Source organism: Canis lupus, chromosome 6, assembly GCF_011100685.1.
Source record: "Canis lupus familiaris isolate Mischka breed German Shepherd chromosome 6, alternate assembly UU_Cfam_GSD_1.0, whole genome shotgun sequence".
In the NCBI taxonomy this organism is placed as follows: Eukaryota; Metazoa; Chordata; class Mammalia; order Carnivora; family Canidae; genus Canis; species Canis lupus.
This window is the reverse complement of record NC_049227.1, coordinates 47,862,558-48,150,915: the sequence shown is the minus strand read 5'-3', so window position 1 is coordinate 48,150,915 and position 288,358 is coordinate 47,862,558. Positions and strand designations below refer to the sequence as shown.

Below are 288,358 nucleotides of genomic sequence, written 5' to 3'. Positions count from 1 at the left end.
TCAGGTATTTGCTTTTGAATCACATGTTTTTAAACATTGAAGGATAAAGAAAAGAAGACCAGTTGTGAGACTACTAGAATAATATAAGAGAGCTAGTAAGAGCTGGAAGTTATAGAGACAACGCATCAGAAGAAATAATTAGGAGGGGAATGTAAACATTCCTTGATTAATTGGTAATTGCTCATTTGTTGACCACATATTGGAGGCCACATGCTATGCTACGTGCCTCAAATACCTTACTTATCTCTCATGGCAATGAAGAGGTTGCCATTCTTCTTATTTTACTTAGCAGAGAAAAATGAAGCTTAGGGAAGTTAAAAAATTAATCAAAGTGTGCATAGCGGGAGAGTGGCAATGCTTGACTTTAAAGTCAAGTTAATAAGACTCTAGAGTCAAGCTGTTAACCACTTGCCTCTGAAGGAAGAAACTGAGAGGAAAAGGAAGGGGGTAGGTATTGATTCAGAGGACAGGAATTAGTGAGAGATGGCAGTTTGCCCAACGTTTCCCATTTGGTATCTTGAAGAATGGCACTGAGTGGTAGTGAAGTACATGGTCCGATTAATAAACATTTTCACTCATTACATAGTGATTTTCACATGCATTGAACAACCCAGAAGAGTGTAAAATTTCATTATGCTACATGCACATCACCAACAATGTAAGGATAAATCCCGTACTTACGTGTATCACTTACATGACCATAAAATGGTCAAGAATTTCATTCAGACTAGGAATGTGACAACAGTTGAATATCTGAAAGAAAAATGTGCGTTGAGAAGCACGGTCCCAACAAAAGCAAATAATTACAACATAATTTGATAAAAGTGCAATTATATAATAACTTCCAGTTGTAAGGGAACTTTAATAATTAGTTATATATATAAATTAATAAAAAATATACCCCAGACTCCCGTAATAGCCAACCATCATTCTCAAGTATCATGCTATAGCTTTTCTACAGTCTGAACAAGAAAACTAACCAGAATATTGGAGTTGTTTTCTTCGGCTTTTGTTCTAGATCTTTTTCCTTTCACATCCAAGAAAAATTAATAAAAAGTATTCTTAGGTTAAAAAAAGACCACCTTAATAAACTAAACTCTCTCTCTCTCTCTCTCTCTCTCTCTCTCTCCCTCTTTTTCCTTTAGGTGGGTATAATTTTCTAGTTGGGTAAGACTCTAGGGAGGCTAACAATAGAGTTTTGCTAGCGAAGTGAGTTAGTGCTGCTTAGATATCTAATAATGACCTTTCTTCTGATTATCTTTGGACATTTAGGCTCCTTGATGTTCCTAAGTTCTTTGAGGCGGATGGCTGGCTGCTGCTAGGCAGATGTGGCTGTCCCAAGGGACAGAAATTACACTCAAGGGAAGCTGGTCAAGATGGCTTCATTTAAAAATGGTCTGCCGTTTTTGATGAGATTTATTGCTAGAGGCAAAGGCATAGATGTGAAGAATATCATAGTTTTGGTGTATGGGCCATAAAAAAGAAAAAAAAGTCAGTTTATGCTTAGAGACAATTAGCAGTTAGGGTAAATTCTGACATTTAATGCAATCTCTCTCTTTCTCTCTCACACACACAACATCTACATGTGTATGTGTATCACTTACTCATCATTCTGAACCCAAATTGAGAAGGAATACACTATATTGCACTCAGTGATATGTTTATCCCAGAAGTCGAAGATTACAGATGATTTTAAAAAACCATTTTTTCCCTTATTTCACAGGTATAAGGGTAAAATTAAATGCCATTAAGCGGTGTGGGTATATTACATTACAGCTACAATAATATTCATGCTTATACTTCTTTATTTGTGATTATTTAATGATTCCTACTTAAAAAGACATACTCTGCAATGTTTTTTTCATTTCATTTCTTGAAAATTATCAATTTGTATTCCTCTTGATACCATTTCTTAATATTATTTTGTGTGATTAAGTAACAAGTAATTTGAATTTGCACTAAACTCACCAATAGTGACACCTATTGGTGAGATGTAATTGTAAAATAGTAAGCATTTTGTATTACACGTTTAGCTAGATATCATATATCAGAAAATACACTTTATTCATAAATCAGACTTATCTTTAAAGTTTTGATGTTTATTGTGTCATGATTAATGGCTGAAATGTAATGAACACTCGGAGTAAGCATGTCAAAATGGTCCAATTCAATTAGTTTAGATGTGTTTCTAAGCTGTAGTTTTATCACAGTAAAATAATGTTTCTTTTCTATCTTATTGTAGGTGGGTTAATTGGACAACATTTGTTGAGCATATGCTATATGCCTCAGATACCTTACTTAATACTCACAAGATTATAATTTGTCTTATTTCACTTATCAGAGAAAAATTAGATTTGACAGATTTTTTTTTCAAATTTTCCAATTTTTCTTTGGGGTAAATAATTTCTAAATGAAGCAAATTATTACTTTTATTTATTCAGTCTGGATAAACGAATGAAAAGAACTCTCCCTCAGAGATCAAATGCTCATAAAGAGGACAATTTTCTTTCATTTCTCTTTTAATCTCCAAACATAAATACATGTACTTTGTTTGCTATGCTTAGGTTTAAAACACAAATTATTTTAAAACTATGCACTGAATGGATCCTACTCAAAATGTTATAAAGAAGTGAGTGATCTGTATGAAATTCTTAGTTTTGTCAGAGAATCAAATTCACTTGTGCATGTTTCATCTCTTTGTTCCTTCAAACTATTCTGATTCAACATGTCAGGCTTGTGTAAAAGCAGGGGTTGACATTTAGCTTTAACCCACAGCATGTAAGCTTGATATTTAGGGTTTTATATAGTATATTTTTGGTATATGTATGTATGTATTTAGTTTTTTTTTTTTTTAAGGAGTCTCTGGGGAGAATCACATGAAAAAAGTACATTCAGTTTTACCAATTGCTTTAGCATATGCTTTTCACCTGTATTTTTACTTATATTTACAAGGCAAAATAAAATAGTGTCAGGTTTCTGTTTGTGCACAAACATTGTGACAATATCCTTTCATCCTCAACTGTTAGAGGATGTTACAATCCAGCAATTTTATTAAAATCTAATTCAAAAGACACTTTCTGGGGTTGATAAAAATAATTGTAGAGAACTGTGAAATGAGCAAGATGGGGCATAGGATTTTTATGAGTTTGAAGGTCACAATGTTGCACAAGTTTGGATTCCAGGCTTGATACCCATTTTTCCCCAGTTTATTCAATGATCTAACTTGTCCCTTAGAAACATTATTTTCTAGGGTAAATTACCAAATCATCCATTAAATGTGAGAGCATTTCTCAATTTTATCTTTCTCTCACATGTGTTTTTTTTTTTTCAGAACATATACTGTAACTTATCCAGACACTATGCCAAAGTCTGTCAGAATATAGAGTCCTTGGTTATTGACACCTTACAAACAACAACATTGACTGAGATAGTTAAATAACACCAACCCGATCTAGACGTCGATCTTCACCAATACCTGTGGGAACTTTTCGAGATTTTTATGAAGCTGAGTGATTACTGCAAAGTACTTAATCAACACAATGGGGGGGGGGTCTATATATGTACAGAAACTCAGTTCAACTTTATAAACTTTAAAGGAATAACTATAAAATGTGTACAGCAGTATTTTGATTTAAATATTTATCTCTCCGAACAGCTTCTAATCTGATCTGCTCTCGATGCCACTTGTCTTCTTCTCACATCTGTGTCCCAGTTTTTTTTTTTATTTTTTTTTAAATTTTTATTTATTTATGATAGTTACAGAGAGAGAGAGAGGCAGAGACACAGGCAGAGGGAGAAGCAGGCTCCATGCGCCGGGAGCCCGACGTGGGATTCGATCCCGGGTCTCGAGGATCGCGCCCTGGGCCAAAGGCAGGCGCCAAACCGCTGCGCCACCCAGGGATCCCACGGTTTGAACTTGTTTTTTATCATTTGCTTAGAGTCTTTCCCTCCCTTAAATAATCTGTTAAAAAAAAATCTGATTACCTACTTTCCTTACTGTTGTACACTATCAATTCAGGGTTCTTTGGACCAAAGACACTGAAGATAACTTTGGCAAATTTAAAGCTAAAGAGCTGCTCCCAGAGTCAAAAGTTAATGTGATAGGTGTTTTATTGTTTTCATTTTCTGAATTGATTTGGAGAAAAAAATCAGATCCCAGTTAACCTCCCTCCAAAAAAAGTACAAACAACCAGAATTCGTTTCTGGGATGGTGCTCAACCCCCTGTCCCCCATAAATGGAGGGCTTGTCTCGACTATTTAACCAACATTGTGTGGGAGTGCTTCTAGTTAATCTGGAAGAATGATGCTCTGTGGTTTGCACAGCCCTCTTCAGTGGCTGTAGAAGTAAGAGTGACAAACATCAATCTCACATCAAGCCTTATGGAGAAGTAACTACAATTTTTTTTTTAATGTAAGAGTTAAGACAGTTTAATTTTTTATTTTATTTTTTGACAGTTTTAACTACAATTTAGAGATTTTTGTCTTATATAATGATTGTGAGACCCTGTGCCAATTTGCAAAATATCACAGATGCCTATGTTAGACCAAATACCAGGCTTTTCTTCCCTTCCAACTATGTATTTTTATTTAAATACTCTCAATTCTAGAGCTGTCTACAGTAATGTTAACTTCTGTAAAATGATTTCAGATACCTCCATTACTTCATTTTCCCAACCAGTCATACATATTTTTAATTACTGAATGTTTTCTGTACTCTGTATGTGTACCAACTTACTAATACCACAAGTGTAAAAATGAATAGTAACCCATGATATCTGCCCATAATAGGCTTAGAATTTGATGATGTAAATAAAAATAAAGAATTCGAAGTCAATGCAATCATCTCAGTGATAGGGGTTTTGTCTTATTTGTCACTATTTAGCCAGTTCACAGAAATGCTCTGTATTTTATTAGTTTTCAGTAAACATATTAATGAAAATTATAATACAATTACAGTGTCATGAGTATTGAAATAGAAGTACATACTCAACATTACCAGAGCACTGAAGAGGAACAAATGAATTGCCTAAGGGTTTCATGATGGTTTTCACATTTGGGTTGAGAGATGAAGAGACCTGTAAAACAATAATGCCAGACATGGTGAAACAATGCTACACTGGGTTTAGGGCACAGGTGTGTCCTAAATTGCAAGATCAAATCAACCTCAAGGCATAAATTTTGACATTGTGCCAGAAATATATTGTCTATCATATAGTAAGCAAGGAAAGTCTTGGCCAGAGAGAAAGCTAATTCATATTTAAACATTTTCTCTAGATGAGCTAGTGGTTTCTGATACCCAATGAGTAATTAGATTTTTGATGTGGTATGTGGTAAGAGAAAATTGAGTGGAAATGCTCAGAATAAAAAATTATAGTTATTATTTTGTAATGGGTTGAGTAGAAAATTATTTAACAACTTAACCTGTTGTTTGACATTTTTAAAAGTTTAGATTTTAAAAATATTTATTATGTACTTCTTACCCAGAGTTTAATGGACATAAACCCTTTCACAAATACACAGAAAGCTATAATGTTTAACTTCTTTGCTAGATATGCTTTCTAAAAGTGAAGGAAAAATGATGATGGTCTTGTAAATTAAGCCCCATAAGTATAATTTATGGTTTGGGGTCACACACTTTTTACTAAAAATGAAAAATTTTTCTTTTTATCTGAGTCATACAATTTAAATCTCAGGGTGAAAAGCTGTCTTAATTACAAAATTGAAAATAAAATGTGTCTTGTGGGTTTACAAAATCCTTAGCATTGCTGACTTTCAGATGTTTAATTTCATCGGTTCTGGTCAGGAAAAGGAGAGTGAATAAAAAATAAGGCATTATTACTTGTAAGAAAAATGTCAAACAGAAGTAAAGACAAAATTGGAGAACTGAAGATTTGACCAATTCATGTCTAAATGGCTTAGAATGATGGAGGGTTTTAATAGTAGCTAAATAGCTATTTCTTGAATAAATATCATCCATAAAAGAGTATAAGAAGCCTGGATGGGAAATAAAATGATTGAAGAGTCATGCCTCTTAAGGCACTGGATTACTGAGTGTAGTTTGAAACTCAACCACTGCATGGGAATACCAGCTACATAACCAGTAATAGGTTTGAAATTGTAGAAACTGATAGCTGTGCTTTGGGATTTTCAAATTTTCTATCCATTTTTAGAATTATGTAGACTGATTTTATGATAATTGCTATATCTGATGGGGTTGCATGTAGTCCCTGAGTAAAGCTGTGGGGCAACATTAAGGAATAAGTGGGGACAAATGGGTCTGCCAGAGATGACATCTTGTATACCGTCAGGTTGTGCAGGTAGCTCCTAGGGAAAATTCTAGATGAAATTATACTCTTCCTTTAATTTCATTTGTTTAGTCATGTCCTTCTTTTTTCCCTTAAAAACCCTGAACATAGCTTTAAAAATGCATTTACATCTACAAGATCTTAAGACTAAACGAGAAATCAAGAAAACTTAAAAATACTAAAAAAAGAATTAAGAAGTTGGGATCAGAGAGCTTACTATGTTAGCCCAATGTCCGCATCATGGCATAAATTTGTCTGAGCTTTTAGCAACCAGGGCAAAGGAAAATACACTCATTTATATGATTCAACATTGTCCTAAGGTTTTTAATGCCATACTTGTCAGAAGCAGCTAAACTATTCCTAACACTAGTACTTATAATTACATATTTTTCATGTGGAATATAGTGAAGATCCTCAAAATCTTTATGGTTTCAATAAAAGGGAGGTAAAATGATATATAGAAGCAAAGTAACATGTTGATGGCTTAATAGGTGGCCTAGTATTGGTGTTTAAGAGACCACCATATAAAATAGTTCATAGGCAATTAATACTATATACCTTACAAAATATTCCCAGGTCATTATAAACTTTATTCATATATGTATTGTCACTAAAATGAGAAAAGCTTTCTCAGAATATTTTTGAACTAATTTAAAAAATGCAGCTGTGGAAAAATAAGCTGAGTTATGACCCAAGCTTAAAAATAAAAATATCAGAATGGCATTCAAATAAATATTCATGGAAATATTCTGGATGTTACTTTAGTAGATTTGTAATAATTTTTCTATGCATCATGCAAATCCACATATCTCCAATCAAAAAGAGCAAACCTTTTTTCTCTAAGTGTTTAGATCATTATTTGTACACTCATTAATTTATTTAATAAATGTTTATTGGTGTCTCTTATGGGCCTAAATGTTTGGGCTATAGTCACAGACAAAACAGAAAAATCTCTGCCTTTATGGATCTCACATTATGGCAAGGATAGTCAATAAACAGGAAATAAAATAATTATAAGAAGATTTTTGATAAGTATCATGAAAAAACAAAAAGGTAGAGCAAGATGAGGGGTAGGGGATGCAGTTGTAAATAACACGGTGAAAACAGGTCTCACACTGAGAAAATGGTGGAGTAGAGATTGGAAGAAAGTAAAAGTGGATTCTGGTAAAGAACATTCAGTATATCAGAAAAGGTGACAAGGCTTTAAGGTACATATGCCTGTGAGGCTGCCTTGCTTCATAACTAGCCTGGGATCTTTAATAGATGTACTTAAGTTTACATGCTTGATTTATTAAGTCTGCTTGTGTATTTATAGATTTATTAACTCTGCTTGTGTATTTATAAATCTGACATTTCTTTTTAGGAAAACAGAAAGCTCTCACATGTCACAGAACAGGAATTAGACCTCTTGCACCATTGCAAGCACTGAAAACTGAATAGGCACCACTAAATCTACATGGAATCCGGAAGGGTCACAAGCCGCTCTGCCCCTCACTGATTAACAACACCCTGTCCCTTTAGAACCCCCTTGGCTAAGCAGAAAACTTGGAGCTGGCTTTTAGACGAAACCTATCTTCTCCCCAGATTGCGAGCCTTCTGAATAAAGTTCAAATTCCTTTTCTAATCAATAGTCATCTCTGCGTATTGGCCTTTAGAGAAATAGGCAACCAAATTTGGGATTCAGTAAGACCTGTGATATTAAGAAACAGTTGATGGTCCAATGTGTCTGGAGTTGAGTCAAGCCTAGAGGAGAGCTTGTACTACATATATGTCCTAAACATTGCATGGATGTGTGTGTGTGTATACACACACACACATCCATATATATATACACACACATGTTAATGTATTTATCTGAGATTCAAATTTAATTGAAATTCAGTGTATATCTCAGCCCTGGTCAGAGGGTAACATAGAGTTAAAAGATCATTACCCAGAATATGTGTGAGTACCTGTTTATATTTAAATAAACACTTTATCTTTTATTTTGTTTTTAAATATAGTATACAGTATGTGAGTACATACAGAAATAAAAATATACCATTTGCTATTAGCTTGACATGAATTACAGAACTCATAAATCATGATTGTTATACTTCTATTAAGCTGCTCTACCATGTTTTATTTTCCTGAAATAGCTAATGAGTCCTGGGGTTGGTGGTGCGGTGGAGAAGACATTCTAGCAAGGATCTTAGTTAGGTGGTCAAAAAAAAAAAAGTATTATATAGATTAATTATAAAGTTAAAGAAAATGAACATTAACAATTTATTTTAAAATTTCTGCTTGGCCAAATAGTAGTACAAATTTAAAAGAAGAAAAATATGAGACACGTTTTTATGGGATATATTTGTATAATTAGTATTAAAAGGAATAATTTTCAAGTGACCTTATACTTATATAAAAATGGTATAATATCATATTTAAAGCTTCATGTTTTTGGTTTAAATCACTAAGGTCATTAAACTGAACATGGGATTACCAGGAAAATGCTTAATATGTCTCATATAGAGAAGATTTACATAACAATATACATATTTTTGTAATGAAACAGAAACAATCCCAATGATGTACCTCCTTAGAATTGTAACTATTAACTGGCCCAAATCCACTAATCCATTCTTATGAAAACCTAAGAGTTCTTTGTAAATTTGCTGCCTTCTAACCCTGGTATCATGTGTACTCTCCTATCACTGAAATCTGTTCTCTCATTCATAAACTCCCTCTCTTCAATTAAAATTAAAACAAAGACCAAAAAAAAAAAAAAGAAAAAAAAAAAAAACAATGCCCACACTGCTTTTCAGGATATAGTAGATTAAAGAGAAATGAACAGTATCATAAACTTATAGAGTTACTTTTCTAAAAATATCCAATGGCTGCTGTATACATTTTGCAGGATGTTCCCTGCACAGTTAAATCTGGCTGATGGAGTAAATGGAAGCTAAAATCCACCCTAAACTCTGCTAACCAAGCTGTGAACCTGCAGTCATAAGACATATATCCGTTAAATAATTTATATACAAAGTATATAAAGGATGCCTGTAAGTTATTAGTAAGATGAAAAACAATCCAGTAAAAAAAGGGGTCAATAGATTTGCACAGAAACTTCATCAAAGAAGAGATATAGATGGCAAATAACAATAAGAAAAGGTGTTCAACATCTAGTCTTTAGGTATAGTAAGTTAAGACCACAGCCAGATGTACTGTGCTCTTAGAAGAATGGTTAAAAATTTTAAAAACAACAGCAACCAGAAGACAAAATGCTGGCAAAGAAGCACATCAGCTGAAGACCTCAACTCACATGCTGATGGGAATGCAAAAGGGTATATAGTGACTTCAAAAAACTTCTTGGCAGTTTCTTATAAAGTTAAACATACACTTACCATATGGTACAAGAGAAAGAAAGCATATGTCCACATGGATGTTTATGCAAGCTTTACAGATAATAGCTCAAAACTGCAAACAACTCAAACATTCATTAACCGATGAATGGACATGCAAATTGTTTTCATACAATAGAATACTATTGAGCATTATAAAGGAAAAAATTTCTGATACAAGCATCATGTTCAGTGGAAGAAGTCAGACACCAAAGACCATATACCGTATGAGTTTACTTACATGACATTCTGGGAAAGGCAAAACTACAGAATAGGGGTTAGGTCAGGGATTATCGTGGGCTAAGAACAAGGAGTAGGGTTAACCATAGAGTGATACAAATAAAGTTTTTTTCATGAGATGGAACTATTCTATATCTTAATTGAGCTAGTTATCACATAATTTTATACATTTGTCTCAACTCATCAAAGTGTATATCTAAAAAGGGTGAATTTTCTGTCTATAAATCATACCTTAATAAATAAGAGTTTTAAAAAAATCCCTTGCAAGATCAAAAAAAGATCAAATACCTATGAATATGTATAATAAAAGATATTTGAGAAAAATAAATTAAGGATACCAAATTGATGTTTTGGGTGATTTAAAATTGTTAAAATGCTAATTCTTCTCAAACTGATCTTGAGATTCATTGCAATCTCCATCATGATACCACAAGGTTGTTCTTTTGTTTTTCTTGGTGTAGGAATGGGGCATTGGAAATAAGATAATTCTAGAATTTAAAAGAAAATTGAAAATTGAAAGAAGCCTTGAAAATTCTAAGACAATGAACAGTGAAAGACTTGCACTTGAAAATATTAATTATTATAAAGTATAGAAATTGAAACCGTATGACATTCATTCAAGGATAGATAGACTACTTGTGCAGAATTGAGAATCAAAAAAACACTTCCACAAAGGCCATCTGACTACAAAATAGATGAAAGAGCAGTGAATTTGGAAAGTGATGGTCTTTTCAACAAATCAGACTCCATCCATGGGTGTGTACATATGAGAGAAAAAAATCCATTTTGATCATTACTTCACATCATACAAAAAAAAAAAATTCCAGATAGTTCATTGATCTAAATGTGAAAAGTAAAATATATAGCTTCCATAAAAATTACAGGAAAATAGCTTCATATATATATACATGTTTTTAAAAAGATTTATTTATTTATTTTAGAAAGAGAGAAAGCACAGTAGGGAGGGGCAGAGGGAGAGGGACAGAAAGAGAATTTCAAGCTGACTTTGTGCTGAGCACAGAGCCTAAGACAGGGCTTAATCTCGTGACCCTGAGATGACGTCCTGAGCCAAAATCAAGAGTCAGCGACTCAACCAACTGTACCATCCAGGGGCCCCATGCAGATTTTTCTTCACCATGAAACAATAAGCGCAGACAATAAAAGGCACACTGATAAATCAGTACAAAAAGTATAAAGGTCTGTCCACTAAAAGGCACCAGTAAGATACTAAAAAGGTAAATCACTGACTGAGAAAATATTTTCACTATACATATCTTGTTTTTTTTTTTTTTAAAGAAAAACTTGCATCAAGTAAACCTATATATAGGTTTACTAAAAAATAAACTATGGAGGTTCTAAATTAAAGCCAAAAAGAATACAAAATGTTTCTTAATATCATTAATCATTCACAAAAATCAAATAATAACCCAAAAGTACAAAACAAACTCATAAATCTGGATTAAATTAGAAAAAGCAACAACTGCTAACAATGCTGTGGAGCAGCTGGAACTCTCATAATTTTCTGGTAGAAATGTAAAATAGTGAAATGAATTTGTACCTCTTGCTGAGATCTGTAATAGGATAATCTTAAAACATCAAGGGAACCCTGAAATGGGACAAATCTATTCCAATTAGTTGAAAAAAAACAAGAACACTAGTGAATATGCATTCATTTAGGCGCCTAATACATTTGTAAGTATAAATGAAAACAACTCATAGGAATAAGACTAAGCAAAAGTACATCTGGGGCGTCTGTGTGACACAGTCAGTTGAACCACCTGACTCTTGGTTTTGGTTCAGGTTGTGATCTCAGGGTGGTGATATGGAGCTCAGTGTCTGGCTCTGTGCTCATCAGGGAGTCTGCTTGAGATTCTCTCTTTCTCTCTCTGCTTCTCTCTGCCACACATTCTCTCTCATCGCTCAAAATCATTTAAAAAAGATATATCCAAAAGTTATATACATACTGATATAACCAAAAAACCTAAAGCATTAAATGTATGGAGATTTTGTTAGTAAAAACAAACACTGGCATAGTGCCAATTAACTTCTGAGACACTTACTCTTTAGGTAGAAGTTTATCTTTAAAGTCTTCAGTCATACAACCAAACTAAATTCTAAGAAAATCATACTGCCAGTGGCTCCTCTGGCAATAATTTAAAATACTTTGGCTAGAACTGCAGAGTTAGAAATGACCATGTGTTATCCATCCGAGGAAACCAAAAAATTGTCTCGATAGCTTGTGAATTATAGGGAGGTTTTACTAGACTGTGGCCAAAGGCCCATGAGTAATGAGTAATGCTCTGCATGTCATTGTGTAGTATACATTCCCCAAGCATGCCTAGACACAGTTAGTACTTTATTCTTATGGAGCTCAAAACATTATACAACAAATGTTTAGTATACAAGTTCTTCAATTCCAAGGGACAGATCTCAGGAGAAAACCAAAACTGTGATTCAAGAAAATTTCATATGATGAAATGGCCATAATCATTATAACTATTAAGTGACCACTTACTACAGTGACTGTCGTTTTATCTACATGAGGAAAAGCTTTGTATTTTATTTCCAAAGCTTTTATTGGTTTGTATTTAGAAAGTAGATCCATTAAAAAATGCGATCATAGTGTCAAGGGCCTGTATCTCACAGAAGGAAATAAAAAGCTCTTTGAATTGAGTATCTAAAAATAGCAAAGGTTTCTTTCTTTATGCATTTCATGTAGCAAGTGACAGCTGTCTTTCACTTTCTAAAAATCTTGATTAAATACAATAGTAGCAGAATCAATCTTTTCCTATCTAACTCCCTGCAATAAAAGACAAGGAAACAACATCATATTATAAATCACTGTGAAACTATAGCACCTGGGAACCACCCCTAACATTTTATATAATATTCTTCTCTATCAAAAAGAGTTATAAATTACCAACGTTATCCTTCTACACTTGGTGAAGGTATTAAATTGCACTTTGAGTTTCATATTTAACATAGAATGTAAAATTATGCCTGGATATAGTTTGTGGTTCAGGTGGAGGCCAGGTGGATTTGCTTAATCAGCATTTCTGTTGTGAAATCACCTATGGAGTAATAGCAAAAGTGACCAGATAATTGAGAAATAAATGCTAATCTAAAAAGGACTAAATTGAAGCATTTCATGGTCCCATGAACATGAACAAGAATGAGTACTGTGAATGATATAAACAACTTATTAGTGTAGAAATGTGAACAATACATACATACTCATTGGGTTTTTTTAAATTTTTATTTTTAAGATTTTATTTATTTGAGAGGGAGAGAATGAGCACAGGCAGGGAGGGACAAGGGAAGTGGGAGAGGAAGAAACAGACTCCCGCCAAGCAGGGAGTCTGGACGTGGGGTTCGATCCCAAGACCCTGGGATCACGACCCAAGCCAAAGACAGATGCTCAACCATCTGAGTCACCCAGGCTCCCTACTTCATTGGTCTTTTATGTAAAATATTTAAAATCTTAAATATTCTCTATGCAAAGTAAAAAGTTACCTCAAGTGTTTTGTATTTAAAGGTGGACATATGCTGCACATCAACTGTAATTTTACAATGTAATTCTATTTGCAGATTGATTAAGGACAATTTCTTAAAAGAAATTTTGTTTATATAGCTTAGATATTGTATAATCATTTATGATAAATGAGAAAATTTTGATTTGGAACCAGATTGAAAGTATTTGATGCTTTGAACTTATTTATAGTGAGACCATCACCCCCATTAGTTTGAAGCAACAAGCTGTTCTTTTTCCTATTTTACAGATTTATCTCTTTCATAAGCCAAACTTTAATATTAATAGTTCTAGAAATAATAGTTGTATATCTATCTTTCTGCAATTAAAAAGCCTATTGTACAATGAAAATTAAAATGAGATACCAATTTCACATAGCATGCTGAAAATATTTAAAGTGCAATAACTGCATAAGGAGATAGAATAGATTCAGATACTTCTGACTGAAGGGGAAGTTAGTATAATTATTATTAGGAGAAATTTCACAGTAAAGAATTAAAGAATTAAACATATATATGATCTGACTAAATATGTCTATATCAAGAAAAAATTTAAGGAAAATATTAAGGTGCACAAAATTATATTGAACTGGATGTTGGGAGTAGTGTTTTTTGTGTTAGTAAATGTATTGAATCTCAACTTCAAAAAGCTAAGAGCTACCTAAATAGGAAAAGACATGTTTTTATTCTAGAAAAAAGGTGTTACTATAAATTACATTGTAAGAGAATATTTATTGTTGTGAAAGTGTTTTGAAAATAAAAGGTAACTAAGAGTGTACAAATAAATAAAGAATAAAATTGTTCTTTAGAGATTCTCATAAAAACAACCGATAAAATTTAAGTTTTCTTTATCATATCATCATCATCATCACCATCATCATCACCATCATCATTTTAATAAAAACTCAGCCATTTAGGAAAGAAAGCTCCTTTCTTAACTTGATAAAGGATATTTTTAAAACAATAATGAGAAGAAATTTTGTAATTAATGGTGAAATGTTAAAAGGTTTCCCCTGTCATCAGGAAAGAAGACAAGAATAGGCACTTTTACACTTTTATCCATCATTATATAGGTTGTTATAGCCAGTACGATAAGTCAAGAAGAGAAAAAAAAGGAGAGTGGGATGTGAAATATATGGAAAAAAATCAAAGAAGACCTAGATTTAAATACTGTATGTACCATGTTAATAAACTGAAAGGGTTGACAATTTAAAGACATCAACTTTCCCTAAACTGCAGAATATTTATTGAATATTAAACATTTTTATTTTATTAAAACTAAAATAAAACTGGTATCATCTATGCTCTGTTTGGAATTGCTGAAATCAAACAGAATGAAAATTTCAAGTGTTAAGGAAAACATGGTACAATTGGGATTCTTTAAACAAGTGGTGTGAGGTTAAATACAAGCCTTATCAATGAACATTTGCCAATTATTTCATAAATTTGAAAAAATGCCAGTCCCATGGCTTAGTAACTCTATTTCTAAGCACAAACTCAATAGAAATGTAAATAGATATGGACCAAAATATAACTATAGAATCTCCAGAGCTACTATAATTAATTGCTGAAATCTAGAATATGAAATACTTTATGAACAATAGAATGGATAACTGTTTTCTTTACACAATGGAATACTCCACAACAATGAAAATAGACAAACTCCACTACATGAAACTATGTGGGTGAGTCTTACAAATACAATGTTAAGCTAAAGAAGACAGACACAAACTAATACAGGGATTCCATTTCTGTACTAAACAGGCAAAGTAAACCTGTTTTATTAGAAATTAGAGTGATGTTACCTTTGGGGAAAGGGATAATAAGAATCAGTTCTCATTGAAACGAGAATGGCAAAACCAAACAAATCATCAGAATCTACACTGGATGTGGATCAGGATGAGACTCTCACACAGAGAACTCAGTGTAAGTCAGAGAATATAGAAAGGAGGGGGAAAGACAATAGCTGTAGATTTGTAGGCATCCAGAATAGAGTTTTTGTGCCAATTACACAATCTACAGATTTGAAAGAGCACATCTTCTGATTGTTGCCTTTTTCAGACCAGAGTGATTTAAAGATTGGGAGAATCTGGAGTAACAACTTAAAGCCCTCAGGTCCTGAACACACGTTGGGCACTTAGTGAAGTATTAATCTAGACTTGGTGTTTTAGACTTTGAACATAATGATTTTTGGAAAAAGGTTTTATTTCATTTCATTTTCTTAAATTTTTGAAGGAAAATGTAACTTACAACTGAGACTCATTTGTCTTTTTTTTTACTAACTTCAGTGCTCTTTGGTTAATAAATAGTACCCAGAATACAAAAAGAGGAAATTCTGTTTTCTTACATGCCAAGAATTTTATATTGAAATGTGAATATGTATATATTCATAAATTATAAAACATCTAAAAAGAATAAAAAATCTATAGTTGTAGTGGTTCCAATCCAGAAATTGAGTTTTAAAAATATGGATTGCTAAAATATCTATATCTATGCTTATATATCTATATATAGATTTCTTTCATTTTTTCCTTATTGATTATTGGTGGTTAAAGTTAAGCTATCTGATAAGAAAATGCCACAGTGTACTCATTTAGAATCCCCCTTAGCATTAGAGATTCATTACTAGTGATTTTGATTCATCCTCATTACTTGTGAAAATAATTAAAAGTATATCCACAAATCTAGGATTCTATCATTTTAAAGATATGTTCTTCCAACATATTAAATGTATTTGGATACATTGACTTGCTTTGTTTTGTTCCTCAGTAAACAAGTCACATTCATTCTCAGGAAAGATTTATCATTTCTGAAAGTCACCTAGGTACTTAAATCATGGGCTTAAAGCAGTTTTAAAAGTGTAACTAAAGATAGACTGTGACCTTTTAGAAGGTGAAAAGACTTATTTTTGAGCCAGATGGTCAGCCTCAGGCTTAAGACATTAAAATTGAGGCTGGAGGGAGTTCAAACAATGACACTGATTAGTGCATATGTCTCTACATTAGATGCACCAAAGGACAGCAAGAAAATCTTTTATGACAACTTGTCTGTTGCCATTAATGCAATCCTTGCAAAAGGAAAAGAATCATTTTTGGTTATGTCAATGCCTGAGTTGGTTAGAACCACAACAAATTTATTTCAAATACAATTTTAGGCAATATTTAAAGAACCAAAAAACTGAACAGATCACAGGTTGAGGGGGGTGGGCATTTCTAATTGGCTTATCACAAAAGCACCTGAATTATTATATTTCTCCTCCTTTGATATTCATTCCTAGGGTATTTTCCATAGGACAAAAATAAACTGACCTTCTGAATCCTTGCCCTAACATCATGATACTCATAGTAAATGACTCAGGGTAAATATCTAAACACTCATTTAGTAGGACTCTTCAATTAGCTAATTTTTAGAAAGTGACTTAACTGTCAGCTATAAGACAATTTAATCATTTTCTCCTTTGAATCTCATACTATAGAAATAAGGCATAGAATTCTTCCTTCTAAATAATATTTGCTTTTTTACAGGCTCAAGGGCATTTATAAAGATGGAAAATGGCAAATTGATGTGACAGCTTGTAAAATTCCATATTTACTCTTTCTTTTTCAATGATTTAAAGTTAGAATCATGATGCAAATTCTCTAACACTATTGTTTCACTTTATCATTCCAGGCTTGAGAGTCTAGGGGATTCTCAAATACTTAATGGCAGGAAGAAGAATCAAATACATAACATATTTTCAGGTTTTAGTATGAAACAAACCTGCTTGGTAAGACTCTTGTGGTCTCCTTATTAAATACATCATATCAAAGTGATATCATTCATGAATACCATACTATTTTTGTTTTTTTTTCAATTATTATCTTTATCATCTTTTATCTTCAAATTTAAGATAAAATAATTTATTTAAATGGGCCTTGGATATCTACGTTTTCAAGGTGAGTGTTTAACATTAAGGTGGGTTCGTATTTGAGCCTACTTTATTTACAGTGTGATTGAGTGCCCATACAGGTTCATGTCCAAAAGGATATCTTATCATTACATCTCAGCATTACTAATATAATATGAGGTTACGTTGATGATGAGTAGTGATTTATGAAAATGAAATGTTAAAAAAATATAAAGAGAGGGTATTTTCCTTAGGGGACTTAATAAATTCTAAAAGATACATGCTAATTTTGCAGGAAGGTTGAATAATAACCATCCGAAGAGAAATCTTGTTGTATCAAGAGAAGAAAATATTTTAATTTTGGTAAGTGAGAAATATAGTATATCAGATCAGTGGTTTCAAGAGATATTGTAGAAAAGAAGATGAGATAGTGAGGACTGCTCAGGATTTATCCTCCTGTAATCACAATAGGGAGATGAGCCAAGGGCAGTTTAGCTTGATTGATGAGCAGAGCTATGAGCCAACTGAGAACAAACTCATACACTACTATTGGTTAGATCAGTTCGGAAGTTGCTTATGAAATGTTAATGCAAAAAGCTGTATGTAAACAATAAGTAGATGTAGATTCAAAGGTTATTTAGCTAGTTCCATCTTAGGAAAGGATCTAGGGAACTTTTGGAGAAGTCGTGTTCTCCACTAACTTAGTCATTGCCATTGTAAATACACTAAATATACATGAATCTGTATCTTCTCACTTGTCTTATCTCAAGCCTGTAGGACACACACGGACATCTCAGGAGAAGCAAAGTAAATTCTTCTATGTATACTGATGCTAATCTGCACTTACTTCCCCCCCCCATATCCAAGTCCGTTGCTCGTCTTGCCTGGTTATACTGACTATGTGACCCATTTATGCTTCATGGAGTTTTTCTTGAGCGCCCAATAAATTATGCTTAAAGCTAGTCATGTTGAGGGGTGGCTGGGTGGCTCAGTAGGTTAAGTGTCTGCCTTTGGCACATGATCCCAGGGTTCTGGGATTGAGCTCAGCATGGGGCATCCTGCTCAGCTCAGGAGCCTGCTTCTCTCTCTGCCTTTGCCTGCTACTCCCCTGCTTTGACTCTCACTCTCACTCTGTCAAATAAATACATACATACAATCTTAAAAAAAAAACTCTAGTCATGTTAAATTAACCAATAATTTTTATAATGTAACTCTCCACAGTAACTGTGTTTGTATCAAGTGAATCTGCTTTCCAACCAGAGAAAGAAACTTGTCCCAAATGGTGTATCAGCTCATCTTTACTGTGAACCTACATTTGGATTTTAAGGTCTCAGGTTAAGTCATTCTCTTAGATGGAGATGGTATGAAACTGAGGAGCTCTGGTGTGGCCTTCATGAGTGCTTCAAAGAAGCTGATGAAATCCCTTTGCTAAATTTTGGACTAACTGAGAGACAGATAAACGAGGTATGTAGATGGAAAACAAAATACCAATTGTTACACAGATAAAATCTAGATTAGAGAACATGCCACAGTTTTGATACTACTATGGTATTTTTAATTCCGCATACTGCTGTACCACTTCACAGTACAGCACTGAAAACCAGCATTTTCTCTGTAAGGACATAGCTCTTTTGCTTTGAATTGGCAGATCCTCTTCCTCAAACTAAAAATTTGAAATTCACCAATAAGATGAGTAACTCTTCTTATGCAACAGAGAAATAGTTAGAAAGAGGGCAAGAATATTCCTCCAATCAAGAGTCCTTCATATGGAAGGAGACATTAAGAGTAGAAAATTGGCTAACAGAGAGGAAAGAATGAAGAGGACATTCATCAAATACTAGTGACCACCTATATTCTTCACCTAAAGCTGAATTCATCTCCATTTCTACTTGCCCCTGAGTTCCCCAAGCTCCAGTTCCCTCCAATCTTAGCTCATAGCTAAAGTTACATATCAAGCCTTTCCTGATTCATACTTCCCTGTTGGCACATAAAACTCCTTATATCCTGTGCACTTGGACTTATCCTGTCTTCTTATATGTGTTTTAAATATGTTTGATATATTTTATACATATGTTTGGTATATTTTGGGCACACATGTGTCTGAGCTCAATGGGCCCAGAGAAAATATAATGTAATGATTAAGAACTATGGATCTACATCCTAGCCAAGATCACTTCATAAATATGGGATTTCAAACAAATTATTTGTTCTTTTGTGTGTCTTTTTCCTTATATCGAAAATGCCAATGAACATTAGTTGTCAGGATTTTCATGAGTATTAAATTAGAGCATGTATGTACAGATAACAGCTTTCTAATATTCTAATATGTAACTATTATGATTAATACTAGATTTCAAACTTCTTCATATCAACATCAATCTTTTATATTTCCTTGTAGTGTCCCCCCCCCCTTTTTTAAGATTTATTTACTTATTGGAGAGAGAGAGAGACAGAGGTAGCATGCCCGCACAGGTGTGCACACACAAGCAGTGGGTAGGGGAGTAGAAAATCTCAGTAGACGTCCTTCTGAGCTCACAACCTCAGGCAGGGTTTCATCCCATGACCTGAGCTCATGACCTGAGCCAAAATCAAGAGTCCTATGCTGAACTGCCTGAGCCACCCTGGCACCCCCATAGTGTCTCATTTTGTATACAAGGAGACTTGCTTATGGAAAGTATTTATGAAATATTTTCTAGAGTTAAAAATATCAGAGCTTTAAGGGTTCATAGGGGCCTTGAAATCTAGTACCCTTATTTTATAAATTGGAAGCTGATATACTGAACATGCAGTTTACTTGCCCAGTGTAACACAGTTGATTGATAATAGATGCAGGAATAGATTTTTGGGCCAAGACCTACCAGATCCAGATTTTAATTAATGATTTACCTAAGAAAAATCTGGCAAGCAAATAACTCAACGTTTTAGTTTACTGCCAAAGTAAGCATCCCTCCTGGTACAGGGGTAAATTGCAAAAACGGCCCCCAAATTCTTATGTCCACATCCTCTGAGTAAGTTTTTGTGGTTTCCCACAATCTTGCATCAGCCATGTGACTTGCTTTTAAAAATAAAATGCTATTAAGTACAAGCAGAAGTTTGAAGAACATTTCGAGTAGAACTTTTCTCTCCTCAAAGCTCTTGGAAAAAGTTCACACAAGCTTGGTGAGATATGAGAGACCACAGAAAGCAGAAATGAAATGTTCCAGTGTAGCCCCCACCAGAACAGCCTGCCCTAGCCAACCTGTCGACCAACCAAAGAGCATGAACGAGTGAGGCAGAGGATTCATCATTTGAGCCCAGCCCACATTTCTGACCAACTGAATCAGGAGGTAAATGAAAGGTTGTTTTAAGCTACTAAGTTTGGGGGTGGAGTGTACACAGCAAAAGTAATCCAACTGAAACTACAGTGTGGATTAGTTAGTAATTAAATGTTTTATGAAAAATAGGCAGATACTAAGCCTGCTCAGTTCAAGTCCCCTCATACACAAGAAGAGGTTACTTTCTTCTAAACAAAGTTATTATTAGTTAATGGGAATTATCATCGACCCAGATATCATAAAATTGAGTATTTTTGTCCTCAACACTTGTCAGTTGTTTCTTACATCAGAAGATTTATTGTCTTAGCAACTAGGACTCTTTGTTGGTGTTCTCTGTGACTAATTTTTCAGTTCACCTACTGACTCTGGCACGTTGTGTACCTTAAATAAAGTATTCTATGACACAAAATATTTTTTGACAGTGGCCATGAAAAAGTAACTGTAGTATTTGAAAGCCATCTCGCACATTCAGAGAGGTTTATAATATAACATTCTACCTCTAAGAAAAAGAATCAGCAATTTCTCCCATTCCCTAAACAATAAAAAACTTTTTACATCCATATTGTTAAGCACCAAAAGGTTACATCATAGCTTCACACAAAGAAATTTACATAGATTTTCATAATGCTCTTGGTAGGTAGTAAGATAGAGAAATATCATATGAAGCAGATAAGGGATTATTTGATTTTTCCATTTAACTCATATCTCCATGAAAGCCTAAGAAACATTTGCTTAAAATTAGCATTGATTGTATTGATGAATGCTTACCAAGGACTCTTAAGGTATATTTGAGTATGTAATTTATTCTTGAAATACATATATCACAAAAATATCTAGTCTGTATTTTGCATATTGTTCAAAATACATATATATATGGAAAATAAATGTCTCTATTATCTCATGAATTTTAGACATGCTTATTCTTTCCCCATGAAATTTGTTAAGCTGTATATAAATATATAGGGTGATATATATTTCATTGTGCCCACTGAAAGTATACAATTTAACTTTGGTGGTAGTCAGAATTTATAAAATCACTCAAGAATTCTGTCAGTCTTATGGCTGTGGATTGCATCAGGTGGCAGAGGACTGGTGAACCAAAGCTACGAATAAGAATAGACAGGAGCATTTTTTAGCTTTTGGATAAGCGATTAAAAACAAAGAATATAAAGACGCCAGAGACAAACTGTACAATCGTTTCCAGTTATACAAGCAGTCACGAAGTAGGAGGGTATATTCACCAAAGCAAGTAAATAAATTTCAGAGAAGCAAAAAAGGAACAAGCGACCATCAGGTGAAGAACACTCAGACAAGACAAATAAGTGAATATGTATGAGACACTAGTACCAAGATGATATCGATTCAGAGGTAAACTTCTGTGTACTCTTGAATTTGTATCTTAAGTGATGTACTTTGTCAGGAGTGGAAGCCAATCTTCATATTGCAGCCATTATAGGAAGATTACAGGATATGATCCTAAAAATTTGGACTACATTTGGGCTATGTGGGAAAAAGTATGAAACAGGAATGCAGAAATAAAATGATCGAGAATAACTTCTTTGTCAGTTAACACATCTTTATGGAGAGCCCACCATATACAGGGACATCACCTTGTTGACTAGCGGAGGACTATTGCACACCATCTATAACGGACAAGGAATTAGTTAAGAAATAGTGAATACAATAACAATTCTTTTTTAGCCTTTACAGTTCAGGTAGTTATTTCACTATATGTAATTATTCATATTGTGCTAGCTAATTACTTTTTCTAACTTGGTAGACCTGTTCAGTATTGACTACTAAATTCCTTAATTGATATATCTTGGTTCATATATTGCATGTGAAATATCCATCAACCTCATAGCATTTTTCTCCCCACCATTTATGGAATCCAAGAAACTAAAAACTAATAGATTTCATTTTGTTTTCACAACTCAGTGAAAATAAAACTCTCACTGTGCCAGTCACAAGCTCACATTCTAAGGTTTACCATTAGAGTAAACCCTTTCTTTTCCAGAAAACAAAACAGGATATTTCTTTGGGTCATAGAAACTATTAATTGGAAATTAGACTATTTTGTATACTTAAAAGGCTGATTTAAATAAATAAATAAATAAATAAATAAATAAATAAATAAATAAATAAGTAACTGATTCTTTGGTGGAATTTGAGCTGTAGGGAACAGAATCAATGTCATTTAATTTCGGTATCTTCAGAGTCTACGCTTATGTTTGAAACACATTGAATGGGGCAGTCCCAGTGGTGCAGCAGTTTAGTGCCACCTGCAGCCCAGGGTGTGATCCTGGAGACCAAGGATTGAGTCCCACATCAGGGTCCTTGCATGGAGCCTGCTTCTCCCTCTGCCTCACTCTCTCTCTCTCTCTCTCTCTCTCTCTCTTCTCTCTCACGCACAATGTGTGTGTGTCTCATGAATAAATAAATAAAATATTTAAAAAAATAAAAAAAGAAACACATTGAATGTTCTAAAAATTTGTGGAGTGTATAAATTATGGGTAAATGAACCGTAAGGCTAGCTCTGAGTACTCCCTATTTTCATAATGCTATCAACTCCAAAAGAGTAGACAAAGATAAAGCCAAAAGGAGACAAGAGAAAAAGGTCAATTGTCTTTCTTTTTTTGGACTCAAGAGTTAATTACATTCGGTTTTGTTATCAGGACTGTACGGTGACAAATACAAGGCTAAATAAATAAAACCACATCACATGGTAGAGAATATAGCCAGCAAACATGTTGATTATCCAGAACACTCAATTTAAGAAAAAAAAAATAGGTAACTTTGCATAGTATAAAAGAATTATTTTGGGGGGTACAGTGGACATCTATCAGAGTTATTTTAATTAATTTTTAAAGATTTTATTTTTACTTAACCTCTACACTCAACATGGGTCTCGAACCCACAACCCTGAGACTTGTGTCCAGAGTTATTTTAATTTAAACTCCTCTGATTTCACTAGCTTGAAACTTGAATGTTCTTATTTTCCCAGAATTAACAAAAGTTCTAACTTTAGGTCAAGGTTGATTGGCAAAAATGCTTGGCAACAGTTGAGAAAACTATAAAACAGAATTAAGCTTCAGTTTTTTCATCTTGTTAATGATATATGTACCCAATGCCAAGTATTTAGCAATATTAGTTAATCAGGGAATCCATTGTGAATGATTAAAGGCACATTAAATATGTAATTCGTAATGCAGGCTCAGGGCTACTATTGCATTTTTGCTTTAATGAGTTAATGTGTTTAAAGAAATGATGGTGTTAAGCTAAAGTTGTTTTAACTTTCAAAGAAAAGGGTTTTTAATTAAAATAATCATAGACTCTCCTTGAAAAACTCATTGTCTTTGTAAGGAGAATTAAAGAATTGCATTTTGTTCTGCAATTAAGTTTTCAAACCACTAATGAAAAATGGGACAAAATGACCAGTATGGTCATGGAAAAAAGCTTGATTTCATTATAGCTGATTTGGAATCTGTTCAAAGTGGAGAACAAGAGGGGCAGCAGGAAATAAACACCCTTACAAGTCATGGACAAGCTGAAATAACGACATTCGGCAGAGTGTTGCACAAATTAACTAATAACCTGTACAAGGAGAATATTTTAGCTCCTTGCATTCAATTTAAAGAGGGAAAGACCATGTCACCTTATAAATTGAAGTGCATCTGACACATAAAGCTATTTTAGGGAAAAACTACTTTTAAAGTTTCCAATATCATCAGGAAACCCAGACATAGGCACTGTCAAGATCTGACTTGTGTTTTAGATAGTCTGATATGTGAAATCTTATGAGTTAATACTTTGGGATTATTTTTTATCAATTCTTTGCTGTAGGAAAGCTACCTGAAGATAAAGAAATAAACATTACCTATCTCGTCTGAACTAGTGATTTTCAATACCTACCAAAATGATATTCTTAAGCTTCTTTATAAATGATAGGTCAAGGGCTTTGTACAGAAGGTAGATCATATTTTCAAAATGAGCCCTCTTTGAATAGTGATGCTATTTCTGACAAAAAGAAAAGGACACATCAAGAGAGAAGGTTTTATCTTTATTATTGTCTTTATTACTGTCATCATGACAATCATCCAAAGTATTTTTCACTATAATTGTCCACAGCATTTATACTCAGTGCCTGTCAGTGTAGGTTGCTCTTCTAAGCATTGTCATAAACAAGATAATAAAGGTGTTATTTCACTTTCATCCAGTGTAAGAGTTGTCATTCCTGTTTGGCTTTAAAATATAGTAAATGTGGATGATATTCTGGAGAAGAAACTAGAGAATAAAATATTAGATCATATCTTAATTTTCCCTTCAAATTTGATAATTCACCTCTTTACCTATAGCTATGAATAAAATTAGCACTTCTTCAAATTTGAATAACATTCGGAGGAAACAAAGTATTCCATAACATTTGCAACACTTTTTAGAGGTATGTTTATAGTAGGTATTTATTACCATCTCATCTGATTTCAACCTGAAAAGTCATAGAGAAAATCATTGGAAAGTGCATTTTATATTTAATTTTTAAATAACTTAATTGAAAATTCAAATAAGATAATAAAATACAGAATTTATATATCTGGAAAACCAAATATATTTGGTTTTGATATTGTCCTTGAAGAGGTATTTCTCACACATCTGACTGATAGAAGCCAGCTGGCAAAGGTGAAGGAAAGCGCAGGGAGTTTGTTTCCTACAAAGGCAATGATGACAAGGGGCAACAGATATCATTATTTCTTACGCTGATTAACTGGAGCTCAGAAAGAATTTAGAAGACCATGATTCCTAGGGATGTAAAAAAGCAGAACAGCCATTCTCTATCCTATTGCACTCCTTTTCTAGAAATTCTTCATGTGATGGGGTATTTTTTCATCTTTCTTATATGTTATATAATATTTTAATGCCTCATATTAGGAAACCAGGATCTTTGAAACTATGGACATTTTAAAAATTTTTCTTTCTTAAAAAAATTTATTTATTTATTTGAGAGAGGTAGCACATAAGTGGGGGTTGGGGACAGGCAGAGGGAGAGGGAAAAGCAGGCTCCTACTGAGTGAAAATAGCCCAACTTGGGGCTCGATCCGAGAGCCCAGAACCTAAAACCCAGGATCATGACCTAAGCTGGAGGCAGATGCTTAACCAACTGAGCTACCCAAGCACCCCAAAACTATGAACATTTTAAATATTCTCTAGGACTCACTCAGTTAATAAGCAAACAGAATGCTTCAATTATTTCACTTGAAAAATTCAACTCTATAAAATTTTAGAACCAGCAACAAAGTGTTAAATATGACCACATAATACAAAATAAAGGGGAGAAATCATGGACTGAATGATTTTTCAGAGACATTAAAGGTAGATTCAGTGAAGTACTGAGCAATGATATGAGCAATGATCACTGAGCAAACAATAAGATACAGATTAGTTTAGCTAGATAAATAGAGGCTTGTGGTAGATGAATATAATAATCTGCAAATTATTTTTCTATTCTGTGTCTATAATAAATAAGTAAATACATGAGTATTATCAATTACAGCAATAAAGAAACATCAAAATATTCATAACTAGCATTGCCACTTGGCAGTCTAAAAGAAAATGAAAGAGGTAGTAGCATATAAGGAATTGCAAAAAAAAATGAGGCACAATTATTCGCAAATGTTTGATTCTCAGATGCAACATCATAGTGAACTGTTAAAAGAGAAGCAAAATTTAAAACGGGGACATTCTTATAAAGAAAGAAACAGAGTAAAAGTTTTCATTATAATTTAAGGACTTCAGACAATACAAGCAATAAAGTTCTTTGCCTGGGAATCATGTTTTATTTTTCCACTTGCCAAGTTGATTTTTAAATTCTATTCTGTGGGTCTTAATAAACATCATAATCATAATACACCAATAAAATTGGCAATGCCTATAAATCTATAAATAAATATATCCACCTCATTTGGGAATTTAAGTTTGATAATAAATAAACTATGTTAATACCATTTCTCAAAAATGTCAGGACATTTAAAATAGATTCAGAAAGAAAAACCTTCCACTGAACTCATAAAGCAAGAGTTTTTTGCTTCATAAACACAATTTAATTATATATTTATTTGATCATGACTGTTAATTCAGGTATTTTTTAAAACTTTCATCCAAGAGAAATTTTCCCCTAAAGACATTTTTTTTTGGTAAAATTAAAAAAAATACGATGTACTTCATTTCTCCAATTAAAATGTCTATTTTTCTTTTTTTTTAATTTTTTTAAATTTATGATAGTCACACAGAGAGAGAGAGAGAGAGAGAGAGGCAGAGACACAGGCAGAGGGAGAAGCAGGCTCCATGCACCGGGAGCCCGACGTGGGATTCGATCCCGGGTCTCCAGGATCGCGCCCTGGGCCAAAGGCAGGCACTAAACCGCTGGGCCACCCAGAGATCCCCAAAATGTCTGTTTTTCATCAGAAATACTTGTGTGACCTATGGGAAGTCATACATCTATGGCATGATTTTATATTTTTAATTTTATGGCATTATTTGTTTTTTTTTTAGATGAGTAGCAAAACATATGAGTAACACATGCCAGGGAGGAAGAGGAGAGGCAGACTTAAGAAGAAAGGCTCCAGTGTTATAGATGAAGGCCATTTCACTCTTAAGTTTCCATGGAGCAAGTGGAGGCATGGGTAGGCTAGTACTAAGTAAATAAATAGAACAGGAAGCAAAGGCTTTAAAAACCTGAGATCCATTTGGCAGCAAATTCCAGCCTTCTATGGACTCAGACACTGATTTCATATGGTCATCAAACCATCATGCTGGCCTGATGGTAGTCCTCTCCGAATATTCCAGATGGATATGGATGGTGTCTGCCTAGTTCTCAAGACCCACTGACTGTTCTGAGGGTCAGATGCTATCCAGGGGCTTCTAACAAGGTTCTTCACTGCTAAAGAAATTTATGCTCAAGGGATTCCAGAGGTTTAAAAATCAAAAGGAGACTGCAATGGATGGAGGCTTTAGCCTTGGTGAATGGAAGGGTTCTTCTTTTGCCCTGCTCATCCTTAATATATTACTTGGCATGTCATAGGTATTAAAATATATATTTTTTATGAATATATGAAAATATGAATGATCCTAGCCCCAAGGATTTTCCCCAGTGTACCCTTCAGCCATATTCTAATTTTTCATTTGTTTATAATTATTGAAAACTGTTGTTTACTTATCACTTTTATTTCCTCTTGTATAAAAGTTTAATGACTTTTATTTGCTAAACCTTATTTCTTAAGGGAAAACAACTAAGAATTCTTTTTAATTTAACTATCACATACTTTTATTTTATTTTTCTTCAAATAATTGTAAAAGAGGCCTGACACTCTTTCTTTTTCACATGGTACAATTTGACTCCTCTTGCCTAATTTCATAAATGTATGGCTGATTACTTAGGGAGATTGAGTGTCCTCTTGAAAATGTGACCAGACCTCTCTATTCCTTTTTCAATATCATACTGGAAGTCCTTGCTAATGCAAGCAAGAAGTCAAGAAAAGGAAATGAAAGATACACAGATTAAGAAGGAATACATAAAATTGTCTTTGTTCTCAGATGACATGAACATTTATGTAGAAAATCTAAAAGAATTTCCAAAAATAAAGACCTCCTGGAACTAGTGTAAATGATTTTAGCAAGGTTCCAAGATACAAAGTTAATATACAAGTCAGTTGCTTTCCTGTATGCTAGTAATAACAAAGTGGAATTAGAAATTCAAATCATATTTATATTAGCACGCCTCCCAAAACAAAATACTTAAGTGTAAATCTAACAAAATATGTAAAAGATCTATATAAGGAAAACTACAAAAATAAACAAAATCAAAGAGCTAAATAAACAGAGAGCGATTTCATGCTCATGGATAGGAAAACTCAATGTTGCCAAGATGTCACTTCTTCCCAAATTACTCTATAGATCCAATGCACAACTTACGCTAAAGCTATAAAAATCAGGAGAGTGTGGTGTTAGCAAAAAGAACTAGATAAATAGATCAATGGAACAGAATAAAGAGTCCAGAAATAGAGCCACATAAATACAGTCCCCTGATTTTTGACAAAGAACAAAGGCAATACAATAGGGCAAAGATAGTCCCTTCAACAAATGGTGCTGGAACAGCTGAATGTCCACATGCTAAAAATATGAATCTTGACAAACCTTATAACTTTACAAAAGTTAACTCAAAATGGATTATGAATTTAAATGTAAAACCCAGAATTGTGAGATTCATAGAATATAGCATAGGAATGACCAGGATCACCATAGGTATAATGATGCCTTTTTAGATACAACAAAACAAACATGATCTGTGAAAAAAATAATTAAACTGGACTTCATTGAAACTTAAAAACTTCTGCTCTACAAAAGACAATATCAACAGAATTAGTAAGCAAGCCATAGCCTGGAAGAAAATATTTGGGAAAAAACCCCTCATCTGATAAAGGACTATTATCCAAAATATACAAAGAACTCTTAAAACTCAATAATAAGAAAATAATTAATGACCCAAAGACCTTAACAGATACCTAAGCAAAGAAGATATGCAGATAGTAAATAAATATATGGAAAGATCAGATGTCACTAAGGAAGTGCAAATCAAGACAGCAAGGAGATACCACCACACAACTATAAGAATGGCCCAGATCTGGAACACTGACAACATCAAATGCTGATGAGGATGTGGAGCAATAAGAATTCTCAGACATTGCCGGTAGGAACACAAAATGGATCTCTCTAGAAGACAATATGATAGTTTCTTACAAAACTAAGCATACTCTTAATAAGCAATCTAGCAATCACTCTCCTAGGTATTTAACCAAAGATGGTGAATAATTATGCTCACATAAAAACCTGCACGCAGTTTATAACAGCTTTATGTATCATTGCCAAATCTTGGAAGCAACCAAATGTCCTTTAGTAATGAATGGATAAATAAACTGTGTTATATCCAGATAATGAAATATTATTCACTTCTAAAAAGAAATGGGCTACTAGCCATGAAAAAAACATGGAGGAATCACTAATGCATATTACCAACTGAAAGAGGCCAATCTGAAAAGGCTATTATATGATTCCAACTATATAACATTCTAGAAAAAAGAGAAACTATGGAGAAAATAAAAAGATCTGTTGTGGCAGGGGGTGGGGGAAGGGAATGAATAGGCAAAACAGAGGATTTTTAAAGACAGTGAAAATACTCTATGACATTACAATGATGGATATATGTCATTATACTTTGTCCAAACTCATAGGCTGTACAACACCAAGAGTGAACCCTAAGGTAAACTATGGGCTTTGGGTGATTATGATGTGTCAATATAGGTTCATCCTTGGTTAAAAAAAAATGCTATGGTGACTAATGTTGATAACTGGGGAGGCTATGCACAGGTTGGGCAGGGGATAAATGAAATATATCCATGCCTTCCTCTAAAATTTGTTGTAAGCCTAAAACTGGTGTAATAAAACTCGAAGTCTTAAAAAATAAAATCTCCATTTACTGTAGAGAACAAACTGAATGTTGTTGGAAGGGAGGTGGGGGGGTGCGATGGTTTGAATGGCTGATGAGGATTAAGGAGGGCACTTGTTATGATGAGCACTGGGTGTTGCATGAAGTGATGAATCACTAAATTTTGCTCCTGAAACTGATATTACAATACATATTAACTAACTAGAATTTAAATAAAAACTCGAAACAAACAAAACAAACAGAAAATCTCCAGATACCTTAACCAAGACTTACTTTTTAACTTTCATTTCTTTCCCCTTATTATTATAACTTTTTATTTTTTTATTTTTTTTATTTTTTTTATTATTTTTTTTTATTATAACTTTTTATTATTAAAAATACTAAGAGTGTTTTCTTCAAGGCTGCTTTTCCTTAAGCATGCCTAAGAATTGCCTAGATGGATATTTTGAGATGCTGTTTTTAAAATACAATTAAATCAGGAAATTGATTAATATTTCAGGAGCCATTCAGGTACATGAATTATGATTAGTGGGGTCGTAAGTCAAAATAGAATTTGTTGTAATAAAGAAGGAGAAAATTGTCTATTCGTCTCAATTTTACCTATTAAGGCAGGTCTTCTGGAAAATGCTCATGCAAAGACAGGATTTTGATGCCCATAAAAAACTTTGAACTTGATTCAGAGGCCTGGGATGATATGGGACATTAAAGCAAGTCTGAAATATTCGTTTTAATAAATATTAATTTCCATTTTTCCTCTAGATATAGGTCAATTCATTATATGGAAACAGAATGCAGTCTTTTAAATTCCATTGCCCTCAAAAAAAAATTCCATTGCCTTCAAATTTCATTATCTTACAATTTTGAATTTTGATTATTTTTTCTTAACAAAGTAAATGAGATGCCATCAACGCCACCTTGCATTGAATCTCCCTAACCCTGGAGATGTTCGTTCCCCCATTTGCTCCACTTTTACTTTTTCCAATCACACTTACTAATTCCTAGAATGTAATACAATTTAACTGACTTTATTACTTCTTGTTTGTTTTTTCCTACTAGAATGTAAGCTACTTGAAAGCAGTGATAATGTGTGTGTGTGTGTGTGTGTGTGTGTTTGGTAATTAATGTACCTGGAGTACCTAGGGACTCTGGCCCAAAGGAGAAACATACTTAATGAATAAATATTTATTGAGACTATGTTTAGACAGTGATCAAAATACAACTAATAATATTTTCTATTTCCATAGGATGAAAAGTTTCAGTGTGATATCAAGGATCGGGATACATTTGCCACCTACTCAGCACAACTTAAATTATGTGTCAAAAAAGCTTTAGCTTTTTTATTGGTTATGTTGTTGCTGTTGTTACCATTTCAGTGATGATTGCAGTTTAAATCTCATCTAAGTTTGCAATAAAATTCCACCATCTGGCCACATTCCTAAATCTATATTACATGTTTGGATAGCATAGAAATTGGTCATAGTACAATCTGAAAAAAACATCAATATTATGGGTTCTTAGAATTAGAAATGATAATCGAAATCATACAATCTCTTATTTACCTGTGTAAAAACTATATTTACATAGCAAGTTAGGGATAGATAAAAAAGAATGAAACATATATATTTTCTGTATGTATAAAAATGTATTTGGTTTTATTGTTTCACTCTAAGTTTCTGTAATCTATGTGACATGTGAGTAGCTTATTCATACAAAGAAATTATGTTTGATGACAGTACAAGGTTATTTTGAACTTTAAAACTGAAATTTGAGAGGAGGGGCAGGATGGCGGAAGAGTAGGGTCCCCAAATCACCTATCCCCACTAAATTACCTAGATAACCTTCAAATCATCCTGAAAATCTATGAATTCGGCCTGAGAATTAAAGAGAGACCAGCTGGAATGCTACAGCGAGAAGAGTTCGCGCTTCTATCAAGGTAGGAAGACGGGGAGAAAGAAATAAAGACACAAAAGGCCTCCAAGGGGGAGGGGCCCCGCGAGGAGCCGGGCTGAGGCCGGGGCGAGTGTCCCCAGGACAGGAGAGCCCCGTCCCGGAGACGCAGGAGCTGCACCGACCTTCCCGGCGGAAAGGGGCTCGCGGGGAGGTGGAGCAGGACCCGGGAGGGCGGGGATGCCCTCGGGCTCCCGGGGACAGTAACAGACACCTGCGCCCCGGGAGATGCGCCGAGCTCCCTAAGGGCTGCAGCGCGCACGGCGGGACCCGGAGCAGCTCGGGGGGCTCGGGGGCGGCTCCGCGGAGGGGGCTGCCGGGCGGGAGCGCGAATCCAACAGCGCAGGCCCCGGAGCACAGGGCGCCGGGACACAGCCCAGGATCCGGCCTCCCCCGGGACAAGCAGAGGCCGGGAGGGCCCAGGAGAGCAAGGACGCTCCTGTCCCAGCTGAGCAGATCAGCGGCCCCGCCCCGGAGCCTCCAGGCCCTGCAGAGGAGTCACTGCGGGGGCTGACTCCAGGGCTCCAGAGCTGGCCCCGCCACTGGGGCTGTTCCTCCGGGGGCCTCACGGGATGAAGAACCCCCACTGAGCCCTGCACCAGGCAGGGGCAGAGCAGCTCCCCCAAGTGCTAACACCTGAAAATCAGCACCACAGGCCCCTCCCCCAGAAGACCAGCTAGACGGATAAGTTCCAGGGGAAGTCAAGGGACTTAAAGTACACAGAATCAGAAGATACTCCCCCGTGGTTGTGGGGTTTTTTTTGTTTGTTTGTTTGTTTTTTTTAATTTCTGTTTGCTTCCCCCACCCTTTTTTTCCCTTTCTTTTTCTTTCTCTTTCTCTTTTTCTTCTTTTTTCTTTTTTTCTTCCTTTTTTCTTTTTTCTTTGTCTCTTTTCTTTCCTTCTTTTCTCTCTTTCTCCTTTTCCCAATACAGCATGTTTTTGGCCACTCTGCACTGAGCAAAATGACTAGAAGGAAAACCTCACCTCAAAAGAAAGAATCAGAAACAGTCCTCTCTCCCACAGAGTTAAAAAATCTGGATTACAATTCAATGTCAGAAAGCCAATTCAGAAGCACTATTATACAGCTACTGGTGGCTCTAGAAAAAAGCATAAAGGACTCAAGAGACTTCATGACTGCAGAATTTAGAGCTAATCAGGCAGAAATTAAAAATCAATTGAATGAGATGCAATCCAAACTAGAAGTCCTAACGACGAGGGTTAACGAGGTGGAAGAACGAGTGAGTGACCTAGAAGACAAGTTGATAGCAAAGAGGGAAACTGAGGAAAAAAGAGACAAACAATTAAAAGACCATGAAGATAGATTAAGGGAAATAAACGACAGCCTGAGGAAGAAAAACCCACATTTAATTGGGGTTCCCGAGGGCGCCGAAAGGGACAGAGGGCCAGAATATGTATTTAAACAAATCCTAGCTGAAAACTTTCCTAATCTGGGAAGGGAAACAGGCATTCATATCCAGGAAATAGAGAGATCCCCCCCTAAAATCAATAAAAACCGTTCAACACCTTGACATTTAATAGTGAAGCTTGCAAATTCCAAAGATAAAGAGAAGATCCTTAAAGCAGCGAGAGACAAGAAATCCCTGACTTTTATGGGGAGGAGTATTAGGGTAACAGCAGACCTCTCCACAGAGACCTGGCAGGCCAGAAAGGGCTGGCAGGATATATTCAGGGTCCTAAACGAGAAGAACATGCAACCAAGAATACTTTATCCAGCAAGGCTCTCTTTCAAAATGGAAGGAGAGATAAAGAGCTTCCAAGACAGGCAGGAACTGAAAGAATATGTGACCTCCAAACCAGCTCTGCAAGAAATTTTAAGGGGGACTCTTAAAATTCCCCTTTAAGAAGAAGTTCAGTGGAACAATCCACAAAAACAAGGACTGAATAGATATCATGATGCCACTAAACTCAAATCTGTCAATAGTAACTCTGAACGTGAAAGGACTTAATGACCCCATCAAAAGGCGCAGGGTTTCAGACTGGATAAAAAAGCAGGACCCATCTATCTGCTGTCTACAAGAGACTCATTTTAGACAAAAGGACACCTACAGCCTGAAAATAAAAGGTTGGAGAACCATTTACCATTCAAATGGTCCTCAAAAGAAAGCAGGGGTAGCCATCCTCATATCAGATAAACTAAAATTTACCCCGAAGACTTAGTGAGAGATGAAGAGGGACACTATATCATACTTAAAGGATCTATCCAACAAGAGGACTTAACAATCCTCAATATATATGCCCTGAATGTGGGAGCTCCCAAATATTTAAATCAATTAATAACCAAAGTGAAGAAATACTTAGATAATAATACACTTACACTTGGTTACTTCAATGTAGCTCTTTCTATACTCGATAGGTCTTCTAAGCGCAACATCTCCAAAGAAACGAGAGCTTTAAATGATACACTGGACCAGATGGATTTCACAGATATCTACAGAACTTTACATCCAAACTCAACTAAATACACATTCTTCTCAAGTGCACATGGAACTTTCTCCAGAATAGGCCACATACTGGGTCACAAATCGGGTCTGAACCGATACCAAAAGATTGGGATTGTCCCCTGCATATTCTCAGACCATAATGCCTTGAAATTAGAACTAAATCACAACAAGAAGTTTGGAAGGACCTCAAACACGTGGAGGTTAAGGACCATCCTGCTTAAAGATGAAAGGGTCAACCAGGAAATTAAGGAAGAATTCAAAAGATTCATGAAACTAATGAGAATGAAGATACAACCATTCAAAATCTTTGGGATGCAGCAAAAGCAGTCCTAAGGGGGAAATACATCGCAATACAAGCATCCATTCAAAAACTGGAAAGAACTCAAATACAAAAGCTAACCTTACACATAAAGGAGCTAGAGAAAAAACAGCAAATAGATCCTACACCCAGGAGAAGAAGGGAGTTAATAAAGATTCAAACAGAACTCAACGAAATCGAGACCAGAAGAACTGTGGAACAGAACAACAGAACCAGGAGTTGGTTCTTTGAAAGAATTAATAAGATAGATAAACCATTAGCCAGCCTTATTAAAAAGAAGAGAGAGAAGACTCAAATTAATAAAATCATGAATGAGAAGGGAGAGATCACTACCAACACCAAGGAAATACAAACGATTTTAAAAACATATTATGAACAGCCATACGCCAATAAATTAGGCAATCTAGAAGAAATGGATGCATTCCTGGAAAGCCACAAACTGCCAAAACTGGAACAGGAAGAAATAGAAAACCTGAACAGGCCAATAACCAGGGAGGAAATTGAAGCAGTCATCAAAAACCTCCCAAGACACAAACATCCAGGGCCAGATGGCTTCCCAGGGGAATTCTATCAAACGTTTAAAGAAGAAACCATACCTATTCTCCTAAAGCTGTTTGGAAAGATAGAAAGAGATGGAGTACTTCCAAATTCGTTCTATGAGGCCAGCATCACCTTAATTCCAAAACCAGATGACCCCACCAAAAAGGAGAATTACAGACCAATATCCCTGATGAACATGGATGCAAAAATTCTCAACAAGATACTGGCAAGAGGATCCAATAGTACATTAAGAAAATTATTCACCATGACCAAGTAGGATTTATCCCCGGGACACAAGGATGGTTCAACACTCGTAAAACAATCAATGTGATTCATCATATCAGCAAGAGAAAAACCAAGAACCATATGATCCTCTCATTAGATGCAGAGAAAGCATTTGACAAAATACAGCATCCATTCCTGATCAAAACTCTTCAGAGTGTAGGGATAGAGGGAACATCTTAGCCATCTACGAAAAGCCCACAGCAAATATCATTCTCTGGAATGAAGCACTGGGAGCCTTTCCCCTGAGATCAGGAACAAGACAGGGATGTCCACTCTCCCCACTGCTCTTCAACACAGTACTGGAAGTCCCAGCCTCAGCAATCAGACAACAAAAAGACGTTAAAGGCATTCAAATTGGCAAAGAAGAAGGCAAACTCTTCCTCTTCGCCGATGACATGATACTCTACATAGAAAACCCAAAAGCCTCCACCCCAAGATTGCTAGAACTCATACAGCAATTCGGTAGCGTGGCAGGATACAAAATCAATGCCCAGAAATCAGTGGCATTTTTATACACTAACAATGAGACTGAAGAAAGAGAAATTAAGGAGTCAATCCCATTTACAATTGCACCCAAAAGCATAAGATACCTAGGAATAAACTTAACCAAAGAGGTAAAGGATCTATACCCTAAAAACTATAGAACACTTCTGAAAGAAATTGAGGAAGACACAAAAAGTTGGAAAAATATTCCATGCTCATGGATTGGCAGAATTAATATTGTAAAAATATCAATGTTACCCAGGGCAATTTACACGTTTAATGCAATCCCTATCAAAATACCATGGACTTTCTTCAGAGAGTTAGAACAAATCATTTTAAGATTTGTGTGGAATCAGAAAAGACCCCGAATAGCCAGGGAATTTTAAAAAAGAAAACCATATTTGGGGGCATCACAATGCCAGGTTTCAGGTTGTACTACAAAGCTGTGGTCATCAAGACAGTGTGGTACTGGCACAAAAACAGACACATAGATCAATGGAACAGAATAGAGAACCCAAAAGTGGACCCTGAACTTTATGGTTAACTAATATTCGATAAAGGAGGAAAGACTATCCATTGGAAGAAAGGCAGTCTCTTCAATAAATGGTGCTGGGAAAATTGGACATCCACATGCAGAAGAATGAAACTAGACCACTCTCTTTCACCGTACACAAAGATAAACTCAAAATGGATGAAAGATCTAAATGTGAGACAAGATTCCATCAAAATCCTAGAGGAGAACACAGGCAACACCCTTTTTGAACTCAGCCACAGTAACTTCTTGCAAGATACATCCACGAATGCAAAAGAAACAAAAGCAAAAATGAACTATTGGGACTTCATCAAGATAAGAAGCTTTTGCACAGCAAAGGATACAGTCAACAAAACTCAAAGACAACCTACAGAATGGGAGAAGATATTTGCAAATGACATATCAGTTAAAGGGCTAGTTTCCAAGATCTATAAAGAACTTATTAAACTCAACAGCAAAGAAACAAACAATCCAATCATGAAATGGGCAAAAGACATGAAGAGAAATCTCACAGAGGAAGACATAGACATGGCCAACATGCACATGAGAATATGCTCGGCATCACTTGCCATCAGGGAAATACAAATCAAAACCACAATGAGATACCACCTCACCCCAGTGAGAATGGGGAAAATTAACAGGGCAGAAAGCCACAAATGTTGGAGAGGATGTGGAGAAAAGGGAACCCTCTTACACTGTTGGTGGGAATGTGAACTGGTGCAGCCGCTCTGGAAAACTGTGTGGAGGTTCCTCAAAGAGTTAAAAATAGACCTGCCCTACGACCCAGCAATTGCACTGTTGGGGATTTACCCCAAAGATACAGATGCAATGAAACACCGGGACCCCTGCACCCCGATGTTTCTAGCAGCAATGGCCACAATAACCAAACTGTGGAAGGAGCCTCGGTGTCCATCGAAAGATGAATGGATAAAGAAGATGTGGTTTACGTATACAATGGAATATTCCTCAGCCATTAGAAACGACAAATACCCACCATTTGCTTCAACGTGGCTGGAACTGGAGGGTATTATGCTGAGTGAAGTAAGTCAATCGGAGAAGGACAAACATTGTATGTTCTCATTCATTTGGGGAATATAAATAATAGTGAAAGGGAATATAGGGAAGGGAGAAGAAATGTGTGGGAAATATCAGAAAGGGAGACAGAACATAAAGACTCCTAACTCTGGGTAACGAACTAGGGGTGATGGAAGGGGAGGAGGGTGGGGGGTGGGGGTGAATGGGTGACAGGCACTGAGGGGGGCACTTGATGGGATGAGCACTGGGTGTTATTCTGTATGTTGGTAAATTGAACACCAATAAAAAATAAATTTATTATTAAAAATATAAAATAAAATAAATAAAACTGAAATTCGTATTTTCTTACAGGTTCTTTCACTACTTGAAATTTATAAACCATTTCTGTAAATTATAAATTCAGCTTATTAATAACTCCCTATCAGACATTCATAGAGCAGATCATCTTTTCATAAACCCCTCCTTAAATATCACAGTATCATTTTGTAAAGAGAATTGTGAGACTATTTTGGCATTATTTCTCGCATCATTGCAAATCAATAGAACATTAACTTATGGATCAGTAGCAAGAAAAACAACTTAAAGTAATTCTTGTGTTTAGTCACTTAGTCAATTTTATCCAATTAAAAATAGTCATGAAAGGAGTCTAGTGAATTTAGGAAAAATGGAATACAACTTACTTTGCCAAATAACAAAGTCTATATAGTCTATGCATTTAACGTATTTGCCAATAAATAAATAAGTAGTAATTACCTTGCCCAGGGCTTTCCCACCTTTTTGAAGGGGAAGTGGTTTAGATGTTTTACTAAGAGACATTCATACTCCTGACAGATTCATAGTCAGAATAATGATGGGAATACAAAGTAAATCATTATTTTATGCTCCAGACTTGTTTATTCTTTACATGAGAGAGAGTATATGTGATTGAGAGGGTGGAGTGTGTTCTTGTCATTGTTCCTGAATCATTTTGGTTAAACTTCCAGTAGGAAAATTACGCATTCTCTGAAAAATAGGGACCAAGGAAACAAATAATAGAAGAACCCTTGTTTGGAAAATGAAAAAGTGGTCAAAGAAAGAAAAAGAAGCAGGGAGATAGAAATAGAATCAAGAAGTGCTTGTAGCAAAAAGTAGAAAGCGTACCACTCAGATACACCATGAAATTAAATAATCCATTGTGGCATTGAATCTCCACATGACTGGTTTTTGTACAGTCTAGTTTATAGTTGACATTACTAAGTATTATGCAAGAAATAAGCATACATAATGTAACAGGCTCGCCAAACATTTGTATTATGCAGAAACTTTGGTTTTGATTCAAAGTTACAAAAACACAAAACAAAAATAAAACAAAAATGAGAATTCTAGTACCCACCTTATTTATTTCTGTCAATGTGAAGATAGTTTGATATGCCATTCATAATCTGGCACTGTTGAAAGTTTTTTAGCCTTGAAATACTTTTGGAGCTTTAGCAGTAAACTACTTTTAATATTTTTCATTTTTTTTCTGAGTAACATATCTTCCAGCTGAATTTTTAGGTATTACATTTTTGTGAATTATTTGCTAGAGGGGCAGCCTGGGTGGTTCAGTGGTTTCACGCTGCCTTCAGCCCAGGGCATGATCCCAGAGACCCGGGATCGAGACCCTGCATGGAGCCTGCTTCTCCCTCTGCCTGGGTCTTGGCCTCTCTGCATCTCTCTGTGTCTCTCATGGATAAATAAATAAAATCTTTTAAAAAAATTATCTGCTAAAAAGTGCACAAATTAACTGTTGAGGCCTTTTAAGATTGTTAGATTATTTCCTTCTCCACATACTACTTGTGGCTAAATTTAATGGTCTGACAAAATTCAAAAGTGATGCTGAACACTTTTCTAGAGAGGAAATGGAAATGTATGGCTCAATTCAAACAAACATAAATAACGTAATTGTTCAGTCAGGTATTAAAATACTAGCCACCACTCAACATCCTTTCTTTCTTTTTGCCTCAGAAAAACAGTCTATTTTGGGAAGCAAATCACTCAACCTAAGGATTACACTTTCCAGACTTGTTTGCAATTAGTGATTTCCACATTTCCAAGTTCTGGACAAAGAGATGCAAGTGAGAGTGTTGTGTAGGCCTTCATAAACTGGTTAATAGAATCCTGAGGTTCTTGCATGCAATCTTGGGCTTGGAGTTTATCCTGCTGATATCTGATGACTTTCTAGCCCTAAGATCTGATGACTTTCTTGAGTAGCCATATCACCAGAGAATGCTTTCACTCAGGGTTCTCTTAGGTAAGAGGATACAACTTTCTATGTGTAAGCCACAACTGATATATTGTGCGTAAGCCATTGTATATAACACATTGTGAGTCACTGTTACAGTTCTGAGATTGCCACTCAGGAGGACTGCACTAATAATTGCCTTCAGTAATACTTTATATATGATATATTTATTAGAAAAATAAATGTGTTTTATAGAATTAGTAGCTAGCAATGTATACCTTAACTCATTTTTTCCAATTATATACTGAAGATGTAATTAACTATGAGGAAAAGAAAGTCAGTTGAAAAAACTTTTTAAAGATTTTATTTATTTATTTATTTATTTATTTATTTATTTATTTATGAAAAGGCAGAGACACAGGCAGAGGGAGAAGCAGGCTCCATGCAGGGAGTCCGATGTGGGACTCTATCCTGGGTCTCCAGGATCACGCCTTGACCCAAAGGCAGTCGCTTAACCGCTGAGCCACCCACGTGTCCTGGCGGTTGAAATTTTTAAGAACCTTGAAATGTAATTTGTGTAACCTTTGTTTCAAAGACTTCCCAACTGTATATAATGTTTAAGTACTATAAATCTATCTTTATTATATAACATGTGAAAATAAATAAAGACCTAAGAGTTTTATTTATATCTGATAAACAATTCACTGGGAAACATCAATCAACAAAATTTTTTAAAAAATCCTTTTTATACAAAGCATATACTATCTCTTTTGAATATATAAGACAGTAGGAGGGTCATTTATTAATTTAACTGCTTTATATGTGAGATTAGGGTCAGATTTTAAATGGATACAAGTAAAGCTCTTATGGAAAATTCAATTTCCGGGGATCCCTGGGTGGCGCAGCGGTTTGGCGCCTGCCTTTGGCCCAGGGCGCGATCCTGGAGACCAGGGATCGAATCCCACGGGCTCCCGGTGCACGGAGCCTGCTTCTCCCTCTGCCTGTGGCTCTGCCTCTTTCTCTCTCACTGTGTGCCTATCATAAAAAAATAAATAAATAAATAAAAAAGAAAAAAAGAAAAAAAAAGAAAATTCAATTTCCTAATATGAAAAAAAACAAAACAAAACAAAACAAAAAAAAATGAGTACTTTGAGGCCAGTGGTTAAGTGGATAGTTTCTTTCATGGATGGGTCCAGATTCAGATTCCAATAATTAATTTGCAATGTAGAAAAAGAGGTTTGAGGAAGCAAACTAATGAGTTTAGTTTTACACATTCTGAATTTGAGGTGACTGCAGGACACTGAAGGTGATGAGGAGGCAATTGATTACACAAGTCTAAAAGCCTTGACAAAAGAATCTTGAGGACAAAGACTGCCACAGAGGTTTGAGAGTCATTAGCATATAGATGAGAATGTGGCTATCCAAGCGGGCTGTAAAGTTGAAAGAGCAGTGGGCCAAGAATTGCATCATGGAGATTGGCAGGTGAGGAGATACCCATAAAGAAAAGTCAGCATGGGCAGGAGAAAACAAGGAGAGTTGAGTCACCTCAGGCAAGAGAGCAGAACTTTTCCAGAAGGTAGTAGCCAGTGGTGTTAAACATGCCAGGGAAGTCTAGTAGTACAAGGTCCAACAAAAATCTATTGACCCCGAGACAATTGTAGTTATGGGGGAAACATCTTGTGTCTGAGAAAAGCTGAAGATTGGAGAGAGTCAATGATTAAGTGCATGATAGGAAAATGGAGATATGTAGTTGATCCTGTCACTTATGAATAATGTTAATTTTCTTCTTTATTTCTAATTCTTATAATTCATATTTCTTGTTCTACTTACTGCTGCCATCAGGGTAATACTAATAAAACTGCTTATATCCACGGGTTTTGACTTGTTTCTACTTTGAAAGAACTACTTCTAAATTTTCATCATTTAGCTTGAATTTTTTTTTGAGTTTTTGATAGAAATCTTTGTTGGCCTATGATACCCTGTTCAGATCCCCATTTGGGAATGAATGGCTCATTTTCCTAGCCTCTAGGAGTGTTGCTGGCAGATTACTCTCAGCTGTCAAACTCCTATCTGGATTGTCTGGTTTACGAAAGCCACTTGGCCCAAAGTATTTCCTCCTGGAACACCCTGCACCAAAAGTTAATCATTATAGGGTGAATCATTATAGGGTGTAGATGTTAGACTTGCTCACATTCCCATCAGGAAGACCTTGACAAGAGATCTCAGCTTCAGAACTCATCATACGATCAGCTGAAGCTTCCTTCAAGATTCCACAGCTCAATTTTTCCCTTTGCCTGATCCCAGTTTCTTCTCTTCTTTCTATAAGAACTAATTATAAGAATTCACCCCTAACACGATCATCTCTGTCCTGGAGTTGGCTTCCTAAGGAAACCCAAGCCACAACAATATTCTTTATCAGATTATCAATTTTTCTGTTATTACTAGTTTCCTAAATACATCTATTATTTCTTTTTTATATGTTAAAAACTCATGGGTGATTCTTAGACCAACCGGCAGTATATATTCAAACTTCGCTTTCTGTTATGGTGAAGTTCTGGAGTTGTGTTCTTTCACAGGAAATAAATAGGAATTGATGAAAGGGACTCCATATTTGCTACCTAACACTTATGAGTTTAAGGCACGCACATTTCTTTTTTTTTATTTTTTTATTTAAATTCAATTTGCCAGCATATACTATAAACAACCAGGGCTCATCCCATCAAGAAGGCATGCATATTTCTGACATGGGAATTTTCTCTTTGCTCTTTCATGTACAACTCTATATTTAAATGGTTTTAGTTATATTTGATCCTGTATGTTCATACTAGGGCAGAAGCTTCTGAATTATTTCAGTCCACCATATGTTTCAAACCATAAGTACCAATATTCCTTCCTGGTCTGTGTTTTATGTGAGAATGTAAACACACACACGCACACACACACACATACACTCAGTGGGTTATCTATATAAAAGCATTTTTTTTTCTGTATCATGGTAAATTTTGAATAGTTATAGAAAACTTTGAATAGCTACTCCTTGCTTTAGGTCAATTCCGCAGAAGCAGATCCTGAGACTGGATATGCCAGTGATTTATTAAAGCAATGCTTCCAAAAGAAATTGGGAAGAAGTGGGGAAAGCAGAAAAAGGAAGCAAAAGTCAAACAACTGCGAACTTTCAGGCAAAAATCTCAGCTTCAACCTGATTCCATGCTGAACTCTGAATTACCCCACATTGTTTGAGCTGCTCAAAGCAATAGAGTCAGTTGGACTTTCAAAATCACTAACCTGTTAGTTACTTAATTGAAAGCCATCCAGAAGGACACAAAAATCCCAAACTCCCAAACACTATCCACTCTCTATAGCACAGTATTTCTCCAAGAAATGTGCAGATGTAGTCCAAAAGGAAAGCATAAGAAGTTAGCAGCAAAAAAAAAAAAAAAAAAAAAAAAAAAGTTAGCAGCAATAAGGTTAGATAGATAGATAGATAGAGATATGATATAAAATAAAATCTAAGTATATACATAAATATAAAATGCAATATAAAAATGAATATATGTAAATTTATATAAATAAATATATATTATATATATAAAATACCAAATTTTACATATAAAAATGGAACTCATGTTTTCTAACTAAAGAGAATATTAGTGATCTTAAGCTGATGAAGAAGAGAAATTAGGTGTTCTTATCTATATAATATAAACTGCAAAACTGTAGTGGGAAGATAAAACAATTATTAACATGCTCTCAATATAATCTCTGTCTCTCTTTAAAAAAACGGAAGTAAGATGAAATTCAGAATATTATGAAAATGAGATTGTGGCAGTAATATATACCCAAATTTCAGGTCTTCTATGTGAATAGTGCCTGAGGGGATAGGGTGAGCACTATGGCTGCTTCTACTGCTTTGGAAGTTTCTAGGAAAGTGAAGAGGAGATATCAGAAACAAAACGGTAGGTCAACTGACCCATGGTTTGATCAGTGGTCTGCAGGTGTGGCTCAGAGTGTAAAAGTAATGATGAGCAGTTACCTTGGTCTCCCGACTGAGGTCGTGGAAGATCCATACCTATATGATCACATAACGAATTTACAGAATGAGATCATTGATTTCTCATCACTAAAAGAAATCAACAGCAACTCATGTTGGCTCTGAGTACTTCTTCCATATGCAATATTTAAATTAATATGTTTATTACTATATACACGCACACGAACTTAATAATTTAATGAAGTTTGTAATTAACAAAAAATTACAAATAGCATTGACTATGGGGATCCCTGGGTGGCTCAGCAGTTTAGTGCCTGCCTTTGGCTCAGGTCATGACCCTGGGATCCAGGATCCAGTCCCACATTGGGCCCCCTGCGAGCAGCCTGCTTCTCCCTCTGCCTGTGTCTCTGCCTCTCTCTCTGTGTGTCTCATGAATAAATAAATAAATAAAATCTTTAAAAAAAAATAGCATTGACTAAAGTACCCCCTATAAGTTGTGATTTTTGCTTCTAGAAAAATATTTAAAGAAAAGTGTGCATTACTGATTTTATACTGAGATGGTCTATAGTCGATATCTATCATGTACTACTGAAATGAAATGTATTGAATTTTCTTCAATAACTTTGAACATAATAAGGTCTTTTATTTTATATTATATTTTTTAAGATTTTATTTATTCATGAGCAACACAGAGAGAGGCAGAGACACAGGCAGAGGGACAAGCAGGCTTGACACAGGGAGTTCCATGTGGTACTCGATCCCCAGACCCCAGGATCACGCCCTGAATCAAAAGCAGATGCTCAATGGCTGAGCCACCCAGGCCTCCACATACTAATGTCTTTTATTTATTTATTTTTTTTTACTAATGTCTTTTAAATTAAGGGTGAGTAGTCAGCCCCAGTGGCCCAGCGGCTTAGCACTGCCTTCAGCCTGAGGTGTGATCCTGGAGACCCAGGATCGAGTCCCATGTCAGGTTCCCTGCATAGAGCCTGCTTCCCCCTCTGCCTGTGTCTCTGTCTCTGTCTCTCTCTCTCTCTCTCTCTTTGTCATGAATAAATAAATAAAATCTTTTAAAAAATAATAAATTAAAGGTTAGCTATATCAAATGTCCAAAATACCAAGTGTTCCACAAAAAAAAATTTAACTTTAAATCTCAAATTTTTCTGTGATAGAAATACATGTTTCCTCAAATAGATTAAGTGGAATAGAATATTAAAATTCTAACCTCATCTTCCAATCCCTCAAGGTTCCTGAGAATCGGCTCTTTAATAATAAGACAGAAGATAAATCATCCTCTTTTTATATATATATATCTAAGTCTTTAAAATGAAAATCATATTTTAAAATGAGATAGCTGAGAAAAGTCTGTCTTAATTTTTAAGCATAAACTCCTAACAGAACCTTTTTCTCAAGGTCACTCAAAATTATATCACAGGAAGTTAAAAACCATATTTAAACTCTTAAGAAATCTGAGAGCAAATTCTTGTCATCTTATTTGATATAATTTCATAAAGCAGCAGTGCCCCCTGGTTGCTATTTCATCCACCACTTCTGGCTGGAAGTGAAACATAGTTGGTCTTTGAACAATATTAGGGTTAAGGGCACTGACCCCCTGCACACTCAGAAATCCATGATAACTTTTGACTTCCCCAAAACTTAACTGCTAATAGCATACTCTTGACCTTACTGATAACATAAACAATTGATTCACACATATTTTATATGTTAGACATATTATGTGTTCTGTTCTTAATGTAAGCAAGAGAAAAGCAAATGTTATTAAGAAAATCATAAGAAAAAGAACATGTATGTACAGTAAGGTACTGTAAAAAATTCCATGAGTAAGTGGACCTGCACGTTAAAACCTGTGTAAAGGGTCAACTATACTTTTAATCCTGCATATTAGATAAGCTTCATTAAAAGAGACACATTGCATTGGAATGAATGCATTTGGATTATAAATGTTTTAAAAGTTGGCAATAGTCTAAGCATTGTAACATGATGGCTGGCAATTATTGGTTCATTGCATATTTAATTCTTTTTTTTTTTTTTGTATTGGAGATAGTTTGCTTTAAGTATTGAATTTCAGAAGAACAGTTGTTTCCAATTTTACTAATGACTTCCACATTGATGAATATGGATTTCTGTAGAGTTTGGACACAATTAAAGCACTGATAGTTTTCAGGATAATTCAGTTCCTATTTTACTTTGAACGCCTTGCTTTATTCCTAGAATATGAGAAAGATAAACATCACAAATAGGGACTGATAAAAGGAGAAAAAGTATCACTTTTTAAAGTTGTGCATTAAATACTTGTATTGTCAAATAAAAATAATAAAGTAATGCTTCACATAAAGTGAACAAATAAAAAAGTAGACCATTAATATGAATTTTGTTAATCAACAGAATTCTAAATTAATAGGGTTAACCATAAAGATTATCTGAAAATGTGTTAATGAATTAATCATGTTGTCCATTAAGATAAAATAATGAATTGAAGAAATATCAGATGGATTATTGTGCTCATTTTTCATGTTAAATAAAATATTGCTCATTTATTAACATCTCCATTTGAATGATAGAAGAAAGATAATTTTAGTAGACGTCAGGAAAACAAAAACAGTAAAAGATTCATGCAACCCTTAAATTAAAGCTATTCTTACTATCACACACACACACACACAAACACAAAGTAAACTTTAAAAACAGAATTCAATAAGCAACAGACAAAAGTAGACTGCAGATAACTGTCTCATGGACACTTGTTTAACATTTGAAATGTTCCTTTCTGAAAGTATGTATCCAATCAAATCAATATTATATCTGTATTTCCTTTTTGATTTAAAATCATAGCAATAAATATGTCAAAGTTGTTAAAATATAAAAGAGGCCATATTCAATCAACCCCATTTCTTTAGGACCTTAGTAATTTCAATATTAGTTTATATGACTAATTAAACAATAGTATTCATAGCTAAAAATTCACCAGACTTCCAGACAATAAACAAAGAAACAAACTAGCAAACCAAAATCCCAGTCAAGAACCTGTTCTAATTCAGTAATTTACCCTCCTGGAGTTTGTAAACCTTTTATTGAAATACCTGCAATTAACCAATGCTCACCCAATGACACTGACCAGAAATATTAATGACAACAGTAAACATGCAAAAGAACCCCAAATTACTCATCTGTAGAATAGCAGATATCAAAGTGAAAGATTCTAAAATGAAATAAAGATAAATAAAATTATTTATTATAAACCTTGAAAGTATGTGACTTGAAAAAACTTAAATTTCAGAAAGTTTGCTATGTACATTGAGCATATTAAAAAAGAAAACTTTTTACTGGAAGCATCAATTAATTAATATTCAAATCCTATTCCTGAATGTTGTATTTTCCTCCAGGGTTTCCTTTAGATGAAAAGGCAGTTGTTAGACAAAAATGCTAACAAAGTGTTATGATAAACCCATCTGTGAGAATTCCTCAGTCGCTAGTACAAGAACAATTAGAAGAGCTCACGTGAGCAGCTCTGCATCATTTTTTGGCTTCGACAAGCAGCCTTGCACACAAGATTTCAACAATATCCTCAGAGGGAGTCATTTCAGAAACAACTGGGAAATACTCACCAAAGATGAAAGTCTGGCAAGAAAGTACTCCAATAAGGAACTTGCTGCTTTAGACTTTGAGGCATAAAACAGTTTCAGGACTGGTTTGACAATTATAGCACCAAAAAAAGGAAGGGGACATGTAGGAGAATACTTTTACCATGTCATTCATTGTCTCCAATTAATTTATTCTCCTAAGTCCTAAGTTATTCATTTCAAAGTGCATACATAGAATAAGAGAAAAAATAGTCGATAAATTTCTTTTCCCCAGAATCAAAATCCAATTGTGAAATGAATTATAAAGAGTAGTGATATGCTAAGGACCCATGAATAATAGAAATTTAATAAAGTGAATAAAGAAGTTTTTACAAATGAAATGTTTATGGGATCATGTGGTAGAGAGAAATTAATGCTTTTTCTTGATCTGAAATGGTTCTGCTGATTTTTTTTCAACTATCAATAGAGTTGCTCATCACACCCTCACCTTGTCTCATACGTCCTGCTCTGGATTTTGCAATTTACTAGAATCGGGAATATCATCACCATAATCAGAAGGTGAAAATAATTTCATTTCATAGCGTGCAATAATATATTTTATAGAGGATAAAGTACAGGGTCAGTTTTGTGTTATATGATGAAGAGCTTATAAATTCATAGAACTGTAAATTGAAGGTCAAAGCCAGTATAAATGAGTAAGACTAAAGTGCTAAAATGAGCTCTGAGGTGACTGAGCATATTATGTTTGCTAAATTTTCCTATCTCAGTTTTTTAAAATGATCTGATAATAAAGCCAGTCTGTAGTATAATATACACATCAAATGCAGTAGATAATTCCCATTCACATAAGCCCAATTTATTTAGGCCAAGATTATACTCAATCCTCTTGCTTAATCACCCAGACCTCTTAGTCAATAACCAGTATTATAGATAAGGAAATAGCAAAATCTAAAAATTGCAGATCTTTCCATGATGAGTCTTGTGTGGCCGGCTTCCTGAAACGTACTATATAGGAAATGGAACATTTGTATTTCATTGGAAAGTTCACTTCGATTAAATTTTATCCGTTACTTGCATTTGTCATTTCCATGATGACTTCTGTTATGTTTATGTATTTTCTCTCTTTGGCTTCTGTGCCAGCTCTCCCTGATTTCTGTTGACAGTGGATTAAGGTAGCCCACATTCTTGTTAGCACCAATAAGTGCTACAGGCACTTGGGGGCAGCCTTAAATGAAGACGGATCACCCTCTGCAAATGCAGTGTCTCTCTAATCTGCAAAGCACAAAACTGTCTTAATGTTTCAAATTGAAACAAGAGAAAGTTTAGGTAATTTGTCTGCAATCCAACGTAGGTGAACTGACTGAACTATCTTAGTGTTTGCTTAAGGTATCATCTTATTACCGTTTCAGCTAAGATGACACTTTTAAAGGTTGACTGCATTCAATATCCCTAAGTGGAACTTATGCCTGTAAAACATAATTTTACTTCTAGATATTAATTCAGTTTAACTTATTTCCTGTAGGATCTGGTCAGTAAAGAAAATACATACATTACACATTTGGTAGATAAGTCGTTTCGAATCAAATTTGATTTCTTAAAACTACTATTAAAACATATCAGGCAAATAAATAAATAAATAAATAAAAAACGTATCAGCCAGATCATGAAAACTTCACACACTGATTTTCAGTGTGATCTAAAATATTTCATTACCTTCATTAAATCAAAATGGAATTTTAATTTATCACATATTCATTGCTTTTACCACTTAAAACAATCGTAATCCAATCCTTGAAAAATAAAATATAATAAAATCACAAAAGATAAAAAAAAAAGTGACTTTGGTTTATATTAGGTTTTTGTTTGTTTGTTTTTCAAAAAAATAGATTGGATTCTATTATCTACAGAAAAAAGCAATGGCTAGAGGGAAGACCCTGCCAATGTAAAGGTAGGAAATTAAGAACAACATCTTTTTCTACTATTTAGCTAGTATCTGGGGACAGGAATGAGAAGAGTTTGCTGTGGAAATTGCCACCTAACAAAGATTAAACAGGTTTCCGGAGAAGTAGAAAAACAAGGTGCAGTCATACAGTAAGACACAGAAGTACGTTATAAAAAATTAAAGAAAAGCAAGAAGGCAGAAAATAGTTAAAAGGTTTTTCAAAAAAATTCTATAATGATATATGGTGATGGATTTTAACTAGACTTCTTGTAGTCATTTCACAAATATCAAATCATTATGTTTGATATAATAATATCTATTACTGATAATATACTATTAATATACTTTTTGCATGTCAATTTTGTCCCAATTTTTTAAAAAAAGTTTTTATGTGTGATGATCCTATTGAGGAGGATGAATGGGAGTAAATTTTACACAATCTTTCGTTTTTAAATTTTTTTTTAATTTTATTTATTTATTTATGATAGTCACATAGAGAGAGAGAGAGGCAGAGACACAGGCAGAGGGAGAAGCAGGCTCCATGCACCGGAAGCCCGATGTGGGACTCGATCCCGGGTCTCCAGGATCGTGCCCTGGGCCAAAGGCAGGCGCCAAACCGCTGCGCCACCCAGGGATCCCCTTACACAATCTTTCAAAATCATTTCTTCAGAATGTAGTTTCCAAACTTGAGTTAACTGGATTAGCCTACATTATATGCAGCTCTTTGAAGGAATGGGCTAAAAATTCTGAAGCTACCCTATATGTATTAAGAAATTAAAAAATTGCTTGGTTGATATGATAGCCAGGATTCTCAATGTTAGAAAATAGAGTTACAAGTATGGAAGGGAAAAAAGGTTAGAATAAATATTGTCCAGTTGAACATGAATTAGAAATATGAAATTATGGTGTGTGTGTATATGTATGTGATACATATATCATATATACCATACATCCATATTTAATATAGATATATGTTCCTTTTAATCAAAGAATAAAGGAAAAGGACACAGAAGTCAGCTTGTAAAGGACCCCGTTGGTTAAATATAGGGTGTTTGAGCAACAAAAATAATTATAGTGATATAATCCATAGAATAAAATAAGTATGTGTGAGTTTACATTGATATGAAAGATAAATGGAGGGTAGAGAATGCTCTTATAGAAAGCACAATAGAAACAGAAAGTTTTAACTTGGGAACCACTAGGGCAGTATTAATTGTTTAGATCAGAATCACCAATGGATGCTAAGATTAGTGGGGAAAAGCATGATGAAAATGCAATATTTGCAGGGTTTTATAGTATCTCCCCACAAGATAATTATTGACACAGTAATTTTACATTAGAGAAAGAGGGTGGATACCAAGTTCACAAAGTATCACAAACATTTCAAGTAATGGACAAATGAACACAATGTGTCTCCTAGAAAGAACACTGCACCACTTCCATGACATTCTTGGCAAATATGCCTCTACTGAATGTAATTATAAACACACACCCAAATTGTGGGGCAAAATATCTGCTCTGAATTCTCCCGAACTGCAAGGTTATAAAACACAAAGAAATGTCGAGTAATTCTTTCAGGTTAGAGGAGATGGAGACCAGACAACTAATATGATCCTGAAATAATTGGTGACATTTTAATAAGGCTGGTGGATTACATATAATAATGTATCATTGTTAATTGACTGACTCTTATAACGTCACTGTGGTTATAAAGACAATACCCTTATTTTTTAGAAAATCACACAAAAGTGTTTACAATTTGCTCTGAAGTGTTTCAGGAAGGAAAAAAAGCCAGTGTTTGCCAAGAGTCAGAAAACAAATGCCCTTGGCAAATCTGGGTGAAGAAAATCTGTGCCCTCTTTATTTTATTTTTATATGTTGAAATTAGTTTTTACAAAAAGTTTTAAATAAATAACATCCTAGGAGACTGGAATGGTTGTACCTTGGACCCTGATCCCTTGGCAGAATTAGGACATGGTTGGGGAAAGTCCTGAATGACAGTGTCCCAAATGCCACGTAAATGAGTTCCTAACGGAACACGTATGAGTAATTATCAACGAGTAGAGCAAATGACATTTCTCAGGCCAGATGGCAGATGTCTCCCATAGAGAAGATTTCTTGATTCAGTAATTTGGTGATCATTCTCAAGATAAACTTGTGGACAGGTAAGGAAATATATTTACAGATAAATGCCTATCTGCAGCTTATTAAAAACAGAATTGTAATGGGCGCTGTTTCTTAGAGCAGTTGTCATCTAAATGTAGCCTAAATTTAGAGGAAGACTCTTGTCTGTGAGAAAAACAAAACAAAACAAAAAAAAAACTTTGATTTTAACACAGAGCTGTGGAAGCATTTTTACAATTTTGATGTCAAGAATGAAGATACAGCTATCACAGTGGCTTCTGACAAAAGTTTGAGATAGCTAATATGTTTGATGACAACACATTTTAAAGAATTAGAAGATTGAAGTGTTGAACAAAAAAAAGAACTATGATAATAGAGATTAATTATTGTTTTCGCATTCAGTGTAAGAATAAATACAGAGATAGGACTACTCACGAGATCCTACTACAAAGATGACTCAGGAAGAGAGAAGAAGTTTTGAAGAGGTTAATGTGGCTCATTTTAGAATACCCAACAAGGCGAGACACATTACTCTTAGTTTCTCTTACATACACTCATGGCCTCCTGGATTCCCGGAAAAGCTCCACAAAAGACAAAGGCCGACCTGGCTTCTAGATGTAAGAAGAGCTTATTAATCTTAATGTGTTTCTACTAACCTTGTGAAAACAGCCTGTTTCAGAGTGACTGATTGCATCTGAGTTCAGATGGTGCAAACTTTTAACCCTCAGTTCTATCCTCTTTCACTTTTCATGGAACTGGTCACTTAAGAGCTTCTGTACTCTGGATGTCTTGGCGGGAGTCTAGGTATTTGAATGCAACATACAAAAAGGGAAACAGGTTATACAATGTTTCCTCTTCTCACCTGATTTCTTGGCCTTACCCCAGATATCTCCAAAGTTTATAAATATTTCCAAGGCGGAAAGGGTGGATGCGAGGTAAATGTTAGAATAAGTACCAGGAATTATTGATAAGTAGACTCAACTTTCAGCAGAAACTTTGGAAAGAACAAGGAACACAGCCTTGTTTAAGCCTTCACATCTGATGATGTGCGCACGCCCCCCACACACACCCACATACACCATAGATTTAGCACCAGATAACCATACCAAAAAAACCTCTGTTTATTCTATCTCACTAAGACCAGTTATCTCATCTGCTGTATGAGAACTTTTTTTTTAAGATTTTATTTTTTTATTCATGAGAGACACAGAGAAAGAACCAGAGACATAGGCAGAGGGAGAAGCAGGCTCCATGCAGGGAGCCCAATGTGGGACTCGATCCTGGGACCCCAGGATCACGACCTAAGACAAAGGCAGATGCTCAACCACTGAGCCACCCAGGTGCCCCCGTATCAGAACTCTTTAAAGGCAAACATTTCTGTCCTAAGATATAGCTACTGGAAATAGTCACAAGATGCCTACCATTATCAGCTTTTAATAGGAAGTCACTGTCAACATAATTTAACCATTTAGGAAATGTTATTTATGACTTTTTTTTTCTGAAATGCCAATTCTGGCAGCCAGAACTTATATTAAAATGTATATATTATCACACCAGACAATTGCTATTTACCAACCTAATGTTTAGTGATATTCATATTAAATGAAAGGAAGAGGAGAAATATCTCTATCTCCTTAGCCTGAATAGGACTGAATTATTTGTTTTGTAGAAGTGATAACCTCTTAGTCTGTCCTTCTCTAATATCCTGATAATTACTCACCAATGCCCAGATCTGCAGGCATCCTGGTAAATGTTTGCCTTATTGTCATTATGAACTTCCTCTCTGCTAAATCCTAGGTCATATGATATTTCCTAAAAGTATGATATTTTTCTTTTTTTTTTTCAGTTCTATTTCCAACTTCAATCAGAACCACAGATTTTAACAGCCTCCTTCTTCCTCTCTCACTATCAAAAGTGGGAGAAAAAGTGTCACAAGTGGGAGAATATGACTCATTAAAAGTAAACATTTAAGAGCTTGGTACAGCAATTTTCTATTTTTTCACAAAAGTTATGTTTCCTCAGAGTGCAATGGACAGAGGTATAAGGAGCACTATGGAGCCCCTCCTTTGAAGATCGATAGCGTACAACACATTAGATGACCTTCTACGTGACTCTGTCCAAACATCAATAGAGATGGAACCCGGAGTATTGTCTAGTTGTGACAGTTGTGAAAATGGAATAGATTATAATTAATGCCACTGAAATCATTCTGTCTTCTGCTAAAAGCCTGCCAGCCTCCTAAGAGTGTCACTGATTCTGAGTGTTCAGATTCTCTCTTCATTCAAGTATAGAGATATTTGATGCTACAGATTGCTATCCAATCAATGTGATGGAAAACTATCACCTGACCTCCTGAAGACATTAACATTTTATAGAATGCTTACAATTTAAGGATAAATATGAAGTTTATAGCTCAAAAGCATTTACCTTTGGAAGCATAATTTATGGAAATCCACACATCTCAAGCTTTGAAACCCATTTGTGTACCTAGGAACTAATTAATGGAACTAAGATAAATGAGCCCAAGAAAAATGATATTTTGATCTCTTGCAATACAGTAGTCCACTCAAACCCATTAGAAAATGTTTTCGCCCCAAGAAAATGCATCCAGCCAATGACGTAGCAAAGTTATGATGAGGAATAGTTATTTCTGAAATTATGTAACAATATACTCCTGTTTTGCTTGTAAATAAAAGATAACATAGCACAGCTGATGCTTGTTTAAACTTTGCATACAAATATGCATGATGCCAACTGGATTCAATTTATCCTGTCTTAATTTGAATTAACTTGACAGATCTTTTGACACATGCTGAACAGACTAATTGTTGCTTATTTGGGTGCACTGAATCAGTGAACATGGCAATCAGAATCCAAGCAGATGTTCATAGTTTCTGTGATTGCCCGGAGCCTGAGGGTGGAAAAAGATGGAGAATCATTTTGCTGATTTACTTTTGTTAGTATCTGTCAAGTCATGGGCTGCATTACAAATACTATTGTTAAAATAAGCAGACTCTGCTAAAGACTTGTGAAGAGCAGATATGAATGCTAATGATAATTTTACCTTTAGATGCATTTGAACTTACAAAGTCCCTGTAATCAGAATTTGCTAAGGGTAAGATTGCAATAGGACATTTTTCTTCTTCTTGCCTTTCCCCCCAATATCTTTCTTTTCTAAATGTCATTAACGTATTATGACTAGTTTCCGGAACACAGAAAATTATAGGGGAATAAAGCAAACAAAAGTATACTTGCTACCCTTACTGCCCACTTTGTCAAATCTTGTGTTGTGCCCTATTTAATACGTTATTTTTTAAGAACAGGAACATTACAGATCCCACGGAATCTTCCTGTGAATGAATGGAAGAGATAACAAGAGTTGGATCAACTTCACACACCCTTTAAAAATTTGTTACATTGTTTTGTGTTATCAATTTTCAGTAAAATTTGCTACATACATTTTCAAAAAATAACAATGAATTAATGGAGTAAAATTTAACAGAGTAGAAGTCTAGAGTTAAATAGTTCAGAGATTGTTAAATGACTTCTTAAAATGGTTAAGGTTCCATTTTGGACATACTTCTGGTTCATTTGTATTTCCTATTCTATAATTTTTTCTACATGTCTTGTCTATTTTTCTACTGGAAATTCCATCGCTTTGTTTAGATTGATTTGTAGAGTATGCACTTTGGGCACTAATCCTTTGCTGGCCTACGTGCTACAAATACAGTCTTCCAGACTATGGGGTTCTAATTTTTCTTTGCATAGAAATAATAAATTGCCCTATCAACGTTTTGTCACTATTTCTTTAACATTGCTTTTTGTTTTCTTTTCTCTATCCTCTTCTTCTAAATTTCCTATTAAAATATATGAGATTGTCTCATTCTTTTTCTGCATATCTATTGGCATTCTCTTTTTTCTCATCATTTTACCTCTCTATTCTTTATTAAGTGTAGTATTATCACACCTAATTTCTGGCTCATCGATTCTTTTTTTTCCACTGTGTTCATCTGATTATCTATCACTACATAAATATGTGAATTATATAATTATATTGAGTTATAGAACTAATTCTCATGACTTGTGTTTCTAGAAGTACCAGTAAGTCCTTTTTCAAATCATTTTTGTTATATCTTGTTCTTTCTTCTTCCTTTAATTTTAGGCTTGATTTTACTTGTTTTTTTTTTTTTTTTCCTGGGAGGAGAAGGAAGTAAGAGAAATTTATTTGGCATCAGTGATCTATTAGGAGGTCTCCATCTAAAGTTGATTTTTTTTCTTTCATAATCACAAACTATAATTGACTTCTCATTATTATCTAAACCCACAAAAAAAAATAAAAAAAAATAAACCCACACTACATTCTCCTTGGTCCTCTGCCTTTTTTAATATGTGCAAATTACTGTCACTTAAAGTAATATCTGAGAAAAAATTTACCTTAATTTCCCCAGAAATGTATCCATTTCTCTCCCCTACACTGATTTCACCCCTGAAACTCTTCACAAAACTACCTTAGAATTAAGTCCTCAACCCGGTAAAGGCCACTTGGAGGCTGTTTCGGGGGCCAGTCAGACACAGAAAGTTAGGCCCCAAATCTATAAGATCTCAAAGTGCCTGATGAGGGGAAGTGGCCGCAACTCTAAAGGAGGCAGATCTAGGAGCATCCCCAGAGTCTGGGCCACAAGACAATGGGTCAGTGGCTTATTTGCTGTGCTACGTAGCCTTGTGGTTTTTGCCAAGTCATCTACACGCTACATACCTATTTCTTCATTGATAAAATGAGGATAAAATCACCAATCTCAGTGATGATATGAAGGTTAAAAGAAATGACAACAAAGTGTACCAGCATATAAGAATCCAAAAGTTATAACTTTATTTCACTTTTTTTATAGCCCTGCCATCTTAGTTGTGTGGCACTAATTCTACTGTTTATTTTCATTTCTGTCTCTCACTCATCTTGGTATCTTTCAGGACATTTTTCTCTTTTTTTTTAAAGGATATTTTTCTAACTTTGGACTGACAAGTCATTTTCCAGAAACTCTTCCGTGTGAGAATCATGTATACTGAAATGAGAATGTGTCCCATAAGTCAACTGTTGTATTTCTTTTTGCCAGGTCAGGTGAATTACTGGTGTAGATCAACTCAATAGTAATAAATCCCTACTGGGGAAAGTCCATGGTTTAAAAGTCTCATGAAAGGTTTTTGTTATTGTTCTTGTCCTAACCAAAGCTCAAGCCAAGACAGACAACTTTCTGTATGGTATGCTTTTGCCAATAGGACATTTTTAAATTGTCTGCTTTTCACAGAAGGTGTAACATTTAGAGAACCTAACTTCATGTAATGATCTCAACTCTAAACCCATAGCTCAGGCTGGTCTAAGTCTGTATTTCTTGATTCCAAGTGAACATTAAGAGTGTGCTACCATTTTAAAAGAAACAGAAACATCTGACTTTATGCTGATATAAAAATGTGCAACACATTTTCTTTATTTTGGAAGCAACATATATTGTTTCCATATCCTGGCTCTTGTGAATAATACTGCAACAGGCTATAAAAGAGAAGATATATCTCTGAGATCCTCATTTCAGCTTTTTTAGATATCTGCCCAGAATAGGATTGCTGGATAATATGGCAGTTCTATTTTTAGCTTTTTGAGGAACCCCTATATACGGGTTCAAATTTCTCTTCATCTCACCAACATCTCATTATTTTTAGGTTATTTTTAGAATTGCTATCCTAGCAGGTGTGAGGTGATATACCTCATTGTGGTTTTAGCTTGCATTTCCCCAGTGATTAGAGATTTTGAGCATCTTTTCATATACCTATTGACCATTGGTATGTCTTTGTTAGGGAAATATTTACTCGGGTCCTTTGCCTATTTTTAAGTCATTTATTTATTTATTTATTTATTTATTTATTTATTTATTTCTACCGAATTGGGGAATTTCTTATATATTTAGAATATTAGCAGATATGTGGTGGTCAACTGACCTTCAACAAGGGTACCAATAATAGGCAATGGAGAATAGTCTTTATCTTATTTGTATTTTAGCTGCATCTATAAATAGTATTATTTGTGTCTCTATGAGATATATATGCATATATACATCTCATAGAGATTTATACACATCAAATATATATATTTGATATATATATACACATCAAAAATATGAAATTATATTGCACTTATTTCTTTTAAACCTTGCTTACTTTAGTCAATACCATGTGTATAAGATGAATCCACAATGGGATACCTCAGTGGTTGAGCATCTGCCTTCAGGTCAGGGCATGATCCAGGGTTCTGGGATTGAGTCCCACATGGGGCTCCCTGCAAGGAGCCTGCTTCTCCCTCTGCCTATGTCTCTGCCTCTTTCTCTGTGTCTCTCATGAATAGTTAAATAAAATCTTAAAAACAAAAGATAAATCCACAATGCTGTGTAAAGGTGTTATTTGTTTTTATTAATTTATATTATTCCACAGCATATTTATTTACTCTATTTTTAATGGTCTTTTGGGTTGTTTCCCACTGGAAACTAATATGAACAATATTAGTATAGTTTTCTGGTAAATTTTTCCTGTTTTCACTGGAGAAGAGATTCGTTAAGATTTATATACAGGGCTAGAATTGCTGGCTATATACATTTCCTGAATTTTATTTGATATTACAAGATAATTTTCAAAGCAGCTGCACCAATTTTCACTATCACCAATAGTGTATGAGTGTTCCACATCCTTGCCAATAAGTTAATTGGATATCTTTATTCATGTTTATTGAAAATTTATATTTAATCTCTTTTTGGAGAACATATTTAAGCCACTGGCTTATTTTTCAATTTATTTTTCCACTCTCTTAATGATGTTTTGAGAATTGTTTTATACATTATGGATATGGGTTCATTTTTGTGTCCAGAAAGAAGAAATGAGCTTTAGTCCATAGATAAGACAGGTCTCACCAATCTTTTCATTTAAAATATTATTTTTCCTCTTTTCCTCACTTCAGGCACACACACAATTATTTATTTTGTTTCTTTGTTCATTTTCTTGGGAAAATACATCATTAAACCAGTCTTAAACATACCGCTGAATCCACTGTTTAACTTTAAAACCTTAATATCCTTGGCTTTCTTTGTCTTTAAAATCCTATTTCCCCCTATTTGGGGGTACAGAAGGAAGTTGGCAGAAGGAATTTGTGGTTTCAAATCTGCAAGATCCCAAACTTCAGAACTCCACCTTTCCATTTCACTGAAAATCAGTCACTTCTCTCTCAAATTGCTTAATTTCTTAATTTCTTGATATAAGTAGTAAAGAACAACAATTTGTATTTTCATTCTGAGTCTTTCTGTTTCTCTTGGACATATGGGCTTAGGGAGGACTTGATCAGCTTTCCAAGTCATCTCAGGCAACATGTTATTGAATAAGTTGACATCATCATATTGCACAGCTCTCAAGCTTGCCAATCTGTTGCTTTGTCCCACCACGCACACCCATCCACTACTCCAGATGCTCATATTACTGTTAGAGGTCCCTCAGTCCTGCATGTTTGTTACAGTTTTGGTAGTTTTTTAGGACAGGGATAGCTGTTGAAACGGACCTCAAACAGATTAGTCAAACACAAACATATTATCGGTTGTAGGCAAGTTGGTAGGAGACTTTTCTCCACTTGGTGATTCAGAGATTCAATCTCCTCTTACCAGTGGCAAAATTATCTGGTAGGAACTTGTTATTTTCTGCATCTGGTCTGCAAAATGACAAAGAGCATGTGGTGAAGAGACAACACTTCTCAAATTTTAGGACCGTAATTGATGTGCATTAATTTTGCTCATGTTCCACTGGTGAGACTTCAGGCACAAAGAAACATACAAATGCAGATGAGATGATGGAAAATATAATCTGTGCACCCAGAAGGAAGAGGAAATGGATTTTGAGTCAATGGATAGCAGTTTCTGCCATAAATTTCTCAAAACAATTTATTGTTTGTTTATTGGTCTTTTGCTGGCGGTTTGCAATTCTTCTTCATATGTACACAGGGCTGTTGAGAGTTCATTTTTATTCCATTTGTCTATTTGCCTATACTCTAAGCCAGAACCACATTATCCTGTTTATTATACTACTTATTGTAAGTCTTGATAGCTACTAGGACAAATTTTCCTATCTTCTACTGAATTAAACCCTAGCTATTCTCAAATATATTGCTATGTGAAGTTAGATGAATATTGCTAAGTTTTACAAGCAAAACAAGTTAGGGTTTTAAGTGGACTGTCATTGAGTTTATAGATTATTGAGAATTAAGAAATTTCAAAACATTAAATAGTTCTTTAAAATATTGGCTCATCAACCTAAATGTTATAACTCTAAATTTGTTTAGGCCTAATTTAAAATATCCCAGTAGAGTTTTATATTTCCCATAAATATGTCACACTGCTGTTGTTGCATTTATGTTATTTTTAAGCAGAATGGTTGTTTTATTTTCTAATTGTTGCTATTATATAAAATACAGTATTTTTGTATATTATTTTATATGCAATGACCTATTATAATAAATTAATCGTGGATTCATTTGATCACCTAAGTATAAAATCTTATCACTTGAAACAATGAATTTTTTTTATCTTATGTGTTGTTTGTTCATTTATTCAGTTTTTAAAAAAGATTTTATTTATTTATTTATGAGACACAGAGAGAGAGAGAGAGAGGCAGAGACACAGGCAGAGGGAGAGGCAGGCTGCATGCGGGGAGCCCAACGTGGGACTCGATCCCAGGACCCCAGGATCATGCCCTGGGCTGAAGGCTGGGCTCAACCCCTGAGCCACCCAGGCGTCCCTAGTCAGTTTCTTCTATAATGTGTCCTGGCTTACTTGCTGGGGAATTCCAGGACAAGAATAAATTGTATTGTATACATGCTTTGACAGGTTAAGCAACATTCATTTCATTCTTAGTTTGCAATATATAATTATTAATAGACCTTAAATTTACATGAAATGAATTTTTCTTCCTCACATTGAAGAAATCATATGGGTTTCACCTCTAATATGCTAATGGTATTGATGCATTAGTGGATTTTGAGTATTAATAAAATCTTGATTTCATGAAATATAGCTTATTATGCATATTACATATAATATAAATTTGGTTTTCTAAAATTTTCATTATGAATTTTTATTTATATTCATAAATAAGATTGACTTGGAATTTCCTTTTTAATGTTTTTTGTCATGTTGTGGTTTCAAAATTTTGCCAACAATTTTTAGAATTACTACTTCTATATAGTAAGTATGGAAGTTTTGGCTGAATAATTTGATTCAATTTAGTTTCTTTCATTGTTTTTTGAGTATCCTCGTTTTCTGTTCTTTTTTTAAATTTTTTTTAATTTTTTAATTTTTTAATTTTTAATTTTTTTCGTTTTCTGTTCTTTATTAAGTCATGTAAATGAATGCATTAATTTTTACCCATCTGTTTATTTCAAAATTTTAAAATTAATTGATAAAATATCCCATAATATTCTACTTATGAGTACCTGAAGCATCTGTATTTTTTGTCTCACCACCCTGCCCTCTTTTCTCTTTCCTGAGGTTGATTATCAGAGGCTTCTTCATTTAGTTGTTCAAAGCAATAATGTAGCAATCAGTAGATTTTATTCATCCTTTCAAAGAACCAACATTTGCTTGCATTGAGCATGAAATTGTCAAAAAAGATAAATATTGGTCTCTGCCCCTGATCCCTGACACACAGTCCATAAGACCTTTGTAATTTCCTGAGTGACAGGGTCTGACACAGAGGTCCTAAATCCCTTGGAATTTCTTGGGTGTTAGGAATGCCTCTTTTTGTAAAGAAGCAACCATGGTGTATTCCTGGATGTGGGCTGGTCACCAGAAAAACTAAGCCATAATGAGAAGCTTGAAACTCTTAGCCCTGTCTCCCATTCTCTGGAGAGGGGGGAGAGGCTGGTAATCAAATTAATTAACCATCATTCCTATGTGATGAAGTTTCTATAAAAATCCCAAAATATGGGGTCTGACAGCTTCTGGATTGGTCAGTGCATCCATATTCTGGGAGAGGAGAGCACCCCAACTCCACAGGGACAGAAGTTTCTGAGCTAAGGACCCTTTTGAACCTCACCTGTGAGAATCTGCATCTCTCCATTTGTCTCTTCATCAGTATCCTTTATTATATCCTTTATAATAAGTCAGTAAATGTGTTTCTCTGAGCTCTGTGAGTCATTCTAGCATATTATTGAATCCAAGGAAGGGGTAATAGGAACTCTAATTTATAACCAACTAGCTATAAATTAGAAATACAGTTGACAACTGGGGACTTGCCATGCCAAATGTTTCTGGAATGGGACAGAAACCTTAAGTGGTGGGATCTGACACTAACTCCAGGTAGTGTCAGAAGTGAGTGTGAACAGAGAAAATTGTTTTCTTCATATGTTGAAGAATTACTTTTTAATTAGTCAAATTGTTTCTTTGCTTATTTGTTTTAACTTACTGCTGTTTTTTGCTAACTGCTCAGATGGATGATTGTTCATGGATGATTGTTCATTAATATTCATTTGTTTTTTCTAATATAACTAATATACTAATATACTAATATACTCTACTATGCCTGGGTAAGATATAAATTTTTCTTTAAATATAGCGCTAGATATACCTCACAAATTTTGCTATGTAATATTTAAATTATTACTCAATTCGAAATATATTTTATTCCTTATAATTTCCGCTTTAGCCCATGGGTATTTTAGAAGCGTGTTCTGATTCCAAATATCTAATCATTTTCTAGGTCATCTCTAAATTAATTCCCAGCTAAATTTCATTTTAGTAAGAAAATGTACTCTGTCCGTATGTATCTAAGTGTACTTAAAAATAATGTATATTCTGAGGTTGTTTGTGTGGTGCTTTATTAGCATCCATTAGGTCAAATTTCTAGCGTGTTCAAATCTCTTTACTCTTATTTTTTGAGAGCATGTTTCACCTTACAACTATGAATGTGTCCTTTTCTCCTAATTCTGTCAAATTTTTGCTCTCTGCATTTTGTATTATGTAAAAGCAAATTTCAAAGTATTGTTGCTCTGGTGAATTTAAATTTCTGTCATTTTAAAATAACCCACTTTATCACTAGGATGCTTTTGGCCTATATCTATTTTGTCTGAAACTAATAAACTAATTCCTACTTTTTTTGGCTAGTTTTTGAATTGTTTATATTTTTCAATCATCTACTTTCAACCTTACTATTTAAGAGGGTCTTTCACCGCAATATACATCTTAATTTTTCACTTAGTTTCTTTTTGTTTTTAAATGGAACATTATATCAATTCCTACTTGCCATAATGAGAAACGTACTCATATTCCATGCTATTCTTTCAAATCTCTTCCATATTTCTTTTTCTCTCTTGGGCTTTCTCCATCTTTTCCCCTCTAAGTAACATGGAATTTACATCTATTTCTTAGGGATATCTTACAAATTAACAAATCTCACTTGTCTTATCATGAATGAGATTGTTCTATGATTTTATAACTTTTAATTTTTTTTGCCAGGTTGTTTATATCAAGGTCATACGGTCTCATCAAGCATATTGGCAAATGTTTTTCTTCCCCCTTGATTTTCTTAAAGCCTTTGTGTAAAAGTTTCTCAAATGTTTGCTAGTGTTCAGCATTAAAAAATACCTTGTTCTTGAGATTTTGTTTTCATTTTGAAATGAAATTTTCATTCAATTTCTTTAATTAGAGATAAAAAAACTCAGATTTTGATTTACCTTAGGTCTGTATTTGTAAGTTTGTTTTTCAAGGAATTTATTTCCTAAGTTGGTGAATTCATTGGTTGCTATAAAATTGTTCTTATATTCCCTTGCTTACTTTTTAATTTCTGTAAGATATGTAATGATGTTCCATTTAACTTTTCTAATGTGTGTAATTTCTTTCTCTACTAAAGTTTTTAGATTTATTTAATATCTTCAAAGAAACTTAACTTTGCAATCTGCTTATTTACTCCCTGGTTTTTTGGCTATTTTCTAATTGATTTATACTTTTATCTCTAGTTGTCCTTCTCTCTACTTGCTTTGGGTTTAATTACTTCCTTTCTTATTACTTTTTAAGGTAGAGACTCAGGTCACTAATTTTTATGATTTTCTTTTCTATTATAGGTATTTAAAACTACAAATTTCTCTCCAAATCAAGCATCCCCAGAATAAATTCCACTTGGTAATGATGTGTATTATCCATTTCATACATCACTGGATATTGCCTGCTAATATTTTTCAGAATTAAAATGTATATTTTAATCTCCATTTACAAAAGGAATACATATATGTAAATGTAAATATGTTCTTGTTAACTAGAAGTGAATAAAAGGAAATGATAAGCTTGTAATACTGAAATTTTAAAGTATAGTGGAAAGTAATTAAAATCTTCATCTTGTGCAAGAAAAACTGATGATAAGAAGAGTATGTTTTGTTTTATTTTTCTTCAGGGACCATCACTAGTCTTAGGTTTCTTCATTTAAAGAACATTTCCAGGGGCTCCTGGGTGACTCAGCGGGTTAAGTATCAGACTCTGGGTTTCTCATGATCTCAGGGTCATGAGATTCAGCTACTTGGCAGGGCCCCCGCTGAGAGTGGAGACTGCTTGAGATTCTCTCCCTCTCCCTCTCCTTCTTCCTCTCTCCCACCTCTCCCCTCCTCTCCCATAAATAAATAAATAGATAGATAGATAGATAGATAGATAGATAGATAGATAGATAGATATTTTTCTTTTAAAAAGTCATTTCCAATTCTGTCCACCACTGGAACGCAGAAGGTACTAGCAGACTAAAAGTTTCATATGTCATCCTTCATGTATTTTAGAAATGGGCAAAAGAGGGACAAAAAGAATTGTCCAGGAATGTATTCAGTGTTACTTTTTCCAACATAAAAGGGACTATCAAGTTATAAAGCATTAAAAGTTGCATAATAACACTGATTTCCCATACATCTGTTTATATCTTTAGCTTATGATTTCAAGGAGATCTAGAGCGCCTCTGTGATTCTTTTTGTAGCTAATTTTAACATAATAATTAGAGTTAATGTGTAACTACACCAGATCTCAGCTGCTCCTACACGGTACACTGGTGTACCCTGTGATTACAACTTAAACACGCCAAATGAACACATGAAAAATTTATATGTAATTAATTATACAAATGTCATTTAATCAATTTTTGCTAAAACTAGGCAATATCTGTTTCTAAAAGAAAATAAGGGAAATAAAACTATCAAATGATATAGTTGTGACAAGTGGAATTTCCAATTGTGAGTGTTTAATAGTTTTTTTTTTTAAATAGTACAATATAGTCCTTTGTAGTAATTGTTTTCCATAACCTCTCATATTCTGGGTGTCAAGAAAAGCCTTTAACTATATTTTCACTATTAATGCATTATAAATATTGGTTACCTAATTATCATGTCAATTAACTATATGGCACTTCTTTATGGTATGGAGCATATTTTTCTCATAATTGAACATCCCCATCCCCCAATGCCTTGCTAAGTGCTTGCAGAAATTAAGTATTGAATAAGAGTCTTGTATGAAGGAGGAATTAACAAAACAGGAGAAGGTGGTTAATCATGTCCTGAAAGCCTAGAAACTCTTCCAGGCAGAGAAATGGACCAAGGGCACTTGAGGTAGAGAAAATTGTTTGCAAAGGCAAGTAGATTTTATTCATTTAGTCAACAAATATTTATTGAGTCTATTATACATGCTAGGCTGTTGGGATATAATCTAAGGCAATTACATATATGGTCCCAGCTTCCATGAAGCTTATGGCTTATGAAAAAAATGTGTTCAGCTAATAAATCACTCAAAAATGTGTTCCTATAAGCCAAAATAAGTGTATAAAGCAATATAAGTGTATGTAATAAACAGAATTAATGCCTTCTTCTGAGTTAATTGAGCATGTTTTATAATCCTAATTTGTCTCTACTCTGGAATTATTTATAAATTTAAAAAATTAGTAGTCATTCCTATGGTTGAAGCCCTTGCATATAGTGTTACATTATATGTTATGTAACATTAATGCTGTCTACTTATGTATATTACATCACTTAATATGTAGAGCAAGATGCTTATAGCTAAAAGTATCAATTCTTCCCTCTAATCCCATGTACTATTTAGGTCATATATTTTACTTTTAACATATGCTTTAAGCATACAATATATCACTATTTTTGCCTTAGACAAAGCTATCTGTTATAGCTCCTAAAAGTAAGGGAAAACAAACTGAATTCAATGTTTTTATTCTTTTATTCCATATCAGGGATCATCCCTCTTTTTAGTTTAGCCACCTTTATGTCTAGTTTTATATTCTTTCTGCCTAAAGAACTTTGCTTTATATCTCTTGGAGTGCAAGTCTACTAGAAATAAATTGTGAGTGTGTGTATGTGTGTGTGTGTGTGAAAGCAGGTATTTTCCTTCACTTTGACAGCTATTGGGGCGAGGTATAGAATCCTATGTAGGCAGTTTCTATTTATTTTTCAACCCTCCAAATACTAATATTCATTGTATCTGGCTTGCATGATGCCAGATGAGAAGTGTGTTGTAGTTCTTTGGTCCTCTTCATGTAATGTGTTCACATTTTCACGTATTTTCAGTAGTTTGGATGTAACAGGGAGGCATGGGATGTGTCTGTATGTGTGTACGTGTCCTAATTTCAGAAAACCTGTTGCCATTATTTCTTCAAATATTTCTCCTCTTCTTTTTCTTTTTCTTCTCCTTCTGGGATTCCAAGAATACATTTATTAAACCAGTTGGTATTGTCCAATAGCCCTTTAATTCTGTTACTTTTTTGTTGTTGTTTTTTACCTATCTTTGAGGTCATTAATTTTTTTTCTTTTATTCTTTTTTTAGGGGAGGATATATTGAGCACAGGGAACATTTTTAATTGGCTGTACTGGGCATAAGCATGTTCAAAGCATTCCTTATCTTCATTACTATTTTTTGTTTGCTTCTAGCATTTTCATTTGTTTCTTTCTTATAGAGTCCACTTCTCTGCTAAAATTACCCATTTCATCTTGCATGCTGTCCACCTTTTTTCATTAGAGGTTTTATCACATTACAGTTGAATCTTGAATAAGTTGAGAGCCAACACCCTGTGCAGTCAAAAATCCACACTTAACTTTTGACTCCCTGTAATAGTGTATTCTGGTTTTTTTTATTTGTAAATTCTTTATTTTGGCTAATATTGACTGCAATCACTACTACCACAGATTTATAATGGCTGAGAGGACTTATTCACTAGATATTCTGTTGTTATTAAACACTAAAAATTAAGAAAAGACTGGAGGGTATTTAGAATGGAATATGGAGAGGAGAGCAGAAGCTCAAGGGAGAACATGACGTCCTACCCAGCCTTGTTATCCGAAATGAGTAACCACATCAAATATAACTAAATGCCAGCCTCTACAAAAAGGTTTACAGAAAGAGGTCGTATAACTATTACTGACAAAAAAAAGTCAGTGTTTCTAGAAAAGATCTTGACATGAAAGACCCAGCTTATGAACAATTATACATAGTACCATGACACAGCTGGGATCACAGCAGCCTGGCACCAATTAAAATGCTGTTGTGGACACATTAAACTGTAGAGGCTGGTTCCCATTCACAGATACGTGTGATGTTTTATAGCATAGGGGTGCAGATGGTTCTCTCCTGTGTATGTAGATGTCATCTGGAGGGGACTTCCTCTTGCTGCCACATTCAAGGAATTTCTTAATTGTAGGAATATTACTTATTTTCACTGTGAACCCTTGGAGGTGCAGGGAGGATATTGGGGATATTCTCTTTTAGAGCCAAAATGGTTTGGAGCAGAATCACGTCCCCAGAGGCTCAGCTGATTACCAACAAGAAATCTTTTGCCTGTGATCCCTTAAATCTTTTCAAACACAGGCAATTATCTAATTGTAGCCTTCTAGGCCATGTTAATCACTTGTGTTTTTTTGTTGTTGGTTTTTTTTTTTTTTTTTTTTTTTTGATCATCTGGTTTTAGGAATGGACATATGATAATAATTTCCAGCAGGTCTAGCATCCCCTACATATACATGCCGGCAGCTAAAACCCCTCTTGCAGATTCCATCAGGCATCTTCTGCTCTAATAGAGGAGCTTGGGCTTCACAGCCCTGATGGGCTTTTAGGCTTTCTGGCATTCATTTGGAGCAGCCAGAGTCACCCAATGTGTTCAGCAAGCAGCCTGTGGCCCATAGCCTGTTGTTGACTGGAAGTCTTATCCATAAGGTAAACAGCTAATTAACACATATTGTGTACATTATATGCACTATACGGTGTATTAGAATAAAGTAAACTGGGAAAAAGAAAATGATTTAAAAAGATCATAAGGAAGAGAAAATATATCTATAGAACTGTACTGTATTTAAAAAAAAAATTAAATGTTTTTGATCCATATAGTTCAAACCCATGCTGTTCAAGGGTCAACTGTATGACATTGATTTTAACATTCTGCTCATAGCTTTTCAATTTATATGTCAAATATGAACCTAATTCTATTGATTATTTTTTGTCTCTTGGAAATGCATTGTTCATTACTTGCTCTTTGATAAACCTTATAATCTTTTGCAGAAAAAAACTAGACATTCCATATAAGACAGTAGATACCAAGGTAAACAACATGTGTGGGGGTGGTAGAAATCGGCAAACCTTTCATTCTACTAGACTTTTATTTTGTGAATTTTGAAGCCATTGAAAGAGAAGTGGCTTTGGTTTGGGTTGTTTAGTTGCTACCCTCTACCCTCAGAGCACCTTGGTCACCTAATTGCTTTGGAGATAATGTGTGTTCAGGATGGGGATGGTTTTCTTTATGGTTTTATCATTTCTGATTCATCCTCAGCTTTAGTAGATCTCCTTGACGTGTGCCTGAGAGAGCATTTTTCTCCAGTCTTCCTCTATCCTGGTCCTCTTCCAGGAGAATCGTTCACCTGTTACTCATTTAACTTACAGTCTGGTAGTAGAGTGTACTCACCCATCCTCCAGCTGTAGTTCTGGGCTAGCATTCATTTGATCCTTTCCTCACTGTTTTTTCACTAGGTTTCACTAATGCCCAATGTGTATTGCTCTTCTACCACACTAAGTAAGTATTGTGAGCAATTTGCAGAGTTTTGTCTTGAAATATTTATCTTGACTACACCCTGGAAAATTAATTAAAAATCATGTGGGTAGACCAATGGGGAGATATCACAGTTGTCCAGGTTGGACAAGATGGGCCCTTGGAATGGAGAAATAGGGGTGGATATGGAAGAAAGACATCTGCTGAAAATAACAAGAGAAAGAAAGAAAATGAAAGAAAGGTGGACTTTTTGAAGAGTCTGACACTTATGGAGAATAGTGAGGCATTCAGGGTGGCTATTACACGGGATCATGATAAGACTTTAAGGAAATTAGGCTGGAAATGAATTATGATGAGACCGGAAAGACCATGTAGGCCATGCTAAGAAGGCTGTATTGATTTCTTCTATATGTACTAATTAGATCACAGTAGGCTTTAAGCTGAGCTGTGACATGATCATATTAGACTTGGGTAGATATGACTTAAATCACTAAGTCATGATCTATGTAGATGGAGTATTATTACATTCTTAACCATAAATGCAACATCTCTGTTAGTATAAACATATATTAAAATGGTAAAGCTAGACAATAATAATCTTTACAAACAAATGAAAAGAGTATTACAATGAACAAAATTTAGTTTTCTTATCACCATCCACTGAGCAAAGTAATCTGTCAGTAAAATATATCAGTCATGAAACAGGAATCATAGTCAACATAAAAGTTGATTTAAAGATGAAGATGAACCAGTTGGTAGATCAAAAAAGTGGTTATATTTGACAATTTACCTTTTCTTTTTATGGTTCAGGTAAAGTATAAATGAAAAATTCATTATATCTTATATCATAGCAAATTTATAAATCCTGGTTTAAAGGACAAGCATTCCTTACATATAATTTTCCTAATTTTTAAATGTTATATTAATAGAGTCAATCATCCAGCCACTTATGTGTTTAAGTTCTCAATGAGCACATATTGGGCACTGAAAGGCTCCGTACAGTGCATGCAGGGATTCCAAAAAATTAGATGACATGTTCTCAAAGAGCATCCAAAAAAGAAACAGACATTGCTCTGCAGTGGAGTTAAAAGCTGAAGAGTGCAGAATAAGGATGGAAGTACCAGTGACCCTATGAGGCAGGGTGGGGGGCCTTATAATGAAGTAAATAAGGCAGGACTTTTTGTTAGGCGTTCAGTTCAAATCATTTCAACGAAGCGTTACTCAGTGCTCTGTACCAGGCCCCGTGCTCAGTGTTTGGGCTGCAGAGATTGATAAAATACAGTCACTGATTTCAAGAAACTAATAATCTAATGAGAAAGACTGACATCGTAACAACCAACTACGGTATCAAATTCTAGTAACAGTATAAACTACATGGAATTAAGCCAAAATGAGAGTTGGAATGAGGGTTCACTGAGGAAGTGATCAGGAAGGAGAAGTGGAGAGTAACTTGGGGAGGAGTGCGATGTTAGGTCAGTACCTCCTTGCAGAGGACAGGACAAAGGGCTAAGGAGCTAGCCTTGACATCCTGCTCCCCAGGACAGGCTCTCATGCGGAATTTCCATGCACCGCACACCAATCTTTTTAAGGAATAGGCATCACCAACTGCCCTTTGTAGGTGTGAAATCTCTGACCCTAAGAGGTAGGTAGCTTTTCTTAGATAATGGCAGGCTGCTAGGTACCACCTACAGCTATTCCGTTTAAACATCCATGCGATCAACCATGGTGTGATAATGAGTGAAATTACGTGGTATCAGAGGACTGTAAGCAGCTCAGCACGGATGAACCACATGCAAGATTACACATATTTCTTTTCTTTTCATATCTTACCATTCCCATTTGGGTTCTTTGGATTTGGCTACTCCTTCTTTCAGGCTTATCATTGGAACTTCAGCTCCACCAGCCTGCCACATACTGACAGATAGCAAAGCTTACCTAATCTGCCTTACTTGGGGTCACGAGTAGCTGGATGAAACCCCCAGCAGGCTGCGTTATGGATCCTAGATACTGCAACCATTGCTTCTGGTCCATCCGAATGTTGCCTCCTCTGGCTCTCGTGAAACTTTGTTTTTCAGATTTGGAAAGGTGCCTTGCTGCAGGCTCATGTTCTGGGCCCCAGTGGTTACTCTTGCTATTTTCAGATCCTTTTCCTTACTAGCCTGCTTCCCTGCTGCCCATCCTTTTCCGCTATTCCTTGTGACACTGAATTCAACCAACTATTTTCCCAGCTCAATGGGAAGAAGTTCCTTTCTATAATTATGTCATCTCAGTAGGGACAAAGGACATTTTCTGTTTCTTTTTTAAGCCATGAATTAATGTTAATAAATCCGAGCTATAACCTTGGTGATTAGGCCCTATCTTATTCTGCTTTTATACGAATATTTACAAACTGCAGTTTGGTCCGTAATTTACCATTCCCCATTTAGCTCTGTATGGTCAAATCAAAGAGTATTTTTAACTTAGCATTTTGTCCCTCTAGATTTTGAAGCCTGAAATGATCCTTTCCTGTTTTTAAAATCTGTCCCATCTGGCCTTCAGTGGACTCCAGAGTCTGCAGAACAAGAAGACATCCTACTCACTTAAAAATGAAAAAAAAAAAAAAAAAAAAAGAAAGAAATTTTACCTTTCCTACCATCAAAATTGTTTTTTCCTATTAATCAGAGAATCTGTCATAGAGCCCCTAACTATTTAATAAACTTTCAAATTTTGTTAAAAATTTGTCTTTCTCGGGCAGCCCCGGTGGCTCAGCGGTTTAGTGCCACCTGCAGCCCAGGGCATGATCCTGGAGCCCCGGGATCAAGTCCCACGTCAGGCTCTCTGTATGATGCCTGCTTCTCCCTCTGCCTGGGTCTCTGCCTCTCTCTGTGTCTCTATGAATGAATAAATAAAATCTTTTAAACAAAATTTGTCTTTCTCTATTTGGCCTGCACTCTGGATTCATTTCTGTTTTCCACATTACATTATTTTTTTCCTTAACTAGGACCAGTGTTTATTGCTTTGTCACTAGCAGCTTTATCATTAAGTACAATATTCGTGCGTGTATTTGTGTGTAGGCTTTTCACAAGCCAATCCCCTCAATCTATCAGAAAGTATCAGAAAGCATAAAAAGTAATATTCAGAATCGTCAAACATGTCATACTTTATGATTTTAAATTTATTAAAAAAAATAAAGAACAACCTTGATGTGACTTGTACTACATGTGGCCCTGCTTCTTGAGAACAAACATATATTACAAAAACCCAATCAATATATATGTTAAAATTCTGCAAGTGCTTAACTTTTCAGTATTCTCCCCATAATGTGCTCTTGGTCATTATTTTAATATAAAACAAACATACAAAATCCATAAAACCATAGCAAAATTGGGATTTGTTGTAAATTTTCAAATATCTGAATGAAGTAAAACGTAGTTGGCTGGTAACTTCCCATTTTGCATTTGTTGAGATTGAATGATCACCCTATAGATAAAAGCCTAGATTCACTCACAACAGATTAAAGTTATCAGAAAACAACCTAGTTCCCTGAAGTTCTTTTCCTCCACTCGTTCTGAAGCATTTTTATATCTTATAATTTTCTCAGTTATGTAATAAATCTCCATAGTCTTTTATTAAAACATTTAAATACATACATATATATATAGTTTCTCTAATAGCAAATATAGCCAATTTTAATTGTAAATCTGAAAAATGTCTTTCTGATAGAAAAAGTAGAAGGCATTCCATCAGGACCTATTAACAGTTCAGAAGTCTCAGAAGCTGGGGTCTCGTGATAAAAATTCTAATAAAAAAACTGAGGGATGCCTGGGTGGCTCAGTTGGTTGAGCTTCTGTGCTGGGCTCAGGGTCCTGGGATTGAGCCCCCGAGCAGGGTCCCTGCTCAGCAGGGAGTCTGCTTCTCCCTCTGCAACCCCTCTCCCATTGTGTTCTCTCTCTCTCTCTCTCTCTCTCTCTCTCCCTCTCTCTCTCAAATAAATACATGAAATATTTTAATTAAAAAAAATGAGAATTTCAGCTTTGGGGAAGCCACTCAAGAATCAGTTTTTTTTTTCAGATTATACCACCACATGAATGTACTGTCCTCCTCTACTCTGTTGTTGGAGTGTACCCAGTCTAGAAAGAACATTTCTCACTAATCAATTTTATGCCAAAAAAAGAAAATAATAATGAAAACAACCTATTTTATAATAATGCTTTATTTCAGTTTTATCAAGACTGATACCATTCTGCTCTCAGCAATTATGACTCATCCTAGACATGCTGCTGCATAGCGATCTATCACCAGCTTAACAGCTTATAATAAAACACATTTCTTATCTCATGATGTTAGTGGTTCAAGAGCTGCGGCACAGCTTTGCTGCATCCTCTGCTTGGGGTCTCACAGGCTGCAATGCGAGGGGGGGGTGGCAAGTAGACTTCATTCTCATCTGGAGCACTGACTGGGAAAGAATCTGTTTCCAAATTCATCCAATTGTTGGAGGAATTTGTTTCCTTGTGGCTGTATGACTGAGGGCCCATGCTTCTTGCTGGCTGTCAGTGGAAGATTCTAGAGGCTGCTGCAGTACCCTACCACGTGGCCTTCTTCACACGAAGTGCTTAGTGTGCTTGTTCACCTCCTCAAGCCCAGCAGGAGAGTTTCCTGTATACTAATCTGCTAACAGAATTTCATAGAACGTGATGTAATCTTGGGAAAGACATCTCACCACCTTTGCCGTATAAAGTAACTTAATCAAGGGGTTGATAGCTATTACTTTTTCCACATTCTGCTTTCTACAAGCAAAACAGAAGTCCTGTTCTACTCAAGGGGATGAGATTATATGGGATTCAACACCAGGAGATGGAGCTCGTGAAGCCACCTTGGAATTTCTCCTACCACACTTTTCTAACAATCCATCAATTTCCCTTGGAGAGGTCAAAGCCATACCCTGTTTTAAGGATGAATTTTTATTATTTGCTTATAATTGTACTAGTAGAAAGATCATATTCCAACTTACATAAACCCTGAAATTTCACAATAAAATCTTACCCCATTGATCACAGTGTATTTTTATAAACAATAAATCTGAACAGTGAAGTCTTTTATCTGTAAGTAAATGTATTTAGCAAAGTTATTTTGGAAGTATTTTCACTTTGAAATTTTAACTTAGGACCAGTCTCCCCCTTGGCTAATTTTTAATGGTAATACAATGAAGACAAACTTTTACAATGGGATGACCTTTTACATTGGAAATGTTTGTCATTTATCTAATTCCCTTGGTTTGGAGGCCCTAGAGATCTAATTCTTTCCAGTGATTTCTTCTATCTCGGAAGGTAGAGCTACTCACAGAGGTATCATTTTTTCTTCCTAATTTCCCTCTTACCCTCTTAGTCTCTCTGATCACATTGATTTTCTCAACTGAGAATTGGAATCAGGACTCAGGTCAAGCGCTAGAGATTTGTCTTCATTCACTACTAGGCCTCTTACACCGCCCCATTGGAGAAAGATGGAAGCCTCTTTACTGCCAGATGGAAGTGGAAATTCAGGCTCCCGTGGGCTTCCCTTGATAACACAGGGGATGTGGGGGTGCAGTAAAGGCCTCATTACCAGCCAGTAGAGATTAAAGGTTCAAGTTGACTGGTTGGTCTTTTCTGACACTATTCCAGCAGGGATAATGGGGACCCCAACCTCATAAGGATAGGAGTTTACCTTACTCATTGCTTATTCAGACTTTCATTGTGTCAATATGATATAGGGCCAAAGGTTTTGGTTAGACTAGAGCAGTTATTGTTGCAAAGTGTTGTACCTTGGTAGACTTCCCCTTTCCTACTCCTCTGGGTGGAGAGGACAAGCTTTTTTTGAGTGGGGGGTACTGTTGCATAAAATCCATGTTCACTTAGAACCTCAGAATATGTCCATATTTGGAAATAGGGTCTTTGTAGATATAATCAAATAGGCGAGTTCCTCTGGATTAAGGTGGATCCTAGTTCAATAAGACTGGTATCCTATAAGAAGAGGAGCAAACACAGACATGAGGAGACAGATTGAAAAGGAAGAAATAAAATTGTCCTTCTGTACAGATACGATGATCATGCAAGTAGACACTCCAAAAGAATCTGTAAAAATAGGGATCCCTGGGTGGCGCAGCGGTTTGGCGCCTGCCTTTGGCCCAGGGCGCGATCCTGGAGACCCCGGATCGAATCCCACATCGGGCTCCCGGTGCATGGAGCCTGCTTCTCCCTCTGCCTATGTCTCTCTGCCTCTCTCTCTTTCTCTCTCTGTGACTATCATAAATAAATAAAAATTAAAAAAAAAAAAAAAGAATCTGTAAAAATAAAAATCCTAGAACTCATAAATTAATTCAGTAAAGTTGAAAGATAAAATGTTAACATACAGAAATCAACTATACTCCTATAGACTAGCAATGAGCACATGGATACTGGAATTAATTTAATCTACTGGCTGGGAACGAGGTCTTTTCTGCACCCTCACCTCACCTGTGTTGTCAAGAGAAGCCCACGGGAGCCCGAATTTCCACTTCCAACTGGCAGTAAAGAGGCTCCCATCTCCCTCCAGTGGGGTGGTGTCAGAGGCCTAGTGGAGAGCAAAGACTTTCACCATTGCACAACAGTAATTAGATCACTGCTTTGCTGTATCAGTGGAGACTGATGTGGAGGGGGTCCTGATTTCTCACCCCTATCCGTGTAACATTGTGTATCTTCTAGATAATTTCTTCTTTTGACCCTTCACAATCTCTTTACATTTATTTTACATAAAATGTATAGGGTTTTTCAATTGTGCTTAGTGGGAACAACAGGAAAAAGTAGCTCTACTCCCATCTTTCTGGTGGCACACAAGTCACTCCAAACTAAACTCCAGAGGAATTTCAGAGAACTTTTCTGTTTAACCTCCTTTTTAAGTTTCTTCTTTTCCTCAAGAAATTTTTAGGGAAGACATAGTAAAAAATAAAATAAAATAAACATATAGTAGACTACATGCGATGCCCCCTTTCGGATGTTTGGCACAAGTGGTCTTGCAGAGCACTGTCCCAGACCGGGTGCATGATACTCCATGCCAGTCAATGATGCCTGATTTCTCAGATTATTGGAGAGGTCATCTGATATGCCATGATGCTGTCTGTGCTCTTTCCTTCTTAGAAGCGCAGCCCTCCAGCATGATGGTAAGGGCAGAGAGAGTAGTCCAGGCAGTTATATCTAGATTGGTCCAAACTCTTACACAGGAACCCCTGAGAGGATCTCTTTGTTTTTTTCTAGTTCAGAGTTTTATATTTCTGAAGTTTCTTTATAAACTTGGTGATTTTCTTTATAAAAAATGTGATTTTTCTTCTCTCTCTTTTTACTTATACTGATTTTATCTGAGTCTAAAAGAGTAACAGCCATTCAACTGTATCACAAAACCCTATGAAGGACAGATACTCAGGTTATTCCTTATGTGTGAAAGTAATATTTTCTCCTTCATGATATTGTTTTTTGTCTCTGGCAGAAACTCTTTCTAAAGTCTTTTCAGGTATTTAATGCAGAGCTAAATAAACTAGGAATGGTCCAATTTTAAATTCCTGATCACTTCATTTGCAAAATATACTTTTGTGATGCTTAATTTTATATGTCAGTTTGACTAGATCCCAGGGGCCCAGATAATTTGGTTAAGCATTACTTCTGGGTGTATCTGTGAGGATATTTATGGAAAAGACTAGTATTTGAATAGGCAGTAGACTGAGGAAAGCAGATTGACTTCCACGGTGTGTATTGACCTCACTGAATCTGTTGAGGGTCCGAATAGAACAAGAAAGCAGGGAAGGGAGAATTTTTTCTCTGCCTGTCTGCATGACCTGAAACACTGATCTCTTAGCCTTGGAATAGGACTTAACACCATCTCAACTCCTGCTTCTTGAACCTTTGGACTTGAACTAAAACTTATGCATTGGTTCTTCTGGTCTCTTCCCTATTGGTTTTATTCTCTAGAGAACCCTGACTTACACAGTTTTCATTATAATGCCATTATCATGTGGGGTCAAGCAGGAGAGGGCAGTTTTGTAAGTGTAGCTTTGATGGAAACTGTTATCAACTGAATGTGCTTCCCTCTAAATTCATGTGTTGAAGTCTTAACCTCCAATGTGTATTTAGGGATGGAACCCTTGAGAGGCAACTAAGGAGTGCTGAGCTCATGAGCTCCTAGAGTCCCAGGATCGAGTCCCACATTGGGCTCCCTGTGTGGAGCCTGCTTCTCCCTCTGCCTGTGTCTCTACCTCTCTGTCTCATGAATAAATAGATAAAATCTTTAAAAAAATAAAAAAATAAAAAAAGCCCTTGTGATAGGGCTACTGCCCTAATAAGAAGAGACACCAGAGAGCTCCAGCATATAAGGGCACAGTGAGGAGGCAGCAAGTCAGAAAGAGGATCTTCACCAGAAATCAACCATGATGGCATCCTGACCTTTTACTTCCTGCCTCCAGATCTGTGAGACAATAAATCTCAGTCGTTTAAGTCACACAATCTATGGTATTTTGCTACAGTAGCTGGAGCTAACTAATACAGACTTCTACTTTGATAAGCTTTTCTAGGTGCTTGCATGCCTTCATTCTGGATGAAAGAGCATAAATTATCCCACGCTATGGCCTATTTTATCTCTTTGCTTTATGTCTTACTTCTTGTGAGATCTTATTCCCTTTCCTTGATATTTGAGTAATCTTTCCTATGTCTCCTGAAGTAACTAATACAACCATTTTGGCCTTTGCTTCTTGTATGGGCAATAAACTCCCTCTCCGGTCAAAATTTCCTAATCTCCATCTTTTATTACCTCTTCTTGTTCAAAATATCAGTAGCAGGTTTAAGAGTCAAATGTCTTGGAAGGCCAGCCCATGTGAAGCAAATAAGATAGCAGCAAAACATCGTGGAGTGCTAGCAAATTAGTGAATGTGTGCCCCCATCGAGAAGACTAAGTGGGCCCTTATCCACACCACATTTCATCAGCTCCTCTAAATTTTCAAGAGAATATAGAAATTCAAGTTTTTAAAGGCTAGCAACTAATTAAAAAAAAAGAAACTTAAAAGGATGGGGGCACCTGGGTGGCTCAGTGGTTGAGCATCTGACTTCAGCTCAGGTCGTGATCCTGGGGTCCTGGGACTGAGTCCCACATCAGGCTCCCTGTAGGGAGTCTGCTTCTCCCTCTGCCTTTGTCTCTGCTTCTCTCTGTATGTCTCTCATGATTAACTAAATAAATATTAAAAAAAAAAAAAAAGGATGGATGTGAACCAATGTTATTCAGGACAAACAACACAAGTCTGGGGGCCAGATTTGGCTCTTTGGCCCCAACTGAGGACTCCTATTATAATCTCTTTAATGATTCCTCCCAGGGGTGTATTTTCTTGGTGGCTCCTGTTAATATCCCTTATCTGGCTTGGGAGACCAGGCCAATTTAAGTCCTGCTGATGGTGGAACCATGGCTTATGTCCTTTCGCAGCTCCGTCTGGCAAACAGCTCCCCCTGGCTCAAAGAAGTGCTGCCCAGCTGACTGCTGGCAGTGGAGCTCGGCTCCTCCAAAGAACAGGACACAGGAGAACTGCCCAAATCTCTCTGTCCTGGGGATGAGTCTGTCTATATTGAATAGTTTATGATGCCACAAGCTGGTATATAGCTCTGCAGCCACCTCTGCTGCGGCGGGCGAGTGCATCTGTCACGCAGAATCTGCAGACATCAATACTATTGTTATCTTAGGCACCAGGATTTTATTTTCCTCAATACTTTATTTACTTCATTGAACAATATTGAATTTTCTTCTGCCCGAGTTAGGCTCTGAGACTAAATCATCGGCAGGTGCTTTAAATCGTTCTCTTGATGATTGCCTGTTTCTATTTCTGGTATCGTTTTTATATCTGAAGTACTGGGTTGGATTTTCAATTTTGGTGGTCAGACCTGTGTGTTTCTCTTCACTGCAGAAGTTGAAGCAAGTCTCTGAGGCATGTCTTACTATTTTATTCCTTGTTTCTAGTGTGTCAGTCCAGGTTGGGCAGCAGCCTGTGGGAGGTGGGGTGTGTTTCTTGCAGAAAGTTTCAGAACCACACACTAGAACTTTATGGTGTGGGAAAAGGAGGAAGAAAAAAAAATCAGCTTAACCATACTCAAAAAAAAAAAAAAAAAAAGAATTATGTTCAGATGGTTTTATCTTCCAAGATTTTTTTTTTGTCCAGATTCATGATGTAATCGTTCTATTTCCTTCATTTAACCCACTTTCTCCCTTTCACTGTCATTGAGATAGACAATTTCTGTATAGAAATTCTTTGGGTCGCATTTACTCACAGGTACTTCCCTGGGTTTCTATTAAAGTTTAGAACCCCTGCCGCAGATGACCTCTCCTCCCTGCATTTTGCCTATCACGAAATTAATTACCCATTAGTATTAATTTTTTTAAAGATCGTACTTATTTATTCATGAAAGACACAGAGAAGGATAGAGACATAGGCAGAGGGAGGAGAAGCAGGCCTCCATGCAGGAGCCCAATGCGGGACTCGATCCCGGAATTCCGGGGCAAAGGCAGACGCTCAACCACTGAGCCATCCAGGCATCCCTACCCATTAGTATTATTATCATTGTTATTAATTTTTAATTTTGTTAACATATGACTTAACTTTAAGGTCTCAAAGGCAAGGAGGTTATGTTGGTCTCATTCAGTGTATCTCCCAAAGAAGAAATAAGTAACATTATGTCTCAGCTGAATCTATTCCACGTTCATATAACTGTATCCATATTCAGTTTTTAATTTCATTCAGATTCTGTTTGCCAATCATTATTCTATAGGGGCACAGAGCAAAATAGCCCACTTTGCTTTCCAAAAGCATACTTACTGTTCATCTTTGCTCTTTCCATCTTCATTTGTTTCTTCTCATATCTAAAATATAAGGTAGAGAATTCAGTTTAACAATTCAAAGTTTAATATTGGATGATGCACCCTGAAAACAAAATCCCTTGGTTTGTATATGGTGAATGTATGATCCAGAAAATTTTAAGTTCCTGGGAATTTAGTCGAAATTTCTCTTGTCCAAGAGCAGGGAATTAATAGATTATACTTATGAATCTTTCATCTATTCAACTAATCAAGCTACTTATTTAATACCTCATTTTAGATGACTAAGCCTGTTCAAACAAAGTGCCACAGACTGAGTAGTATAAATAACAGGAACTTATTGTTAATGGTTCTGGAAGATAGAAGTCCAGGTGGTGGTTCCTTCTGATCGCTATGAGGGAAGGATCTGATCTGGGCCTCCCACCTTGGCTTGTAGATAGACGGCTGTCTTCTCTTGTGTCTCTTCACATTGTCTTTCCTCTACATTTGTCTGTCTCTGTGTCCAAGTTTCTTCTTTTTATAAGGACAATGGTGATATTAGATTAAGACTCACTTTAATGAGTTTTATTTCAACCTAATTACCTCTGTAAAGACTTTATCTCCAAATAGGATCACATTCTAATGAACTGGGGGTCCGGAGTCCAAGCTATGAATTTTTGGAGGACACGATTCAACCCATAACATACCAATTGTATGATTAGAAGTAATTTTTAGACTCCGGGGGATATGTATTTCATACTCTTGTGGGGTAGGCCAAACCAAAACTCATGAATAAAAAGTGTGTGATACAAAGAACTATGTAACTAGGGCTAAAATTGTGTGGAAAGTATGCTATGCTGTAGGGGCTCAAAAATAACAATAAATAAAAATACTAATGTGTACTGGAATAATCAGGAAACAACTGAGATTCTAATAAAAAAAAAGGGCTTAGTAAAAAAAGAAAGCTGGACTTTAATAAAATGGAATTTAGATAAGTATAAGGATGGAAAATAGCATATAAGGTAGGAAGTAGGGGTGACAGCACAAAGGTTTGAGTGATTAAAAATGCAAGACATATTCACGTCATAGTAGGTAGAGGAGCTGGCTCAGATAGAGTGAGCATGTTGAGGAAAACTAGAAAAGAAAGTTAAGTTAGGTGGGAAATGAAGGGTCTGCTAAATGGAAGCACTTAGTACATTCGAAATATTGGTAGCAGAGTTGACAATTGATCAGTTATGAAACAGGTAGTGGCTGAAAGTTTCTGAGCAGGAGGTTGACAATAATTGTGGTAGAATGAAGAAATCTTCACAATCTCTTACCCCTTCCCACATTCATGAACTTTGTAATGTGACTTGGCAGGCCCTCCCAGAAGGAGGTGAAGGCTGCATTCTCTTTGCAATGAATACACTAGTTTGTGATTTACTTTTACTAATAGAATGTGGCCCGATTGACATTACAGCAGTTTTAACCCTGGTCTGAAATTAATGGTTGTGTACACCTTCTCCCTCTCTGTCTCTCTCTTTCCCTCTGTCTCTGTCTCTCGCTTGTGATCACCTTTGAAGAAGCCTAGTATAGTCTGTTGAAGGATAAGAAACTGTGTGAAGGGAGTCCACCACAAACGAAGTCATTTTTCATCATGAGCTCTCAGAAGACCCTTCAGTGGCCTGTAGACACACTCATGACCCCAAGCAAGCGAGATCAGCCTAGCCAGATCTAGCAGGTCAGAAAATTGTCCCATCTAACCCATAGACTCATGAGCAATAATAAATACTTAATAATTATTCATTAAGTTTTGCAGTTGTTTGTTAATATTATTGTAGTAGAAAGCTCAAACTGTGATGTTTGAGTAAAGAAGGATGAACCTGGCAGCAATGGCAGTAGGGAGAGGAGTTCCTGTGTGAGTATACGGAAAGTAGAGGAGGGCAGTTAGAATAAATAGTAAAAGGAAATCGATCTAAGAAGGACCTCAGGCTAGGATACTCCTAACTGAGCTGTACAGTAAGGGAGTCATGAGAAACATTTTGAGGAGAAAACTGGCAAGCTTTGTGAATTTAAAAAAAAAATGACAGGGAAGAATTAAGGAATTTTATTTGAGTTTCTACCGAATACTTAGATAAACTTTAGCTATTTCCTTTAAAAATAGTTCTAACGTGATTTTCTAGGCTCAAATGAGAACTTTCCATAAGCTATTTCTTTCATCAGTTTGTCTAAATATACCTAGTAATTTGGGGGGTTCTAAAAATGGGAAATTCTATAAAATATATGGCCACTGTTAAAGGTTTCACAAAAATAAAGTCTTTGCTTGAGATGATGGGTTTAAAATATAAACACCAAAGATGTTGGTGCTTCTTGGGAGAGAAGCTTGACTTTTTGCTAAGAGGTTGCATAAGAACACTTAGGTCTTTCAGTGAGGAAGATTTCCAATTGTTCCAGTTCCAGAGCATGTTCACAGATAAAGCCAGATTAAACAGTCCTGCTGTCCAGCTGCCAAACTCATAGTGCTTGTTTATACCCATCTTCTAATCTAATCTACATCCTTGTTTCAAAGGATGTGCCATCCTAAGAAGGAGAGATCTTTTAAGACAAGCATAGGAAGCACATGACCATAAATAACAGCAATGAAGACAGGAGTCTGTCTTTCTTTCTTTCTTTCTTTTCTTTCTTTCTTTCTTTCTTTCTTCTTTCTTTCTTCTTTCTTCTTTCTTTCTTTCTTTCTTTCTTTCTTTCTTTCTTTCTTTCTTTCTATTTCTTCTTTCTTTCTTTCTTTCTTTCTTTTTCTTCTTTCTTTTTCTTTAATTGTCAAGGCTAACAAGAACTGAAGATAAAATTTTGAACATTTGGTAGCTTAATGGTCATGACTATGTCAAGGCCAAAAGAATGTCAATCTTAGGTTATTTAAAAATACCTATCATCAGATGATCATTTAATTGTATTTATACAGGTCTATGTTAATGTATATAATATAAATTTTCCTTCACCAAATTTCCTTAGAAAATTATATTTTGCTTATAAAAAGCTCTTTTCAGACAAAGCATTCATTAAGAGAGAAGACATTAGGAGTACCTGGGTGACTCAGTTGGTTAAGTGCCTGCCTTCCGCCCAGGTCATGATCCCAAGGTCCTGGGATGGAGCCCTGCACCACATTGGGTTCCTCTTCAGCAGGGGGTCTGCTCACCCCACCAGCTTGTGCTCTCTCTCAAATAAATAAATAAAAATTTTTTAAAAATAAATAATAATAAAGAAGTGTAAGAGAAGACATTAAATTTAGGTAAAAATAATTGAGTGAAGTGGAACAGATACAGAAGAAATGATGTCTTCTTTGTCTCCCCTTGGTTCTTTAGTTCCTGGGATGCTCTGAAGACCTGTATCTGTATGTCAGCTTTACTTCTGTTTAACGGGCATGTTCCTTAATGGTGGCAACAATGTGGAGACATCAGGAATCCTAGTGTTCCAGATGAGAATGCATGTAACACATACAAATTTGCGTCACTGTGAAGGATTCTTGCTGAGAAGCCTTACATCCTTAGTAACAGATGCCAGTGTGCTTGCTAACCTAGCACCAAGCCTGCCTCCACACGCTCTAATTGAATGAAGTCGCTAGAATTAGCTTAAAGATCTTCTGGTTTTAACTTTTGGTGTTTATGAGTCATCTTTCCTTTTAGTTACAAATGAGAATTTTCTGTGAAAGTAACTAATTGCCATGCCTTTTGCTGATGACAGGACCAGGGTATCTGTGCGGCTTGCTCCCAATATATGATGACTAAAAAAAGAAACACAGAAAGAGTGGGAGCTCCATTTATCTCCAATATAGGAAAGATCATCCATCAAAGTTGATGCTTTCTAGACTCTTTGATTTTTTTTTTGTTTAGAAATACATTAGAAACAGCATTTCATATCGTTAGATCTTCAGACACTGCCTTTACCAAATTTCTCATTCAATCGACAAATGTACTTTTACCTTAAAAAAAAAAAAAAAACAGCCAATTCCCTAATGGTAGTCATTTAGATTTTTTTTCCACTTTTCCACTGATATTGGATAGAGTATTGCAGTGAACATGCGTTTTAGGTAAAATCTTGGTATATGTAACAGGAATATAAAATGTAACTTACATGGTGATGTCAAGTCACCTGTCCTTAGACGAGAACAGAGTGAACCATGGTGGACAGAGCCCAGGTATCGTGATCTCCCTGTGCTCAGCTTTTGCAGAATATGGCTCTTTAAAGGGAACTTATACAAGGATGAGTGCAGAAAAATAGGGAAGCATCTCAGCGGGTCTTGCTCAACGAGTTAAGGTGTTTGACCTTCATACCGTTGACGAGTATTTTCAAGAGTAAATAATTTAGCATCTTAATGGATACAACGGATATTTTCCGAGATGAAATACAACACCATAAAACGGAATACTATAAATCAGGGTGCACCAATAAGAGTTTGAAAAATGTTATTTCAGTTTTATGTGAGGTGCCTGTGGATAAAAGAGAGAGAGAAGAGAGAGAGAGAGAGAGAAACAGAGAGAGAAAGGTTGAAATGTGGTTTTCATGTGTAGTAAAACAAAATAAAATTAAAAAAAGAAAGGCAGTGTTGTCAATCATGGAAAGCCATGGAGAAATTTTACGATTGGGGGTAATCTGTCTGTATTTGCACTTCTCATGAAGAAGTCTTTTTCTCAAGGAGGTTAGATCTGGGAATAAAGATACCTTGGAAATAGGCAATTATATACCAAGCTATGAAAATTTTGTGGTGAAAAACCATCACTACCCAAAGTGAGGCAGTGATGATGAAGATGAAGGGGATCCACAGTGTGATGTTTAGGAAGGAGAATTGACAGAAATAGATGACTGCCTAGACAGGATGGCAAGCAATTCATTATGATTCTGAATGTCTTTGGCTCAGGTGATTGTGTGAACAGAGATGTCATTAACTGAGATTAGGAGTACAGGAAGGAGAGCCAGTTTTGACAGAAAGAGTTATCATTTCTGAAAAAAAAATATTGAAGTTGATGGATATTCTATTCTTTGTGATGTTGAGAAGTTTCAATATAGTGCAGGGGATGTCCTGAATTAAAGCATAAATGCCAGATAAGAAAGTAGAAATAATGTCTACAAGCTACCTATAAAAGTTCCACCTTGAGGGGCGCCTGGGTGGCTCAATTGGTTGAGCATCTGCCTTCGGCTCAGCTCATGATCTCGGGGTCCTGCAATCCAGCCCTGCATCGGGCTTTCTGCTCAGTCGGGAGTCTCCTTGTTCCTCTCCTTCTGCCCCTCCCTCCATTTATGCTCTCTCTGTCTCTCTCAAATAAATATATAAAATTGTTTCTTAAAAATTCCATCCTAAAAGGCAGGCAATATAGGATATATAGATATTTCTTCATTTGTCTATTTACATGTTTAAATATATACTGTTTACCTACAATTCCCTGATCTTTTTACAGCTAGATGGTATTTTCCATATAAAAGATCTATAATTATTTTCATACATTTGCTTATTCCTTGTCCTAATTTTTACTTATGAAAATTTCAATACCAGAAGATGCAATTATATAATAAATTTTAGCAGTTGATTTCTCTATAGATGTGTATCTTCTGTGGTTGATAATGTACCTGAACTTGTATTTATACAGGAGACTGGTGCTTGCCTGTGGTGTTGCAAGCACACATTGTTTAAGCATAGCAAGTTATTTTCATATGCACTCTGCAGTAGTGTATGAGGTATGATAGGAGATGCAAAGCCATTTGATAGAGGAGTGCCAGATGTCATTTGTTTCACTGGGATCCATTGGCTCTTCAGGTTTTAGTAAATATAACTTTTCTTTTCTCTGATTTTATGATTTACATACTTAAAGGCTAGGCAAGTATAAATTATTTTAAGATGTATCTGGTAAATGGCTCTAGAAGATTTTGAAGTGGTAAAATATAGTAATTTCTTCTTTCCGATTGTTTTATACTTGTCCTTTCCTTTTAAGTCATGCAAGTATTATTATTGTAATACAAATCTGTGTTATTGCCCACTTATATTTCAGCAACAGCCTTATGGCACTGGGTCCCTATCATCTGCCTCAACTAATAGATCCATCCAGCATAGGATGCCCACTATGCAGGTTCTGAGAAACTGCCAAAGTAGTCATTCTAAACATGACAGTCATTATGACTTTGTCTTACTCAGCAACCAATGTTCATTCTTTATTACCTACTATGTAATATCCAGGCTCTTGTGTATGACTTTCAATCTATTATAACCCAACCCTAAATATAACACTTGGCATTACACCACATGACTGGGGTTGTATTAGACTCCCTGTCCTCTTCATGTTCCACACTCACCTATGCCTCTGGAATTCTCTCCTGGGTTTCTGCCATAAAGTGGAATTCCTTCTCCCCGTCATCTATGCACATCCAGACTCTACGGACATTTTGTAGACCTATCATCTTTCTCATGAGGCACACTAACAAACCAACTTTTATTTTTCTTTCAGTTCTCCAACATCTGTAGAGTCAGAACCTTGATTATAAACTGTTCTTTTAGATGTTATGGTTTTATTTCTTTTATTAAACTGTATATAAGAGTATAGTGCAGATCCTTTATGACATAATTCTTTTGTAAAGTTGATATATATAGAAACCCATCCTCATCATGGTGCTAAATTATATACTTGGTCATTGATTGATAATTAAATGACTCAAGAGTTCTGACATCAGTATTGGCTCAAAACCACTTGACTCTATCTTTAGAAAAGATCTACTTACAAATTCTACCCCTCTACCCCTACTTGATCACCTTCCCTCTACTCTATCATGTTCTACCTACAATCCCCCACTCTCTTCCTCAGGTGGGGGTTGAAGGGCCAGAGTGGGGGTGGCAGGGTCTGGAAGCCAGGCAGGCCCCTGCACAGAGAAAAAAAAATCTGGTGAGACTTTCAACTCTTTCACCAAAAATCTAAAATAAAATATAAACTTACCTAGTCATATCAATTTTCTACCTTTAGTTAAGTATTTAATACCTTTAGGATTTTTGCTGTTGTCATCACTGGTTTTCTTTTTCCACTCTTGTTTTTCTCAGTAGTGAGGTAAAAATCTCTACAGCTATATGGAAATAACTAGGTAATACTTTATCTAACATGTGAATGTTGTTTATAGTTAAAGACACTTTACTGACATAAAGATGCAATTCGAGTTTCTTAATAGATTTTATTTATTTGATGGAGAGAGAGAGAGAGAGAGAGAGAGAGAGAGACAGAGAGTGCATGAGCTGGGGGGAGGGGTAGAGGGAGAGGGAGATGAAGGACTTGATCCCAGGACCCTGGGATCATGACCTGACCAGAAGGCAGATGCTTAACGGACTGAGCCGCCCAGGTGCCCCCAATTCAGAGTTTTAAAAATATCTTCTAGTAATTAGCTAGGATAATTTTTACTCAGTAATTTCATTTTCCTGAAATAGATAAGATGCCAAAACTCATGCCATTAAAGAATTGGTTACACAGATCTTTCCACCATGTTGATCTGAGGAACCTGTAAATCCACCTCTTTCTTAGAGGACTTGTTCATTTCATTTCATTCAGTCTGGCTGTCCCCTTCAGGGTGAGCACAGAAGTGTATGTCACTGCAGGGAAAAGTTTCTTCATGCCTTGAAGATATTTATTTCCCTCAATGAGCTGAAAAATAACAGGCAAACATTTTATTTATACCAGAGACCCTAAAGTGATGGTGAATCAAGCTGGAAGACTCATTAGCTTACTTCATGCCCTCTGTTGTCACTAGAATAAGATCTGTTACTTATATGGCTTGCTCTTCAAAAGTTTCCATTATGGAAAAAAAGCCTACTTCCTTATAGGCATATATAGGTAATTTAAAAATAGGAAAGTATTCTTCAGTGTTTTTGTGTAACTTCATATGAATAGTATATTATACGTAGAAATGCCATCATAGACTCATTATAAAATAAGCCCTAGTTATTGTTACATAAAACATTTTTGATGCTATTTTGATTTATGTTTTTAGAGAGTTAACAGTGATTCTGTAACTCCTTTTTAACCTCGGTTTTGATCATTACCAGTCTCCTTATAAATATTGACTATGGATTTACTAGATAGAAAAAATGAGGATCTGCAAGGGTTGCTATGTACTAATTACTGAACATGGAATGCTTCTAACTGGATATACTTCTGCAAGATTTTCAGCTGTAAATAATCATGTCATCTCTGGATCTCTGAGAGGCAGCTGCATAAGGAATTATTAGTTGTATAACCATTACACTAATAGAGAACGAGCAATGGGTAAAATTTGAAAGACTCTAAAGCCTACTAAACTCATCCTTCTGGAGAGCAAAACACATCCTAGTAAAAGCGGATTTGAGAAGCTGTGTCAGATGGATGTGCCATTCCTGGGTATTTGCATGGCTTATGCTGCTGCTCCTATTTTGTATCCTTCATGACTCATTTGTAAAGCTTATATTTTATGGGATCCTATTTGCTAATTTGGGCCTCTGTGATCGTGCAATTTGTATACTGTTTTACATTTTTAAAACTAAATCTTTATATAAGTTTGGTGATGTAAATAGTGCATGTGTTACCAGCTGTTTTAGAAAGGAACTTAGTCTAAGGTGATGATAGTAGCAGTAGAAAATCCAGAGCAGTGGCAACTATTTACTTAGCTTTTGGTGTGTATCAGTGTGCTAGGCCCTTAATTCATTTACTTTACAATTAGTCAACATACAGAAGACTAAGCTTCAGGATCCTTGTCTTTATTGGACCCCATCTAAGCCCTGAGAAATCTGCTAGAAATATGTTCTCAAGGTCATATAATTGGTAAAATTTGCCCAAGTGAGATCCTTTAATTATAATCTTTTAAGAATATTATCTTCCCACTCCAGCTTCTCTTTGGCATTTTTTTTTCTCATGTTGGGTGGTATGGAAGGAGGCAGCATCGAGGAAATTCAATTAGGGATTCATTTATTCAGGATTTATAGAATAGGTTTACATGATGAAGTATAATTATATGGCTTGCAGTTATTTATATAAAATTATTGCAGAAATCCTAGTGTAGGAATGTCTTTCTGGAATAATCCTATCACCCATTGTGTTATAACATAAAAAGTATGAAGACAGAGTTTGTATCATGGCATGCATGTGTCTTTGGTGCCCAGAGGCTGAAATCTATTGGTAGTGGAAAGAAAACAAGGTATAAAATGTGCAGAATCAGAAGCTAGCCTGTGAAAAATTCTCACAAATTTATAGTACATAGATGAAATAAATGGAGAGAGCTTTTCCTAGATTTAAAATAACCTGAAAATTTAAAAATACTTACCAATGACAAAATGTGAAATTGAAAGAAACAGCTCTAAGCTATTGATAATAAGAAACATTTTTTTTAATCTAACATATTAGAGAAACATTCTTTCTACTGGAAATTAGAATATAAAATTCTCATAAGACACTCAGAGATTGAAGCCAAAAATAAACAAATGCACAGAATAAAAGGATTATAAAAGTACTTCAGAGAACTAGTGAAAACATTGATTTTTTTTCCAGATTTTCTGATACTTTTGGCATGGGTCTAGTTTTTAAAAATTAATAATTTGTTGAAAGACCTTTAGTTATTCAAAATAGTAACTTCTGTAATATTTTTGCATTTATTTTTATTTTTTAAAGATTTTATTTATTTATTCATGAGAGAGAGAGAGAGAGAGAGAGAGAGAGAGAGAGGGAGATGCAGAGACACAGGCAGAGGGAGAAGCAGGCTCCATGCAGGGAGCCTGACCTGGGACTTGATCCCGATCTCCAGGATCACACCCTGGGCTGAAAGCGGCGCTAAACCGCTGAGCCACCTGGGCTGCCTGTATTTATTTTTTAAAGAATTAAGCCAAATTTTATGTGTATCAGGCCCAGGATCCACGCATGCCAGGATCTACCCAGAGTCAATGGTATTCTCCAGAGTTTATACACCCTTGGGCCAACACTAGAGAGAATGTCCTTTAATATGCTTTTTTCCTTTCCACTGAGCTTTTCTTTGTTCATATTAAATCATTTATGTAGGGTGCCTGGGTGGCTCAGTTGGTCAAACATCTGCCTTTGGCTTGGGTCCCGATCCTGGAGGCCTGGGATCAAGCCCTGCATTGGGCCCCCTGCTCAGCAGAGTCTGCTTCTCCCTCTCCCTGTGCTCCTCCACTCTGCTTGTGCTCTCTTATTCTCTGTCAAATAAATAAATAAAATCTTAAAAAAAATCCATTATGAGGGAGAGAAAAAAAATCCAATGCTATGCAGAAGACTATATCCATATGTGCAAGGAATAGAAAAAGTTAGGCAATTCAGTTATTTATTCATTAATTCTACTGAGTTCTAAATTGGAAGCTGTTTGTTAAAATGGGCAAATAATGAAGCTTCCCCAGGGCAGGTCAATATGCAAAATATTCTCTATGCCTGATGTATAGAATTTCTCTTGATAGAAAACGTAACTTTCTATATAATTTAGAGACTATATCAAAGTTCTGGAAATATTTCTAGTGCTGAAATTGTGAACATATGTTTGAAACTTTGCAAACTGTTTAATTATGAAAAATATCTTTCTGAAATTTTAAATATAGCCTACCTTAATTTTGTAAATAGAGTATTACCATGTGGTGTTTTTATTTTAGACATGTGGGGAATTTAAACAACTTATTTCTGAAGGAGAATATTCTTTTCCAAAAGTGTAAAACTATTCCAATCTGGATGGTCAAGAAACAGAATTGAAAGCCTTTTCAACAATAGAGAGTAATTTGGAACCTATTTAAGAAAGAGAATGACCAATCCAGGTAGACAAGACTTGAGTTTATTTATACGATTCGTATCTCCCTTCTTGAAAGGACATTTACAAACTTGATTTCAAAAATAAAGAACTTCTGAATGACAAGTGTTCACGTTTTAATTCCAGTATTACAAGTATGCTCTTTTGTGATAAATTATCAGTTGAAAATGTTCCAGTGAAATCTGGTATCAGTTAATTTAACACTTCATATAAGAAATAAAACATTTATTTTCAAGTCTTACATATATTACTTAAATTAGATACAAAGTTCAATTTGTAACTTTCAAATTTTACTGCTATATCAAGCTACCTGGGAGAAAATACCTTAGTGGAAAAAAATGTTTTGATTGTTTTAATAAGTATGACTTTTAAAACAAGCACTGTTAGTAACAATCCACCCATATGTTATTTAGGAATTAGGCAGGTCAAATAATGTGTGATATTATTTTGAAAGAAAAGAAATAGTATTTGTTGGGCAGGTGCAGGTAAAATAATATTTGAAGACTATTATAATACGCAACTTGGAATCAAATTCAAGAAGTTGATTGGTTAATAAGAATAACATTGAACAAATTCATAAATAACTGCTTAGTTCCCATCTTTTAATATTAATCCGCACGACTGAAGCACACTGAAAACAATGAAATGAGATAAAGTCGTAAAAAAATTGTACATCTGATTGTTTCCTTGATGGAGGCATTGATTTGTTAAAATAGCTTCTCATACACATTTTCCTGTCCAATAATATAAACTTGCTTGTTTTCCATATATACAAGTATCCTGTGAAATCCTGGACTCCAAAAAGAAAAAGGTTGAGGTATAGCATTGAATAAAGCATCAAAATGCATGATATTTTTGGCTGAAATTCAGCAAAGTTACTGTCAGTAGAGCAGAGTTGATCCAAGTGCGCTTCCAAGAGTCTTCTAGGTTTTTGCCCCTCTGAGAAATTTGTTGGCGACATCAAATAATTGAACTCTTCAACATCAATATATACAAAGGCATTTTATTATTAATCAAAGAAAGGGAATTAGAGCCATCAGAAATTACAACTTTATTTTTTTTCATAATACATATATTTATTGCCATCATAGTTCTGCAATTGTCATAAAATTAGAGTCAGATGGAATTCAGAGACACGTGCAAGTTTTGGAAATGGACACATAGATAACAGTATAGAACTGTACATAAAATAATTACAATTTATTAAACACATTGTTTTAGCACATCCTTGATGGATGGGAATGAGCACCATATCTTTTATGAATATATATTTTTCTCTTCTTTTTTTTCTACAGCACCAAAGAAATCCAAATAGGAAAAGGAGAGATGAAAATTGGAAATCAAGAATAAGGCCTGTTTCCATCTCAGCCACACTATCTTGTATTTTTATGATTTTCGAAAGTTTTTTCATATAAAGATTCTGGCCCTCTCACGAGCACCAGTATTTTTAATCGGAACATATATACGTAGCAAGTTGCTTTCTATACCATCCTTATTCAAAACTTGCATGTGGCATAAAATGGGTTGGTGGCACCAAGGTATTTTTTTTCTGTTGATTTCATATGTTCTTTGTCCTAATCTTAGCCAAGGAAACAAACAGGACCAACTTCAAATCCAAACTTCTGATTCTGATCACCAAAGTCATTGATCATTACATCAACGATAGGTACTTGATCAATTTTCGGTGTATTGATTTCAATCACAGTTTTGTCATAGCCTTTTCTGGACTGTAAAATGGAGCAGAAATAAAGAGTTACACAATCATTTTATAGTTTTAATACATATGTTATTTTTTTCTTACACCTCTGAATGGAGACAAGAAGGTAAGAAAGACAAGAGTAAGAAACAAATTTGTCATTATCTACGTGTAATTAACTCTTGTTTTTATCACTGATGTCATAGATAGTTTTAAATTTTGAGTGTTTAATATTTAGCTGTTATAGCTGTTACTCAACTATAATATTTGGATATATTGCACAGTTGAAGAGAATCTTACTGAATTGAAAAATACCATTTAAGATGAAGACTGATGCTAGTATTGAGTCAGGCTCCTACATAATAATATATTCCCACCATTGTAATCATACTAGGTATATATACAAGGTTTCTTAAGACACAGTATACAAGTTATAGTGCACGAGGTCACTTCTACTGTTATATATTAATTTTGTGAATGATTATCAGTACATTACTATTGGGAAATCCAAACACTTGCTACTTTTAATATGTTTTATTTTCTCTTCTTTGATCTGTGGATACCTTACTCATTGGTGAAGTCATGTGCTTATTGCTTTGTAACTATGACTTCTTTAGTCATCAGCTAAAACAATGAGTTTTTTAGTGTGTTCTCTGGGTCACTTTCTTAAATGGAATTCCCACTGTGTGAAAATGATAGTTCCAGAGGATAGAAGTAACAAAAAATGACAGTAACTGCCTAAACCACTATAGTATAGAATCAACAGACAAGCTCCTTACAAACAAAATACAGAGGTAAGAATTATCTATAGTATAAATGGTATAATGCCAAATCCTTTACCTGTCATTTTAGATCCATGGATGAAGGAGGCAAATGAAATTTTTTTTTTAAATTTCAAGAATAACTAGCTATAATAGTATTCAAATATCAGGAATAATTCCATAGAAGTAGCATATGATCTAAGATTAACTTCTGCTACGGCTTTTAAAATATGTCTATATGTATGTTTCATGGTTTGTGTGTGTGTGACTGTGTGTGAATATTAGTGGCTTCTAAGACACCGTATTTCAATGCCAATGTTAAGCATCAGATCTTAATAACAATTGCTATTCATTTCATGCATTTCATGAGAGAAACCTGGCTTAGGGCCAAACTGAGGTGGTTACACGCTGCCTCCCACCCTGCGGAAGAAGGCAAGCGATTTCACTCACCGCACAGCCATCATACAGTGCTTTGATGTAAGGGTTGTTGTCGTAGGACATCTCCTCATCATTTGATCCCAGGAATCGAAGTGCTTTGTCGTAACTTCCTGATGACACATCATACCAGGCTGCTGATTGATGACAGGTGTAGGTGAAATTCTGCCGAGCAGAGGCAGTCAGCAGTTTCAGGAATGTCATTTGCACCATATTAATGGAATTTCCTTCAACATCTAAATAGGAAAGCTGGGAATAAAAGAATAAAAAGACATATAAAGATTCTTTTACTCTTTTATGTTATAAAAGGATAAAATCGCTGTTGACGTTGAACTGTTACCCCAGAAGCATTGGATGAATCAATCAATGGGCCCATTTTCAGTTAGGGAAAGAAAGTGGGCACGGAGGATCAGAAGACCCAGAGACAATATTTTCTGAAATTGTATTCCCACCTGAGTTACTATAAGCACTATGTATCTTGAAAAAAAAATCACTTTCTTCCTATGCTTTATTGTCCTAATCATTAAAAATTTCCCCAAAAATGCTTTTGTTTCCAAGAGAGCTTTCATTATATTTGTGTATCTTTTTTTTTTGAGTTTTTTTTTAATTTATTTTTTATTGGTGTTCAATTTACTAACATACAGAATAACCCCCAGTGCCCGTCACCCATTCACTCCCACCCCCCGCCCTCCTCCCCTTCTACCACCCCTAGTTCGTTTTTAAATTATAAAGTGGAAATATAGTGAACAATGGGAACTGGGGAATCTTGGTGCAATGCAAAGGTGACCAATTTAGCGGGGTTTTACTTTTTTTTTTTTTTTCCAGAGAGAAAGAGTGTATATGCACTGCTTGCACGGGTGATGGGGGCAGGAGTAGAGCAGGAGCGAGAAAGAGGGAGAAACGATTTCTAGTGGAATCCTGCCTCTATGAGCACAGAGCCCTAGGCATCTGGATCTCTTGACCCTGAGATCTTGAGTGGAAACCGAGTCATCACTTAACTAACTGAGCCACCCAGTGCCCCTTCATTTTTTTTTAATATCACCTACTTCTTTAAAAAATTTCATCGTATAAGCACTTGACCCACATTTACTTAAAGATTTTATTTATTTATTTATGAGAGACAGAGAGAGAGGGGCAGAGACACAGGCAGAGGGAGGAGCAGGTCCTGGGCTGAAGGTGGCGCTAAAGCGCTGAGCCAGCCAGGCTGCCCTTGCCCCACATTTTAAAACATGTTCCTGCAGTTTTTTATTTTGGGGCCATAGTTTTCTAAGGTGTTTGGTCTTTTATTTCCAGGACAGACTTGCCCGTTTGTTCATTCTTAGATGATGCACTTATTCAACACTATGTCACTAGCACTAAGCATAATGTCCAAGATGACACAAGTGAGTATTTGTTGGTCAGTAAGCACTTATTTTGAATTTACAGCAGGTAGTTTTAATTGAAAATTATTAAAGGTCTTTATTAAATTCATAAGTCCATTGGGTGTAATTCAAATACTAGGGTCAACTGAAACATATAAACCTAGAGTTTTTAAAAATTGAGTAGGGGGATCCCTGGGTGGCGCAGCGGTTTGGCGCCTGCCTTTGGCCCAGGGCGCGATCCTGGAGACCCGGGATCGAATCCCACATTGGGCTCCCGGTGCATGGAGCCTGCTTCTCCCTCTGCCTTTGTTTCTGGCTCTCTCTGTCTCTCAGTCTTTCATGAATAAATAAATAAATAAAATCTTAAAAAAAAAAAAAAATAAATAAAAATTGAGTAGGAAATTTACCTAAAGATTTAGTCAATGTAAAGGTAGTTATCTATGGCTCTCTTCTTTATTGCTGAATCTACTCAATTCTTACTGATTAACAGCTTAGATAGTGAGGAAGCTTGTTTGGTTGAAGAAACAAAGACCACTTGGGAAATGCACACGAAGGAAAACAAACCAAAACAACAAAAAATAACACCACATACAGAATTCTGTGTATGTATTTTTAACTTCTACACTAGTAAGAATATCACATGGATATTTTATGGAACTTGAAGATTGAATAATTCTGTCAAGTGGAGAACCTCACTAAAGTTGTTAATTAATACGTGTAGGTTCCCCTAGGATGATAACTATAAAACAGCCATCAATAGAAAATAATAGCTTTTTTAAGAACATCAAACAATTGAATAATTATCTAGGAAAGTGAGAAACTTTCATTTAAATACATTCTTATTAATATTTTAAACACATATATTTTTAGACAGCTTTTATAATACAAATTTAGTTTTGGCACCTAATCTTAAAATACCTATAAAAATTATCAATAGTGAACTGGCAATTGTATGAAAATATCTAAATGAACTTGTGCTATAATCCAAATAAAGGTTAGGTCAGTCAGTTCACTTTATTTCCAAATGTAACAGTCGAAAAAAAATTTCACATTCTAAAAGTTTTTACTGAAATAGAGAAATGAATATATGTATTCTCTATACTGGATATTTCTAACATAATCCATTTTTATGATGTCTATCAGGTGCTTAGTGGAATGCATACTTTATCTGATCACATTATTTTAGTAAATTTAGTATATTTCCATATGCTATTAGCATACTAGCATAGCACATTTAGACTTCTCTAAAATACTACAGTGATCTAAGATAGATGGAGCCAGCCGGAGAACACTTGGAATCCTTGATAGTAGAATTTGGACTTTCATAGTCAGTGTCTAGAGATATAGAGAGCTTCATTTATGAAGTTTAAGATAAACCATTTCATGGTAAGGTTATAACATACCAGTTTTCCTCTCTTAAATTCACTAAACCAGCTTCCTGGTTTCTCCTTTGGCCAAGATGATATTCTCACCTGTTGCAAAGGAATAGGAAAATTAGATAAAAATTGTGAACAGCATTGTTTAGGTATGTATCAGTAATTTTCAGTAAAACTAAAATGCCAAAGAGGTTTTAAAACAGCCTATCCTGAACTACAGAAAATGAGATAAAGAGCAAAATTTGAGAGAGATCTTGGGAATTCCTATTTAGTGAAGATGGAGTCATTTTCTTCCTGGTTTTTTTTTTTTTTAATTGCTCAAAAAGAAGGGTGTGGGGGGGATAACCTACAGATGGCATAATAAGAGCTGTAGGGGACATTGGTGGAACTCTTAGGTAACCCCTTGGAAAGGAACACCTCACAATACCAGTTGGAATCAGCCAGCAAGGCAAGTACCATCAGCACTGCACTGTGAAGGGAAGCATCCGGAACACATTCAGCCAGTAACTATTCAGCCATGCTTTGGAAAAGTCACTGGCAGGAAGCAAGCCTAATCATCTTCTGCTGACAAGAATGTTTAGAATCTCCTATAGATCTGCATTTATTGTTTTGCTTTGCTAACATCAGCAAACTATAAGGGTATATAAGATCTCGTGGTAAGGAATCTGAGTTATCAGTGTAAGGGAAAGCATTTTCCACATTCCCTCATTTCTTTGGGGGCTACACGAATTTTATTATGCTTCGCCACATGCCATGTTTGGGAAACAGAAGTTGCTTTGTCTCCTGCCCCTACTACCCATCCTTTTCTCACAAATTTAATTTCTTTCCTGAAGAGATTAGCCACACCTAAAGCTACTTGTCTTGCCTTAAGGACTTTCTTTGCCTCTCTATACCCATACCATTTACTAAGAAGAATGTCATTTATTAAAAGATTACAAAGACAACATTTACCACCAGAAAATAGTTGGAGAATATAATTAGGCTAGGGGAAAAAATCTTTCCCTATATTAGTAGTTTACCTTTATAGCTTTAAAGATAGAACTCAAATATATTGATACTGCTGGGTGAAAATCAAGAGATGTTTTTGAAGGGACTAAACATTTTAAAACTATGCAAAAAAAATTAAAACTATGCAAATGCAGACAGTGCTCTTATTTTATGTAAGATATTATAAATTGTGTATTTTGAATATCATATACAGCTGTGAGTTCTATCTCATGGTAAGTGGAATGAAGAATACTATGCATGCACTAAAATTTGGGAATCAGCTGTGCTGTGTCATGGAAAGCCATAGAATTTTAGAGCACAAGCAGGTGCATAAAGAATACATCTGGGTAAAAAATAAAGGAGAGAAGTATTTGTTAACTCTGTGCATCACTTTGGTGTCTTATTCATGTTTATGCAAATGAAATGTTCTAATTACCCTGTAAGAAAAGCAGATAAATGAAAATATGACAGTATAATTTTCCTGTTTAGTTCAATATTGCAAAAACATGGCAAGAACTGTCAACAGTCACCACCAAAACAGATTGGTACTTACTCCTTCAGATTTTTTGTCTGGATAAATGCAAGTCTCACCACCAGATGTGAAATTACAGTAAACTTTGAAGGAATCTCCTGAGCAACCTTGGTTTGGGTCAATCCAATATTCACCTAGAAGTAGGAAAAAATATGTCATATACAAATACATTTATATAAAAAGTCAATTGCATTAAGTATCAAATTTTATTAGAGAAAGAAAAATTAATATTGATGGATCTTCTCCCATGAGAATCACTTTTATGCTTTTTGTCATATTGAGGTATGTGTTTGAATAGTTAAAGAGTGACCCTTTGTCTTCTCTGAATCAAAGCTTTGCCCATAAACTCTTGTGGAACACACTTGTTCCTAGCACATCTGTTATTTTTAGATTTCAGCTTAAATGCCACCTCCTCAAATATTAACATTCAATTTACCCATCATAATAAATTGCATGGATATTGGAATCAGATAAACTTAACCCTAAATCTCACATGTATTACTACTTAAGTGGTCGGAGTATAATAATCACTATATTTTCCCTTGGTTTATTCATCTGCAACAATGGAGGTGATAGTATCTACTTAGCTTCAATCGTACTTTTGCATTACTTTATGGCACAAACTTCTTGTAGTAAAGAATATTTTACTACAAGAGAAATTCTAATTCCCTTTGAATTAGATTTTAAAAAGAAGGTCCATTTGATATATTTAAATGTAGTTTTCTATTAAAGTCATTATCCTGTGGTGCAGGGCAAATTTTATCATGTGGATGACTATGACCATTAATTTATTGTTAGATGAGTAAAGATGGTAAGTAGTAGAAATAACATAAAATTTTTTTAAAATAATTGACAACAAAAAAAAAAAAAAAAAAAAAAAAAAAAAAAAAAAAAAAAAAAAAAAAAAAAAAAAAAAAAAAAAAAAAAAAAAAAAAAAAAAAAAATAAAATAATTGACAATACACCAACAACTATTGGAAGACAGTATTGGTACACATACTTTGGTTCCCTCTTACCATTTTTTATGCTGTCATTTCATTTTAAATATTAGTCTGAATTATGTGAATCTACTGGTTATTAACTTTTAACAATCTGAAATCTCTAACTGCTTAGTACTAGAACTCTTGAAAATCCAAAACCAATCTGCTTTACCTTTTACTACTACTGTATATAAACAGGGAAAGTACTCTTTTTTTTTTTTTTTTTTTTGGAAAGTACTCTTATAGTCAATTAGCTTCTACTATATGTCAGATCACTTGAAACATTTATTTAACAAAATCATTTACATTTTTTCTGACTGCATCATTTATAGATTCATGTCTGGAATGAACTGAAATTCTCAGGAATAAAATATACAAAAAAAGTTAAAGATCATCCAGGATTTCACAAACCAGGATAACCACTCTTACTGTTTGATATATCTTATGGATTTTAGAAATATGTAATTTCAAATTCTGTGGTATTTTTACCTTGATTTATTCAGTTAATATTGTCATTAATTTTTTTTCAAAAACATAATAATAACTTAATTACTAAGACACCTTCATCGTCCAATAAATTCAGTGTACTATTGGTACCATGTACAACTTATCTCTAACTTATTCATTTCCTGCTTTTACTGTCAGATCTCTAAATCAAGTCATCATAATTTCTTGACTAGATTAATCCAGTTTCCTTTGATTCCACCTCACTTCCCTCCAAATTACTTCAAGTAATTTTCCACTTTGCTTACTACTGTTTAGCCATAGAGATCTTTCAGTTCCTTGAAGACACCAAGATCTTGTCTTCTTCAAAGCTTTACCTATATCCTCTGCCTGGAATACCCTTTTGATTCTTTGCATGACTGGCTACCTCCTTAAAAGTTTCAGCTTAAATGTTACCTCATCAGATATTAACTCCCTATATATCCAAAATGGAATCATCCTTTGCTTACCTAAATACTCATTTTTTTACAGTACCTGTCATAATATGCTATTATTAATACTTATGCTTTTTCCTGTCCCTATCATTTGAGAACAGCAGCTCAAGGGCATTATTCCTTCTGTGTATCTGTGAATCTCTGTCTGAAGAACAGTGCCTGGCTGTTAATTAATTAATTAATATTCAATTAATTGATTGACATTTAATTAATATTTAATCACAATTAATTAATACATTGAAGAATTACTAATGCTAGTTTATTTATGAGGAAACCACAGGGAACTGTAGCCCATGGTGAACTTCCCATTCCCAAAATTTACAAAACTTTTTCTTGACTTCTCAGGTTCTAAGTCATTATATGTTGTCTTATAACTCATACATGTTGTAATCTTTTACAATAGAATTACAATTATGTATGACTCTCTTAGCGACATGAGAAGTCTGAATCATTCTTATAAATCACTGAATTACTACTGAATTAAACTTGCATTTCTCAAATATACATACTGTAAACTTGGATATCAGTTTCTATGAAATCCTTAATAGTTTTAGCCTGTTTTAGTTTTAACAGGCTATGCTTGAATAAGATAGGAAGATTTTATGATATTCTTCTTTTATGGTGGTGACTGTTTCTGAATCACATTGAACTTTTCTCTCTGAACTGAGTTATTTAGATCTCAGTTATATATAACATTCTTGTATGATTGACAGTGCAAAATTATTGTCCTAAAAGTAAAAAGAATGACAAAATATTTCCACATAAAATGGGAGATTTAAGATCACATAAAATCTGTCCCTTGTTAGGTATGTAATTGTGAGAGTTTATTAGCTAATTCAGGATACTTGAAACTCTTGCTTTCTCAGGATGGGTATGTAAAAGTTTGTGTTAAATGGTAGGTATAATAAATTATCCTGATTATTATTACAAATAAATTGTTCACAGTTCCAATTATTTGTGGATCAATGACATAAATTTTTGCCCCAAGCTATCCTAATTCTCAGTCTGTTCAACAAATCATTGCTAAACTAATGGGTCAAATATGATGTAGTATGCTATTAATCATGTTAACTTTACTCATATCGATGTAAAATAAGTTAGATTATAGGATATAAATAATTATACATTAATGTGTACATGCACGGACACATAAAGCCCCTTCTATCATAGTTATTACATAGAAAATGCATTTATGTTATCTATAATCATCCAAAAAGATCTTATCATAATTTAATGAAACCTTATGTAACCGGCAAGGATTCTCTGAAGCAGATCTTGAATTGCACGGTGTAAATGACTTTTTCTGTCTACAAGATTGGAATTAAATCACCTGCTTTAGTTTTATTGAGATTCTATATTAAACATTTAACTAGAATTAATGAGCTGACAATGTGCCTTCATAACTTAGAGGTTCAGTACACTTGCTGTGTCATGTATTATTAACATACCATCTGGGAAGTCAGGATGGCTGAGTTGCAGGTCTTTGCAAGTTCGGGCTGGGTTAGTCTGAGTACCCATTGGAAACTTCATATGCTCGATGTCTTGTTTCAGGGAATTGAGAGAACCAAATATTTCCTCCATTCCATCCGAGTAATCAAGAATATTATCCCCTGCATCTGCTTGCATGTTTTCAGCATGTCTTCTTGTTTTCTTGGGTGACAAGATTGGTAAAGGCTGAATGACTTCCCCAGGTGGACCCTGTGAAAGAGATAACGTGCATGTAATTGCTTCTTAAGTAAAATATTCTGTATAATTATTACTGGTTATGTCATTGTTAGGAGAAACTATAGCTAATTTAGCTTTTCAATGTGTTTCCTATTTTCAATGTTTTCTATACACATATACATATATAAATATTTATGTAGAAACTGTGTAAATTCTATTCTAAAGAATCTCGTGAGCATATGAGGTAGATACAAATCAGATAATTTCTGTACCTTTTTTCTATATAAGTAATGTAACACAGACTGGTGTGGACATATGTATGTTACTTTCTCATTTATTAATTAATCCTCATTTACGTGTCCTATCTCTGCAACTAGATTTTAGTCTCTGAAGATTAAAATATCATTTTAAAGTTATTATGCTACCTAATGAGTTGTCTATTGTGCTTGATAATAATTTATATTATGAAACATCAAGCTCTTAATAATACACAAGTTAATACACATTAACTTGTTTCAAATAGAAGTTAACATTGTATAAATTTTAAAAACTTAAAAAATGCAGCCAGACTTGAATTTGCAAGAGTAGAACTATACCAAATAGTTAAGTGCACAGCGATATGGATTGTGTCCCACAAAATTCATATGTAGAAGTCCTAAGCCCCTGTACCTTAAAGTAAGACCTTATTTTGAAACGGGGTTGCTGTAGATATAATTAATTAAGTAAATATAAGGGCATTCTATTCCAATATGACTGATAACCTTATAAAAGGAGGAAATTTGGGAATAGAGACCCACATAGACAGAAGATGATGGGAAAAGACAGAAGACAGCCATCTATGAGCCAAGGAGAGGGTCATGGAACAGACCTTCCTCCAAGACCTTGGAAGGAGCGGATGCTTCCCATAGGTTGAACTAGGACTTGTGGCCTCGAGAACTGTTGGACAATGCATTTCTATGAGTTAAGCCACCTTGTTTGTGGTGCCTATTACGGCAGCCCTAGCAAAGCAAATCTATCACTTAGTAGTTACGTGAAGACTGGAAAAAGTCCGCATTAATAAATATTAGAAATTATTGTTGCTTTTAGGATGATCATTATATTTAGTAGGAAAAAAATGTCAGTTTTCTAAACTTTTGTCTTTATTCCTGTGTGGTCAGACATATATGCATCTTTGTGGCATACAATCAATTGCTTTCACAAAAATGTGACATAAGAAAGGATATAATATTCTTCAGAAACAAATAAAAACAAGATTATCATAATATGTAGTTAATGTATCTTTTTATTCAATTGAAAGAAAAATATTGGCATGTGGACCTGATCATGTAATTAATCTAGTTGCTATTTCCTAGAAAAATCAGCACAAAGACATTTGACAGAATGTCTTTTTTTTTCACCCTTCTTATAAATTCAGATAATTCATTGGCAGTCTCAGGATGCTAATTGCCAGAACATTACTCTTGTTACTCTGCACTTACCGGAGGTCCTGGAGGCCCTGGAAGACCACTGTCACCCTTCTGGCCGGCAGGTCCCTTTTAGGAAAAAAAAAAAGGAACAAGATAAATAGAGAACAAGGCATTTAAGTGGACTTCCCCCAAAAAATAAAAGTCCAAAGGCAAAAGTACTTACAGCAGAGCCTTTGGTTCCCTTTGGACCTTGAGGACCCTAGAAAAAATGCAAAGGCAAAAGATAAAAGATAAGATAAAAAATCTAGAGAATTTATGACTTCAGTATATTTGTAAGTTTACATTAAAAAATTATTTCATCTTGCACTTACTGGTAAGCCTGGAGGACCAGGTGGACCTATGGGACCAGCAGGACCTGGAATTCCCTGTAGAGAAAATCATCCAAATTAGAGCTTTCCTCAGCTATTCTGTTTCATGTTTTGCATAACAGCATACACTGCATACTTTAGATTATGCAAGAATATATAAGAATAACCTAAAACTTTCCACTCTGAATCTAACAAATAACTTTTCAAGATAATCTGTTTTTTCCCATGTGCTTCAGTGTCTATACCTTTATAGGAATAAAGCAGCTTCAGAATGATTTGTATGTTTTGGGGATTCACTAAATTTTTGTGTAATTAACTGTTGAACTGTAGTTTTTACGATTTCTAACTTCTCATATTTTTAATTTATTACTTTAAGGTTAAGTAAACCTCTTTTTGAAAACACCATTGACTTAAAGAGGTTAAAGATGCTTTAAATCACCTCATTGGTCACGTTTAATGGAATGTGTGCAGGTGTGTGTGTGTGTGTATGTGAGTACAACTGGAAAGGAGTAGGAGAATAATTTATATCTTTACTCACTCCATCCCCCTTTGCTCCTGGAGATCCCTGAGTTCCAGGGAGTCCTCTGTCACCTTTTTCACCTTGTTCTCCCGGAGGTCCAATCAGGCCAATTAAACCAGGATGTCCCTTTAAAAGGCAGAGAAAAGAAATTTAACAATATGTAAATTACAATCATCTATTATAGTCATAAAATAATTACACGCTAAATTTATGAAACCTAAAAGTAAAAGAAAAAGATAAAAAATTTAACCCTTTCTGAAGGATATTTGGATTAAGAACCTGTTTTCCTCTTACCTAACAGGATCATTTACTGCTTAAGTGAGATTTTTATCAGTGAGGAGGAGTATTAGGGAACAAAGTGCTTTCTGAAAATATTTTCAGTGTTTCATTTACTTAAAAAGAATTCTCTCAACTAAGAGACTAACAATGACCATATATAATATTGATGAAATAAACAACTGAAAAGTCATTATTTTAATAAGCACCATATTTTATATGAAATGATTTTTACTCTTGAGACTTTGTAGTTTTTCAGAGACATTTGGAGATTTAAAAATAATACAGAAACATTAGTGGCATTCTAAAAAGGCTTATTTTCTTTCATTATTTGGTGCGACTCAGCGTACATTCTGGAAGATCAAGTTATTATTTCAAAGGTATTCTAGTTTAAATTTTTTATTTTCATGTTTAAAAACATAAAAGTGGACATTTTGTTATTCCATCTGTTTATTTTCTGAAGGGTTATTTTAGTATAACCATATGCTTTCTCCGTATGGTTCCTACAAGGGGACATTGAAAAAATATAACACTGAATTCTGATACATTTTTCACTATGACTTTGTATATTTTCTCTTCTCTAAATTCATCTGGGAAACAGAGGATTGACAGCTTTTTCCTTGGTTAGAAGGACAAAGATATTCATTGAAATTTCCTTTTGAGTCATCTATATCCACAAAGTTATTGTCTCTACTATTAGGATGTCAAAATTGTAATAACTTGTGCTTTTATTCTCACCTTCTCACCCTTGGAGCCGGGGTCACCTTTGAGACCAGGTAAGCCAGGAGGTCCCTAAATAATGAGAAATAATAAACATATATAGAGTGGGTATGAGTTAGAGGATCATTACTCTCCACAAGGAATGTTTGGCTTTGGTAATCTGACAGTTTTCAAAAACAATAATGTTTAGTGTTTATTTTTCAGGATTCTAAATAATTTTGCTTGTTTAAAATTCCATGGCTTAATATTTAACTATAGTTATAAAGCATAGTATCGATAGGTTTGACTACATAAATATGAAATTAGGAATAAGACATGGTTTATATGGTCTTTAAACTGAAAATGGAGGATAGATTTTTAAATACCCTAATTTTAGAAGTGATTTCCAAATTATACATCAAATCAACCAAATATTTCTGTGCTAAACTCAAATACATTACAGTATTTCCTGTAAAATTAAAAAAAAAAACTCAGTAAATTTTTAACACTCATCTGACTTTTGATAACTACTTTTCCTAATCAAACTCCCAAGATGGTATTTTAAACTGTAATTCCTGAACAATGTTTTATCTAAATGATTTGTAAATTTAATAATAAGGCAATTCGTTTTCTTCATATAATCATCTTTATTTTACTAATTTAACCTTTTTTATGGTCCAATGATAAGACATTTACTCATTTATGCTGAATTATATTTTGATGAAAATCATGGTATGACTTCAACTTACTCAGTCCTGACCCCTACCCATGGAATTATTCATATTGATGACTTTTTAACACATTTTTTAAAGATTTTATTTATTTATTCATGAGACACACAGAGAGAGGCAGGGACACAGGCAGAGGGAGAAGCAGGCCCCACGCAGGGAGCCCAACGTGGGACTGCCCTGAGCCACAGGCAGACGCTCACCCGCTAAGCCACCGGGCGTCCCTAACAAACGTTTTTATATAAAAGTCAGTGTATTCCATATCAAAGGCATCACAAAATATGACCCTTCTTGTGAAATTAATGACAAATGAAACTGCAGGCTAGAGATTCTGTCGGAAGAAACGTAACTGACACTAAAGGATGGATAGTAAGGGTGTGATCGATGAAATCCAAGTCAAGATAATGCTACAGAATGTAGGTCACTACTACCTGCAATAGTGAGGCATCCAGAAAAACAAAGCAAAATATTTCTACAGTTTCTCTATTTATATTGAATTGAATTTTGGAATTATAATTTCAGTAACTATTTTTAACATGGCACTTAGAAAACAAAAGGCTTTGACTTTTACCACACTATACCATGAGTGTTCACTTTTTGTTGTATCTTCTTCAAGGCTACCATGAGTAATTTTTTTTTTTCCTTTCTATCCAGACACTTAGAATCTTCAGTGTGAGAGGAGCATGTAAGTCCCAGTCCAACATTTTTGTGAATTTAAAGTATGAAAAGCTATGGATCTGATCCAAGTTATATGATGTAATATAAAAAGTATGGGCTCAGGATAGGATAAATTTAGGATAGAAGCCCGTGTCTCCTATTAGCAATTTAAATTAGCTAACCAAAAAAAGCTGCAGTTATCTCATCTGTAAATTGAGGATTATGATTCCTGTTTCATGAGATTGAATAGATGAGCCTTTTCCACTCCTTACTTTCTCACATCTACATCTTAAACTGAATTTCTGATCATCAGGGGAAAGTCAGAATGTGGCTAGTACAATTAGTACTGTGTAACAACAGTATTTTGGACTATTATTATATATAATTATATTTGTTTTAATTCCTGAATTAATTTGAAATTCTGTAAGTATTGATATAAAAGTGAACAATTTCCCTACATCATTCCATTAACAATAGATTCAAATTATTTTCATAGAAAATACATGCAATTTTAAATGTGCCTAATAATGTTCTTCTACTAAGGAGAAAATAATCCTCAGACAGAAATTTATTTTAATTCACCTTAGACCTTCTTTTGTGTAAAATAATCATGCTACTTTGTTCAAAACCTGACAGACAAAATGTAGATGACAAAGAAATTACCAAGGTGTTTTTTTTGAGAACGTATTTTTTTTTTTTGAGAATGTATTTTTTATTGGAGTTCGATTTGCCAACATATAGTATGGATACATACTATATGTTGCCAACATATAGTATGGTTATACATATAATATAATTCCCAGTGCTTATCCCGTCATGTGCCCCCCTCAGTGTCTGTCACCCAGTCACCCCATCCCCCCACCCACGTCTTCTTCCACTACCCCTTGTTCATTTTCCAGAGTTAGGAGTCTCTCACGTTCTGTCTCCCTCTCTGATATTTCCCACTCATTTTCTCTCCTTTCCTCTTTAAATCCTTTCACTAATTACCAAATTTACTTCCAAGTATGTTCTAGGGCTGGGTTTGAAAACTGGACTTTCATCTTATTTACTCACACCCTATCATAGTGAACCTCAAAGTGTGGTCCTTAGACCAGTAGCATTAGCATTCTCTGTGAACTTTTTATTAGAAAAGCAAATTCTTGGGTTTCATTCAGACCATCTGAATCTGAAATTTTGAAGTTAAGAGACCAGCAATCTGTTTCATAGATTTGATAACTCATTACTGTTTGGGAGGCATGGCTCTGTGGCATTAGGTCCCAAATCGGGTTAAATCAATATTCAAATCAGAAGCGTATAAAATATCTCATATATGTTAAAATATGAGCATTACCTATTTGGTTCTACTAGTTCAATAATTTTTAAATTATAATTATATTTCATATTTATTATTTTCTGATCGTATCAGAAATGCATGATGAATCATCAATTAGGAAAATAATGTTGCCCAACAGCACATTTTAAAAGGATAATATCAATGATTAGTGGAAACACTCAAATAATTTCCTGAGACCACGTCACCATCAGGATAAATGCAAAAGATTCTATATGTTATAACAAGGTGGCATAGAATAGTAAGAAAAAATAGTTTTAATAAAAATATAACTGCATGAAAGAACCATATACTTGTAGCAGTAGCAGAAATCTTTTAAGAATATTGGTTAAAACTGACATATGTAAATTAAAAGTAAATACATTCTCTAGACTGAAAATATAAAACTATGTACAGGCCAGACTTTCTTCATGTCTCATTTTACATTCAAACTTTCTTAGGCATGTAATATGTTACAAAAATTTTGGTCTATGCGAGAGAATTACTAAGGATGTTGCTTGCTGGACACCAATATCCTAATCACTGCTTCACTCAGAGTCTTAAATCTAACCACATATTAGTTGGGTGATCTTAGATATATTACTTACTATCTCTGAGTTTCATTTAAGAAGGTAATATGTAATAACTGTCATAGTATTCTAATAATGGAAGAAAAATCAGACCTACAAAAGTACTATATAGACAGTGAAGTATAATATAAATTATTAACTTTCATTTTTGAATTGTTACAAATAGTTCTCAGTCAGCTTTCTCACCATATTTTAATAGTATAAACTAAAATGGGGAAAAAAGAGAAGGAGGAGGAGGTGGAGAGGAGGAGGAAAAGGAAGAGGAGGAGGAAGGAGAAGAAATACTGGAAGTCTAATTACTCAGGCGTAATGAGAAATACATTAGATATTATTTGTGTTTATACTGCATTTTAAATCATTTCTATAAATGTATATAAAAGAGTTAGAGGAAATGAGGACTAATTCCTCTAAGCTAAGAATTTCTTATGAACTTGCAAACTTTATCTGAGGACGGATTTATCAGGCAAAATCAGTTTATCATTTTCATCAGTTGGAAATAGAAATTGGTGAAGTTATGATATTGATAGCAGTTGTAAATAACCCTCTGAACTTGGAACATATCAGAAATATCAATTCTGCATATAAAAATGTTATTCCAAGTACATATTTTCTATTTCCTATTTGGGATATTGTAAATTGGAAAACCCCAGGGAAATGCATAATTCATAAGTAATAAAGTGAAAAGGAAAACAGGGATGATAGATTCTTAAGTGTTTAGAATACACAATCAAACATTTACCCCTGCAGTATTATTCTTTACAGAATGTTTGCTTTGATATGCATCTCAAAACTCTAGTGCATTGAAGTTTAAAGAAACTGTAAATCCTGCACTTTATTTAGAATGTAATATTGTGAAATAATTTTTAATTTGGTGAAAAGCAAATGCTTTGTTGTTTGAACCTGGTTAATCATTATGGAATACTACACATCTCAATCTTGTCTACAGACAGTTCAAATATAGCATAAAAAATTAGAAACTGCAATTCAGTAATCCATCCTACCATTTTTTCAGACCCTGATGGTTTGGAAAATTATGCCATCAGATGTTTTATTTATCGGTATGTGTAAAAGAAGGCATGCATGATTATAGTATGGAAAATTTCATCTCTTTTTCATGTTGACTACTCAAAAATTTTATTCAATTTTTAAAAACCTTTTATTATTCTTTATATAATATCATCATTGTCCTCGGCCTTCTGTTAGCTCCCCTATGTAGTATTTATCCTCAGTTCCATATGGTGATTCTAAATATACAGGTACATAAAATTTGTGCATATATAGGAGTTTAATTTTTACCATGAGAAATGTCTTTTAAAGTGAAAAATAAATACTTTACCATATCTAACTCTAGTAGAGACGATTACAGGTGGACAAACACCAAACACATATCATTTTAAAAGTTTTGTTATATTTATTTATTCTTAAGGTTTTATTTATATTTTCATGAGAGTCACGGAGAGAGAGGTAGAGACATAAGCAGAGGAAGAAGGAGGCTCCCTATAGGGAGCCCGATGTGGGACTCGATCCTAGGACCTCAGAACCTGAGCCAAAGGCAGAGAGGTTCAACCACTGAGCCAACCAGGTGCCCCTTTTTAAAAAGTTTTAAAAGATCTGTTTCACTCTCACCCCAAAGAATTTCCACTCCAAAGGTTAACATGATTATATATAAAATACCTTTATAAGTACAGTAAGTTTATAAGCAAGCATATAAATATTCTCTAATAAAAACAAAAAGCCACAGAAAAAGGAATGGCACCCATACTGCTAACTGCTCTGTTAGATAGAGTGCAATTGTCTAGTTAGTTAGCTGCCTAACTGGAGCAATGAAAGTTCAGTAAGTTGCACTTACTGAACAGCTAAGTTGTATATAAAAGTTGGGGAAAGGGGAATGTTGTGGTTTTGTCTGACTAGTGGACCCTACAGCAGGAAGTTTCAGGCAAACTTCGGGAAGGAGAAAAGAGACCCAATGGGTAGCTGCAGAAATGCCGTGATAAACAGACTTCTGAAGCATGTGTAGACTTGGATGTGGGTGTGAATACATTTATAATTATAATGAGGAAAAACACATTATGGAGAGAATATTCAGATGAATTTCACGTGGATTAATTTCAGAGACTAATTCAAATTTATATGAGTTTTGAAACCTCTTACTTTTACCTCCCACATTTTTTTTAAGCCTTCCAACCACCTTTAAACCTCTCTTTTCCTTCTTTAATAAACTTACCATATTCTTGATGAGGGAAAGGTCCCCAGAGGAGATGGCATTTTAACAATCTTGCTCTGAATATATTTAGCATTCTTTGCTTAATTCTATTATAGTACTTACTTACTTACCTTAGACTCTAACTGCTGTAAGTCAGCATAATTTGTTAGTCCTTTTCATTTGCTTTAATAGTCAGTGTCTTTCAAACAAGTTTATTGATGATATGTATGTATGCATGAATGAGGTCAAATTTAGTGACTTTTTTTTTAAAGTAAACTCTACCCCCAAAATGGGGCGCAAACTCATGACACCAATATCAACAATATTCTACGGAGTGAGCCAGCCAGGCATCCCAACTTGAATAAGTTTTCACTAAGAATATGAAATTGTTTATTTTTCAAAACAGTATTTCATTCAATTAATCATTCTTTATTTGATGCACCTGGTACCAATGAATGGTCTAAGTGTTTTACATATAACTTATTTAATTAACATAAGAACCCTAATGAGGTAGAAGATATTAATATCTCATTTAATTCATTTAAATTTCATTACATCCCAAGAGATAGATGCTATTGGTATTTTAATTTTACAGATGAGAAACCTAAAGCTTAAAAAGAAAATAAATAGCTTTCCTAAAGCCATCCAACAAGTAAGTAGTAGTGTTTGTTTTTGAAACCAGGGAGCTTGGCTTGAGAGCCAATGACCTTAACCAATAACCATGATCAAAAACTGCCTACTAAAATAAATTTTTCTTGGCTGAGTTGAAAAGCTCATTGAATTGCCATAAAAAGCATGGTTTCTCTGCTCATCCTCACTTCATGAGGATCAACTAGCATTTTCATTAAAATTAGATATTGTCAAACTAATGGATGCTATGAAAAAGCTCCAATATATTCACATTATAAGTGCACTCTGATAAAACGAGTAGCCAGAGAAAGGCATGGCACTCATATTGCTGAATTCTGATGCTCTTCACTTCACTCTGCCTAAAAGGGTTTGAGTTTGAGATGTTCTGTCCCTTGCTCTGTAAACTCACATTTACCTAAGGGTCAAAAATATAAACTTTTACAAGCTGGAATCAGGTGATACATCTGATGGTTTTATTTTTAATATTATCTGAAGGAAATCTCCAGTATGATGTTTCTTTTTTTTTTTTTTTTTTAATTTCATCTGGATAAAGGTCAGAATACTTATTGGAAAATCTGAAATAACAAGAAAAAAATCTCTGGCATATTTTAAGGTGACATTAAGGCAAATTATTATTTTTTCCAGACTCTGACTCTAGAATTAGGAGCTTACCATATCTAAGGAGAATATTCCCTAAATAGTGGCACAGACTTGAAGCCCACTCTGCTTCAACCAGGGCCCCGTGCCTATGCTGATCGGGTCATGTACAGATTTGATAATCTCCTGATGAAGGTCATTCAAAATTTGGTGACTTTTATCCTGATACTAAAATAAATGATATTTAACTTTTCAGTGAAAGTTTTAAAAAAAAAGTCTCTTGTAATACGAAATTCTTGGTATATTTTGTGGCATTTTTACTAAAAGGAATGGCCAAAATTTCTCCTCAATAAATAAGATTATGAATCCCAGGGTTTTATTAAATAAATCTTTTTTAAAAAAGATTTTTTAATTTATTCATGAGAGACAGACACACACAGAGAGAAAGGCAGAGGCAGAGGCAGAGGGAAAGGGAGAAGCAGGCTCCCTGTGGAGCAGGGAGTCGGATATGGGACTCAGATCCCAGGACCTCAGGATCAAGACCTGAGCTGAAGGAAGATGCTCAACCGAATGAGCCACCCAGGTGCGCCTGAATCCTAGTTTTGATGGCTTTCTGAGAATGCATCTCTGAGGTAATTAATATATTCATGATAAGAGGTACTTTTGTAAAATATGAATTGCTCTACAGAAGCATTTGACTTTTTGAACCAACTTGCATCCCACGTGCATAATGGTATGCATTATTGACTATTTTGATTAATCCCTTTACATGCAACCATTTCTGAACAATGAATTTCAAATACCTCTACCATAAAATAGAATCTGTCACCCAAAAAACAATGATATTAAAGTCAAGACTTGGTTTCTCACCTATGCCAAAATTCAGTTGCGAAGATAGCCTTGGCACCTATAATACACTCCCATCCCATGTACAGTGTGCTGGTCAACTAAATGCTCTGTTGCATATCTCAAGCATGTTTGCACACAGGGTTTATGATAGTAACCAAGCTTCAGTTGTAGTAATGATGCCTTTCTTCACTAATGGAGGTTAATGTTTTATCTTCCAGCACGTATGACTCATTGAAGAGAACAATTTATTTGGTGAAGGAATCACTATATGCCTGTGCCAATGTCATTCTTTTAAATGAAGTGCCAGGAAACTAAGTGTAATTGCATGCATTTGGGGGAACTGTCCACATTTAGAAAAGAACTGGCGAGGCTATTAGTGGCATTTTATTCAGAGTGGAAATATTTTTTTTTTTTTTTTTATCCAAAGGACATAAGAAAGGAAAGATTTGATCAAATGACACATTTTCCAAATAACCGATCAGGATTACTTTCGTCTTTTTAGATCTAAGTAATGCACTTCCTTGAATGTTGGACAAAGTATAAGCTAATTTATAACATAAAACTTCAGAAATTCTTGCTTATAAATAAATTTGTTTCTTGAATTCTCCCTCTAAATAACAGAAAAGATCATACTCACCATAGGACCAGGAGGCCCATCCTGGCCTGCGGCTCCAGGGAGACCTTGTTCTCCCTATGGAAAAGAAACAATTGATTTTTTTTAATTAACAAAAGGATACATACATTTTTTCTTTCAATTTTGGAAATACAAAAAGAAAGAAAGCAAACATCACATGGGGAATATCTATGGTATGCTATAAGCAATTTTCAATCTTTCTATTTTGTGTATGTCTATATGGATGCATGTATAAAAACTGAACATCTTAAGTTCATAGGATTTAGTTTTCTATTCTGCCTTTCTCTGTTGGAATTTCACCTTGAACTTATTAAATAAATGACATATCTAAATATCTTAAGAGTATCTGACTTTAATTATTGCATAACATTTACTGAATTCCCATAAAACATCCACAAAATACCTCATGAAACAATCCTGGCATAAACCTTTTCATTCTTAATTTTTTTGGAAATAAAATATTTTCAAATGACATCGTTTAGCACAGATGCTCACCACTGGGCCAGGGATGCCCCGAAGACCCTCTGGCCCAGGCTTTCCGGCAGGTCCCTGGGGACCGACTGGACCAGTTTTTCCAGGAGGACCCTCGGCACCTGCTTCTCCCTGTTAGAAGAAAAAATATGTGAATGCATTAATAATGAGGAAAGATAGTTTTATATTATTAAAAGTATTGCAATCGATGTTGTTCAATTTATGTATAAGCCATTCAAACATGTATTTTACCTTAGCACCTTTTTCACCTTGTCTTCCCTCTGCACCTGCAGCTCCAGGAGGACCCTATAAACATAAAATTACACTTAAAATATATATTGCATATAAAAATAATATAGCTGAGGAATTGCTCACAACTACTCTGGCTTAATTTGTAACAGAATTCTAACAAACAAAACAAATTCTGACAAACTGTGGTTGTCTATAGCTATTTAGTTTAAAGCATGATGAGAAAAGAAAAAAATCAAAACCCTTTTATATAAAACTTTCATTTAAAATATTAAAAATAAATTAAGCACAGATTGACAGATAAGCACATCATGTCAGTGTAAAGAAACAGTCAAGATAATTTTTTTTAAGAAACTGATGACTTAGTCACCTTAGTATTTTAAATTCTCAGGTATCATGTATTATGTTGTAGAATTAGGATCTAAGTGCATCTATCAGATTGCACTTCCATCCTAAAGTGTGGTTCAAGATTGGCTCCTTTCTCAATCTTAGAGCATCCATATGTTATGCATTCTTATAGGATCATCTTCAAACTAGGGCAGCACAACATTTAAAATCTTGACTATCAGCAGAAATTTTCATTTTCCCGAACTATGCAATTCACATAAATAAGTTACATAAAAATAGTTATTACTTTTAAAACCTAATATTAGAGCCAGAGCGGAAAAAAAAATCTTCACACTCCATATGTTATCCAAAAGCTTATGAGATATTCTGGTGTTTGCCTGACTTTTGCAGAGCTGCATAGATTGCTATGGAGAGATGCTAATTATTAATCTGTTTAAAGCTATTCATAATATTGCTTCTCGACCATATTTGTATTTTTGTAAGATATCTGTCAACCCAGTTCTCTTTTTCTTTTTTCATTGGCTTTTTGATTTTTTACAATTTATTAGTATTCCCAAACTTCAGTTCTTTCATCCGTTAAAATATTACCAAGAAAAATTTTCTTGCTACAGAACTGTTGTTAAATTTAAATGAGATAACACATGTAAAAGTATCTTTCAAGCTTTCCAGTGTAGTAGTATCAAATACAGATATGGAATCTGGTGCTTTAAGAGCATAAAGCCTGGACTTAGACTGCCTGACTTCAAATCCTGGCTCTGCCACTAATTAGCTTTGTGATCTTTAGGAAGTTATACACCATGGCAGCTCTTCAGTTTACTTCTATGCAAAAAGTGGAGAACAATAGGAGCTATTTCCCAGAGTTGTCATAAGAACTCAATGAATTGAGAAATGTAAATGGCGTATAACAGTGCCTGGGACATTAAAAAAAAAAATTGAGCAAACATTGGCTATCGTTACTATCATTACTACAATTATTAGGTATTCTTTTATACATTAAAGCATTTTACCTATATTTTTCACCATGTTGGCAACCTAAGAGTCAGGTCAAACAAAATAGTCTCTCAAACTACATTTGTAGGCACCATGTCAACAAATTACTTTTTCTACCCATTCTGTCTATAATACCTGAAAAATATAAATTCCATGTTTGAAACTACTTATTTTAACTGGAAAATTTTGAGTTGGCTAAAAAATGAGATATAATATAATCCTGAAATATATAATCAGATTTTGAAATCTGATACTCATATTTCCTTCTTGCATTTGCATAATCATCTGTGAAATATAACATGACATTTCTAAATCTTATAGCAAAATGAGAAAAGAATCATTTATAGTACATAATACAACATCCAAGGTATCAAAGAAATAATGAATTTTTCAAGCTAAGACATTATAATTCTCGGTATATCTAAATTTTATTTCCATTAATTACACTGGATCATCACTTATGCCATTTCTTAATATCTTTCAAATCAACAAAAAAGGGCGCATTCTATTGTACCTGTACAATAAGAATGCTTTTAGCCTATAAAGCTACCCCCAATATATATTTGTAATAATTTATTCTAAGACATAAAATTTACAATTTAAAATAATTATAAAATATAAAATAAAATATTTCACTTCCATTAATTAACTGAATCTTTTATTATTATTTAACAAGCATTAAAATTCAATCTAGTGTTGAAATTTTCTGCACAAGTTCAAACAGAAGTACAAACAGTCTAAATAAGAAACTCCATGATCTCTAAAAAATTACATTTCATTTTCCCCCAGTCTCTCTTGTTTTCCATCTGTTTATTTCAATTTTTGCAATGCATTGTACTCACAACAACTGTGATTGAGGTTGGAGGTTGGAGAGATGGTGTTAATTGGCAAAAATAAGGTGAGGCAGGAGGATGACTTTCTCTCTTTCAGATGCCATATTAATATGCTAATGGTGAGCACATGCTAGTCTTTCATATGGTCTTTTAAAACCACATTGAAATGAGTATCAAGCACTTCATCAAACTCAGAGCATTCTGTGAACTCATTTATCTCAGAGAGAATCAATGAATATAGCCTTGGTCATTATTTTCTCAATATCATCACTGTAATGCCATATATGATTAGACACACATTGTGCCTCAACCCAAAGGAAGAAATGTACAAATTCTGAAGCAGTCTCCTGAGGCAGCAGCATTATGTTAACAATAATACATGCTTAAAACTTAAGTGTTTCTTTTTAATTTTCTGCTACTATGCGAGAGGATTTTGGTATAGAAGCATCAGTTTCAAATAATTTCCAGTGTTAAAAATGTTGTCATAAATTATTTTGGTGTGATGTTTGAAATAATAACATATGCAAACCTAAACAACCATAATGATTACGATTTTGGAAACAGAAATTATGAGATTCAGCTGAACAATGAGCTTTTCCTTATTCTATTAAGGTTTTTCCTTAAACTAGTGGCATAGAGATATGGAGTCTTTCCAAAGAATTGCATTTACACACCTGGACATATAGAATAGAAAATTTATAAACATCTAGCTTTACAAATAAGCAAGTCATTGGCTGTCTAAAATTGTAACATAAATATTGCTTTTACTGTGAGGAAGAAAAGAAAATCCGAGTTTGAAGAGCCTAGAGAATTTAAATACAAGTAAACTACAACACAAACACAAAACTGTGATTCAAATAGAGTTTCTCCATCCCAAAAGAATTTCTTCCCTCTTTGAATGAATGCCTATATCTGTCATGGTGGAAATCCATATTAAATGGATTTTCTCTGTTCTTTATCTCATTTTTCCCAATTTCATTTACTTATATTTTTTTTCCAGATGGCACAGATTCTTTTTTTAAGAAAGACTGGGATGGAAACAGAAAAACACACTTTTTCTAGGAGAATAAAAAAAAATTAATAATGCGTATGGACAAACTCTTGTTTTAGTCATTTATTTTTCATATATCTGCATAAACAGATGATCAAGGACTTAACCTAGCAAACATTACACTTACTGTACTTTCATGAACTAATGAGTGTTCTGATTGGAAAATGCCTCCTAAAACATGAGAAAATAAAACGGGCCCCCCCATTAAAATCTCTACCAGTAGCCACTGTTACATGGGATTTTCTTCATCATGAGAAGTATACTTCATATAAAACACAAAGCATAAGTCTCTCTCCACTATTCACATTTTGCAGTATTATTCTATAATTTGTCTATTCTTCCATTCATATAAAAATATTTAAGTTGTCTTTACATGCCAGAAATGTGCTGTGCATGGAGAATACAAAAACAAAAACAAAAAACCCATGAAATCCTAAGGAGTTCATGAAGTTTAGTTATGAAGATGGACATCAAAATTAACAAAGACAGTACTTTATAAAATATGCAAAGATGAAGTAGGCATGTTCTAGTTTGACAGTAGGGAAGGCTTTCCTAAGAATGTCATCTCTGATCTGAATCGTAGTGTTGGGTACATGTGGAAGGGGTGTTTCCTTCTAGTTCTTTATTTTTGACCATTCACATTCATGCATACAGGCATAGGGATAGAAAGAATATTTAATAAGAATATATGCACAAACATAATAACTTGTGTATATGATAAGAATATATATGCATTAAATGGTGTGTGTATATATATATACAGATAGTTTTTTTTCTGTATTTCTACCAGTTAATATCAATGATTTTAATTTTTTATCGTGGACTTTCCACTGGCAATATGAGCTGAAGTCTTTAAAATTCCATTTAAAAGGTACATTTTGTGCATTTCATAATGTTTAAATTATTTTAGTGATCTCTAGAATTTTTTTCAATATAAGAGCATGGAACTAGCTCTTGGTTTCAAAAGGCTATAATGATAACTTGTATTAAAATTCCATGGTTTATTGACACAAACTGTACAATATTCAAGTGCCTTGAGGAAATGTACATTTTTCCCCAGTATTACAAATACACGACAGAATGCTCGTGTACTACAAATGACAACTTAATTTTCCTACTTGTTCAATAACAGTTAGAATCTTGTTTCTCAGTATCACTGCCACTCGCAACATTCTGATCAATATTCTATTAGGAAGGTTTATTATCATCTACTCATCCATCTAGAAAGTTTTAATAGCATTCAGACTGCAGGCAAAAGTAGGCAAGAGATCTCAAAAATCATGTTACACTTTGTAATTACTTTCTAAGAATAACAGCCCAATGGTTGGTTTGTAATGTATTTTTTTTCCCCACCCAGGCCATGCTTTGGCGTTGCCAATAACAAAACAAAACAAAACAAAAATAATATTATTTAGAATATTGCCAGAATCTGTGCTCACTTCAGCAGCACATAAACTAGAATATTGTTAGAATGTAAGAAGAAGGGGGAAGGAGGAAGGAAAAAAAAAAAAAGCACTTGGTCAGTGAAGAGAAAACTGTATTCAGAGATGATGTGTAATATAAACAATTCATTTCTGGCAAAGACAAATGCTTATAAATATTAACTCAAATTTATAGTGCTGAGGGACAAAATTAAAATCTGTTCATACAGTATGTATATGAGGATGTATAGTATGCAAATCCCCCTAAAACAAACTACCATTAGAAAGCTGGGTGTATATGCAACTGATGAATAACTGAAACTAATATACTACATCTGAAACTAATGATGTACTACATATTGCCTAATTGAATTAAAATTTAAAAAAATTAGAAAACATGGGATCCCTGGGTGGCGCAGCGGTTTGGCGCCTGCCTTTGGCCCAGGGCGTGATCCTGGAGACCCGGGATCAAATCCCACATCAGGCTCCCGGTGCATGGAGCCTGCTTCTCCCTCTGCCTGTGTCTCTGCCCCTCTCTCTCTCTCTCTCTGTGACTATCATAAAAAAATAAATAAATAAATACTAAAAAAAAAAAATTAGAAAACAACAGTGATCCCAGGTATTCTGTGCCTTAGGATTACTGAAAGGAGAATGAACCTAAGAAATATATTTTGATGTTTACCACATATTTTGTTTGCTGGTAGGTCACAAAATAGACTGAAGGTGGTGCAGAAGAACAATGTACATTGATGTAAGTGCTGCAAGAGGCAGGTCAACAGAGTTTTATAATGAAAATAGTACAATCTTAAGAAAAAGGCAGTTGAAGTAAATCTCCCAAGATCCCCTGGAGCCAATATTTTGAACAAGATCTATTTATTTCTATTTTACTGTCCTCTTTTGTTGAAATCCTGCCATGTTTCCAAACCAGAGAAGCTGGACCATGTGAAAGCAAGCTAACACCACATGGTAACTGAGTCCTGTGCTCTTTCTATTGATGCTTGCATTTAGGTTTTTACAACGGTTTTAGCTAGTGCTAGACTGCAGCATCTCATCTTCCTGTAGCCCACCAAGAGTGGGAGTTCAGGATTCCATACATCTTTTATAACAGCCTACATTCATCCAGAGGGAGACCTCAGCTCAGAGGAGTGGGAAACTACTGTTCATTGTGACAGATTAAATCTGTCCATGTGTGTTCTATTTTAATAAGAATTTTGACAAACAAAAGAGATTACCCTGTTCTCCATGACTTATAACTTTCAGCATCATTGTAATGTACTGCCTACAGCTTACAAATATTAAACAAATGTTTATACACAGTAGATAATGAGTGGATGTTTCAAATAAAGAATTTCAAAAACTTACCCTTTTTCCAGGAGGACCTGGTGGGCCAGCCTCACCAGATGGGCCAGGAGGACCCTTGAAAATGTGAAAAATACCTTTTAAGTAATTGAGCATTGTTTTATGGTTCATAGCATTTTTCCACACCTGGACTGAAACTACGCTTCTTTCTTCTCCCCATATCTACCTTTCCTGGATAATCTCATTTCTGTTCCAAATACCTAAACATTCTCTATATATCCATAATTAGAGTCAGTACATTCAGATGGCAAACTCTTCCATAGCTGGAAGAAAGTGAATCAAATTTCTTCTTCTTCAACTGTTCTTTTAAAAAGTGCTAACATATCTGACAAGCAGCTAGTAGACCTACTAACGAACTGAACCATATGATGAATAACTCTACTCCTATCAAATATATTTGTGAAACCATAGAATAATTACTTCTAAATTTCTTCTGGTACAGAAGTAGCATTTCTACGCCAAGGAGTACTCAGCACGTTAGGATATAACCCATAAGTCCTATCTACACAGAATAAGCCTACAAATATTCAGTGGGGATGGTACCAGAGACAAAGTTATGTTAGGGGTGTGATTTGTCTTTGGCCCCTACTTAAGTTAGTGCCTTCCTTTACCTCTCCCTAAATAACCATAAGTGGCTAAAGCCCCTACTCAGTCATTCTCAAATTAAAAAAAGAATAGAGGGCAGCCCCTGTGGCTCAGCAGTTTAGTGCCGCCTTCAGCCCAGGGTATGATCCTGGAGACCCCGGGGTCGAGTCCCATGTCGGGCTTCCTGCATGGAGCCTGCTTCTCCCTCTGCCTGTGTCTCTGCCTCTCTCTCTCTCTGTCTCTCAAGAAAAAATAAATAAAATCTTAAAAAAAAAAGAATAGAATAGAAATGTAGTCCAATACAATGCTGAATTTGTTTAGGTTAGTAACTGAAGTACAATCACACTAATGATAGGCTGATAACATGGCTGTCTTAATTTCAGTCTTATTTGTGTTTTTAAAAAATCTTTTTAATTAATACAAATAGTTTTATTTGATATAGTATGATAAAATAATTAGTATGCTATTATTACTTTTTTATTACAAAGGTGCTTATATTTCTTAAATCACATCAAGTAACAAACTCCATGTAAGTTTGACTTTAAATTGAAATTCAAAAAAAAAAAAAAATCAAAAAAAAATCAAAAAAATAAAATAAAAAAATAAAAAAATAAATTGAAATTCAAATATAACTTATAATCCTTTCAGAAAAACATATGCCCATATAGTTATGTTTTTGAAACTCTGATTATTTCTTTAAAATGTCTTAAGACTATGTAAAGATCTAATAAAAATAGTGTGCTTACTTACCGGTTGACCAGGATCTCCATCTTCACCCTTGTCACCACCAACACCATCTTGACCCTGTAATGGGCAATAGAAAGTGATCCCATATATTTCTCACTATGAGCTCATTTTATTAAAACAAAAATGTATGATATACTCTCTGAGTCCTTGAGATAAATTATTACTAAATGGACAAATAAAAGTATTACAAAAATTGTTCAGCTCTATTTTAAGGATTGTGGTATATCTCTCACTCTTTCAATAAAGATTTGTGAAAATCACACCCCATCAAATTTAAAATACAGTATGCTGTTCATATAAGAAAAGGAGGAGGATGTAATTAGTATACAAGGCCAGTGTATCCCTGCACATGAACAAATATAGCACAATTGGAGATAGGATTTACATCTTAGGAGAGCCTGAAATAAAAACAAAGATGCTGTAACTTTGAAATCATAGTAATGCTGCTACTTAAATAGTACAACCCAGCAAAGTGTGGAAAACTGACCCAAATGAAGAAAATAATCATGCAACATAGATCTAATTGTTTTCAGCTATATGGATTTTATTGTTGTAGTTGTGATTGCAGTTTACATTTTCTTTTCCTTTCTATTTTTGGGGGATCCACTGAAGTCACCAAGAATTTTCTTTATTAATAGTAGAGACACTGGGAACCTCCCCGTCAAAATAGTTCCCTTATTTTCCCGTAATACTTACTGCAGGGCCAGGTTCTCCAGGAGGACCGGGATCACCAGGAAAACCAACAGGACCCTAGAACGATGTTTTTAGAAGAAAGAAGATAAATAAAAATATTTTTTATAAAGTCATGATATTCTGATGTTCTTAAGAGCTAGGTATGGCAAAACCAAATGAGAATATTTCCCTTCTGCTAGAAAATTTTTTAAAATGAAATTAATGGATAATGTTTATGGATATATGAAATGATGAAAAGTCAGCTTCACCAGCTATGGGCCAGAGCTTTATGATTTCTAACCTTTCTATGTAAAAGCTGAGTGGCTTTGACATAGTTGTCACTTCAAAGGGGACCAAGCTCACTTACCGGGTTACCCTTAGGGCCATCGTCACCTGGTGGTCCCTTGGCACCAGGAGGTCCAGCAGCACCAGGCGGGCCAGCCTCTCCTTTCTCTCCTCTTTCCCCTTTGGGGCCCTACAACAACATAAGAAAAAGAATGATTATCTTATAAGCTTTAAATCAGAATTTCTTAGCCTCACAGCATATTGGATCAGCAACTCTGCTGTGGGGGGCTGTCTTACGCATTTGCAAGATATTTAACAGCATTTGGTCTCTACTAATTTGATCCCTGTGTGTGACATCAAGTGTGACATTCCTCCAAGTGTGACAACCAAAAATGTCTCCAGACATTGCCAAATGTTTCCTGGTGGTCAAATTCAGTCCAAGTTAAAATCAAACAAAATTAGAATGAATACAATCTTAATTCAATTCATAAATGCTTATTTGATTTAGCAGGGTTTGCTCCTTTTATGAACAGTCCACCAAAAAAATGTATACACGGCTTATAGTTTTAATGCTCTAACTTAGGCAAATGTCATTTGTTTTTCAATTTCTACGTAGAGCAAAATATACACAGGATATGCAAAATTATTAAATGAAAAGGCTCTGCATTTGTGATTATTCTTAATGGGTTGGAAAGGAAAAGTAAATAACTGAATTACAGCCAGATGTAAGTTACTAGTTTAAAAGACTCTAAAAGGAATTCTCAAACTGTTAACACCCCATATGGACAATAAGCTAGCACTTACGCCTGTGCCTGCTTCCCCAGGAGGCCCCGGGTTCCCTGCTTCTCCAGGTTCACCCTAGAAGAAAGCAAATGAGCTTCAAAACTCAGAAATGACAAAAACAACAGCATAGAAATTATGTTTTTGCAACAGAAAAACTGCCTTCAATGATGACCACCATGACATTTTAGACTAGACTTTAAATCATTATATTGTTTAGAAGGTAGTAGAACTGGGTGTTATACTATATGTTGGCAAATTGAATTTAAATAAGATATTTTAAAAATAAACAAATAAAAGGCAGTAGAAGACTTTATTAAGAGGAAGGAATTTTTCTAATTATTGGCTTCAGTATTTTTTTTTCTCAAGTGAGGAGCCAGAAGTATGTAGGCTGAATATGACAATTCTCATCAGCGACTTAATAGTTATAGCCTTAACCTCAATTTGCCACCACACCACACAAAACAGACATCTGCATGTTTCCTAACAAATTTTGTGTTTGTGCTGTATCGGTATTCATACTATAATTTAGTTTATTGATTAAAAAACCTTTATTCTTAACTAAGAAATTAATTTGCTTTATCTTTATAGTAGCAAATAAGCAAATCATTTGGCGGTATTTTGAAAATCCTATGAAACACATTTAGTAGAGATCTAAAGACATAGAAAAATACTGTATTTCTAAAACACATAAAGATACTTAGATAGTAATTGAAATTGCTCCTTTTGAGAATATACACATTGTAAGTTCATTAGCTTTTAAGATCTCCCGATATAAATATGGATGGATAATTTCTACCTCAGCAGATTAATAAATAAACCTCCTAGATTAGTAGGTTTTAGTTATGAAGATCTGTCACTAATTTTGTTACACTGAAAAATGAATAATATTTGATTCAGCAATCATCCAAGTGAAATAAGACTGCATTCACGTGTCATGTTTCTACACAAAATCAGTGGAACCTAGAAATTCTGAAGTGGAAATTGTTTTAAATTTCAAAAAAAAAAAAAAAAGGGAGATCTGAATTCCCTTTAATTTTTAACTCTGCTATTTCCAATAAAACTGGTATAAACTTATTGCTCATAAATTGGTTTGAAATGCATTATATTAAATATAAACTCCAGAGGATGTATTATTCAGTGTACATAATTTTTTATTCTTTGAGAATATTCACATATTTTAACTTCTTGAATTATCTGCATAATGATGGAAGATATCAAGTATTTTCTGGGAATTTATTAGTAGTAGTATTGTGTGTAAATTATTTTCTCTCTCAAGATGAGTAGCAAATATTACCTGTTATTTTAGATAAATCTTACAAGTAAAATATTGCATTTACATTATTTACAAAGCAACAAATCATCTATCTCAGGTTGATGGAATTATATATATATATGTGTATATATATATATATATATACACACATATATATGTAATATTTTAGTGATATTTTAAGACCTATTATTCATATCTCTGAAATAAAACTAAAGCAGTTTGCCATTCAAATCCACTACAAATGTCCATACTAAATGCTTTGTATTTTAAACATACACAGTATACTGCATGATCTCACTTATATGTGGGACTTAAAATAGCTAAACTCATACAAGCAGACAATAGAATGCTAGTCACCTGGGATTGAGGCGTGAGGTACATGGGGAAATGTTGGTCATAGGTTACAGAATTTCAGACACACAAGATGAATAAGTTCTGGAGATCTAATATTAGCAACGTGAATCTAGTTAACAATACTGCATTGTATGCTTGAAATTTGCTAAGAGAATAGACCTGAAGTGTTCTCACATCACATTCAAAGAGATGTAACTTGGGATGCCTGGGTGGCTCGGTGGTTGTGCATCTGCCTTTGGCCCAGGTCATGATCCCAGGGCCTGGGATGAAGTTCTGCATGGAGGTACCCAACCCTGCTTTTCCCTCTGCCTGTGTCTCTGCCTCTCTCTCTGTCTCTCTCATGAATAAATAAAATCTTTAAAGAGAGAGAGAGAGAGAGGAAGTAATGTGAGGTAATGAATATATTAATTAGCTTGAGTGTGGGGGTTATTTCACATTGTATACTTATATCAAAACTTCTAATTGTACACTGAAGATATACAATTCTTATTTGTCTTTTATACCTCAATAAAGCTGGAGGACAAATAAGGGTCATCTATTGACCAAGTACAAAAGGTCTTCTTATGAATGGTGGTATCACAGAAGTTGGAACTAGAGGGGAAATAACTATACTTTTTTAGTCACACCTGTGTATTTTGTGGTTCCCTTTTAATCCTTGATCATTATAAAGAAAAGTTGATTCCTCAAGGACTGTTTCCATTTTAGTGAGGAAAATGATAAGTGATAAAGAGATGGAGTTCAATAATTGTCTTTTTTATTCTTTTATTCTTTTTCCTTCCTCCTGTATGTTCATGTTTTGTTTCATAAATTCCACAGATGAGTGAAATCACATGGTATTTGTCTCTCTCTGACTGACTTATTTCACTTAGCACAATAGTGATGAATCACTAATTCTACTTCTGGAAGCAATATCGCACTGTACGCTAACTAATTAGAATTTGAATAGAAAGTTTGAAAAGAAAAATAAAGAAAAAAATAAATGTTAAGATTTAAAGACAAGGTTTTAGTACAAAGTATCTTCACTTTGAGAATAATGCATTAATATTCATTTGTTAAAAATACATTTGAAAATAACCTTTGAGTATATTAGAGCCAGTGTGCACAATATAAATAGCAATTACTTAAGATGAAATTGGTATTATTTAAAAATGTTCCATATTGAATCTCTTGAAAGGGGGTGGGACAATATTACAAGTAAAGAAAGAAAATATTGCAACAGACCGCTTATATAGATTGAATCTGTATTTCTAGCATCACCAAAGCTACACTATATTCATTTGAAGAATAATAACTGATAATCAATGATATACATTCTGTGAAGAAAAATGGCATAGGAAGGAGATTCTAGATTATAAATGTATTATTACTTATCATGCAACTATTTTACCCCACTCAATCAGTTATTCAGGTTAAAACTCTTTTCAGAAGGAACAGCAAATTGTATGCCCAAAGTCATAAGGTATACATTATATCTTAAGGTAATCATCTTTGTTAGGTAATATCTCCTTGTTTTAAAGAAATAATTGAAGTGGAAAATCCATCTGTAGCAAATATTTATTACATGGAAAGCAGGTTAAACATATGTAAGAAAGTGCAGCATGACTAAAGGCTATTAGTTTTCTTTTCTCTTTTTTTTTTTTCATTGAATTTCATTGGATTTTTTTTTTCATTGAATTGGTGACTGGGAATATATTTTCTAAAATAGAAGTGGGGAAGCATTCAGCCAGAGTCAAAGTTGATATCAGAAATCTATAATCTACTCCAAATTATATTACCCTCGATTCTGAAGACAAAATTAAAATTAGAATTTTATTTCTATCGTATCACATAGAAAAACAATTTTAATAGGAAAAATTAAAACTGTTTTTCAGTGTAACAAATTTAGATCAGGTGCATTTTAACTGTAAGAAGTTAAATCACCATCTTGATTAACTGAATCATTTTCTTAAGACTCAAAGTTAACCAGGTATTAACAGATAGCCTTTATGCAAATGGAAACAATATGGAAAAATAATTTTCCCAAAGTCCAAAACTCTGGCATCCATGTTTATCTTCAAGAATTATACAAGATAAAACCATAATTGTAACTGAAGTACTTAAACTTGCTCCTACTGTACCTGGGAGCTTTAGGAAACTGTAATATAAACTGAAAGGGCTTTTAAATTTAGGATATATTTATTAAGGATTATTTCATATATTTCCAGGTGGGCAAAACTAAAACTAGAGACCAGTTCTCACAACCATCTAGTCAACATTACAGCCAAAAGGGGATGGCACCAAGGGAAGAAAGAGCAACGAGTCTGTCTTCATCTATCTCATAGTTTTGCCATCCGAGACCAGTTATCTCTGTTGCTACTCTTCCTACGACAACTCTACTCAATGAAAAATGTTCTTTGAATCCGACCCCAACTAACTTGCATGTTTTCAACACAAAACATTACATTTAAAAATATAAACAGAGCCAGTAAAAAAAAAAAAAAATACTTGACTATTTATGCAGTAAGAATTAGGTAATAATTTTAAAATGCTTCTAATTTAGTAACGAAGAAATTAGTTGAATAGTTGACCATATCGGATTAATTATAACCAAAATTGTAGACTGTGTTTAGCAGATATACACATGAAAATACTACATTCTGGGAAGCCCAGGTGGCTCAGCAGTTTAGTGCCGCCTTCAGCCCAGGGAGTGATCCTGGAGACCCGGGATCGAGTCCCACGTCGGGCTCCCTGCATGGAGCCTGCTTCTCCCTCCCTCTCTCTCTCTCTCTCTCTCTCTCTCTCATGAGTAAATAAATAAAATCTTAAAAAAAGAGAAAGAAAATACTACATTCTAATCCTATCGCACTTCTTTTATCTGAGGGTTAAATCTTTTACTTCAAATAAATAAACGCAATATGTGATATGTCAAAACTCTTTGAGACCAAACAACAGAATCGCTTTTACAATTAGGACAAGTCTTCTGATATCATTTAGTTAATAACTAGAAATTTCAGGAAATACCTGCATTTTTTCATTGTATAGTATTTATGGAATGAAATCTAATTTGTATCCCTCAAAATTGGTAAATAACTATTTTTTAAAATTAAGACCAGTGTCAATTTTCTTAAAAATTCTATTAAGAAATGAGCATGAATATTCTTTCATAAATAAGAATTTAAAGAATCATTTTGACATTTTCATAATAAGAAAGAGAAGATATTTTAGATGAAATCATTTTCATGAAAAAAAAAGAAGCTATATACATATGAGCCCAGATGTTATGGCACATGCCAAGTATTTTGAAAAGTGCCAAAGATGGGTGATATTATTTCAATGAAAATGCAACTCCAAGTATGACAAAATGAATGATTATTTCTTTTGTAATTTGAAAAATTCCTTTTTACTGTTTGAATCCATTATATCAACCAATCTTCTTTTTCAGGAATGAGTGTTATTAGAGACACTTAGTCTAGTCAGACTTACATGGGAGTAGATCCTGACTTACTTTCTAATGACAAAACTTTGATGAAATTACTGAAATTCTTTAAACTTCAGCTGTCTCAGCTTAAAAATGTGGATAATAATACTATCATCAGAGGTGATTGTGTTGATTAAAGGAACTAATCTAGGGATCCCTGGGTGGCTCAGAGGTTGAGCGTCTGCCCTCAGCTCAGGGCATGATCCTGAAGTCCCGGGATCAAGTCCCACATCGGATTCCTGTGAGCAGCCTGCTTCTCCCTCTGCCTATGTCTCTGCCTCTCTCTGTGTGTCTCTCATGAATGAATACAATCTTAAAAAAAAAAAAAGAAAAGAAAAAGAAAAAGGTAAATAACCTATGTCCAGGACTCAGCACAATACCTGGCAACAAAAAAATGTGGTGTCTCAAAATCACATCATCACTAATATTTAAGTACTAGAGTGGATTGGCTGGGATTCATATAACTATGTGTAAAATACTTAGTACTATTAGACGTACTTAAAATATTATCCAATATCATCAAAGTCTTTACTTCTTGCTGGGTCAAACTGTATATCACTATATTCCTCACCTTTTCTCCAACACCACCGACTGAACCAATGGATCCTGGGGGTCCTTGTGGTCCCTACAGTGTAGAAAAAACAATATAGTTATCCTCATTCTTGTAACAAATAACAAATTCATAAACATATATGGTAGTTCTCAAAGAGGGAGAAGCATACACAAGAATATTCCAAGTCATTTGAAGGATGGGACAAAATGATGTCCGTTATTGTCAAATTTACTGGATAGCAAATAATTTAATTACATTAAATTGATTTTCAAATTCACCAGAATTTCAAAGATATGCCAGAAAACTTTCCAACTCTAGTCATGTTGGTTGATATGCAGAAGATAATTTCAAAATCCTTGCCCATTGCATAGGGAAGAATAGAGGGTGATTCTGTAAATTTTTGATGTGGATCAAAGTATAATCTGGTTAAGAGTTAGGTGATCCATGCAGAAAACAGTATGAACCCTCGTTTAACCTGTATATTACTTAAGGAGAATTAAAATGCAAAAGCTCCGTACGCCTGGATGGCTCAGTGGTTGAGCATCTCCCTTCCACCCAGGGCGTGATCCTGGAGACCCAGGATCGAGTCCCGCATCAGGCTCCCTGCATGGAGCCTGCTTCTCCCTCTGCCTCTCTGTCTCTGTGTCTCTCATGAATAAATAAATAAGTCTTAAAAAAACAAAACAAAACCTAAAAGCTCTTTTAGTACATCTATTCCTAGTCTATTTTACCCCATTCTGGCCTGAGCTAATTAAAAGCAGGCATAACAAGAGCAATTGAAAACAAGAATAAACGACTTTTTCATTGTGAAAAGTTGAGATCAGAGGAGAGATGACATCACATTCTGTACATTTGCTAATGGTAACAGTAAGATAAATGTGGCATTACATTTCAAATTCTGTAATATTGTAGCAGTGGGTCGATTATTAAGCATGGGGAAGACTGTCTTTACACAATTGAGCGAAAACATCTTACATGGTAAGAGGTGCACATACTATATTGCATATAATTCTCTAATATATCTTATATTGAATGTGAACTATGAACCTCTTTTATATGTGAGGTGACCAGTTCCCTATAAAGCCTATTTATTTTCCTATAAAATGAAATGTAGTGAGTAGATGATTTTTGAGCTCTTGTCCACTTAAACATTTAGCAATAGTGCAATTGTCTTCATAGTGTCTTATATACCATCTGTCATTAAATAATACTGACATTTATACAACTTCAAAATAATTAACATATATTTCACAGTTCTTACATCAGCTCCATTGGGACCTTGAGGACCTCTTGGGCCTGGAGGACCAGGTGGACCCTGTAAGAGATGAATATGAAGGTTTATGAGGACCAAACACACTATATTTCTGACATCTTCATTTTGCAATCAAGAAAATGAAACGAAGTTTCATGCTGTAAAATCATAACTGGTGAACCATAGCAGGGTTATAAGTCATTGTTGATGGATATAGTATCATGTTAGTAAATGAGTCTCTACACAAAGCTAGGAGGAAATTAGGACTGCGGGCAAACAATTTGATTAAAAATTAGAAAATCAGGCTATTGCTACTATCTGGTACAATGAATTCATAATACAACAGAAATATGTTATACTAGAATATGCTAGAATGTTGGTTTAAAAAGGAACACAAAGTTGGAACAAGAAATGGTGCTTGATTAGATTTAGAATTTATTAATTCTATAAAGGTATTTTTTATTTGTATATTCTGTTTGTGTGTGTGTGTGTGTGTCAGCTCGTATGTTCTACATGTTAGAACAGAAATAAGATTAACTATTTAGTTGTCTTCCTAAAAGAGATGTTCTTTCTCCGGTTGTTCACTAAAAAGACCTCAGGGTACTCCTTACAAAATACTGATGTCTGGAACCCCTTACCTCAAGGTTGTGATTAAATTAGTCTGTAGTGAATACCAGGGCATTAGAATTACTTTTAAAAGTCACAGTTTATTCTAATATCATTGTTGAAAACTTCCTTACTAATAGCTATTATTATTAGTAATGTCAGAGAGAAATCTATTAATGATTGAAGGAACCTTAGCAATCACATCTAGAAAGGAGCTATGTACCCGATGCTGCTCAGAGTATTAGTTGAGTCACCAATGTTTATTATGTTCCCTGTTTTTAAGTTTGCTGTGATGTAAAGAATATTTCCTTATTTGAAGAAAATAAAATCTAAAATGCAAGTGTAAAAATTTCAAAACATGTATTCTGAAGGAAGTAAGAGATGGGGGCAATGTTTATCGAAAGGAAGGAGTGATTAGGAAATTTACTCATTACATTCATTATAGATTTCAGTTACCTTGGATAATTGTTTCCTTATCCAAAGTAATGCTCAAGGAACAAATATGTGTATTTCAAAGTTTTAGTGAACTCTTAGATTCATACTTAAGAGCAGAAAGCCAGGATCAATAAGTGCAAATTATCTTGTCATATCCTTCTAATTCAGATAGAATTCCTTATTAAATTAGGAATTTGTTACAAAGTACAGTTTTGTGCTAACTTTTGCTAATTATCCAAATCATAGGTGACTATTTCCTCCTCTTTACCTGGTGCACTTCAAAGTCGGGAGCTAAAAACTAATAAAAACCTGAAGTTTGGCAGTTTATATAGACAAAAATAGTACATATACTTAGAAACAAATCAGTAATGCCGCATGTGCATATACCATTACTGCAAAGTGAAAAAGGGAACAGAAAGAGAGGTATTTGCTGAGAGAGACTCCAATGGTCACAGACACAGGTTGGGTGGGAAAAGGGGGAGGCAGCCATCTGAAAAATCATGGCCTTCAGGACTACTTTGTTCATATTACTAGATCTGAAGAAAGATATTAGTAATAGGAAAATTCACAATAACCATAATATCCTAAAAGATACAAACTTACCATGGGACCAACATCCCCATTTTCACCTTTTTCACCAGGCGGGCCTGGCAGTCCCTAAGAAAACATAATAGGAAGACAGGAAAAGTCACTATGTATTTAAAAGGAAACTTTTGGCCAATTTCTAATATAAAATCAAAATTACATATAATGCCAACAGGAACATGAAATTAAGATTTAGAAACTGTCACCTGTCGAAATACATACAATGCAAGTTTTAACTGCATATAATAAAATTTCATACTTACGTTTTCAAATAAAATTTATGCTTTGTATAATATTATACTGTTTGATTTTAGTTACACAAACTAAAACCATAATTTAATCTGGGAATTCATGAACACTTAATCATTTGCTTCATCTTTTATGAGAAGTATATAGGACTGCCATTGCAAAGATTTTTCTGAAAAATCCTGTCTCAAATGATTTTAGGACACCCTACTAAAGTGAGGTTTTCATAGTTATGTACCAATTTGACAAAACTCTTTTGAAAATAAGTATTCCAGGGGCACCTGGGTGGTGCAGTTGGTTGGGCGACGGACTCTTGATTTCTACTCCGGTCATGATTGCACAGTCCTGGGATCAAGCCTCATATAGGGCTCCCTGCTCAGTGGGGAGTCTACTTCTCTCTCTGCCTCTGCCCCTCCCCCTGCTTGTGAGCACAAGCGTGCTCTTTCTTTTCAAATAAATAATCTAGTATAAGTTTATCTGTGAAATATGCTTAAAATAGGTATAATAATTATTGGACAGAAATAGTAAAAGTGGCAATAGGTTTTAATATGGTAAAATTATGGATCGTTTAATTTTTTTAATGTTTTTAGTATTATTACCATCATTTATTTACACCTTATACACCCTATACATACTTTATTTTAAATATGTGTATAGTAGTATTTCAGACACAATTTTTTAAGAAATAAAAATACACAGCACAAAAGCTATAAATCTGTGCTGGTATTTTAGTAAAATTATTGACTTGGCACTACACTGCAGTGGCTGCAAATTATTTGACCGTGACCCATAGTAATAAATATATATCACTTATTACTCCCTAAATGTGCACATGCAAAATAGCTGAAAGATGAGTTTCAAAAAATAATGTCCTTAATGCACAGATGATGATCTTTGATATTTTTACCTTGTCCTGTTATATTTCACTTTTTTAAAACCCTGGTAATAACCCACTAAACTATTTTTATGACTTCCTAATTCCACATGATTCTGTTTGCAGAGAGGCTACTTTACTGAGTATATCTGTAAACATTTTTTAACATGGCATTTATTTATATAAAAATAAATGACAAAGTCTTAATTACTAATTTATAATGGACAACATACATGAAAATTTCATTTCCTTGTTCTCAAATGTCACTTGGATGTCTAGGAAAATAATCAGTTGCATGTACATCCCAAACGGTTAATATTATTTGATAGTAGCTTCTAGAATTACTAGGGAAGTTCCTGGGATGACATAGCCAGGTAGTATTTTAGATTTTAGCTTGCCTAAAAACTAGCTGGGAAAGATTGCTAAAATTTTAGATTCCAAGATGTGCAACCTTGGAGATTATAATTCACTGATAGAGCACACAAACTCAAATTCTTGAACAGGCAAGTAGATTTTAACATTTAATATTTCATTTTAAATCCATGTTGTTAAGTAGCACACATTGCAACTTAAACAAAAGTAAATTCTTATAAACACCATATAAAATAATAATCACCTTCCTTATTTTTTTGGTCCACATTTCTACCTCATTTTAGCATAGAGTGAATCTGATTTGGAATCCTCAAATTGAATAGTATATAAATAATAGCGTTCATAGTTTTCTTTTATTTCTGTAGCAAGCACAGCTCTGTATTACCAGCTTCTTTTTTGTGCATGAGTATTCCTAATATTAGCTCAATAGGGACCTCCCAATAAAAAACACTGAAATATTTCTTTCTTTCTGATGAAATCTGGTTATAGCATAAGTTGATTAAGACAGAATGTTCTTATCATTAAAATTAATAGAGACATAATGAGTCAAATTCTTTTGTTGCTGGAAACTAAATGTGCTAAATAGTACTACAGTGTTAATCAGTTTTCATATCCCCCAACTTTCTTCTAAGGAATAATTAATGCAAGGAGATATTCTGTTTAAAGGTCTGTCAACTTAAAATCATTGGTCATTTAAGTGATAAAATTAAAAAAAATGAATTTACGCCAAGAACTATTGTTCTATATGTCTCCTTCATATGCAGATAAATTGTAAACCCCAAGTTGAAAAATCAAGTCACTTAACCAGAATATTAGATTATTATTATTTATGTATTATAATTGCTAATATCTATTCTGCTATGAAGACTCAATTAAAGGATGCAGATGCAATTGTGAACATGTTAATTACATTAGCATCTTTTCAGATTCCTGATTTAAAGAGGTAGCTGTGGGGAAATATAATCAATTTTGCAGTGAACTAATTTCTTGAGTCACCCTCATCAAAGAGCACATTTCTTACATTGTGGAAATGAAGGTAATTTTTCATTTAATATTTTATAAATATAAGCTACAAAGCATCTTCTTTAATCATGAAGAACTAAACTCCTAAATTACAACCTTATAGAATCAGAGTAATCAGTTAAATGAGAAAGAAGAAAATGAATGGTAACATATCCACTAGCAATCTAATTTTGAATGCCTTGTTGTTTTCAAATAAGTGTGTTTCTCACACATGTTGATATTTTGTACTCAAGATTGCTCATTTATTTTTGTCTAATAAACATAAAGGAGGTAAAAACATAAATATGAACATGAAGTTTTTGCATTTCCCAAGTCTAAGAAGAATAATTTTAGCATTAAAAGCAGAAAATTATAAAATAAAAGCATATTCATTGGATGTCTAGGAAAATAGCCAGTTGTATGTACTTCTCAAATGGTTAATACCATCTGATAGTTGTTTCTAGAATCTACTATCCAATGAGTGTTATGACAATAATAACTATTATAATAAAATTAATTATATTATTTAAAATATAATCTGTGTGATTATGTACATAAGTTATTTGATATTAAAAATCAGTATTCAGTGACTTTACTTATGAAAATAAAGGTAAAAAATTAACTTTATATAAATTCAACTTTTATTTACTTTTCTACAACTTCACAAATTGTTAAGGACAGTGAACTAGATGATTTAATTTAACCATTTCTAATTGCTAATGTGGCATAACTCATATCCCTATGTTACCCAAATATCATTACAAACAAAATTTTATAATTTTCTGGAGGATCACTAGGTAGGTGTAGAATAAGCATGTGAAAGATGAGAGCCATATGTTTTCAAAGTTTGTAGGAAGCCGTAAACATCACAATGAAGAGAATGGAAGAACAACTCAGAACAGGAGATGTCTACTATGCAAAGAGTTACCTAAGAGTCTAGTCATAAGATATATTTGAATGAAACTTTGAGTGATTTACAAATCCCTATCTCTTGTCCTGGATATGCCTCACAAAATGCAAATTATAATTTAAAAGAAGTTATTTTAAGTGATCAATCTATTGTTAATTATTTACCTATTGTTGCTTAACATCTGCTCTTGGCAATGCTGTTGGTGATTGGGACTGGCAGTTTGCTCTTTCTCAAAATGCTTTTAAATTTTCTTAGGCATCTGAAGTATCAATTTTCTCACTTATGAAACCTGCAAGAGCATCCGTCCAACCTCTCACTTTTAATGATCAGTCTTCAAAAGGGTTGTCGTTCATTTTTAAGCAAAAGGAGAATGACAAAAGGAGGCATAACACCTAAGGTGGGGCTAACATTTAAGTAAGTCAGTTACTATGGCTAAACATTGTATCCAGATTCCTACATAGAAGGAAGGGAGGCTACTTGGCTTGACATCCACCAGAACACCTGGTGTGAGAAGAGGGTGGACATGATAGAGTGCACGATGTGGAGAGCATCTTACCTGAAGACCTATGGGACCAGGAGGTCCTGGGAAACCTCTGGCACCCTCATCACCTTTTTGTCCAAACATGCCCTGCTGACCTCTGGGACCTGGCTCGCCATCACCTCCCTGGAACAGAGCAAGGAAAATGATCATAAACTGGAAAAATCAGGATTCTGATACAGGTCATAAAAATATAGCCATTTCTAATTTAATCAGAGCTGGCCTATTTATAAGTAACACATAATCTTTAAGATTAAATCTTAAAATTTAATTGAATCTTTTAGGATTAAACTTCCATTATCTGCTACAAATACACCATTGTTTGATTTACAGCCTTTGTTTCTGGAGTATGACTGAGTTTGATTTTCTCATGTATGCCAAGTAAAGTAAAAGCTGCCTAACCAGGGGAAAACAATGTTCAGAATTTACTACAAATTAAGTACTTTCAACTGTTTTTTTTTTTTTTCAAATGAAGTCACAACATCTTTTGTTTATAAAGATCAGCTTGGTTAGCCATATTAGATCATTTAAATTTGATTCAACATTAAACGTACGGACTCATCATGACACAAAATCAACTGGTTATGTGACAGTTCATAAATTTCATCAGGGAACCGTGAGGACATAAATTTGCTGAACAAAGAGGAATACTTACAGCAATTCCAGGGGCGCCAACAGGACCCTGAAGACCTGGGGGACCAGGAGGACCCTGCCGTGAGATAAAAATCAGTAATTTTGAAACTGAAGCCTGAAGAGTCTCAGCTATAATAGCACAGAAGGTTTCGTTGATCATAATCTATTATGCGTCTCTACACTTCTATGGAAAAGAAAAGAAGCCTTTTGCATTCAGTGCAGCCAACCGTTATTTGTTTTACTTCTTGAGACTCAGACTTGCATATTTGCAATCAGCTTTAAATTGGTAGTTATTGAAAGCACTCTCATTTGTAATGTTGTGGATATTTAAAAGTGGATTTTTATGCTAAGGCACTGAAGTTTCACATTTGAAATTTTTCAAAATGCCAGATTCCTTTAATGGGATATGCATGAGTCAGAAAGAGCACTTACAAGATTTGTCTATACATTATCTTCTAAATGAATATTGGGATTGGGGGATTCTGTACAGACAGAATGTGGTAATATATACAAATCTAAATTTCCTTCATGTGAAATACATGCAAACTTAGTTTATGTATATCAGAACTCCTTATTTTGAGCAGTAGATCTCGATAAGTCTTACATGCAAAAACATTTCTTCTTAACGGTCTTTTTTTTTTTTTAACAAAAATAACTGTTCAGTCACTATAAAAGACCTGAGCACTAAAGAAAAAGTCATCGTTTGTGGCAGTAACTGCCACATGTTGGGAAGAGTATTTAAAGCAAAGGTTCTGAAAGCACAGTTCATAGACCATCGGGGTACCTGAGACACTGTCAGATTTCCACCAGGTCAAAATCCTTTCATAACCACACACGACATTATTTCTCTTTAAATTACAGGGATATTTGAACTAATGATGCAAAAGTGATGGAGCTTTTAGGTTGGAATGATTGCATAACTTAATACGTAATGTCAAAAAGGGGTTTAATTAAAATTGACTGAATCCCAACTGAATATCTGCCAAAGAGGTAATATAGTAGCATATAATAAGTAGGTAATGCTATGGAGAAATATCCATGGTTAATAGCAAAAAAAAAAAAAAAAATAAAAAGTTGAATGAGCAATGCTCCTCAGTAAGAACTAGGAAGCTTACATTTTCTCCTTTGTCACCCTTGCTGCCCTTCTGTCCGGGTTCACCGATTTCACCCTGCGTTGGAAAGATTTAAGTTAAAGTTTATGTCTAACATGTCATGCCCGCCATTGCAATTGTCATCACTATCATCCCATTATCAAATTTTACTTTAATATAATTGTATGCTAGTGTTTAATGTCACTGTTTAAACTGTAAAATCCTGGGTTTTCTGCTTCTCTCTTTCTAGCGTTGACTAATAGACAACCAAAAGTCAATTGAACTTTGAGGAATATTGAAACTAGATTTTTAATTCACAAAATCAATTTTGTCTGAAATATCATCACTGTAAACTGATGATGGAAGTACACTGCTTCATTCAAAAATATAATTATGCATTAATAAAAAATTACTTAATTTTTTCTCCTGGTTTTCCAAATGCTAAAATGTTACACATTATCAGATTACTGGTTCACAAATTGTGTTATATATGGCATTTCATAAGAATATTAGAAGACACATTAAATTCATACACTTAACAGGGCAGCCCGGGTGGCTCAGCGGTTTAGCGCTGCCTTCAGCCCAGAGCGTGATCCTGGAGATCCGGGATCGAGTCCCACATCAGGCTCCCTGCATTGAGCCTACTTCTCTCTCTGCCTGTGTTTCTGCCTCTCTCTCTCTGTGTTTTTAATAAATCAATAAAATCTTTAAAAAAAATCCTACACTTAACAGCCCTACATTCAGAATCAAGAGCTTAGAATCTTTACTTAGAATCTTGGGCAATAGAGAAGTACAGGATAATCAGATAGGTAAGGGACCCGTTCTTAAGTCTTCCTTTGCTGTATCCAAGATACTTGAAGTATATACAAGCAATTATTTAAATTAGTTTCACATTTATTTCAGAAACTATATATTTGAAAATAAACACACAATTTTGGCATCTGCTATTTTCCCCCCTACTATTGTGTTTGTGTTCCCTTTTTTGGTTTATATCCCACATACTATTTGTGGATAGGCAATATTACTCAAACTAAATTAAAACTTTGGAGCACATGGAACATGTATGAAACTTCGAAAAAGCTATCTTAAGATATGGTATCTAATCTTAAGAAAACTTCAATCTAGGATTCTTGATTAAAAAATTAAACTTTCACAAGAGGTACTAACATGAATAGAAAATACTAACCTTGTCTCCATCTTCTCCAGGGGAGCCCGCAGGCCCAGCAGGCCCTGGGAGACCCACAGGACCTTGGACTCCATCTCTCCCTGCGGGACCTTGGGGACCTTTTTCTCCCTGTATTGAAAATCCAGCAGACCATTACTTCACTGTAAGAAATAAGTAGCTGTTTATTATGAATTTTATGTGCAGCTGCAATAGTCATACTCTGGATTCCATATTTGATAGCAAGAAACTATTTAGTGTTATTAAGGAAAAAAAATGTGCTCAAGTAGCAAATGATGGCACAAAAGATCCCCACATTCTTTCTTGACTGCAAATACCATCCTTGTTAACAATTTATAAATCTCAGGCTATGGTCCATTAAAGTAATTAATACTCATCTTAGAATCTTTCCTTCAAACACACATTTTCTAATCAAGAATTATACATTGACAAATCATATGCTAAATGTTTACGAAAATTCACTGAGCTTTGATTCTTCTTTGGTGGAGTTACTGAAATAGCTGTGCACTGACTATAAAGCCAAAAAAAAAAAAAAATCATAAAGTGCATTTGCTCATATACTCAATTTTAAAATAGGCTTTATGTGTCAACTTTTTCTCTTTTTAACAAATGTGTCATGGATTTTCCTAGATTTTTATATTTTAATTCATTGTTGCTTTGACGGATTCAAAATGACAAGGCCATTAGTTTTCTTTGTTTATTTTTTGAGAGTGGCATTATTTCCCCGTTTTTAAATTTACCTCTATCATGTAATTTAAGAAAATAGTGCCTTGATAATGACATTATTTTCCATTGAAAGTTCTTTCAGAGTTTAAAATAAATTATATCCTAAAAGTCAAGATTTCATCAGTTTTGCATAAGATACATATACCTGATTGCTCTCAGTGACTCTGATTTCTCTTATTATAGGGTTTGAGAATCCACAAGTCATTAGCTCCCACCTTTGTGTTACCTGCTCCTCCCCTCTCCCCGCACCACTTCCTGTCCCTTCACAATGACTAAATTTTATCTGTCTTATCTCCCGAATATATTTACTTCACTTTATCTCTACCACTAACACCTTATCTCCAAATACTGGTAGCCTTCTTTTGAATGATGCAAATAACCTTTTTCCTTTCTCACCTCTATTCTTACCTCCAAACTATTCCCCATGCTGTAACCAGAGAAACAATCAGATCATCTTACCAACATTCTTCAGTCAATTTACTTGTCTACTATCCCTAACATAAAGACCAAGCAGTTAGTGTGGCCTACAATCACTGGCCTCCCCCTACATGCCCAACAGCATCTAGCCTGCCTTGTACTTGCTCTCTACATTCCAATCCCTCTAGACCTTTTTTTCAGTTAAACTTGATTCCATACCCCTCTTGTTACCTGGCCTGAATATGCCTAGGAGGACACTTCACCAGATAATTCCTCTTCATCTTTTACATTCCACCACTGGCATCCTAAGGAAAAGACCTGACTCCAGCTCAGTTCCCTCTGTTACAAGCTGACATTTCTTTCCTATTACTAACCAGGGTTTGTAATTATACACGTACTTAGGGATTCTTTGCTTATTATCTAATGACCCCGTCAGACAATAAATCTTATGAGGGCAGAAACTATGTGTGTTTTTACATTCCACTGCATCCCTTTGGCCTGTGGCCCAGAGTAGCCAGTTAGGGAATATTTGTTGAGTTAATTACTTAATGACAACAAAAATAAGAAAATACCTATAAAGCAAAGTTAACTTGTAAACTCTAATTTATTAATTTCCTAGATTCCATATGCTCTTTCTTCCAAAACCATGTCTTAATTATCATTTAAGGCATACCTCTGATGTCAGCTTGGGGATCTTTTATTTCCTTTAAGTCAAATATCTCAAACCTATTTATACTTGTAAGATGTGCTGTGTTATTCATAGTGAACCTTATGGTTTTAAACACATCAGCTTATTCAGATACTTCTTAAATTTCCTTTAGAGCCTAACATCCAAAAATTGATTCTTTTATACAAGAGCATCCTTAAACAAGACAGATTAATTCTTATCTGCCTTCATTATAGTACACATGATCTCCAGCCAAGAATCACCTGCCATTTATTTCTTCTGATTCTAGTCTGTGTGGAGTCAGGAAAAAAAATCTTTCAACTGCTCTATACCACACTAAATCTAGATTCTTCATTTACAACTCTGCAAGATGACAAACTCTTCCTCCATTATGTATGCATCTCCTCGCCTGCAATCTACAGGACTATCAGAAACATCATCCATCTTTCCTTAAGCAGTCTTTATTTCATCCCTTCTATCTCTTCACTAATGTCAATAGCTGAATCTCAGCTTACAATTTTGATAGAAGCAGCTACTCATCCCATGTCCTATGTTTGACTTGGCATAATCTTGTATTTAGCTTGGATCCCTATCCTCAACTTGTATCATAATTCAGAATCCATGCCTCCTTATTCAAAAGCCAAACTATGCCTTTATTTACTGGCTATAATCCATCCTTTTTTATGACAACTCTGGTCCACACCCATGATGGTGATGATGGTTCACTGCAGACTTATTATCACAATTCTACAAAGTAATTCAGAACTACAGGTTCATCTAATCCTCACAAAATATTGTGGTTACCTTCTTTTCAGAGGCTTTGGGATATTAAATAGCTTAGCCAAAATCTTGAACTAAACAATTAGTAGACCTGAATTCCCAGCCCAATTCTGATTGGCTGAAGCTGGAAGCCCTAGTCTACTCTGACACCCTTGACTTCCTCACTCTTCACTGATACTTTCCTTATTATTGGTTAAGTGAATAAATATATGTGCATTATCTAATAAGAAGCAATGATTCAATTCTGCTTGTACTTCTACCTACTGCCCGCTGTTTTTTAGCCACATGGCCTACTGGGTTGCTCACCATGTACCTACCCCACTCCTTTATCATCTGCCTTCTTTTGAACCCCACTGTAATTACCCAGAGATCATAAATGCCCAACAGGCCAAGTCCTCATCTCTCCTTTTGCTTTTATTTGGTTTTCCATATTCTTGATCTTTTACAACATTCAACATAGGAGACTCTTACTATTGGGCCTACATGATGGTATGCCTTGGATATATTTTCTATCCCTCATGGGCTCTTTTTTTTAAAAGAGTTTTTATTTAAATTCCAGTTATTTAACATACAGTATTAATATTAGTTTCAGGCATACAATATTGTGATTCAACACTTTCATACATCACCCAGTGCTCATCGTGACAACTGCCCTCCTTAATCCTCATCATCAGTTTAACCAATCCTTCCCTGCAACCTCCTCTCTGGTAACAATCAGTTTGTCCTCTAGAGTTAAGAATCTGTTTCTTGGTCATGGGCTCTTTTACTCTTTCTCTTACTTGATTCTTTCAAAACTCTGATCATTATGATTCTCCCTAAAGGAGTGTCAGACTATTATTGCTTAATCCATTTATGGCTACTACTTTGTCTTTATTGTGTTTTGGATCTAGCATTTTCTCTCCATTTCTACAACTGTCTCCCAAATATATACATTACCAACATAGCTTCTTATCTGTACTCTTTGAATCCAGTACCTCCTTAACCAAATAGTTTTCTTAAAGAATCATTTCCCCCATCAGAGTATTTCTATTAGGTGAATGGATAAAGATGATGTGATGCGAATGTATACACACACACACACACACACACACACACACTCACACACATAATAGAATATTACTTAGCCATAAAAAAAGAATAAAATCTTGCCATTTGCAATGACATGGTGGAGCTAGTGTGTATTATGCTAAGTGAAATAAGTCAGTCAGAGAAAGACAAATACAATATTATTTCACTCATAGGTGGAATTTAAGAAACAAGACAGATGAACACAAGGGGAAAAATGATGGTGGCAAACTGGAAACAGACTCTTAACAATAGAAAACAAACTGAGGGGAGGTAGGAGTAAGGATGGGTTAAATAGGTGATGGGGATTAAGGTGGGCACTTGTGATGAGCACTGGGTGCTCTATGTAAATGATGAATCACTAAATTCTACACCTAAAACTAATATACTGTATGTTAACTAACTGGAATTTAAATAAAAACTTGGAAAATATTTTTATCAGGTCAGGGAGAATAGATTTCAGCTTCTGGAAAAGAGAGTATTCGACGTGCTTCCAAACACCCCATGCTCAGTTTCTAGTCTGATTGATTAATTTGGGGATAGAGATTAGGCCACAGTTGTTGCCCCAAGTAAGTCATGTGGATATTCCTGGCTATTGTTTTCCATTTTCTTCCTTCCAAGGAGGCAGACTGGTGGTTAAGTCAGCCAAGGACTTGCCTTACACAGACTCCCATCTTATCTTTTTCTTTATGCAAACCCCCATCTTATCTTTTTCTTTATGCAAACCTTAGCTTACTTACTAATAATCACGTAACATTTTTCTAACACAAGTTGCTCAAAGGAGTTAAGATCCCAAATTTATATTTGGATTTAGGAAGAAGTAAAAGACTATACTTAACATCTTAGCCAAAATTTTATCAGGTTTTGCTAAGTTTCTGCATGGAGGTCAATGGGTACTTTCACCTTTTATCATCTTTTTATGCTACTATTCATAGACACCTTCTTCAAAAACACTAATACAGTGCCCAGCACTTAGTTGCTGTCAATAACTATTTGTTGAACTAAAGAAAAACAGAATGACATCTTCGAACTTTTGCTGGTGGTAGGAAAATTTGAGAGAGGACAAATGGGAAGAGCATCTTTTTCCCCTTCTTAGTCAGGGTATTATCAGTCACCAGTGAGACCCAAGTCCAAATCTTAGCCCTTACAAGGAAGGCCTTCTGTCAACAGTATCTCCTCTATTTCACAAAATTAACTTCTTATTATCACTTTCACTACTTTTCCATATTCTTCACTTGGCTTCAATATTTTCTTTTTTTTTCTTCATAAAACCACTTTATTTATTTAAACACTTTAAAACCCAGCATTTCAGTATATTATCTTCACAGAATCATAACTTCTCTAACTAGTATATTCTCAATTTGTGTAAGAAGAAATGTATATTCTTTTATTTTGTATGTATTCTTCACTGTGCTATGCCAAGATATGCGTACCCTGGATTTTTGAGTGAACTTATATGAGAAGGCCTAAATCTGTCTTTTCTATCCCCCCTTCATGCACTGTATACTATAAAAGTTGGTGAGAAGTTAGAGTTTGTAAAAGGGAGGTAAAGAATAGTTTTTCCATAGTAGTTAACATTTCAGAAAATAATGTCTACATTTTCTACATATTTACTAAGCTGGAATATATTGCTTTAAAAGTTTTCTAATTAAAAGTGCTTTTTTGGTCACAAAAATATCTATGTACAAGTGGTATGGCTCTATTCTAATATTTTAGATACTTCTGAAAGGTAATATTACACAGAGCATTTTAATTTGGATATAATGGAATAATATCACAAACAGTAATGAGAGAAAATGCATGGACAATGAAAGCAACTCGCTAAAACTAAAGTCTTAGTGATAAAGACAGTATTTTGTAAATTTTAGGTTTAAACTAGATTATACATTTTAAGACTTAAATATAATAAAAAGTATTGAACTCTTATTTTTATGTATTATGGTCAACATTATACCATTTATTGAATGAGTTTGTATTTTATTCTTGGAAGATAAGAATTTTTAAAAAATTAATATGATTAAATCAAAACAAAAACAAAATCTGAGAAGAAATTTTGACAAACATAAGCCTAATGAATAGAATACAGCCTACAAACATTTAAAAATAAAAAAATTAAATCCAGTAAATATAAAATAAAATAATTGGTTGGATGTTTTCTATCTCATTCACTGCAGATCAAAACTCAAATTACATGAGAAGGGCAGCCACTTTCTATGGGTTTCATTTACAGACTTTGGAAATACTGGATATGAAGTTGTAATACAAGAGGAGTAAAAAGTGCACACTTTTCTAATATAAAGCTGCAAAGTGTAGTTTTAATCAAAACTCCAATTTTATTTTTTAAAAGGAGCAAAATCAGAAGCTTTTTACATTAATAATATCCAACTCCCTCACAGGTCTTAGAGTTTCATAAAGTGTGGGAAAATGTCATCTTATTTAATTGAATTTGAAATTTTCTCTATTATAAATATAAAAAGAAGTGTGTTTATATGCCAGGCACATATGCAGAGAGAAGGCAGTGGAGTATGAAGAGCTAATATCCTTGAATAAAAAGTAATAACTTGTGCAGAATGGCAGTATAATATATTTTCTCCTTGAAATTACTTACAGGAGCACCTTTCTCTCCAGCTGGACCAGGAGGACCCTGGGGTCCTGGACGCCCTGGCAAACCAATTGGGCCAGCTGTACCTGCTGATCCACGTTCTCCTGGTGAACCCTAGTAGGTGGGGAAGAAAGTATTCTGTTATTAGTAATGGGAAAAAGTCATAAGGCTTAAGAATCATTTATTTAATAGTGGAATCTTAAAGTACAGTGAATAGCGTAAAAGTCACTTTTAGACAATTGGGAGATCTCTAATAGGAAGAGTTGTACTCATTATTTGAATGATTAATTTCAAGCCCCAATATTAACCACAGATATTGAGTTAGAAAATATTGATAAGATGAAAAATTTTAATTTGTGTATCTTTAATACTTTACAGATATCATGCTTTTTGAAGTGTTCACAACTGTTCATAATGCTTTCTAAAACATAAATCCAGTAAATAAGTTATATGATTTTCTCCCTGTATTATTATGGATTGGCAAAAAATTTTTCTAGACTAGTGTTTCTCAAAGTGATTTCTGGGCTTCACCTCAAACTTGCTGAATCACAATTTCAAAGTCCTAAAAAATGAGTTCAGATATTGCCACTGCATTAGGTTACAAGTATAACCTGTTAAAAGTATAACTTTTTTTAGATAATAACATTTGATAATCACCATCCCAGAACTTGGACATTTTTCCCAGAAAATAAGTCCTTAAAGTTATCTTAGAGTCTGACAGGGATCATCGGATTTTATTATGAACACTGGCAATATAATTCATATAATTAGGTATGTCCAATTGAGTTTCAAAGAAGACACCATATATTTTCAACTAATTTGCTTTAAAAATACTAAATATGTAAAACTTAAAAAAAATAACAGTGTGGATTCTACCTCATATTAATTACATCTATCAACAATTTAAGAAAGAATTATTTAAAGGAAGAAGAAAATAAATGCAAACCCATTTACTAAGTCATGTAAAGCTCAAATGTTACTTATTTACTATTTCCAATTTTATTTTATTTTATTTTTTATTTTTTTAACTGATTAAGAGTCTTCTTTTAATAGATGTGTACCTCATTTTACGTTTTTTTTTTTAAGATTTATTTATTTATTTATGATAGACACAGAGAGGTGGGGGGGGCAGAGACACAGGAGGAGGGAGAAGCAGGCTCCATGTCAGGAGCCCGACGTGGGACTTGATCCCGGGACTCCAGGATCGCGCCCTGGGCCAAAGGCAGGCGCCAAACCGCTGAGCCACCCAGGGATCCCCTCCAATTTTATTTTAAAATCATAACAAGAATGTTGTCTTTCAATTAGATTTCTAGATGGGTGGTTAAGTTACGATTTATCATTTTCTTTCACAATTGAACTAAGTGTGAAATATTAGGAAACATGATTTTTCATAGTTCTCCTAAAAAATTAAGATGTTTAGATAATATCACCCTTTAAAAATTCATAGAAGAAATGACTTATGAAATTTGTAAAATACAATACTTTAGCACTTATTTTCTCATATTTACTTCCCATATAATTGAAAATCTTTTTATTATACAAATATGAATTAGTGACTTTGTTCTAATTTATATTTTATGAGGTAGAGAAACAATTACGTATAAACACAAGAACAGTGATAAAAATGAAAACAATTTGTATTGACACAGTTCTTGACAATTTATAAATCCACTTCACATTCATTTTGTCACTTTATTCTCAAAACATTCCATAGCATTGAATGTGTAGTTGTAGCCTGTCAGTGGTAAAGGTGAGAAACTGTAGCTAGTCAAGAGAAACCCTGACCTTGGGCTCCTCTCTGTGCTTTTGCCACAAAGCCACCCACTGCTTCTCTCTAATGGAGACATCAATGATTCCCAGGGGATATTTAATTATCAATTATTTGAATTCAATGTTTCTGAAATATTAGTTGATTACAGAAAATTATAAAAATATTTACTACTGGGGGGGCGGGAAAAAAAATAAATAAAAAAGAATATTTACTACTTAATTTCCTGATATTATTTTTCTGGCTAAATTCACAAGGTACATTGAATAATTTTTATTTAGCCAGGCATCTGAATGTCAACACAATTAAATGAATTAAGGGAGTATAGATTTGAGATTATTGGTAATAATTTAAGAGTGAAACTAGAAAAAGTGATTTTATATACTTTTGTTTTATTACAACTGTTTTTTTTTTTTTAATTTTAGGGTACCTTAAACTTAGGAGATAGAAATAATTTGGAGAAACTTTACCAAAAACATGGTTAAAGAAATCATGAAACAACTTGATATAAACAAAAAGTGGCATTTTTGCTCTATAAGTATATATTTAAAGTCAATCGGAGAAGGACAAACAGTGCATGTTCTCATTCATTTGGGGAATATAAACGATAGTGAAAGGGAATATAAGGGAAGGGAGAAGAAATGTGTGGGAAATATCAGAAAAGGAGACAGAACATAAAGACTCCTAACTCTGAGAAACGAACTAGGGGCGGTGGGAGGGGAGGAGGGTGGGGGGTGGGGGTGAATGGGTGACGGGCACTGAGGGGGACACTTGACGGGATGAGCACTGGGTGTTATTCTGTATGTTGGTAAATTGAACACCAATAAAAAATTAATTTATTAAAAAAAAAAACCAAGAACTCTTCCTCATATTGCATGATAGTTAACCAAGAGTTGTTTGAAAATTAAATTTTACCAATTACATATTTCAAATACTAAATAAGAAACAATTACAAAGGAAAATTGCAGTTAGTTTTTTTTTTAGATAATAAACACCTAGCCCTCTGTCAAAATGTTTTTTGAAATTTAACAAAAAATTTTTTATGCAAAAAAATCAACCACAAGTGGTGTAATTGTTGAGGTAAAAGACTTTGAATGAATGATTTCAGAAGCCAATGCAGAAGAGAAAAATAAGAGTAGAGTCCTCTAAGTGTTTTGCATTCAGGACCACTGCCCTAAATGTGAAAGGAAGGTAAAGACTTGTCCCTATTGATTAGAGCAAAAGAGGTGAGAAAGGAAGCCTGGAGGGTGAGGGTGAGCACAAGGAGGAGGGAGAGAAAGGTAGTGAAAAAGGAAGGACAAGACAGAGAGAGACAGGAAGAAGGAGGAAGACAAGAGGATTAAGAACAAGGACTCTGAGACAAATGCAAAGGTGTTTCTTGAATCACAAAGAGATAAAGAAAAAGTTCAGTAAATCAAATACTCTCTTTTTATGTAATATAAAAATATCAAATGAAGACAGCATACAACGTGACATCCTTAAAGATAAATCTCTACTTCTCCGAAAAACCGGTACAACATCACTGCATTACATTTCTGTTTTACCATTTCACTTGTAAAAATCTCAGAAAAGGATTACTACCCATTAGCGTTATCAAATCTAAAGCATCCAATTTAAGTGCTGAGATATTTTACTTGTAATTGACTATACAAAATGAGATGCAATTTTGACTTTAGGCCATGAAGTCTCTCTTTATTTCTGTTTTACATTTAAACACCAACTGTGTTGGTGGAAGACTACCCGAGGAAGACAACACGTAGTCTGTGTTGAAGGAAACAGCTATGAAACTAGGATGATAAAAGGGGGAGACTCACTAGGAGCAGAAACATATATTAAAAAAACGTATTATTTTCCAATTATCAAGCCTATTAAACAAATAAATTGTGCTTAGTACTCTGCATATGCAATATAATTTAATACCAATACAGTTTGCTTATTTTTCAGGTAAAGGCCATAAGAGCTTGATGTGCCATGATTCACACAATGATTCTAGGTTCCGAGGATTTCATGAATAAATGGTGAAAAAAAAAAAGAATCCCCAATTGTTTGTACCCCTATAATTCATACATATTGTGCTAAATTTTAATAAAAGAAACATAGCCATATAACACCATTTCTACCTGAATGAGCTTATATTCATTGAACATTCTGTAAAATGAGAAAACTTCAAAGAATTTGTGGCAATACTTATGTCCTTTGTCCAAATAGCCACTCTCTGTCATTGACATAGTTTGTCATTGACAAACAGAGTTTGTTAAACAGAGTTTAAACAATTCATTAGAATCTTTACTTTTTGTCACTGTGCTTACAAGTTTATTTTTAATTTTCTACAACAAGGAATTGTTTTTAGTTTTGAGAACAATTTAACACACGTGTGGGACTTTTTTCATTATGTTCCACTTTTGGTTTTAGAAGCTAACTCTTCTTCCTTGTGTACAGAACTCAGTTTGGTTTAATGCTTCTTTTTGAAAGTATATTTATCCTTGATCACCCCTCCACCAAATACTCATATACACACACTCAGAAATTTTTTACTTTAGATTTTAGTATTGCAAATTATTTTCTCCTAATGCATCATATCTCTCATTGTCCCTCTAATACAATACGCCTGCTGTTTCCTCTGAGTGGTTGGTCACACATACATTCTATCTTGGAAAATCTTTAGTCTTCTCCTGTACTATTAAAATTTTAGCCATTCTTTAGGCCCAGGATAACAACCATCTTTTCTAAAAGTTGTATTATTCTGAGAATTTAAAACATGAGCCATCTTTCTAAATATTCCTTACACAATTTACCATAGTATGCTAGGTTTTCTACCATTATTTTCTGAAGGAATTAATGTAGCATTTGACATACTAAATTTCGTCCTGCAAAGATCTCCATGATTTCTTTACTAATACTTCCAAAGCATAAAATATTTACTATATGCATCAAATAATTACAAATAACAGTAATAAATATAAGAACATGGTAACAGAATTAGACCTATACACTGGTCTTTCTACAAAATATATGGACATGATAGATATGTTAAAAAATTTATGATCTAAATGTATTTATGTGTAGTCAACAGAAATTTCCAAAATTTTCAGAAGAAAGAGCATCGATTGAATACATACTTTCCTTAGAAAATGTGTTATAAAAATTAAGAGAAATATATATTTCCTTAGCTAAATATATCATGCCTGAGAAGTTATATGAAAATAAGTAATGGCCTTTACTTAAAAAAAAAGATGCTTATTAATTTTCTAGTAAAGTATGTTTAATTTTTAAAATTAATCAAATAAAATGTTCATGTATATCAGGTAGAGAAAGAGAGCTGATTTGAATCAATGACAATGTGTATAGTTTGCAAATACTATATGCTATTTTTTATGGCATAGCTTAACTATTTTAATTACTCCCTTGGAGCATTCATAAGATTAAATTTCAGATTGCCATCTTGCTTGTGGAACCTGCATTAAAATTAACAATAAAAACATATTACTTTCCTGCAGTTAAAATATTGCTCATGATCTTGTCACAGCTCATTAACTTTGAAACAGTGTATGAAAACAATAAGAGACTTTTTGGATGTATATTTGTGATTTAAGCATAACTGTGATTTCTTTGTCCATTAGTTATTTCAAACATTCTATAAGTCTAGATATTTTTAATAACAGCATGCTCTGCAATGATTTTTTTATACTTATACAAATGAAAAGTGAAAATCTCTGATGATATCTACCTATTAAGCAAATGATCTTACAAACATGAAAATCTTTTAAAAATATTCCCAGGCCAACTTTTCAAAGAATAAGCCTTATGAATCCTTTAGTCCCAACTGAACCACTGGAGAAATCTCATTAAAAAAATTAAACCCCATATTAAAAAGAGAACCCATTTTCACATTCTACAAAAATATAGTTAGAATCTACTTTCTCGTGACACTAACTGGGAATACAAAATGAATTATCATAGGTAGCAGCCCTTGAGAGACTCATGTTATAAATGCATTTTTTTCCTACAAAGAGTAGACATTTATCATGATACAAATTATTGCATAGCTCTGTAACTGGCTATAGTAAAGAGCAGAGGGTTTTATAATTGTCAGTAAACATTTACATCTAAAACAAATACGCTTGGGTTTAAACACAGATTAAATGGATAATGATCAGCTCCACAAAGGTACGATTCTTATTTATTTATTTTTCACTGGCCTCCAGAACTTTGGGTAGTTACTTGGACATAGCAGACCCTAAGTAAATAAATGTCTGTTGTATGTGTGATCTTTCCTTTTCCAGGACTGGAGCCACTAACATTCCCATCTTGAGCAAAATGACTAACCACTCGATGGCTCACATTTCTCACCAATATGGTGGGGACAGAAATAGTTTGTCACCAGGTTTTTGTGATATTTAATGTCGTGATACTGCTAAAGTTCTTTGAGCAATGTCTGTCTTCAATTATGAATGTAAGAAATCTCAGAGAACTGTACTTGAACATTCCTATGTTTCAAAAATAGATATGCAATTTCAAATGAGTATAGAGGTAAAATTTTATAGAAGAGAAAACTAAGATCCAGAAGTTTTACGTGGTATATTAAGGATATACTGTTAAAAGAAGAATGGAGATTTTTCCACACTGTTTGTACTTAAGAGCATAAACAGCAATTTTTATGAACTAGAGCTATTCAAGTAGAAGGAGGAAAAAAAATTCTGCCCTTTCTTTTAGGGTCAACTGGACCTTCCCAGCAAAACAATTTGAGGAAATTCCCACTCCCCAGATTACATGTATTTTAGATCATAAAAGCCAAAAATTCAGATAAAATATCAAGCATTACCAGAATTTAAAGTATAAATACTGAATGATTAAGTCAAAGTTCTATAGTAATATCTCAATCTTTAGTCATTGATCTCTACCATCCCAATACTTTGCTCATACCTGGTTGGATGTCATAATAGGTTACCTGGACTCCAATAGACAAAATGTGCTCTATCTTAAAGAGTATAGTATACGATGAATTAGTCAGTAGATATAACCCTACTTAGAATTTATCTATTCCGTGGATTGAGGGCTAGGTAAAAGTCAGTGAAAAGAAGCTTCTCTGAAATAGAACATAAAAACAAAATTAGAAAAAAATAGGAATTATAATAGAAAAAACATATAAAATCCTAAGAAAAATATGACCAAAATAAATAATTAGCACATAAAGAGAAAGAGAGATTCAGAATGATCAGAACATAGTCATGAAATAGAGAAGTCATAGGAAAGGGGTAATGTATGTATGGCACAATTTTGAAATCTTGGACATTTAACTTTTAGAAGCTATATGTTTGATCCCCCTCATACTTTCTCCATATTAACTCCTACCACTCTCAGGGGGAAAAAATGTAGTTGTAAGAATATAAGATTCTTACTGAGCGCACATTTCTATTTTAATCTCCTTATTTTTAGAGAAAGAACTATTGGCAAAAAGGTGGTTCCATATCAGAAAAAAATATACAGAGGAGAGATTATTTAGAGAATATATTTTCTTTGATTTTGTTTTATGAAAATGTAGGTAGTAGGTACAATCTGAGAATTTGGTTACATAATATTTTTATGTATATTGTGTGTTTACATAAATATAAAATGTTTACTAAAGTTTACGTTCAACATGTGAGAAAAATGCTTCACTGTCTTCCTTTCTTCTTTTCAGTCCTTTGTTGCTATCTGCTTTGTGTGTGTGCATCGAGACATCCACTTAGTGGGTAAACCCCCTGAGATCAGAAAACATGCCTGTGCTTTGATTGGCATCTATTACCAGCTCTTGTATACAACATCTTGCACATAGAGAGCACTTGGTTTCTGCCAAACTTCAAAAGCCCAAAGTCACAGCACCCTGTTAGGGTCATTTTGTTTGTCTTCAGTGGGAGCACTAAAATCCATTTCTTAATCACTTCAAGTAGCACAATCTTTAGAAGACTTGCTTTTCATAAATAAAACTGATTTTTATTTACAGCTATAATTAGAACATTAAAAAAATCATTGTTCCCATCTTGTCTGCTTTGTGCTATATTTTAATAGATTACTTATTATTTATTATGTTATTTTATCTATTTTATATCTGTCTTCTTCAGTATACCATAAGCTCTTTGCAAGAAATATCTATTTAATGAATCTATTTAACTTTAGCTTAAGAGATTGGTATATTCAGATATTTATTTAATTATAGTTTTTCTGTCAGAAAAGATTTTAGCAGCTTGCAGGGAAGACATAAAATATAAGATCATATAAATAAAAAAACAGACAAGAAAAAAGAGGAAAGGGAATAAAAACAGATACGCAAATTAAATTTTCATTGGCAAAAGATAGAACTGATAATATTAGTAACCTAAAAATGCATACAATAGACCAAGATTTTTCCCAACTTCATGGGTTGTGAAATCAATTTAATGGGTCCTGTCCAGCACATTTAAAAAATAATTATAATAAAAAATAATTATTATAATAAAACATAATAGATGACATTAAAGTATATCACACATATTGTTTTTGATAGAATTGAACTCAGAAAGTTACAAGAACAGTCATAAAGCAAAACGGAGTTATCTTTTTTATTGGATCTCAATTTTAACTCCATGAATTCTGTAAGTCAAAGCAAAAGAGAAATTGGTTTCACAATTCCTAACAGTTAAAAGGAAAAAAAAAAAAAAAAGCTAGCTAACTGCTCAATAAATTACAAAGAGTTTTAAAGCTATGATTAAAAAAAAGATTTAAGGATATTCATAGCACGGGCCCTGCATCAAGCAATCTCCCATATCCTCAAACAGATCCTTTTGGTTGATATAAGGCTTCACAATATAGTTTCTCCAAACACAAGCCAATGACATCCCAGCTGGACCTAGCAGAGTTTCAGTAAATTCACTTCGGTAGGATGTCATAGCAATGCGACAAAGCTAGTCCAGAGTATATTTCTGACTGAATGGATTATGAATAAAGAGAAGAAATGTCAAAAATATTTATAAATAAACAAATGGGCACAAAGATGGATGGATGACTATGAAATCTTATATTTCACTTTATATGGATAAGCATATATAAAAATAGTGTATAAGGTACATAGTTGTGACATGTACAAACTTTAAAAATCTCACTGTGAGAAAGAACTGTTAATCGATTAAAGCTCTACTTAGGGCTTTTAGTTTTAGTTCATCAATATCGTATGCAATGAGGGAATTTATTTTTCTAGTAATCCAGAAATACACAGCACACCTAGGCTCCTTGAAAATTGTATTCTAGGATTAAGAAGCTAAAGATTCAATAGTGTTCTGAAAAACATCTATAGTCATTAAAGATTCAACCGGTACATCTGTTTAAGCAGTTTGAACTTTCATTCATTTAAGTTAAGCTATGGTTATAAAGACCACATATAGGAATACTAAAGCCAGTTAGCTGTGATACTAACTCCTATAATTCTCTTCCTTTTGATGAAATTGTTCACACGGTAGAGAATGATCAAGAGGACTTGGGAGAATGCAATTGAGAGAGAGGAGGGTAAAGAGGTGAAGAAGTAGAGAAAGGGAGAGTAATGGAGACGGAAGGAAAAGACACTTATTTTAGCAAATGTTGCAGAGTGAGAGGCATACACATCTGGGAATGAGTCTGTATAATGTGTTATCATGACGTTTTGTCTCCTTTTAAGGGACTATGAACTTGGGTAAGGGTAAGTTGTTGACCTTCTCTAAGCCCCAAATCTTTTGCCTTTAAAAATGGAATAATATCTACTGGATCAAGCAACAAGAATCCAATCAAATAAAGATTATAAATTTCTAGCATTAAGAGTTGAAAGAATCAACACTTTTAACATTAATTCATTTCCCTTCCCTATTTCTTTTACCCTTCACATTCTTTATTCACATTCTTTCTGCAGAGAATTCAACACTTTAATATTTTTTCTTTAATATGAATAGCCAAAATCTCCATTCTTCTCTCTTCTTAGGGATTTCAGTCCTTCACTTACCATGACTTAGTCAATATCTCAAAGGCAAAGTTAGTATGAGATGGATATAAACTCAGATTCATCTACTATAGAATCAAGAAGTTTTACAGGATATTTTTATACCTTTATCCCTCATGACTTAGAATTTCATTGTCTCTCACCAAATGACCAAATATTTTCCTCTGATATTTTGACATTACTCTTTGATCAACATTGCAAAATAGAATTTGTGATCTTTTTTGCCAAAGTCACCACTCCTGATTCCTTGTGTTTACCATCAATTGGAAGGTAACACCATACAAAGTCTTGAACCTCAAGAGGTAAGAATTAACATGAACAAATTTTCTGGGTAGGTTATGGTTTATGTCTAGAAAATCAACAGTTTTTTCTTTTAATCTTTTCATTCGGAATAAAAACTTTTCCAATCAAATTTCAAGTGCTAATAATTGCTTTAGATGGAGCAAAGCAAGGCTTGTTTAAAACTTGTTATTGGAGGTACCTGGGTGGCTCAGTAGATTAAGCATCTGACTCTTGATTTCGGCTCATGTCATGATCTCTGGGTCACGAGATTAAGCCCCAGGTGGGGCTCCACACCGAATGTGGAGCCTGCTTAAAATTATCTCTCCCTCACCCTTTGCCCCCCCCCAAATAAAACGATAAAAATACTTGTTATGAAGTATAAGTCATCATCATGAACCTTTTTACTATATTTTATAGCAATTATAACAATAGCACAGTGAACTAATAAATATGAATGATGTCTTTAGTTGTTCCTCTTGCATCAGCTTTGAGGAAGAATCTCAATTGGTTGATGCATACAGAATTGGATATGTGAATCTATTATAAGAAAGGGTGTTAATCCAAAATAAACGAACTCATGGTGAGCATCTGTGAAGCATTTCTATTAGCAAAGTCGAAAAACCTTTTAAAATTTCTTGTGACTGCTGAGAGGTTTTGGGTTTCCATGTGAGAGTGTTTTGTCTTTGTTGTTATAGATCCTGACCAGGTAAAATTGCTCCAGGCATGGAAGGTATCACTAAACTGTCATTCTCACAAGGACACAAGCTTGAGGTCATCGCTCAGCTTTCATCTTTCCTCACTGGCCACATCCAATCTTAGTAATAAATCCTCCTATCCTGCCTGCCCAGTGTTTGTTACATCTGCACTGTCCTTCGACTTCCCACTGGCCTCATCACTGGTTCACTCATATTATGACTTTGATCACTGAGCTCTTATGCTCATCAAGTGTCTCCCATTTCTGTCACATATTACATACTAATAATATTTTCCCTAAAATTAAATTTTTTACTCCACCTGCTCCAAAAACGTCAAATCCTCAAATTACTTCAACTCACCATTTTTAGAACTTCAATAATCCATGCCATCTTATATATCTGCTTTAGCTTTAAATTATGTAAATAGATAGCAGTGTGCCTGGATCCTTGTGAGACTTCATCAAATTTTAGTCCTCTCAATGTACTCCACTTTGGTAAGATCAGATTTTCCCTAACACCTTACTTTTTTTCTTGCTCTTAAATGATGCTGCAATCTTTTGCCCTCTGTGAAGCTACCTCCTGAAAAATCTTTTTTTGCTGCTTTCTCATCTCTTCCTCCACCCTTACAGAATTAACTTTTTTTTTTGTATGTCATTAGGCATTTAATCATGGACTATCTTACACTGCTGTTTAGTGTTTTCTGTTTTTTGTTTGTTTGTTTTTTTAGATTTTATTTACTTATTCATGAGAGACACAGAGAGAAAGAGACAGGAGAAGCAGGCTCCATGCAGGGACCCAGATGCTGGACTTGATCCTGGGACGCTGGGATCACGCCCTGAGCCGAAGGCAGACACTCAACCGCTGAGCCATCCAGGCATCCCGATGTGTTTTTTTAGAAATGGTTTACCTTTAAGTCACTCTCCATGGAACCTAATAGTATATAGGGAGGTAAGTAGTAATTGCCAAATAAATGGTGTTGAAGCCAACTAAATAAATATTCGATTTTTATATCACATTTAATAGATGATTCTACATGTGACAATTGCTGATTACCATTCTGTTAAAGTATACCTCCTGTATACACTATTCACTCTACAAATGCACAAATTGTAACTATCCCAAACACCTGGGATAGCCTTATTTGATTGGCCCCTAAAAAATAACTTTAAACAATTTAATCCTTGTAGTCATGATTCAGGTTTCACACATACGATAACTTGATCTAAAATATAAATATACATATTCCTAAAATGAAATCACTTAAGATCCCGAAGTTCTGATTAAATGGATTGCATTGTGCTGAATAGTTGGAAGATCCTATGCTCAAATAAACTTCTGTCATATTCAACTGTTGTTTCTGCTAGTGCTACCAGTACTAACTAATGAGGATATTTTAAAATGTTCTACATAATTTTATGCACAGAGAAAATCAAATATAGTTACTGAAATAATTATTTTCCTTTCAAAAAATCTTTACTGTATATACCTTAATCACTCTAATATTACATTTCTGTGATCTGCAAATTAAATATGTTAATCAATCTCCCAAAGATTATAATGCCATGTACTCTGTACTGGCTATGCCACATACATTTAACTCCAATATCAAGCTTTCTGATATTTCAAATAGGAAGATATGGAGGGATTACTGTGTGTCAGGCACTATGCTATGAATGTACTAAAATAACACAGAAACTTCCAGAAAATAATAGGAGAGATACCAATTACATTCCAAAGTAATTTATAAAATGCTAACCATAACTAAGAACACTAAGGGTGAAGAAATTTCACCAATAAATGAAATGGAGGCAAACTGTCCAGGTATGACTATAGAGATTTAACATTTAAGCTTCATCTTTTTGGGTGAGTAGAATTTTTTTCAAGTAGGGAAAGGGAAAACAGATTTCCTGGAAGAAGGGGGAAAGTCAGTAGTATTCTACCTGCAAAGTATAAAAGATGGTGGCAGCTTGAGAAGCATGAGGTTCAGTACATTAAATTAGGTAGAATTAGAGGAAGTCAATAAGGTGAATAAAACAGGCTACAGTGACTGGGACTAAGCTGTGAAGATGACTCGTTGGTCATGATATGAAGTGTGTTTCTTTTTTTTTTTTAAATTTATTTATTTATGATAGTCACAGAGAGAGAGAGAGAGAGAGGCAGAGACACAAGCAGGCTCCATGCACCGGGAGCTCGACGTGGGATTCGATCACGGGTCTCCAGGATTGCGCCCTGGGCTAAAGGCAGGCGCTAAACTGCTGCGCCACCCAGGGGTCCCTAATGAAGTGTGTTTCTTAAGGCAGTGTAGGACCATGAGATGCATAAAAGCAGAAGAATGGCATAGTTAAGGGTGTGCACCTGTAATTCTCAAACCAGTGGGCAAACCTGAGCTAAGGAGATGGAGTCAGGGCCATGAGTCAGAGCCATGAGTCAAGACACTACTGAGCAAGGAGAGACAGAAGAATCTGAATGCAGGTGGTAGCAGTGGCAATCAAGAAAGGGGAACAAATTAAAGAAACATTTTGGAGGGGTCACTGATATGACTTCAACATTTCATATAAGGAACTTGAGAGAGAATTTAAAGCCACTTGAAGCTTTTTGCCATGATGAAAAAAAATGGCGAATGAGATGAGGCCACCAAAATTGGTGAATTGGCTGCTATCGGTAACGTTTTAGAGTACAGGTAAGAATAAAGGTGAACTCATGGGGAAAAATAAAGGCTGTATTCAATTGCTTTCAGAGGGATTGATCTGTATCTCAAAAAATAAGAGGTGAAGTAAAAATCTGATATTTGCTCATTGATCAATTATTTCATAAGGTTATGTTAACTACATAAAGCAATCTAGAGAATACATAAATGAATATATGCCTTTCCTGCTTAGGAGGGTATTTTAAAAGCAATGACAAAATTCAAGTCTTATCAAGTATTCACAATGAGACAAATTATGATTTATTTCCTTGGTAATTTAAGAAGCAAGTTGGCTCCTTTTACCTCCTGACAGCAGCGGTGGAGTAAATATTTCCAATCGTCTAAACTCTTCTGTTACTGCACTCATTAGTGCATGCAATTAGTAGAAACCAGGCATTGACTGATTTGATTGACGTGTGTTTATTTTCTCTCCCACACACTGTGGGATCACAGCATGAGAGTAATGAAAGAAGAGCTATAATTTGCAACCAAGGGTAGCATGGCTATTTATTATAATCATACTTACAACTGGACCTGGTGGGCCCTGGGGACCTTCTCCTCCTTTCAGTCCAGGTGCACCCTGGGAAATAAGAATAAAAACAAAGAAAATTAATCGATGTGAACTGAATATAAATAGGAGATGTATGATTGATAAAATGAAGATGGTAAGAAGTGTTTTTAGACACAAATATACATTGCTATACAGATTATGATAATCCATGCTTAGGCTTACATATTTCCCCTCAATTACTTATGAATCTTAGTTAAGTCCTGAGAAAAATGCTTCTAATAAGTAATCTCATTCACATGCTTTATCTATATGCTGATTATACCTGAGCTCCAGGAAGACCTCTTTCACCTGGGAAACCACGTAGTCCTGCTGGTCCGTCTTTCCCTGAGATACCTTGAGGACCTGGGTCACCCTAAAGAATGTAATACACGTCAATCATAGAGAGTAATTTCTAATGTTTCTATAAGCACAATTGTTATTGCCTCTAACCTGAAAGTAGAGCCTAAATGTCATTCAATAATGAGAATATTGTGTGGAATGCCATATACATTAAAATGAACTGATCACTACCTCTACTAAGAATGTGTATAAATGGATGGCTCTATGGTCAATGGAGCTAAGTAATCTTATGTTATCATTCAGTCACACCTTGAAGTAAAATGAACTGAGTATTGTACTTTTGTCTTTCTGATCCATTTAAACACTGTGCTAACATCTGAAGATCCTCTGGACAAGTGATGAGAAGTGATGGTGAAAAGCAAATGAATGTCTCTGGCCAAGAAAATTCCTTCAGCGTGTCTTACCTTTGCACCTTCTTTTCCTGCAGCACCAGGAAGACCTTGCTCACCAGGTGGTCCAGGAGGGCCAGGATGTCCTCGTTCACCTATTGGACCAGTCTCCCCAGTTGGTCCCTAAATTAGATAAGCAAAACCTCATTAGCTCGCTCTTTTACTTTTGGTAAGGATAACACAAATCCCAAATAAAATATTATTCCCTTTCACAGAGCTTATCATTCTCATTTATTTCCATAAGGTCCCCCCAAAACATAAAAAGCAGTTTTTCTGGGAGGAGTCTGAAAAAAGTATAATTCTTGGTTAGGGCCTGATTTCCAGAGGTAAATTCAAAGAGCTGGTTCTCTTTGTTGAAAACCAGAAGCGCTTCAGGGTGAGGCCAAAGTAAGTACTCTGAAAACCTGTGGTTTTTAACTAGTTTCATCCCATTCCCTCTTTTTATATAAGATGCCAAATGAGTTTAGGAGTCAAAGAGGCATTGGTGCCATATTGGTAGTTACTCAGTGAATCACTGCTTGACAATAAGCCCAGGTTCCCTGGAACCCAAACAACCAAAGTAGTTCTCCTTGGAATTTCCATGACTGGAGACCTCTCTATAGTTAATCTATATTCATTAGACAGAGTCTAGGGAATGTAGCTGGGAGATCCTGGAGGCTGTGAGTTTGGGCTGGCAGTTCCTCCTGGCCAAAGGCTGTAACAAATAACCCGCTGCCTTAAATTGCTGCAGATGCCAAAGTGAAAAATGTCAGGTCATTTATGTGTCCCCTGACTGGTGCTGTTTTGTGGTGCTAAAGTTTAATGAGCTTTCAAGTGTAAATAGAGAATGGTGACCAGTTGCTCTCTATCTCCACTTAGAATAAAGCAAAATGAAGGATTTAAGTTAAAGACATATAAAGGGAAAGTTTTCAGATACTAAGGTTCTTAAACAGTGGAATGTGTTATGAAAGTTGTTTATGTATTGTCCTCCCTTGTTATTTTTCTAAAAAATGCAACAGATTCTTAGCCTCTGGTCTTGGATAAAGAACATATCTCCCTCATATTTGAGTGTAAATTTCTAGGTTTAAATTCTTTTAATTATGTATTGCTGAAAGTCCCCAACTTATCATTAATGTACAGACATTCCTTCAGAAAGGAATTTTTTCTTGAATATCTGATCACTGGAATTTCAATAGTAAGCAATGTAAAATTGGTCCTAATTTAATGGCTATCACCATTCAGACAAAAGTGAGCAGTGATTCACATGACTACAAAAAAATGGAATGAATATCAAATATCAGAATCAATATTGTCCCTTTAAATCACTTCTTTTGTCCTAACATGAAACTTAGGTTACTGAAATAGGGAATTGGATTTTCTCTCTTAAAAAAAAAAATAAAGAAAACTAACTCAATGGAAATGCATTCTCAGTAAAACTCCTAATACTTTTCAACAGCAACAAAGATCTCAGATGCCAGATGTCTACATTAGGCAGAGATGAATTTTCAAAAAGGGTAAGGTCCTGAAAAATTCAGTTAAACCCCTTGATGTCTACATTGTAGTTAGCCTTTAATTCTATTTCTATTCATGGATATTGAATATAATAGGAATCATTCTTTAAGTGATATTTTTTTTCACAGAAAATTGCCATGAAGTTGGTTGAAATGAAAAAAAAAAAGAGTAGCAAATTATTGAGGGAGTATTTTTAAAATTAAAACTGTTAAGCAGTTAAGAGTTCTTCAGCACAGAGGCACCTGGGTAGCTCAGTCAGTTAAGCAACTGCCTCTTGATTTCAGCTCAAGTCATGATCTCATGGTCATAAGACCAAGCTATGAGGGGGGCTCCAGGCTCAATACGGAGTCTGCTTGAGATTCTCTCCCTCCCTCTGCACCTCCCTCCTTGCATGCACACTCTCTAAATAAATAAATAAATAAATAAATAAATAAATAAATAAATAAATAAAATCTTTTTAAAAAGAGTTCTTCAGCATATACACAAAAAAGTATGCCAAAAAAAATCATACATATTACAATTTTAAAATAAAAGAGTAAACAGTATTTCCCTTGGTTCAGGATTCATCTCTGGAATTAAAGGATTGACCAATCCAAGAATTCTTCATTTTTGCCTCTGTTACATATATTCCTAGAAAGAAGATATAGTTTTTTGTTTCTCTGGTTATATGTGTGTTTGGATGTGCTGTTTGTGTGTTTGTGTGTGTGGTGTGTGTGGGGGTGTACCTGAGTTATAAAGTGTTAAGAGCCAATTACAGGCTGAGGAAAAAAACTAAAGCGATTAAATAATTAAAGCACTTATTCAATTGCTATTTTTTGCTATAATTTGTTATTAACAGGAGTAAAATTCCAGTTTAAATGTGTTCTTTCCATTTAATACCACTTTGCCAGAATAAATATTTTCTATTCCCACAAATTAAATAAATCAGTAAACTGCATCAATTTTTGAGACTCTTTCTGCCACCTATGCTGAAAAAGCTATTTGTCTTTGTCATTATTTAGCCATACTCAAAGGTTACAGACTAATATTTTATCATTGATGGAAATCATTGGTGTAAAGACAGAAATCTTAAGAAACATGCAATATACTAAAAATGTTATAATTTAAGAAAAAAATCTGTGTTCAAAGCTTTATATATTTCTAATATATTATACATCTAAGTCTAACTTTACTCAGGAATCTGAAGTCATTTTGTAACCTGAAATTCTGGGAAAAGATGATGGTCAACCTTTTTAATAAAGCATTTTAGCAGGTAGTGCTGTGGTCAGACTTCCATGTTAACTTCACTGTCAATCTTCTGACTTGACTTTCATAATTTGTTTTATTCTCTTCTATTTAAGGAGCCAACTGAAAAATTTCTTCATCTAACAGTAGTTTGCTAAAGTTTATGAGATAGGTCAGTTGCATTTATTTAAATGTGATGTAAACTATAAAGTACAACATTTTGAATCATAATAAAATGGGCAGGTTTTATATAGCATAGAAAAGATGAAAATACAAACAGGAAAATAAATCTTATTAGAGAAAGAAAGTAAAGGGACATACCTGTGGTCCAACAACACCCCCTGGCCCTGGGGGGCCAGTCTTGCCTTGAAATCCCTAAGGACAGAAAGCATAATCTGTTAAAGGTATACATGACAAAAGTATAAGTTAAAATTTGGTAAGATAACTCACATTAAAACAAGGACACTTTTTGGTTAAAAATACTTATTTTTAAAATTTATTTTATTTTATTATTTTTCTTATTTATTTTTGAGGGGGTGGGCAGAGGAAGAGAGAGAGAATCCTAAGCAGGCTCCACACCCAGCATGGAGCTGAACTGAATGTAGGGCTCAATCTCATGACCTGCGATCATGACCTGAGCTGAAATTAAGAGGCAGATGCTTCACTGACTGAGTCACCCAGGCACCCCTGAAAATAAATTTTTAAATGCTTAATTATGAGTTATTATATCCCAGTTTTCTTTAAGTTCTAAATTTACTCTCCTCGCTATTTCACAGTATGGCCCAATGATTACTTTCAATAAACGTAAAAAAGAAAATAAGACAATGGGATGAAGATGGAAGGAAAGCGTATTCGCAGCCCTATTCCACCTGGTCAAATGACAGTGAGAATCGTAACATAGCAATGTTTATGGATGAAATAAATTATGATTTAGACATCCTTGAAACAGTCCACCTGTTCTATAAACAGAGATAAATCTATGATCTGTGATATTAATGCATTTCCCTTTCCTGCATTCCAACATAAAATAAAACAAGAATAGAACCAAAACAAAATAAAAACAAAAATAAAACAGGATGTAGAGTACCTTTATAAAGAGGACACTTTGCATGGTTAGTAATCATTTCAACATTTTGTCACTATTCTTTCTTAAACCGTTCCCTACCCCAATACAGTTACAAATGTACCTTGTAAATAATGCAGCCATTAAAATAAAATCTGGTAGATGTAAGCAGCGTAGTCACTAAACAAAGCTTTTGAGCATATATTTTGGTGTCTATATTTCTCTAGATTCCTGGGTTATTCATTCTGTATGACTGTTTTATAGTTGGCAAATTTCTTTTTCATGTAAGTTAACTTACATTAAACAGTTGGAGAAGTAGCTTCAAAATATGGGGAGAAGAACCTTCTGAACTGAATTAAAGCAAATAGTGTTTGCAAAAGCATTTATGACAACATGAGACTGGAAATAATAAGATTGGAAAGCAAAGGGCAGAAACTGTAGTCCTGTGTTTGTATCACAACCTTCTAGATAACTGATTAAATTATTTATAACAAAATTTTATAAGTAGGAAAAAGGAAAAGAACTTGTATTTGTAATTACTTGACATTACGGGGAAAGAAAACAGATTTCATCTATTCTTTTAATATCCATTAATTCTTATTGCCACCAGGATTTGTCTTGATATACCAATTTTAATAGCAAAACAAAGTAATACAAGGGCAATACATCATAGAATTTATTTAGTATTTTATAAACAAAATAGCAACTTGACTGCCTAATTTTAACTTTTCATCTATTTTTTTGGTTTGGAAATTTCTGCACACATAACCATGTATATATACATATATAAGCACATCTATACTCATGTGTGTATGATGTGTATGTGTGTGTATATATATATATATTTCTTTCTCACCAAGACATAACAGCTTACTGTTATCAATTTGTTCACAGGGTTTAGTCCCACGCCCCACCTACTCCTAGATTATCTCAATAACCCTCATGACCAAGATCATTTTCTATATGCTGATGAACTCCTCTACAACATACTATTTCTCAAACTCTAATCTGCATCGTGCCCTGAAACTCTCTCCTAAGTGCCTACCAGACATTCCCAGTTGTACCTCATGCTCTCTCCTCAACTTAATATTCTCAGTATAAAGCTCACTAAATGAACACTCTCCTCTGGTTCTCCCCCTGTGCTCTCTTTCCTAAGGGAGAGACTAGGTCCCAAGCTCTCCTTCAGTCCTCAGACTCCATGTCATCCTGCTATGTCATTCAGAACTCTCTCAAGTGTGGCTTCTTGTCCTTTGTGTAGGAGACTCTTTTATCTAAACTGTAGTTGCCACTTTCCTTGACCACCGCAGGTTTTCAGGTCAAGTTCATGCACTCATCCACTTTGGCTACATTCACAGCCTCACTAAAGCAAATCTAATCAACTCATTGCTAATCATGTATCATGCGACATCCATTCCAGTTTTGGTTTTTTTTTTTTTAAGATTTTATTTATTTATTCTCTATTCTCAGGAGCACAGAAAGAGAGGCAGAGACCAGCAGAGGGAGAAGCAGGCTCGCTGTGGGGAGCCTGATAATGGACTCAATCGCAGGACCCTGGGATCACAATCTGAGTCAAAGGCAGACACTCAACCACTGAGACACCCAGGTGCCCCCATCCTTTCCAGGTTCTATACAATCTGGATCAGGCTGTCACTCCAGTTCTTTCTTTGCTCTGAAAATATGTTTTACATTCTAGCCATGTTGATTTTCTACCCTTTCTCTGAATAGCCATACACCACATATTTGTATAGCCTGTTGCCCCTGTCTGGATTATCCTTCTCCCAATTTATGATCACTAAGTTTGACATGAAGATATAAATGTAATACTTGAAAAAAAATTAAAATCTTACAAGTTTTTTTTCTTAGTAACTGAGAGCAAGAACAGTACATAAAAAAAATGACTGTAATAATAATTAGTGATGAAGATCAACTGATTAAAAATCAATGCTTAATTAAGGAAATTCCGTGAAAAATGTGGAAAGAGAAAATTGTGGGTGCTAGCACATCTGCCTGGGTGACAGATTTGGACAGCATTGTTAATATGTCTGCTCCTTTACTACATTCAGGGTGTCTGCAAATATCCAATAAATGTGACACAAATAAACCATGTGCATGAAAACTTTCTAATTTACAATGGAGTGTGCTTGTTCAAAATTGTCATATATTAAGACTACACTTGCCATTTAATTTTAGAATAACAAGTTAAATTATGTTTTTCAGAGTCCCTGAAAACAGCAATTTGCTATGTTGGTTCTGCTGTTAGACTTAATAAAAATGTTAACTCCTATTCTGATCATCCGTAAGAAACTAAGTTAATTTTAGGATCACCGTAGGATTTGGCAGTGTGTTCCTGAAACAAATTTGGGTTGTTCCAGCATAACAGAAATTATTTCTAATTATTGCCGGTGGCCTTAAAAAGCTTTGAATTGTAAATGTCAGAATGAAACTTCAATTCAAGGATTTCTAGCTGGGGACAAATCCCAAATATAACAAAAGATTTTCTTCTTGAAAACAAGATGACACATATATAACAACATATAGCTGCTCTAGATTCTGACGCTTTCTTGCACAAGGCAATCCTTTGAATCCCAGTCGGCACAGAACAAGGCTAGAAAGAAAGGTTCCTGACTATAGGATGATTCATTCTTGCTCTTAAGAGTGGATTTGAAATCAGGAATACAATTTTCCAGAAATAATTCTAGCCTTTGTCTATGAGAACCGCTAGAGGAGAATGTCCATCTTAGAATCAATAGTTAATATGATATTTAAATATGCTTTGTTTAAATTTAAATGTTATATATAATAGAGTTCCTCTGGGTACAAGAAGAAGGTCTTGATTAAATTGAAGACAAAAGGGATTTTACAATGGTGATTCTCTAGGGATCTCTTCCTCAAAAGACATTTTGAAAATATTCTAGAGTTCCTCCCACAAAGCTACACAATGACTTAGTTAAAAATGATTGACTGCAAGATTAGCATGAGAGTGCGTTTGCAAATCTGAGTATGGATTCTCTGCTAAAGAGTTTATTTTATGCTCCTCATGCAGATGTAATTCCCGGGAGGAAACCCAAACAATTTTACTCTTTGGTCTCACTAAATCATATTTGATTCTGCTTTTGAAATCCAAGACTTTGAAGTTTACAATCTGACTAAAATGAAGAAGCTATTACACTAAGAATCATCGCTTGGTGAGCAAAACAGGAATTGAGTTGCTGCTGATAGATTGTTTATCCTACGCAAAAAAAATCGTCCTGTTTTCACATCTGCTGCTGTGTGTGCACTACAATGCAACTCCAAATATGTCTTTGCGCTGGCTGCATGCCCTAAAATGACTTTGAACTACATTGTCAAAGCTAGTCTGTGTTATGATTTCCTTAAGAAATCTGGATAAAATTAATCAACAGTGAGATCCAAGAATCAAGTCCAAGGAAACATGCTAAGCTATGATAACTTCTGATTAGACTAACGTCCCCCCGGACAAGCCAGACACATGGTTCTGTAACAGTGGCAGGATAAATAAACAAACCCACAGGGATTCTTAAACCATACTTAGAGCGCCAGTTCCCCCCGCCCCGCCCGTACAAATTATTGTTATTCACATAAGCTGTTCAGACAATTTGTTTAATGTTATATTCCTCATAATTTAAAAATAAAATTCAGTTGTATATTTTCTTTTACATCTTGTTACTTAGGGTGAAAGGATACATTGAGCATAGTTTACCCTTATAGTTCCAACATCAGAAAATATTTCATCTCTTTGTTCCAGATAGAAGAAGGTATTAAATGCATAGCTTAGTGTAATGTGTTTCCTTTAGAGAGGGTATGGGTAATAGAGTTGGATGGAATATATCTCTAAACAAATACTTCTGTAAAATGGTCAAAGCTGCCAACCTTGTAGAGGTGTCCAAAAGATAATGGGATCTTCTCTGTCAGCTCATCCTTAAAGTGTTGTTATTGACAATAAAGACAATCAAATCAAGTAACACTATATCAAGTATATTCATGGGTGGTTAGATAAAAATTTGGGTCTATTTATTTTATATATATATTCTTAATAAAAGTTTCTTTGAAATTAATTTCTCCATTGTCCTTAATCTAGTCGAGGAGCTGTTAATAACAAAATAGCTTTCTGTGAAATGATGAGGTGCCAGAGATGGAAAATTTCAGTCAAAAGAATGGAGTCACTTACAGTCTCTCCACGTTGTCCAGGGTGTCCTGGCAGGCCATCCTTCCCAGGGGGTCCCTGAAATCACAAATATTAGATACCACATGCCATAAATATTTCTTATTTTATACTTTAAATGTAACGTGTCAGACAATTTTCGCATTATATTTTCATTAGCTATCATATTTTGATGTTCTGTTAACTTTATATATGGTATTATGTGCATATATATCGCTTTAGGAAAATTCTATCTGTAACTGTGACCAAGAGAAAATAGTGTAACTCCGTTAAGAACATTTTACATTTAAATGACTTCATTAGCATCTGTTTTTTTTTAAAAAAGTATTCATAGAGATTTGTATTTTTATTTTTACAAAAAGGTTTAGTTCTTCAGTACTTGACAAATGACTATTTTCCCCTCTTTTTTGGGATCTGCTCCTAATTCAATTTCCTGTGCATCAAGATTGGGATAGCAGAAGGATAGTGTCCTCTAGTGGTGGTCTGAGCTTCTAACTGATAAGAATGAAATACAAACTTAGAAACAATGGCACTTTTTCTCTCAATTGCTTCAAGTAAAGTGAACAAGGTAAGGTGCAATGTTCAATTTCAGAAGTCATCAGGTTCAAATTTTCCCAGTTGGTTTTCTTGAATATCCTCTTGGGCACGTAATGTTTATTAAGCACTGGACAGCAAATCTACTCTGTTATCACTTTCTCTAAAGGATGCTGTCTGTGTCAAGACTGAAGAAATAAATGAAGCAATTAACTAAGTACTTAAAGTAAACAACTCTGTGTGGTTTCTGTGTTTTAGATACTTAGTAGAAATAGATTGCTTCTTCAGTCTACATTATGGATTATTCACCCCACTCAGAAATCATTAAGTATCGGGGTCAGATTTCAAAACAGGTTTAATGATATAGGCAGAAATATTCTCACTCTCTGAATAAATGAAGAGAAATGTTCATTTTAATAACATTTTTAATGATAATAGATATACCTCTCACAATATGTTAATCATTTAAATATATGAAATTATCTTAGAAATACATTATTTACAAAAATCTATTTTCAAATATTTATTTTTATACTGAATTAGAAAAAAAGGCTTTGTTTCAGAATAAGATAATTTTCACTGACAGTTTTATTCTGCTGGAGTTAAAAGACTTTTTTTGACATTGGCTCCAACGGTTCAGGAGAAAGGCCTCCTGACAGTGCCTTGTTCCAGCTCCGCTCCCTGATCTCATCTTGTCCCTGGTTGCCATGTGAATTAACAGCTCTAATTAAGGACTGCTATTATGACATTTCACAAGATTATTGTTTGCTCAGGAATTTGCTCATGTTTTCCAGGATCACCTGAGTGATTCTAGTGTCATCCTCTGAAAAGACCAAAACTGGAATGTTTGTAACCAAGGCCCCAAAACATTTGTGGCCATAATTTAACCACTTCTTCTTTCAAAACCATATATTACGTATTTATGTGCTAGGCACTAGGTGTACAGTGATGTAAGAGTTAGCTCTGCCATCAGTTTAATAGTGAAACACAGAAATAAAAAGTTGATTGCTAGTAGACTCCATTAAGTTCAGTAAATCAAAACAGTAAATGAAAACAAATTCTGTAGTTTATTACTAGTTTGACACATACAAGAATAAATGTACTGTCAGGTGGGGACAGTAGTAAAAGTTTTAACTAAAAACACACAGTGACAGTTAAAGGCTAGTAAATATGAATCAGACTTTTTTCCCCTACCATACTAAAATGCCTCTCAAATGATGTGTTTTTCCATCAGCATAAACCATTTACATATTTTCTAACAAATCTGTAAATATAAACTTCAAAATGTCATTATATTTGCTGATTTGAGAAGCGTAGGTTATACTTCCATTGGAAAATATTATAACCCTTTAAAACTGGGATCTTAGATCAAAATGACGTCACCTTGGTATGAATGCAACATGATTTTTAATGACTTTCCTACATATTCTGAGGGAACAGTGTTACAAGACTACATAAAGAATTCATAGCATCATCATTTTTCTTATTTAAGTATTTCAAATATTGAGCGATTAATCCTAAATAATTATAATGGTTCCACACTATCCAATAAAATAAAGCAAATTAATTACCAAATAATTTCATGGCAATAATTTTAAAATAATAAATTTACTGGTCAAAGTAGACTGCCCCTTTCATGTTGTTGAAAGGCAGTGGATTTATCTAAATTTATCTAAAGGAGGGTGTGCATATACAGCAAGACAATCTGTGAAAAGACACTTAAAAATAAACGTTAAGGGTATTTTTTCACTTCCCTTTGGAACTGAATTTTGATTTCTCCTCTTCTATAAATAGAATGTATCTCATAATAGTTGTATCATATATCTTAGTCACCACACATTAAAATTTTTCTTACATGGGGTAACTATATGCTGACATTGGCATGAGATTAACAGACTCTAAACATGAACATTCCAAGCACTCAATACATAATACATGTGTGTATGTGCATCTGTGTGAATCTATATATAAAACCATATACATACACACACAAACACATAAACATTTTCTGGTTACAATGAAGATGAACCAATTAATTTGTAGAGAAAAGAGCTTGACTCTATCCCTCTACCCGAATTTCTTCCTTCCATAACAAAGAGATGAAGGCATTTCTGTCCTAAATATTATAAAACTGCATACCAGAGAAATAATAGGTACTTTTATTTCATGCTTTAATGTTTCACTCGTCAGAGAAACAGAGTATAAAAATCATTTTGTTTAGCAGTGAAAGCAATGTTCCTTAACAGTGTCATGTCTCTCCAACTAGACTGCATGCTTCTCAAGTGTAGGCATTTATTATACTTCTAATACTTCTTAGAGACAAAATGCATGCATGATTAATGGCTTAAAACTTGTTGAAAGATACATGAGAGAATGGACTGAAAAAGTCTGAGGAAAAATGGGTCCAATTGGTTTCTTTGACAATAAAATTACATTACATGAAGGAAACAATTCTTAGCAATATGTACAATATGTACAAATATAAATGGTATGATAATGCAGAAGTTATACATATTACTGGATTTTATGTTGCTAAACAATGATCTTTGCATATTGCTTCAAAATACTTATGAAAAAAAAGTCTTACATATACAATCATTTTGGGAACTGTGTTTTTACTTTCCTACATGTGAAATTTTGCCTGACAATATTATATTTGGAAGGAAACGGAGATAGTGAGTAAACAACATTATATGCAGGTAGTACTGATGTTATCTTATTTTTAATACTAACTACTTGCATTAATCCTTTTATAATAATAGAATATAGATAACAACCCTTTTTTGTTATGTTTGCAGTAATAAATCAAAACTGTATCAGAATAATATTTTAAATGGTGCCTAAAAATTGTTACCAAAACAGATTGCTTCAACATTTAACATTTACTGTAAGTTAGTATTTCATGACAAATAATTCATTTTCTAAGGACATGAGCTAAAGTCACATTTGAAAGTTATCAGTGAAATTGAGGGTTATTCAAATCCAATAAAAAATTTAGTTATAAATTAGTTATATTATTACATGAAAAAACATTTGGTTCTCAAATTATTGGCTGATAGTTTTAACTATATTTAGTTTCCTGCTGATTAGATCATATTTAAACTCTGTTGGTTTTATTTTCAGGCAAAATATTTTTTGCTTTGTTGTTTAAAATATGGCCCATGCTGCAGTCACATTGGCATCATCTCGACCCTTGTCAGTAATGTCAAGACTCAAGACTCACTCCAGAGCTACTAAATCAAATTCACATTTTTTACAAGGTACCAACACAATTTGCATGCACATTTAAGTTTGCATAGCATTATCTAGCATAGACTAAAAGAGTGGCTCACAAACTTTAGCATGCATCGAACTATCTGGAGAATTTGCTAAACACAGGCTAGGCCCCTCTGTTGGAGTTCTGATTAGCTGAGTGAGGTGGCATAAGTCGAACAAACCCCAAGTTGCTGATGCTCTGATCCAAGGACCAAACTCTGAGAACACCTTTCTTAGACACACGGGTGCTATGGCCTGAAATTCATGTTGAAACCCTAAATCATACGTTGAAATTTTGTATGTTGAAATCCTAACCCTCAGAGGAGATATTATTAGTAAGTTGGGCGTTTGAGAGGTACTTTAGTCATGAAGGCGGAACCTTCATGAATGAGATCAACAACATGAAAGAGGCTTCAGAGAGCTCCCTAGACCCCTCTGCCATGTGACGATACAATAAAAAGTCTGGTACTGGAAAGAGGGGTCTCACCTGACCATACTGGCACCCTCATCTAGGACTTCCAGCCTCCAGAACTGTGAGAAATAAACTTCTGTTGTTTATAAGCTATCTGGTCTCTGTGTGGTTTTTGTTTTTTTTTTGTTTGTTTGTTTGTTTATAGAAGCTAGAGTGGAGTAAAACAGTGGGTAGGTTGATTCTAGTTCTCATAAACAAACTGAGTAGATTGCTAAGAAAAGAAACAGAGAACAATCGAGTGAGCAGTAAGCATATCCTATGTTCCATGAATATTTAAGTATGAGAATAAAGGATTTCAATTAACTTTATGAAGATATTTGGATATCTAAGCAAATTTTTGAAAAGGGGTCTAGGTCAGGAAGGGTTTTAAAAGAATGCATTATAGACACAAAAATAACAAATGCAAATAAACAATTATAATGATATGTAAGTAAAGTCAATGCTAGAGAATGTTTAGGAAGTGATATTTTGAAGGATACATTGGGTGATGGGAGACAAAAGAGAAATTCTGATACAACAAATATTTAAGAATCAGTAACAATTTTTAACGCCATCAATAATATTCATTGCAGTAGAGGAGCATTTGAGAGAATAACACTCATGCATGTTGTTTCTGTCTGTGATATATTTTGAAAGGGTATTTACTAAGATATATTTGAATTACATCAGAGACACTCAATAAACTGAAACTGAATAGTTTGAACAAACTGAAAAATGTACATTCTTTGACATTATTCATTGTAATTTTGTTTTTATTAGAACTTTCATCAATACTTGTATCTAAAAATTATTTAAAATATAAACTATAACTCTCAAAAATTTGAGAATACTGTCCAGTGAAGAAAGATAAACTATGGCACTTACAGGAGGGCCTTTGGGTCCAGGGAATCCAACTGGACCCTGAGGTCCTTGAGGGCCCTGTAAAGAAAAAGTGGTGGAGAAATTTAAGAATATGTTTTGAAAAATACATTTTTGTACCTTATAGTTTATTTCTACAGATGAACCAAAGCTTGGCATACAGCTTCTTCATTATGGCAATGAAACAAGATAATCTAAAAGCCAAATGCATGATTTTTCACATTATTCAGTACTCAAAACCACACACCACATCAATGATCTTTTTTTTTTTTTCTTTTAAAGATGTTATTTACTCATGAGAGACACAGAAAGAAAGTGGGAGACATAGGCAGAGGCAGAATCAGGTACCCTGTGGGGAACTCGATGCAGAACTCTATCCCAGGACCGTGGGATCATGCTCTGAGCCAAAGGCAGTTGATGCTCAACTCCTGAGCCACCCAAGTACCCCCACATCAATGATCTTAAATCAAGATCATAAATATTTAGAATTCATATTAAAAGTGAATGGAACATAGATGTATCAAGAAGTTCCACAGATGCTGGACTTTCAACATTGGTTAGAAACATTCCTAAAGAAGACTATTACAATTCCATAGCCTTCCGCCCAAAGCCTTTTTAAAATTGATTCTATAAATGTTCTGGTTCCAGTCATACAAAACTAAAAGAAAAAATAAGTGGCTAATTTAGAAAGACCTTTAATTTCTATATTTAAAATTTATATTTGAAGATATCAATATCTCATTTTACTCATATAGTAACTTATTTTGTAGACAAGATGAAAACACTTTATTATATAATCATTCTCATTAACATTCAACCCAAATATACATTTATAATATTGTTCTTAACTTGATGCTTAATTAACTATATTATGCAACACTCATATTTACATATCTTTAAAATACAGAAAGTAGACATTATACTGATAGCAAAATAATTGGTAAAGTTAATCCTTTATGTTCCCAGAACATAATAATTACATTTCTAGAATAAACATATGTAAAATGGAAGATAAGAAATAAGATTTCTTAAGTAACTCAACTAGAATAGGATATATTTAAACTTAAATAAAAAATAAAGTTTACTGAAATTAGTCTTTAATAGAGTTTACTCTCCTCAGTTTATCAGTTTAGCCTTTTCAAGGGAAATGTCATTATCATTTTTAAATCAATACTAGTTCAGAGATCATCACAACTTATCGCTATTACCAGCATCTCATCTTAAAACCAAAAAAGAAACATCAAAGTAAGATATGTCACTAAATAAATAGATAATACAGTTACCAAAACCCCTGGGCAACTCTTGAGACTCACAAATTTTGGTACTCTTATAGAATGAAACTATCATTTTCAATATCTATCATAATAACCTAAAAATTATAAAAGTTTTATTTATATTTTATTTTTAAATATTTTATTTATTTATTTGAGAGAGAGAGAGAGAGAGAGAGAGAGACAGAGCATGAGCAGAAAGAAGATGGAGAAACAGGCTTCTTGCTGAGCAGGGAGCCCTACATAGGCTCCATTCTAGGACCCTGGGATCATGACCTGAGCCAAAGGCAGATGCTTAATTGACTGAGCTACCCAGGCACCCCTGGAAATACCTATTTTTGTCCATTTTAATGGACTTCTTTAGGACTTCTTTAACAATATGTTTATTTGTAAGGACACCTGGGTGGCTCAGCACTTGAGCGTCTTCCTCTGGCTCAGGGCATGATCCCGGGGTTCCTGGGTCCAGTCCCACATCAGGCTCCCTGTGAAAAGCCTGCTTCTCAAACTGAATGTTGGACACCCAACCAACTGAAAGTCCCAGGTGCTTCAAAGTTTTATTTTAAACACAAAATTTTTAAAATGGTATTTTTTTAGGTTATGTAGCAAACTTAATTTTTCTAATTTCTCAAAATATCATTTCTTTGCTTTCCAAATTTTGGCTCCTTTTCAGATAAAATTTGATTTTGAATTTAAGTATCTTTACAGATAGCATCATCAAAACATCACTTTTCTAGAGAACACAAAGAAAAGGTGGGTCTTTATAAAATTCCACAAAGAGCATGGACATGTCCTGTCTGTATTTATTAAAATAGTCTCCAAGTGAAGTGGAAAATACATACTCAGTGTAATGATGGTGCTGGAACCCAACCAGGGTTGACAGATATAATACCCAGTGTCAGTGAAATTTGAATTTTAGATAAATAATGAATAGTTTTAATATGTCCCAAATATTGCAAGGGACATGCTTACATCACAAACTATTCTGTTGTATATGTAAAAATTCTAACTTTATTGGGTGTCTTAGTCCTTTTGTTTGTTTTTATTTCATTTTGTTTTGTTTTTGTTAAATCTAATAATCTTAGACCCAACTAAAAGCTATGAACTAAGTCTTTAATAACAGATATCTGTGATCTGCAAATCATGAGTATGAGGAATTATATTTAAGTTGCAGAATATCTTAATGAGTAAATATATAATCCTATATATATATATAATATATCAAGGCATGTTTATAATATGTACATGCAATACTATGTACACTTATAAACAAATATATGGTGGAGGTTTTTTTGTTTTTTTTAAAGATTTTATTTATTTATTTATGAGAGAGAGAGGGGCAGAGACACGGGCAGAGCGAGAAGCCGGCTCTTCACAGGGAGCCTGATGTGGGACTGGACCCAGGAACCCCGGGATCACACCCTGAGCCAGAGGAAGACGCTCAAGTGCTGAGCCACCCAGGGGTCCCCAAAATATACTTTTTTTATTGTCAAAGTACTTTTATAATTACAAAGTAATCATACTGTAGGGCTACAGTGTTATGTTCCAAAGTTGTAAATACATATGGTTAATCATGATATTTTGGAATGCTCAAGCAAAATATGAAAAAGAGAACAGTTTGTGCTTTAAAGACAAAACTCCTGGTTTTGCTATAATTTATGAAATGGTTCTACTCCATTTAATGAATTAGCCATATTAATTAAACTGCATCGCATTAAGACAATTTTGACCATAAAATTTTTCAAATGTATATATTATTAGTGCACTCGGAATGTACAGAATGGACTCAATTTGGGACTAGTTCATCAATAAAAGTTTAATTTAATTAAGGATGAATCAAAGCCTTAATAACTGTAATTAAGTGTTCTTTTCTCACATCTTATGTACTGACATTTCTATCACAAATAGAAACTTTGTTTCCCTCCCAAAATTACTTATCCTCAGTTTTTTGGGGTGTTTTGTATAAACATCACAGATGTTTCTGTTTCTCTTTTGGTGAAACACCTACTGTAAATGTCAAACAATTATATACAAAAATAAATTACTATGACTGCATATACTAAACATTGTTATAGAATATTAAGAAGTGAGTTTAACTTCTTTAACAGTAGTACAGAATTAATATTTAAAATTCTTTCAAGAAGATAGCTTTCAAAAACTCTTGCTACAAAAGTGCTGTATTTTGCCAAAAGAAAACAAATAAAGGGCATGCTTACTCATGTATATTTAGCTTTATTTTATATCAGTTGAAAATCAATTTACTAAATAGTTTTTCTATTTACTGGAATAGATGTTTTATCTTGATTTGAATGTATATCGATTGTGACTTAATGGCTACTGGGAGCTTGCATTTTACCAACATAATACTGCTTCCAGCTCCATGGACAAAATGAATATCGATAGGGAAAGCAAGGGGAATGAAGGAGACGGCCTAGCTGTTACACGGATATTAAAATATATATATTTTGGCTTGAGTTTAAGAGTGACATCATAGGGCAATTATGCACAATATTTCTCTCATTTCTATAACAAAATTAGTAGCACATAACTGATGACGCTTTTTTTTTTTAAGAAGCAAATTTTAAAAAATAGGAATTTTTAAATTCTGGCTAGATATTGCAAAATACTGTGTGCATGTATTTGCAGACACACGCACCTTTTCCCAGAAATTTAAACACTTGTAAAACATTCATATTTATTTTATATTTCATTACTGAAGCATACTCACTCTTTCTCCAGGAGGGCCAGGAGGACCGTCACCGCCCGAAGTACCCTAGCAACAACAACAACAACAAAAAGAAAGAAAAACAGAAAAAAAAAAAAAAGAAAAAGAAAAATCAGTTTTGATTCCTTCTCCTAGCATTTGTCATCTTCAAGAAGAACTTAGAGCAAACTCAAATGAAACAACTTATAATACCTTTGGGCCAGGTTTCCCGGTTGGACCTCTCGCACCTCTTGAACCTCGAGGACCCTGCAAGTGAGAGAGAAAGATGAAACTAATCTAGTGCCAAGCCCATACAAAAGCACAGAATAGGTTTTTAGCTTTGAAGAAAACGATCTTGGAAAATTAAATACAAAACAAAACATAAAAATCATTATTTTAAATTAAGGCACCCACCGTTGGACCACGCTGACCCCGAGGGCCTGGTTTGCCAGCTACACCCTGCCAAAGACAGTTCAAACAGTTTCAGTATGCAGCGCATCACAGTGAATTGTGAGTCTGGTGCTGAGAGACAGGTACTCATTCGAGAACATTCATAGTAGATAGTCCAAGGCAATATGTTTATATACCATACCCGTGCACCTTTCTCTCCATTGGCACCTGGAAACCCAGGAAATCCAGTGGAACCCTACAAAAAAATAAAAATAATAAACAATGAGTACGGTAACTAACATTTTTAGCCACGAGCTGTAAGCCTTTTGGAACACACTGAGTCTCACAAACTGGTAATATTTAAATCAGAAATATAATTTTAAAATACCATACAATCTATTTGTGTAATTGAAAATGAACTTACAGTGACATCTGAAATCCTGGAAGCATTGAAAGCATTAATTGATAAAACATATTTCAGTTTTTAACTTTAAAATAATTAAGCAAATGTCATCATTTCTCATATTAGAAAAATTGCAACTAAAGGACATTTTATATAAAATAATTTTGACTTACAATTCTACATACTTGCCTCAACCTGAAAGAAAAATCCTATGTTCCATGAGCACAAATAATTAAGTATTAAAATAGGAATTTCATAAAACAGTTTTCCAGAATTAACATTACTACATTTGTATGTTTATCACTTTTTAGTTTATTTTTATATACTGTTAGAACTAAATAGAACTAAATAAAATCATAAAGACTAAAAATCTTCCTCCACCTTTTCTGTTTGACGCTTGAATGAGGTTAGATCTAGCTGGGAGTCAGAAAGTCTAGCGTTCATATCCTTTTTTTTGGAATTCCAAAGTCATAAATTCAAGACTTATGTTTTATCATACACTCACCTAAGTAAGTTGGGTACATAACTTATCCTCTTTGAGCATAGCCTTTTCTTCTGCAAAATGAGGGCACTCACCCAAATTTTATAGGCATTTTGAATGTGTGGGAGGTTAGAATAAAAGAAGCCAGGGTATACAAATGATAATAATAGATTACAATGAATATTGGTTATTTAGAGATGCAACAAGAACAGTAAAAGCATCATGTCATTTCATCTACAAACCGCCACACTTTGCAGATGGAAAATAATTTCCCCACTTCACTTTTTGAATACGTCCAGATTTTCAGCTGCTCAGAGATTCCTTCGAACATCACTGTCATTGGTTTGCCTCATCATCGTGTCATGAATAGAAGAGATTAAGGTTCAGTTCCTTTCTCCTCAACTTGCTAACTATGAGACTCTGGAAAGTGTGGGAGGGCTTCCAAATACTCACTTTTCCTATTCAGACCACTATATAAATTAAATCCAATAATGTGTAAAATATCTAGCAGAGTAGTAGACATTCAGATTTGATACACTTCCCCTATGTTAATGGAGATATAACAAAGCCTTCTTTAACTTCATACATTCCTTGCATTTTTTTACCCATTCACTTGGATTGGATTATCCCTAAAGTAATATTTTTCTAAGTGATATGTGGCCCCTCTGTATCAGAATAATCCAGAGTGATTCCGTCTTATTAGGATTTATATCTCTGGCAGTAGGATCCAGGAATCTGCATTTTTAACAATTTCTCCAGGTGCTATATTCAACAGATATCAATTTATATTTCCTCCACAAGTCAGGAAAATCATATGTGAAGCCTTATGATAGTCAAAACAATAACCCATAGTATGCACTGCTAATCTTTTTCTTATGACTCATTTCCCAATATAGTTTAGTTCGTATCTATAGAGATTACTATGGGATTCACCTGAGGACAATGGTTAGGTCATGCAATATTCACATAATGGGGGAATAATGTCTGCAAATTACATTTTTGAAGGGCTTTCAAAGCCATTGCTCTTTCTCTCCAGAGAATCAGATTGTTAAATCTGGTAGAGCATTACTATGTGACTACTCTAGGAATTTGACAAGTGAGTATAATCCAATATGGAAATAATCTACTCTATCAGATTTTATTTGAGAACAAATATTCTTTTCTGTCTTGAGAAGAATAGACAACTAATCATATTTATAGAGACTCCATTCAAACAAATTGCTCTATGCATCAATTTTATTTCTCATAAATTCATTTTCTTCAATAGTTTCTGCTCTAAGAAACTTATGGAAAAATAACAAAAATGCCCAATCCACCAACTAAACCATTTATAATATATGGACATAATCTTCCTCTTCTCTCACATACGGGGTTATCACCAATATATAGAATTACCATGAAAAGGCATTATAATGCTTTAAATGGAAAGAACAAACAGTAAACGAAATGCCCAAAAGTCAAAGGTTAATGGTGAGATTGGCTCACTAATGGTGAAACTTTCAAATTTATTTGAATGCTGTTTTAAATATAAAGAATTCTACATTAAAATGCATTTTACTTTTTGAAGTAGCTATCATTGTATAGTACTTATAGTGGTGTGACTTGCAAATAACCATTGTGATTTATATTGCTAGAAAGATAATAAATAAATTATATTGTCTAATTATAGTCCTTAAACATCTTAGAAGAGATTAGCAGCCAAATTTCACTTTAAGTATAGATTTAAATCTATTCAAAATTCATTGGCTCCCACATAGGAAAAAAAAGTGAAGCTATTTTTGATCTTTAATGAGCCTTTTTTTTTTCATTTTAGAATCAAGAAACATAAATCATTTTTGATCATACAAAAAATTATTATGAAGAAAAGTAATAAAAAAACAAAGTTTCAGACATTTTGGTTAAAGGTTAAAAAACATTTCTCTCTAGTCATTCTGGTGTGTTTTGTTAACAAAAATAACTCAAAGAATATTGAACAGAGTATTGTCTCAGGAAAAAACAGAAGAAAATAAGAATGTCAAATAAAAGAATATTGTGTTCATTCAAGTAATATGACAGTTTTATGTTTTTAAATCAAAACACCACAATTGCAATTCAACTTTGTAATTAGATCAAGAACTCTGCAAGTGATCTAAAGATACCTTAAAGTTGTGGGTTATACAGTGAATGTCCTCTTTTACTCATAATACTTTTGAAAATGCTTGATATTTGAAAGGAACTTAGCTAGGAGATAGGGCAGTATATTAGGGACAATATTTAAAAGGTAAAACTTATTAATCAGTGTTCTAAATGTAGCTAGAAACCTTTAAAAGATGCTCATATTATTCTTAAATCACAAATGAAATGGATCTCATTCTAGAAGGGGCTTACAGCATTATGTTTACCTCCTATTATACAAGGAAATGTGTATTTTCTAGAGACTCAATGGAAAATTATAAGGCAAAACCATGTGGTATGCCTAATGTCATCACATGACAATGAGCAAACACAAGTGCATGTAGTTCACATGTGTCAAAAGGAAAGATTTTGGCCTCCCAATGATTTGGGAAAGACTTTGGCTTTCCCAATAAGTAAAACTTATTAACAAATGTATGTTTGGGAATTATTATATAAACAGGATTTTTCCTTGTGTCTGATACTTGACAAGCCTAAATGGATCAAACAGAGATAGATAGATGATAGATAGATAGATAGATAGATAGATAGATAATCTAGGTAGTCTTATAGACATATACCCATTTTAATAGTAATAACAAAATGCATATATTAATTTTGTAAACCACTTTACTTAACTAGGCAACACATGAAGTGCAGCCTTGACAAAGTTTTATGATTAGCTTGAGGAAAAGTAGTACACCAAAGTAAAAATATATTTTAAAAATCATCCATTTTAAAATATATATTTTAAATAGTTAAAAATGGAATTCAAGTTCTATAGTGGATTGAATAGTGGCCCCAAATCAATATATCCAATAGTCAAGTCTCTGTAACATGAAATGTTGCCTTATTTGGAAAAAGAGGTCTTTGTAGGTGCAAATTAAGTGAAGAGTCTTGAAATGAAACATCCTGGATTACCCAGGTGATTCCTAAGAGCAAAGACAAGTGTCTTTATAAGAGACGGAAGAGAAGATATAGAAAAAAAAAAATGGTCATGTGGAGAAGGCAGCAGAGATTGCAGTTAAGCAGACACAAACTAAAGGACTTCCCTGGACTACCAGAAGCTAGAAGAGGCAAGGACAGACTCTCTCTCAGAGCTTTTGAGGGGACTGGAGGCTCTGCTGACACCTTGATTTTAGGCTTTTGATCTCAAGAACTGTAAGAGAATAAATTTCCATTGTTTTAAGTCACCAAGTCTGTGGAGATTTGTTACAGTAGCCCTAGGAAACAAAATACTGTGGAAATGAGGGAAAATAAAGATGATGAAAGATGTATTGTAATTCTTTTTTTTTTTAAGCAGCAAATAGAAATTCCAACCCTTAGGGTACCAGAAATGAAATTGAAAGCTATTCTCCATCACCTATCATCCTCATTATAACTTCTAGATATACTACGATGTCACCCTGGAATAGTCCTTATTCCAATGACAAGGAAGTAGCTGTCTATGCCTTCCTTTCACGACCTCATCTGATAAAATACTCCAATCCATAATCACCTAGGCTCTCTGAGCTCCATGCACACTGGGCTCCCATGAGCTCCATGCCTTTCCCTTGTGAAATTATATTTTAAGGATTTATCATCTCTATGTTACAAACTGAAATGTAATTATGTGTGATTAATTTCTTCAAAATGTTGATAAGCTATAAAAATCAAGCTAACTGTTTTACCTTTGGGCCTTGTCTTCCTGGGTATCCTGGTAATCCTGGAACACCAAGTTTCCCCTACAGTTAAAAAAATAATAATAATAAATAAAAATTCTAAATTGAATTAAGTTTAAACAATGAGTTTAGTTTTCTGAAAGTTAGGACCACATATCTGAATACTTAAAAGGAAGAGTTGCAAGTTTTCACCACACTTTATTTACAATATATTTCCTCATTTAAATAGGAAAAATATTGCTTTGGACATATTTCTAATTCTATAATGTTTGCTAACTTTGTCTAAGTAACAGCGCCTTCTTTGAGGACACAGAACTCTGAGCTAAAGAGAATTCTAAGACCCTTTCTGAACTCTGAAGCATTAATAAACTGCCTAAGCTTTTTCAGCATTAAAACTATTTAAAGTTAGTTGATGTAGTTAGAACTACATTTAGATTTTATCATTCCAACTAAGTGAATCATCTTTTTTAAAAATTATTTCATTTCTCATTGTAAACATAAAGCAAGCAATCATGAGTTATTTGTTTCTCACTAAATAGTTTAAATAACCATCCAAGAAATTCTGACCTAATTTTTGAGCAAAGTTTTTTTCTTTTATTCAAACATCTGGATAAATCTGGGTTAATAGATGTATCAAATGTTGAGAACTATAACTAAATAACAGTGACTTTTGTGGAGTGTTAATTCCTGCAAGTGGGGACTTAAATGAGCCACAATTTTGTTCCAGCGCAATGAGATTACCTCTCAATCTAAAAGTGCTAAAATAGGGACGCCTAGGTGGCTCAGTGGTTGAGTATCTGCCTAAGCTCAGAGTGTGATCCCGGAATCCGGGATTGAGTGAGTCCCGCATCAGGCTCCCTGCAGGGAGCCTGCTTCTCCCTCTGCCTGTGTGTCTCTGCCTCTCTCTCTCTGCATCTTGTATGAATAAATAAATAAAATCTTAAAAATAATAAAGTGCTAAAACAAATGGTAAATTACAGCAAAGTCCAAAGTTCTGTAACAATACCAAGAGATTCAAAATGTTATACTACCAAAATTGCCCCCTGAGCAAAAAAGCATTAATTTAAAAATACAGGGAGAGAGAACATTAAATTAAATTGAGTGAATTGAATAAAATATGTTTGTGGAATTTTACTAAGACTTATTTTCCTTAAGATTTTATAAAGCACACTTCATATATATTATTTACCAAACTCTTAAACATTAGGAAGCACATAGTATCATTATTCCCCATGTACATTTAAACAAAATAAGAATAGAAACAAAAACAAATCCAAATTACTACATGCAACAATAAAGGATGAGCAGTAACTTTATAAACAATAAACATTTTACTAGATGAATCAAGGCAAGAATATAGGAATATAGTTCATGACCTTGTTATTAGAGATTGAACTAAAGAGTTGTCTGATTCAAGATCAACGCTGCATAGGTAAGCAGTCTTCAGATGGAAAATATGCAAACCAGCCCTGAGAAACATGCTTATAATGATGTCCCTTTAGATGCATTAAGTTATCATATCTGTTTTATGCCACTGATTTCAAGGTTAATGAAATGCTCTAATTATGATCACAAAGCCTTTGTGTTCTATGTTAATTACTGTATTATAATATAAACTTTCATTCACTTTAGAGTCATTTCAAATTCTAGACAGAAAATTTGTTTGCATTTTCAATATGGTGATAGGCAACTTCAGTAAAGGGAAAATACCAATAAAATATTGAAAATGAAGAACTGTGGGGTAAAGTCTTGATGCCTCTGAAGAAATGGCAGAATCATTTACACAGAGTAAAGTGGAGTAAGGATGAGAGGAAGGTCCAGAATAGTCTAAAACCACTGGTAAGGGAGTACTTGAAGTCGAAGGGTCATTCAGCCTAGAAAGCCCTGATTCTCTCCCATTCTTTCTTTCCCCTGCCTGAACACGATGACATATTCATCATTTCCCAATTGGCAACTGGGAGGGTGAAACTGTAGAACCACTCCATCAGGATTCCTGACATAAGGAAATGTTTTCTTATTTATCTAGTCACAGTGCCTATATAATCCTCATATATTTTTCTTCTGAGACAGGATGGCAAGAAGGGAAATTAAAATTTTCTTAAGTAGCTTGGAATTCCATATTTTATAGAATTACAGCATGTTCAATATAGAAAATTCGGAAAGTGAATATACATATTAAAAGGAAGGAAATCACCTGAATTATACTACCAAGAAATAATTATTATTTATATTTTCCTTTAGTGTACATAATAGTATAATACTTGTCACAGATATTTCTAGTTCTTTCTTAACTTCATAGTTACATTTATAAGCTGTTTGCCACATCACTAAATACTCTATGAAGGCATGATTTCAATGCTGTATAATAGTACATGTAAATGTAATGGTTAAAAATATTTTTTTACATACTACATATAGCACAATGGCCCTGAAACCAAAAAGTATTAGAATTACCTGGGGGTTGTTTTAAAACATAGCAATGCTTGGGTTAGCCCCAGACTAACATTAAAATCTCTTGAAGTTGGGTTTGGACAATGGTATTTTTTTAAAAACACTTGTTCTGCAAACATGCATGTTTATATGGAAAAATAGAAAGTGTACATTTTGACTTGAGGAGCAAAGATGACTCCACTTCTCCCAAAACAATAAGTAGACCATCTTTCATTGAATCTTTGATCTTTTGTTAATCACATACAAATTCTTAACTTCTAATGTGCAAAAGCCTGAAGAGCTGCTGACCCTGCAGGGTCAAAGAGAATAGAGGGGATAGGCAACAAGGGAGAGTGAAAGAGGATGTATGTACCCATCTCATGGTTGTACCCGTGACAGTATATGGGTATGCTTGAAATGTAGTGAATCCTCTAGATTTCTGACATGGATGACTATAAGTATTTTTAAATGACAATGAAATATCCTCTGCGAGAGCACCTGTGAATTTAAATTTGTTCACTGACCTTTTCTCCTGCTTGACCAGAAGGACCAGGGTCTCCAGTAGGACCTGCTCGACCTTTGGGTCCTTCAGGGCCATCTTCTCCTCTTGGACCTACTTGACCAACTTCTCCCTGAAACACAGAGTAGCAACATTCTTTTAATTTAAAGTATATTGGAGATTGAATAACAGATTATGGTCTATAAAAAGTCATATTCTCCAACTCCTCACTTGTTACCTCATGCTTTATTTAGGACAAAGAGGTTGGAAAACATTTGACTTCATCAATCTTTCCATTAGGAAATGAACAACTGAATATAGTCTGACATTTGAAAACCTACAGAAGCCTGAGGTTACCATGTTTCATATTAAAGTAATTTTAACACATCTGTGTTGTATAAAGAAAGAAAAAAATGAGGATCAAGGTTAGATAGTGTAGGGTGGCAGAATAATCAACCCCAAAATATGCCACTTGGGAGTGAGGATTATTTTGAGCTGAAGGCACTTGAAAAGTAAATGCAAAGGAAGTTGCTAAAAGCAGGTTACAAAAAAAAAAAAAAAAAAAAATGCAGGATACAGATTTGCTTAGTCTGGAGCCAAAAGCAGACAGCAGAGGAATAGAGATAACAAACTTTATTAACTAGCCTTTGTCTGCAATCACTTTGCCATATATCTACCTTCCCACAATTTGCAGCCATAGAAATTCAATCCTTTTTGTTGTCATGTCTCTAAAAATTTATTTTTCCTTTTTAAAATGCCATATAAGCCCAAATTCTAACCACCCCTTTAAGTTAATTATCACGGAGTGCTCCCAGGTGTAAATGTGAGGCACAAGCTAAAAAAACTTGTTTGTTTTTCTCTTGTTAATCTTTCTTTTGTCAATCTAATTTTACAGGGCTCCAGCCTAAGAATCTAGCAGGTTAGCAGGAAAAAGTAATTTTCCTCTCTGACAATAGCAATTTTGGAAATCACTGTTTGGAACACAAGAAAAATGTCTCCATTTTAGACTTGGTTTCACCTTTATAATATTAGGGACTGAAATGTGTAAGTTACTGCACACATTCTGGAAACAGGCATTATGTACTTTTTAGGGAAACAAAAATATTCTGCAGTATGCTTCTTTAATTAGATAGATATATTAGGTATTATTATGTTAGATATAAAATAAATCTTCCCAATGAAACATTTAGTTTAGTTGACTTTAGGTAATTCATATTTTTGTTTATTTTCTAAACGTTCATTACCAGAAAAAAGTGAACCACTTTTACGCTCAAAAATTCAAGGTCACTAATAATGGAAGTACAAGAAAGTTGCAAATATATGGTTTCCAAGCAGCATAGCTCACTACAAAATTTAGAAGAAAACTATAAAACTACTTCTTTTAAGGAATTTGATCAATTTAGAAAATATCTATAAAAAATATTACTCAAATTTATACACACATGCACACACACAAACATAGGCTATAGAAAACATGTAAATTTAATATAATATCTGGAATACTATCTTATCCACAAAAAGTAACATGTTTAATCTTCTTATAAAAACCAAAGTCAGCAAAGTGTCAGATAATACAAACATCTTTATTTAACCTGTTCTTGCTATATTTAAATATAAGAATATACACACACACGTACACACATGCACAGACACACACAAATGTATGCTCTGATATGAATTTTCTTCTTACTTACCCTATCACCTTTAAGACCCATATCACCTTTGAATCCTGGAAAACCATCTTCACCCTGAAAACCAAAAGTAATAAAATAGGTGTTTAATGATTTGTTTGGATGAATCTAAAATGTGACTATAAAAATATGAACACTGATAATTTAGGGAAAATCATTCTGAGAATCCTGTTGTGAAACTTCCTTCTCCCTATGCTAACCTTTATCACCTCTATCTTCTCATTTTCTATTATTATTGGCTCTAATTTACTCTAGGAAAGTTTTCTCAAATGTGTCCTTTAAATCTTCTCCATCTTATGGGGGAAAGAATCATTCTCTTATAACCACATATATCTATCCTATGCCATTTGAACAAAGAAAGAGTAAATATTTAAATAATTATCTTCTTAACTTTGGAATACTAGAACTGTGACTACCAAATAAAATGTCTTTACCCTTAATTTGCTAATTCATATCAAAGAATATCATATTATGCATTTTGTACCATGTGCTTTAGATAAATGCCTTCTTACTCAACTTCTGTTCCACATTACAATTTCTTTTCAGATGAAGAATGAGCAAACCAATATTATCCTTTACACATGCATGGAAAATGTTCATTATCTCAACAGACCAGTAATACTGAAAACTGGGCCTCCTTTAATAAAGAGAGCAGAAATTTTGACTACGGAAATGTTTCATACCATTCTTAGTGAAATCTAGACTTTTAAAAGTAAGCTTCAAGAACAAACTTAATGTCTCTTAATTTGAATAAAAAATTTAAATTCCTAAGGAATAACCATTTAATTTTTCAATAACGTTAATTAAGCATTTCTTTGTTCAGAGTACTATGGAATATTTTGAGATTTTTAACAGTAAAAAATGAAGGTAGTATATTTGCATTAATTTTGGTACTAATGGGAAGAATAGGTGTTCAGATTAAGAAAGACGTGATGATGATGATGATGATGATGATGATGACTATGATGGTGGCAGTGGTTCTGGTGGTGGTGGTAGTAAAGCTAGAAGTTAATTGAAGAGGGTTTGACGGGGGAGTTGGTATCTTAATTAAGAGTTAGAGAATGGGGATCCCCAGGTGGCTCAGCAGTTCAGCGCCTGCCTTCCGCCCTGGGCATGATCCTGGAGTCCTAGGATCGAGTCTCGCATTGGGCTCCCTGTGTGGGGCCTGCTTCTCCCTCTGCCTGTGTCTCTGCCTCTCTCTCTCTCTCTCTCTGTGTATGTCTCTAATGAATGAATACATAAAATCTTTAAAAAGAAAAAAAAAAGGAGAGAATGGATGTGAGTTGCAAAGTTTGAGAAAAGGACATGTCAGGTTGAGTTTGTGAACAGAGCTAGGAAGATTGGCACATATACTTCCACATCCTGCTGCCAAATGACCTCTATAAAAAAAAATTGATCACATCAATTTTTACCTTAAAACACCTCAGTGGTTCCAGATTGCTAATAATGAATATAAGGTGCCAACTCCCCTCCCCATCAGACCATGATCTAGTCCTTGTTTGTTCACTTTGGCAGTCTTATTTTTAGTCTGGAGTCTCCCATCAGCCCCCACCCAACACCCTGAGTTGAGTACTAGAAAAATTGAATTACCTATATTTCCATTTGTAATTCTTTTTTTTTTTAAAGATTTTATTTATTTATTTCAGAGAGAGAAAGAGAGAGCTTGAGCAGAGGAGAGGGGCCAACTCCTCACTGAGCAGAGAGCCCCTCGTGGGGCTCAATCCCAGGACCCTGAGATCAAGACCTGAGCCACCCAACCATTTGTAATTCTTGCACTGGTTGTCATTGTCATACACACACCTGCAAATCTTTTACCTTCTGTGTCTCTCTCTGTCTACCTTTAATCTTCTTTCAAGACTCAGTTCATAATTCCACTATGAAGTTCCTCATGACCTCAATCTTACCACTCCCCGCTCCCCCTCCTTAAAATTAAGCCCTCTGTCCTATGTACTCCCACTAAGCATTTATTATTGTAAGAACATGCCATCCTGCACTCGGTAGATCATAGTTTTTTCTTTTACTAAATGGTAAAAAAAACAGGGGATCCCTGGGTGGCGCAGCGGTTTGGCGCCTGCCTTTGGCCCAGGGCGCGATCCTGGAGACCCAGGATCTAATCCCACATCGGGCTCCGGGTGCATGGAGCCTGCTTCTCCCTCTGCCTGTGTCTCTGCCTCTCTCTCTCTCTCTCTCTCTCTCTCTCTCTCTCTCTGTGACTATCATAAATAAATAAATAAATCTTTAAAAAAAAAAAAAAAAACTTACGCCTAATTAGGCTCTGCGCTTCCAGTGCCTAGTGCATATTTAATCCTCAATAACCATGGCATTTAATAAACATCTATCTACCAAACGGATATTTACTAAGTGAACATGTCTGTGAGTCTTTAGCAAAGTATGTTAAGGTCCACAAAATATCAGGTAATTTTGGATATATGAGACCTAAACCTGGAAAAGTGATCCAATCTGGTATCTTGTCCAAACGTAAAAATTCTAAAAGGTCTAGAAATTTCTGCTAAGACAAAAACATGATGTTTTCAACATTCTTGCTATAAAGAAGCTGTGTACGTAGCATTCTGTCTATACTGAATGCAACTGGGCAATAATAGAGGCTTAAAAGCTGAAAATGACCATTTAACTTCCTATTGACTATTGTCTTCATTACCTATCTCCCTAGAGAGAAAGGTAATTACACAGTTGCCAAATTTAGTTTAAAGAACACTGCAATTTAAGTAAAAAAATCAATAATAGTTTTTAGTATTTTTCCAGGAAGTATTTTTTGTTTCAGGAGAGAACATAGTGGGTGATATCCTATTTCTGTCACATTTTTGCTTTCAATACATTCACAATTAGAAAATAAACTAGAGAAACAAATTAGAAATAAATAAGATGACTTAAATTTTTAGGTATATCCTTACAAGTGACACTATCAAGTTACTAAGCTTCCCAGTCCTAAAACTATTACTTCTAAATTAATATTCAAAAAAGGAAAGAGGAAAGAGAGTTTTAGGAGATGCATAAGAGAAGAATTCACCTATGCCATTTGGTTCATCGGTTTATGTTCCTGTAGGTCTAAAGAATTTTGTTTCCTTTAGGTCTAATGAATTTTAATACTAGTTAGGATACTCACTTGCTATTTCACCTTTAGTTAGCAATTAATGTTGATATGTGGAAAAAGAAAAAAGTTTCAACTTCCTTATCTCTTTTGAGATAAATGGTCAATTATAATACATACTCAGAAAAAAAAACAAAATAAATAATAGGTATTAAAATTCATAAATATTTAATGATTCTTCAGAGTCTGAAAATAGGGAGAACTCATTAGAAAAAAGTTTCCATTAACTTTTATATAAAATTTCTCTAAACTAGATTAGATAAATAACAGGTATTAAATAAAACAAAAGTTAAAATAAATATGAGCAGTTTTTAAGGACAATGTCCTCATTTTAACAGACTCAAAATTAGACAATCTGTCTCAATTTACCAGTGTAGTTAGTATGAGAATAGGATTGGAACTGATAACTTTTAACTCTCAATTTAAATATTAATTCTTTTTCTCTATATCTTCTTGTTGCTTCTGAGACAACACACCATTCAAAACAACAAATAATCTCAAATTATTTTTCTACATATAAGCAATTTATATTTTTCAATGAGTTTATCTTCACATGTAAATCATCAGCTGTAATTTTATTCACCTCTGTCATTTTGCCACTACCTTTTTTGGTAAGTTCACAATTTTCCCATCTCAATTAACACTTTTCCTTTAAACAGGGTCAATCCTAAGAATCTAAAAAAGACACTTATTCCAGAGAAAAATTTGGATTGATACTTAAATATCTTAATAATAAAAATTCCAGAGATAATAGATATATGTGTGCACATATATAATTATATATTTTTTCGCATAAGCTATCTGCAAATAATTACAAGTTCAACTTTCTCCAATCAATCGTTGTGTTCAGCTACCAACTTAGTAAGACATTACATTCTGAAGTTCATCTCTGAGGATAAGAACTGGGATTCTCATCAAAGTAGCTGAGTTCATTTCAAATGCATGACATTTTTCATACAGTAGAACTGAATATAGTTATATAATGTGACAATGCGGCAATATGTTACTCTTTACTTTTTCAGAAAAATAAATTACAACAAAGCTACATTTTATTTTAATCCTTATTTTTTAAATGTAATATTATAGTAAGAATTAACAATACTGACTGTGAGAAATGTCATTTTATTTTAACATAATTACTGAAGGATTTGGGGGCTCTACACTGACAAACATTTACATTAAAAAAATCTCGATTTCAGTTTCTTTGTCCAAAGACAAACTACAAAAGCTCTATAAAAAAATCCCGCATTCTTCATCCCTTTCTGCCTAGTTTTAATCTTTATTTCCTTCTCATTAATAGTTTTGCTTTGCATACAGTCTAATGTATAAAGACTTCCTCTTCCTCAATTGATTTAGGGTATTTCTAACTCTTGCACTGCATTTTAGCTTAAGCACTTTGGAGATTTTAGTAAAGAAAGAAAGGAATAAACATCTCTCTGTTGTGTGTACAATTGGATATTTTATAAAACCTGTAGCTAATTTATTCATAAAGGAACTCTATGATTTATAAAAGGTAAACACATGTAAGAAAAAAGGGATATAGGATTCTGTTTATTATATACCTTTGCTTCTGTTCTATAATTCAGTCCTCACTCGGAGGTATAATCTTTTTTTCAAAAAAGTTTCCAGGATACACAGTACAAAATCAAGCTTGCATTGTAATGTATCAAGTAATCACTTAAGGGGCCTCTGGGTGGCTCAATGGTTGAGTATCTGCCTTTGGGCCCAGTGGTGATCCTGGGGTCTTGGGCTCAAGTCCCGCATCAGGCTCTCCCTATGGGGAGCCTCCTTCTTCCCCTGCCTATGTCTCTGCCTCTCTGTCTGTGTCTTTCTAATAAATAAATAAAAATCTTAAAAAAAAAAGGGCAATCACTTAATATATTGGGAAATGAAATATCTGTTGAATAAATGCAAATATATGGCAATTAAAATCACCTAAATAAATTGTATTTTACCTTTTCACCTTTAGAACCCTTGAGGCCTCTGACGCCATCTGCTCCCTATGGAATAAATTAGAAGAATTAAATGATTATAATATTTTGCATTGAAATTAAATGGTGTGAGAAAGAATAACATTTACCTTTACTCCTCGGGGACCAGGGTAGCCAATAGGACCCTGTGGACCAGGAGGACCCTAAAAAAGACCCATTGCAATTTAAATATATAATACATGGAAAGCGCTACTCATTCACACACTATAATTTTACCAAATAATCTAAAAGAATATGGTATTTTTCTATTATTGATAAACTTAGGGAGTTTTTCACTTGTTCTACAGTCGGATGTGATGAACAAACTATGAAACTAGCTCTACCTACTCCAAATTTTTTGTATCATATATTCATGCAAAACTAATATAAACATTATATATGATGTGAATGATTCTATAATTAATAACTAACTTTCTAAACCTGAAAATATCTGGTGTCCTCAATGTCTACAATAAACAAACATTTGTAACAGAAAATTGGCATAACTTTTGTAGAATTCACTTCATCAAAAAGATTATCAAAATTATACATTTTCCATAGCTGGTTTCATTTAATTAGTTCACCTAAAGGAAATGATTTTCAAAATATGACATAAAATTTCTATAATAATTCTGTCTTTTAATATTATGTTACTAAGAAGCTAAAAGTAGCAACTCTAAACAAAATGATCCTACCCCCTTCTCTTGTAATCCAAAATAGTATTAACAACAAATAAGCTCTCATTTTAATAATTTTTTTAGATATTTTGATAATCATTAAATATTTACAATATAAATATAAAATCATTACAATTAAATCTCCTCTTGTTTATAAGTTACCAGAGAGTGATAAGTAAAGATAATATAGGAGTGACATAAACAGTTTATTTAGTAATTCTTAACCAATTTCATTATTATCATTTATTCCACATTTACTACATATGCAGAATTTGGATTTATCTCTGATCATGAAAACATTTATTTAAAAAATAAATGTAATCTAATTTATAAAATTACTAATACAAAATTAAAAGTTATATAAGACATCTCTGTTTATTATACCTTACACAAAAAATAATTACTAGATCATGATTTATATTTAAATGATAGCAAAACAATCTTTAGAAAGTAAAGACATATTTCAAGGCAGATACAAAGTATTTTCTGGTATTTACTTTCTAATATTCTTATCCCTAAGTGATCATAGAAGATATATATATATCATAAAGATGACCAAAGTAAGGTATTTTCTCTTAGACATAAAGTGACAGGACATCTACATGGATACTTTGTAACATACCAGAGCACCTTTTTCTCCAGACTGGCCTTCTTTTCCAGGATGGCCCTATATTTAGTAAAAACATAATAATAGTAAGATGCAATATTAATGGTAGTTTATATCACTATGAAATTGTTCCCTTTTTTCAAATCTATTGTGTCAAAAGATATTGAACATTTTGAATCAGGGCTTATGGCTTTAAACAACACTGAAAATTGGATCATTTGGAAGGAAACATAATAAGCTTATATTTAATGGATATAAGTTTCAGCAACTACATAATGTATATGAAAGTTTGAGAAAAGTACACAAAGCAATACAGATCCTTCATTAACAATTCAATCCCAGTATTAATCATAGTTCTTACAGAAAGTTAATTATTTCAGTCTGACTCCTATTTTGCTTATTGATCAAACAATCAAGCATACATCTTCAAAAGGCAGCTAAGCTATATGAATGGGATGTTTGAAAATATACCAAGATCATAAATACTAAAAGTTAATAATAAAATTATGGAGAGTCAGTAAACAAAAATGTATAACTCTGTCACAATTACACCCACTCAAAATTTTGTATTCTAGCTCAAAAATCTATGCAGTTTGAGAAGAATAAATAACAAATTTTTAAAAATAATAACTGCAGAGATTACATAATTACATTATGTATTATTATGCACTGGTGTATAATAAACATTGCTATATTTCTAGAAAAGGTAAAAATCTCTGAAGGTTGAGGAATTTTCATGGAAGATGTTTGAGGAAATTTACTTGTGGTGAGAAATTACTCATGGACCTTCAGGAACATACTTTGAAAAGTAAGAGAGAATGGAGAACTGGTTTCTATGGAGAAAAAAAAGACCACAGGAAAAGGTATAGAAATAAAGACATTTTGAGAATGCTGAGAGAAAAGTGAGTGGATCTGTTTGCCTGGATCTGATAGTTCATGAGGAAGTAGGAAGATCTTGAGATTCTGATACCAGAGTACTAGAATGAGTTTATCCACTGCATGATCCTTAGACTTTGCAATATGGAAATGACATGATGAAATTGTATTTTAGAGGTATCAATGTTTAATTACTGGCTCAATTTGTTTTTATTACTGACTTAAGAAAATCACTTCTAAAACACATGTAAAATCTATTTTTGAAGATAATACAAAATTTCAATGATGACTAACTATGACTTACAGGAGGCCCATCAGCACCAGGAAGTCCCGCAAGCCCTGGTTTTCCTTGTGGTCCCTAATCAAATAGAGAAAGAGAATATTTTATTTTAAGACATGAGAATAATGAAAAGTCTGACTTTTACATAGGAATATACTATTAATAAAATTCTTAATGAGTCATTGGCTTTTATCTATAAGCAACAAACTGACTTTTAAATGTATGTAGGAAATGTTATACTGAGATAAATGAAAACCAAATTTGACATATGTCAAAAACATGCTCACTTTTGGCCTGCTTAGTAGTCCTAAATGTATCTTTTTAAAAAATTAAACAAATTAGTTTTTGCATACCAATAAACTAGAGCTTAGAGAATAAAAAGAAAAACAGTATAGGTCAGGAATATATGGATTTATACCATTGAAGAAGTAAACACTGCACATTTCCATCAAAGATATTAAGGAGTGCTAATTCAAATAATTATATGGTAACTTCAATGAAACACAACTAATTATTAAAATATGTTAAGAAATATGCTATATTGTGACAGTTATTCATGGGACACAAAGGAAAACAAATCCAATATTTTGATGTCAAAGACATAATCTAATATGCAACTATTAACACTAAATATTTATTTAACCCATTACTCCAATTTCTTTTTAACCATAGAAGATTTCAAATGTCTTTCAACATGACATTAGTAAAATTGGAACAAAGTAAGAATGAGCACCAAATTCTTGTAAACTCTTTCTTGATAGGAAGATGGACATTCTGCTGAGAATAATTAATTTATCAAGCTTCCAGAGTCCAAATAATTATTACTTACTAGTGATGAAATTAGGCATAATTTAAAAACAATTGAAGGGTAAAAGATATATATGTGAGGCTAGATATTGGACACAATATCCATTTCCATTCTCAGAGAGTATTTAAGAAAAGTGTAGTATATATATATATATTATATATATATTATATATATAATATATATATACACACACACATATATACTGATAATCTAGAATTTACAAGAGATGTAACTTAAATCACAACAGAACAACAACAACAAAAAAATCAAAATAACCTTTAAATCGAACAATAGCTGCATCTCATTTAAAGGTTCCAAATGTTTCAATTTGTCCTTCTGCAAAGTCATTTTCAGTCAAGTAATCTAACATTATATAATAACCATTGTAAAACACTGTATTTTTAATGGCAGTGTCTGGCACATAAATCATCTTCTGCTCTCAAGACTATGGTCTTATTTCTTCAAAACAGTATGTAGAGCACAAATGCAGAACTATTGTATTAATTTTCTTATCAGCAGTTGTGATATTCATATGACAATGACCTATGGTCAGTACTACATGGCTTTTGTTGTTGTTGCTATATTTAAGGGACTAGGAATATTAAAAATCTTGTAAATAACTTTTTATAAAATTAAATTAATCATCCTGGCTGGTGTGAGGTGGTACTCATTGTAGTTTTGATTTATATTTCCCTAATGATGAGTAATGTTGAGCATATTTTCATGTGTCTGTTGGCCATCTGTATGTCTTCTTTGGAAAAATGTCTATCCATGTTTTCTGCCCATTTATTAACTGGTTATTTGTGGGGGGTTTTTTTGGTATTTGATTAAGTTCTTTATATACTTTTTATTCTAACCCTTTATTAAATATGCCATTTGCAAATATCTTCTCCCATTCTGTAGGTTGTCTATTAGTTTTGTTTATTGTTTCTTTGCTGTTGCAGAAGATTTTTATTTTGATAAAATCCCAATAGTTTATTTTTGCTTTTGTTTCCCTTGCCTCAGGAGACATATCTGTAAGAACCCAATGTTTATAGCAGTATTATCAACAATAAGCAAATTATGGAAAGAGCCCAAGTGTCCGTAAACGAATGGATAAAGTAGATACACACACACACACACACTAGAATATAAGCCATAAAAAAGAATGAAATCTTGCCATTTTTCAATGATATGGATGCAGCTAGAGAGTATTATGCTAAGCAAAATAAGTCATTCAGTAAGAGAAAGACAAATAACATATGATTTCACCCATCTGTGGAATTTAAGAAACAAAACAGATGAATATGGGGGAAAAACAAAGAGGCTAACTGAGGAACAGACCCTTAACTATAGAGAACAAACTGATAATTACTGTAGGGAAGGTGAGTGGAGGATGGGTTAAACACATTGATGGGGATTAAGGAGTGCACATGTCATGGTGAGCACCAGGTGTTGTATGTAAGTGATCAATCACTAAATTCTACACCTGAAACTAATACTGCACTATTTATTAGTTAGCTGGAATTTAAATAAAAATTTGGAGGAAAAAACAAGTTAAAATCAGTCCATCTGTTTAGAATGGAAGTTCCATGATAGCATAATATTTTATCTTCTTTCTTAACTACTTGCTGTTTCTCTGGAGGGGTGGGAATAAAGTTGAATGAATGAATGTCATAGATTTTTAGATTTTAATAAAATAATGAAAATTATTGTGTATTGTGTTTCTATGAATTATAGTGATTTATAGATAGGTAGATAGATAGTCCTTTTTTTTGATATATAGTCCATTTTAAGTCTCAAACAATTCCATGAAATATCATTATCTAAAGAGTTTGGGCAAACTAATGTTAGTAAGTGACAGAGTTGCAGTATAAATGAACCTAGGTCCATATCTATGCTTCAATGTTCTTGCCTTTAATATTTATTTTGTGTCTTGTTATTTCATTCTTAACTCAAAGAGTTATATAATACTATTTGTTTTCTCTAAAGCAATTAATATATGAGTGATGTCAAGTCCGACATTATAAATCAAATAACAGGAAGCTCAGTATATTTAAGTTATCAAAATGTCAGGATAAAGAATATAGCTGTTTTATCCAATTTAGTTAACTAACAAACTTTATAAAATATTTTATCACAAGTAAAATAAAAGCACATATACATCATACAGAAATGTATGATGATACATCATAAAGAAAAGTAATATAGATGTAAAATAAAAAATACATCATAGATGCAATATAAATAGAACATGCTTCTCTCATGTTCTTGAGTTCCTTTCTTCTTTTGATAAAAGCAGACTGTCTTTGAACCCACAAACTATATATGTTCAGATTAGAGAAAAAACAGATTGTGCTCTCTTCTTACCACAAATACAATGAACCAGTTCCCATATTTTACCTTTGACTTTACAAAGGGAATTCAGATATACTAGTTTACCTAAGAAAATTCCTCTTAGGAATCCAATGCATGGGCAGCCCCAGTGGCTCAGCGGTTTAGCGCTGCCTTCAGCCCGGGGCCTGATCCTTGAGTCCCGGGATTGAGTCCTGTGTCAGGCTCCCTGCGTGGAGCCTGCTTCTCCCTCTGCCTGTGTCTCTGCCTCTCTCTTTCTCTCTCTCTCTCTCTCTCTCTTTGTGTGTGTGTGTGTGTCATGTGTCTCATGAATGAATAAATAAAATCTTAAAAAAAAAGTTAAAAAAAAAAAGGAATCCAATGCATGGTAGAAAATTTAATAGGCTTATGCTCAAATAATAGTATGAATATAGTAGGGTCATAATGAACTAATCTAAAGTATGGCAAAAGAGGCCCAAGGTAATTTTTCTGATCTAAAGTAAAGATCTGAAATTGCTTTTGGTACATCTTTATTTCAAAGGGCACTTTCCAATAGATCTCTAATACCATACCATACAGATAATACACACAAAAGAGTACGTTAAAGGCTACTTAAATTTGATGTTAACTCTCACAACCTAATAATAAAATAAATAACTCAATCAGAATATTACCAAAATATTTGAATAGATATTTTACCAAAGAAGATACAGAAATAGCCAATAAGCACATGAGAAGATACTCAACATCACTAGTGACTTGGGAATGCAAATTAATACCACAGTGAGATACCATTTCACACTAAGAAGAATGACCATAATCAAGAAGAAAAGCCAACATTCATGAAGATCTGGAGAAACCAGAATCCTCATACCTTGTTGATAGGAAGGAAATAATGGTGCAACTACTTTGGAAAACCGGTTAGAAGCTTCTTCAAATATTCAGCATTAAATTCATCATAAAACCAGAAATTCCACTTCTATGTGCTACCCTAAAAAATTCAAAATATGTCCAAAGACCTCTATGCAAATATTTATAGCAGCACTTTCATAACAGCTGAAAAGAGCAAACACGTAAGTCCATCAGCTGCTAAATAAGTAAACAAAAAGTGGCATATTTCATTAATGAAATGCAATAAAAAGGAGCAAAAGTGTTGATGTATGCTGCAACATGAGTAAACCTGAAAACTTTATGCCAGATGAAAGAAGCCAGATACAAAGGTCACATATTATATATTCATTTATATGATTAAATTCATATTTTAAATGCATTCATGTATTTCATTCTAATGTCCAGAAAAGGTATATCAACAGAGAGAAGAAGATTAGTGGTTGTCTAAATCTGTGGGTGGTACAGGGAGTACAAATCAACAAAAGATTTTTTTCTGGGGTGGTATAAATATTCTAAAAAATTTTATTGTGGCACAACTCTGTAAATTTATTAAAAATCATTGAGCAGTACACTTAAAATGAGTGAAATTTTATGATGCAAAATTATACCCCAATAAAATTGCTTATTTTTTAAATTATACGTTCATAGAAATCAATGAAAATAACAGGAAGAGATATTGAAAATGAACCAGCTAATATTGTACTGTAACTACAGAGGACAGAAACTATTACTTAAGGAATCTGGACGAAGATATCAGGGAGAAAGACATCTCTTTAATTAAAGATTTATTCTTGTTTTGATACAGACACTGAGTTATTAACAAGAACATCCTTTGCCATTCATACATGAAAAATGGTGGGAATGATAACTTCACAATTTCCCTTAATCAGATCTTGCTAGAAACCCTTTGTTACAAGCAAACCTAATGACATTTTTTTAAATAATGAGAAAGAAAAGGAGAACCAAAATGAAGAGAAAACATTCATTCATAACAGTACATTTCTAAAATTAATATAGCTGAGAATGTCACATTTGGAAGCTATCCAAATGGAACTATGTGAAATCTTATCATTTATAGTTCAGCGAAGTATGAATGACTTCCCCTACACACTGTACTCTCAAGGTTTTACTCCAGATTAATTCCTTATGTGCTGAGCCATCTTATCAAAAACAGAAGGCAGACCTCGCTTCTGCCTAAGGCTGACAACCCAGAATTGGTGAGCAGACATTGCCAGAACAAGAGAGTGACTTACTTTCTCGCCAGGAGGACCGATTGGACCTTGTGGACCAGGAAGACCCTATTTTAAAAGAATTTATTTCATATGTCAGGAATCACATCACAAGAATACATTTTCAAAACAGAAAAATAACCTTCTATTTCACAAGAAATGAGTTATGAGAATCTATATACATTCCCCACATTTCCCAGAAAGTTTTGGAACACTATGAGGCATTTTACACAGGCTACTCTTTTGGCAGGGTGACTGTAATGTGATCCTATTCAGAACCCTTCTGCAGGTGTGGCTATTCGTCCTGGCATTCCATGAACACTGAATGACTCATTTTATTCTTGGACAAAAAAGGGGCCTCTGCAAATTTGCTCAAATTAAAAAAAAATTATCTTCCTACCGTTGCATTGCAAACATTTTTAATCCTACACAGAAAATTTTGAGGCTGTCAGTTTTCTCATGAAAAGATAGCATCTTACCCCATTACCTCAAAGGAGCTGCGGCGGCTTAGACTTACCTGAGGTCCTGGATTCCCTTGCTGACCTGGAGGTCCAGGCTCCCCTTGGGGACCCTGCCAGAGAAAAATATAAAGAGTCTTTAATAGAGCTATTTCACATATTTTTTTTCTTCTTCTCAATTGAAAAACAGTCCCCAAATCAGTTTCCCTATGGAGAATCTGGAAAATCTTGCAAAACATTAATGCTAGCAGAAGCTAATGGGCTTTGCAAAACGTTGCAAGAAATTTTTATTTTAGATTTAGCAACAAAAGTTGTTGGTTAATACCTAGACTGCAGAAATGAGTTATGTTACAGATGTTTTCTACATACCATGTTTCCTTTTGGTCCTGGGGGGCCATCAACACCTGCAATACCCTTCAATAAAGAAAAAGAAAAAATATATATATATAGATGTTTAGAAATTTAAATGCTACAACAGAAAATTAAAACAATAGCATGACATCCACTGGCCTAGGGTATCTAAAAATCATTTTAGGATTTAGAGATGAGGAAAAAGGCAGGGTCTATACTTTCCTCTCCATGTCCACATTGGAGACAACCTGGCAGCATTTTCCACTATGTACTGGAAATTTGATATGAAATAATAAAGTAGATAAACTAAAAGGGAAAGAAAGGGGTAGAGTGGAGAATAATCCATCTACCGATGGACAGAATCATTATGTCTTAGAACCTAATAAAGCAGTAAAGACCTAGCTGTCTACTGAATCCTGCCATGGCCTTGAGCTTTAAAGTGTCTGAACAAGCTTTCCCTAGAAAATTCTGAATATTTCCAGCAATACATACAGGCTGCCCTGTAGGTCCTGGAGTTCCCCTTGGTCCCAGCAAACCTCGTGGACCCTAGAAGGAAAAAAAAAATAGCATGTCCTCATAAGAAATGCCCTCAAAATATACTTCCTCCTCTAAAGAGATTTTAATGTAATGTTGAGAGTAAAAATATCTGTGCATCTTCTATTAACACACTGCCGATTGTGTTTAAAATGCTATCTTTATGTAACACAAATATCTCATGTCTATACTGATCTAAAACCCAGAATGGATAACAGGTAGTTTTAGCATATAAACTGTGTACCTTTGATTCTATAAATTTACATATGAATCAGTAGGGGAATTTTCAAAATGGGAAATGGCTTAATATTTTATGTCAGTTTTGTGTCATTTTCTGCTTTAAATGGCAACACTGAAAATTATTAAATCTTATTATTCAATCATATAGAAAAATCCCGATTTTCTTCTTTTGTATTAGGTGAATTCCTTTCTTCTTAAAAAAGATTTTTATTTATTGAGGGGGAGAGAGAGAGTGAGCGGGAGAGCACAAGCAGCGGGGAGGCTCAGAGAGAGGGAGGGAGAAGCAGACTCTCCACTGGAGCTGGGAACCCAAGGCACACAGGGCACAGTCCCAGGACCCTGGGATCAGGACCTGAGCCAAAGGCAGATGCTTAACCAACTGAGCCACTCAGGCGCCCCTAGGTAAACTCCTTCTTGAGACAATATCATGAAGAGAAAGAAACAAACTACTGTTTAGATAAACTATATATGCAGATTATACAAACCATTTCTCTGAGAGATTTTTTAAAATTATTATTCTTTAAACTTAATTTCTTCTCTTCTTTTTTCCCCCTCCTTCATCTGCTCCATCTTCTTTTCCTTCTTTAGAAAAATGAGTACAGTAATTTACTGCCTCTCCTATTCCCTTGAGCTCTTATGCCTTTGAGTTGACAGGCTCTGTAATGTGACAGGCTAGGACTGAAATTAAGAAGACTGGCTCTAGTATGGTTAGAGTCTGGCCTGGCTAGTTTTGATTAGCTAGCTTTAGCTAAACTTTCCCAATTCAGTTTCCTCATTTGTATAATTCGGTAGAAAAAAATAATATAATCTAGCATATTTTATCCTTATATCTGACATAAGAAAATCAAATAAAACAAGGACACAGCAATAAAAACTAAGTTTTTTTGCCTGAAAAAAATATTCTATTCTACATTTCTTTCCTCTCAATTGTCCAAGACTTTCTGTATATCAAAGAGTGTTATCTCTTCTTTTAAAATGCTTTCCCATAACAATTACCTGGTTAGTTAGCTTATCATTACCTGAGTTTATCATTGACTTTATATGTAAAACACCAGTCACTATTCTTCCAAAACAGGGTATTATTGAGAAAGAAAGAAAGTTGCTTACAGCTTCACCTGGAAGACCCCGTGGTCCTATTTCTCCATCTTCTCCCTGTAATTGACAAGAGGAATGGGAGGGAAGTGCAAGCAGACAACACATCAATTCAACATGACTTTGTTCTCTTATGTTTTCATTTTAAATATTTCTTAAAATAAATGAAGTTTAATATACCCTCATTCCATCTTCTCCAGGAGGACCAGGGGGGCCTTGGGGGCCCCGTTCGCCCTATTAAATAAATACAAATATGATGAGAAAATGAAACAAGGCTGAATTTTTAGAAGTGTTTCCTATAGCTATCCAGTTTGACAGGAAAACTTATACTTTCTTTGTCCTCCTCAAAACACTGTGGAGATAAATCATAATTTTACATTAAATGACTTTATACATTGCTACGCTAAAAAAAAAGTTCCTTCAATTAAAAAAAAAAGGTTTGAATAAAATACCTAAAATAATCTTCAGACACTTAATATAAATTAAATCATTTAGAAAATTATTTTACTGAAGATTGTCTTAAACAGGGATACACTTTGGTAATTTAAATTTAACTTAAATTATTTTCTGTTTCTAAGAGATTCATAATAAATCAGCACAATCAAGATAACTAAAGACATTTTTAATTTTTTAAAAAACAAAATTGTGTATTTCTCCTGACATATGGTAGGTATATACTAAATACCTTGCTTGACATCTCTGGTATTCTCTTTTCTTTTACTCTTGTCTTTTTATATTATTTGTGTAAAGTTTTTCTTATCTTCATTTCTTACTTCTGAAGAAGGGAAATGTGAAGATCCAAAGCTGTCCTTTGCCCAAGAGACAGCCTCTTTGCTTAATTTCCCACTAAAAATATCCACTGGATTCCTGTTCAGCATGGTGCTTTGTTTAGCTTTTGCAAATTATAAGCTCTTGCATTGCACTGCAAACTCATATTATCACAAGAAATAGCTTGTGGTGTCTCTATCTTTGGGCACCATGGAACAGGATAATAAAATACAGTGCCCAGTATATTGTTAGAGCAATGACAGACTGTCTAAAGGGGCCTCTATTAAGTATAGTTCCATAGACAAATTATAAGAGGCACATTAAGATGATTGGCAAGAAATTAGAGGCAAAATGCAATCTCCATGCTTGGCTTTGTATAAATATAATATTTTCCACATACATGTACATAAAGATTCTACCTGGATTTATATTTACATGATTAATGTCTAAAAATAATGAACTTGTATTGATACTGTGTGTAATTCTATTTATCTTTCTTAAAGTAGGTAGTAGATGCAATACTTTGCTAAATTATTGGATTCATAAATATTTAAATTAATTTTCTTTTTTTGACTTCTTAAAGCCTATCAATTTTAATATATTTCATAATATCCCTGTATTTTCCCTGTATGCAAAGTAACAGAATGGTATACCTTACCCTGTGACCTTTGTCACCTGGCAGACCTGGAAGTCCATCAAATCCCCGATCTCCCTGTAAAATCATCATCATCATCATCATCATCATTATCATATTCCCAACTTAATTATATACTGTAATTTAAATGTGAAAGATTCATTCATACAGGAAACTCTGTCATAAAATATAACATTTTCAGGAGTGAACTAACATACAAGATCCAAATATAGAAATGTACAAGCTCCTGACCTTTGCTCCAGGTTCTCCTGGCATTCCTCTTCCTCCATCAGCACCTGGACGACCCTGGTAATGCCAAGAACATGACTAAGTATAAAGGATTCCTATCGGCACAAAGTAAAAGGAAACAAGGTAACTGATGATTTCAGATCATCAATATATACAATGAAAACCAGTCCTACCCTTTTTCCAGGTTTTCCCGTTGGACCAGGTGGACCTTGAACACCACGAGGGCCCTATATCAAAACATTGAAATTTATTCATTTTATGGAATTTTTGGTCAATGCACTGAATCACATTGAGATGGTTTTAGAAATTTCTATGTTCTTAGCTTTCCCTTAAACGTTTTGGCATAAGAAAATTATTTCTTACATAAAAGTTCACATAAAACAGAAGAAAATCAATTTTTCTAAAAGGTTCCTCGCAAAAAAAAAAAAGAGGGCCACATTATCTTCTTAAGTTTATGGAGATCTGATTACATTTAAACAAAAGAAAGTGATATTTTAATCTTTAAAAAAAATCCTCACTCATTTTGATCCCGAAATCTTGGGTTTTACATTTCCCTTGACTGAAAACACTCTTAACCATCCATCTCATTCGTCTTTTCTTTCCAATCCTCTTTCCTTCACCTTCCCCTTCATTTTTTAGAGATCCTCTTCTACATATTTATTCTTTTATTCAACTTATCACATGAATTATAATTGTCTTTTTTCATAGTTGAATCTCCCACTAAATTGAGATCTGCTGTGGTTTTAGACTAAATCAGCCTTTTCTCCATTATATCCCTACACCTCAGCATAGTGCCTAGCACATGTATCTTTCTATCATCTACAAAATGCTGGAGGATTATTTGGGATCTCTAATGCAAATTATTGCCTGGCACCATGCCATATCATATTAAAGGTGAAAGATTCTCAATATGCATCTTTCTTGAAGTAGTGCAATGTGATATTATGTCAATAAACAATGTCTTATGTGAGGATTGATACACATGTTTTTTTAAATAAAATTACACAGTTAATAATAGATCAAATGTAGTCCTAATATAAACATTGCATAGGCCTTTATATTTAATTAACCATATCCGTTTTAAAGTTAAACAGTATGTATATAATGAGTGTGGTAGCAAATGTAACACGCATTCAAAATTACAAATAACTTTTATCTTCACTGTACAATGTTGATTATGGAAATATGAAATTAAAGTTGTCTAATAAACAGGGTTTAAAGACCACAGCTTTTTTAGAAAATTATTCTTGCAAGATGACTTTACCCCGTACTCCAGCCGGAAGGCAAAGAGCAATACTAACAGCACAAATCTCAGTTTTTAATGAAAATGATCCTGCTTCATCTAATACTGTATCTCTTTGGACTTGAGTCAAGGAAAACCACAAAATCCATGGTGACTACTACAAAATGTCTTTAAATTAAACTATTTTGTAAAGAGATGATGAAATAAATTATAAATTTTTCAAAAGCTTAAACTCTCTAGATTTCATATAGTGACATTTCAGTAATTTTATGCAATTCTCAGTTAAGTTGCAATGTTTTCCAACCTTCCATGGCAATATTAACCAAGAATGAAAGATAAGACTGCCATAATTTGAATCACCCAATTATGTTTCTCAATTTTCTTTGATTTATTTTCTAATTCCAAAATAAACTGCGATGTATCCGTATAAAGGAGTACTACTAAGCAATAAAAATGAACGAACTATTGATGCACTCATCAACTGCGATGAATCTCAAGGCATTATGGTGAATGAAAAAACCAGTCTCAAAAAGTTACATAATACATGATTTCATTTGTACAGTATTCTTGAAAAGATAAAACTGTAATAATAAAGAACAGATCAGTGATTGTCAGGTATTAGGGGTGGTGGGGAGGATATGACTGTAAAGGGTTGGCTCCAAGAAATATTTAAAGTTATAGAACCATTCTATCCTGATGATTATGGTGGTGATCACAAAGAATACATATTGGTTTTAAATTCAATTTCACCTTGTAATTTTGAAAAAATAAACCCAATTTTATTGTATTATTTTTTAAAGATTTATTTAATTTTATTTGAGAGAAAGAGAGAGTAGGAGCAGCAGAAGGGGAAAGAGAATCCTCAAGCAGACTCCTTGATGAGCAAGAGCTGCCTGCAGGAATTGATCCCAGGACTCTGAAATCATGACCTGAGCTGAAACCAAGAGACAGCCACCTAACTGACTGAGCCACCCACATGCGCCAAATAAAACCAATTTTTAAAAAAGAAAAAAAAATCGGTGACTGGCCACTTGAGAGTTCCTGTAGCCAATCTGAATTTCTATTTATTGAGTATATCAGGAAGTATTTTCATTTAAAAATAAATTATTTTTAGGGGCTCCTGGGTGGCTCAGTTGGTTAAGCTTCTGACCCTTGATTTCGGCTCAGGTCATAAGCTCAGGGTCCTGAAATAGAGCCCTGCATTGAGCTCCATGCTCAGTGCAGAGTCAGTCTGGGATTCCCTCTCTATCCCTCTCCCTGCTTGCATTCTCTCTCTCTCTCTAAAATACATAATTAAAATCTTAAATCGATAAATAAATGTATTTTTTAAATGTCACATTTTTACTATTTTCTAGAATAAGCATACTTCACAATGTTCTTATGTTGAATGTTTCTATCTACTTATTATCATTCAAGAAAACATAATACTTTAAATTTGGTACCATGTAAATATAATCTAAAACCTTTTTAAAAAATTTCAGCTCAGCTGTTCTCAATTCTGATAATTTCCTAGATCTTAAAAAATGCTTAAAGTTAGCTACTTTTAAGTATGTTAAGTATTGTTTTCTGAAAGTATATGCTAAATTCACTCTCCACAGAAAATATCGTGGGTTTGAGGCAGGGCCACTAAAAAGTACCATTGCAGTAGTTCTGCTCTGCTCTGTAAAATTTCAAGCCAATTTAATATTCTAAAGGCCTATTACTATCAAGCCTTTCCCATCCTAGCTTATTATCTTCTTTTAATATTGTTTAAATTAGTCAAGTCGTTGGCAGTCAAATGGTCAGTAGGGATTTTTCAATTAAAGGAGGTGATATGAACTTAAAAGTAATGTAAGTAATTTCTTTCCTCATAAAACAGATGGCAGATACTTCAATTACCTCTATAAGATAAAATGAAGTCAAAAATAAAAGAAGTAAAATAGACTATTGTTTTTACCTGAGGACCTGGGTCACCACTCTCACCTTTGGCACCAGATGAACCAGGCCCCCCCTGTAGAGAAAAAGTAAGAATATAATCATTTAACTGAGTAATAATTCCCTAACTACTTTAATCTTACCATTTTCACATGAAATAGTTAAACACTATTAAAAATATATTTCATCAAATTAGTATAATTTTAATACAATAAAATTTTCAAGTCCTTTGAAATACATCTCTTCTCAGATTTATTGTATTCCAGTTGGTAAACTATATTTAAAAGTCTCTATTTTACACATAACTACACAGAAGCCAATTTCATCAAGTCACATTGAAATTTTCTTTACTGTATACCATTACAGTACTTACGATGATATTCAAGGCATTATTTATTATTATACTGTGATGTAGTACTAGAGGCAACATATTTTTACTGAGTCAGGTATACATTGAATCCATTTATACAGCAAGGACTTGGCAAAATGTTGTTGTTCTAATACTCAGAAATTTCTCAGACACTGAATTCTATAGCAATAAAATGTCAAGAACAGATGCTACAACTATCATTTTAATTGTCCTGAAATAATGTCAAAGCATTTTTCCCCAAAGTGGTTTGTTTATTTCCCACAAGAATAAGCCCTTATGACAAAAATCTCTTACAAATGTTTACATAATTCAAAAAGTGCCATAAAAACCTGGCACATTAACTGGAAAAAATATAAAATCACTTTATAAAGTGTTGTGAGTTTTAAAATAAATACTAGGCTGTTCATTCCCCTAAAAAGCTTTAGGACATTAAAATTGAACATGGTGATAATAATTAACTTCAAACAGAAGTATACTTTGGGTGTTTAAGAAGTTTCTGGTTTATTTAAATCGATACACATTCAAATGATGGTGCATTGAATCATTATACAAAAAAAAAATTGTGCTAAGTCTGGAAATGTTAGCTATCTAGAGCCTCCTGGTGGCTCTAAAGGAAAATAACTATTAATCTGACTCCTAAGAAATATGGAAAATCAAGTAACATGAATATTCTAACCTTGAAAATTAAAGAATAGCCTTCACGTTTTTAATTAAGATTTCTCGCAACTAAATTTTTTCAAGAGAAAACCTAAGGGTTCTATATTAAATCAGATTATTAATCACTGAATTGAAAACAATTATAGGACAGTCAATTTGTTTTTAATTAATTTACTGCATTACATTCTCTGTATATAGCACTACCTACTCAACAAATTATAATTACTCTGTCCAAACACTTTAAAAATCATCATCTAATAATTGACAGTAACAGAATAAAATAACACAATATTTTCTACATTTCCTGTACATTTTATAATATAGGCCTCCATTTGTCTAGAAAAGCAATTGGAGAAAACAACTGAATAAGGAATTTTTCATTGGAAGAATGTATATGTTTGTATCTGAATATATTGATGTAGACTTTGTTCATTTTATATAAAATAGTTTTAGATTCTAGAATGAAAAGATATTTGAAAATCTATCATAATTTGACATTTTGGAGAAAGAGATAATAGAAGAGAAATGGTGAAAAGAAGCAATATGATGTTTTTCTCTCAACACCTACTTTTAATATTTAAGGAAGCTAAAAGTTCCTAAAGCAAAGACTTAAGGAGTGAAATCAATTAATCTTGAATCCAACGTATGACATTAAAAACGTGTGCACGTTTGCCAATTTTTGCTCCTTGCCAACACGCCCTGAATGACTGACCCTCTAAGACTGGTGAAAACACAAACTGCTGATGGAACATGCTTCTGTTGCTTCTGCTCATCGCTGCCCTGACCATCTACAGATCGACTAGGCTTATGCTTGTCAGGATGATGCATAGGAAAATTCCTTTGGGAAATGGAGTTTTAGGGGATCCTGGAGTGATATTTTTAAATTAAGTAACATATTGTGGTATTTCCCAAGCAGGTGTGACCATAGGAATCAGGTGGTGCGTTTATTAAAAATATAGTTTGCCACATCCAAACCCTGAATTTCATCATTGGAATCTCAAGTTTGGAGCCCAGGAACTATTTTTAATAAAACATACAGATAATTCTTCTGCCCTCAGATTTATAAAACATTAGCATGCTGATGATTTTCTTCAGTTGTATAAATATGAGTTATAACTAACAATTAAATATTAACTCTATTCTTTCCTTTGTTAAGTAACACAAACTCTTCCATGTTTCTTATTATTTTGCCAGAACATATGTTCTGCATGAGCCCATACCATTGAGTTGTATACCGCTTCAAAATATGTAAGATGTACAAACTTTTGAGACTGAGTTAGGAGTACCATAAATGTATGTAAACTACATAACAAATCCTTGAATAAAATACAGGAAGAAAATGATTTATCATCCTAATATGATCCGTAAAACAGATTAAATAATTAGAAGACTATTAACTTGATTCAAACTTGAATAAAACTGTTTTGCTGTGTTTACTCAGTAAATCAAATACAAGATTTTAATGTTCATAGTAATAGTTTCTATAAACATCATTTCATTAAATATATCGAAAGCATATAAAATCATATGAAAGAGTAAGAGGAATAACTTTTTCTATAGAAAAACAAACACTTAAAATAGAAATTATTTACTCAATTAATTCTAAAATCAATCATAAACAAGGTTGGACTCCTACCTCCTACTCCTACTTTTTCTTAAGAAAAAAAGGTGATTTAAAGGGATTCTTTTTGTGTGTGTGTGTGTGTAAATTGCTACACTGTTTAACATTTGGTAAAACTTTCAAAATATTTGAAGATATTTTTTAAAAACCACTTGGAAAATATTAGCTTATTAGCAAGCTTGCATGGAAAAATAAAACACTGTCATTTTCCAAAAGTCTCCAAAAGACAAATTAATTTCTCTAATATCTGAAGCACTTTGTGGAATATTGAAGGCAAACTGAAGTTTAAGCCAAGCATCCTGCTTGCTCCCCATATTATGGAATAATTTAACTGGCCTCAAATAGTTTTCTTCTTTAATGAAAATCCTATTTAACATAAAGTTAAGTCTCAATAATTTAATATCAAATTGAATTTTAATAACTTGGAATGTTATGTAAATAAAATATATTTATAATTTGAAAAATTAATAGGTACGTAACAATTATATTTTTCATCGTATTTATTTGATTTGAAAATTCATCATTGATACTTTTTCATTGAAACTTACTGAGTTCTGAATTGAAGTAGACTTAAAATGGAAACATAATCAAGCATAAATAGGCATATGTATCCTATTTTCATTAGCTGTAAATATGAACAATGCTTGGCTAAAGTTGCACAAGAAACTACTAATAATGTGGATTTAAACAACATGATCTTATTAAGTAACCTACCACAGGACCCGGTCTTCCAGTTAGACCCATTGGGCCAGGTGGACCTCTCAAAGCAATCTAGAAAATAAAGTAGACCAAACTCAGGCAAGCTCTCCTGGATAAATATATTAAACCACAATATTCATTTGCACAAGCTACCTGTAAGTAACAGATGATTAACACAGGTGTAATAGCTATATGCTAGAAAGAGTGCCTGATTACTGAAGAATTGCAAGTTTCTAGAATGATAAGTGACCTAAATAAGAATTGGATGTTCTTTAAACTATTGTATCTTGTATACAATCTTGTACCATATTATTATGATTTATTCAATGATAAAATTTAAAATAGATTTTAGTATAAGCTATCTGATATTTTATAATTTTTCTACTCTAAAATATACTTCAAAATAACATGTAGATTCAAACATGTTGGCATTAATTATCATTGAAAATTCTTTTAGAGGCAACAGTTTGAGATACTTTAAATAAAAAGTTTCTACCAATATTATAGGAAAAACTATGACAATTAAAGCAAGAAAGCAAGCAAAACCGATCAGAAAATATGCTAATACACTTATTTTTAAAAAATCTCAAATTTAACATTATAAGAAAAATACATTCATTTTGTATAATCATAGGCATGATAGATTGATTACATGCACTATTGATATTGAATATTAGAAATGTGAAATTAGCATACTTGAAAAGCTGGAACAAGTGGAGTACAAAAGGTAAATATTTGATAGATGTTAAATTAGTATGGTGAGCTATTTTTGAATATTAGTGATTCCAAAAGATGAATATTTAGATTATCAAAACAGATATCAAAAATAATACTGTAATAGAAACAATATGTAAAATCATATTAGAAAAGTGCACAAGATGAAAACAGTAGGATCTCCAAAGTGCCACTACTGACTCACCATGAGATTTTTGACAATATACTTCTTAATCCTTGAGATTAAATATCTGAAAAATTGGAATTATAATGCTTGCTACCTATTTCCAAATAACTTAAAAGGACTAATAAAATGAGGAATTTAATGATCTCATAAAACATTTAAGTTCAAATAATTACCTTAAATTTGTTGAAAGTAATATAATTTACATGATTAATTGTAGGAGTCATTAGCAAATTATTTTAAATATTTTTAGGTAAGTGTTATGCCAAGGTCTAATAAACAAGTGCTTAAGTTTTTCTGTCTTTGTACATGATATAGCCAAATAATGGCATCTTTTCAGAATAACAGACTTAGTAAATACATAAATAAATATGAGTAAATTATAATCTTCACTTATGTTTTTTCAGATATTTTATACACTCATAAATTTATAATGATAGACTTATAGATGTTAAATTTTATATACTCATAAATTTACACAAAGTTATCACAGAAATGATTTATATAACTTAGAAAGTGGGCCCATATCCATACCAAATGTAAGTCCTTTATTTCCTTTTTCCTTAAACCCCCCCCATATTATGAATAAAAATATTATATGACTTTCAACTCTTCTCTAGTCCATTCTTTAGACTTTTTAATTGCAATGAATTTAAAAATAAATATAATTATAAGTCTTATAAGATAGTGGAAACTGACAGCTGATGAAGGATTATAAACTAAATGGATTTTGTAAAAACATTATAGGTTTGATGATTAGAACTGAAACACATATTGAAGGTTTCTTTCTTCTATGAGAATGCTTAAAAAACTTAATTTGCTAGATTATTTGGGATATCCTGATTAATTTATTAGATTAAAAGAAAAATAATTATTTCAAACCTTACTCTTATTTTTTTTAATCATTAACTTCTGTCTTAGCAAAGAGAGACTATATATGAGAGATACAGTGTTAGGTATAAATCCAGCAATACTCTGAAAAATATTTAGAAAATTTGTGTTACGGTTTGTGTGTTAATGCCAGAATTATATATGGCAGTACTACAAAGGACATTTAACTTTAATATTCAATTAAAGAAAATATTCCTACTGGAAAAAATAAGATTATAACCTCAACATTTTTTCTGTCTAAATTCAATGTACTATCCAGAAGTATTTTGTTTATGATAGATTCCTCCAGATGCAGACACACACACACACACACACACACACACACACAATCTGACACAATCAGCTCCTGGGAATACATGTTTTTTCTCTTTTACCCGGGCCTGCTGAAGAATCGCCTGAGCTTGAGCTTCCTGAGCAGAGATGGTTGGTCCTTTGGAACCATCGCCTCCATAACGAAACTAAGAGAACATAAAGAAGCTCAAAATTAAGCTTTGTCAAATAGGTGCTTTAATCACTAATTAAAAACTATTTACTGAAAATGATGGGATTTTTATAAAAGTACAAGGTAACTTATACTAATCAAGATATCTATTTTTTTTATTCTCCTGCCCATAATGGAAGTTTTCTGAACCATGTTTACAAATTGTAGAAGAGACTAAGAGATTTCCAATTTTAAATTTCATAATATCTGAAAAATCCAAAATAGGTCATTATATTTTTTACCTGCACAAATGCAACCTATTTCTATTCACACATTTGTAAAAATTACAAATGTACTCAGTTAAGTGGTAGTTATAGAACAATTGCCATTGTGTTGAGCGAAACTTTTGGAATCTGTATGAATATAGAGGAAATCTTCCTTGAGATATCTTCATTTTGTTTATCTTTTCTTATAATAGGAAATTAATGCTCCCTCTATCCCTCCATAAAATACTAAAATTCTAAAGCTCCTATTTATTTTAACTAAAAATGCAGATGAGTCCATTTCTTACTCTACTTGATTATTACTTTAAATTTTATTACATTTAAATAAATAAATCGGACTTTTTCCCAGAGGACAATGGCAACTTTAAAAAAGCAATCCTACGGTAAAATAAATAAATAATTTTTGAGAAATGAAAAATAACAATATAGATATGTCTTTAAATTATCAACTGTTGTCTATGGTGATAAATAGCATATTAATATTAAGTAACACATGAAATGCATGTTAATCATATGATTCAGGATAAAGGCACACTATCGGAAATATTAAAAACAACCTCTAAGCTTTGTTGCCAAAGTCTAATCAAATAATGAAACCTTAGTTCTAACGCAGAGATTAATATTTACCAGAATTATGTCTTAATAAAATTTCCTGTCATTTCTAAAAGCTGCTTGATTTCAAGTATCTCTAACTCATACAATGGTTTCAGTTAATTGTTCTGTAATATGGTTCAACAATATTTTTCAGCAATAAGATGACAAAATATCAAGTCATCTTTATAGCAATAAAAAAAAAAAAAAAAAAAAACATACCGGCAACATTAACATGGTACCGGGAGGACCGGGTAGACCATCAGCGCCTGGTAAACCAGGACGTCCTGGGGGACCCTAGGAAAGCAAATCATCAAAATTAATAATAAATTAAATAATTAAATTTATTAGAAATATAATAACCTTTAATAACTTTAGTCTACGTTAACTAATTTGTTTTTGCCCTCCCCTCCTTGGTTTATCTCCTTTTGGTAACTATACCTTTCTAGAAAGAGTTGCTATTTTTTTTTTTTTAAGGAGGCTCTACACTCAGCATAGAACTTAATGCAAAGCTTGAACTCATGACCCTGAGATCAACATCTGAGCTGAGGGTGGCTCAGTGGTTGAGCATCTGCCTTTTGGCTTAAGTCATGTTCCTGAGGTCCTGGGATCAAGTCCCTTCATCGAGATCCCTGTGGGGAGCCTGCTTCTCCCTCTGCCAAGTCTCTGCCTCTTTCTCGGTGTCTCTCATGAATAAATACATAAGGTCTTAAAAAAAAAAAAAAAAAAAGACCTGAGCTGAGAACAAGAGTTGTATGCTTAACCAACTAAGCCACCCATGCGCTCTGAAAGGGTTTTCACTGCACTAGTTTTACAGGATTTTAATAATGCACAAAGTTATTGGTTACTCATGAATAGAGGGGGAAAATAGGAAAGAGATTTTGCAAGGAAAGTTTGGACTTAAAACAAATGGTCTATTTTACCATGTGACCCAGGACATGCTCTTCAAATTAGAACTCAGGCTTATTAACTCAGTCTATCAGAATCCAACTAACTACTCATCTGAGTTCATAGAAAACATGTCTTAATTCAGACTAAAGAACTGAATCTAATGTAGCAGGTTCATTTCATGGACATTTATTGAAAATAAAAGTTTTCTTATTAATTATAGCACAGATAAGCACAAGTTCTTTATCCTCACTTCTGAAATTAGTTACAAAAGTTAACCAAAATATTGCACATTGAATTCACAGACTTCTCTCCCTTTCTAGTGAGAAGGATAACATGTTAAACTTGTGGAATATATTGTAATTAAGTTAATCTATGTTATACTATTTGTTATAAAGAGTCCCTTCACTTACCCTCTCACCAGGATCACCAGGGGGTCCAGTGGGGCCTTGTAGACCGGGAGGACCCATAAGACCCTACAGAGAAATAAACCATGACCTGAGTCAGAACTCATTGTCATTCGGGAGAATTCTTCTTACCAGAACCAAAGAAGAGCTCATTTTATATATCATAAATATGCACTTGTCTTCCAATCAATTGCCCTATTTATCTTCCTATGAAAAGAAAACATACGGGAACCACTCTGTAGCTAGCTCAATGCTTCCTCCATGAAGCTGCTCTTGGGGTGGAGGCAGACATTCCAAGGAAAAACAGTAAAGGAGAACATGCAAATATAAAGTCCCTGAAATAGAAGCTGGTTCCCAGTTCTTAATGAAGAAATGGTACACTCAGATAATTAGACCTCAAAAATGTGATAGCAAAGTTGAAATGTAGTAATCATTTCACTTGGAGGCATTTTCACATTTTCCTTTATGTATAAGTATTTAAAAGCATCAGCATAACACATCTCTTTCAGATGACAAGAACTTAATTAATTCCACAAAAGACAGAGATTTCTTACAAAGTCAGAGCAGTACAACTACTTGAGAATAAGACACCAAGCAACATCTGCCTCGGTAGGAAGTGACAATGGAAACTGACAATCATGGCATTTGGAAGTACAAATAAGGCAGCTACTGTCTACCTAGAATTCCAACTCCATCTATTGAGATATATCTATTCCTCTTTAATAAAAACAAAGATGGCTTTTTTTCATTATCAGAACTTTCAGATAGAAAGTTGAAAATGAGGCTAGGGATCTAGAGATATTTAAGCAAAAACAAAACAAAACATAACAAAAAGAAGAAAGAAAAGAAGACTAAACAAAATTTAATTTCACTGCTCTTAAAAGAATAACTTGTGGAAAGCCAAATCAGACAGCAATTCAAAGATACCAGGCCCTCTGAAAAAAAATGTTTGACTCTATCATTCAATACTCAAAGTAGTATCAGATATATAAACTTAATAATGTAATAGAAGTTCTATATTTGATAATTTAAAAAATTAAGACAAAAATAATCTTGACATATTTACATACCGCAGGTCCTGCTGGCCCTGGTGGTCCTTCAATAAGCATACCCTATAATAATAATAAAAAAAGACAAAGAATCATTACTAGTGAAATGATTCTAACTCCTAACCTCTTGTCTAAGCAGTTCTAACATAGCACCACATCGTTGCTATTTTAAAAAGTAAATTCTCTATTTCTTCCATATAAAACCAGTTATGAAGAGTTTTGCATGGGGAAGGAAGAGAGTTTAAAATGACAGAAAACACAGTCCCTGTCTTGGAGAATCTGTGAACTTATTAGAGAAGAAATAAAATTCAGAAAAGTAATATTAAAAGGAGAATATGCAAAGTGCTCCCAAGAAGGACAAAGCAAAGAAATTTGATCAAGTTTTCCCAGCACCCAAAATAATGCCTGGCACAGAGCAGGAATTTAAATATTTACTGCGTGAATGAAACAATGGAAGCTAAGTGGCACCTAAGCACTTTAATTTAGGGAAAGGAGAAAAAAAGTCCAAGCACAAGAACTGGGGATAAATATGAGATATGAGATAAACTCTTCAACAGACAAGAGAATAGAGCACTATTTCAGGATGAGAAACTCATTCCACAAAGTAAACTATTCTACTGCCAGAGATTGTTTCATCATTTAAAAACTGGTTGTAGGGCAGCCCCCGTGGCTCAGCGGTTTAGCGCCGCCTTCAGTCTAGGGTGTGATCCTGGAGACCCAGGATCAAGTCCCATGTCAGGCTTCCTGCCTGCTTCTCCCTCTGCCTGTGTCTCTGCCTCTCTCTGTGTCTCTCATGAATAAATAAATAAAATATTTTTTTAAAAAATGGTTGTAAATTTTAAAAATAAGGGCAAATTCTTCTGGAAAAGTATTTTTAAATTCTTTGGTAAGAGACATGATTTCTCAAATTTTGGAGTAATACTGTAGATAGCCAGCAACGTCCTAATAGACATATTTTTTTAACCTTTAACCCACCCACTCCCATTTAGTTTTGCAGTTTTTATGTCCTTGGAATTTCTGAAATGATTTTCATGATCTTGAGGCAAAAAGTTAAGCATTTTGTCTTTAGTTCTAATGCAAACAGTTTCCCCAAGTTGGTGATGAAGGAGAACAAGAGTAAAATTGCTTTTCCAGTAAGAATTTGCTTTTTACCAATATCTTGAATAGTAATAACATTAAGATCAAGATAAACTGTAAAAATCACTTCGGGAGTAAATTAAGATCTTTTCTTCAGTGGAAGAAAGGAAATGAATTTTAAAAAGAATATTTTCATATCATTACATGGTATTATCTGAATAGGCACAAGAAAGTATCTAAGTCAAATAATATATTTCTAATAATGTCAAGTTCGAGAAATTGAAGGGAGATAGAAAAGCTAATGTCTGACTATGTTTCAACCACCAACATCAGAACTTTAGCAAGTTACCTAAACTGGAGGTCTCGGTCAGGTTTCTTTGTTGTAAAACAAGAGGATTACAATAGAAAAATTTCAGCTACTATCAATTCCAAAATTTATGTCTCTGTATTTCCTGGTTGATTGAAATATCACTTGCCAGAAATGGCCTCACTAACTCATTTATTTGTGGCACATTTTAAACTTCAGGGCGTTAGAATCTTTAATGGTAACATATAAACATATATAATAATTTAAAGTTGTATGATGGGTCATACAAAATAAATAATTGTACCAACCTTTAAAATATAGTCTCACCAATACTTACAGGTTCAACTACTGCTGGTTCTCCTTTCTGTCCCTTTTCTCCATATCCACCATGGCTATTTATCTGTTGAGTGAAAAATTCAAGCAGCCTGTCTTTAAGTAAATAAGGCCATTTAAGTATTTTTATAGAAAATTTAATCGTCTAAGTGCATTTAAAAACAACCTATTAAACTGTGTTTTTTAAAAAGAAACCTATTAAATGTTTAGATACTGAAAATATAAAAAGGAAAACATAATGAACATTAATACAATTTTTTAATGAAATTAAGTAATTGTTTCTTAAAGACATATTATAGAAAGATAAAGACATCTGTAGACCTCAATTATTATTCCAAGGCATAAAGAAAAAAGTGTCATCAAATTAAATTTAACAAAATAAAGGTGGGGGTGAGGGGTGGGAGAAATGGGTGAAGGAGGTCAAAAGGTAAAAAAAAATAACAAATATGGTACCATACTGAGCATCACCAAAAAAATTTTCACAATTAAAAAAATCAAATAAATCTAAAAATCAGAAATTAGACTTACTATCCAAAATGAGAACTATTTTTAATCTTATCAATAACAAGATAATTTGAATACAATTCTATTCAAGACTATCCTTTCAAATGAAGACCCAGGTAGTGTAGGCCAAGCTATACTGCTGAAGATTCCCAAGAGGAAGAATCTATCAAGACATCCTAACAGTGAAAAATATTCACAATTTACATATGAACACAACTTGTATTTTACACCTGAGAAGACATCAGGATAAATGTGAAAATACTCCAAAAATAAGACATACAATGACACAGAGCGTAATACTGACTTACGCTTGTTTCTGTGATATCTGTTTCTGCTGGAACACCTGGACCAAATTCTTCATTAGTGGGGCTTGTTGGTTTATCTTCATATTCTTTATATTCGTAAAAATCATATTCGCCTAAATCTCCATCTACCAGAAGGTCAGAGTCCCTGCCGTCTATTCCTTTGTTTTCATATAGTGTATCCTCAGAATTTTTCCTCTGGGAATCATAATCCTCTCCAGTTAGATATTCTTCAGTAAATACTTCTTCAACTGGATTTGGCTATTAATTTAAGTTGCAAGGAGTTGAAGAACATGAAGTTTACTGTTAGTAAAGCAAGGTAAGCATTTGCAATTACAGTTTGATGGAATGTGACGGGAAGCAATTTAAATGCTACTCAAGCAAGCCTGAAGGCCGAAAAAGATAGCCTTTCAGTATCATCGAAAGAAATATTTTTGTACATTGGTATGTACAAGGAAATATTGCTTTCAAAGTACTTTTCCCAATAAACTGCAAATATTCACATGGTTCAGCATGTGTATTTGCTTGTTCCATTGAAAAAATAAAAACGTGTTAGTCAATTTTATATTTACTTTATAGTTTAAGACTTGAATAATGAAATGAAATATGCATGATTATTAAAACTTTGCTTAATTTTTAAAGTCACAGATCATTATGAAATACAACTGCTACCAGAAAAATTGACTAGCCTAATAGATTGGTTAATTTACCATGTAAATTTGATTTTCAATCACAAAAATAAAATATTCATGCCAATGTTGAGACTTATCATTGCAATTTTTATAGAATATCAAGTATATAAGGAAAGATTTCTATAAAGCAAATACAGTATAAATTATATTCCTCAAAATTCAAGACAATGAAATAAAATATATCACTGTGCAATCTCATAAAGAGTAGAGAATAAATGTACACTTTCAAGTAATATATCAATATTCCGAGATTAAAAAATAAACCTAAAAAAAAACCTAGTGTACTTTCTTTTTCACATAAGTAATTCTTTATTTATAGCATAAGTTTAAACCATATTTATTATGCAATTTTTATCCATATTATGATTTTGATGAGGTTTAAACTAAATAATTTATCTTTCTACTCTTCGAATTTCATTTTAAGTAACTTAATTTCTACAAAATAGTGAATCTAGATAACAGAACAGTATTGAATAGTAGTACACAGAATCATGTAAGTAAAAAAGTGGCTAAATGATTAAATTAGCAATTGGAAACCAAAATAAAATTTCCAATAACCATAATATTTTTGTGTTCTTAGACAAGGAGGACATATTATTTACAAGGGGTGCATATTATCCAAAATCCAAATATTACTATGTTCACAGCTCTGAACTAAAAATACTAGGTGATTTAGTTAGACAAATAGACATCTTGACTAAAGATAACCATTTCTGGAAAATGATTAATTTGGACTACATGAAACATAAAATCTGTTCTTATCCTAAATATTATTCTAAAGTATGTGTTTGCATTTAATGCACCACTGGGTTCATTTGTCTCACTGGGACACATGTTATAAATGTTCTTACAGGTAAATTACTCAGGTATTCTTCATACCCAGCATGACAAGTATTTCACAAAAGTAAACTGAATTATACACTTAGTTTTTCATGATATTTTTAGAAAAGAATGAAAAAGGGTAAGATATATTAATTTAATCATAAACATATACTCCTAACAAGTTTGAAAATGTAAATAGTTATTAAAATCCACTAAGATTACATTTTCTCAAGAAGTCTGTTGTCATAATAATGCATGTTTATTGGTCAGATGAAATAAATTCTAATTGTATCATTTTGTGATACAATTTTCACTTTAGAGGAATCTCCTCACAGAAAAATCATGCTGTGAATACCTTTCATCACAACATGTTGAGAAGCTTGCTCAATCCCAGGAGCAATCAAGAAAGTGATAGCAGCCAATTCAGTTTAATCAATTTGCATTTGCATGAAGCAAAGAGTCATGCAAAATCTGAATTGACTGTCAAAGACCTGTTTCCAGTAACAGTGAACCAATGCTATTGTTCCTCTTACCTCAGTAAGGGGATAAAAAGAAGGAACTTCTCACAGGTTATAGATTCTCTCAGAGGGAAGTGTATTAAGAAATATTACATATGTAAAAAATTTGAACAGGGACTTAATAGTGTCAATGACCTTACCTCATTTGGCCCAGATACATGCCTAGGAGCTACTGTCTGATAACTTTCCTCTGTTCCATAGTTGTACTCTTGAAAATCATCAACGATATTTGCCTAGTGATAAATTCAAAAGAAAAGCAATTATAAAAATGTAAAGTAATCCCAAACTGAGGGAAATCATGATTTAATTGGGTTATCAGATTAGCCAAATGAGCATTTATCTAGTTGGGTTAGGACAATGACTCATCATCAGAGATCTTCCAGCTTATCTAGGACAGATCTTGATTGCTTTTTCTTTGCTACCTTTACCCCTAGTTTGGCTTTTGCTGCTGCTTGATAACTTTTCTTCTTCTTGGACGCAAATTTTTCAGATTTAGGGGGTGTAAACTTTTTGGATTTTTCCTTTGAGTTAGTGGCCACTGTCCTCGTCTTCTTTTTGAAATTGGATTTCTTTTTCTGTAAAACGTGGTGAAAGATGGAATGGGAAACATAAATAAAGTGGAAAGGGAAATGAAGAGCATGGATGAAAGGAAGAACAAGCAAAGCAAAATGAGCAACATTCCTTCAGGACGGCTACTGTCAAATAAAAATCACAGTTATTGGTTCATAGAAATCAGGTGAATGAAAGGCTCATGACGAGTTTGAAGAACAGCGGACATAGGAAACCACAGAATAACAAACAGGACACCATACACAGAGGTGCTACTTTGTTTTTACCTCGGTTTGTGCTATTGTCTCCTCAGTTACAGTGGGTGTCTCTGTTACAAATTCAGCCTCCTTATACTCTGCTTCCCCATACTCATAGTCATATTCCATTATATCCTCAGGTGCATACTACATTGCAAAGGAAAAAATATCAGGCGACTTTGTTAGTTGCAAGTAATACTAACAACAAAGTGGTAACTGTCTTAACTTTTACTTGTGGTAAAGGTTAAGAGGCAAGGAAATGCTGTTATTTAAATGTTATTTTGTATTACAAGAAGTATTATACTTTCCTATACAGAGTATAATAACATAGGAGTGACAAAGCAGGTTTTTTAAGAGCAGAACTGTGATTAGGATTGTGATGAAACTAAAAATTTTGAATATTAATTCAAAATTAATTAATATTCAAAACCTATAGCTAATGACTTATTTTGAACACAGCAGTTATGTACATGGTCGCAGTGGTTAAATATTCATGTTAATTTTTATTTGTAAAAATTGTTGCACAAGGCCCCTCTTTAAGAATTTTACTGTAATTTCAATGGGTACTTCCCCTCCCCCATTAAACTACATGCTTAAAATTTAAAATATGGAGAGTAGTCTTTCCACGTATGAAAGAATGTGTATGCTGTGAGTCGAAAGGGGAGAGGAAAGGAAATGCAAGGAAGAGGAGCCTATACAGAATACTGAAACTAATGAAAGACTAAAATCTAAAATTTATTTAGAATCTCTAAATAAATCTAAATAAATTCTAAATAAATTTTAGATTTTATTTTTTCATTGCTAGAGATTTCAGATCAAAACGAGCACAGAATACTTGTGAAACATTAAAAGATTCAAAATTAGATCTGTCTCTGGTTAATACATTATTTTTGCTTTCAAAAATATTGTTTTCTCTATCAAAAAAGCATAGCACTTAGACCTCGTAAACTAATGAAACTGAACTCACACTGGAAAATAGTATTTTATACTAGATCCTTCTGTATTAAAATAATTGAGTTGGAAAGAGTTATGTTTCTTAATAGAGGGATGTACAAGACCGTCATACATATTGAATGACATGGAAAATAATGTAATACTTCAAAGTTAACTATCTCTATCAGAACTTTAATTTGTAAATAAGAATATAGCTATTGTGAAAAATATATAAATCATCATTTTCACAAAAATAACTATAAATAAACCCAGGTCATGTATACATAAAATATTAAGCAGCAAACTCAATAAGCTGAATCTTTAGTATTTATATGCTAAAGGCAACCTATTTGGAATTCCCTCAGTATTATATCTGGTGAAATTCCAATTATACCCCAACTGGATTTCTTGGCATTTCAAAAATGCCAGAAAAGCCTTTTGATCTGCCAAAAAAATAACTGTTGACCATATGTCTTTTAAAAATTGTGATCACTGTGCCTTCTAATAAGCTCTATTAACTATAGCAATGCAAATGAGTACAAATTTCACAGATCTATAATGAGACATGTCCAAAACTGATCCCTTGGCAACATTATACATCTAGCCTTTGATGAAATATTCTCACTAAAGTGAACTTTCTGGATGGTTCTGCCAAAGGTCATATTGAAATATAAACATAGACACGTCTTTAGTTTTCTTTACTATTGTCAAAACTCTGATTTGATTAAATTAATTCAAATGGATTCATAATGTTTTCTACTCATTAATAACTTCATTATCAATGAATATACATACAAAGAACTTCAACAGAGCTTTATCCTAATTGAATTTGTACAGAATTTGGTAAAATAGAAAAATGCACATATAGAACACTGAATATTTGTTTCTTCATGCCTCTGCAATCAAGATATAATGCCAACTACTTCTAGGAAAGTTAATGTAGACATTATTAATAACATCATTAAATAAATAAAATGATTACATATTTAATTTAGATACATATCAAAAAGACATTAATGGAGATTGAATATTGTATAATGAATATTTTTTCTATAGTTATGGTCAATCATGATGGAATAAGAAATATTAAATTTATATAGCTATTAGCTGACAGAAAGAAGTAAATCATAAAAAAGATTTGACAGTTTATTTTATGCTGTAGATTTTTAAAATTAAGCAGACTTTTCAAAACCAAGTGCATTTATAATGAGTTTTAAAAACAAAAGACAATAAGCAAACACACAAAGGGCAGATTTTTCAAATGCACAGTTTAATGCATCTTAAGTGGAGAATGGTATTCAGAAATGTATCAATATACGCCAACTTCATGTCATGTTTTTGTTTTTGTTTTTTCTTGTAGGTGGAAAAATCTAACCTCCATAAGTTTCTCCTCTTTTTAAACTCTTTCCAAATGAAGACCAACCAGACTGGTCTTATCTTTCATTTTTCTTAAAGATTCATTTATTTATTTTAGAGAGAGGGTAAGGGTGGAGGGACAGAGAAAGAATCTCAAGCAGATTCCCCAGTGAACACGGAACCTAAAGTAGGGCTTGATTTCATAACAGTGAGATCATGACCTGAGCCAAAAATCAAGAGTCAGACACTCAACAACTGAGCCACCCAGGCACCCCTGCTCTTATTTCTTTATGTAAACAATATCCCCTTGGTGATGGTATTGAGTTGATGTAGCACTAGTATACATGAAGCTTTATAATCTATTTTTGAAGATGATTCTCTATTCTTACTATGGAATTTTGGGGTGCCTTAAAAGAGAGAGAACTAGTTGTAATAAATGAGATGAATACATGCAAAAAGACACGCAGCGATGGAATGATTTTAGTTTTAGTATGTGAGTATCCTAGCATTAATTATAGTGTGTGAGGAGATTGGGTCTTCTAGCAATGTCATAATCTCTTCTTGTTTAATTTGTTAGAAAAATCTTTGAGAACCAGAATATATGATAAATATTAAGTACAAAAAAGATTAAGGTAATACATATGTGGAAGTCAGTTGTTTTTTAAATTTCTCTATAAAATATTACCTTACCTTTGCTTCACCTTCCTTGTTCACTTTTTATAAAAAAAGAATGTCATTTGCTACTATGTATAAGATACTATAGTTTGCATAATATATTAATAAATAACCATATATAGATTTCACATTTAATTTCTTGTAATAGAATAATATAACTTGAGAAAATCCCCAAACATCATAATTTTAATATTAGTTACTCTTCTATATAAATGGTGTTGTATAGGTTCAAATAGAATTAAAGTTTGATATTAGTTACTCTTCTATATAAATGGTGTTATATAGGTTCAAATAGAATTAAAATTTGATGATATAATGACTATATTCAAATCTAGCTACATTATGCATTTCACTGTATAATGAGGATGTGATGTTGTGTAACAATAGAATCTTAAGAATGACTTAGAAGATGTTATTTAGAGGGTATGAGCTAGACAAAATTTAAGTTGGAAAAAGCATAGTTGAGTTAATTTGTAAAAGAAATTGACACATCTATTAATTCAAATTAGAATAATGAGTATGCAATGTCATGAATTTATTAATGGAAAAGTAAGTGCTATAAAGTGTGACATGTATGGTCAATCCTCTATACTGTATTTTACATTCTTTATTCACTGGAAATAACATCACTCCCTATGTCATACAAGAAGAATATCTGCAGATCAATTAGTAAAATGCATATTTGAAATATAATGACATGTTAATGGCTAATACAAGGACTAATACTAATATAAGGACTGTTTACTAATTTGGTTAACCAGTTTATTTCATAAGTGTACAGAATGGTTTTAATATTGAAGTATCAATGTAATTTATGATAGGGAAAAGAACTTCATTGCAACACAGTCAATAATAGAAACTGGTAAGAAATGCTATATCCATTATACCATCATCCAACAAGATTTCCATGCAGTTTTTATTAAAGCAATACATTGTTTTTCTCTTCAAATTCCTACTAAAAACAAGTTTGACTTAACAGAATGTTAAATATACATTATCAACAGCTAACGTAGAAAGGGGCAAATTTGCTTTTAAAATTTACGTTTTTATCCAAATTAAACTATTTTGCTTTAAAAAAACTCAGTTTAACTGACATGATAGCATTAACGTATTGTAATAAAACACCTCAAGGCGATATATTAAGAAAGCATACCTTCATTCTTCCAAAAATCAGAGCCATATCTGTTGCTAAAAAGAACAAAACTTATCTTTCTTAAAATAGGAGCGAAATAAATCTCAGCAATCTCAAACATGTATAACATGTATAAATGTTACAAATTTTAATACTGAATCATCACAATCTCTAAGGCGTTAAAGCACTAAACCTAATGGTATTTTACCTATCCTCTTGGAATTCACACACACACACACACACACACACACACACACACACACACACAAACTGTTTAAATAAATCCTGAGGGGGAGGGAAAAAAAAAGAGGCACTGGAAAACTGTGGAAAAAAGAAACACAACTACCCAATCAATTTCTCTTTTCTCTCTCATATTTGCTTTTCTGTCAGCTTCTTAAGACTTTATCCTGTTTTAAAACAAACATTAATAATAAGTCATGGAAAATATCAGTGCAATAGAATTCAAGATCATACTTTAAAAAGTGATGTCAACAAATAGATCTCAAGTGTTTAGATAGTGCTTAGTAGAATCCTAACCGAACTCACATGCAAAAATAACAATAAATTAAAATAAAAGATAAGATCCTAACTTCTTGTAAATAGTCAAGCTCAAAAGATGGCACCAAATAGTACATTTAGAAAGTAAGAAGAATGTTATTTGAGCTTTTTTCAAACATAAAGGCAACCTTGATGTTTTCAAACTTCGAAACCCCTCTTCTAAAACTTAACACTCTTCACCTTGAGGAAAAAAGAACCTAAAAAAAATTGTTTTGCTGCCAACTAAAGACTAAATTCCTTCCAGTTTGCTTGTTTTTTAATTTCCAGAAGGTCCACATCAAAGAATTCTACTAAAAAATCTGGATCAGAGTATACTATGCTGTATTATTTTTTTTGGATATTCAATTATGAAAAAATTGCCATGGTTATGCGAACTTATTTTTTGGTCTGAAAGAGAATAGGGTCAAATTTTATTATGATAAATTTTCTTGCAAAAATAGCCGGGAAGAATGGCTTCACACCTGGATTTCAAATAAAGTGATATAATATGAATCAAAGGACATGGATAGTTTTAATTATTGTATTTAGATCAAACTGCTTTTCATTTCATTGCTCTTTATATGAAATTTTGTGGGAGAAAAAGAAAACATACATATAAATGTAGCATAGTCCTGTAAGAAACAGAAAAAAAAATCTCTCTAAATACTCATCACAGAAAAAAAAAAGAAAACAATTTAAAAATTTTAAAAAATAAATAAAAATAAATAAATAAATAAATAAATAAATAAATAAATACTCATCACAGCCTGAAACACTAAGATAGCTCTAATGTCACTTTCTCACATGCCTGAATTGCCAAAGGCAAGTACACCAGAGGATATGTCACCTTATCTTGAGTCTGTTAATTATTTTACTGCCAAAGGCAGAAATACAGCTTTTAGATATTTATGTTGCAGAAATATAGCTTTTAGATAAATATCTTTTTCTCACCCCCCCAAAAAATGAAATATGCTTATATACACAGTATACAAGTGAGGTATCTCTATTTTTAAGAAGTTTAAGTAACAGAGCACTGAAGAGGAAAAAACACCAAAAATCTTAATCACTTCTTCCTATTATTAAATAGTAAAACACTATTAAATACAAAGTATAGTGTAATTAAAATTGAATAACAAAAACAGTCTCAAAACTGCAGGACTAGGTCCATACCCTCGAAATGAGAAAACATGCCCTGATCTTATGGTCCTCACCTCATCAATCTGCGGTTCCTGAGCCTGAGCGGCCTTGGGCACTGAAGAGTCACAGTCTGGACTATAATGCTCACAGTAGTCATATGCTGCTTTGGGGTCACCTATGATCAGCAGCTGCTGGATGTCACCCTGACAAAATATAAACATAGGTATAGTCAGCGTATTTGGATATACATATATTTAGAGCAAGAGTTACCCAAGACCATGAGTAATTTATTTTTAAATACCTGAAGAACTATCACTTATATTTCAATGTTAAAAATAGTCTTATAGAACAAAACAAACAAGCAAAGGGAAAAGACAAAGAGTCAGAAAAACCAAGAAACAGAGTCTTAACATAGAGAACAAACTGATGGTTACCAGAGGGGAGGGAGTAGGGGGATGGATGAAATAGGTGATTCTAGAGTGCACTTGTCTCAATGGGCACTGAGTCACGCACAGAATTGTTGACACACTATATTGTACACTTGAAACTAATATAACACTGTATGTTAACTATACTGGAATTAAAATTAAAAAATTAATAAATAAACAATAGTCTTATAGGATTGAAGAAAACTCATAGATGTTTTACAAATCAGCTGTTAACATTAAGCAGTTATTCTATTTTTCTGTGGTTCAATCTTTACTATATGCATCCATTTGTTAGAACTTGATTTTACTCAAGTAAAATTTACAATTTTATATTGCATAAAATAAGACAAGTGAAAGGTAAATAAAAAACTGATATAAAAGGTAAACAAAATTTAAAACCTGTAGATACCTAAAGATAGTAATATATTTTCAATGTTAACTGACGTTGTTCAATCAAATTAAATGGAATTATTATTATTAGGTAAATTTATATGAGAATTTTTAAATGAAAATATAGATCCTACTATTGTGTTCTGGTAAAGGAGTCAGTATCAAAAGGAATTCCTACTTATAAAGAAATGCAGAGGTCAGAGAAATTCAAATTATGAATAAAAAGCATAAATTTGCTATACTTTGATTAAGAAAAAATGGAGCATCTAAGCATACATTAAAACTTACTTATTTGATTTCTGCATAATCTTAATAAAAAACATTACAAATAATTAGTAATAGGGTTATCTAAAGAGTTTAATTTCAGGAGATTCTGGAAACTGGTTCTGGAAAATGTATAAACAAGAGAAAAATTATAACATTTGAATATTTCTGAATATTTCTACAGAATCTAATTTAACATGAAACTAGTTTCATAGAAATTCATGGGTCATGTCCATTTTAATTCAGAATTATACTCAGGCCCAAAAGTATGTCTGAGTTAATATCCAATTGACATAATGATTCGAGTCCTTGTAAGTTTGAGCACATAAGTCTGATTCACAGAACTTCTGCTGGCATTTTGAATAATTTCAAAGTTATTCCAGTTTTTCTGCATGTCGTTAACAGAAGTTATATAGCCTATATAGTCTATAGTCTATATAGCCTATATAGTCTAATGAAAATATAGACATTAAATTTTAAAAAGTCTCTAACCATGAACACTAGGAAATAATTCCTAGCACTTCTGTACAACAGTTGTTTAGTCCTTTCATTCGGACACTCATTCAAACAGTGCTTTCACAAACCATAAGAGATTCTTAACTATACAGAACAAACTGAGGGTTGGTGGAGGGAGGTAGAAGGGGGATGGGCTAAATGGGTGATAGGTTTAATCAGAGGACCCTCTGATGAGTACTGCGTGTTATATGTAAGTGATGAATCACTAAATTCTACTCCTGAAACCAATATTATACTCTATGTTAACTAACTAGAATTTAAATAAATATTTGAGAAAAGCTCATAAAAACTCCAAAAAACACAAGTGCTTTAAAAAAGTGCATTAGCATGTTAGTGTGGCCAGGTAACACCCAAATAAGAAAATACATTATTGCCCAGTAAAACCTAATAAAATAAGACAGAATCAACAAATATCCATCTGAAAACTATAAGGTTTATAATAGTCATACTATTATTAGTATTCCAACCTCAAAATTGTTTATTTCTACATGCCATGAGGTAATATAATTAACCAATAAAATTAGATTGCTTTTGAGATTTTTTTTCAAGATTCTTTTCTGTAAATAGATAGGAATGTCTCTCATATTTCTTTTATGTCCACTGATTTTAAACATGCTCACAGTGAATTAATGTAATTTCTTAAAAATTTTTGATAGAACTTCTCAAACATTAATTGATCAGTTTAGAACACTGAGTAGCCACAACTGAATATATAAATAATTACATAGATAAGTAAATGGATAATAATAAGTAACAAAGATAATTTTGAATGCACAATTTTTCATCCTGCTGTTAAAAAATAATAATAATGAGGAATCATTGTACATCTTGAGTGCTGACATCATTGAGGGTTTCAGTTAAAAGTCCTGACTCTTGATTTTTCTCCCAATGTCATTAACTATGTGGAATTATGAAAGTCACTTAACCTCATTCCTAATTTGTAAAGTGAATATGTGTAGATGGTATCTAATGTCCTCCCCAGAACTCCAGAATTCCATACTTAGGTATAAGAAATATAATAAACCAAGTGAAGCAGTTGCTGAAACAGAAAAAAAAGCTGCCTATCTTATAAGCATATGGTATTTTTAAAATAGTATATTTTTTAGAAGAATGATGGTTTTCTAAGTTCTTACTTGACTTCATTAAATGGAATCCTGCCAATCTTTCCACTATACATTCTTATTTCAGGTGTTTAATATTTAGCCATAAAATATACTACTGGAAATAAATTGAAAAATTCAGTTAAAAAGCTATTATATAATTTTCCCCAGAATACATTTTATGATGTTTTATGTTAATCATAGGACATGTTGTGAGACAGTCTGTAGATAAACAAAAACACCCTGACAGGTTGAATAAACTGTAAATATTTAGATTCAATAGTCATAAAAATTTCCACAGGTGGAAAAAAGTGAAGTTACCAAGTAATATTGGCATCTGCAGCATACAAACCATGAATAAGATCCCCTAATGATCTACGAAGCCAAAATTAGAGTTGATGCAATTACCTTGCTATCTACAGCTGTGTCAACTAGGTCTCAACAGTAGTATTTGTGTATAGACAGGATGAGACTAAGGTGGAAAGCAAAGCAAATGTAAGCAAATGTAAGAAAGTCAAATGGCACCTGTCTATAAAGATGAGGTTCTTTTAAAAATCATATGCATTGCAAAAAAATCCTGCTACATTTTTATCAGGACCAATTTAATAAGTAATAGTATATCTTCCTTTTAAAACTAAAATACAGGGGATCCCTGGGTGGCTCAGCGGTTTGGCGCCTGCCTTTGGCCCAGGGAATGATCCTGGAGTCCCAGGATCGAGTCCCACATCGGGCTCCCTGTGTGGAGCCTGTTTCTCCCTCTGCCTGTGTCTCTGCCTCTCTCTATATATGTATATATCTATCATGAATAAATAAATAAAATCTTTAAAAATAAAATACAATGCACATATTATAATAATTTTTGTTTGGTTTGTTCCCTATTTTTGTATATATGTGTGTGTGTCTCTCTATACAGCCTACCTATGTCTATTTCAGTGTAATGAAAAAATTACAATGTGCTCTATGAAATACATAGGTTAATACACATTTAGCTTTTTCCTCCAGGTATAAGCAATCAGATTTATTGAAAAAAATCTGGTGTAAGAAATTTGTTTAATGTCTTAAAATCAAATGTCAATGTGTCGATGTTAAGTGTCTGATTTTTCAAAATCAACTCCTCATCCAATGTAAAGCCAATCAGTGCTTGGTTTAAGTCAGTTCCTGACCTAAATATTCACTGAATTGAACAGCATAGGAACCGATTCCTAAGAATGAGCAGTGGAAAATTAAGCTGTCATCAGATTCAATTCGCTGTGACCTATGAATGGATTTTGTGCTTGGAACATAATAGAATTACATGAATGGTTGAGGAAATTCAGATATAACCAAAATAGTGAAGGAGAGGCTGGATCAATGCTCAACTATAATTGGTCAAATAAAGAGATCATTTTTAAGCAGTATATCTATAAATAGTCTCTTTTTAATGTCAGTCTAGCAACTAGTATCTATACAATACCATGAAGTTTTTAATTCCACTCATAATCTCAGAAGACTTAAACTCTTAGTATTAAAATGTGGGTGTTCTTTATATTCTAAGAGAATGATATTATCAGGAAAAATAGACTCCAAGCACCTATTAACCATGTACCTCAGAAAATTTCATAAGTTTCTATAATTAAAAACTTCACCTCCCCTAGTGCTGAAGTAAATCGCACAACTGGAATCGTGTCTTCTTTTTTTTAAGATTTTATTTATTTATTCATGAGAGACACGGCCGGGAGGGGGCAGAGACACAGGCAGAGGGAGAAGCAGGCTCCATGCAGGGAGCCCGACATGGCACTCCATCCCAGGTCTCCAGGATCACGCCCTGGGCTGAAGGCGGCGCTAAACCGCTGAGCCACCGGGGCTGCCCTGGAATTGTGTTCTATAAAATCATCTAGACTCCATATTTCCCATAGCACATTCTTGTCTCCATTAACTTGAAACATGCAGGTATTTCAATGGGAATGAATGTTTTTATGAAACGCTTCTTGGAAAAATCTTAATGATATAAGCAAATATGAGTTATCTTGACGAAGAAGATGCAAAGAAAAAAAGCACTAAATAGAAAAAAAGATCTTAATTAAAACTTTAGAGGTATGAAACCACATGACAAAGTCAGAGAATTAAGCCATAGTGCTCCACAGTTTGAGGGAAGGCCCTATCTGATGATAATGAGTAGAGAGGGTTGAGATTAGAAAGAGGTAAAGAGAAGGAACAATTTAAGGAAAACTTTGCATGTGAACTGAATTCTAGAAGTTATGGAGTGTCATTCAAGGATTTTGAACAATAGAGCAAATGGACCAATGCTGTATTTAATGAAATCATTGACAACATGGGGAAGAATGATTTGGAAGCCACCAGTTTGGAAGCATGGGAAACTGTTAGGGATCCATATAGTTAAGTACTCAAAAATTAAACCAAGCAGAAGCAGGAATGGAAAAAGGGGACATAGAGTTGACATATTAGGGAAAAATATCTGCAAGGTTCAGAGACTGGGTGCTGATGATGAGGTGAATTGGGAGTGGCAGGAAAGATGGAGAAAAGTGTGTTAGAGAGGAATGGAAAACAATTCTTTACTTTCTGGATTGAGCAATAGCAGGATGGCAAAATCATTTACTCAGTTAAGAAACATAATAAAAGGAAATATTTGGGGATGATCCTCTTAAGTCTACAAAATGGAATAATTAATCATTGTTTCCAGAATGAGTTGTTTTTCTTCTAAGAAAGCTGCCTTCATTTACTTTTGAATTGTGTTCTACTTACAGATTGTAAAATTGTATTACTAAAGCCAAACCAAGCTATAGGAATCAGTAAGAATCAGGGGAAATTCCCCTTCATCTGACAGTCCATACTTCTTTTTTCTATAGCAATTTATGCCCATTTTCTCATTGCTAATCAAGGATAAAATGAACTTGCCTAGACTTAGTATTAATGGGCTCAACAGTGTTCCCCAAGCAACCAGAGAGAGAGAGAGAGAGAGAGAGAGTTATATGTGTGTGTGTGTGTGTATACAAACTCTTAACCTTGTAATGTAACCTTATTGGGAGATAAAACCTATAAAGAAATAATTAAGGTAAAATGAAGTCATTATGGCAGGTCCTAATTCAATACAACTGGTCTCTTTATAAGATTAGGACACAGACACAACCTAAAAAAAGACTACAAGAAGACATAAGGAGAAAAGGGTCATCTATAAGCTAATGAGTAAGGCCTCAGAAGAAATCAGTCCTGTTAACAATTTTATCTCAGACTTTTAGCCTCCAGAACTGTTAAAAAAAATAAAGTTCTATTGTTTAATAGTCAATCTGTGATATTTTATTATGGCAGCCCTAGAATACTAATACAGACTGAGTTACTACTAGTTTGTTTTTATGTATACCCTGTAAATGTTGTCTTTATAACAGAATAAAGAACACTTTTTAAAAAGTAGTTTTGTTTATTTATAACTAGGGTAATATCTGACTATGACCAGGAACTGGTATTAAGTAGGTGCCATAGAAATATTGGCTGATTTAATTTGGCAAAGAGCTAGAATTCAGGGTAATCGTAGATTATCATATATCTATCAATATTACTCTGTGTAAATATCCCTTAGTCCATTGGAGATAATATAAAGTGAAAAAGATTTTTAAAAAGTACATTCCAAGTATAAATAAAGAATTGAAGGGAGCAAGGTTGTTTTTTTTTTTTTTTTTTGAGCAAGTTTTTAAGTAAACTTACAAGAGGTTTAAAAAAATTCATCAAATTAAATTATGCTAGAGTTCATACTGAGTTTAAATGTCCATTTATAAGACTATGTCAAAATGCATTTCAATTATTAAGTAAAAAGGCAAAAAAGTAATCTAGATATAATGCAATTACTATCAAAATATCAATGACATTATGGAACACAAAAGAACCCAAATGGAACAGATCAATGGAACAGAATAAAGAGCCCTAAGATAAACCCATGCTTAGATGGTTAATTAATCTACAACAGAGAAAGTAAGAATATACAATGGGGGAAATACAGTCTCTTCAGTAAATGGTGTTGGGAAAACTTCACAGCTACTTATAGAAGAATGAAACTGAGCCACTTTCTTACTCTATATACAAAAGTAAAATCAAAATGAATTAAAGACTTAAATGTTAAGACCTAAAATCACAAAACTAGAAGAAATCATACGCAGTAAACTCTCTCACACTGGTCTTGGCAATATTTTGTGGGATCTGTCTCCTCAGGCAAGGAAAACAAAAGGTAAAAACAAATGGGAGTACATCAAAACTGTAAAAAACTTTTGGACAGTGAAGGAAAACAACAAAATGAAAAGGCAATCTACTGAATAGAAGCAGGTATTTGCAAACGATGTATCTGATAGATTAACATCCAAAATATATAAAGAACTCATACAATTCAATATCAGCAAACATTCTGGCTAAAAAGGAGCAGAGGAATAGACATTTATCTAAAGAAGATGTATAGATGATCAACAGATACACGAAAAGATGCTCATCATCACTAATTATCAGGGAAAGGCAAATCAAAACCACAGTGAGATGTTACCTCATACCAGTCTTAATGTCTTAAAAAGTATCAAAAACAGGGCAGCCTGGATGGCTCAGCGGTTTGGCGCCACCTTCAGTCCGGGGTGTGATCCTGGAGCCCCTGGATCGAGTCCCACATCAGGCTCTTGCATGGAGCCTGCTTCTCCCTCTGCCTGTGTCTCTGCCTCTCTGTCTCTCATGAATAAATAAATCTTAAAAAAAAAAAAAGGTTCTAAAAAAAAAGTATCAAAAACAACAAAAGAAATCCCCGAGAAATAATAAGTGTTAGTGAAAGTGTGGAGAAAAGAGAACCCTCATGCACTGTTGGTGTGAATGCAAATGGGTATAGCCCTATGGAAATCATCATGGAGGTTCCCTAGAAAATTAACTAGAACTGTCATATGATCTTGCAGTATCACTTGTGGGAACTTATCCAAAGACAACAAAAATCCTAATATATATAAAGAATATATGATGTGTGTGTGTGTGTGTGCACTAGTGTGTGTGATAGACTACTACCCAGCCACAAAAAAATTGAAATCTTGCCATTTGCAACAACATGGATGGAACTAGAGTACATTGGCTAAGTGAAACAAGTCAGGGAGAGATACACAAATACCTTATGATTTATTTGCATATGTAATATATAAAGCAAATCAAATGAACAAACACAACCAAACAGAAGTAGACTTACAGATATAGAGAACAAACTGATGTTTGCCCAGGGATAGAGGGTGAAAGGCAATTGATGAAATAGAAAAAGGGGATTAAAAAAGCACAATCTTCAAGTTATAAAATAAATAGGCATGGGAATATAATGTACAGCACAGAGAATACAGTAAATAATATAGTAAAAACCTATGTATGGTGACAGATGGTAAGGAGGCTTATTGCAGGGTGTCTGGGTGGCTCAGGAGTTGGGCATCTGCCTTCGGCTCAGGTCATGATCCCAGGACCCCATCAGGTTCCCCTCAGAAGCCTGCTTCTCCCTCTGCCTATGTATCTGCCTCTCTCTGTGTGTCTCTCATGAATAAATAAATAAAATCTTTTTTTTTTAAAGGAAGTTTATTGTATATCAAGTTGGTATGTTGCATACTGGAACTAATATTATATATCAATTATACTTAAAAAAAATTCCTGGTTGTATTGCTAACTCCATATTAATGAAATTATGTTCGAGTTCAACTTCATGTAAACAATGGGAAAACAACCAAAAAATACATTCTCATAGGAATTATATATATATATATATATATATATCCTCAAAATTTATACTTATATTTTCACAAGGGCCTTACCAAGTATATAAATCTGTTTTTGAATTATAACTGTTAATTGAAATTGCAAGTAGTATGTGTTTTCCAGTGTAGTTAATATATAAAATACTGGTTGGTCTTTCAAGTAGAAGTTGAGCATGGACTCTAATGCTTAACTACCTTTACTCTAAAATTACTATTGCACATTTTAAATATTTTTCTATATTATTTTCTACTTTCACAGCCATATTTTAATTCTTTATTACAGAAATAAATTCTATTTTGAAAATGAAAATATATATTTACACAAATATATATATATCTGTATTCAATATCAGAATTGTATATCTTTTGTAGTTTGCATTTTATTTTACCTGTCAAACTAATGCAAATCGGAGAGTAAAATAGCATACTTAGTACTTTCTTGATTTAAGAAAACACATGTATAAATTTATTTTTTTAATGTATAAATTTAAATGTAAAAATACTGAGATGATTCTCAGATCACAAAAGGATTCATTTCAAAATTTCGTAAAATAATGAGCATTTAAAATGTGTATCACTACAATGTAATTCCTCTCACCCAATAAATGTATCTGATATTTTTTACAAAGATCTATTTTCTTAAAAAAATATAACTGAAAATAATATTTAAAATCTAAAAAGAGGACTTTAAAATAAAGTGGAAATCATATTGAGACTTATTTTAAGATAAGAAAAAAATCATCTGTATGAAAGAAAACAGCAAGCATCACTTAACATTTTTAACTTGTATTCTAACACAGACTCAAAAGACAAATTCATGTAACTAATGTCAGCAGAAAGGCCAAATATGGCTTTTGCATGTATGGCCTTTGCATGTATATGGCCTTTGTATGATTTTCATTGCCTGTCTCACAAAGTTAAGAGCAGAATTTAACATTTACTTTGTATTTCAGAGCCTTTGACTTGGCAGTAAACTTTGGACTTATTTTTAAAGTAATTATCATCTTTTGAATATGAAAGAAATGATGGACTCTTTTCATCATTCCATAAAGAGTTTAACAGTTGAGCTGGTACATCTACTCCTCTAAGTAAATAAGCCTGATACTTGGAAATGATTTGTTTTTACACATCAATTTAGCATCCCCCTTTTTACTGCCTATTTTTAAGGCTACAGAAAATACTTCTCAGTATATGAAAAGTAATCACTGGTTGTAACATCTCTACACATTCATTATTCTTGTTCTATACCGTGATACTGTCCCAGAAAGAACAGAACTTTTAAAAATATTTCCTTAGGCTTACTGTGTTCTACTCCTCTACCTGTAACAATGAATGATATATTTCCTTTAATGAAGTAAAGTTTTATTAAGTCAAAATTGGCTGTTTTGGGGATCCCTGGGTGGCTCAGCGGTTCGGCGCCTGCCTTTGGCCCAGGGTGTGATCCTGAAGTCCCGGGATCGAGTCCCGCCTTGGGCTCCCGGCATGGAGCCTGCTTCTCCCTCTGCCTGTGTCTCTGCCCCACCCCACACCCCTCTCTCTCAGGAATTAAAAAAAAAAAAAAAAAAAGGCTGTTTTATAAGATATATAAGCCTAAGAGGATTTTATAATTACATATATAAATATATAAAACAATAAATATACCTTTTACTCTTTTATTTTTTTAAAATATTTTATTTACTTATTCGTAGAGAAATAGGCAGAGACACAGGCAGAGGGAGAAGCAGGCTCCATGCAAGAAGCCCGACGTGGGGCTCAATCCCGGGTCTCCAGGATCACACCCCAGGCTGAAGGCAGTGCTAAACCACTGAGCCACCCGGGCTGCCCCTTTTTACTCTTTTAATTTTTTAGAAAAAGATTTTTTTCCATGTCAGTGTGAAAACTCATGACAGAGTATAACCAATCTGTCTGTACGCCTACTGAACGGTGAATAGGGGGCACGTTCTCAAAGTTGAAACACAGAATTCCCTATTGAAATGGGAGTATTCGGAAAGAACTGTATTTTTCTTGAGTGCAAAAGCAAACCTGCTATTCAACATTCCTAATTTTAGGAGGTACCGTATACCTCACAATTTTAGGACAAGTTACGTTTTTTTTCCCAAGACAAAATATTTTTCTTCTTTATATACTAGGATACATGATAATTTGTATTAACAGGCACAGATACTTTATCAGCCAGATAATAATTGCTTTTCTCCTACAACTTTTAATTGTCACCAACCCAGGAATTGAACAGCCAGATAACTCTGAGAATCTTTTTTTCTTTGTCTGTTTATCAATCATTCAACTATGCATTCAGTCAACAAATATGAAGGCCAAGTAACATGCTGGCTGTCTGAAAAGAAGGAAGAGGAAGAAAGAGGGAAAAGAGACTCACAGCCCATTCTCAGATAGCTTATAGCTTGGTAAAGACTAATAGTACACAAAACATAACATCTAAGAAACATATTTCTGGGGCCCCTGGGTGGCTCAGTGGTTGAGCATCTGCCTTCAGTTCGGGTTGTGGTCCCAGGGTCCCGGGATCGAGTTCCGCATCAGGCTCCCCGCAGGGAGCCTGCATCTCCCCCTGCCTAGGTCTCTGCCTCTCTTTGTGTGTCTATCATGACTAAATAAATAAAATCATTTAAAAAAAAAGAAACATATTTCTTTGGTACCTATTATAGTGCACTTATGAGGAACAAAGGAATTGGGCAGCTAAGGGGTAAAGAGTGGACAAGTTCCATAGGGGAAAATTAGAGGAATGATCCAGAAAGACTTGGCATATATGACACAATTAATGATAAAGCACCCAGTTTCTCTTTTAAATATAGAAGTGAAAAAAATAAATAAAAAATTAAAAAATCATAAATAAATAAATAAATAAATAAGTGTTCTTTATTCTCTGTTGGCTCCCAAATCCTAATTATATGTATTTCTCTCTTACTCTGTGCCCTCCAAATCTGACCTTATAGCTCATGCCATCATACTATTTTGCAGGTTCCAATTCAGACAATGAAAGTTACTACCAAGAGTTTGAAAGGTGGGAAGAGAAGGAAGTCAGGTCCTTTTTGTCACATTTCATGGGCTTATCCCAGCAGTCTGGCCACCTTACCATTACCGCCATTGCTGGAAAACACATCTGCATGCCTCCAGCTTTCAGCAAATTGTACCACTGTTTCTGCTCCTTGTCTCCTTAGCCCTAGGGAAGTAATGCTTATTACCAGGTTCCCCAGCCTCCTTGTTCACACCTCTGTAATCACCTGAGTAGAGATTTTTTTTTTTTTTTTTCCTGGAACACACTGTAGACTCACAGAGAATGTGAAAAGTTAAAAAAAAGCCATATACTTGAAAGCCTTATAATGCTAATTGGCATCTTCCTTTTATATATGTACTAAGTTTAAGTATTCAAACAATCAAGACAAAAGGCACAGTTTCTGGTCTAGGCTCCTTCACTTAATCAGCCAATCTATATTGTTCAATTAAAGCCACTGGAATATAAACTTAATGAGAGCAAGAACTCATCTGTTTTGTTCTCCTAGATTTCCACAGTTCCTGGAATAGACCTGCACATTGTGGATACACGATAAATGTTTGTTCAATAAATGGATCTCTGGGATATTAATTTGTTCATTTCAAGACGAGTTCAACACCTGTAAATTGAGAATACTATTATTTTTTCCTGTATTTCCTAGAGATTCTCTAAAAAATAATATGCATTTAAACAGTTTTTAGAATGTAACATGTTCACAAATATAAGGTATAATTATTATAGTGTTTGAGGACAATTAAAGGAAAATACATCTTTGAATGGCAAACTTCTAGACAACGTGTCTATGGACACCATAAAATCTAAGAAATGCTGCTGGAGAACTCATTTGTAATTGTTCCAATAACAGAGTCCAAAGAAGTTAAGTTTCAGGAGCCTTAAAGTCATTATTCTATAAGTAAAGCCCATCAGGAAAAAAAAGTAATAGAAGAAAAAGAAAATACATTTTGCTAAGCAGTTTCCAGGATGTGCCACTGTAAAAGCAATAGCTTAACAAAATTATATGATGTCACCTGAGTAGACATACTGAGTAGTATACAGTGAGTAGTATAATAATAATCAGTAGTATATACTGGGTAGTATAATAGACCTTGTGCTTTATTATAAAGCACAAGCTATCTTTGTAGAGGTTTTTGATTGTATATCCAGGAACAAAACTGACATTAAATATTAAATACAGCTTAGGATTCTCAAGAAGTAACTACCATTATCAAGATTAATTGAAAAACTAGGCTTCTTGTCTACTTCAACTTCTGGATCTGCCAAAGCATTAACTCTCATCACAGTTGTTTTTTTTTGTTTTGTTTTTGTTTTTTTCCAAACATTCCATACAGTTAACGATTCTTTCTCAGCTATTCTGTGTGGAAAAGGAAAGCTCCCAAAATGCTTAGAATTTTAGTGTAATTGAAAAATGGATCAGAGATTGCATCTGAGCTATACTTCAAAGGAAAGAATGAGGGAAACCACATAATCATAGACAGAACTGCCACCCACATGAGATTTTACATTTCTTAGTGTCCCCAAATCAGCTTAAGAAATCAGTTTTAAGAAAATGAGTAGTGTTCTTAATGTTACTTGAATGTAGTACTTTTTGAATGTACTAGCGATGTACCTAGTAATACAGAAAATGCCTAAAATTGTATGAAACACTAGCATAAAAAGTGCATATTCATCTTACACTATTCTAACAAAGTTTCTTTTTTTTTTTAAAGATTTTATTTACTTATTCATGAGATACAAAGAGAGACAGAGAGAGAGAGAGACTGAGAGAGAGAGAGAGAGGCAGAGACACAGGCAGAGGGAGAAGCAGGCTCCATGCAGGGAGCCTGATGTGGGACTAGATCCCACCTGGATATACTATAATTTAATAGTCTATCGCATTCTTATATTCCTTTGAGTGGGTAATCATTTCACATTTATGGTGTGTTTTCCATAACGCCTGAAAAGTATAGAAATATCGAGAGAAGATTATTTTGTCCGGGATAATCCTATGGCCATTTAGCCAATGTAAAGCTTTATGTAATTCATAATCATAAAAAGAAAATGGAAGGTTTTTAAACTTGGCTAAAATTCCAAACAGCTCATGTTTGTGAGAAGGAAACAGCAACTATTTACTATCTATGTGAAACTTAAAGTACTAAGTTCCTCTCTCCCTTAACTCCATATAATCAATCAGTCCCCAAGTCCTGTCAGCTCCGCCTACATGGCATCCTGAAGCAAGACCCTTCCCTCCATTCTTCGGTCAAGGCTTTGTCATTACTCTAATACCTTTTATTTGAACTAATGTTTCAAAATATTAGGGTTTGTTGGTTTTTCCTTTTTTTCCACCAGTTTCTCCTGATTCTAGATGAACTCCTTCACTGTCACGCATGTGCGCATGCACTCACAAACACACTTTAAAAAAAAACAAATCTAATAAATAAATAAATAAATAAATAAACAAATAAATAAATAAAAACAAATCTGACGGTTTACTTTTTCTACTTAAAGAGATATCTCATGACCTACGGTTTAAAAAGCTTTCCAAAAAATAAATAAATAAATACAAAATAAAAAAATAAAAAGCTTTCCACAAACAGGCCCTAACACATTCAACCAGGTCATATCCCCGATACCCCCAAACCAAATTACATTTCTCAGATCTGCTGTGCTCACTCCAAACTTTCATCTTTTGCTCATGTGCCCTCATCTTGAAATATCTTTTTATTTTTCAACATTTTGAATATGGTTGTTATTCCCTCACTTGAACATTTCTCTATCTTTATTATAGACTCAATCATATCTTATTACAATTATTTATTTATGTCTCTATATCAATTATTTAAGCACAACGGTTATTCTGCTTCAACAGGGAATAGTCAACTATTTAATAAACACCTAACTTTCAATTGGCATATGCTAGCCTACAGCTACCCCTGCCCCTTTTTCCTTCCAGACACTTCTAACAAAGTCTTCATCACCACCAGGTACAGCACTCATTTATGAATTTACTAGTCTTCAGTTTCTATAAACACTATGTCAAACTTTGTGCTTGGTGGTGCTGCTGGAATATCTAAATAAATAGACTATAAATCCTACTTTCAAGAAATGTATAGTCTAATGAGAAAGCTACATATTAACAGGTAATTATAAAACAACATGATAACAGAGATATAGTGACAAGAACGCAATTCAAAATGGCTTATTCTCTGAGAAGTTAAATGCCCAGACTAATAATAAACATTAAAAGAAAAAAAATTAGGAGGACAGGTTACACTTTTCACCAGGGTAATCAGAGATAAAGTTTTTATTTTTTATTTTATTTTATTTTTTTGAGATAAAGTTTTTTAAAGAACAAAATAAAATGTGACATTTTATTGTGCTCTGTTGGCAGTGGAAAATCCAGTGATGCACTAATCGAAAAGTAAAAAACTGAATCAAAATGGCAATGTTCCTTTTAAAGGACCAGAAATATCCTGTATAACTGGCATTTTGCATCTTCTATAGAACTCTGAAATCTAAATCCATCTCAAATGAATGCTACATTGAGTTTCTTAAATCAGTTTCAACCATAAATCCTGCTAAATATAAAATTGTACTAAACTATCAATGAAGTCCCCAAACATAGCCTGTTATCTGCATATCACACTATAACAGTGCAGATCTCAACACAGTCTGAATGGCAACAGCATACCACACGGCTATTTTATAATAACGTACGGTGATATCTAGAGAGAACTGCAGAGACTTCCCACAGCATCACAGAAACTTGGTCATAAATAATGTGGCACATTTTTGTGTGTTGACCCTCACCACACTTGTCATACCAACTCAAAGTGAAGCAAAAAAGAATGTAATTACACATCAAACAGCCAAAAACAGATGTTCCTTTCAGACTTGGCTATGGATAACTCTCAAAAAAAGGATAAACCCAATGTTGTACTTTGATCTACTGGTATATATTGTAAGTAGTTAAAGTTAAATATCTTCTAAAAACAGAAAAAATCAAAAGGTGAATATCTTATTTGTCATCATAGCTTTGTAAATAATTATTAACACCAAGTCTAAATAAAATCTGACAAATTCTAAATTTGTTCAAGTAACAAAAATGTATTTGATAAAGTTACTAGTATAAGATACTGTTATGCAAATTTATTGGACTATTTCTGCATGAGAGCCATAAGATCTCCTTTTATTTTTTTTTATTTTTTTTTAAATGTATTTATGATAGTCATACAGAGAGAGAGGGAGAGAGAGGCAGAGAGAGGCAGAGACATAGGCAGAGGGAGAAGCAGGCTCCATGCACCAGGAGCCTGACGTGGGATTCGATCCTGGGTCTCCAGGATCACACCCTGGGCCAAAGGCAGGCACCAAACCGCTGTGCCACCCAGGGATCCCAGATCTCCTTTTAGAAATAACTGCACAGATATTTAGTTTTTTATATATTAGAGAAATTCAACATGTCCATGAATACAGCATGTCTTTAAAGCAGTGTTGTTGCTGAATCCTAATGTTACATGAGTGATTAGTGTATGCCTTGAGATTTTTTGCTCTATTTTGCATTGCACTTGTGTTTGTTACAATCCAGCTTTACTTGGGCCATGCTTGAGTATCAACCCTATCAAATTTGTGCCTCATGTTTGGTGTCCACATTTGTTACTTCTCTTAAAATTTTACATATTTACTGAAATTTAGAAGTTAAACAATTTTGATGTCTTACTACGTGACACAGACATTAATCACGAAACTGATTCCAGACAATGCTTTCAACAATTAAAAAAAAGCCACATTATATTCCCAAATGTACATGTTAACTGAAGATTCACAGAAGAACAAAACTAAATAACTGTGGTAAATTCAAAGCTTTGTTGTTTTTCTGTTTTGCTGACTCTGTGTTACTTTGACATAGAAATACAATTCCACTCCAGAATGACATTTCATTTTTCCTTTCGGTTTTTGAAATCTTCTTTAAAATAGCACATCATAAGCTGAAGTCCTTTACAATGTAGCTGCTATGCTAGCTATGTATCTGCTGTTTTCACCTAATTTCAGAAATAATCAATAAAAGAAAATTTATTTTTCTTTTTTTTGAAAGTTTATTTTCAAACACTTATAAAACACTAAGTATTACAAGATGCAGATTAAATGTTTTATACATGTTAACTCACTTAACCCTCCAATGACTACATGAAAGAAGTGCCCCAGCTATCCCATTTTACAGATGAGGAAAAAGACACACAGAAGTTGGGTATCTTGCCCATGAGATCCAATGTGATTAAATTCCAAACTCAAAAATCACACCGCGGCTCTCTGGCTCTAGAGTCAATACTGCTAAGTACTGTAAGTGTGGTTAAAAAGGCAAAAACATCACTATCATCATCACCTTTTTCATTTAATGAGTTCTGCACTTCTCAGTTGAGGAATGATAACTTTGCCTTCATCTTTCATTCCTCAAGTGAAACAATGGCAATGACTTTATTATCTGAGTTCACTCACATCCACTTTTTGGTTCTTAAAATTCATATTTTCTGAAAGATCATCTAAATATATATATAAAACAAAAATAAAATTTAAAGAAATGATTAGTGAATATAATGATAATTTTAAAATATAGGAATAACTTGCTTTTTTCTTACTTAATTAAAGAAGATCCAGGGACGCCTGGGCAGCTCAGTGGTTGAGTGTCTGCCTTTGGCTAAGGGCATGATCCTGGGGTCTGGAGATGGAGTCCAGCATCAGGTTTCCAGCAAGGGGAACCTACTTCTTCTCCCTCTGCCTATGTCTCTGCCTCTGTCTCTGTGTCTCTCATGAATAAATAAATAAAATCTTTTTTAAAACTCATTAAAAAATTTTAAAAATAGAGAAGACCCATACAGAATTGGAAAAAAAGAAGTACACAATTCCAGCCCCCTTCCATGTGGCAGAAAGGAAAACACACATCTAGAGCCTTATATAGTCATTCTACCCCACCCGGTAGGGAAAAAGAACTGAAAAGCACTGGCAAACTTCACAATCCAAGGGTACAAGTTCACTAAAAGACGGAGATCTATCATAGGACTATAGCATGCTTCCCCTCCCCGCGCACCATACCAACACATTACTGAAGTCTTCTTTACCAAATTTTTTTTACCTAATACATAAAGTCCACTTTTCAATGGAAAGTTAAAAGGCATACAACAAGGCTAAAATCAGTTTGAAGAGACAGAACAAACATCAAACCACAATCAAGATTCTGGCAAGATTCTGGAATTGCCCAGCAAGAAATTTTTAAAAATGACTGCTACTATTCTAAAGACATTAAAGTAAAAAAAAAAAAAAAAACCAAACAAACAAACAAACAAAAAAAACAGACAATATGCAAGAACTGATGGATAATGTAAGCATAAACATGGAATTTCTAAGTATGAACCAAAAAGAAATGCTAGAGATTGAAAATGAAGAATGTCTTTGATGGGCTTATTAGCAGACTGCCCATAGCTGAGGAATCTCTGAGCTTGAAGACATGACAATAGAAACTTCCAAAAATAAAAAAGCAAAGAGAAAGGAAATGATGGGGGAGGGGGCACAGAATATCCAAGGAGTGTGGGACAACTACAAAAGATATAGCACCTATGTAATGAGAATATCAGAAGAAGGAAGAAAGTGAGTAACAGAGAAATTTTAGAACCAATAACAACTGAAAATTTGCTCAAATTAATGTCAGACCAAGTACTCAAGAAACTCAGAGAACCTCAAGCAGCATAAATGCCAGAGAAAAACTAGTTCAACTTCAGAAAATCAATGATCAAGAAACATCTTGAAAGAACCCAGACGAAGTCACCTAAACTGTAGGGAAGCAAAGATCACAATTATACCTGACTTTTCTTCAGAAGCTGCACAGCAAGAAGAGAATGGAATAAAATATTTCAAGTGTTGAGAAAAAAAACACCAACTTAGAGATCTGTATCCTGCCAAATTATCCTTCAGAGTGAAAGAGAAATGACTTTCTCAGAAAAGCAAACACTAAGGGAATTTGTTGGTGTGGGACTACCTTTCAAGCAATTTCAGAAAAGTTCTTTTGAGAGAAGAAAAATCATATAAGTCAGAATTTCAAGTGTAGATAATGAAAGGAATAGCAGTGGAGAATAAGTAAAAGTAAAATAAGAATTTTTATTTTTCTTATTCTTAATTGATTTAACTGATCATACTTTGTTTAAAATAATAATAGCAAAAATGTATTCAATTCATATGCATAAATATATATATGCTTATGAAAAAGTGAAATGAATGAAAGCAATGATACAAGCTATGAGAGGGAAGAATTAGGAATATTCTGTTATTATAAGGTACTTGCCCTACCTATGAAATAGTATAGCATAATGTAAAATGACTTGGGGATTAATTGAAAATTACTGCTGGGGCACCTGGCTGGCTCAGTCAGAAGAGTATGTGACTATTGATCTCGGGGTTCAACTGCTGTGGGTGAGTGAGTTCAACTGCTACGTGGGTGTAGCGATGCTAAATTAAATAAATAAACTTTTAAAAAAATGTATACTGCAAACACTAAGGCAACAGTTAACATTAAGTTTAAAAGGTAGTGTAATTAATATGCAAAGAGTGAAGTGTAATAATATAAAATTCCCAATTTAAACAAAAAATGCAGAATTGTAGAAGACAAAAGGTGAACAAAAACAAGGTCAACAAACAGAAAACAGTGCCAAATATGGTGGATATAAATTCAATCAGATCTATAATCACTTGAAATATCAATAGCCCAAATATACTTATGAAAAGGCAGATTGTCAGAGTGGATCGAAAAACAAAACCCAACTATTTGTTATCTACAAGAAATCTACATCAATATAAAGACACATACAGACTAAAAGTAAAGGGATGGATAAAGATATACTGTGCCATCACTAGTCAAAAGAAAACAAGAGTATGTCTAATAACTTCAGACAAAGTAGACTTCAGAGCAAGGAAAGGTATTAGTGATAAAGAGATATTACATAATAATAAAGAAGTCAGTTGTCAAAAAGAGATGACTGTCCTTAATGTGTATGTGCCTAATAACAGAACATCAAAATATGTAAGGCAAAACTTGACATAATTGCAAGAAGAAATAGATTTATCCAATATTATTGTTGGAAACTTTAACACCTTCCACCAGAAATCAACAGATCCAGCTGCAGAATATAGTAAAGACATAGTTGAACCGAACAGCACTATCAATGAACTGGATATACAGTTGACCCTTGAAAAACCTCAGAGTGAGAGATGCTGACTCCCCACACAGCTGAAAATCCATGTATAATTTTGACTCCCTCAAAACATAGCTATCAGTAGTTTATTGTTGACCAGAAGCCTTACTTATCAGTATAAAGTTAAATTACACTTATTTTGTATACTATATTTATTGTATGATGCATTCTTAATGAAATAAGCTAAAGAAAAATGTTATTAAGTAAATCATAAGAAAGATAAAATGTATTTATTTACAGAACTGTATATATTGAAAAAATCTGGACCCATGCAGTTCAAATCTGGACCCATGCAGTTCAAATCTGTGTTGTTCAGGGACCAACTGCAATTGACATCCATCCACTACTTCATCCAAAAACAACAGATTACATATTCTTCACAGGCTCACCCTGGAACATTCATCAAGATAGAGCACATTCTGGGCCATAAAACTAACAATTTTAAAATAATAGAATCATATAGTATCTGCTGTTAGAACATAGTGGAATTAAACTAAGAATCAATAACAGAAAGATATCTGGAAGGTTCCAAAATTCCTAAAGAATTAGCAACATAATTCTAAATAACACATGAGTCAAAGCTGATATCTCAAAGGGTATGTAAAAGTATCTTTGAACTAAATGAAAATAAAAACACAACTTATCAAAATGTATGGGATGCAGCAAAAGAAATTCTCAGAGAAATTTATGGCATTGAAGACATAAATTAGAGTAAAAGAAAAATCTAAAATCAATCACCTACACTTTCACCTTAGGACACTAGAAAAAGAAGAGCAAATTAAATCCAAAGTAAGCAGAAGAAAAGAAATAAAAATTAGAGAAGATATCAGTAAATTGGAAAACAGCAGTATACGTGTGTGTATGTCCAATATATATGTCATATATATATATCAAATATATAGATATTCTATATATATATATCAAATGTGTGTATATATATATGAAATAAAGTCATATATAAATACATGAAATAAAACACATATACATATGTATATATATACCTATATGAAGCAAAATCAATGCATATTTATCTAGGCTAAGAAAATAAGAGAGGAGATGCAATTACCAATATTATAAATGGAAGAGGGACATCACTATGGATCTCATGGATATAAAATGATAATACAAGAAAACCATGCTCACAAGTGTGATGAACTAGAAGGAATAAACCAAATTTTTAAAAGACATAATCTGCAAAAAAACTCATACAAGAAATAGATAATTTGAATAGGGCTTTATCTACTAAAGAAATTAGATCATTAATAGGCTTCCAAAACAGAAAAACTGGACCCAGAATAGTTCACTGATGAATTCTATAAAACATTTATGTAAGCAATTATACCAATCTTCTACATTATCTTTCAAAAGACAGAAGCAAAGGAAATACTTCCTACCTCATTCTATGAGGATGCTATTTCCTAAACCAAAGCCAGACAAAGACTTCACAAGAAAAGTACAGACTAATATGTCTCAGGAACACAGATGCAAAAATTTTCAGTGAAATATTAGCAAATTGACAATGTAGAAACCAACAATGTATAAAAAGAACTATATACCATGACTAAATGAAATTACCTCAGGTAAATAAATAAGGCTGGTTCAACATTTGAAAATCAATTAATGTAATTTATCACATCAATAGGCCAAAAAAAAAAAAAAAAAAAAAACTCCACATGATCATACCAATAGATGCAGAAAAAACATTTGCCAAAATTGAACATCTATTCATGATAAAAGAAAAAAAACTCTCAGCAAACTGGAAATAGAGGGAAACTTACTTAATTTGATAAATTAAAAAAAATCTATGAAAAACCTAAAACTAATCATACTTACTGGTGAGACTTGAAGCTTTCCAACTAAAAACAGGAACAAGGCAAGGATGTCCCCTCTCACCACTGCTTTTCAATATTGTACTGGAAGTCCTAGCTAATGCAATAAGACAAGAAAAGGAAATAAAAGATACAGATATGGAAGGAAGAAATAAAACTATCTTTGTTCACAGATGACATGATTGCCTATATAGAAAATCCAAAAGAATAAACAAACACATAAGCCAAAAACAAAAACAAAAAGCCCTCCTGGAACTAATTAGTAATTAAAGCAAGGTTGCAGGATATAAGGTTAACGTACAAAAGCCAGTTGTTTTTCTGTGTACAACCAATGAACAAGTGAATATGAAGTTAAAAACACAATACCATTTGCATTAACACTTAAAAAATGAAATAGGTCAAATCTAAATTTACAACATATAATGAGAAAAATGACAAAACTTTGATGAAAGATATCAAAGAATTAAATAACTGAGAGATATTCTATATTCATGAATAAGAGAATTGATATTGTCAAGATGTCAGTTTTCCCAACTTCATCTAGAGATTCAACATTCTCAGTTAAAATCCCAGGAAACTATTTTGTTGTGTTTATTGTCAAACTGATTCTAAAGTTTATAACAAAAGGCAATAGATACTGGATAGCCAACTCAATATTGATTGACTAGAATAAAGTTGGGTGGACTAACATTGCTTCAAGATTTATTATAAAACGACAGTAATCAAGATAGTGTAGTACTGTTGAAAAAAAAAAAAATAGGTCAATGGAACAGAAATAGACCCAAATAAGTATAACTGATCTCTGACAAAGAAGCAAGGCAATACAATGGGGCAAAGTTAGTCTATTCAACAAATAGTGCTGGAAAACATGTGGGGTGCCACATGTAAAAAAGTGAATCTAAACACAAACCCTTCACAAAAATGAACTCAAAATGGATCACTGAAGTAAATGTAAAATGCAAAACCTAAAACCCATAGAAGATTACATACAAGAAAAACTAAATGATCTTGGGTACAGTGATGGCTTTTTAGATACACCATCAAAAGCATGATTCATGAAAGAAATAATTGATAAGCTAGACTTCATTAAAATTAAAAACTTCACCTCTGTGAAAGACAATACCAAGAGAATGAGAAAACAAGTCAAACTGACAGAAAGTATTTGCAAATACTCATCTAATATAGCATATAGCCCTGTTCCCCAAAATATTAAAAAAAAACACTTAAAACTTAACAATAAGAAAATGAACAACCTGATTTTAAAAATGGGCAGAAGACTGTAACAGCTTACCAAAGAAGACACACAGATGGCAAGTAAGCATATGAAAAGATGTTCAACATGTCATCAGGAAAATGCAGACTAAAACAATGAGATGCTACTACACACCTATTGGAATGGCCAATATCCAAAATGCCCAAAATACCAAAAATGTTGAACAGGAATTTTAACTCACTGCTGGTGAGAATGCAAAATGGCTAGCTCTTTTGGAAGACAGTCTAGTCATCTTTTGGAATCATTCCAAATTATCTTTTGGAAGATTGCTGATATGGTAAACACATTCTTACCATATCAGCAATCACACATTTTGATATTCACTCAAAGAAGTTGAAAACTATGTCTGCACAAAAACGTAAACACAGATGTTTATAGATGCTTTATTCATAATTACTAAAGACTTGAAAGCAACCAAGATAGTCCTCGGTAGACGAAAGGATAAATAAACTCTGTTACATTCAGACAATGGAATATTATTGAGAACTAAAAAGAAATAAGCTCTCAAGCCACGAAAGACATGAAAGAAACATAAATGCATATTGCTAAGTGAAAAAAGTCAACCTGAAAAGACTATACCTTTATGATTACAACTACATGACATTTTGGAAAAGGCAAAACTATGGAAACATTAAAAAGATTAGTGATTGCTAGGATTCAGAAGAGATAGAAGGATGAATAGGGGGAACAGAGAGGATTTTTAGGGCATGAAATTATTTCATAAGATAATACATTGGTGAATATGGATCATGATACATTAGCCAGGATCCATAGAATGTACGATCCAAAAGTGAATCCTAATGTAAACTATGGACTTCAGTTGATAATGACATGTCAATATAGGTTTACCCATTGAAAAAACTATACTGCACTGGTGGGGAAATTGATAGTAGAAGAGGCTGTATTTCTTTGTATGTGAGTGTGAGTGTGCTCAGGCACAGATACACATGCACAAGGGTATATGGAAACTGTCTACTTTCCTCAGTTTTGCTCTGAACCTGTAACAGCTCTAAAAAATACAAAGCATGGGATCCCTGGCTGGCTCAGTGGTTTAGCGCCTGCCTTCTGCCCAGGGTGTGATCCTGGAGTTCCGGAATGGAGTCCCACATCAGGCTCCCTACATGAAGCCTGCTTCTCTCTCTGCCTGTGTTCTGCCTTTGTGTGTGTGTGTGTCTCTCATGAATAAATAAATAAAATTAGAAAAAAAAAGCATATCAATGAATAATTTTAAAAAGACACTAAACAACTCAGATAACCCACAGACTTTAAGATATCTATTGTAACTATAAAACACTTGATCCAATTATTTTATGACACACTTTCTTTTTAAGGGCATATGCTACATTCACCAAGATAGACTATATCCTGGGCCATAAAGTAATTGTCAATAAATCTACATGGAATGAGATCATATCAAGTTCATTTTCAGAGGAAAATGGACATCTACACTGAAAACTAGGAAACCTTTTGAAAGGAATTAAAGAGCGAAATAAATGGAAAATTATACCATATCCAGGAAATAGAGAACTCAATGTTTGTTAAAATATGGATTATCTTCATTCTGATCTACAGCTTAAATGATATTCCAATTAAAACCAAATTTTATTTAAATGAAAACTCAATTTTATTTTAGAAATCAGTAAGCTTATTCCAAAATTTACATAGAATGCCAATAACCTAAAAGAGCTAAAGCAATGTTTGCAAAGAATGAAAAGTAGAGCAGTTACCCCACATGATATCAAAACTTTCTACTAAACTACAATAATCAAGATAGTTTGGTATTGATGAAAAGATAGACAAATCAATGGAATAGGGTACTAGTTCAGTAATAGGTCTACTCAAATGTAGCCCTGATTTCTGACATAGAAACTACAGCAATCCCACGCATGAAATGGAAGTCTTCTTTATAAAGGATGAACTGGATATCTTTGTCTAAAAACAATCAACATTAACTTTTACCTGCTACCATACACATATATTGACTCAAAATATGGCATGATCTATGTGTAAAACCTAAAACTACAATATATCTGATAACAGAAGAAAATTTTTGTACTTTTGGTGTAGGTAAAGGTCTCTTAGAACACAAAAAGTATAAACAAAAAAATTGACAAATTATAACTTTATCAAAATGAAAAGCATCTATTCTGTAAAAGGCACTGTTAATGAAATAAAAAGGCAAGCCACATGCTGGAAAATTATTTGCAAAACTCCATCAGACAAGGTATGAAGGATTTATTTTTAAGACTCTTAAAACTCCATAATTAAAATAGAGCACCCAATTTTTTAAGTGGACAAAAGATACCTCGTGGAAGAAGATGTAGAAACAGCCAGTGAGCACCTGAAAAAAATGCTCAACATCACCAGTTATGAGGGAAATGTAAACTAACCCCACAATGAAACACTACTACACAACCACTGAAAATGGCTAAAATTTAGAAGACTATAATACGGGTTGGCAAGGACACAGAGCAACTGCAACTTTCATTTACTGCTGGAGGGAGTGTAAAATGATTAATGTCACTTTGGAACACAGTTCAATAGTTTCTTTGTTCTTTTTTAAACTTAAATATGTACTACCAAATAACCAAAGCATTCCATTTTTTGGTATTCAATCAAGACAAACAAATTAAAAAGATGCCCACAAAACACTTAAAAACAACAACAACAACAAAAATAACTTATACATGAACGCTCATAGCAGCTAAATGCAGGAGCCAAAATCTGGAAAGGATCCAAATGCCCACTAATAGAATGAATGGATGAACAAACTCTGCTTTATTCATACAGTAGGATACTGCTCAGCAATTTTTTAAAAAGCAAAATAATGATATACATGAAACACAGATAAGTCTCAAAAACATGGTGAGTGAAAAAAGCCAAGCTAAAGAGAATAGACTCAGTATCACTCGGTTTATTAAATTTTTAGAAAAAATAAGCTATAGTGATTTAAAAGCAAGTGAGTAATTTCCTAGGGTTAGGGAAGAAGAGATAGATTATAGAAGTCCATGAGGAAACTTATGGGTGTGATGGCCATGATTATTTTTTTCAATTAGCAATAGTTGTGCCACCTTATTGGCTACAATACTGCCACTGTGCAAAGCTCATGATTATTTTCTTGATGATGATGGTTTCAGATGTGTAAACATCACAATTGATCAAAAAGTTACACTTCTAATATTAGCAGTTTATTTGCTTCAATTATATCTCAATAGATAGATTTTAAAAATCTCAAGTGTTACTAGGTAAATGCATCTAGACTGGGAAAAGTAGATAAATGGGAAAGCTACCCCCATCCTGTTATATTGTTCTAGAAGAAAACCATATCCACTAACAATTTTTTAAAAAGCATACACTTTGGAAAATATACATAGTAAAAAGATACATAGGCCTCACAAAGTAGTAATCAAATTCTTACTGGAACATTTGAGATGGCTATTATTACTTGAAGGTAAGTTTTCTGGCCTTGTAAAACTACTGAAATTGTGTAACTTTTATAAACTATTATTCATTGATTTCTCCCAAGAAACCTGAATCCCAAAATTATGCTGAGAAGTTTGAAAAATTAAAAAATTTCATCAAAGAGCGTTTCCACTTAAATTGTCATTATATTCTTCTCATTGCTTTAAACAAAATAACGAATCTGCCCAAAGATAGAAAATTGTTTAAAAAATGCTTTCATCATTAAAAAAGATCAAAATAGCAATATTTTGAAAACTTGGGTTATAATGGCTACAACTTGATATGTACTAAAGAAATTTCCTGTTTAAAAGACTACAAAATTAATTTTATTGATAATGAATACAGGCAATGTAGATATTTTTCTAATTTAGCTTTTCCTCCCATCTTTGAAGTGTATTATCAAGCTAGAAAAAAAAAAAAAAAAAAACCAAGGTTGTGCATTAGTGTTGGTTGGATATATTGTGCCTGCTTGAAAGTATTCATCTACCCCGACCCGGTTTTCCCCTGCTAAGTTCTGTACCCAGGTGCTACCTGTTTAGGAAGGGAAAATTTATCTAATCCCTACAAGATACCTTGTAGACAAGCAGTAGCGCAGGAATCAACTACTTCATTTACAAGACAAAATGCCACATAAAACCTTTGATACATGGATCACTATTGCTCTCCCATATCAAAAATGTATAAGAATATTTGACATGTCATAGTTGTAAGATGATAAAAAAGAATGCAAGTAATTATAAGAAAACTACACAGTAATACATAATTAAATTAACACAATATTATACCAGTATTTTAAGCACTTTACATAAATGAGCTCACTTTTAAAATACATATACTTACTAGGGAGATAACATTACTATCCCTATTTGAAGAATGAGAAATTAAAACTTACACAAAGTAAAAATAAACAAGTAAAAAAATTTCTATAAAGTAATTACATAGAGAAATGTAATTAAGCTATTCTGGGATTCAAAATTAAATTTTTCTGATTCAATAATGAATTTTTATATTCACTCCACTATGCTGAAATTATATAATCTGAATTATGACTCCATATATTCATTTTGGCATTTTTATATAAACTAACTTGTCATACTTAAAAAAAAATTCAGTTTTGCTTTTATCTCTTTACTGTTGAATTCTTAGAAGTCCTCAGGCTGTATTTCAAATATGGCCATGTTTAGAATTTTTGCCATTACAGTACCATTCCATAAATGTAGGGTAATATACAGATGAAATTATATACTAAACAAATTTGCATCTAAATTGGAATGACACTATTTCCAAAGAAGTGATATTTCTAGTTTTCAAAATAATGAATCACTGATTTTTTGTCATCTTTACCATCACAACTGTTTATCAAACATTAAAATAATGCATATATGGTACCATTCCTATCTCTTATCAGTTTTAGTTTAATTTCTACACATTCACTTGCAGAGATTCAAAAGTCTAGACAGATACCATAACGTGAAACAAAATGAAAAGAAAAATATTTGAGTAAATTTTTACAGAAAGGTATATTAACATCATATTCAGATAAGTTGAACTAATTTCACAAAAGGTATCAGAAAGTTTTATTGTGATTTTAAAATGTCTTTGAATTATTTATTTTCTTCATATTCTTTTTTCAAGTGGGAAAGACTATATTGTTTTTGAAGTTTATATACCTATATAATAATATAATTTAGGAAATAAGACTTGAGTATTATGTATAGTGACTATTTGGATATAGGGATAAAGATAAACCTTATAGTGAAGTGTCTGCATTTATTTACTTTTTCAAGACTAATTACACTTCCTATTGAATAAATGTTCTTTTTAAAGCTCCATAAGGTTTCATGAAACTCCAAGATGCAAAGTGGCATAATAAATTTATTTTTGCTGCTTACTGTCACACTCACTAAATAATTCATTGAGTCTTTTAAAAATTATTTTTCTTAATAGTTTAACAGTTTTTCCAAATAAACAACTGGAGTTACTCCAGCATTTAGGATGTGGTTTATGGATTAGAAAATTAAGAATTAATCAAAGAATTGTATATTACACTTTGATTCTAGTACTTCTGTCTTTGGTAATTTACTAGAAGCCCTCTTGGTCAGAGGTGTTTTGGTCAGCAGTAGTGAAAACATATGGAAATGTTTTAAGGAAATAATTTTATATATTTCTAGGAGTCGATAGTATAATCAACCTGTGAAATACAGAAGCTATTATTACGTATTTTAAAATATGTAACATTAGAGTTAAATATTTATCTTGAAAAAAATAACATATTGTGATAGTCTAAAACTGTAATTCAAAACTCTAAACTGGACCCTGGTGAGAATGAATGTAATATATGTGAAATAAAGTGGGGTACAGTCTGTGCATGGGGGATGGGCAGGCAGTGGCAAGGGAAGGGCTGTTTGAACAAGACATCTAATCAACAAGTACCTATAAAAATACATTTCAGGGCAGTAAATGTTGAGAACATTAATAATTAATTTGTATTTTTAATACACATTATTTAATTTAAATTTTTTTCTCTTCTGTATTTCCTTTTTTTATTTTTTAAGATTTTTATTTATTTATGGGAGACACAGAGAGAAAGGCAGAGACATAGGCAGAGGGAGAAGCAGGCTCCCTGTTGGGAGACTGATGTGGACTCGATCCCAGGACCCCATGATCACAACCTGAGCCCAAGGCAAACACTCAACCACTGAACCATCCAGGTGTCCCTGAATATCCTTTTTTTTAAAAGAATTATTTTATTTATTTATTTATTTATTTATTTGAAAGAGAGAAAGGGAGAGAATGTGCTCATGCATGTGAGCATGGGGAGAGGGGGTAGGGGCAGAGGGATATCTCAAGAAGACTCCACTCTGAGCCAGACATGGGGTTCAATCCCTTGATCTTAAAAAATAAAATAATAATAAAATAAAATAAAATTAAATAATTAAATTAAATTAAAATAAAATAAAATAATAAATCTCTTGATCTTGAGATCATGACCTGAGGCAATATCAAGAGTCAGATGCTGAGGCAATATCAACAGTCAGATGCTTAACCAGCCAGGTGCCTCTTCTTATATTTCCTCATTATATATTCCTACCTTTTATGATGAACAAAGTTTACTCTTAATTTCCATTGCTTAAAGTTCTAAAGGCTCTGTAACTGTGTATAGCAACAGACTAATGTATGAAATGAAACCATCCACTGATATAGTTCTTCTATTTTACTCATTTATGTTCCCAGAAAATAAAGCCATGTGTATTACAAAAATAAATTTAGTCTGTTAAAATAAACTGACATTCATAGTTTAATTTTAAAATAGAATTATTAAGTTAATTTGTTTATAATATTCATCTAATAAATATTATCATTTCTGTGCAATCAATACAAGATATTGGAAGATATTACTGTATGTTGCCTGAATGAGTTTATCATTTAATTTAGTATGATATAATGTGTTAAAAACATTTTGTTTAGAGTCAAAGGCTTAGGTATACACATGCTGACAAAAATCAGAAACAAACAATCAATCAAATAATCTGAAAGTTTCACAAATGTTAATTATAGTTATAAGTTATGTATATAAATGCAGGAATGCAATATTCTCCTGCACTGAATGTACATGGTTCTATGAAAAATACTGTGTATATATGTGTGTATATATTCAAACATCAACCAAATACAGAACATCTTCTAAGTAAACCCTGTCTGTTAACCTGTAATATATTATAGAGCTTTACTTTATTATACTTTGAAAAACAAATTACTTCAGAAATTGTATAAAACCAATGATCACAGTACTGAATAACATCTCAGGGGTGCATCCCTTTATAGGATCAGGACCCAGGTCTGTTTGTTCTGTTAAAAATTAAATAATAAAGGACAAATTACCAGATCCAATGATTGAAGGATTAAAAGAAAGAATGTGGTTATCATAATTGGTGAATTACAATTGGAAGGAAACTTCTTACCATGACCTTCACATTAATAAAAAAGTGATTTTAAAGACGTTAAGTTCAGCTTTTGCAATATGATCTCTATTTTATACCTTGGAAACATTAACAAAGAACAGAGAAAGAATATCTGACTCGCACATTTCCCTAAATTAATCTCCCAGAAAAGGAAGTGAAGAAAATGTTCTTTTCTCCAAAGAAAATAATACAAAGTACCAAGAGTAAAGCCATTTGCCCTTCCCAGGAGAATAGCATGCCTGTGTTCAAATCAACCAATCTCTGTAATGTTTCCCAGTCGTTACAGCCATCATTGTCTACTCATTCTCTCACTGAACAATAGAAAACATCACCGCTACACCCACAGGGGAAGAAAGTAGGTCACCCTTTCATTTTCAACTTTGCTTTATAGCATGTATTGATTGTTACTGTTATTAACTCAGTTCATCTGATTTAACAATATTCAGCTTCAAATAAAATTTGATTAATTTTTACCTCAAAAACTTCTTCATCCAAAATTCTTGTTCCAAACACAGTGATTCCATTGGTGTCAACGATTGCTCTCTCACTTCTATCAAGTGGTTTTGTGGTTTTCTTCTTACAATCCACAATCATTGTCACAGTTTTCTTCTCCACGCTGATTGCTACCCGATGCCACCTAAAAAAGCCAAGTAATTCTTTTGTAAGCTTCAAAGATATTGTTGCCACATCATTATTCGTGTTAAAATACACTGTATTTTAAACCGTGAAAGTGAGCTGAAATTGTACAAAATGTAAGCTCATTTTTTCATCAGTCAGTTAACAGTTGACTAGGTATTGCTTACCCAGAAGGGCGGTAGGTACTAAAAAGACACAAACAGTTTAAATTGCACACCAGTGGTGGCTGTCTATGCTGATAAGAAAGTGCCCATCCTTTGCTTCACTTTGTGCTATTGCAACAAAAGCTTAATCTCACCATGTCATGATGAGTGTATTTGATAGAGATCGGTGTGGGATATGGGGTAAGTAATAGTTTCTATGTACGTAAATGCTTTCTTCCAAATGGAATTCCACTTAATTTTTTTTTTTTTTCTCTAGAGATCCCCTGAGATGAACTGTAAAAGGGTATGTCTACTAATTGAATGACTGCTCCATCTGGAACTGAACGTTCTAATTGTAAAACACAATGTGCTTCTCTGTCTTTATGCACATTTATTTCAAGTGCTTTCATTTTCTTTTTCCACTTTAATTTCAAGACAGTTATAGATCACTCCTGTGGGCAGGATCCAAAACTGAGACACAATATCTCTCCTTCTTCCCAGGGTTGGCAGGAAGTGGGAACACTGAAAGAAAGCACAGTCAATGCATGTGTGGAATGAGAGTCTCAATTCACTCTGAAGCTACTGCTCCAGCTAATTCAGGGTGGCGATGACAGGCTGAGGGGGTAGACATGGCCAGCCTTTTGGAAACGTATATACCCTAATCTTACTATAAAATGGTGGGTTTTATTAACAGTATCTGGTGCTAACATAAACCACTGAGTGAGGCTCACTTGGATTTTGTGAGCCACTCTGGTTTATATTTTTTTTTCCAAATGAAAAATGCTAGATTAATATTGCAGAAGTGTCTAGGACTACATCCATAAAATAAAATGCCCAAAAAATTGCAGGAGCTTTCCTAAAATGTCTGTTTCATGTGACTTGGCATGGGTATTGATGAGGACCAAGTATATTTCCATATACACTTAATCTTTGGTCTTTCCATAGCACAGTCAACTAGCATAGGTGTCTGCTTAGTTTGAATTGAGCAAAGATTTATTTTGGAGGCACTTAATACTGTGAGAGTAAAATTTACACATATTTCTGCCAAGAAGCCTGTGTCTTAACTTAAACCATCTCCACTATTGTACATATGTGCTTTTTATTAACAGAAAATAAAAATGATTCTAATTGTTAAAAGCTGATTAGGACTCTAAACTTGATCTTACCATTGATTAATTTTAGCCTGATAATAATGCTATGTCATAACCATGCTATTATGCATTATAGTCAAAATACTAAGCCACCCCTTAGTTCTGAAGTCATTCTTAATTTATTCTCTTTCTTGTACAGTATACATTCATATTATCAGAAAATCCTTATATTCAACGTATATACAGAATCCAATGTCTCTCAACTTTATCCCATCTGCAAGCTCCCTCATCTGGACTCCTAACTGGTCTCTACTTTCACTCTCATGCAACCAGAATGACCATTTTAAAATACAAGTCACATCAATCTTCACCTTGCGAACCTCGTATTTCTAGTAAAAGCTGAAGTCCCTAGTCTGCCTCATGGGACTGTGCCCTGGCCCTCTGACTTCACACCAAAGTTTTTCTTTCTCACTCCCTGCAGTGCAGCCACACTGTTGCCTCTTTACCATTCTTTGTACATGTTCTTCACTCTGCCACAAAAGTTCCTCTTCCATATCCCAACATGGTCTACTTCTTCATTTCCAACTTGCCTTTGCTCAATGCAACCATGTCAAAGAGATGTTTCACCGAAAACACTACATCCTTAAATTCCTTACCCTGATTTATTTTCATATCATCACTTTTCATATTAGTTATTAAGGACAGTATGTAAATTGCTTACAAAAGCCCAGTTTTTCCTGCCACTGAGATAACATTTTCTCCATGGTCTTGTCAAAGATACACTGAGTGTAGATTATTTTTTTTCCATTTGCACGGCTATTTCTTTCTTATACCTCTAACTTAATGTTATATTTCAGATAAGGCTAGTTTTAGAAGCCCAGATTCAGCAATAAGATGCCAACTAAATTTAATAAACATTTATTTGTATTTAACTGCTCCCTAAGTGAAAGACAATATTCACAATACAGAACTCAGAATTCAGCATGATTTTCAGAAGAGTGTGATGGTTATTATGGAGTCTATCTAAATTCAAACCCTACCTTGCCACTTTGCAAACATATGACCTCAGGCAAGTTACTTAAACTTTCTGTGCCTCAGTCCCTTTATCTGTAAAATGGATTTATTGACATTATTTGCTTCAAAGAGTTGTGAAAAATTAAATGAGTCCACTATGTGGACTCATAGTACTTCAAACAGTATATAGCACATATCAACTATTATAAAAAGCTTCTTATGACTGTCAATATTAACATGCTTGATGATAGGTAAATCAAATCAGGTCATTCCCCGTTCAAAAAGTCTATAGTGGCTTCCTATTTCACTCAAGATAAAACCCAAAATGTTTATATCCATCTACAAAGTGTTATACCATTTGGCCTCCCATGGATTCTCCATCCTCATCATCGCACTCTGCTCCTGACATGCTGGTATCGTTGACATTGCTTAGACCAAATCAGCCATAGCTAGAATCAGAGGCCGTGTAATTGCTTCCCTTCCTCCTGAAATAGTATACTTCTAGTTATCGGCAGGGCACATACCTCAAATCCTTCACCAGTCACCTTCTTAGTGAGATTTTCCCTAACCTCACTCCTTAAAATTGTACCTTCCACCATCATTCCCTAAACTCTTCACAACTCTATTTCTTTCTCTCTCCCTCACTTATCATCACCTGATATGCTCTTTATTCATTTTTAAAATTGTACATCATTTGTCTACCCAGACAAAGAAACTATGTAAAATTAGATATTTTATGTTTGGTTCATTTTTGTGTCTTCAGTCTTTAGAAAAACTGCATCATGCTTTATGAATATTTGTTGAATGATTAAATGAAATCATTGCTTTCAATACAGCTACAGCATTGGACTATTATATTACTTACTTTCCATCAGCGATGTTAACAGTTCTGAAGAGGGGATAGTCTTCTGGGGCAGGTTTTCCAGTGTGGTCTTCAAACAGGAAAACAGGTGATCTTCCAACCTCAACACCGATTTGCTGAATACCGTGCTCATTATATATAGATAAAAGGAAAGACTGAATTCCTTTTTTGGGTTTTATTGTAAATAGTATTGAAAAATCTTCTGGAAAAGCTCCTCCTGAGAAGACAAAGATCAGAAATTCCAAATTCCCAAATTATTCCTGGATTGCCCTATTTTTTTAAACTTTCTAGGTGGCCTTAATAAGTCCTATAAATAAAGAGTAATTATAATACAGGTTAAAAAACAAATGAGAAGGAGATGATAATAAGCTTTCTCTCCAATAATTGTTCAAGCTATATTCAAATGTTAAAGCCACTCACTTAAAGCACAGTGGTTATGTAAAATTGAATTCAAAGTTAGGAAACAAGATGACCATGGTGCCACTACAATATTAAATACACAATAAGAACTTTTAAATATGAAAGCACCACTTTTGGTGTAAGATTTGTATTTCCAGCCTTGTCTGATCTATGGCCATATACCCTCTTTTTAAAGAAGGCACTATAAGGACACAATACATGAAGGTATTTTTCGAGTCATCTTTCAAAAGCTAAAGAGTTTTGGGTTGTTTTTTTTTTTAAGATTTTATTTATTCATGAGAAACAGAAAGAAAGAGGCAGAGACACAGGCAGAGGGAGAAGCAGGCTCCATGCAGAGAGCCTGATGTGGGACTTGATCCTGGGACTCTAGGGTCACACCCTGGGCCGAAGGCAGGCGCTCAACCGCTGAGCCCCCCAGGGATCCCCTAGCTAAAGAGCTTTTGATCAGTTTTTCCTATCACATGAAATGCAGTTTCACTAATAAAAAGCTTGTCATTATAAATCACAACTGTTAGATATCTGGTTAATTTGATTCTAAATTCAAGAGGGTAGACTGTCTTTTTCTTCCCCTCTTACCATCATACTCCAAATATCCAGTGTGGGGCCAGATCTACATTAGTGCTTAGTATTTATTAAATAAATATGTCAGTTAAGTGATGATCACAAATATATCTCAGTTAATCAATGACTACTCATATATTTTTATAAAAACACTGTGTATTAAATTTTGCAGTTTGGTCTTCAAAAATGCTTTTACATATATATATTACTATCCTGAAACATAAGTAAAGCAGAGATTTTTATTTGAAGGGTGATATTATTTCAGTTAAAAGGTTGTCCATATGTAAAACAGGTGTAAATATGCACATGTAATCAATGATATCTGGACCAGGAGCTTCCATATTCAATCCATTCATTTAAAATTCTATCATTTTAAATTTTATACATGGTAGTATACATACAAGACTATGACTGCCATGGATTCAAATTCAAAAGATTATGGGGATCCCTGGGTGGCGCAGCGGTTTGGCGCCTGCCTTTGGCCCAGGGTGTGATCCTGGAGACCCAGGATCAAATCCCACGTCAGGCTCCTGGTGCATGGAGCCTGCTTCTCCCTCTGCCTGTGTCTCTGCCTCTCTCTCTCTTCCTCTGTGTGACTACCATAAATAAATAACAATTAAAAAAAAAAAAAAAGATTATAGGAAACAAGCAATCCCACTTCTAAGAATTTATTGGAAAAGGAACAATGCTTATGTGTAAAGATATGTCAACTCACCAGAACACTATTAATAATGCTAAAATATTAAAATGGCCTACAACAATTGGGACAGCCTAAATAAAATACAAAACATCTATATAATTTAAGTAGCTACTTAAAGTAGTAGGTGATAATTTATGAAAATGAAATTATTTAAAATGAGGAAATTACATAAGAGTATGTCATAGAGAAGGTAGTTCATTAATGTTAACTATTTGGTTCTATAATATCTACTTATATCTGCATCTATATCTATATCGACATCTTTATCCATATCTATCTATATTCTAGATAAATATCTCCAAACCAAAAAGTGCTTATTTAAAATTCTTAATTTTAGTTTTTAAAATAATTTACCAAACAATTTTGTTATATCACAAGTAGGTCATAAAAGCTTTGCTATCAAAAATAAAAAAATAAAATAAAATAAAATAAAATAAAAGCTTTGCTATCACAGGAAAAATAAATAAATAAATAAATAAATAAATAAATAAATAAATAAATGTGTGTGTGTATAGTTTTGTTTCATTTAAACGTCTTAAGACATCTAATTTTATATTTATGTAAATCAACACAAGGAAAATAATCATATAAATAAAATGGAAAGATAATGAATCCCATCAATTAATAAAGCAAGTTTTATCTGCTTATACTATAAATAAAAATCTAAGTAGGTAATTCAGCCTGCTATTGAAGAAACTCCATAGAAAATAAACTTTCTTCAAATAAGTAGCTCAAAATGTTGAGAATCACAGAAATTCTTTCCCTAAATGTACTTTAAATTATTTAAATTATTTAAATACTTAAATGTATTTAAATGTACTGTAAATTATTCAAATGTCTCCTACATTGAAAAAAGAAAATGCTAAAATGTTATGTTAGGGGAAACCAGTATTTTTTTCACTTTTGCAAAAACACTATGAATTCATGCCTACATAGATATATTTAGGGAAAAAAGAATTTTAAGAAAGAATATATTCATATAAGACTAAATAGATTAAAGCAAATTCTAATTAACAACTGACTAAATATATCGGAGAGAATTCACCATAATATTCAACAAAAATGCAATCGCTTACTATGTGAAATTTTATCTAAAATAACAGTGATCAGTATACATGATAAAGTAAAATGTGAAACTTAATGATATATGTTTTGAAATCTATAAATACAAACTAAAAATAAAGCATCTTCTCTGTTGGATGATTGTTATTAAAGAAAAAAATGCCATTACTACTTTTGATATGCATGTATACATAAATCAAACATATGCAATAATCATAATTCACAGTAAATATATCAAGTTCAACAGTGATTCTTAAAATGGCCTTTTAATATCAATAGATATTGCATGCAGGAATAGATTTTGTGTGGAAAAGGCACAAAACTCTATTATTTGATTTTAATTTTTTTAGGTTGTGGTCAATAGATTTCCATGTGGAATATGTCTCCCTTTAACTAAAATTCTTTTTTGATGTAGCTTGGTATTCAGCAAGATTTTGAAAATGAGGAGGGAAGGCCACTTTTGCATAGAAGGAAAGTTCATTTTAGTCTAAAAGAGGCAGGGACTGTCTCTTTGTCTCACATCATTCACTGGTTCTGTGATATTATGCAAATACTTCACATTTCTAACCCCTACTCCATAATTTGAGTTTAAATATTCTTTTTCCCAGATGGATATGAGGATAAAGATCAAATACACCAAGTTTCTTGTATTGTATCTGTCCTATGGCAGGTGTTCTAAAGAGAACAGAGGATTTGCAAATTACAGCTTCTATTCAGGTCACATGTATAACGTTTACAGACAGTTAAATTAAAGGTCTCAGATTAGGACTTTAGAAGACCCATATACCTTAATTAAACAGAATTTTTTTTTAATTAAACAGAATTTTACGGTGACTGTCTGATAATCCTCCACCCCTACCCAGTGCTGAAGTTTCCACTATCCCTGCTTAATTTTTTCATTAGAAAAGAAGTTGCTATTATGTCTTCCCATAATGAGAGAAAAAGCATTCCCAAGTAATTTTTCAAAGATTTTTTTACTTATTTGAAAAACAATAATATTCAGTCTTTGGATTTCTTTTTTAACTTTGAAGATGCCATTGATCATTTTTATTAACTGCCATTGTGCATTATTCGACAGGAAGCTCTACGCTGTAGAAGATTGTTTAAATTCATTTGTGTGGGGGAAAAATGAGGTCGCTATCAAAAAGTGTCTCCTGCAATCTGAAATACTCATTACTAGAATCATATGCCTAAGGCAGAATGTTATGAGAAGGTGGAAAAAAAATTGACATAGGGGAATTTTGTTAACTCTCATGGAAGGAAAGCTCAGAGGCATACATTGTATTCTTTTTCCATGAATAACAAAGCAGAAGTGATTGAATTAATCAAACTACCAATTTGGAAGGCAGAAAAACTGACCCTGAGATGATGAGCCAAAGCATAAAAAAATTAAAAACTAACTTCTTATTTCTGAAGCTTTTCCATTAGTATATTTTTCCCCTGTTATTTTCTCTGGAAAATTGCCATCTTTTTCCCATTTCTGCATTAGAAGGCAGATAAATAGAAAAGCAACATAATTTTTCATTTGCAACTTTTAAACTTGATTTTTTAAGAATATTTTATGAATTTAGTAAGTTTTAACTTTTTATTTTCAAAGTCAGAAAAACTGTGCATGGATATTCTTTGTTTTTGCAGTTTGTTACTTTGGTGCATCACAAATTATGGCAAAACAAGAAATACTTGGGAAAACAACAATTTAATCGACATAAATATGTTTTCAAAAATACTTTAAAATGTCCATCCATGAAAAATACACTATCTCATTTTGTAATTCCTTAGTCCTTTGATTTTAATTTTTCTATGGTGAGAAAATACTTTTATGTGAAAATAGGCAATTCAAATCCCTTCATGTAGAAACAGTAGACAGGATAATATGAAGAATTTAAATGATAAATTATTTCTGAGAGGATCCCAAAGCACCAAAAAGAAACACCAGATATTATAAGGAATATTGGCTTTGGCAACAGATTAGACCTGGATTAAATACTGACCCCTTGTAATCTGGGCAACTCCAAGAACTTCAGTGAAACTCTATTTCCTCTTCTGTTAAGTAAGGATGAGGACACTCAATTTAGTAGAGTTACAAGAAAAAAATAATTGACATGTATCCAATAGCCAACTTGTAATGAGTTACTTGCTTTAATAATGTAATGCTCAGAAATTGGCATTTCATCACTTAGCTCCCTTTTTCTACATTATATGATTTGGAGATAATTAGTGCTATTAGGTCAATCGATGCTTTCATGGAAAGAAAGAAAATATGCACCAAGTAGTTTTCAATACCATTATGAAAACTTTCCAGGTGAAGATTTACCAAATCTCTAGTCCCAGATCTCCTTTTAATTGCAAGATGTGACTAACTTTTACGCTATTTGAGATAAGAATAGGATCCAAAAAAATACAGAATAATCTGTCTTATCTTCTGAAGTATTTCTTTCAACAGAAATTTATCTTAATTTCAGAAAGACACTAAGTATGTCTAAACCCACATTGCAGTCATTAAGGATAAAGTTGCAATGTTCCCAGCAATAAATAAATTCTACATGATTTTATGCAAAAATAAGCTAGATAGAATATCGTCTTCAAGTTTTGTCATTTTCAATAAAATAATAAATTATTAAATTTTCAAACAAGCATATCTCCTGTGACTGTGCTGAATTAAAATTGGCAATTATTAGTTATTTTCTTCAAGTCACCTTAGTGACCACAATGTATTCAATGTCCCATATATGAAAGAATTATATCTGTCCCAATAATTGTGCATTATACAGCATGATAAAAAGAATCAATAATAATTTGCAAAGTAGTAATTGTTGTAATAATAACGTGAACATACCTGAAAATAACTGTTTTGTGGGAGCACTGAGTTGTGCTTGCTTTGAAACTCTGTAAGCAGTGTCCGAATCTTTTGAATTCTTTCTGTTTGTGCAAAAGCCCGTTGTTTTTGTTATTCCCTCTGGAGAGTTGTGAAAATCTAGAGCTTTTAGTACATCAACTGGAGCCGCTGAAAAATAAGTAAAAAAAATTTTTTTAATTGAACAAATAATCTAATATAAAAAGAATTTTTTAACAGAGAAAATAGTTTCTTGTTCTACTTCTCAAATCTGTCATTTGCCATGTTTCCATAACATTTGGGTGGGAGATTGAGGAGTGTGACAGCAGGTAAATTACAACTATAAAATTCTCTAATACGAGATATCTCAACTTAAGAATAAAATTATAGAAAAGCAAACAGAAGATATCCATGTGGGGTGGAATATGTAGATTTAGAATTGAATATATATATGTTACATAGCACATATTATACATTATACATACATATATTACATAACATAAATATTATATAACATATAATTGAATATATGTGAATTTACAATCTGTCTGATGCATCTCAATAACCATTTAGAAAGTCTTTAATCATTCTAAGTAATTGCATTATTTGGAATTAAAGTGAAAGCCAGCATCTAGACATATTCCATTAATTTCTAATAGATTTATAATTTAAAAAAAGACTTATAATTCAATTATTCATAATCTAAATAAAGGTAATTTTGATTGACCAAAATTTTGAAGGTAATTTTGTATAGCAATGAATGTTATACATAATTATTATCAAATCTGCAGTTACTCAGCCATATTGTACACTCAAAAAAGTTAAAAGTTGTTAAAAAGAACAGGTAACAAAACATAATGCTCTTGTTTTGAAAGTCTTCCTATGTTAGTTATTTACAAATTATATATAAGCAAATGCATGTGTAAACAGTATATACTGTGTACATATGTATATCTGTGTATGGTGCATGCACATATGTATCTATGTATAATCTGTTGAGTTTTACCCTCTAAATTTGCCAGAATGTCTTCATGGATGGTGCTTTATGCCTCATGATTCAGATTGACTTTGGAGACTGGAAATTGACTAGAGACTTTGGGTAAAAGTATAATCTTTGGATAAAAGTGTAATAAGGTGTAATCCTGTTGGATAAACTTTTTTTTTTTTTTTTTTTTTTTTTTTTTTAACTTTTATTTATTTATGATAGTCACAGAGAGAGAGAGGCAGAGACACAGGCAGAGGGAGAAGCAGGCTCCATGCACCGGGAGCCCGACGTGGGATTCGATCCCGGGTCTCCAGGATCGTGCCCCGGGCCAAAGGCAGGCGCCAAACCGCTGCGCCACCCAGGGATCCCCTGTTGGATAAACTTGATGTTTTAAACAGCTTTATTGGAATATTATTCACTTGTCATGTAATTTACCCATTTAATTATGGTAAAATACATACAACACAAAATTTGCTATTTTAACCATTTTATGTACAATTTAGCAGCATAATTATATTCACAATGCTGTGCAACCATCACCACTATCTATTTCCAAGACATTTTCATCACTCCAAACAGAAACTAACCACTGAACAACAGCTCCCTATTTACCACCTCTGCCTGGACTCTGGTAACTGATAATACACTTTCTGTCTCTATGAAGTTGCTTATTCTAGAAATTTCATATAAGTGGAATCATATAATATTCCTCAGAACACTGAACATATAAGTGCCATATGACCAAGCAATTCCACTCCTGGGTACACCCAAAAGAATTGAAAGCTGGCACTTAAACAGATACCTGTGTGCCAATGTTCATGGAAACATTATTCATAACAGCCAAAATGTGGGAACAACCCAAGTTTCTATCAGAACATGAAGAGATTAGCAAAATGTGATACATGTGTACAATGGAATAGGATTCAGTTATAAATAGCAATGACATTCTGATACATGCTACCACATGGACGGAACTTCAAAGCATTACACTATATGAAATAAAGCAGACATTAAAAGACAGTGTTTTAGACCATCAAATTCCCTGATACACAACTTAATACCTACTTAATTCATTAAGCAAGTCAAAACAGGAGTCATATGGTGTAAGCACTATTATAAAAACAGACTTTAGACTCCATATTTCTCAATATACCTATATTCTGTTAACTTTCTCACTTTATTAAAAAATAAAAATATTCAGAGGAGGTCATTGCTGGGCCTGTATTACTGAGCATTTCTGAGATATATGTCCTTACTGCAAGAATTTGGATTCTAATTCAGAAGGAAAAGGGATCACTTCTGCTTAAAAGTGAACCAATATTACTTTGAAAAGTTCAGTCATTAGTTAAAAAAAAAAAAAAACAGAACTGCCATCACATTTCAAAATACATTGGGTTTTATAAATATACTGTTTCTGGGAAAAAGTAATGAGAATGGAAATGGGACTGATTTTAGAATAAGAAAATACCATCACAATTTATCACATTCCATAGAGTCACCTGCAACAGGATGTTGTCCTTTGAGAATTATAATTTCAACTAGTATTTTTTTTATAACTGTCAGTTCATTATAGAATGCATGCATGAATGAATGAGTGTTTGTAAGCAATGTTTACCTGGTCATTTCCTTAAGTTAATTAAATTTTAGGGGTATTGACTTCATATGTACAAATATATGTGGATGAAGCTTTAAATAACTTTCCTTTTACAGTATAACAATTATACTTTCCTTTAGCAATACTCTACCTCTTTCATCAAGCCTCTAAATGAAAATCAACATAGCTATTCAGTATAGTCCACATGGTTTCAAATTATTAAAAAGAAAAAAATCTTTTTCTTTATGGAAATCAGGCATTTCAACAGGATCATTAATTTATCAAATATGATACTCTCTAGTTCAGCCTTGGACTATTTAAAAGAATGATGACATTCAACAACCATTTTGTAGGAGTCTTGCTTGTGATGATCAATTTTTCTAGACCAATAGGAACACCTGACCATTCTTAGCTTCCTTCTTTTTCTTATCATAAAGTCCAAGAAGAAAGTAATAATTGTAATGGCTTCCATGTCTAGAAAGCCTAATATATGTCAGTCACTAGGCTAAGCTCTTGACAGGTTTGCAGAGCATATGTTCTTATTCCCACTGTGCAGATGAAGGAATTGAAACCCAGAAACCAAACTGAGGATACTCCTAAGATCTGGGCAAATATCAAATCCAGGCTCTTTCCACTTCACCACCTTCATTGCTATACCCTGTAAAAGAAACTGAAAACATAAATATAATATACTAAAATTATCTTGAGACAGCTAATTGATTCCTGATGTTTTTATTTGTTTTAAATTAACTTAATTTATGTTTCAGGGTATAAATGACTCTGAAGGAGACTGTTTCTAAAAGTCACAGCATTTTATCTGCTTATTTTATCTTCTTGCTCTGAGGCCGTTAGCAAAAGTAGATGAGGGTTAAAGACTCAAGGACAAACCTGAAAACAGCTATGAAAGCTGTAATTCTACGAGGTAAAGGATGAAGTTCCATGGTCATGGTTCCAACTGCTCGTAGGTAAATAAAAAATAAAATAAACCACATGTCCCTTCTCTCCAGAATATCTTTTCACAGTATGACCTTTTCCAAGAGCACAGATTTTGTCACATTTGTTCCTTCCGACTTTGAAAGTAATGTGGTAAAAACACATTCCCTCTATAGGATTCAAAATAAGGGCTCTATTTTTAAAACCTCAAAAAATTCTTTGTAGAGACACATTTTAAGAAATAATTCACTCTTCAAAAACCAATTAAAAAATAGGGATACAAAATAAAGATTTCAACTAGGTTTTTCCTTTCTCTAGAAAGCCATATCAAGTTATAAAAATGTAAAACTTAGTTACTCAAGTTTTAAAGTTTTTTCCTTCAAGACAACTAAATAATAAATTAAGCCACTTTGAAATCTATCTGTTATTTGATCTCATAATCATAGCATTTAACAAATTCTCATAATATGGATTTTATGATTTTATGCATACACACACACATACATTATACATGCAGGGAAATTATTCTTCATATTTTATTGACCAGATTGCAACTGTTTAAAGATTAAAAGTAGGGGCACCTGGGCAGCTCAGCGGTTGATCACTTGCCTTTGGCTCAGGTCATGATCCTGTCCTGGGATGGAGTCCCACATCAAGCTCCCCACAGGGAGTCTGCTTCTCCCTCTGCCTATGTCTCTGCCTCTCTCTCTGTGTCTCTCATTAATAAATAAATTCTTTTAAAAAATAAAATGAAGATTAAAAGCAGTAGTTCTTGGAGCTTAACTTGATATATCTAAAAAAGTGAAGTTTCCATATTCAAAGCAATTCTTAAATGCCCTTAATATTGGAATTGTTTCCATGTTGCCAATAGCTGATGCCACAAACCATGATTAGAATTTCAGATGTATCCAATTAGTACCATATTTTGTTCAACAGTATTTTTCCTGCCTTTTACGACATACTGTTACATTTTATTAAATGGGAGAATAAGATATCAGAGCCCAGTGCATTATTACAATAGCCACTTGACTGGTTTCCATGTCTTTTCTCATCAGTCTGCACACCACAACTTGAGCAAGCTTCCAAAACTCCAGGCTTTATGTCACTGTCCTGCTTAAACTCCTTCAGTGAACCCACTAAAATTTCCAGATGGTATGCACAGACCGGAATATAAAATCTTGAAGATCTGAACATATACATTTGTCCTCCCGGTACCACCCTAACTGTACCTCCACCATTTTTTTTTCATTGTCATTTCCCCTAACTCCTTCCTCACTCACTGCTCTAGCTATACTGAATTTAGACAGCCCAGAACACCTTGGCCCCCATCTTCTTTTTCCTGCCTCTGGATGTTTCTAAATTCTATGCCCCCCATCTGAATCATTGAGCTCCACTTCACTGAGGGATATGTAGGCTATAAATGATGAGTAATCTGCTCCAGAAAGCATTTCCTGGGTTATCTGGGTTATACTCACTTCTAATATAGCACTTTCCATACTTAGTTTTAATTATTTGCCTATTCTTGAATTTTTCCCAAACCAGAAGACAACAGCTATACACACACATATACACATGAGCTCTATAAAATACTGGCTGAATGTGAAACAAAATAATATAAAAATACTAGAAGCAACTTTCTCTGAAGTCCATAGAGCTCACTTATCTTAAAACAAAAATTTTTGAGGGCCTACTATATATTTTCTATTATGTTTTCCTGATCCTCTTGAACACCACCCCCCCAACTCATTCACTGATTAGTCTGTCCCAGGTCTTTAATCCTTTCCCTCTGTTCCTTTCAGTGTCCACATGGATTACTGATCTAAAGCCTCACAGTGCTTTGATTGTTTCATCTCTAATTAATTCCTCCTTTAAACCTCTTGACACACTCCCATTACCAATAAGGAGTAAGTCACAGCAATACATAGTGCTGAAGAGCTGGAATGATTCTGGAATCCCATCCCTGGCACTTAGCATCTGTATGATTTGGACTTGCTTTAGGCCTCAGTTTCTACATCGGTAAGATGAAAATAATAAAAATATTTACTTAAGAGAGTTTCTGAGAGTATTTGTAACAATGTCTTAGAACAGTGGTAGGAGAAACTATGCCTATGGGTCAAGACCTTGTTGACTACCTCGTTATGGTATATAAGATATTAATGGTTTTATTTTTACATCATTAAAAATTTAAAAGGAGCACCATATTGTGTGAGATATGGAATCTACGTGAAATTTAAATTTCAGCATCCACAAACAATATTTTTATTAGACTATAGCAACACCCATTCATTTATATATTGTCCACAGCTGCTTCTGCCCTACAACAGAGTTGTATAGCTCTGATAGAGCCCGTATAGCTCAAAAAGGCTGAAAGATCTACCATGTGGTTTCTTTTAAGCTGAGTCCTGAAGGATGGGTAGAAGTTTATAAGCTTAGAGGAGGCTGACAGAAATATTAGATATGCAGCACAGATACAAGACAGCACAGACCACAAGAAAATGAAAGTAATCATGGTTGCCTGATAAGATATCAACACTAAATAAATTGAGATGTCCAAACTCTCCCTGGGTGTATCATAGCTATGGAGCACCTCTTGAGAAAAATCAGATCTCCACCATGGATATTCAGAGCCACAATCTCCAAGTGAAACATCTACACTAACTCCTAACCATTTCCCCAACCCCAAATGAAGTGTTCCAGCTGAAATAAACTTCTCTAAGTTTCTAAAATACACTGTTTCCTTTATTGAGGATTTAGTTTTTCAATCCTTTCTCAATTGGCTAAGGATAGTTGACTGTTTCTCAACCCTGTCATTAGAAGCTTCTGGAGATCTTTTAAAACATAAGTATGTCTGGGTTCTATGTAAGAACCAATAACTAGAATGGAGGAAGCAGGGGGGTGGGGTGGGGCGGACAAGCATTCATGATTTTTTAGATGAATCTAAATGGGTAGCCAGGATTAAAGCCACATGACTGAGACCTAACCAACCTTTTTTATCTCAACCTAATCATGACTTCCTTCAGGAAATCATTACTTATCTCTCCCAGGTTGGGTTATGTGACCCATTCATATGATCCCAAGTGCCGTATATTCCCCTTGGATAACTCCACACTCTATTTTGCTTACTCAATTATCTCATTTTCACTCAGGCATGGTGTGTGTCTAAGATCCCTGTTACAGACTCATCCACCTAATCTCCCTCCCTCTCTCTCTCTCTCTGCTAAGCTTGTAATTTATTGTTTGATGTCTGCCTCCCCTGATAGACTGTAAACTCTCTGATAGCAAACATCAGCACCACTGATGTTCACTGCAGTATTGATAAATAACATAGCAGCTGATGCATAATGAATAATCAATACAGATATGTTTAATGAATGAATGAATACATGAATCAATAAGCAGCTACATCCGGCCTCAGAGCCAGAGTTTCTTTCTCACCAGTCTGCAGAGGAAAATGGAGTGTCAGAAATGGCCTTTATAATCAGCACCTTGAAGAGCTTCCCAAATCTGATTGTTTCCATTTGATTAAAGTGTGGCAAGAACAGTTTGTTTGTTTGTTTGTTGTTTGTTTGTTTGTTTATATTTTATTTATTTATTCATAACAGAGAGAGAGAGAGAGAAAGAGAGAGAGAGAGAGAGAGAGAGAGAAGCAGACACAGGCAGAGGGAGAACAGGCTCCATGCAGGGAGCCTGATGTGGGACTGGATCCTAGGTCTCCAGGATCACACCCCAGGCCAAAGGTGGCACTAAACTGCTGAGCCACCGGGGTTGCCCAAGAACACAGTTCTTAAGTGGCCTTTCTAAAGTAGATGCTTTCTCATCTCTAGGGAGTCACTTATCCCCACCTTGTATCTCACATCACAGGCTACATAGAAACATATCATTCTAGGGAGAAATAAAAATAAAACACAGAGTTATGAACCATCTCCTGGGGAGCCTGGGTGGCTCAGTCATTTAACTGTCTAACTCTTGGTTTCAGCTCCATTCATTTTCTTGAAGTGGTGAGATTAAGCTCCACATCAGACCCCACGCTCAGTGGGGAGTCTGTTTGTCCTTCTCTGTCTGCCTCTCCCCTCACTTGAATGCTCTCTTTCTTTCTCAAATAAATAAATAAAATCTTTTTAAGAATCTCCCACTCAGTCATGAAATGCTTTGCTGCTCTAGATAAATATCAAAAAAACAAGAGTGCTACTGAGTTTATGTAGTGGTGGGATTTAGGACTGACAAATGAAAAAGTGAGAGTGAAATGACTATTATTATAATTTAACTATAACCAATATTTTGCTATATTTTAAAATGACAAGAGCTCTTAATAAAGAGTCTGAAATGTAGGATAGGACAAGTGAATAGGCAACAATTAATAACTCCATTTCTACAGTTGGAACCTACTCTGTGACTTAGTTTCTCCAACTTAACCTTATTTTGATAATTAAATAAAATAAGCATTTTAACCTCTGAGGAAAGTGTCCAACACATAGTAACACTTAGTAAAAATAATATCTAAAAGCACTATGTCCTTAAATTTTCAATCTATTTGAACATCTTTAATAGTGCCAGTGAGCATCACCCATGTTTCCTCCAGAATTATAATTCATTTGATTCTTACTATCCATTTCCCCTGACTACTTTGGGAAATCTCTTTACAGAAGAGCAGAAAACTAAACAGGTTTCCACCTCTAAAGGTCCATCAGATATCTCCATGAAAATTATGTAGTGCTAAGCAACCTCTCCAGCACACTACTATGTTATCCCAAGAACATACAACTCCAGGAAGTTGCCTAGAACTTTGTCAGTTTATGTAACCAAATGAGTTGAATTTATATTTTCATATAGATTTCATTACCACTCTGTAGCACAATTGGCCTTAATACGCTTTCATTAGGATTTTCCCCATTTAATAATTTCTTTTTGTATTGCATAGATATTAACATAACTATAGATTAAATATAGCAACATGATGTGAGTTATTTATTAAAAGGTTTAAAAAAACCTAATATTTTAGAGATGCCTGGTGACTCAGTTGGTTAAGCATCCAACTCTTGATTGCGGCTCAGATGAGATAGAGCCCCACATAGGACTATGTGCTCAATAAGGACTGTGCTTGAGATGCCTTTTCTCTGCCACTCCCTCTATTCATGTGCTCTCTTTCTCTCCATCTCCCCCCCAAAATAAAAAAATAAATCCTTTTAAAAACCTAATATTTTAGTTTCTTTCCTCCGATACCATTTCTCCTATTTATTTCAAACACATATAGGATATACAGCAACGATGTATTACAAACAAACATGAAGTATTAAAAAACAAAACCTATTGATCTAAACTCTTCCATATTAAAAAAAAAAAAAGGTTTGAGAGTTCATTTTTAAGTGATAATGTGGGACAAATAATGTTAATACAAATCACATAAATTTCCTATGTTCCAACACAACGCTTTGTAGCTGAAACAATTAGACTTTTTGTCTATATTTTGTAATCTAATCTTTATACTCAAAGTATAAGATGGGAGAAATGAACTGCTTGAATACATTAATAAATTGTAAGCTTACAAGATTAGAGTTGTAGTATTTACACTAAATACTCCTGGACATGGGAAGTGTTTAGAGTCCATTTTACCCAAGGGATTCTATAGTACACTTAAATGTTTTGTCATTTTAAACCTATGTGTAGAGAATATATTTCCCTTCAGGAAAAAAAATGAATAAAATAAATACAAATATCTCAAGTCTCAAGTTTTTGATAGGCATCTTGCAAAAACTGGATATTTGATATTCAAACAAAGAATAGCATCAAATTAAGAATGACATGGGCAAAGACTTGTAAAATAGTAGCCCGTAGTTTCAGAAATTTTATAGTTAATTTCATCAAAACTAAGCACCTAACAAGCCTAATGGTAATACCATTTCAGAAAACAGAAACCCAGCAATTAAATGTAAATATACTTCCTTATGATCCCATGAATATACCAGCTCAAAAAAAAAAAAAAATCACACAGTGAAATTCAAAATTGGAAAGGAAAAGGTAAAGGAAATACATAATTAAGTATTCTGAAGTAGAAGTAATGGATAAAGTGTGGCTCCCACCACAATCCATTGTATCCACATCCCACTGTTGACTGTTTATTCTAATTCTGACCTACCCAGTGGTTGAAAGAAATGTGTAAACCTTGTGGTCCTAGCATAGATTTAGCATTGATTGTAAATAACAAATAAATTTGTTTTGAATATTAGTATGTGTGTACATTTCCTTAACAATATTTAATCTATAGCTGCTTTTAGGTCTTCACCTGCAAATATCCATCTACTTTTTAAGTAACCACGAGTCCCACATTATTGTCCTATTAAACCAGCTAAGCAAAGTACAAATTTCCATTACAATTTCTATACAGCTATAATCTCTTAAAACTGGACCAATATGCATGATGTCCATCAAATAAGTAAAATGCTTTACCATGTGGAATTTAAGTGTCACAGTGACTATGTATAAATATGCAAAATAAGTTTAAAAACTATGGCAATTATGTGGACAACAATCGCCTAGAACCTGCCCAAATACTTTAAGGCAATAGTTGTACTCCCTGTACTCCAAAAATATCTAATTCTACATTTGATATAAAGCCTTAAAATAAAATACTCACCTTTAATTTAAATAAGCCATGACTTTTTATACATGACAAATATTTGATTAGTACTAAGAAGAAAATATATCAGGAAACAAGGGTTAAGAAGGCATGGATTTTAGTATCAAATAAGAAAGACAGGAAAGGCCTCAATAAGGAAATAATGTCTGAGCAGTCTAGCCAGGCATAAGAGACTTTTGTATCCTGATATTTCAACAAAGTAGCATTCTAAGCAAAGGAATAGCAAGTGCAAAGAGTCTGAGAGATGAGTTGTCCCAAATGGGAGGAGCTGGAGGAAATGCAAGGAGACACTTAGGTCTCCAGCAGAGAAAATCATAGAGGTGGAAGAGATGAGGTCAGAGAAATAAGGGTGAGGCAGGTTAGAAGCAGATTGTATAGGTCCTCCGGGATGTTCAAGTTAAGGTTTTATTCAAAATGAGACAGAAAACTATTGGAAGTTAAGGGAGAGAAGTAACATGAACCAACTAGTTTTCCAAACCACTGTGGTTGCTTGCGCTGAGAACAGACAGGGACACTAGAGTGGAATAGAGAGCAGAAAGGAAGTAATTCCTATCCCCCAGGTGCAACATTTGGGCAATTTTGTTATCTTGGACTGGGAGATGAAGTACTAGATCAGATTCTGGATATACTCTGATGACAGAGCAGACAGGGTTGCTGATGGGTTGGATACAGAGTATGAGATAAAAGGAGTCAAAGCTACTCCAAGTATTTTAGCTCAAACATCATGACTGTGTTGCCATTCACTGAGATGGAAAGATTGTGAGAGGTACAGGTTTCAGAAGGAGTTCTCTGATTCAGTTCTGGGCATGATAATTTTGAGATGATTTAATACATTCCACTGGAAATGGCTGAATAGGCAGTTGAATATATGAGACTGGAATTCAGGGAAGTTACGGGGTAGAAATAAAACTGGGAGTTGACAGCCGATAAACATATAAAGCTATAATTAATTAATTATACTTATTTTAAAACTCTATTTGATGTAACTTTCTGTGAAAGAAATCATTATGGATTAACAAATGATTATAATAAATATTTTATTCTCTCAAATAATCAAAATAGATATCTTGGTCCAATATATGAATCCTCAGAAACAACAACAAAAAAATAACCACTTCCAATTTATGTCCTAAAACATGCTGCAAGTTGGGTAATGACAAGAATGATCACATTTAAGGTTTAAAATGTTAGACTAAATCTTTGTCTCACAGCGGATTTTATAAAACGTGCACACATTTTGTTTCATGTACTCCCTTATAAAATAGGAAGATTATTCATTCATGCATTTTTCAAGTCCATAATGGGCATAATCCTGTATCAAGTGTCACTTAAATGTACTAATTACCGTGGAGAACCCCAAGAGACTTTACAGGAGGTTAGCTATTCCAGAAAAAAGCAGCATGGTCTCAGTTCCCTGGTTATTTGTCAGAAGATCCAGTGGTTGCAATCAAGTGGAACCACCTAGTATGGATAGATATCAAAGTATGTACTGATCCTGCCAACTTAGCAGCCTCCCTGTATTTTTTAATTAGTCACATGAGTCTGCACTAAATAAAAATATTATCCACACAGTCTTGTGTTATGTGGTCCTAGCCCATTCTCCTAACCCCAGCACTCTCCTGATAATACACATACCCTTGAGAATAGACACTAGAAAGTAGGCATACTATCTTTCTAGTCAGGGCACCTAACACTAACTACACATAGAAGAGAGTCATTTAATTTTCACAGTTATTGAACAGCCTCAATCCTGAACTTTCTTGTATCATAAAAAGCTTCTATGAACTGAAATTGAAAGCAGAAATAATATCACAACTCTGAGGATGGCAAGGGAAAGAACCAATGCCAGTTAAGAGTGCGTGTTGAGAGTGTGATACTTAAAAGCTTGGCATTTCCTACTTACAAGTGGCCAAAGCCATTAAAATGTTTATTATAAAACTTAAATTATAGTTTCAATATAAGCAGATGACTTCAATGTTGAGAAAAGCAATTTTTGCCTACATCTAGTTTATTACATGCTATGGAGAGGAGGATTAAAAAGAGCACAATCTATATCATAATTCAGTTGATCTATCCAAATCACTTTTTGCAGACTCACTGCTATTGGGTAATTGAGTATTTATCAAATGATTTGCATGCAGCAGATAAATAACCTTTTACTTGACTTGCAGTGCTCTGTTAATACAAGCTAGACACATTCCTATTTTTGTGTGTTTTTATTTCCCATTACAAAATATTCATAAACCTTTGGATGTGTATCAAAATTATCTGTGGGGCTTTATAAAGTACCTAACCTTGGATTCCATACAAAATCTACTCAATCAACATCCACGGAGATGGGATTGGAAATAATTGTGATATCAAGACAAGGCTGACTGCCTGCGTATTCTTGACTTTAGTAAAATCTCTTGCTTATGAGGTCATTAATTCATATGATAAACATCTTTTGGCCACCTATTTGCCCTAGGTATAGTGCCAGAAGCCAGAATTTCTAACATGAATGAAAAAAGATGCATTATTTGTTTTCAATTTAGCATCAAAAATATTCTGTGATAAGCATATTGGAAGAAGCATAGTGTGCTTTAGGATGTTATGCAAGGTCAACTACCTCAGTCTTCATGGTTGAAGAGAGGTATTCTTTTAGGGGATAATATCTAAATACTGAGTAAAAAAAGCAATGGTAAGTGGCTTGGAAGAGTGTTCACGGTGGAAATAATAGCTTGCCTGGAGGTAAAATAGAGATAGACATTCTCAGGAAATCACAATATCAGCAAAAATCTGTTCGATATACTTCTTTAGACACTGGCAATAACTGACATATAGAACCTTATTTCATATCTCAGGTTGTTCGTTAGGTTATTCATTAGAGCTTCAACCGACACTTCCACTTCACTCAATGAAGATTTATCTATCGAATACCATGTGACAGGCTCTGTACTATGTGCTTGGGACACACTAAAACGATAAAGATACATATCCTAATGATTTTGGTGTAACTAAAATAAATATGCAATGGATAAGAATAGAATATAAAAAGTATGTAGCATTCTTCCAAAACAATTCTACAACTACTGTCTCTTAATCTTATTAAGGACTTGAAACTATAAGCTCCTTGCTTAAAGATGGTACTTCATAATATAGTAAGTATATCACACATATATATAATATGTATATATGTACAATATATGTATAATATGAAAATTAATTTCTAGAATGAGCTTACTAAAATAACCATAAGGTGATAAATACAGATGGGTTACTCTTTTAATAGTTATTAAGCAATATAAGAAATTCCTAATAGCATACAAAACTGAGATAAAAGTTTCAAAATGAATATATGATGGGAATTTCCCAATTATTATTTTAACAGATTGATACCACTCTTGTCCTAAACTTTCTTGTTCACCAGCAGACAGTGAAATTATTTATGTTGCTGTCAAAGCAAAAATACCACCTTCATATGGTGTTTTTCTCTAACAGATTGCTATGTTAAAGAAAACTACCATTTTAGAGGTAATGTAGGCAATTAGTAGCTTCAAATATTTAGCAGTGTCTTGGAAGAGAATGTGCAAAATGTGTTCTCCAAATGAGGAAAGCTAAAGGGATATCCCAATTCATTCACTTACAGAGAATAAGTAAAGAAGTAAAGAGGGAGGGATCTAATTACAGCTATCGACATGACATGAGTAGATCACTTCACACCACTCCAAATTAACTAGATTTAACCTTGTTCCAGTCCACTGGGCAAAGTAAGAAGATAATTTATAATCTAAATAGTGACTATATTATGTACTGTGCATTGTGGCATCTTGGTAGACTCTGAGGACAGAAATAAAACTAAATCATAGTCGTTACCCCCCCCCCCCCAGCAACTCCTACAGGAAGACTAACAGAAAAATGAGTAATTTCTTAAATAACGATATCCTTTTTTTTGCAACCTATGTATCTTTTAGTTACATTATAACAGTTGATTGCAGGGATCCCTGGGTGGCGCAGCGGTTTAGTGCCTGCCTTTGGCCCAGGGCACGATCCTGGAGACCCGGGATCGAATCCCACATCGGGCTCCCGGTGCATGGAGCCTGTTTCTCCCTCTGCCTGTGTCTCTGCCTCTCTCTCTCTGTGTGACTATCATAAATAAATAAAAATTTAAAAAAAAAGCAGTTGATTGCATTCCAAACAGCTTTTAGACAATCAGATCTGACACTTTTATACTGAAGGTAATAAAGCACACTACCATATATCAGTCTCCCAAAGTGGAATAAGACCTGTTGTTCCTTGCAATGGATCCTGATTAGAACAGGCAGCAATTTGTTAAGTGTCCTTATTACTTAATGAAACCAAGCCAACTCCAATCTGAACTGTGAATGCTAACAGATACAGCTGTCAACTTCCCCTTAAATAAGTCAAAGGAAATAAAGTAACACTTGCTGGCTTCTAGCAACCACCCTTAGTGGTCTCCAACATTATTAGGGCTCAGGATTGTTCTTAAAATGTTAAGAGTGGTATGGTGTCCACCACTGAACTTTAATGCAGGCTGAATTAGAACATTGTCTTTTGCCAAGTCCTCTTTATATTTCTCCTTAGTGGCGTTCAAGTTATTCATACAATTGACACAATGCTTACTATGGTGCAGTTGTGTGTTCTGACCATTAATGTGGCACCCCAGGGTACTATAATCATAAGTCAGGGCGGCTGTATGGAAACATTAGAACACATGATAAAGTAAGCTGGGACAAATGATCAAACCCACGGACCCTGTAACATGATTGTCTAGGTTCAAATCCTGGGTCTATCACATAGAAGCTGTGTGACCTTAAGCATGATAATTAACTTCTCTGTTTTTCAGTTCCCTCGTGGGTAAAATGTGTATGTTAACATTAGCTTACTTCCAGGGCAATTGTCAGAATGAAATGAGATTCTATATGAAAAGTGCTAACTACAGGAGCTGGCACATAATAATAAGCAGGTACCGAGTGTTAGATCTTACTATTTTATCTGCCTGGAGATATGAAGCCTGATCTAAATCCTGAAGTAGGAGAAGACATCTGCTAGACGGATGAGAAGGCTACAGATATTCCAGGGAAAGAGAATGGTGTGTCCCAGGACAGGGGAGAACACAGGCAAGAGGTTTAACACAGCCGAAGTGCAGGGTAAATGGGGGCAGGTTTATGGCAGTGGAGGGAGTGGCTGGTCAGGAGCCTGGGCACACAGAAGAATCCCATCCTGAAGGCTACTCTACATCAGGCTAAGCCATTTGTACAATATATTCTCAATTCTCAACAATTATTCTCAAAACCAGTGAAGTTTCTTGAAGACTCATCAGCATTCAAAAAGAAGAGTGCCAGCTAGTAGGGTGTGCTCCACTGTTGACTCTTGCCTAAAGGGAGAAGTCAGGGAAAATAGAGACATGTATGACTCTTCTGTCTCTGCAGAGCTCTCTAAGAGCACAAAGTGCAAAAGTGTTTTAGAGTTTCTTATTAGCTTTGTCAGGAATTGCAACCACTGCCCTTTCTGGCAGTCATCCTTTTGGGAAGTTGTTTGTGAAGAGCTGAGTGAGGAAGGAAAGCCAACCACCTCACACAGTGGAAGGTTCACGCCTGTAAGCCCGGATGCCAGCTTAGCAGTCAGACAGAGGAAGGAAGCTTCCACTGACACTCTATGCGCTCAAGTTCTATGAATAGGGACCTTCATTTGCCTGTACAGTAGAGGGCCATTCAAGAGCAATTAAATTTGTTTAAAATAAGAAAGAAATGCTTTTTAAGGAAAAAAAAAAGGTGGTTTAGAAGGGATTGCAAAAGTTGATTGTGCTAAAGCACTTTTACACAGGTTTGTTTTAGTTCTCAATTGTCAAGTCGTATTTAAGCTGGTCTCTTACTCTGAAATATGATAACCTTTCTTTTCTCTGAGTTCTTTCTCCTAAATTAATAGCACTGTCTCTAATTCCATGCGCAGCAAGCAAAGAGTTTATTTTACCAGATAACAGTAGGTCTGGTGATCAGCCAATGTCTAAAGAACCACTAGCCAAGTCAGCAGTAGGCCAAAGACTGCAACCAATAGATACTACTCACTAAATCACTTTAAAATCGACTTTCATCTTCTCTACCAGCTAGTATTATTCAGGTTGAGTTTTGAGACAACAGAAAGCAGGGGGAAGAAAAGCTTATAAAAATGACATTTTATTAGGGTTTTGCAAGAAAAAGAAAGATACATTAGTCACCTAATGATATAGAAAACAGTTTAAAATGAAAAAAAAAATAGAACTTTATGTTCTGAATTAAATTGCAAGAGAAATTAGAAGAAGAAAGTCCAAATTTAGGCAAGTCATTATAGTATACCAAAAGCTGCACCGAAATCTGCATTTAAAGTTGCCTCTTTGGTGAAAGAATTTAGGGAACACTGCAATTTTTTATAGCATCTGTGTACACCTCTCTTTCTTCTTTGCTAAGGAACAAAAACTTCGATGGTCAAAAACAAAGTTGGGTTTCCTCTCACCACTCCCAGCTCAGGTCACATTTCCCCAGTATCAAATGAGGGAAGTGGAGGAGTAAAAGCAGAAATACAGATCAGCTCTCAGCCCCCACTCTGTAGTTGCCTTGAATGCCTAATGATTACACCAACTGCCCTTAATTATTTCTCCAAAAGTAGGAGGAAAGAAAAGTGTGCTTAGTATACAATGGAAGTCTGGCTTTTGAATACCTAAGTATAATCATTAAAAACTATTTAAATGATGTGGATGGCTCAGTACTTATTAAACCCTATATTCATATAAATGGTTAGAGTTGATCATGAATATAAATATTAGTTTCCACGGTGTCTTCTTCAGGACCCTAAGGACATGTACTGCTTTCCCTAAAGAGAGGAAAACTCTTCATTTGACAGAAATACTAGATCTACCATTGTTGTTGCCAGCAAGACAAGTATCATGGTCATCTCTTAAGAGTGTCTACTTCCCGATAGACTAACTGTCCATTTCTTCTTGAGGTGGAAGTTATTTATGTAGTCTCAGATGTCTTAACAATCCAGAAGAAAAATCAATTAGAATTTACATTACTAAGTGCTCTCCTATATCTTCCCAAGTTTGCCACTTGTTTGGCAAAATATTATCTATTAAACAAACAAGCCATGTTGAGTAATAATCAAATTATTATCTGGTTTAGTAATACAACCAATATGTGTGTGTATATATATATATATATATAGTCTATATCATCCAATCTAAAATCAACTTGGAAAGCATAAAATCTGACACAATATGCAATAAACACAGATATATTATTAACTGAATATATTCTTTGAAGTAAATATATCATATATATTTATATTATATAAATATATAATTTCTTAGATTCTTAAAATTCAAAGTGTGACTGGCCCTCCAGTAACAACTTTACAGTGCATAATAAAAAACTATGTTCCTAATCCAGCAACAAACATACACAAAAAATATTTTACAAAGTACTACACTTTCTACTCTGATACCGATAATCCTATAGAATCACATAATTAGGTGTATTGACAATACAAATTATCAAAAATCACCTTTCTCCAAATTTAGAAAATTGAGGAATTTTTAAATGCATTCTATAACTCTGTTCCCTAATGGATTTTCTTTAAATCAATCATTTTCACTTAATCCATCTTCTCACTAAACTCCAAGAAGTACAGTTAGGCTGTATTTGGTCATTCCATAAAGTCTCAGACCTACTATTATTTACAGATATTTTTGTCACTATCGCAGACCTTCACTATATTCACTTAGAAAAACATTGAATATTATGGAAATATTTTTATTTTCTATGAGAAAAATCATTTAGCTAATAACTTTTCTATGCCTTGGTTTCTTCATTAGTCAAGTGAGAAGGTAGTAAAGAGAAATAATCTCTACAATAATATCTCTAGCTTTCTCTTTTAAAAATCTATACACCTTTTTTCCCTTCCCTTGAAAAATTCAGCTTTTTATTACAGGCACTCTCAACCAAGCTTGACTTGAGTCCATTCTCATTATCATTCATTATCAAATAGGCAATGCTTCAATAAATTAACCAGAGTGAGTAGAGTTTTTCCCAGAAAAAAAAGCAAACTTTTAGAAAAGAAAGATCACTATTTAGTTTGTGGTTCTGTTTTATGTTTTGTTTTGGTGTCTTATCAGAAATGCTACCCAAAAATGTGAGAAAGAGATTCATGTTTGCCATGCTATATTTTAGGGATAACTTAACTTGAATAATACGCTCTATCTACACTAGTCATATTGAAGCAAACACAGACTCTAAAAAATTAATTAAATAAATTGTAAGAGATATATACATTTCTCACTTGCCACTTCACAATCTTGTCAAAAAATATGAGAATACCTCTTACAGAGTAATTTTATAAAGTGGAGTCTCAGTCAAGTACTTATTATGAAGTAAATTGTCACTTTAAGATATTAATAAACTTAATTTCAAAACTAGTAGACAATTTTGTGAAAGTGTCTACATTTACTTGAATATATATGTGTCACCTAAATCTGTTTAAAACAGGCAGGAAAATGCTTCTCATAAGATACCCGGTTTTCTTTATTGTTTCTCTATTAGACTTTGTCAATTTAAAAAAAAAAAAAAAAAGAGGAAAGACACTATAAATAATCCTAGCAGACACTGCATTTGTTATCAGAAGTGTATCTGACCTTTTAACTGATTTCTGATTAAGGACCCACAGGGACAAACTTGATCTCTTTGCAAGGTTGGATTAGCACATACTCTGGAAGCCAGCACCATTTCACCTGCTGATCCTGGGCACTCAAAACACTCCAGCAAGGCTCACTACCCATTGCTGACAAGCTTTGAAAAGCGCTCATAAAATTAATCAACTTTTTGCAAGACACACTCTTGGTTTTATCACCAAAGGTTGAGTTGAATAGCATTTCAACTAGTGAAAAAAACAAAAAAAGATTCAATTAAATACTATTTTTCTTACTAATCACTTATAGCTTAACTGGTTTTAAAAGTCTTAAAGCCCTCACCCTTAATGCAATCACAGCACTGTCACTATAAATTCCAGGTAAATATCAGGTTCTCTCTATAACAAGCAATGGACTAATTGATAAATCTATAAATTTCTGAGATAAAACATTTATGTTAACCACAGGGAAATATAGGAGACATAAAATTGAAGTTAATGCAAATGAACATACTATAAAAATAATACTCTTTTAGGCTAAATCAAAATAAATGCTAAAAAATTGTAATAGGCATGTTAAAGATGTCCAAGTTACAGGCTTCGGATTTGCAAAGCAAAACAATATGATTCTGTGTGAGATTATAAATTTTCTTCTAATCCATTCAGGTCAAGAACTATTCTTTGTAAGGCAGATGCTTTAGGATCCTAACTACACTTTCTTTAGGATTTAATTTATTAAAAAAAAAAAAGAATTTACCAGAACTCTTTAAGTCTTTGTTTTAAATCCAAGAAATACAAATTTTAGGTGAAAATAGGCTGTTTTAAATTACCTTTTGATTTAGCAATCAAATCACACCCCTGCATCTCACCAACATCAGTAAATTATACTACATAATAACACCTTTATTTAGAAACTGGAATGAAATCATATTCATTCTTACTTCAATTGCAAATCTAATGGCTAGCATAAGAACCGAACACTGGGTTTATTTTTTCCTTGTGTGATGATTCAGGCCAGGGTTTCCTTTGTAAGCATTACTATACTATTACTTCCTTTTTGAAGTTTATTAAGTGGCAAAAATGCCTACAAGAGTAGATTTGTAAATATTACTTAGTGGGAAGTAATAAGCACCTAGCAACTTGATGACAAGAATACCAAATCTTACAGTGTGGGTATCCAAACAGTCTTGTAACTTTCAAGACATCTCGTCGGAAATGACAAACAAAAACAACAAATGATGCTTAAACTTTGCTATTCGTCACATTAGTTGGCCTTATAATAACAGTCAGGGTTCCTTTTCCACCACTTACTTGATGTGGTACTGAGATGTTTGTTTAAAAGTGTTTCAGATCTGAAGCTAGACTGAAAAGAGACAACTAATGCAACACAAGTATAGAAATCTGATCTTTCTGATAGCCGTAGAGCTTGAAGGAAGGCCAAGTGTGGAAGAGAAACATAAATATCTGCCCTGAAATAAGCCCTGGATGTCTACAGCAGTGTCTCTTGAGTTTATATATCTCATCCATCTTCATTGAAGAAAATTTGGTGTCTATATTTTTAAATCAAGAGCTGGCATTGCGATACATTGTCCAAATGTGTGTGTAACCAGCTGAAAAAGAAATAGTAGATCTGCTCTTTCTTAACGGAGTGTCTTTTGCCGGCATCACCGCAGTTACAAGTACTTGAAAAGACCCTGTGTTCTAAGGCAGATGCTTAAAAAAAAAAAAAAAAAAAAAAAAAAAAAAAATCCCAAATAATAAATAAAACCAGCAGAGGGCAGAACTGCCGACAGAAATTGACCAGCCCAGCTGGGTGACCAGGTACCAAAGGTAAAAAGCAAACTTTTGATGGATTCCACTTTCAAAGGCTCTTACTATGTATCCTCGAACACATCGGCATGAATGAATGAATCCAAATGATCGGCATGACTTGTAACAAAATCCAAGCACAATTTACATTTGAGGCTCTGGCTCTATCTCCCCGGGAAAAGCCAAGCAGAAGGATCAGCCGGCGGCGCCCGCTGCCCAGGAAGGTGAGCACCGCCGAGCTCGGGGAGGAGCGCGGCCCGGCTTCCAGGGCTCGGCCCGGGAGCGCCCATTCCCACTCGGGAGAACGCAGGTCTGGGCATCCAGCAGGGCCACACTCAGGTTCCCGCTAAAGCCTGCGCATTTGGGGTTGACAACTTGTCTCGCCCTCAGCCAATCCTCGCCACCCTCCTTGCTACCCCCCACTCGTCTGTGCACCCGACAAAGCTCGCTCTTCTCCTCCAAGCGCCCCAGGCCTCCGCCCGCCAGCCGGGGCTGCGGCACCTAACGGGCCGCCGCAGCCCGAGGCCCGGGGAGGGGGCGGGGAGGGGCGGGGAGGGGCGGGGGGCGGGGGAGGAGTGCGGGCGCTCTCCCTCCTCGGGTCCTGACGGGGCTGCCGTCCTCCCAGCAGGTCGGGCCACGGAGCGGTTGCTGGTGCCACGTAGAGCCTTTTCCTCACCTCTCCCCTCCCACCGCATCCCAGGCCCCCTCCTCTCCCCTCCCGAAGCCTGGTCCTCCTCCCCCGCCCCCCTGGCTCGGCGACTTTCATCCTTCTCCAAGGGAACTGCACGTCCAACCTGCAAGAAGAAGCGGGGGCGGGGGCGGGGGCGGGGGCGGGGGCGGGTGGGGGTCGCGGGGGGAGAGGGGCTCTCCCCATCTTCAGCCCCTGCTTTAGAACCTGCCAGTTTTTTCTTCCACTTAAGATCTCTTCCGAATGCCACACACACACACACACACACACTCTCACACTCACACTCACACTCCGTGTGCTCAGTCTCCTAGACTCAGCACCTCTGCTTTCTCTTCTCTCCCTAAACGTAAAAGAGCCCGTTTGTACTTTGTTTCACACAAAGAACTTTATCAAGGTCCCTGTTCTACCCTTTCTCTAGATTTTCTCCTCCTCCGCTCAGCCCTACAAGGACCCCCCCCTAGGTGGGATGTGAGGAGAGCAGCAGCCGCGCTCCGGGGCCGCGCAGGGGCCCGTGTCAGGCCCGGGCCGGGTGCGGTGCCGGCGCCCCAGGTGACATCCCTGGCCCGGGGCGGGCATCCCCGGGCCGCGCCTGACAGGTCTGCGCCGCCGCGGCCTCCGCCCCGCTCGCGTCCCGCCTCGTCCGGGTCTCTCCGGCCTCGCTCCGGCGCGCGGGCGGCAGCATCCGGACGGTCTCGGGGGGCGGGGGCGGGGGCGGGGGGCAGAGCGGAGGGCCCGGGCCACAGAGGCCGACGCCCCCCCCGGCCGGGGCTTTGTCCTTACCTCCGCCGACCCCTGCAGCCTGGAGGAGGCAAGTCAGCGCGAGGGCGGCCGCGGTGAGCCCCCAGGGCCACCGCCGCGTCCTCCACCGAGACGGCCTCCGCTCCATCTCCGGCCCCGCTCCAGCCGCGACCTCGACCCGCCAACTGCGGCCGCGCACCGACCTCGTCCCCCGCACCGCGTCGTCGGGGCCCGCTACGCGGCCATCGAGGAGGGGGCAGACGGCTCCTCCCGGGCACCCGACGCTGTGCTGCCTGCCTGCGCCTCGCCCCCTCCTCTCCCTCCGCCGCCCCGCCGGCCGCGACCCCGAGGCTCCTCCGCGGGGCCCTGCGCTCACACTGCAGGCTCGCGCGGGGCTCCCGCCGACGACCCGACACGACTGCGCGCCCCTAAAGGCTTCATGCCGTCAGTGGGCCGGCCGCGGGGCCCCGGGCAGCCCCCTCCCCCGCCCACTGCCCTCCGCGCCCCCCTCGGCCCGGCCCGGCCCGCCGCGGGGCCCACCCAATCACACGCGCCCGGCGGCCGCGACCCCGCCCCCCGCCGCCCCGCAGGCCCGGCCCCCCGGCCCCCGGCTCCCGCGCCCCCCGCGACACCCCCCCCGGCTCCCCGCGCCCCCCGGACCCCGCGTCCCCCGTGACCGCCCGCGTCCCCCCGGCCCCCAAGCCCTCCGAGCCCCCCGGCCGGCCCCCCGCGCCCCCTGCGCCCCCGGACCCCCGGCCACCCCCCCTCGCCCCCCCGCGCCCCCGCCCTCCCCGCCCGCCCGGAGCCCCGACAAGAAGTGGGAGGGAGTTACGCGGGACGCGTGCTTGGCTCCTGCACCTCGGGAATGAAAGGAATGGCAGGAGAGCCCCGGAGCCCGCAGAGCTCTCAAGGAGCTTCTGTATTCAATAAAAACAGCTACTTGTCCGCCCGCGGCCGTCCGTGAGGCTCGTCGCCGGCGGGGGAGGGAGCAGCGCGGCCGCGGGCCGACCCGGGCGCACACCCCTCGGGTGGCGGGCGTGGGACCCGCGACTCGGGGCTCCCTTGCTCCGGAAGGGATCTGTGTTTTTTACTTTATTTCATTTTATTCATTTTTAAACTGAGAATTAGAAGAAAGGGATGAAGGTGAGTTGCAGGGACCCAAGAGGTCACCCCCCACCCCACCCCCGATCTTAGACTGAAGCCGGCCTCCCTTCCAGTTCTGAACCTGACAAGTTCCTCTCTTAGATGCTTAAGCTCTGCACTACCTGCATTCAGTC

The 288,358-nt window shown here is 34.1% G+C and overlaps 1 protein-coding gene, 1 long non-coding RNA gene and 1 pseudogene across 5 annotated transcripts; 1 reads left to right on the top strand and 2 right to left on the bottom strand.

Annotated features, from left to right (window-relative positions):
- Positions 1-51,517: 51,517 nt before the first annotated feature.
- Positions 51,518-64,017, top strand: LOC119872351. Of its 2 annotated transcripts, XR_005360411.1 has the most exons (3): positions 51,518-51,652; positions 53,458-54,726; positions 63,748-64,017. It is a non-coding gene; the product is annotated as an uncharacterized LOC119872351 (long non-coding RNA). The 2 variants fall into 2 exon arrangements; XR_005360410.1 differs by lacking the exon at positions 63,748-64,017 and having other exon boundaries at positions 53,458-55,965.
- A 26,275-nt stretch (positions 64,018-90,292) lies between these two features.
- Positions 90,293-287,318, bottom strand: COL11A1 (collagen type XI alpha 1 chain). 3 transcript variants are annotated; one of them, XM_038541182.1, is made up of 67 exons: positions 287,124-287,318; positions 265,046-265,213; positions 259,470-259,683; positions 256,195-256,357; positions 225,586-225,714; positions 219,772-219,888; positions 219,076-219,168; positions 216,910-217,164; positions 216,102-216,164; positions 214,402-214,443; positions 213,338-213,400; positions 212,259-212,333; positions 211,115-211,198; positions 208,967-209,023; positions 205,627-205,680; positions 202,621-202,674; positions 202,451-202,504; positions 202,223-202,276; positions 200,977-201,030; positions 200,812-200,856; positions 199,423-199,476; positions 198,949-198,993; positions 198,639-198,692; positions 198,146-198,190; positions 192,905-192,958; positions 191,740-191,784; positions 190,551-190,604; positions 190,426-190,470; positions 185,365-185,418; positions 183,696-183,803; positions 180,751-180,804; positions 176,248-176,301; positions 176,070-176,114; positions 175,869-175,922; positions 175,680-175,724; positions 171,690-171,743; positions 166,571-166,624; positions 161,643-161,696; positions 158,622-158,729; positions 158,141-158,230; positions 157,834-157,887; positions 143,902-144,009; positions 137,642-137,749; positions 136,480-136,533; positions 135,387-135,440; positions 134,750-134,857; positions 130,808-130,861; positions 129,173-129,226; positions 127,930-127,983; positions 122,296-122,349; positions 121,574-121,681; positions 121,231-121,284; positions 120,538-120,591; positions 119,206-119,259; positions 113,204-113,257; positions 112,976-113,083; positions 112,484-112,537; positions 104,323-104,376; positions 103,327-103,434; positions 102,792-102,845; positions 102,644-102,679; positions 102,493-102,546; positions 100,798-101,047; positions 97,454-97,566; positions 95,941-96,009; positions 93,192-93,425; positions 90,293-92,011 (listed from the first exon to the last, which is right to left on the bottom strand). In XM_038541182.1, the coding sequence occupies exons 1-67, from the start codon at positions 287,227-287,229 to the stop codon at positions 91,865-91,867; spliced, it is 5,421 nt and encodes a 1,806-aa protein (XP_038397110.1). In that variant the 5' UTR covers positions 287,230-287,318; the 3' UTR covers positions 90,293-91,864. The 3 variants fall into 3 exon arrangements, with proteins under 3 accessions (XP_038397110.1, XP_038397109.1, XP_038397111.1); XM_038541181.1 differs by lacking the exon at positions 219,772-219,888 and adding an exon at positions 219,358-219,510; XM_038541183.1 differs by lacking the exon at positions 219,772-219,888 and having other exon boundaries at positions 287,124-287,270.
- On the bottom strand, positions 269,506-283,944 carry LOC111096468 (annotated as a pseudogene).
- Positions 287,319-288,358: the final 1,040 nt, after the last annotated feature.

Coding starts and splice junctions, on each gene's coding strand:
- COL11A1 (XM_038541181.1), bottom strand. CDS start 287,229: ATGGAGCGGAGGCCGTCTCGGTGGAGGACGCGGCGGTGGCCCTGGGGG. Junction 212,334..213,337: donor CTGGTGATCCTGGTGAGAGG/GTAAGTGAAGGG, acceptor TTGCTTTCCTAG/GGTCCCCCAGGACGTCCTGG. Junction 202,277..202,450: donor CAGGAGAACCTGGAGCAAAG/GTCAGGAGCTTG, acceptor ATGATTTTACAG/GGAGATCGGGGATTTGATGG.